Raw genomic sequence first — 266,737 nt, forward strand, 5'->3', positions numbered from 1 at the left:
TCGGCCTCCCAAAGTGCTGGGATTACAGGCTTGAGCCACCGCGCCCGGCTTACCTTAATTTCTTAACTGCATCCATTCTTCCTTGCTCTGGGAAGTCACCAGGCGTGATGCTGCAATGATGCTACTCCTTAGCACTCTGCTTCCCAACCAAAACAATGCTCCATCTCATCTTTTCCAAAGCTTCCGGCCCCGGCAGTTCTCGGACCCGGACCTGGGGTACCTCCCTCCCTGTAAGTAACAAAGGCAGACAAGCCCCAGCTTCTCTAAGATGGCTTCAGCTGCCTGGAAGAGGCCCGTGGAAGGCCCTGCAACTCTCCACAGACCTCTGGGTGTTGCTGTTTCTTCCCCGTGGCCCTGGTCCCCTCAGCCAGGTAAGTCACCATGATCCTTGCTCCTCCCAGACCTGAAACCTCTCCTGTCCCATCCTTCCTTCTCTTTGTATCTCTCTCCGTTAGGCGCACGGGCGCATGCATGTCCACACACAAACATGATTTCAGGCCCTATCTGGAGCTGTCACTGACAGAACTCGAATTGTGATAGGCAAATTGGCTTTGGTGTCAGAGACAGGAAGCCCAGTGATGCATCTCCTGGAGAGTGAGGAGATAAGAGAGCAGAGATAGGCTGCCTTGGCCAGCAGCATGGGAGCGCGGACTGTGGCTGGGGAAGCGGGTCTTCTGTGGCTGGGGCTCAGGCAGCAGGAGTCCTGAGGTGCTGGGGAGCCCAGCTTGATTCTCACCCGCCACGTGATGCTGGATGCAAAAGGAGGGTGGGCAGGGCTGAGAGCGCACGCAGCCCTTCCTGAGGGCTTCTCTAAAACAACCCAAGTTCTTTCCCAGTGGGAATCAAACATCTACAGCAGGGACCCTTAGCCCCCAAATGCCACCTCCTATATGTAGGGCCGGTCGCCAGCCCTGGCAGTTAGGAGGGGAGGGGTGAGAGCCGCTGCCGAAAGAGAAGCAGCCGTTCTGATGCCATCATACCTCTGCTTGTCCCCATTACATAAAGCTCCAGCTGACTTGGCGTAATGACTAAGAAAACTTTCCAAACTTTCCGAAGACAGTTGGTGATCCTCTACCCTCCCAGTGACTGGTGAGAACTACCCCCACAGAGAGCCAGCAGAGAGGAAGGCTCCCAGCTCCGGGGCCTGACTCATCGCACACACAAACACTCCCCAGCACTCTTTCCCAAAACAGTTCCCCTCCCACCTATCCACCCTCCTACCGGGGCTGGGTGACAAAAATGAACGCCCCAGAGATCTTGCCAAGTTCTGGGCCAAGCTTAGCCCAAGGAACATGAAATTCCCCATAGAATGGGAAGAGCAGACCCCGCCCCCTCCAGAAGCAATGTCCATTGGAAGGAAAACCACCACCTGATTCTACAACGATCACTGTATTATTTTCCAAATAGCTTGGACTACTTTCCCCCAAAGAAGAGTTCAACGTTCTGTAATCATAAAATATTAGAGCTTAAAGCAACCTGAAAGGTCAACTTTACCCTCCTCCCCTTTCCTACATCCATGCATCCACACATCCATTTATTTGTCTATCTATCTGTTCATCAGATAGTTACTGAGCTCCTACAATTTGCCATGTGCAATGCAGGCAGTGGAGACTTCACACACACAGTGTTTCCGCAAGGTGCTTGTCATCTAGTGGGTGGGAAAGCAAGTGACAAGGCGTTGGAATAAGTGTGACAGCCACGGTGGTGGGAAGAGTGCATGTTCTGGAGGTACTGAGGGGGCATGTCACCCCGACCTTGAGCTAGTGGTGACATTCATGGAGACATACTGGGAGATATCATATATACATAACACATATAAAAATATATTATAAGTAAATATATAAAAATAAATCTATATTATAAAATAGATAACTATATTCTATAAAATATATAATGTAATATACATATAGTTTTTGAGACAGAGTCATGCTGGCGTGCGGCGGTGCAATCTCGGCTCCCTGCAACCACTGCTTCCTGGGTTCAAGTGATTCTCCTGCCTCAGCCTCCTGAGTAGCTGAGACTACAGGCACATGCCACCATGCCCAGCTAATTTTTGTATTTTTGGTAGAGACGGGGTTTTGCTATGTTGACCAGGCTAATCTCGAACTCCTGCCACCTTGGCCTCCCAAAGTGCTGGAATGACAGACTTAAGCCACTGCACCTGGCCTGGGAAACATTATATTTAAGTTGAGCTATGAAAAATAGGGAAATTCCTTTTCATTCAACAAGAGGTCTGCTCAACACTGAATACAGCTCAAGCATAGTGTTAGGCACGCTGCATGATGCTGAATCTAACATAGTGTTTGTTCACACATAGAGTTGAATGCCTGGTGACGGACACACAGTAAAGGCACACGTGACTAGAATAGTCTATGCTCCCAACAAGAAAGAAAAGATCAAAGTTGACGGATGGCCATCTCAAGTAACCTGACTTAATCATCACATGTTATATACATGGATAAAAATATCACATGGACCCCCAAATATCTATGACATATCAAATAAACAGAATATACCTCGTAGAACCAGATAATGCTCCCAAGAGAAGGATCCATGGAGTCCCAGGGAGGCTTTCAGAGAAGGTGAGGGCAAGTTCCCAGCTGGGAAGACTTGCAAAAGCCCCCTGGAAGAAATTTAGGTTCACCTTGAGGATGGATAGGATTTAAAGGCACAGATGGCCGGGCACAGTGGCTCACACCTGTAAACCCAGCACTCTGGGAGGCCGAGGCAGGCGGATCACCTGAGGTCAAGAGTTCAAGACCAGCCTGACCCACACAGAGAATCCTCGTCTCTACTAAAAATACAAAATTAGCTGGGTGTGGTGGTACATGCCTGTAATCTCAGCTACTCAGGAGGCTGAGAGAGGAGACTCGCTTGAACCCGGGAGGCGGAGGTTGTGGTGAGCCAAGATTGCACCATTGCACTCCAACCTGGGCAAAAAGAGCAAAACTCCTTCTCAAAAAAAAAAAAAAAAAAAAAAAGGATTTAAAGGCACAGATGGAGCGAGAAGGGCATTCTGAGCAAAAGTCATGCTGCCCACAAAGCGTAAGAACCAGTGGCGGCTGGGGAAAGAAGAATACACCAGTTTGAGCAAGGCACGAAGCGAGCAGTAGGAGCAGACACAGCTTGAACACAGGCAAAGCCAGGTCCTGAAGTTTCTCAAGGCCACAGAGTGAGGAGAAGAGCAGGACTTCCGACGTGGACGGCAGTGCTCCTGCACAGGTGACAGACATTTCCCTTCCCCTTGGTGACGCTTGGCCCCTCTCTGCTGGAGGAAGCCTGTGGCTGGCTCCTCCCTCCCCAGGGAGGTCTCTGGATGCACAGCAAGGAGACCCCAGGCTGACAATCCAGGCTGTTCTACTCTGATCGAACAGCTTTTTTATTTTTTTATTTTTATTTTTAATAAGTACATGGCCGGGCAAGGTGGCTCACACTTTTAATCCCAGTACTTTCAGACGCTGAAGCAGGAAGATCGATTGAGCCCAGGAGTTGGAGACCAGCCTGGGCAACATAATGAGACCTTGTTGTACAAAAATTTTAAAAATTATCTGGAAATGGTGGCACAAACCTGTGGTCCCAGTTACTTGGGAGGCTGAGGACGAACGAGGGCATGTGCCCAGGAGTTCAGGCTGTAGTGGGCTATGGTGGTGAAACTGCACTCAGCCTGGGTGATGAAGTCAGATCCTGTCTCTACAACATAATCGATCAATATTTTTTAAAACTCTCTTGAAGAGGGCAGCAAAATTCACCTCACCGACTGAGCTAGGGTCTCACCCTGGCTCCTCACCAGCCCCGTTTGACATATTTGGAATTCTAATGGCTATTTTTTCTTCTTCCTCATCTCCACCTAAATACACTGACTTGCAGCTTTCAGTCTTGGCTCTTTATTGCTTTATGTACATGCCCAGTTCAGGACTCAAGTCTTTCTGGGTATCTCTGCTTAAGACTGCAAGTTCTTAAAATACTGGGGTATTGCCTGTAATCCCAGCACTTTGGGAGGCCGAGGTGAGAGGATCGCCTGCCATCAGGAATTTGAGACCACCCTGGGAAACTCAGCAGGACCCCATCTCCACAAAAAAATTAAAAAATTCGCTGGACATAGTGGCACATTCCCGTGGTCCCAGCTACTCCGGAGGTTGAGGCAGGAGGATCACTTGAGTGGCGGAGGTGGAGGCTGCAGTGAGTCGTGATCTTGCCATTGCACTCACTCCATTCTGGACGACAGAGCGAGACCCTGTCCCCCCGCCAAAAAATACTGGAATACTGTACACAAAATTGCCTTGAAAACTTGAGCACAGAACACCGAACTACTAAGAGAACCGGCATGGGGAGGGCGGGGAGGGTGGGGAAGGCGTAAGCAACTGCCATTGCACGAGGCGGCCACACGGTGGCGCAGTGAGGCTGGGAAACGGTGCACCCCGGGCAGGAAGGGGACTCCCCGTCGCGGCCACCCGGGGTGGGCAGAGGCGGCGCGGGCCGGCTGCTCCCTCCCGAGGGCTCCTCCCGAGAAGGGTGCGTCTCAGGGCTCGTCAGTGGGGCCCTGGAACACGGGGAAGACGCACAGACGTGGTTTTCGCTCTCTGCCCTTCTGCCTCCTTATGAGACCTCTGTCACCAAGAGAGGCCCGGGGGCCCTGAAGGCCACTGAGGTTGGAGCCTGCTCTGGGAACCCGTCCCTGGGCTGGGAGACGGAGCAGCCCGCGCGCAGGTGGGAGGCCCAACGACAGGAGGACGTGCGTGCGTGCGTGCGTGCGTGCGAGCGAGCGTGCGTGCGTGCGCGCGCGCACACTCGTCCTTGAGGTGCAGAAACTGGTGAGCAAGGTCAAAGATGATTTTTTTCTGTCTAATGAGCTCTTGGAAACAAAGCTAATCTCTGCAGGGAAGACACACCCTGGACTTTTGCTGCCGGCCTAGAATTGGATGGTTTAAGAGCCCATCCTACGAGATGGTTTGAATGCTTTTTTTTCCCTTTCCTTCTTTCTTTTCTTTCTTTCTTTTTTTTTTTTTCTGTAGAAACGAGGTCTCACTATGTTACCCAGGCTGGTCTTAAACTCATGTACTTGGCCGGGTGTGATGGCTGGTGCCTGTAATCCCAGCACTTTGGGAGGCTGAGATGGGTGGATCACCTGAGGTCAGGAGTTCAAGACCAGCCTGGCCAACATGGTGAAACTCCATCTCTGCAAAAATACAAAAATTAGCTAGGCATGGTGGTGGGTGCCTGTAATCCCAGGTACTTGGGAGGCTGAGGCACGAGAATCTCTTGAACCCTGGAGGTGGAGGTTGCAGTGAGCCGAGATCGCATTCCACCCTAGGAAAGAGAGCAAGACTCTGTCTCCAAAAAACTCCTAGACTCAAGCGATCCTCCCGTCTCAGCCTCCCAAAGTGTTGGCACCTGGAGGTTTGAATGCTTCTAAGAAGCACAGGAGATTGATGATTACACGTTGTATCTGTATCAAAATATCCCGTGTATCCCGCGTGATAATGTACAATTATCATGTATCATTTAAAAAAAATAAGCACAGGAGAGCTTCCTTTTTGCTCTTATCCAAAACCCTTCCTAGACAGTCCATGCACATAAAAAATGTTGCCACCGTAGTCCCTACTTGTCACTAAATACACATTCCTGGCCTGGCACAGTGGCCGATGCCTGTAATCCCCACATTTTGGGAAGTCAAGGCAGTTCAAGACTGGTGTGAGCAACATGGCAAAACCCCATCTCTACAAAAAAATACCAAAAAAAAAAAAAAAAAAAAATAGCCTGTGGTGATGGCATGCACCTGTAGTCCCAACTATTTGGAGGCTGACGTGGAAGGATCACTTGAGCTGGGGAAATGCGGGCTGCAATAAGCCGAGATCACGCCACTGCATTCCAGCCTGGGCGAGAGAGTAAGACCCTATCTCAAAAGACTAGAAAGTGAAAAACAAAATACATTCTGCAAATGCCCTTTCCAGACACTCCACAACAGCTTTCTGCAAAATGCTGCTCATAAGCGCGTCTATGCACATGTTACTGGAAAGGGGTCCCAATCCAGGTGCCAAGAGAGGCTTCTTGGATTGCACTCAAGAAAGAATTCCGGCCGGGCGCGGTGGCTCAAGCCTGTAATCCCAGCACTTTGGGAGGCCGAGGCGGGTGGATCACGAGGTCAAGAGATCAAGACCATCCAGGCCAACATGGTGAAACCCCGTCTCTACGAAAAATACAAAAAATTAGCTGGGCATGGTGGCACGTGCCTGTAATCCCAGCTACTCAGGAGGCTGAGGCAGGAGAATTGCCTGAACCCAGGAGGCGGAGGTTGCGGTGAGCCGAGATCGCGCCATTGCACTCCAGCCTGGGCAACAAGAGTGAAACTCCGTCTCAAAAAAAAAAAAAAAAAGAAAGAAAGAATTCCGGGCAAGTCCATAAAGGGAAAGCAAGTTTATTAAAAAAGGAAAGGAATAAAAAAGGTAAAGCCGCTCTGAGGACTGCTGATTGCCCATTTTTATGATTATTTCTTTTTTTTTTTTTTTTTTTGAGACGGAGTTTCGCTCTTGTTACCCAGGCTGGAGTGCAATGGCGCGATCTTGGCTCACCACAACCTCTGCCTCCTGGGTTCAGGCAATTCTCCTGCCTCAGCCTCCTGAGTAGCTGGGATTACAGGCACGCGCCACCATGCCCAGCTAATTTTTTGTATTTTTAGTAGAGACGGGGTTTCACCATGTTGACCAGGATGGTCTCGATCTCTTGACCTCGTGATCCGCCCGCCTCGGCCTCCCAAAGTGCTGGGATTACAGGCTTGAGCCACCGCGCCCGGCCTTGATTATTTCTTGACTATATGCTAAACAAAGGTTGGATTATTCGTGCCTCCCCTTTTTTGACCATATAGGGTAACTCCTTGACGCTGCCGTGGCATCCCTAAACTGTCATGGCACTAACGGGAGTGTAGCGGTGAGGACGACCAGAGGTCACTCTCTTCACCGTCTTGGTTTGGTTGGGTTTGGGCCAGCTTCTTTTCTGAAACTGATCAGCAAGGTCTTTATGACCTGTATCTTGTGCCCACCTACTATCTCATCCTGTGACAGAATGCCTAACCTACTGGGAGCGCAGCGCAGCGCAGCAGGTCTCAGCCCTTTTTTACCCAGCCCCATTCAAGATGGAGTTGCTCGGGCGGGCGCGGTGGCTCAAGCCTGTAATCCCAACACTTTGGGAGGCCGAGGCAGGTGGATCACGAGGTCAAGAGATCGAGACCGTCCTGGTCAACATGGTGAAACCCCGTCTCTACTAAAAATACAAAAAATTAGCTGGGCATGGTGGCACGTGCCTGTAATTCCAGCTACTCAGGAGGCTGAGGCAGGAGAATTGCCTGAACCCAGGAGGCGGAGGTTGCGGTGAGCCGAGATCGCGCCATTGCACTCCAGCCTGGGTAACAAGAGCGAAACTCCGTCTCAAAAAAAAAAAAAAAAAAAAAAAAAGATGGAGTTGCTCTGGGTCAGAGACCTCTAACACACAGATGCCCACAGATCCATCTTCACCTTAGCCACGTCTCTCACACAGAACCACTGCAGCTGTGTGTGTCTCCTTCTGAGACAGAACCATGTGCATTCTTCCACTCAGAAAGGGAGGTACACGTGCACACACAGGGGACAGGGGGACAGACAGGGCAGCACGGAGGCAGGAATAGCAACTCCATGCAGGCTGGGGCCCCCGAGACATTGGACCCTGTGAGGAAAGTCTGTTTCCCTCCTGTGCATGCTGTTCTGGGCTCAGCCTGGAGACCGGGGGAGGAAGAAAGGAGAGCAGCTTCTCAGAGTCAGGCTGTGACCTCTCCTTCCCCGCTGCGAGGGCAAACAATGGTTGGGAATTCTCTGTGAGGGCAGGAATGTTAGGAGAACACACCCTGGAGAGGCTCGGCTCGGCTCGGCGTGGGTGGGGCAGGAAGGATTGCCTGAGAACACTGAACTTGGTCTTTGCAGGGCAACCAAGAGTCAAGAGTTTTCGTTGATGCCAGAAAGAGAAGTTAGGAGCGTGTGGGTCACTGCATGTGAAAAAAATGGGAGGGAGAGGCAGGAAGGGGACAAGGACAGACATTGAGGTGGAAGAAAGCAACTGAGAACGCGTGCAAAGTCAGAGGCCAGGAGCCAAGGAATCTCTAACTTAGAAGCCAAAGAATGGGGAGACAGAAACAGCGAGAGGCAGGGGATCCGATCTGGAAAGCAGGCAGGGAGAAAGGGGCCCAGAACAGAGAGGTTGCAGATGGAAGGAAAGAGGGCGGGCGGGCAGGAAGCCCCGCCGCTGCGGGAAGGCAGGGAAGGACGGGAGGGCGGGTCAGCTCATCTGTTACTTACAACCACAAGGTCCCCCCAATCCCGATTAACACGAATTATGTGGCATATGGCTAATCCTCCCTGCCACAGTTATTAATACTTTCCAGACACTGCGGAGGGAACCAGGCAACCTCCTTAGGCCCAAGGCTTCCCTCCAGCCTGGCAGGGCCGACCACTCACACATGCTGCAGGGGCTGCTCCGGCCCAGAGGAGGAGACGAGGGGAGTGGCTGGAAAGCTTTCTCTAAGTCCTTCAGGGGATTCTGAATTCTCTGGAAGGACCTGCCAAGAGCACTTCCTTTTTCCAAAATCCACGTGTATGTTGTTTGCTTTAAATAGTCACAGAAAACATGTAATAGAAGGAGAATATATAATATCATTCCTATTAAAAACTGTTGGCCGCGGTGGTTCATGACTGTAATCCCAGCACTTTGGGAAGCCGAGGCAGGCAAATCACCTGAGGTCAGGAGTTTGAGACCGGCCTGGCCCACATGGTGAAACCCCGTCTCTACTAAAAATACAAAAAATTAGCAGGGCGTGATGCGTGTACCTGTAATTCCAGCTGCTCGGGAGGCTGAGGCAGAAGAATCAGTTGAACCTGTGAGGCGGAGGTTGCAGTAAGCTGAAATGGTGCCATTGCACTCCAGCCTGGGCAACGAGAGTGAGACTCCATCTCAGAAGGAAAAGAGATAGGAAGCTGAGCATGGTGGCGTGCATTTGTACTCCCAGCTACTTGAGAGGCTGAGAAATGTTTTTAATTAGCCAAGTGTTGTAGTCTCAACTATGAAGAGGCTGAGGTAGGAGGATCGCTTGAGCCCAGGAGGTTGAGGCTGCAGTGAGCTGTGATTGCACCACTGCACCCCTGCCTAGGTGACAAAGGGAGACTCTGTCTCACAAAACAAACTGAAAAACTGGAAAACAAATCCCAGAGGAGGGCAAGGATTTAGTCAAGGACTGCTGCTCAATAGCAAAGTCTGGCTGTCCTCACTCACAGCCTAGGAGGCGGAACTGGAGGCTAGCTGGCTCCTCCTGGCTTAGGGAGACAAAAAAAAGATAAGGGAGAGGGGAAGAGAGCAGGGAGGGGAGATGACTTTCTGATAGCAGCTAATGTGAAGCCAGGTGTCCATGAGCGCTTAATGAGTGTTTTGTAACTGACGTGTTGCTGGGCTTTGTCTTAGGTGAGGTGTAAAGTCAACCCTGAGATGGTTTGTAGAGAACAAATTGCTCCCATGGGAAGTACAGAGGAGTGTGGGAAGCAGGTCAGGAAAGGGAAAGAAGCCAAATAAGTGTGCCATTTCAGGCCCGTCCCAGCCTTAGCTGACCTGCGGGGGAGGTCTGGGGACAATTACTGCTCAGTTTGTCTCAACTGGTAACAAGGGAGCTGTGTTTCCATAGATAATCCACATGCAGAAATTGCCAGGCATTAGTGGCTCCCTGAGCACAATGGAGAGGTGGCTTTGGTACCCCCAGGCAGTCCTCTGAAGAGAGGTGAGAAACGGGCCAGGTGTGGTGGCTCATGCCTGTAATCCCAGCACTTTGGGAGGCCAAGGCGGGGGAATCACCTGAGGTCAGGACTTGGATACCAGCCTGGCCAATACGATGAAACTCTGTCTCTTCTAAAAATACAAAAACTAGCTAGGTGTGGTGGCGGGCACCTGTAATCCCAACTACTAGGGAGGCTGAGACAGGAGAATTGCTCAAACCCAGGAGGCAGAGGTTGCAGTGAGGTGAGATCGCGACACTACACTCCAGCCTGGATGACAGTCTCCAAAAAAAAAAAAAAAAAAGGGAACGGGAGAGTCAGAGCCGCAGCAAGGTCTTGACTGCGTCCACTCTGCTGACAGGTCATTGACTTCCATTTGTAAAATGTTTCTCCCCTTTAGGAGTTCACAGTCCAGCAGCAAGACAGTGGCATGCTCTACACCTCTGTTCATACAGAATGCACCCAGTGATAGGTGCTATTTCCAAGATAGAACACAGAGCAGGTCATTGAATTCTGGCCAGGGTGGGCCAGGGTAGTGTAAAGGGGGTGGGTCTTGCTCTGTGCCTAGCCACTCCCCTGTTAGAAAGCCTTCAATAACGCTCCATCTCCCACGTAAAACCTTCAAAATAACCTAGCCTAAATATCAAGGGCTCATGCTAGATACCCATCCACCTACCACACGATGTGGAAGTCGTATATTTCATTTCCATCCTTTTAAGGATTACCCTTAAGCATTTAAAATATAGCCTTTAATTTTGAAAGTTTAAATCTAATTAACCTTGACTGCCCTTTCAATACTCTGAAATTCTTCCAGCTCTAACTGTTCCTGTTATCATTGTCTAATATTTTTGTTTCTGTAACTTTCACACATAGATTATTGCTATTATCAGCTTCTACAGTTGATACTGACTTACTTATGTTCACCTGCTTCCTACATTTCTTCTCACTGTTGCTCTTTTATCCCATTGCTTCCCCTGAGTACAGATTTGCCTTTTTTTTGACTTAAGCTTTTATTTTATTTATTTATTTATTTTGAGATGGAGTTTCGCTCTTGTTACCCAGGCTGGAGTGCAGTGGCACGATCTCGGCTCACCGCAACCTCTGCCTCCTGGGTTCAAGCAATTCTCCTGCCTCAGCCTCCTGAGTAGCTGGGATTACAGGCGTGCACCACCGTGCCCAGCTACTTTTGTGTATTTTTAGTAGAGGCGGGGTTTCACCACGTTGACCAGGATGGTCTCAATCTCTTGACCTTGTGATCCACCCGCCTCAGCCTCCCAAAGTGCTGGGATTACAGGTGTGAGCCACCGCGCCGGCTAAGCTTTTCTTTTAAATAATTCGTCAGTATTCCTTTCAACAAGAGTTGATAAATTCTCTCAAATTTTTTTCCCTTTACTCTTGAATCATTACTTAGCTAATACAGAAACCTGGACTGACTTCTTTTTTACATTAGCACTTTGAAGCAATTATTTCATTTTGTTCTAGCTTCTACTGTCGTTTCCTGACAAATAGCCAATCTTTTGACCATAACTAACCTTGAGATTTTTCTCTTAGTCTTTGAGTTCTTTGTGTTATGTCTAGGAAAGACCCATGTGGCGAGGTGTGACAAAACAAAATGAGTTATCTCTTTATCCTAGGATATCCTATTTAGGATAGCCTCTTCACGCTAAGAACTCATGTCTTTCACCAAGTCTGGCAAATTCTGAGCCATTCCGTCTTCAATTTCTGCCTTTTTTTTTTATTTTTGAGACGGAGTTTCGCTCTTGTTACCCAGGCTGGAGTGTAATGGCGCGATCTCGGCTCACTGCAACCTCCGCCTCCTGGGTTCAGGCAATTCTCCCGCCTCAGCCTCCTGAGTAGCTGGGATTACAGGCACGAGCCACCATGCCCAGCTAATGTTTTGTATTTTTAGTAGAGACGGGGTTTCACCATGTTGACCAGGATGGTCTCGATCTCTTAACCTCGTGATCCACCCACTTCGGCTTCCCAAAGTGCTGGGATTACAGGCATGAGCCACCGCGCCCGGCTCAATTACTGCCTTTATGCCCATATTTTTTTTTTTTTCACTACAACGTGTTTCTAGAGTGCACATCACTTAAAATCCCTTTTTTCCCCCCCGAAACAAAGTCACGCTCTTTTGCCCAGGATGGAGTACAGTGGCCTGATGTCAGCTCACTGCAACCTCTACCTCCCAAGTTCAAGCAATTCTCCTGCCTTAGCCTCCCAAGTAGCTGGAATTACAGGCGCCCTCCACCATGATGCCCGGCTAATTTTTATATTTTCAATAGAGACTGAGTTTCACTATGTTGGTTAGGCTGGTCTTGAACTCCTGACCTCAGGTAATCCACCCACCTCCCAAAGTGCTGGGATTACAGGTGTGAGCCACTGCACCCAGCCAACATCTTTTTTTTTTTTAATTTTTTGAGACGAAGTTTGCTCTTATTGCCCAGGCTGGAGTGCAGTGGCCTGATCTCAGCTCACTGCAACCTCTGCCTCTTGAGTTCAAACAATTCTCCTGCCTCAGCCTCCTGAGTAGCTGGGATTACAGGCGCCCACCACCACGCCCAGTTAATTTTTTGTATTTTTAGTAGAGATGGGGTTTCACCATGTTGGCTAGGCTGGTCTCGAACTCCTGACCTCAAGTGATCCACCTGCCTCAGCCACCCAAAGCGCAGGGATGACAGGCATGAACCAGCACGCCTAGCCAAAATCTTTTTTATATTTCCATATGTTTACCACCCTGCATCTCATTCTGGATAGTTTTCTAAGATCCATCTTCTACTTCACAAGTTTTCCTTCAGACTACTATTTGATTCTTCTGTTGAGAGGTTTCGGGTTTTGGTTTGGGTTTTACTACGTTTCTCTTTTTCTCATGTGCCTGTTCTTTCCTAGTGTCCTCTTTATATCTCTGTGTTTGCTAGTCCTTTTATCTCTCTGTACTTTGCAAACCCACTTATCTTATTGTCTCTGTCGGACCATTCGTCATCTCAGGGTTTGAGAGTGCAATGCTCCTGCCTGTCGCGTAGGTACACTGGCTTCCACGTGTCATGTGGATACGCTGGCTCCCACCTGTCACGTAGGCACGCCGGCTTTCACCTGTGGTTTGTCACCTGTTAGCTCCTCTTCATCAGAGATTTTTCCATTCTGTGGAGATCACTGATGTTCTGGAACATGCTAGGAACAGTTGTACCTTTTGCTTCCACTGGTTGGTCTAGAGGTTCCCCAGTGTGACCACATTAATTTCTGGGCTTGGGGACTTCCACACCATGGGGGATGGTACAAGTTCACACCCAACACCAGCATGTGATGCAGGCCTGGAGACTCTGTCACCCAGGCTGGAGTGCAGTGGCATGATCTGGGCTCACTGCAACCTCCGCCTACTGGGTTCAAGCGATTCACCTGCCTCAGCCTTCCAAATGGCTGGGATTGTAGGCACCCGCCGTCACACCCGGCTAATTTTTGTGTTTTTAGTAGAGACTGGGTTTCACCATATTGGCCAGGCTGGTCTCAAACTCCTCACCTCCAGTGATCTTCTAGCCTCAGCTTCCCAATGTGCTGGGATTACAGGTGTGAGCCACTGCGTCCGGCTGAGACTTGAGTTCCCACAGGAAATGGTTTTTCTTCTCACTCATACCTAGGGCAGAAACTGATGGATGGAGTTTTTTCCTGGCCACCGCGTCCTGAGGGAGCAGGATGTCAGTTCCAAAGTCCTGCTTCAAATGGGCCCTCGGGTCTCTCTGACACACTTGGTGGGTGTTATTTCTGCTCCCCTAGTTCTTTCTAGGATCTCCTTGTCTTCGTCATACTATCATGGCTCTGACTTGCAAATTTATTTTGGCTTTGAATTCCTTCCTGTTTCTGTTACTTGGAGACGTATTTATCTATTTCAAGCTCCATGTGCATTTTAATTTTTCTGCCCTCTTATTCAAAATTTTTCTATATAATGTGATAGTATGGCAGACTCCATCTTTCTGAGGTTTCCTGGACCCCCAAGAAAAATTAAGTGATTTGTCTTCCTGTCTCTTCCACGGGAACATGGACTCTTTAAGGGAAAGCAAAGAAAACCTGTCCAAGTCGTATCTGCTGCTGAGTTCCTAGCTCAGTCCCAGGCACAAACACAATGTAATATTTGCTAGATGAATAGTTAGTGTAAGGTGACTATCGAGGGTTACTCCAAGTATTTCTCCATCTTCAGGAAGAAAATTTTCTCAGTTATTCTAAGCATGAAGATATTCTTAAAATGCTTTACAGATGGTTCTACAATGTACACCGTTATGACTCCTGTGTCAGTGTTTTCTTTTTTTTTAAGACAGGGTTTCCCCATGTTGGTCAGGCTGGTCTCGAACTCCCAACCTCAGGTGATCCGTCCCATCAGCCTTGGCTTCCAAAGTGCTTGGATTACAGGCGTGAGCCACCACGCCCAGCCGTGAGTGTTTTTCTTAGCATTCTAATGTGTTTCTTGGAAAACACTGTGTAGTACACACCCCCGGATGCCTGAGATCAGGCTTCCTGAACTGGTGGTCCAACTGGAAGATACGATGTGGAAATCATAACTCTCACATGATGTGTGTAGTGGTAAGCCATGAGTATCTTGGCCAATGGTGAGGGGGTAAAGGAATTTACCAAGGCCAGACATGGTAGCTCACGCTTGTAATCCCAGCACTTTGGGAGGCCAAGGTGGATGGATCACCTGAGGACAGGAGTTGGAATCTAGACTGGCCAACATGGTGAAGCCTCCTCTTTAACAAAAAATACAAAAATTGGCCAGGTGTGGTGGCGCACTCCTGTAGTCCCAGCTACCGGGGAGGCTGAAGTGGGAGAATAGCAGGCGCGCCCAGGAGGTGGAGGTTGCAGTTAGCTGAGGTCGCACCATTGCACTCCTGCCTGGGTGAGAGTGAGACTCTGTCTCAAAAAAAATAAATAAAAAAAATAAACAAATAAATAAATAAATTTACCAAGACAGTCGTAGATAAAGAAGGACAGATGTATTAGAGAAAGTAGGACAGTATTTTGCCAGGGAGCAGTTCGCAGAAGCAGCAGGATGGGAGCTGACTGCAGGGAGGCAAAGGCGGGCTGGGACTCTACAGGGTGCCTGTTGGGCGGGTTGATAACAGGAAGGTAGCAGGAAGCTCACCTGCATTCTTCGGTCTGCCGAGGTGTCTGATAAATTGAGGCTTTTGATGATGAGCAGCAAGTCTGTGATTTCTGCACCTTATCTGCTCAGGAGAGATGCATGTCCTGCGTCATAAAGAAAGGCAGACCTAGAGCTTATCTCCTTCTTTTTGTCTACATGTTCTGGACCACGAAGGAAGGCAGACCTAGAGCTTATCTGCTTTCTCTATTGCTTTGCTTTCTCCTGGTCCCGCCAGCCTGACTCCTTTTCCCTAATTAGGACCCCATAGCGTGATAGGGAACGTTGTGTTTGCCGAAGAGGCATTCAAGGGGACCGTGTTTATTTGGAAGAAAATGTTTAATAGGCATATTTGGGAGAGGAACTAAGGCTCCAAGAAGCTTGGAATTGAAAGGAGATGCTCGGAGGCTAGAGCGCCATTTCGCCGTTGAGCCTGAGGGAGAAGGAGAGAGGAAGAGGGTGGAGCCCTTGGGAAGAGGGAGGTCATGTGCTTCCAAACGCCCCCAGGGTGGTGTGACTTTCCCAAACCCGCAGGCCGTGTGGTGAAGCATAAAGCCCTTGACAGAATTATACTGAGATACTGAAAAATCCATAATCGTAGTGCGATATTTAACAAAACTTTTCCAGGCATTGACAGCTGAAGCCAAAAAAAAAAGAAAAGAAAGAAAAAAAAGTGGGCGGGGCGCGGTGGCTCACGCCTATAATCCCAGCACTTCGGGAGACCCAGACGGTCAAGAGATCCAGACCACCGTGGTCAACCTGGTGAAACCCCGTCTCTACTAAAAATACAAAAATTAGCTGGGCACGGTGGCGCGTGCCTGTAATCCCAGCTACTCAGGAGGCTGAGCTAGGAGAATTGCCTGAACCCAGGAGGCGGAGGTTGCAGTGAGCCGAGATCGTGCCATTGCGCTCCAGCCTAGGTAACGAGCGAAACTCCCGTCTCAAAAAATAAAATAAAAAATAAAATAAAATAATAACAAAATTTTTAAAAAGTAAGCAAAAGTAGTAAAATTTTGAGTAGCATAATAAAGAAATTGAAACGAATAGGTATATATTTCGAACTCTAAGCCCGAACATTAGAGAATACACACATTGCACGTTTGAAACAATTAACCATTACTAAGCCATAATGTCAGACTCAACAAATACAAAAGCATCGATTTTACATAGACCTTGTTCTCTGACCAAGGCAGTCTATGACGGCAACACAGGGCCAGCCTCCATATACTGAGAAGCTTATAAAGTAGACTTCTAAATAGTAAGTGGTCGGCCGGGCGCGGTGGCTCAAGCCTGTAATCCCAGCACTTTGGGAGGCCGAGGCGGGTGGATCACGAGGTCGAGAGATCGAGACCATCCTGGTCAACATGGTGAAACCCCGTCTCTACTAAAAATACAAAAAATTAGCTGGGCATGGTGGCACGTGCCTGTAATCTCAGCTACTCAGGAGGCTGAGGCAGGAGAATTGCCTGAACCCAGGAGGCGGAGGTTGCGGTGAGCCGAGATCGTGCCATTGCACTCCAGCCTGGGTAACAAGAGCGAAACTCTGTCTCAAAAAAAAAAAAAAAAAAAAAAAAAAGTAAGTGGTCAAGTGGAGATGACAAATGAAATTATAAAATATTTGGGACCTAGTGACAATGAAGACAGTATATAGTACAAATTGTGGGAAGTAGCTACTGCAGTACTTACAAAGGATTATAGCCTCAAACATACATGTTAGCAAAGGAGGAGATTGAACACAGCATTAAATTCTGGAAGTCTGAACTAGAACCACAGAGAAAATACAGCATTACAATCCGATGCAATAGAGTGTGAGCTAGACGCACCCACAGTGTTACAGGAGCACACAGGAGGGCCACCTAGATCATCCTGGAGGGGACTCTGGGGTTAGGAGGTTCTACCATGAGGACCCGATGCCAGAAGGGGTTCCTAGAGGACACGTGGTGTTAGGAAACTGACTAGTGTGAAAGGAAAATAAATCTTGGACCCCCAAATCACTGAACTGAAAAGTTAAGCTGGGAACTATCTCAGGCAAGCCTGCCTCCCATTTTATTCCTAAACAAATAGCTATAAAGATATTAAAGCTACACACCTCCCTCATAGTCTGCCCACAAGGAAATTCCTTGTGGGCCTCAAGATCTTTACACTAAAAATATTTCTACTGAATTTTACCCTGGCCATGTAAATTGATAGCTTATCTTCACAGGTACAGGACAGAAAGTCATCCCTCTCTGCTTACCTGAGACAAAGGCATATCTGATTGCTTCCTCTGCACTATTGTTTATGTACAAATGCAGATTCATGGAGCTGGACTAAGGCATACGTGACTATTCCTCTATCCCTCTCTCACATGTAAGTTGTGTATTCAGTGAAAGGCTGATCAAACAAAGTCTGCAAAATAATGAAGACTTTTATCTCTTATCTAACCATGACCTTGGAATCCCCTAGTCATCCTGCCTTTCTGGACCAAACCAATGTGAATCTTACAGGTATTGATTGATGTCTCCTGTCTCCCTAAAATGTCTAAACCCAAGCTGTGCCCAACCACCTTGGGCACCTGTTCTCAGGATCTCCTGAGTTCTGTGTCACGGGCCATTGGTAACTTATATTTGGCTAATGAGAAATCTCTTAAAATATTTTACGGCCGGGTGCGGTGGCTGAAGCCTTTAATCCCAGCACTTTGGGAGTCCGAGGCAGGTGGATCACAAGAACAAGAGATCGAGACCATCCTGGTCAACATGGTGAAACCCCATCTCTACTAAAAATACAAAAAATTAGCTGGGCATAGTGGCACATGTCTGTAATCCCAGCTACTCAGGAGGCTGAGGCAGGAGAATTGCCTGAACCCAGGAGGCGGAGGTTGCGGTGAGCCGAGATGGCGCCATTGCACTCCAGCCTGGGTAACAAGAGCGAAACTCCGTCTCAAAAAAAAAAAAAAAAAAAAAAAAAAAAAATTTACAGAGTTTGACTTTTTTCGGCAACACCAGGCTGAAGGGGAGGGTAATGCAGGCAGCAAGGACAGCATAGATAACTGCAATGGCTCACAAGAGCCTGGCAAGTTTTAGGAACCACAGCTAACTTAGCATAGCTGGATTCAAGGCAATAGGTGAGGGGGTGGTATGACATGCTGAAGTCGTGCTTCTCATGAACATAGGGTGTGTTTTTTTATCCATGACTTCTTTTATTTTTTTGAGACGGAATCTCACTCTGTCGCCCAGGCTGGAGTGCAGCGGCACGATCTTGGCTCACTGCAGCTTCCGCCTCCTGGGTTTACACGATTCTCTTGCCTCAGCCTCCCTAGTAGCTGGGATTATCGGTGCCAGCCACAATGGCCGGCTAATTTTTGTCTTTTTAGTAGAGATGGGATTTCTCCATGTTGGTCAGGCTGGCCTCGAACTCCTGACCTCAGGTGATTCACGTGCCTCAGCCTCCCAAAGTGCTGGAATTACAGGCTTGAGCCACCATGCCTGGCCCATCTGTGATTTTTTTTTTTTTTTTTTTTTGACACGGAGTTTCACCCTTGTTACCCAGGCTGGAGTGCAATGGCGCGATCTCGGCTCACCGCAACCTCTGCCTCCTGGGCTCAGGCAATTCTCCTGCCTCAGCCTCCTGAGTAGCTGGGATTACAGGCACGTGCCACCATGCCCAGCTAATTTTTTGCGCTTTTAGTAGAGACGGGGTTTCACCATGTTGACCAGGATGGTCTCGATCTCTCGACCTCGTGATCCACCCGCCTCGGCCTCCCAAAGTGCTGGGATTACATGCTTGAGCCACCGCGCCTGGCCCATCTGTGATTTTTTAAGTCATACCAAGGCAGGGATCCTGAACCCCCAGGCCTCAGACTGGTAGTACTCAGGAACTGGACCACACGCAGGAGGTTAGAGGTAGGAGAGTATTACCGCCTGAGCTCTGCCTCCTATCAGATCAGCATTAGTCTCATGGGAACACAAACCCCATTGTGAATTGCACATGCAAGGGGTCTAAGTTGCACGCTCCTTATGAGAATCTAGCTAATCAGCCTGATTATCTGAGGTGAAACAGTTGTATCCGGAAACACTGCTCCACCCAACCTTTCCATGGAAAACTTGTCTTCCACAAAACGTGTCCCCGGTGCCAAAAAGACCGGGGACTCCTGTACTAAGGGATGTTAACTATAGTCTGAAGGTGTTAAGAATTTTAAGCAGGACAGCATGAGCTGATGTTGGTTCTGCAGGGCAAAGGAGTCTTATACTCATTCATTCCAAAGATACTTACTGAGTGCCCCTTATTGTTTTAGGTCCTAGTCATAATTTTGAAAAGAAACATCTAGATACAGGCAGATATACCTACAGATTATTTTAACAATCCAGATGAAAAAGGGCGAAGCCCGTATTAGGCCAGTGGCAGTGGGGGTGCCCATTGCTTCCTTGTGGGGAGCGCACAAGGAGAATCTTGGACCTCGGAGCTCAGCAGAGCTTCCGGTTTCCTTCCTGTGTTCTGTCCTGGGCAGCAGCTAGCAGTAGGCCTGGTGCATGGGGACCATGCAAACCTACAGAACAATGCCCAGCTGGAAAACAGCTTATTGCCTGCAAGAATGAATGGACTAAGGGGTGACCTCGGAGTGTAAGGGGTGCAGAAGCATAGGTGCCCTTTGGGGATGCGGGATTCGAGTTCTCTGTCCCTCATGGGCTGCATGGCCATCCCCACTGGAGTAGGTCTCCGCCGAGCGTCTTGAGTGCTTTCAGAATCTGAGAATCACCCAAGAGGACCAAATACATCCACTCTTCCTGATTCTAAATTTCGTGGGAATATAATTTCATGACATTGAAAAGAAACTGTAGAGTCTTATCCAGAGCTTTTATCTGCTTGCTCAAGGGGCATGGTCTTGAATAATTTTGGGGGAAAAAGTTTCCTGTGGAATAACCCCTTCCCATTGGAAACCTGGAAATCGAATTATGTGCCCCCATTTCCAGTCCTGGAACAGGATATCTGGAACCTCTGCAGTGGCCACCATTAAAAGGTATCTTCCCCGTTCTAGAAAGCTCCAAGTGACATAAATTATTCTGTCAAATCCCTGGCCCAGAGCTCTTAGGAAGAACTTTCCCTATTTCCAAAGCCCTGAAACCGAAGATTGACTCTGGCTGGGACTCAGTGTAAAGTACAAGATCTCAGTAGCAGAGGAGGGAAAAGAGCAAAGGCCCCAGTCTCTCACTGGTGCTGCCAGGAAGTAAACACTTCATGATGTAATTTGTGTGAAGAGAAAATTATCTCTAATTGGAGGGATGGAATAAAAATATCTCTCCTCGAATTGCCTGAACCCAGGAGGTGGAGGTTGCGGTGAGCCAAGATCGCGCCATTGCACTCCAGCCTGGGTAACAAGAGCGAAACTCCGTCTCAAAAAAAAAAAAAAAAATCTCTCTCCTCTGTAAACAAAGTAGTTGGAGCATCCAGGAGGCATGGAACTGGAGCACAAGAGCGCTGCAGGTACCCTGTGGACGGCCCCACCTAGATCGTCTCAGTGCCCACCCACAAGCAGCGGGTGCTCTAGGACTGCCTCTGAAAACGTTGAAGGCAGCACACCTATCCCTGGGGCTCATTGGTGTCCTCAGCCCCAAGACACCGTCCGGAAAACAGCTTCTCACCTTCTCCCCAGGCCAGGGCAAATATTCAACAAGTCAAGTGAAGAGAGTAAAAAAAAAAAAAAAAAAAAGACTGGTCTGTTTTATGTCATCACAGGGATCCCTTCTGGAAGGTGGCTGGGGACTGTTGTTTACTAGCTATCTTGGACACCTTTTCTTTCTTTCTTTTTTTTTTTTTGAGACAGAGTTTCACTCTTGTTACCCAGGCTGGAGTGCAATGGCGCGATCTCGGCTCACTGCAACCTCCGCCTCCTGGGTTCAAGCAATTCTCCTGCCTCAGCCTCCTGAGTAGCTGGAATTACAGGCACGCCCCACCATGCCTGGCTAATTTTTGTATTTTTTTTTTTTTTAGTAGAGATGGGGTTTCCTCATGTTGGTCAGGCTGCTCTTGGACTCCTGACCTGGTGATCCGACCGCTTTGGCCTCCCAAAGTGCTGGGATTACAGGCATAATCCTCCGCACTGGACCAAGGTTGTGACTCTCTAACCCCTGGCATGTATGATAGTTCTACTTAAAGACACACACACACACACACACACACACACACACACACACACACAGGCACATGAACACCTAGCCGTGTTTTGGTGAAATGTGAAAGGTTTACTAAACAGCTGTTTATAAAAGCCTCTCTCTAGGAAGCCACTTGACCAAAATCTGGCATTGGTATAAACTTCTTGAACAAGGGAGAGAAATGTTTAAATAGATTGAACTGCAGAACTTTTCTTCTTTTGCAGACCACAAGATGCATATGTTATTGAAGGAGATGGAAGTGTCGCCTGCTGCTGTTTTCTTAGAGGAAGGTGGGAGGGGTTTTTTCTGTTTAAATACAATTAAAGAAACACTTTGAAGGAAAGAGCAGAGGATGAGTTGAGATAAAATGTGATAACATAGTTGAAAATACTGTGAGGAAGATGGGAGTTAAAGAGAGGGGAGATGAAACAGAAACATACCAGGTCTTTGAAAAGGCCTGACAAGAATGTTTTAAAGAAGGACTCTGGGGTCTGAGACTTCCATTAGTCAAAGGCTTCTACTTCTCTCATGTGGTGAGGGTTGACTCAGGTGATTGTTCTGGGCTACAGTAGCAAAGGGAAGGAACAGAAGTCATGATCATGTTACTTTTTTTTCAGACATAAGACAGTCAATACATGTAAGATGTACATTGGTTCTGTCTAGAAAAGTGGGACAACTGGAAGTGGGTGAGGTTGGGATTCCAGGTTCATAGACAGATTCAAAGATTTTTCTGATAAAAAGGAATGTCTGGCTCTGGAACAGTGGCTTGAGTGTATAATCCCAGCACATTGGGAAGTCGAGGTGGGCAAATTACTTGAGTCCAGGAGTTCAAGATCAGTTTGGGCAACATGATAAGACCTCATCTCTACAAAAAAAAAAAAAAAAAAAAATTAGCCAGGCATGGTGGCAAATGCCTGTGGTCCCAGCTACTCGAGAGGCTGAGGTGGGAGGATTGTTTGAGTCTGGAGGTGAAGGCTTGAGCCATGATTGTGCACCACTGTACTGCAGCCTAAGTGACAGGGTGACAGGCTGCACTCCAGCCTGAGTGACTCTGTCTCAAAAACAAAAACAAAAACAAAAACAAAAACAAAACCAAGAAAGGAATGTCTGGGTTAGAATAAGAGCTATAGAGAGCAAGTTTCTATCATATGGATGAAGCCTCTATGTAACAGGCTTCAGAGAGAGAGTCTGTTCATCAGTCTTTTTTTTTTTCTTTTCTTTTTTTTTTTTTTTGAGATGGAGTTTCGCTCTTGTTACCCAGGCTGGAGTGCAATGGCGCGATCTCGGCTCACCGCAACCTCCGTCTCCTGGGCTCAGGCAATTCTCCTGCCTCAGCCTCCTGAGTAGCTGGGATTACAGGCACGCGCCACCACGCCCAGCTAGTTTTTTGTATTTTTAGTAGAGACGGGGTTTCACTATGTTGACCAGGATGGTCTCGATCTCTCGACCTCGTGATCCACCCGCCTCGGCCTCCCAAAGTGCTGGGATTACAGGCTTGAGCCACCGCACCCGGCTCTTTTTTGTTTTCTTTTGTTGAGATGGAGTCTCGCTGTATTGCCCAGGTGGAGTGCAGTGGCATGATCTCAGCTCACTGCAACCTCCACCTCCTGGTTCAAGCAATTCTCCTGCCTCAGCCTCCCGAGTAGCTGAAACTACAGGCATGCACCACCATGCCTAGTTAATTTTTTGTATTTTTGGTAGAGACCATGTTGGCCAGGCTGGTCTCAGACTCCTGAACTTGTGATCTGCCTGCCTTGGCCTCCCAAAGTGCTGGGATTACAGGCATGGGCCACTTCACCTGGCTGGGGCTTAAAATTTTATTCTTGGTTTACATTCAGTTCACTGAGCTCTTTTATTTATTTATTTATTTATTTATTTTTTAATTTTTATTTTTTCACTGGGCTCTTTTAAGAAATGCATCTCTCGCTGGGCGTGGTGGCTCAAGCCTGTAATCCCAGCACTTTGGGAGGCCGAGGAGGGTGGATCACGAGGTCGAGAGATCGAGACCATCCTGGTCAACATGGTGAAACCCCGTCTCTACTAAAAATACTAAAAAAATTAGCTGGGCATGGTGGCACGTGCCTGTAATCCCAGCTACTCAGGAGGCTGAGGCAGGAGAATTGCCTGAACCCAGGAGGCGGAGGTTGCGGTGAGACGAGATGGCGCCATCGCACTCCAGCCTGGGTAACAAGAGCGAAACTTCGTCTCAAAAAAAAAAAAAAAAAAGAAAGAAATGCATCTTTCCTTGGTAATAGACACCTTAGAAATAGGCATACTCAGATGGATAATGCTGTGATGGAGGCAGAGCCTCCTCGGTGCTATTCATGGAATGCTTCTGGGGCTTTGCTGCTGGCCTTATTGAGCTCGGATTCCCTTCTGCACAGGGTCAGAGCTCTCCAGAGAACAATGAAACCCTAAGTAGGAACAGACCACTTCACAGCCATGTTTGTCCTACCCCACCCTGCTGCATTCCTGGTTAGGCTTTCATTCCAGGAACGGTCAGCTGCTGTAATGACATGCCGACACCATCTGCAGAGGAAAATCAATGTCTTACAATGAAGCACCTGCCATCCACTCTCCTAGGAACCTCTGCCCCTTATGGAATATTCATGCAGCTTTTCTCTGTAATCTTGGTCCGAGTTTCAAAAGATTGCCTAGCAGAGAAGACCATTTAACAGACAGAGGGTTTTACAATTTAAACACTGAAAATTCCGCAGAAGAAAAGAGGCACTGGTTTCTGAAAACTGTGCTCTGTCGACAGTCAGACACCAACTCACATTTCCAAGTAATCAAAACAGATCCTTCAGTTAGGTAAATATGCTCGGCCATGTGACCAGGCGCTAAAGGAAATAATAGAGAAAAGAGAGGGTAGAAAAAAGTGTCGGCGGTCCTAAGGCAATGTTTCCTCTTTTTAATTTCTTTTTTTTTTTTTTTTGAGACGGAGTTTCGCTCTTGTTACCCAGGCTGGAGTGCAATGGCGCGATCTCGGCTCACCGCAACCTCCGCCTCCTGGGTTCAGGCAATTCTCCTGCCTCAGCCTCCTAAGTAGCTCGGATTACAGGCATGTGCCACCATGCCCGCTACTTTTTTTTGTATTTTTTAGTAGAGACGGGGTTTCACCATATTGACCAGGACGGTCTCGATCTATTGACCTCGTGATCCACCCGCCTCAGCCTCCCAAAGTGCTGGGATTACAGGCTTGAGCCACCGCGCCCGGCTTTTTAATTTCTTGATTATGCGTTTGTTAAAGAGAAACAGGCCACCATTATAAAACAACTTTTCACAGTTTAACTTGTAATTTAGTGCAGGGTGACCTGGAACTTAAATAAGATTTATGAAGGGAAAGATGAATAGAATCATAACAGGTGACTGAGTTACTTTTAAATTGTATTCTGTCTTTATAAGATTTTTGAGAAGGTAATCAATTCACATGAAGATCTGAGCAGTTATAAAGACTTGCAGAGAAGATTATATAGTGAGGGAAACAAGTATATTCTTGACAACAATCTCAATCTATTTCGCGTTTGTTGGCATTTACATATATAAATTTGGTATATATGTTAATATACTTCTCTTTTACCTAAAAACTAAAAATACTAAAAAAGTAGCATGAGTATATGAAAAAGGTAAACTTTTAAAAGTGTTGTTTGGAAACTCTGGCTTCTTTTACTACAATTATATTCAGAATTCTGTTGCTAGCCTATTGTTTCTGGGAACATTGGAGGTGTATTTTCTATACTTGATAAAATACAAGCTTTTCAAGTATTTTCCACAGTATTAAGTGTATTCCATTTGATCAAGACACCCTGAAAAACTTGAGAGTTTTGTCCATTTTCTTTCTCTCTTTTTGGAATTCTCATTAGATCCACATTTCCCTGGACAGTTGTACAGAGGACTAAGATAGTCCTTTAAATTGTCCTGCCTTTTTTTTTTTTAGGTCTAATTTCTGCTTTAATTTATCCTTCTCTTCATTTTTCCTGTTTGTCCTCATGTTACCTGTTCTTCTCTGGTTTTACCATCTCCTAGTATTCAGAAATCAGAGCAAAGAATCAGTCTGCTTTTCTGTAGGATAAACTATTGGATATACCATCATGCTTTTGATCTACCACAGAAACAACTTATTTTAGCAAGACATCACTTTTAAGTACTGTATAATGTATGTCTTGCTTATGTTTTAAGTAGATTTCAGCTCTTTTCCTTCCATCACATTTGTAATTGGGGGCCCGAAAGATGTGAAGGCAATAATGCTTCCGTGATAACTGGGTTGCATCCTTATTTGTAAAATGAGAAATACTTCCTTTCCCAGATTTTAAAGGAGTGTTTCTTCTCCGACCTGTTGTGATGGATTTATTCTATAGCTATAGAAATATACCCCTCTTGGCCGGGCGCGGTGGCTCAAGCCTGTAATCCCAGCACTTTAGGAGGCCGAGGCGGGTGGATCAGGAGGTCAAGAGATCGAGACCAACGTGGTCAACATGGTGAAACCCCGTCTCTACTAAAAATACAAAACATTAGCTGGGCATAGTGGCACGTGCCTGTAATCCCAGCTACTCAGGAGGCTGAGGCAGGAGAATTGCCTGAACCCAGGAGGCGGAGGTTGCGGTGAGCTGAGATCGCGCCATTGCACTCCAGCCTGGGTAACAAGAGTGAAACTCCGTCTCAAAAAAAAAAAAAAGAAATATACCCCTCTTTACTCTTGGACATACTTCTTTACCCCCCGTCCCGCCCAGTTCGTTGAAAAAGACCGCATGGGCCCGGCCCGGTCCAGAGCATCGCTGCATCTAGAAGCAGCTAGACTTCAGCTTCCTCGGTCGCCATGGTGACGGGTCAGCTGGGCCTGGCGGTCGCTATGGCAACCCGCTAGCCGGGTCCGGGCGGGCTGCGCGCATGCGCGCGAGGACTACGGGCTGCGCTGCGCCGGCGGCCGCGGGCACCTCGGCTCCCTCGACATGGCGCTGAGGCGGCCGCCGAGACTCCGGCTCCGCGCCCGGCTGCCCGACTTCTTCCTGCTGCTGCTTTTCAGGGGTGAGTTTGTGCGTTTCCGCCGTCGAGAAAGGGCCTGGGGGCGACGGACAAAGAGCGGGCCGAGGCGGCTGGAGCCGGTTCGGGGAGAATAGCGGTCCCGGCTCCGAGGGAGCCCGGGGTCCCGGGCCGGAGGGGCGGCGCGCGCCCGCGTGCCTGCGGCCGGGGCTGGGACCCGGGCCCGGCTCGGGAGGGGCCTTGGGACGCTGGGCGATTCCAGGCGGGGGTTAATCATTCTGGGCGGGGGCTAATTTGGGGTGGGGGGCCGGTCTCAGGCAGTGAGTCAGACCCGGACCACCGTCGTACCCCGGGGTGGGCTCCCGCCTGGCGGGGCCCTGTGCTGGGCGCTGGGCTCATCCCCTGGGTGGGCTCTCCCCTGGCGGGGCCCTGTGCTGGGCGCTGGGCTCATTCCCGGGGTGGGCTCCCCCCTGGCGGGGCCCTGTGCTGGGCGGTGGGCTCATCCCCGGGGTGGGCTCCCCCCTGGCGGGGCCCTGTGCTGGGCGGTGGGCTCATTCCCGGGGTGGGCTCCCCCCTGGCGGGGCCCTGTGCTGGGCGGTGGGCTCATTCCCGGGGTGGGCTCCCCCCTGGCGGGGCCCGCTCCCCCTTGGCGGGGCCCTGTGCTGGGCGCTGGGCTCATTCCCGGGGTGAGCTCCTGTGCTGGGCGCTGGGCTCACCCCCGGGGTGGGCTCCTCCCTGGCGGGGCCCTGTGCTGGGCGCTGGGCTCATCCCCGGGGTGCGCTCCTGTGCTGGGCGCTGGGCTCACCTCCCAGGCGGGGTCCTGTGCTGGGCGCTGGCCTCATCCCCGGGGTGGGCTCCTCCCTGGCGGGGCCCTGAGCTGGGCGGTGGGCTCATCCCCCGGGGTGGGCTCCTCCTGGGCGGTGGGCACGGCCCTCTGGAGGGAGCGCGGCAGCTGCGGCGTGGGCGCTGGAACTTGCTGGAAGACCCTGCGCAGCAGTGCTGTGCTCTCGAGAAGGGACCGTGAGCGGGGCGGTGGTAGCAGCGACGTAGCCGAGGACCAGCGAGGCAGAGCTCCGAGGCCTGGCGTGCTGCTTGATCACAGCCCTCAGGGGATCTGCAGTTCATTTGACTCGACACAAACAAAGGAACTGCTTTTTCTTTTGCAGAAATAAAATGTCTGGGTATCAATCCAGTACCTTTTTTGGTCTCTGGCCTGGCCCAGGAGACCATGCAGACCCTTATCCAGAAATAGTATTCAGGCCATTTGATCAAGACAGCCTGAAAAACTTGAGAGTTTTGTCCATTTTCTTTCCCTCTGTTTGGAATTCTCATTAGATCCACGTTTCCCTGGACAGTTGTACAGAGGACTAAAATAGCTTTCGTTTACGTAGTGAGTATGTACTATCTTCTAGGCACTTTGGAGCCATTGTCTCGTTTACTCCTTTCAGCAACTCTATGAGGTAGGTTTCTTTAATCTATTTTCAGAGATAAGTCTAGTCTGCTTTCCAAGGTTGCATTCTGAATAAGTAGTGAAGCCTCAACCTGGCACTTACCTAAAGCAGGACACCACACTCTTCCCCTGGCAGCCATCCGCAGGTAACCAGACCAGGACCTTTTAACGTTCTTAGTCATTTTATTGTTTAGCTGATTTGCCGCTGTCATCCCATGATGTTTTCCAAAATATACAAGTTAAAACACGGAGGGATTGTTCGGGAGTGAAGGTGGACAGATTTAGGAAAAAAAAGCATTCCTGTGTTTGGTGCTTTATGCTAATAGGATGCTCGTGATGGGCTCTGTGACAAAAGATGAGTTTTAGCTTATAGATGGTATACAGTAAGGCAAAGTCTATATACTTTGCCTGAAAGTGTTTCCCAAAACCAAATGCAGTTGGGAGATAAGTGATCAAAGGCTAGCCAGGGGACAAGGGTGTCAGGAATGTCCAGCACCCGCTGTGTTAGTCACACTGACACTGTCCTATTCACAGCCTGGAACAACTCCCTATTGTTGAAAAGATCTGTTCACATGAAAGTTTGCAGTTTTTATTGCAGAAGCATTTGGCAGTTTAACTCAGGAATGAGTTTTAACTTGGTAGTTTGTTAATAAAACTGGAAAATGTGAAGAGCTTCACATACTCTTAACTTCTGATTTCCTTCTCCTGAGGGACTAGGTCTGTGGCTTTTTTGCTGGTAGGGGCTGGGATTTACATGCAGAGCGTAGGAAGGAGAATCAAATTTTGCAAACTAGTACTTACGACAAAGAATAAAGGTGATAGGGTGTATTAATTACTTTGAAGGTATGTTGCTATCTTTTTTTTAGTAGGGAGCTCTTTTCTCATTATTTGGTTTATGCCTTAAGCATACCCTAAAACTGTTCTTCCAGAAGTCATGACATCTGTGCCTTTTTTATGTTTTATTATTCTCAATTGCTATTACTATTTCTTCTTAAAATTTTTGGTTCTTGATATAATGGCAAGCATTTCTTTTGTGGTTACCTTTTCCCAAGCTCTGTTACAAGAATTTAATGTGTACTAATTTATTTAATCTTGATAACTCTAAAAGTTGTTACTGTTATTATGCCCTTTTTGTGGATGAAGAAACAGAAGTATAGAGAGATTCAGAAACTTGTCCAGGGTGATACCCTGTGCGTTTTACATTGGAACTCTTTCATTATTTGTGTTAACCCAATTTTTAGTTATTTGTATTATTCCATTTGACAGTGGAGTTCTTTTTGTGGATCAGTTTAAACAAATTGTTAAGTGTTCAGCACTGTGCTGTTTGTACATAAAATATTCTTTTGTTGACTCAGGACAGGTGCAGTTCAGCTTTACAAATGCTATGCCACATGTCTTTTTTGAATGACTGTGTACTAATCAGTGTTAGGTTTCCAAATCTTTGACATCCTAGAGAGAAGTGCTTCATTTAGAATTAAAACAGTAACAGTTTGCATTCTTGGGATAAGACAATTTGTGTACTGAAGCATATCAAAATCTGAAAAACAAAATTTCCGGGAAATTTTTGAAAAAATGTTTAATTCTTTGCCAGATGCGGTAGCCCATGCCTGTAATCCTGGCACTTTGGGAGGCCAAGGCAGGTGGATCACGAGGTCAAGAGATCGAGACCATCCTTGCCAACATGGCGAAACTCCATCTCTACTAAAAATACAGAAATTAGCTGGGTGTGGTAGCACATGCCTGTAGTCCCAGCTACTCAGGAGGTTGAGGCAGGAAAATCACTTGAACCTGGAGGCGGAGGTTGCAGTGAGCCAAGATCGTGCCTCTGTACTCCACTGGTGACAGAGCAAGACTCTGTCTCAAAAAAAAAAAAAAAAAAAAAAAGTTTAATTCTTTATTTTCATTTGTTTGGACTCCAGTAACATTTTTTAGAATGGCATATTCTTTTATGTTGTTCTAATTCTTAATTCTTTGGCAGATAATCGTTGTCAGACTTGTGTGTATGTTTTAAGAAAAACAAAGAACACCTGTCTTGAAAGCATGCAGTACTTTCTATCAGCTGCTTATTCCCACATGACTTGTTGATGAGCATTTGTTCTTAAGTGCTTCAGGCTAAGGAGACTGAATGGATAAGTACTAGAAATACTTAATCATAAGTAATTGCAGTATTACATCCAGGCAGAATTATTATCCACACAACCCCTGAGCTCTATGGAACTTGTTCGTAAGGGAACTCCATAGGCTAGGTTTAAATCAATTCCTTTGAAAGCAACCAGAATTTCATCAAGTATAAGATGGCCACATAATGTAACAGACACACAGCTATGGATTTAGTACATTCAACTATTGTCTGTTAGAGATAAGACATTAGCAAATTCCTTCTCCATAAATTCTTTGAATTTTTTTTTTTTTTTTTTTTTTTTTTTTGAGATGGAGTTTCGCTCTTGTTGCCGAGGCTGGAGTGCAATGGCACGATCTCGGCTCACCGCAACCGCCACCTCCTGGGTTCAGGCAATTCTCCTGCCTCAGCCTTCTGAGTAGCTGGGATTACAGGCACGTGCCACCATGCCCAGCTAATTTTTTGTATTTTTAGTAGAGACGGGGTTTCACTATGTTGACCAGGATGGTCTCGATCTCTCGACCTCGTGATCCACCCGCCTCGGCCTCCCAAAGTGCTGGGATTACAAGCTTGAGCCACCGTGCCCGGCCAAATTCTTTGAATTTTTTAAAAGCACAAATGTAATAAAGGAAAATATGTGTGAAGGAAGTTAGGATGTATGGAGTCTGATGAACAACACCTTAGTGATAAAGTGGGATTTTTTTTTTTTTTTTTTTTTTTTTTTGGACACATTCTCCAGTGCAGTGGCATGATTTCAGCTCATTGCAAAACTCCACCTCCCAGGTTCAAGCAATTCTCCTGCCTCAACCTCCTGAGTAGCCGAGATTACAGACAAGTGCCACTGCACCTGGTTGATTTTTGTATTATTTTTAGTAGACATGGGGTTTCACCATGTTGGCCAGGCTTATCTTGAACTCCTAACCTCAAGTTATCTGCCCGCCTTGGCCTCCCAAAGTGCTGGGATTACCGGCGTGAGCCACCGCACCTGGCTGGATTCTCTTTTAAAATATGTTTGTAGTCGGCGGGGCGCTGTGGCTCACGCCTGTAATCCCACCACTTTGGGAGGTCCAAAGCAGGCTGATCATAAAGTCAGGAGATAAAGAACATCTTGGCCAGCATGGTGAAACCCTGTCTCTATTAAAAATACAAAAATTGGCCGGGCGCGGTGGCTCAAGCCTGTAATCCCAGCACTTTGGGAGGCCGAGGCGGGTGGATCACGAGGTCAAGAGATCGAGACCATCCTGGTCAACATGGTGAAACCCCGTCTCTACTAAAAATACAAAAAATTAGCTGGGCATGGTGGCGCGTGCCTGTAATCCCAGCTACTCAGGAGGCTGAGGCAGGAGAATTGCCTGAACCCAGGAGGCGGAGGTTGCGGTGAGCCGAGATCGCGCCATTGCACTCCAGCCTGGGTAACAAGAGCGAAACTCCGTCTCAAAAAAAAAAAAAAAAAAAAAAAAAATACAAAAATTAGCGGGGTTTGGTGGTGCGCGCCTGTAGTCCCAGCTACACTGGAGGCTGAGGCAGGAGCCAAGATCGCGCCACTGCACTCCAGCCTGGGTGACAAGAGTGAAATTCTCTCTCTCTCTCTCTCACACACACACACACCCCCCCACACCCCCCCCCCCACACGTTTATAGTCAGGTGGTATGAATGGTTACACTGTTAGAGTTGAATGCAAATTTCAGATCTTTGTATGTACCCTCAGAATTCTAGTAGTATATGCAAATAGCTTCACTGCAGTATAAAGAGATCCTGAAAGAAAGTTTTGGTAAGCACATTCTTTTACACCTAGTTTAGCAAGGACAGTATCCACTGTGGTACTTTATATGGAGAGCTAAAGCCTTAATTGACTGTCTCTTTGCTTCTTGGCATGGCACACAGAAAGCTTCCTGAGAGTTAGCCCTTGTTTATGATGTCTCAGGAATGCTGTAGTATTTTGTGTTGGTGTGTTTCTTTTGGTTTTAAGTAGTATTGTTATGTGTTGTATTACATTTCTCATGAGTAGTTAATACAGCAGAGGTTTCAGTGCTGCTTGTATAAAACATCAAACTCATAGAGTTATGACTATATGGATATTTTTCTTTATGTCATCTTTCATTTGCAGAGTATCCCAAAGTTTCTATGGTTCAGTCTTCTTCCTGAAAATTATTGCCAAAATCAAATTCTGCCATTTTCATCCTAACTGCTATGTTTGACAACCTCAGCTCACAGTGATCCTTCCTATCTCTAAATAAGCTTAGATCATAGTCTTTAGTTGAATTTAGTACAGCAGTGATTTATTGAGTATCTATGATATGCCAGGCACTGTTTCGTGTGCTAGGGTTACAAAATGAATAAAACATCCCCAGCCCTTAAAGAGCCGGGGTAACTGACTTCAATTTATATTGGGCTTTAGTTGTTGGGTGTGAGTGCATTGTATCTTCTCAATGATATAAAAATTTGTTGGAGGCTGGATTGGTGGCTCACACCTGTAATCCCAGCACTTTGGGAGGCTGAGGAAGGTGAACCACAAGGTCAGGAGTTTGAGACCAGCCTGACCAACATGGTGAAACTCTGTCTCTACTAAAAATACAAAAAAATTGGCTAGGCATGGTGACATGCACCTGTAATCCCAGCTACTCAGGAGGCTAAGGCAGGAGAATTGCTTGAACCCAAGAAGCAGAGGTTGTTGTGAGCCAAGATGGTGCCATTGCACTTTAGCCTAGGCCACAGAGGGAGACTCCATCTTTAAAAAAAATTTATTGGGAATGGAGCCTGAATTTAGTTTTTTTAAATGTCTTTCCAAAGGTGATTTTAGTAAATACTGAGTTTGTCTGTCTTTGTCACTTGAAAGTGAGTTAACATTTCTTAAACATTCTCTGTGTCTAGGCATTTAAAAAAAATGTCTTATCTTATTAATAGTGGCCTTAGGAACTTCTAGAAAAGTCTCAGGTTTCACTACAGTAGTTATTGCGAAAGAAAAAGAACGGTAAGAATTTACTGACTTGATTTAATTTCATAATCTTTCTGCGACCTACTTTTGTGCAGTTACAAAGTTAAGAAGGAGAAAAAGATTGGAGAAATGCCTATGTCATTTAATTGATGCAAGCTGTAGGTATATTAGTATATACTATATGATTGCAATTACACGAAACATTTATGCATGGGTGAAGAAACAGGATGAAAATGAGCCAGAATGTTGATAGGGGCTGTTTCTGAATGGAAGTATTATAGCCAATTGTTTTCTGCTTTTTTGTTGTTTTCCTGGTTGATTCTTTTATTCCTTTATCTGTTTTCCAAATGATCTTTAATTGAGGATATTTTTTTGTGTAATGAAAAAAAATTGCATCTTGGTTTGGCTTTCAGTAGATACAATAGTGGAATTTTAAATTTGGCACTGTAATGGGAAAATGTAATTTGTTAGTTTAATGTGATAGCATGTGGATTGTGCCTTTTCCTAGCTTCTTAGTATCAGCCACATTGGATGAAGGAGGGTCTGACTGGAAGTTCAGTTGCTTGATCATGTATTCTTTGTGACTCATTTGAGAGATTAGTTGTCACTGACTTTTGGGTGTGGGAGTCAGCTGTGGCATCCTCAGCAAATGGTGAGCTGAAAAACTGAAAGAGAGCTGCTGAGATTACCCGCCTCCCCCCTTCTTTTTGAACACACAGACAAAATAATCTGAGTAGTGGCCTTGGTTCACCTGCGCAAAGTCAGCCAAAATTTATTGAGCCCCTACTCTGTGGCAGCCCCTGGAAGATCTCTGTTTTCTTCCTCTTGGGTGATAAAAATGCAGGGTAAAATTGACTTCTGTTGAAACTCTGAAAGATGTTTTCTGAAGCACACTGTCAGCTCATGTGCCCCATCACTTCTTCCTGCCCAACATGGACTTCCTTCCTTGTTGGATGTCTGTCTCTAAGGAAAATATTTAAGGTCTTTGGAATGAAGTGCAGCTGTGTGGAAGCTTAGAGACAATGCAGCATATCCTAAGACAGCTGCTTTTTTTTTTTTTTTTGGCATGTTTTTCCTTCAAAGCATCTCTGCCAGGGTACTGAAACTTAATCATCCAATCCATATTTATTTAATAGTCTCCATTTTTATGGCAGTAAAGCCTTCCAGGGGCAAAACAGGAGAACTTAAGATAATGTCTTCCCTTGACCAGAGGGAACATACAGTTTAGTTAAATATCAGAGCAGCATTTGGGTAAATATCCTATGGATTTAGAAGTAAAAGCACTTTGAGCTGGCCTGGTAGAGGAGAATTTCAAGAGCTAGCTGGATTTGTACAGATAATTTTGACTGATTTAAGTATAGATTTGGAGGGACGGGGTGTTGATAGAAAAGTGGAGGAAATAATGTGGCAAAAGCATGGACTTGGGAATGCATTATGGGATGAGTGAGTTATTATAATGATAAGTAATAACACCGGCCAATTACTGAAAACTATGTGCTAAGCACTGTGGCTTATTGCTCTACCTGGGGTCTTAGTGAGCTTGGGCTTCTATAACGGAATACCACAAACAGGGTGACATAAATAAGACATTTATTTCTCACAGTCCAAGATGAAGTGCCTGCAGATTGGGTTCCTGATGAGGGCCCCATTCCTGGCTTGCAGACCTCTGTGTCCTCGCATGGTGGAGAAAAAAAGAGCTCTGGAGTCTTTTATAAGGCCACTAAGCTCGTGATGGAGTTTTCATCTTCATGATCTCATTTAACCCAATTACCTTCCAAAGGCACTGCCTCCTAATGCAATCACACATCACATCATACGAACTTTGGGAGGACACATGCATTCAGTCCATAGCATCTGAGCTATCGTAATTGGTCTCAGCAGTTTTAGAGGTTTCATTTTACAGATACTGAGTCTTAGACTTGGGCAGGCTAATTACCTGTCCCAAGGTCACAGCTAGTAATTTAAGGAGCCAGATTGTCATTGAAGAGAACATTGGCAAGTAACAACATTGTAAAGCACTTTAAATGCCCAGCTAAGAAATTTGGACTTTATTACGTACGGTCTAGAAACTCATCTGGCAGTTTCAAGCAGGAAAGTAATATGATCAGAATGGTTTTAGGAATATTAGAGAAGAAAATTGGAGAGGGAGGTCAGTTAGGAAGCTGTCTGAATAGTTCAAGGGAACTTCCTTCAGTGTAGGTCTCTTGATGTTGAACTAGTTTGTGTTTATATCTGAAAACATGCCTACTTTAATTTTGTTCCTGAAATACATAGGGTTGCTAGATCATAATTTTAGGTTCACAGTTATTTTGTTTTAGAGCTTGGACTATATATGCTTTCCAGTTTCTATTTATTACTATTGTGAAGTTTGTGATCATTCATATCTTCAGTCTTTTCTAGGTTGCCTATCTTCTTTCCAGCTACTTTAAAGATGCTTTCTCTGTCTTTGGCATTCTAAAACATTACTACAAGGTGTATAGGGTGACTTTCTTTTCCTTTTCTTTCTTGTTTTTTCGGACAGGGTCTCACTCTGTTGCCCAGGCTGGAGTGCAGTGGTGCATCACGGCCAACTGCAGCCTTGACCTCCTGGGCTCAAGCCATCCTCCTGCTTCAACCTCCCAAGTAGCCAGGACTGCAAATGGATACCACCTTACCTGGCGAATTTTTTAAACATTATTAGTAGAGACAAGGTCTTACTGTGTTCCCCAGGCCGATCTAGAACTCCTGAGTACAAGGGACCCTACTGCCTTGGCCTCACAAAGTGCTGAAATTATAGGCATGCACCACCATGCTCTGCCCAAATTTCTTTTCAGTTATTCTACTTGTTATATGTTGTGCTTTGCGTACCTGTGAATTTCTTTCTTTCTTGAGAATTCTCAGTTATTATTCATTCAGATATCACCTAGCTTCTATCTGCTTAATTTTTTTCCTGTAACTGTGATTAAACATGTTTTGTCATTGTGCCCTCTAATACTGTTAACCTTTTTTGTCATTTTTAATGTTTTTGTTTCTCTGTGCTATTCTGGGTTCTTTATTCATTTTTGTCTTACGACTAACTACATCTACTTCCAATTGTATCTAACCTATTTAACCAATGCACAGAGTTTTTTCACAATTATGTTATTCATTTCTAAAATTGTAATTGGTTCTTTTTATAATCTAGTCTTTTGTTGCTTAGTTTTTTTACTCCTTTTTTTTTTTTTTTAAGACAGAGTTTCACTCTTGTTGCAGAGGCTGGAATGCAATAGTGCGATTTCAGCTCTTGGCCACCTCTGCCTCCCAGGTTCAGGCGATTTTCCTGCCTCAGCCTCCCAAGTAGCTGGGATAACAGGCATGCACCACCACACCTGGCTAATTTTGTGTTTTCAGTAGGGACAGGGTTTCTCCATGTTGGTCAGGCTGGTCTTGAACTCACGACCTCAGGTGATCCACCTGCCTCAGTGCTGGGATTATAGGCATGAGACACCACACCCAGCTTACTCCTTTTCAAAATTTTAAAACATTTTGGATGTGAGACACTGCATGCAGCTTACTCCTTTTCAAATTTTTAAAACATTGTGGGCTGGTTGTGGTGGCTCATGACTGTAATCCCAGCACTTTGGGAGGCTAAGGCGGGCAGATCACCTGAGGTCGGGAGTTTGAGACCAGCCTGAGCAACATGGAGAAACCTCATCTATACTGAAAGTACAGAATTAGCCGGGTGTGGTGGCACATTCCTGTAATTCCAGCTACTTGGGAAACTGAGGCAGGAGAATCGCTTGAACCTGGGAGGTGAAGGTTGCTGTGAGCTAAGATGGTGCCACTGCACTCCAGCCTGGGCAACAGGAGTGAAACTTCGTCTCAAAAAAAAAAAAATTGTGTGCACAGCTGTTTTATATTCCATATGTGATATTTCAAATATCTGAAGTTCTTGGTGATCTTAATCTGTTGTTTGTTACTTCTTATGACTTGTACATATGGTGGTTTGTTTCTTTGCTTGTATTACAGATGAATATTTGGTTGATATTAATCTATGAAAATCTAGTCCCACCCAAGGATGCTTTCTCTTTTGTTTTTCTATTGGCATGCACCACCACACCTGGGGAACTATTTTTTATTTTATTTATTCAATTTTTTAGAGATGGGGTCTCACTCTATTGCCCATGGTGATCTAGAACTCCTGGTCTCAAGTGGTCCTTCTGCCTCAGCCTCCCAAATAGCTGAGTTATTAGAAATGAGCCACTACACCCAGCCTCCAAGGAGATGCTTTAAAATTTTTTTTAATGTCAGATTTTTTATTAAATTTATTAATTAGTGAAGGAATTGATAAGATCATATAAAGAAATCAAAAGAAAAATAAAAGCACCATATAGTCAAATAAGCAATATTAAATTAATTATATTTTTTATGTTTTTTTCTTTTTTATAGCCCTTGACTTAAAGTTGGTTAAAAAAAAAGTGTCACTATCCATTGGACAGTAATGAATTGCATTCTGCCACACATGATTTACATCTCTATGTATAAGAGTAGTTTGCATTACTCACAGTTTTCTACAACTTATGGAGTTGTAAAATAGATCAAAGACAATGGAAGGCATAGAGCCCTCATAGAATTGGATAACCTGGAAGAATGTACCAGACAGCCTATTTTTCTATTGAAGATACTCAGTAATCTTCTTGTTTATTTCAAAGTCTCTCTCTCTCTCTCTTTTTTAGAGATTGGGGTCTCACTTTCTCACCCAGGCTGGAGTGCAGTGATGTAATCATGGCTCACTGAAGCCTCCAACTCCTGGGCTCAAGTGATTCACCCACCTCAGCCTCCCAAGTAGCTGAGACTACAGGTGTGCATCTCCACACCTGGGTAATTTTTGCATTTTTTGTAGAGATGAGGTTTAACCGTATTTCCCAGGCTAGTCTCGAATTCCTGAGCTCAAGTGATCCACCTGCCCCAGCCTCCCAAAATGCTGGGATTACAGGTTTGAGGCACCCTAGACTGACATTCAAAGCCTTTATTTTAAAACCTTTTTTTGAAAAAAATCTTTAGATTCAGGGTACATTTACAGGTTTGTTACAGAGTATATTGCATGATGCTGAGGTTTGGGCTTCTAGTGATCCATCACCTAATAGGAAGTTTTTCAACCCTTGTCTCCCTTCCTCACCATTTTTGGAGTCCCCAGTGTCTTTTGTTCCCAGCTTTATGTCCACGTGTACCCACGTGGGTACACATCTAGCTCCCACTTATAAATGAAAACATGTGATACTTTGTTTTCTGTTTTCTGCATTAATTCACTTAGAATCATGGTCTCCAACTGCATCCAAGTTGCTGCAGAGGACATGGTTTTCTTCTTTATAATGGGTGGCATGGTAGTCCATAGTGTACATATACCACATTTGTTTTAATCCAGTCCACCGTTTGTGGGCATCTAGCATGATTCCATGTTTGTGATAAACATATGAGTGCTGTGATAAACATATGAGTACATGTGTCTTTTTGTTAGAACAATTTATTTTCCTTTGGGTATATACCCAGTAATGGGATTCATGGATTGAATGGTAGTTCTGCTTTTAGTTATTTGAGAAATGTCCAAACTGCTTTTCACAGGGCCTGAACTAATTTACCTTCCCACCAACAGTCTATAAGCATTCCCCTTTCTTTGCACCTCATCAACATCTATTGCTTTTTTTTTTTTTTTCCCTTGTTTGAGATGGAGTCTTGCTCTGTTGCCCAGGCTGGAGTGCAGTGGTGCGATCTCAGCTCACTGCAACCTCTGCCCCCTGGTTTCAAGCAATTCTTCTGCCTCAGTCTCCCAGGTAGCTGGGATTATAGGCACCTCCCATCATACCTGGTTAATTTTTGTATTTTTAGTAGAGTCAGGGTTTTGCCCTGTTGGCCAGGCAGGTCTCAAGCTCTTGACTTTAGGTGATCTGCCTGCCTTGGCCTCCCAAAGTGCTGGGATTACAGACGTGAGCCACACCATGCCTGACCTGTTTTTTGATTCCTTAATAGCAATTCTGACTGGTGTGATATGGCATCTCACTGTGGTTTAGATTTGCATCTCTCTGATGGTGAGTGATGTTGAGCACTTTTTTTTTTTTTTTTATGTTTCTTGGCCACATACATGTCTTTTGAGAAGTATCTGTTCACATCTTTTGCCCACTTTTTAATGGGTTTGTTTTCTTTTTGTGTTTAAGTTCCTTGTAGATTCTGGATATTAGTGTGTCAAGGATGCATTTTCTTGAGAGTGTAGCCTTTCACTTAGTGGCAGGACAGCCTCTCTCTGGGGTGACCAGCTCTTTCAGGATCCCTGGCATTACTTAAAAATCTCAGGCTCTGCTTTTTTCTTGCCTACCTTCCTGCTGGTCCAAGGGCTCAGTGTTGCCACTGAAATGTTAAAATGAGCCTTTACCCTCAGTTTAACACTCTTCACCCAACTTTCTGCTCTCTGGTTTTAGCCTGCGGCTATATTGGTTTGCCCTTCTAAAGATTCCTTGACTTCCTTGTGAGAGATGCAGTAAAAACTATGATTTATGCAGGATCTAGTTGTTATAGCAGAATGGCTCTTCAGGGCATCTAATGAGCTACACTTCTGAAAAGAGGAATTGCAACTATACTTCACCTATTCCTCCCCTCATTAATGGAAGAGTCACATGCCCTTCTTTAAGTGTTCTTGTTATAAGGGTAATGCTTTTGTTTTCCTTTTTCAAATACAAAATTACAAATTTTGATATTTGCTATTTTTCTCATTGTCTATACCCCCAGGAAGTTCTGATAATCTTGAGGGTTGGGGTTGTATGCCTTTCTTTAAGGATCACTGCTTTAGGGATAGGGCTCTGTATTTAAAAAGCTGTAATCTCTTTCCTTGATTGAGTTTGTCTGAAAAGCAAACATCTATCATTAACTTAGAATTTCAGCAACTTAAAATTTGGAGAATTATAGCTATTCTACACTGGACAGCCACCTGAAACAACACCAGCATAGTCTACAGATATAGATGAAGACATTCAGGGACAAAGTACAAAGGTAACTTTACCGAGCTTTCTAGCTGGTATCTGAGATTCCATTTTCCACAGGATGAAGTCCTGCTTTACTGAAGGGTGCAGTCCAATGTACTGTGTGGGCAAAAACCACCCACTGCATCTCTGGAAGGCTGCATTGTTTGCAGCCTTTCAGATAGTTTTCTGGGTGAAGAAAAGAGCACACTATCGTGGGTGTTAGGCATTTTGGATTCATTTCCTAGCTTTGCATGTGATTCATTTTTTGGACCTTGGGGAAATAATATTGATTGTCATCCAAATCACTCGAAAGTCGTTTAAACACCACCTCTCTCACACTACCACCAAAACATCCACATTTCTTTCCCCTTCTTATTAGATAACCCACTTCAGCTATATGAGTTTTAGGTCCAAATGAGTGACTTAGTTGGCATATAATTTTTTTTTTTTTTTTTTTTTGAGACGGAGTTTCGCTCTTGTTACCCAGGCTGGAGTGCAATGGCGCGATCTCGGCTCACCGCAACCTCCGCCTCCTGGGTTCAGGCAATTCTCCTGCCTCAGCCTCCTGAGTAGCTGGGATTACAGGCACACGCCACCATGCCCAGCTAATGTTTTGTATTTTTAGTAGAGACGGGGTTTCACCATGTTGACCAGGATGGTCTTGATCTCTCGACCTCGTGATCCACCCACCTTGGCCTCCCAAAGTGCTGGGATTACAGGCTTGAGCCACCGCGCCCGGCTGGCATATAATTTTTAACTAATTGAATTAGTTCATACTTGTTAATTGTAATTTCATTTCAAGGTTTTGGAAATGTAGTCAACGGAAGTTTAGGTGTGTTTTATAGCCAGGTAAACTTATTTTGAAGCCCTCCTCCATCCTGAGAGGTTTGAAAAATTTATCATTTAGACCCTTGTTTTTTTGTTTTGTTTTTTAGGTTTTTTGTTTGTTTGTTTGAGACAGAATCTTACTGTGTCACCCAGGCTGGAGAGCAACCTCTGCCTCCTGGGTTCTGAGGAGTCTCCTGCTTTAGGCTCCCAAATAGCTGGGATTGCAGGCATGTGCCACTATGTCCGGCTAATTTTTATAATTTATTTTTAGTAGAGATGGGGTTTCACCATGTTGGTCAGGCTGGTCTTGAACTTCTGACCTCATGATCTGCCTGCCTTGGCCGCCCAAAGTGCTAGGATTACAGGCATGAGCCACTGTGCCCGGCCCTGTTTTGTTGTTGTTGTTTTTTTCTTTTTTTGAGATGGAGTTTTTGCTTTTGTTACCCAGGCTGGAGTGCAATGGTGCGATCTCGGCTCACCGCAACCTCCGCCTCCTGGGTTCAGGCAATTCTCCTGCTTCAGCCTCCTGAGTAGCTGGGATTATAGGCACGCACCACCATGCCCAGCTAATTTTTTGTATTTTTAGTAGAGATGGGGTTTCACCGTGTTGACCAGGATGGTCTCGATCTCTTGACCTTGTGATCCACCCGCCTCGGCCTCCCAAAGTGCTGGGATTACAGGCGTGAGCCACCGGGCCTGGACTCTGTTTTGTTTTTTTTAAAGCTACAGCTTTACTTAGTAGATCTAGTGTTCAAGAATTCCTATGTTTTTTTACCATGAAGAAAAAATGGATAGCCAATTTGTTGGGTTGCTATTTTTAATTCAGTCTGATTTCTAAGCATCAAATATGAAGTTCTCACTCTTACCATATTTGGTCTAGCTGGTAAATCCACTGGTGATAAAGAATGAGCTTAGAGCCTTTGCTGTGAATCACTAGAGCAGTGGCTGAGTTAAAAACAAATATCTAAATATTTTATTTACCGGACTTTGTTTTAGACCTTGGGGTAACATCAGTGAAATAGCTTAGGTTTGGACCACTTTATAAGAAAAGATGAAATCTATGGACTCCTCCAAAAAATGCTTTTATGTATGATATGGTTTGGCTCTGTGTCCCCACCCAAGTCTCATAGCTCCTGTAATTTCCTCATGTTGTCGGAGGGACCTAGTGGGAGATAATTGAATCATGGGGGTGGGTCTTTCCTGTGCTGTTGTTGTGATAGTGAATAAGTCTCTCAAGATCTGATGGGTTTAGAAAGGGGTTTCCCAGCACAGGCTCTCTTCTCTTGTCTGCTGCCATGTGAGACATGCCTTTCACCTTCTGCCATGATTGTGAGGCCTCCCCAATCACGTGGAAGTGTAAATCCAGTAAACCTCTTTCTTTTGTAAAATTGCCCAGTCTGGGTATGTCTTTTTCAGCAGCATGAAAATGGATTAATAAAGCAAACTGGTCATCAGTAGAGTGGGGTGCTACTGAAGATACCTGAAAATGTGGAAGTGGAACTGGGTAACAGGCAAAGGTTGTAACATGTTGGAGGGCTCAGAAGAAGACAGGAAAATATGGGTAAGTTTGAAACTCCCTAGAGACTTGTTGAATGGTTTTGACCAAAAAGCTGATAATGATATGGATGATGAAATCCAGGCTAAGGTGGTCTCAGTAATGATATGGATGATGAAATCCAGGCTAAGGTGGTCTCAGATGGAGATGAGGAAATTGTTGGGAACCACAGTAAAGGTGACTCTTGCTATATTTTAGCAAAGAGACTGGCAGCATTTTGCCCTTGAGATTTGTGGAACTTTGAACTTGAGAGAGATGATTTAGGGTATCTAGCAGAATAAATTTCTTTTTTTTTTTTTAAGTACTGTTTTTTTGTTTTTGTTTTTTTTAAATTTTTTTTATTGCATTTTATGTTTTGGGGTACATGTGAAGAACGTGCAAGATTGTTGCATAGGTACACACATGGCAGTGTGATTTGCTGCCTTCCTCCCTATCAACTATATCTGGCATTTCTCCCCATGCTATCTCTCCCCACCTCCCCACCCCCGTCCCTCCCCCATTTCTCCCAGAATAAATTTCTAAGCAGCAAAGCAATCAAGAGATGACTTGGGTGCTGTTAAAGGCATTCAGTTTTATAAGGGAAGTAGAGCATAAAAGTTCAGAAGATTTGCAGCTTAACAATGCAATATTAAAATCCTGTTTTCCGAGGAGAAATTCAAGCTGGCTGCAGAAATTTGCATAAGCAATGAGGACCTGAATGTTAACCTTCAAGACAATGGGGAAAAATGTCTCCAGGGTATGTCAGAGGTCTTGACAGCTGCCCCTCTCATCACAGGCCCTGAGGCATAGGAGGAAAAAGTGGTTTCATGGGCTGGGCACAGAGTTCCTGTGCTGTGTGCAGCCTAGAGACTTGGTGCCCTGTATCCCAGCCTCTCCAGCTATGATTGAAAGGAACCAGCGTAGAGCTCAGGCTGTGGCTTCAGAGGGTACAAGTCCCACACCTTATAACTTCCACGTGGTGTTAAGCCTGTGAATGCACAGAAGTCAAAGAATTGAGGTTTGGGAACCTCCACCTAGATTTCAGAGGATGTATGGAAACACCTGGATGTCCAGGCGGAGGTTTGCTGCAGGAGTGGGGCTCTCCATGGAGAACCTCACACAGGATCAGAGCCCCCACACAGAGTCCCTACTGGGGCACCACCTAGTGGAGCTGTGAGAAGAGGCCCACTGTTCTCCAGATCCCGGAATGATAGATCCACTGACAGCTTGCACTGTGCACCTGGAAAACCTGCAGCCCATGAAAGCAGCCAGGAGCGAGGCTGTATCCTGCAAAGTCATAGGTGGGGAGCTGCCCAAGACCATGGGAACACACCTCTTCTATCAGTGTGACCTGGATGTGGGACATGGAGCAAAGGAGATCATTTTGGAACTTTAAGATTTGATTGCCTTGTTGTATTTCAGAGTTGCATGGGGCTTGTAGCCCCTTTGTCTTGGCCAATTTCTCCCATTTGGAATGGCTTTATTTACCTAATGCCTATACCCACATTGTATCTAGGAAGTAACTAACTTGCTTTTGATTTTACAGGTTCATAGGTGGAAGGGACTTGTCTTGTCACAGATGAGACTTCAGACTGTGGAGTTTTGAGATAATGCTGAAATGAGCTAAACTTTTGGGAGACTATTGGGAAGGTGTGATTGGTTTTGAAATGTGAGGACATGAGATTTGGAAGGGGCCAGGGGTGGAATGATATGGTTTGGCGCCGTGTCCCCACCTAAATCTCATCTTATAGCTCCCATAATTTCTTCATATTATGAGAAGGACCTGATGGGAGAAAATCAAATCATGGGGGCAGGTCTTTCTCATGCTGTTCTCATGAGAGTGAATAAGTCTCATGAGATCTCATGAGTGAGTAAGTCTCAATAACTTTAAAAAGGAAAGTTTCCCTGCACAAGCTCTTCTCTTGTCTGCTCCCATGTGAGATGTGCCTTTCACCTTCTGCCATGATTGTGAGGCCTTCCCAGCCACGTGGAACCGTAGGTCCAATAAACCTCTTTCTTTTTTTTTTTTGAGACGGAGTTTCGCTCTTGTTACCCAGGCTGGAGTGCAATGGCGCGATTTCGGCTCACCGCAACTTCTGCCTCCTGGGTTCAAGCAATTCTCCTGCCTCAGCCTCCTGAATAGCTGGGATTACAGGCATGTGCCACCGGCCCAGCTAATTTTTTGTATTTTTAGTAGAGACGGGGTTTCACCATGTTGACCAGGATGGTCTCGATCTCTCAACCTCGTGATCCACCCGCCTCGGCCTCCCAAAGTGCTGGGATTACAGGCTTGAGCCACTGCACCCGGCCAACCTCTTTCTTTTGTAAATTGTTCGGTCTTAGGTATGTCTTTATCAGCACATATAGACAATGCATATACACGAAAAGTTTTATATACTATTTTGGGGAATTTATAACCCCCGGAAGACCATTTATGCACCACCTCAGATTGAGAAACCTGCTTTAGGGCCCAGGATCCTTTATAGGGGGGACATATTTTTAGACTGTTTGCTGAAATAGATGCTAACTGCGTCTAAACTTCAAGAGTGGTATACAAAAGCATTATGTTATTATTCTCTTATTTATTCTTTTCATGAATTCTGTCAAGGCTTAACTTTTCTGTTTTATGGATGATGACTGTTAGTGTCAAACAGCTGGTCACATTCTATATATATTTCCAGCTTAAGTTACTCTCTAGAGGTAGGTCAGAGACAAGACTTTGATTTAACTTGAAAACAGATTATGCATGTAATTTTAGAGATGCTTACTTCTGTCATTTTCACAGTGTTTCATCCTGTTAGTATGGCTTGTGTAGACTTAAGCCATATGAAAAAGAGAACAAAGGCTGGGCGCGGTGGCTCAAGCCTGTAATCCCAGCACTTTGGGAGGCTGAGGCGGATCACGAGGTCAAGAGATCGAGACCATCCTGGTCAACATGGTGAAACCCCGTCTCTACTAAAAATACAAAAAATTAGCTGGGCATGGTGGTGTGTGCCTGTAATCCCAGCTACTCAGGAGGCTGAGGCAGGAGAATTGCTTGAACCCAGGAGGCGGAGGTTGCGGTGAGCCAAGATCGTGCCATTGCACTCCAGCCTGGGTAACAAGAGTGAAACTCCGTCTCAAAAAAAAAAAAAAAAAAAAAAAAAAAAAGAAAAAGAGAACAAAATGCTGAGGTGAAATTGGTGGAATTCCTCTTTCATCTACCTCTGCTGTCCATTTACAGCAGATAGCTGCCTGCCTTTTTCTTTTTCTCCCTCACTTTTTCTCTTTCTTCAGTGTAGGCAGTAGTGGTAAGAGGAGGCTTTTATAACATTGTATGAGGGATTTGGACTTTATGGAAACAAGAACAAATATTTTCTTCTTTACTACCCTGGGGCTAATGTCCCACATGCTGTTTGCAAATTGCAAAAAAACGATTCCTTAGAGTGAGTTCAGGGTCAGATAACTCTTTGAGGAGGAGTGTTTTTGTTTTTGCTTTCTCCTGAACTCACAGATTTTACTTTCTATGCTTTTCTTGTCAAGTACATTTCCTATGTGCAAAGTAAATAAAATCTGTTAAAACTTTGGTTGTCATTATTCTAATGTGTGAACAGCACTTTTTAACTCACATTAAAAAAAAAAATCTTCTAACGAAACCTTGAGGAAAAAAATTAGCTGGAGTTTAGAGGCTCTGATTTTAAGCTTCCAGGATGGGTCTTTTTCTGTGCCTCCTCTGTAGTGGAATAACGATGTGACATGCTTCGTGTAAAACCTCAGTTTCCAGTGGAAACTACCTTACCATCGCGGGAGAGGTCACTGGATTTGGCTTTCCAGGTGACAGAGATGGAGCACTTCTTCACAGGTTCTTTGCATCCACCCTTTCATAGAAAATTGGGGCGATGGAATTAGACTTTAAAGAAATGTTACCTTCCTTTTTCTTTTTTCTATGTAAAAGAAAGCTCATGGCTTCATAATAAGGGGAAGATTGGTTATAAGACTTCAATTGCTTCATTTTCGATTGGGGGATCACAGGATTTGTAGCATGGGCTTTGGCTCTGTAGATTTTGTCACCATCTTTGGAATAACCCTGTGCATTGCCATTTATTTTCTTTTATTATCATGTTCCATCCACCTCAAATGCAGGTCATCATTTTGTCTTTCTGTTCATCTCTTACTTATTCCCCAACATCTAGCTTCATATACCTGTCTGTAAAGCCTTTTTAATCGATCTCTTGAATGAAATGATCTCTTCCTCTTCTGAATTACTATCATGAAGGAGCATAGCTAGATATAGGTTTGAATTTCAGCTCTGCTATGTGATTGTCAAAGTCAATTTTCCTATCTATAAAAGAGTATTAATAATGTAAAGTAGCTTTGTAGGGTTGTTTTACAAAACAGTAACTATATATAAAGCTCCTATCAAAGCATCTAATAGTAGCAAAAATAACACTAGTTTTACAGTAAAATTAAAGTTAAATAATTCTTTTGAAGTGCTTAGCAGAGTACCTGTCATAGTAGTAGGCTCTCAGTGTTAGGTTTTGTTTTTCATCAATAAGTGGTAGAGATTTACTCTTACTAACTGTAGTTGCTCCTGCCACTGCTTCCGTTACTACTATGTTACAGTTCATTTGATTCTTAATTATTCACAGGCAGAGTTAAAGCGAAGCTCATCTAACCAGTTTTAGAGCCCCTCGCTTTCAAAGGGACCCCTTCCAACGCCCTGGATTTCACCTAGCAGTGTGTCCTCAAATTAAGATACTTTAGCTATAGTCAGTTAAGATGGTTCTCTTCGTCCACTCTTCTTCCCTTTGTCATACTTCTCCTTATGTTGGGTAGTATTAAATTGCCACTGGCATTTCTCCCAGCCGAGGGGACTTGAATTGGGAGTATATTCAGTTTGGGTTAGTGGGATCACTTACGTGGTCCGCAGCCATTGCTGTGTATAGTTGTTATTGCTGGGCATCTCAGTGTAGAATGGCTGCCAAGAATACTCTGCCATCTTATTTGACTCACCTTGGTTTGTAACATGAAGTTGCAGGGCCTACTGTGAATGCTAGTATAAGCCCCTGTAATGCCATGGCAGTGTGGATATGGTTGAAAAACCAGATTATGTGTTTTCTCATGTCAGAGGGTATTTAGGATTAGTCACACTGCCAGAAAACTTGAAATGCCCCCAAATTTAAAAGTGGCCCTTGAAACTCTTCATGAATTGCAATAATGAATTATGAAGTGGAAAGAGACCATTCCAAACTATTAATACTAAACTTTTTAGTTAACCATGCTAAAGGAGAGTCATAATTATTATTTCCTAGACAGTATTACAAAATCATGGGCATATGATGAGGTGATCAAAGATCCTAAATATGTAGGAAAGATGATAGAGCCTAAGGAATTAATAAATATATTGTTATTTTTCTAGATTTTGTTTTGTGTTGCCAGCTTTTACAATTTGTAATATTTTTGTGATTTCTGTTCTCATTCTTAATAAATATTCTTTGTACCTAATTTCATATTCATAACTTTATATTTATTTTCCTATTGAGTGCTCCACTATGACTATCCCAGTCATAGTCTTCCTTGAATCATATCATTTGGTGTTATGTTGACCTACTAATTCAAATCTTTAATGGCAGTATGCAATTCCTGTGTGTGTATCTTGACTTTAAATGGTCTGTGACTTGAGGATGGGAAGGTTGTCTGCTGTGTAGCATAGTATTTGAAACATCATATATATACAAATAGTCATTGATGAGAGAACATCACAGTGTAAGGAGGTGAGTTCCTATTCTTGAGTTATGGGTTTTGGGGTTGGGCAGGTACTTTACTAGCTATTTTGGAAGGGGCTGACAAGTGTTTCTGTTCAAATGTATTACAGCCTTGACAGGTAAGAAGACATGGAGTAGTTTGTGTGTTTCTTCATCTTTATTTTAAAATAATTTGAAGTTAGAAGAGCTGGGTTCTGCTTTGATTGCTGATACTTTATAGTTTTTTTTTTTTTTTTTTTTTTTTGAGACGGAGTTTCGCTCTTGTTACCCAGGCTGGAGTGCAATGGCGCAATCTCGGCTCACCGCAACCTCCGCCTCCTGGGTTCAGGCAATTCTCCTGCCTCAGCCTCCTGAGTAGCTGGGATTACAGGCACACGCCACCATGCCCAGCTCATTTTTTAATATTTTTAGTAGAGACGGGGTTTCACCATGTTGACCAGGATGGTCTCGATCTTTTGACCTCGTGATCCACCCGCCTCAGCCTCCCAAAGTGCTGGGATTACAGGCGTGAGCCACCGCGCCCTGCCTCTTTTTTTTTTTTTGAGACGGAGTTTTTGCTCTTGTTACCCAGGCTGGAGTGCAATGGCGCGATCTTGGCTCACCGCAACCTCCGCCTCCTGGGTTCAGGCAATTCTCCTGCCTCAGCCTCCTGAGTAGCTGGGATTACAGGCACGCGCCATCATGCCCAGCTGATTTTTTGTATTTTTAGTAGAGACGGGGTTTCACCATGTTGACCAGGCTGGTCTCGATCTCTTGACCTCGTGATCCACCCGCCTTGGCCTCCCAAAGTGCTGGGATTACAGGCTTGAGCCACCGCGCCCGGCCTGTTTTGTTTTTGTGTTGGAGTCTCAGTCTGTTGCCAGGTTAAAGTGCAGTGGCGCAGTCTCATCTCATTGCAACCTCCACCTCCTGGGCTCAAGCGATTCTCCTGCCTCAGCTGCCTGAGTAGCTGGGACTACAGGAGTGTGCCGCCATGTCCAGCTAAATTTTTTGTATTTTAGTTGAGATGGGGTTTTACCATGTTGGCCAGGATGGTCTTAATCTCCTGACCTCGTGATCTGCCTGCCTTGGCCTCCCAAGGTGGTGGGATTACAGGAGCGAGCCACCGTGCCCAGCTATCCTTTTTTTTTTTTTTTTTAGAAAACAAACATCTGGTTTTAAGTTTCATGGGTAAAAAAGAAAAAATTCTCTTTGACATTCTTGGATTTAAAAAGCGGTTCAGTGATATTTGTAGAAAAGATTAGACCTCCTATGCCTAGGGGAAATTTTCATGCCTGAACTAGCAAACTTTGAATAATAAGAGGTTTTGGTGGAAATTCCAGCATATTTTTAAGTAAAGGAGCTGCCAGTACAAATCATTGAGTTTACATACAAAATAAACAGCTTATTAAATAAATAGCTATTAAGATGAATGAGTTCAGGACGAGAAAATGCCATGTAAATAGATAGGCCTCCATATTCCATAGGCTGTTTCTACCTAAGAGGTTTTTTATTTTAATTTTTAAATACTGTGTGTTTTGTTTTTTCATGCAGGGTCTTGCTTTGTCTCCCAGGCTGGAGAACACAGTTCACGGCAGCCTTGAACTCCTGGGATTCATGCAATCCTCCTGTCTCAGCCTTCTGTGTAGCTTGGGACCACAGGAGTGTACCACCATGCCGGGCTAATTTTTTTTTCTTTTGAGGTGGAGTCTCGCTCTGCAGCCCAGGCTGGAATGCAGTGGTGCTATCTCGGCTCACTGCAACCTATATCTCCTGGGACCCAGTTCAAGCAATTCTCCTACCTCTGTCTCCCAAGTAGCTGGAATTACAGGCACGAACCACCATGCTCAGCTAATTTTTGTATTTTTTTTTTTTTTCAGTAGAGACAGGGTTTCACCACGTTGGCCAGTCTGGTCTTGAACTCCTGATGCCATGATCTGCCCGCCTTGGCCTCCCACTGGCTAATTTTTAAATTTTTTGTGGATACAAGGTCTCACTATGTTGCCCAGGCTGGTCTCAAACCTATGGGCTTAAGTGATCCTCCTGCTTCAGCCTCCCAAAGTACTGGGATTACAGGCATGAGCCACCATACCTGGCCAAGCGTTTTAGTATTGCCTTTTTCCAAACACTCTAAGTGAAATCAAGCAACAGAAATATCATGTCCTGAGATTATTGTGCCATGAAGTGTTAGGATGAAGGAGATACACACACACACACACACACACACACACACACACACACACACACACTTTTTTTGCATATTAAGAAAAAGTAGGGGAGAGTATGAAAGAAGAGGAAAACACTGTAAATCAACAAATAAAGTATCTCTGGTTAAGAATCAGAGAGAGTATATATCTTTCAATAAATGCTGAAAGAAACCATATGCTTAGGCATTAAACCAAAGTATTATGGACATAAAATCATGACCTCCCAGCTCTCTCTCATGGGTTATGTTCATATTCATTTCAAAGTATTAGTTGAAGTCTTTAGAATCTGGAAATATTTATTATTGCTTGAAAGTTAAGAGGCACTCATTGGAGAGGAAAATCCGGGACTCCTGCCTTGTTACACACCTAGTTAGGTAAGATACTTTTTTTTTTTTAAAGACGGAGTTTTACTCTTGTTGCCCAGACTGGAGTGCAGTGGCGTGATCTTGGCTCACTGCAGCCTCTGCCTCCCAGGTTCAAGTGATTCTCCTGCCTCAGCCTCCCAAGTAGCTGAGATTACAGGCATGCGCCACCACACCTGGCTAATATTGTATTTTTAGTAGAAACGGGTTTTTTCCATGTTGGTCAGGCTGGTCTCGAACTCCTGACCTCAGGTGATCTGCCTGCCTCGGCCTCCCAAAGTACTGGGATTATAGGCGTGAGCCAGTGCACTTGGCCTAGGTAAGATACTTTTAAAAACCTTCCTCTTCCTCAGTCTTAGAGGCCAAATCTAGTCAGTAACTGGGTTGAGGATCAGGAGACCCAGGTTTTGCTATGGATTTACACTATGATCTCAGCAAGTTACTTAATCCCTTTGTGTTAAGTTTTCTACCCATAAAGCAAATATGTAGTCCTCTTCACTCGCACAGACATATAGGTTCTAGAATCTTAGAGCTTAAAAGTATTCTGTAAACCAGTGTTTCTCAGCTTTGGTACTGTTGACATTTGGAGTGGATAATTCTTTGTTACGGAGGCTCTGTTGTGCATTGTAGGATGTTTAGTAATATCTTTGGCTTCTAAATGCCAGTAGCAATATCCTAGTTGTGGCAGCCAAAAATGACTGCAGGCATTTCCAGCTGCCGCATGGGTGGCAGTACCCCAGTTGGGAACCACTACTGTAAGTCATGATTCAGCAAGAGGCAGCTGAGGCCCAGAGCTGTTCAGTGCCTGCTTTAGATCACATCACTATTAAGTGGTAGGACTGGGACTAGAACTCAAATTTATTAATACACTCCCAACCTGTTTCTCCAGCTTTCCCCTTAAATTCACAGTTTTATTCCATATCAGAAGCAGTGGTATATGTTTAAAATTTTGACTCCAAAACAAAAATTAACAAATTCTCTACATTTACCAATGATATATTACCCACTTGCTTCCATTTTACCAACCCCAAAGCTCTTACCATACTTTGGTAAAGAAACATTGCTTTCCCCAACCTTAAACTTTTACAAAATGCTTGGGCAACATTTATTAAGAGCAGTTGGAATGGATGGTTTGGGAGGTGTCAGTTTGCCATTATAAGTCATACAGGTGAGTGTAAGTTGGATATGATATGTGGGACATGGAAAACGGGGGAATTCCATGCTAGTGAAGAGCATTAGAGGATCTCTGGAATTGAATGTCTATTTGTCAAATAAATCAATATGCTGCCTTAGCTGTACGCCGAACCTCCTTGTGTCTTCCATTCTTTCTTTATATACTTCCCAGTTTATGGTTTTTAATAAAGGCAAATTCTGCATATATAGTAAGCAGCACTTAGTACCTTTTGTTTGGTTGTTTCATTCCATATCTGATGTTTCATTGTCATATCCTGGGTTTTCAATATATAGACATTCACATTTGGCTTGGGAACATGAAGGGGAAGATATAAAAACAGAAAACTAGAGAACAAACAAGCTGAGTAAAAGTACTGGTCAGAAAAGAAACTGAATGATAGGTAGGAAAGCTTAAAACTCTTTTTTTTTTTTTTTTTTTTTTTTTTTTTTTTTTTTTTGAGACGGAGTTTCACTCTTGTTACCCAGGCTGGAGTGCAATGGCGCGATCTCGGCTCACCGCAACCTCCACCTCCTGGGTTCAGGCAATTCTCCTGCCTCAGCCTCCTGAGTAGCTGGGATTACAGGCACGTGCCACCATGCCCAGCTAATTTTTTGTATTTTAGTAGAGACGGGGTTTCACCATGTTGACCTGGATGGTCTCGATCTCTTGACCTCGTGATCCACCTGTCTCGGCCTCCCAAAGCTTAAAACTCTTAAGTAAATGCTGTGCTTTAACGTTAGGGTTAGTAATCTGAACATCTGGATCCTGGAGTGCTTTCAAGCTCTTTGCTGAGAACATTTCCAGATTTCAGTGTGGTCTTGTTAGCAGAATTTTTCTGAGAGCCATGTAACAAAGTTTTCTCTCTTTTGAAAACTCCAAACTACTACAGTGTTGAAAACCTGAAAAGCTTTTCTTTGAAGGTAAGATGATTTAAAAAAAAAAAAAAAGACCTCAAAAACATCTGTTGAAAGCTTTGAACCTAGGTATAATTGGCTAGTTACATAATAAGATTCTGAACATGTATACATTCACAATATGAAAGAGTGTCAAGTCCCAAACTTGAATTTGCAAATGAAGACAGACATTTGGATTAACTATGCACCATGGTTAGATTTACTTGCTGTTTTTCTATTTCTCCTCTTAAGTATATATAAACTACCTTAAACTAATATATTGGCTAGTGAAGATTCTTACAGGGTTCATTCTTTTCACTGGGCATCAATAGCATCCGTGGTATTTTCTATTAGAAACATGATGGAACTAAGAGGCATTGTGCATTTACCTAGAACTGAACCATGGTGGACCCCCATCTCTACAAAAAAATGAAAGTAAGGGCGGGACGTGGTGGCTTATGCCTGTAGTTTCAGCACCTTGGGAGGCCGAGGTGGGTGGATCATGAGGTCAGGAGATCTAGACCATCACTGGCAACACTGGTGAAACCTCATCTCTACTAAAAATGCAAAACAAACAAACAAAAAATTAGTACAGTGGGTGGCACACACCTGTAGTCTCAGCTACTCGGAGTCTGAGGTCCAAGAATCCCTTGAACCGGGGAGGCTTGCAGTGAGCCAAGATTGCACCACTGCACTCCCAGAGTGAGACTCCATCTCAAAATAAATAAATAATAAAATTAAAAATTAAAAATAAATTAGCCAGGCATGGTGGCACCCACCTGTAGTTTAGCTATTTGGAAGGCTGAGTTGGGAGGAACTCTTGAGCCCAGGAGTTAGAGGTTACAGTGTGCTATGATCATGTCACTGCACTCCAGCTTGGGCAACAGAGTAAAACCCTGTGTCAAAAAAAAAAATTTGTCATCTGAGTTTAACAGCTTTGGTAGTGGATGAAGTAGAGGGGCAGAGACGAGTTGTCACTTAGAATTTATAGCAGACTAAGTCCGGGCTCAAGGATGTATCATGAAAATAAATGTGTACAATGCATGGAAAAATTGCCTGAGGCAAGGGAATAAGGGAGCTACCCCAGTGTTTGTGTTTGGGGGCATGGATTTTTTTTTCCTTAAACTGTAAGTATTTATGGACAGTATAAATTTGGGAAACTTGAAAAGTATACATAAAGAAAAATAATTTTTCCTAATCCTACTATCTTAGTGCAGTATTGCAACAATTCAATGTTAGTAATATGTCTATTTCTAGTCATTTCTGTACATTTTATAAAATAATTGAGTTCATAATAATTTAGTATAGTGTTCTTTTCATTCCCTTGCTCAGGATTCTTTAGGGGCTTTCTGTTTGCTCTTGGTACAAAGCCCAAAGCCTTGAGCTTCTTATTACCGCTCCGATTCTCCCTCCCTCCCTCCAGGTGCCTCTTGCTCACTGTAGTTCTGCTCTCTTGGCTTGCTTTCATTTTCCCACACATGCCCAGAGCTGTTGCATGTGCTACCCACTGCATGTGATATGCTCTGTGGCCACCTTTTTGCATGACTGAACTCTACTTATACATTGTATTTCATCTTAAATGTCACTTCCTGAGGGAAGCTTTTCCTGATCTCTCAGATTCACATCCTCATTACACACTTTTGTGGCCCTCTATACTTTTATAGTATTTATTGCAATTACAATTAATTGTATATGCAGAATCAATGTTGTTTATGTGTGTAGTATGTGTGTCTTGTTAGAAGGCAGGGACCATGAGAGTAGGAATTGTTTACTGCATCTCTTAGCCCCAATATAGTACCTACTAGGTACTCAATAATGTTCAATATTTGTTGAATAAATGAGTGAATATATTAATGAAGAAATAGCCAGCAGTCTGCTTCCTTCATATATAAACATATATTAAAAGATATACTTGGTTGTGAATTCTGAAAGTCTAATGTGCTGAATGAAAGTCTAATATTGGATTCTTATTTCATGTGCTGTGTTAAATTTAGTTAAATTTCAGCAATAGATCTTAGGAACCTTAGCATTAGGTCTGTCAAACAAATGTGAGAGTCAAAAAGTTCAAACAGAAAGTACACCAACAGTTTCTCCACTTATTAAAGTTAGGTTGTGTAACAGAATAGTACAGTCTAAATGGCGAAATACACCTGTTAGGAATAGCTTCTGAAGATCTTTTTGCATATGCTAATACAAATATGGAAAACTCGTTGTAATGGCACAAGAAGATTTTTGACTAAGATTTGTTCTAATACAAAATCAAGCAAATCAAATAAATAGAAACAAAAGAGTCTAGGTTAAAAGCACTACAGAAGTACTGAGTTGTGATTGTGCTGTTAACTTGTTACATGACCATTTATTAAATAGGGGCTACTTTTTCACCATCTTAGGAAGAAACAGTATAGCAGACATCTTAAACTTACCAAACTCTTAAATACTGTCCTCTAAGATTAAGATAGCTTTCTAAATGTTTATGTCCTTGATTTGCAACCACTCAGTGGCCACCTAGCCCACTGTGCCTCAAATGTTGGAGTACATGATGTTAGTTGCCAGGCATTTTGTTACTTATTTTATTTATTTCTTTTGAGATGGAGTCACGCTCTGTCACCCAGGCTAGAGTGCAGTGGCATGATCTTGGCTCATTCCAACCTCTGCCTCCTGCATTAAAGTGATTCTCATGCCTCAGCCTCCCAGGTAGCTGGGATTATAGGCATGCACCACCATGCCAGCTAATTTTTGTATTTTTGGTAGAGAAGGGATTTCTCCATGTTGCCCAGGCTGGTCTCAAACTCCTGGCCTCAAGTGATCCTCCTGCCTTGGCCTCCCAAAGTGCTAGGACTACAGGTGTGAGCCACTGCACCTGGCCCATGTAGAAGGCATTTATGTAATGAAGGGGCATCCTTAGAGTGAGCTTTAAGTTTAGTATAAATAGATAAGGGTTTGGATTATTTGATTGTCTTCTTGGTCTGTTCACTTCTATTCAGAAGACCTGGGTCTGGATTGGCATCCTGGCTCTGGCTGAGACAAGCAATAAGGGAAGGGCTTGTATGTTCTTTGTTTCACTTCATCATACTTCAGAGCCAGTACATAGTAGTGTTTGTGTTATGTTATTTTCTCTGTTTTTTAAATTTTATTTTACTATTTTATTTTATTTGAGACGGTTTCACCATGTTGGCCAGGCTGGTTTCAAACTCCTGACCTCAGGTAATCCACCCATCTCAGCCTCCCAAAGTGATGGGATTACAGGCATGAGCCACCATATCTGGCCTATTTCCTCTATTAAATCCAGGAGCCAGTTGTTTGGGCAGATGTTTACTTGGGAATGTAATCACCTGCTCTTCCACCCAAGGGAAGGCAGTCTCCGAAGTCTCATTTCTATTACCTAAAAGCCAGTTGTGCATTTTCCCTTCCTGCAAGCAAGGAATGGTTCTTTTTTGACATTTCCAGCTGTACTATACTTTGAACTGACTTCCTTGGTATACTGGGGTGTTCAGTTAAGGAGTAATTAACACATTTGGATTCTTCTTTCCTTGGTAGATACAGGCCAGAATTATTCTTTACCTATGCTGTACCAGTTAATAAAGGACTCCTCAGTTTGTGCTTTCTCATCATTCACCAAATCTGGTATATTTAATTTGGTTTATTATTATTATTAAATATTTGCTGCATGCCCACATTTTGCTAACCTGTGGCACTTTCTAGAACTGTTTGGGGATTCCCCAGAGAGAGTGCAGTGGTGTGTCTTGGGTTGTGGAAGAAGAGAGTGCAGTGGTGTGTCTTGGGTTGTGGAAGAGGGCTGGAATATAGTCACTGCTCTCCAGGAGTCCCTTTGTCAGATATAATACAGAAAAACCTTTTTCTGGTCCGCTCCGCACACATCTCCAGCATCCCATCAAGCTGTGAGAGAGAAACACCATAAGAGAAGAATGACAATAGTGAATGTGTGTTAATTTCCGTTTACCATCCTCTTCCCTCAATTGTTTGAACTTTACTTAGAAACAGTTTCTAAGAGGGAATTTCTTACGTAAGTACTATGAAAGTTGGCAAATTTTGGAAACAGTTTTTAGTATCCGTGGTTGATGTTCTGCATTTCAGGATGCCTTGCCTGTTAGATGGATCCCAACTGGCCACCCTTCTGCATCACACACTCAGGAACAGGTTGTATCGACTCCTTCATTTTAGACTCAGTGAAATTATCAAGTACCTCTGGAATCATTTGATGGACCTATTTGGAGCGTTAGTGACACAACTTAATGTCTTTTTTTTTTTGAGACGGAGTTTTGCTCTTGTTACCCAGGCTGGAGTGCAATGGCGCGATCTCGGCTCACCGCAACCTCCGCCTCCTGGGTTCAGGCAATTCTCCTGCCTCAGCCTCCTGAGTAGCTGGGATTACAGGCACGTGCCACCATGCCCAGCTAATTTTTTGTATTTTTAGTAGAGACGGGGTTTCACCATGTTGACCAGGATGGTCTCGATCTCTCGACGTCATGATCCACCCGCCTCGGCCTCCCAAAGTGCTGGGATTACAAGCTTGAGCCACAGCGCCCGGCCAACTTAATATCTTTTGCGGGGACACTTTTCACATCTAATTAATGCCGGCTTTGAGGAGGAGCAGGCTGACTTCTGCTTGTATAGTCAGCACTCGGTTTTTTCCTACTAATGGAGAAGGGAGACAGCATAGGGAATGGAAAATTCTAGTTGCAAAGCATTAAAAACAATTTAAAATCATGTTTTATTTAAACTAACAATTGCTGTATTTCTGACCAAATAGTGTTTATCTCAGGATAATGGTTTCTTGATTTATTTTTATATTATAAGGTGCCACTTTATAAGTCCTGTAAATCATGGAAAGTAGTTTAATTAAAGGAGTGATCTCCAGATTTTTAAGTTTAAAGTCTATTCTTAATTTTCTTATTTCACATATATTTGTATACACATATACATTTCTTCACAATATAAGATATATAATATATTGAGTTTATGACAGTATTAAGGACCTGGCCCTTGAGTTATTGAAAACATGGTGCTTATAAAATTGTGAGGATTATATTAGTTGTAATAATTTTCAGTCTGTGCAAAACCTATAAACTTTATGAAGCACATAGGAAACATCTTCTTTTCTGCTTAGTTCCCCTAAAAATGTGGATCAGATCCATCCCCTGGGCCTCGTCAGTATTGATTGAGTATATACCCAGGCATTGTGCTAAAGCGTCACCCAAGCTCTGCCACACTGTGCATATATATATATATATATATATATATATATATATATAACCTGTATCTAGAAATCTTAGTTTACAAGTGGACTGGTTTTTAGGGAAGGAGTGGACACAAAGTTCAACTTCATAGAGGAAAACTAAGAGCAATGCCAAATTAACTGAAATCTGTTTTGAAAGAGATCTTCAAATTAAACAAAAGCTATTTCTTGGAAAAAGCACAATACCAAAACCAGATATAACTCATTAGGAAGTTCATATGAGATAATTTAGGATTTGCAAAATTAGCTTTAATGAATCGTGAAGGACAGCAAACCTGTTTCTACCTGTGTGAAATTTTGCTTTTTCTGGTGTATCTGAAGTTAGAACCAGGAGCGTCTGAAGCTTAACTGTCAGGGCAAGTATAGATACTCACTCTGTAGTTGGATCGGATCAGTTGTCTTCCCTACATGTTCGCCTTAGCTAAAGCCGCAGAGAGAAATTCTTTGTTGCATGATAACAAGGACATTGTCAAAAGCACACTGAACTCTGAATTAGATAAATAGCAACATTGTATCTTTTCTTTTTCTGGGCTGGCCTGATTTTGATGGTATACTGCACTTCCAAAGTGTGATTTCAGAGCCAGCTTGCAGGTGGAGCTCCACCTGCTGTTATTTGTGAGGGATAGCTCAGTAAGCACTCTGCCTCAGCCAGCATGTCTTTCCCTGGAACATTGACACTGATACTCCAGCTTGGAGAAGGACCTTTGGGTAACGCCAGAGTCTCCAGAAAGTCTTCATTTAAATGCAGCTAGGGAGACGGGTGGTGGCGCACCACCTGCAGTCCTAGAACTTTAAGAGGCCGAGGTGGGCAGATTGCATGAGCCCAGAAGTTCAAGACTAGCCTGGGAAATATCATGAAATCCCATCTCTGCAAAAAAAAAAAATACAAAAATTAGCTATATGTGGTGGTGAACGCCTGTAGACCCCATATACTTGGGAGACTGAAATGGGAGGATCACCTGAGCCTGGGGGTTTGAGGCTGCAGTGAGCTGTGATCATGCCACTGTACTCCAGCCTCAGCGACAGGGTGAAACCCCATTGCAAGAAATAAAAACAAAAATAAATGCTACCAGGTTGCATGGGAGAGGAATGAGGTAATTGTAAAATGAAGGTTTCAGGGAAAAGCCTGAGCAAGCAGCTCTTGGCCTGGGGAAGGCAGGCCCAAGAACAGATTTCAGAGTTGTATCAACAAGTTTGGTGAAGTCTCTATTTTCTTCATTTTCTTTTTCTCTCCTACTCCTCACTACTTAGAAGGGGATTTGAGGGACTCATTTAGATCCTTCTCTCACTGTCCTGCCCTCTCTCTGATGGTGGTATTGAGGATAAGACAGTATTTGTCATCTGTAATTAACTGCTGCATTTGTAAGACAAGTTGTGCTGTACTTGATATTTATGTTTCTTGTCCAGATTTCCACCCTTTGCTTCCTTTACTTTTCTAACCTCATCATTTTCTGCTTTGCTCAGTAGAGATTTTCTAATAATGTCAGCCAAAATATAAGTCAATGTGTGCTATTTTTTAAGTTGCTCTGTCTTTAAGGTTAGATCTCTCCTTTGGTTAAATTTAAATCTCATGACATGGGCAAGTGACATTGTATTTCTATTAAGGTGTTAGCTCAGTGGATATAAAAATAGAAATGTGTTTTTATTACCTTAAATCGTTTCACTGAAACTCATTAAATAAATTCTTCTCAAAATTTTATTTCTGATTAGAAAAGTTCTTTAAGGTAAATCCTCCTTTTCTCCTTAAAAAAAAAATTAGTGGTCAGTTCCTATCTCTAGGTCTTCAGTGAAATGACCCAATTTTTCTGATCCAAACAAGTTTCTGACTCGTCTGTTCAGCAGGGCCCTGAGTCTTCTGCGGAGTGATTGCTTTCTGCATAACATACAGTGTTCTTTGCTGCTTTCCACCCACAGAGCCTTGCTTGCTGAGGAGGAGGTGTGATAGAGGAAAATTATGAGGGCTTTTCAAACTCACTTGCATTGATGGCCCATATGGTGAGGAAAATCCCTTGAGGAGCTAAAAATGAAACGGGTTACAGCAGATTTCTAAAACTCCTAATTAGACTCTCATTCTCTTTAAGACCACTTTCGAGTTACCACTCTATTTATGCATCTGAGTCCTGTTTCCCCACTGCTGGTGAGCTCCTTGAGGGCAGCCTTGGGTCTGTACACCACTGAAATCTCAGCACCTAGAAAGCAGTTCTCTAATAATGGCTCATACCATCTGGTGCATTCTCTGCATCAGGTCCTGTCTGTACTCAGCACTTTACCTATGCTCTCTTACTCTTACAACCGGAGGAGAAAGGTATTGTAATTATCCCCATTGTGCGGATGAGAAAACAGAGATTGATGAAGATCCAAGTCACAAACACTTGGTAAGCAGTGGAGATAGCCTTCAAACTCAGATGTTCTAGAGTTTCAGCTCTTCACCACTCTATTGTACTGCTTCCTTACTAGATGAATACTTAGTTTTAAAATAAGTATTTTTTGAGTAAAAAAGTGAATGAACCATACCTAAAGTTAATTTTCTGAAATCACAGTGATGTTTATGTCTCCTTTCAATAAACCATTGTCAGTAGAAGTGACGGTCAGCCAGGATGCATGTTGCTGTCTGCATGGTACTCAGGAAGACATTGCCCCATTCTAAACATCCAGCAAGGGGTTACACTGGAAACACTGTGAACATTTCTTCTCTGTTCTTACCTGTCTTCAAACAGAAACAACGAGCAGCAATTTAACAGTGATACTTGATTTATGAACCTCATACATGTTGCTTAATAGTAATGGCAAATTAATGTGGTAACATTTGTAGAATGGTACTATCCTTTAAGTTTAGATTTAAATGTGGGTTTTTATCCCAGTTCCATGATACTTGCTGTGCTCTGGGAAACAGTGAATCTTTTCAAGGGGGACACCTATTTAACTATAAATGGAATAATTTGATTTGCAGAAGACCAGAATATTTATTCAAAGAGTGGTAGCAAAGAAGTGAGGTGGAGTGTTCTCTCCATCCTAGTGGAGAGAACACTGTGCTGGGAGGCAGGGTATCTGGAATCTATGCATGTTGTGTGTCTCCAGCCTTAAATTTCTGTTGTGAGTTTAGCCGAGGCATTCTTGTTAATACTGTTGCTCTAAAATAAAAAAGTGTCCTAGTATGCTAGAAAATAGAGTAACCTTTGTGCCTTTGTAATGGTAGTGTTCTTTTGGTACAATACTCTGCCTACCACCAGTATTGCCTTTTATCGTCTTAAAAACAAATCTGATCACATTGCTCCCCTCATTTATTCTTTTTTCCTCCAGTTTTTATTGAGTGGTAGCTATACGTCAGGGATTATTATAAGTCCTTTATGTGTGATCACGCATTTACAAGCTCATGCCTGTAATCCTAGTATTTTGGGGGACCAAGGTGGGAGGATTGCCTGAGGTCACGTGATTGAGACCAGCTTGGGCAAGATAGCAACACCCCATTTTTACCACAAATTTAAAAATTAGGCGTGGGGCACACACCTGTATTCCTAGGAGGCTGAGGTGGGGGATTCCTTGAGCTCAGGAGTTTGAGGCTACAGGGAGCTATGATTGTGCCACTGCACTCCAGCCTGGGTGACAAAGCGAGTCCATGTCTCTAAAAATAAATTATAGTAACTTATTTAATTACCTCAGCTACTTTATGAGGTAGGCACTGATTTAGACATTTCATAGATGAGAAAACTGAGGCACAGTAATGTACACAAAGTAGTATGATAAGGGATGGAGTTCATATAAAACCCAGGCAGTCCAATCCCAGAGCCTACATTGTCAATTACTGCTCTTCTGTGAAATATTCATTTGTTGAAATTCATTAAGCAAAACATTTATGATCCCTTAATATGTGCCAGTTACCATGCTAGGTAGTGAAGATTGAAGGTGACCCAGATGCTAGCCCTTGGGTTCCAGTGATCTCTCTCCCAAAGTACACTGGACTGGAGGGCTCTGTTGATGACCTTGCTGGGTATTACTTGGGGGCCACTCCAGGCCCTAGCCCATCACACAGAAGGCAGCATATGGAACTTTCTCTTTGACTGGTCTGTGGCTTCAGATCTCAAATAAGACAAGATTTTCATGCTCTACCCCTCCCCTTTCACATTGGAGTACATCCTCTTGCATGATATGAAGGCGGCTATCTTAAATTTGGACAAGGGAAAACAAGTAAGAGCATGTACTCTGGAGTTGCTACTTGAGTTGATCTCCTCCACCATGTTAGTAGCCATGTGACCTCTTTGTGAGTGAGTTTCCTTGTCTTTAATTGGGGTAATTGCAGTACCTACCTCATAGGATTGTGGGGAGGAATATATTAATAAAAGTTCAGCGTTGGTAAGGAACTTGGTGGTTGGCACATAGTATATACTGCAGAAATGGTTAGCAAAATGTGTGCAAGTGTCATGGTACATAATTAAGTATTTATGTGTCAGCATGTATAATTTATGTAATGAACACACAGATAGTAGTTTTGTTTAGGTGGAGTGACTTGAAACCTGAACATCCAACTCTGATGCCAAGTGTACAGCTCCTTTGACATTGCTTTAGTGGCCGGGTGCAGTGGCTCACACCTGTAATCCCAGCACTTTGGGAGGCTGAGACGGACGGATCACCTGATGTCAGAATTCAAGACCAGTCTGGCCAACATGGTGAAACCCTATCTGTACTAAAAAGACAAAAAAGTGAGCTAATGGTGATGCATGTAATTCCAGCTCCTCAGGAGTCTGAGGCAGGAGAATTGCTTGAATCCAGGAGGCAGAGGTAGCAGTGAGCCAAGGCCATGCCACCACACCCTTGCCTGAGTGACAGAGCGAGACTATGTCTCAATAAATAAATAAATTGCTTTACTGTAATAAAGGTGTTGCCATATGAGATGGGTAGTTTCACATAGTAGAAAGCTTTTTTTTTTTTTTTTTTTTTTTTCATTTTTAGAAATCCAGTGTCTTCCTTGATTTTAAAAATCTAATTGATGTGATTATGGAGGTTGTGGTAGGTGGGAGAGACTAGACTCCAGATCGCTGAGGTGTTTGGATGCTGTGAGTACATTGGGCTTCCACTATAACTGAGTGACATTTGATGTGTGGCTATCTTACTGATTTATTAATCTATAGAAGCTAAAAATGAAACCTTTGTTCACTGAGAGGGATTATCTGATAAGACCACAGTGATTCTCTTTTTATTTTTATATGGAATGAAAGCCAGTGTTTTTTCTAAGCTTCAGTTTTTTTTTAACTTGTAATTTTAACCATTTTCCTGTTTTCCCATTTTCTTCTTTCTTCCTTGGTACATTGTAGGGTCTCATTCAAAAACAGGGCCCAAAGCTGAATGCTGAGAAACTCTTTTTTTTTTTTTTTTTTAAGACGGAGTTTCATCTTGTTGGTCATGCTGGTCTTGAATTCCCGACCTCAGGTGATCCGCCCGCCTTGGCCTCCAAAGTGCTTGGATTACAGGCGTGAGCCACTATGCCCAGCCGAGAAACTTAATTCTTGGCATTCCATGCAACGATTCTTCCCTAACATTAAGTTAATGGTATGAGAAGAAGTAGAGTTTCTTCCTTTTTATTACTATGATTTTACTAACTCTTCTTTTTTCTTATGATTGTACAGAATGGCAGAAAATGAATGCCTTGATTTTCACTGGTGTCTTTTCATAGTTAAAGATGGATATGTGTTGGGTATGGGACAAGTGTGTAGTGTAGACATAGGAAAGGTAGAGTAAGAACAATGAATGTCTCCAGGATTCGTGTGAGCCATATATTCTTATACCTAAGCTTCTCACAGAGGGAGAGAGAATACTTCCATATGTATGTCCAGTTTTGAGAATCAGGGATTTTGGTACAACGCTTCTATATCCTTTTTCACCAGATTACTCATTCACATGGCCACATGTCAATTTTTTGGTTTTGGCCTTGTAAAAAACAATCAAGGTATAATTGACATATAAAGAGCACATATTTAAATGATGTAATATAATTTGATAAAATTTAACATACACGTAAACCTTTGAAGTCACTACCACCACAACCACAATGGGGAACATATCCAGCAACTCCCAAAAGTTTTCAAGCAGACCTACCCACCACCCTCAGAAGTTTCCTAATGCTCCTGTAATCCTTCCCTTCTGCCCTTCCTTCCTCATTCACCCCATCCCGCCCTGTCCCCAGGCAACCACTTACTGATTTTGTCACTAGTTTGGATTCCTTAGAATTTTATATAAATGGAATCATACCATATGTACTCTTCTTGTCTGGCCTTTTTCACTCAGCATAATTATTTTGAGATTCATTTATGTGGCAGTAATTCCGCATGCATCAGTAATTTTATTATTTTTTATTGCTGAATAGTCATATTCCATTTTATGGAAATACTAGCATTTGTTTACTTACTGTTGATGGGCGTTTGGGTGGTTTCCAGTTTTTAGATGCTACAAATAAAGATTTGTATACAAGTCTTTGTATGAACATTTGATTTTATTCTCTGACATAAGTATGTGGGAGTATAATGATTGAATCAAATAATAGGTGTATCTTTTAACCACATTTTTCCAGGTTGATTTTACCATTTTACATTTCCACCTGCAGTGGATGAGAAATCCTATTTTTGATATCCTCACCAACATTAGGTATAGTCAGTCTTTTTAGTTTCAGTCATTCTGATAGATGCACAGTGGCATCTTATTTTGGCTTTAATGTGCATTAAGGTCAAATTAAGTGATGCAAATTAGGTGGAGCGTCTTGTGTTTATTTTCCGTTCATAGGATCACTGTTACAATTACTCAACTCTTCCGTTTTAGAGTGAAAGCGATGTGAAAGGAAAATAAAAACTCAGACCCCAATTCACTCTGCCAAAAGGAAAAAATTAAGCTGAAAGCTGAGTCCTGCAAGAAGCTGTCTTTCCATTTGTTTCTAGGCAGATAGCTGTAGATAAAAGGTGCAGTATCTTCCCAGGTAGCTACTCTGTGTTCACCTTGTCTTATGTAAAGTATTGATTTACTGAGCACAATATGAATACATAATTGACTATTCCGCTACCTGCCCCTTTTCTCTCGCAACATGTGGATTACCATATTCTCCTTCTTTCTCCTTCAGCCCACTTTTTCCCTTAACATATTGAAGCCCTCAGAATCATCTTTGGAGAAAGGCATAGACCATTGTCCATTTATGTAATTCTGTGTTTTATTCTTCCAGGCATGTTCTTTTTTTTTTTTTTGAGACGGAGTTTCGCTCTTGTTACCCAGGCTGGAGTGCAATGGCGCGATCTCGGCTCACCGCAACCTCCGCCTCCTGGGTTCAGGCAATTCTCCTGCCTCAGCCTCCTGAGTAGCTGGGATTACAGGCACGTGCCACCATGCCCAGCTAATTTTTTGCACCTTTAGTAGAGATGGGGTTTCACCATGTTGACCAGGATGGTCTCGATCTCTTGACCTCGTGATCCACCCGCCTCGGCCTCCCAAAGTGCTGGGATTACAGGCTTGAGCCACTGTGCCCGGCCTCTTCCAGGCATGTTCTTAACCTTGGCAAAATAAAGTTCTAAATTGATTGAAACCTGTCTCAGATACTTTCTGGTTTACAGCAGCCATAGGTAAGTAAATGGATGGATGTGACTGTGTTCCAATAAAATTTTATTTATGAAAACAGATTAAAAAACCAGGCAACAGTTGTATTTGGTCTTTCGATTATAGTTTGCTGATCCCTGACATAATGTGTCCTGCAAATGAAGACATGAAGACAGCTTTACTTCCCTTTCTAATTTTTCTTTAAGTTCTTTTTTCATGCCCGGTTGCACTGCTAGAACCTCCAATACACTGTTGAATAGAAGTGGTGAGAGCAGGCTTGGCATGGTGGCTCACACCTTTAATCCCAGCACTTTGGGAGGCTGAGGCGGGTGGATCACATGAGGCCAGGAGTTTGAGACCAGCCTGGCCAACATGGCGAAGCTCCCTCTCTTCTAAAAATACAAAAAATAGCTGGTTGCGGTGGCTCGTGCCTGGAGTCCCAGCTACTTGGGAGGCTAAGGCACGAGAATTGCTTGAACCTGGGAGATGGAGGTTGCATTGAGACAAGGTTGCACCCCTGTACTCCAGCCCAGGCAATAGAACGAGACTTAAATAGAGCTGGTGAGAGCAGATATATTTGTCTGGTTTCCACCAATAGTATAATATTAACTATAAGTTTTTCATGGATATTGTTTATCAGATTGGGAAATTCCCTCTATTCCTAGTTTTTGGCTTAATTGAATCAGCTTTTGGTTTATTGATTTTTCCTCTGTGGTTTTGCTGTTGTCTATCTCAGGAAGTTTCTTTATATTACAAAATTTTTTTTCATGAATGGATATTGAATTTTGTCAAGTGCCTTTTCTGCTTCTGTTGAGAATGTAATATGGTTTCTCTTTTATGATGAATTACGTTCATTTTCATGTGTTAAGCCAACCTTGCATTCCTGGGATAAACCTCAGTTGGTTTTTGTTTTCTTCCTGTACACACAAACAGCCAGATCTTTTTCTTTTTATGATTGACTTGCTAAGATTTTATTTGGAATTTTTGCATCTATGTTCACAGGGGTATTGGCCTGTAGATTTCTTTTCTTGTAATGCCTCTGGTTTTGATAACAGTGTAATGCTGGCCTTTAGAATACGTTGGGAAATACTTCCTTCTTTTTCTTTTCTGGAAGAGTTTCTTTAGAATTGGTATTATTTTTTTCTTGAGTGTTTGGTAGAATTCACCAGTGATCTGGGTCTGGAGTTTTCTTTTTCTTTTTTTTTTTTTTTAATCAAGCTCCCCCAAGTTATTCTCATGCATAACCAGGGTTGATAACTGCTATTCTAGCTCCTTTGATGTCTAATGAAATGAGAATAATTAGAAAACTAAATTTCTTTCTTTCTTTTTTTTTTTTTTTCTTAAGGGAGAAATGGTGGGAGGGGTGAGGCAGAGGTTAAGACAGAGTCTGTCTGGCTTTCAGCAGGATGGAGTCTGTCAGGCTAACACAGGGTAGGTTAGCACACTTCCACAGCTTGATGAGGTTGTCATAGCCACCTGATGCAAACTTCTTATTTTTTTATTTTTTTATAAGAAAAAGAATAAAGAAGAGGAAGAAAGGTGGAGGTTTCTTTGTGGGGATTTTTTTTTTTTTAAGTATAAATTCTTTTTAAAAAGTAGATGTAAGGGTATTCAGGCTACTTATTTCTTCTTGAGTGAGCTTTGGTAGTTGTGTCTTTCAAGAAATTTGTTTATTTCATCGAAGTTGTGAAATGTTTAAGCATAAAGTTGTTCATAATATTTTCTCATCATTCTTTTAATGTGTTTATAGTCACCTATCTTACTCCTGGCATTGTTAATTTCTTTCTTCTCTCTATTATTCCCAATCAGTCTAGGTAGAGGATTATTAATTTTATTGATCATTTCAAAGAACCAGCTTTTGGATTTATTGTTTTTTTTTTCTGTTTTTTTTTTTTTTTTTTATATTCTCTCTCATGATTTCTGCTTTAGTCTTTATTATTTTCTTTATTCTGCTTACTTTGAATATAATGTGTTCTTTTTCTAATTTGTTTTTTCTTTTTTTTGTTTTTCGTTTTTTGTTTTTGTTTATTTAGAGACGGTCTTTCTCTGTCACCAAACTGGATTGCCGTGGCGTAATCTTAGCTCACTGTAGCCTCAATTTTCTGGAACCAATTAATTCTCCTGCCTCAGTGTCCCACGTATGGGACTACAAGCATGCACCACCATGCCTGGCTTTTTAATTTTTTGTAGAGATGAGGACTTGATATGTTTCCCAGGCTCTTTTTCTTTTTCATGAAGTAGATGAGGTCATTGATTTCAGACTTTTCTTCTTTTCAAATCAGATCTTTCATGCTGTAGTTACTGCTTTAGTGGCCTACTTTAATTCTGATGTTGTGTTTTTATTTTCATTCACTTCAAAATACTTTATAATTTCCTTTTGATTTCTTCTTTCACTATAGATTATTGAGAAATGTGTTAGTTTCCAAACATTAAGATTTTTTTTGATGCTGCTCTGTTACTGATTTCTATTTTAATTTCATTGTGGTAAGAAAACAGTTTGTGTGACTTGGATCTTTTAAAATGTACATTGTGAGTTGTTTTATGGCTCAAATATGGTCTACATGGGTAGATGTCCCATTTGCACTTGACAAAAATATAATCTGCTGTCTTTGGGTCAGGCGTTCTGTAAATGTGAAGTAGGTCAAGTTAGTCTACAGTATTTTTTAAAAGAAACATTCTTACTGATTTTTTGTCCACTGTTCTGGTATTGAGAGAAGTGTTGAAATCTCCAACAGAAAATCCTGTGGATTTATTTATTTTTCCTTGCAATTCTTTTCAGTTTTTGCATCATGTATTTTGAAGTTCTGTTATAGGTATGTACATGTTTAGGATTTTTATGTTCTTTTGATGAACTGACATCTTTATCAATTTTTAAATGTATTGTTATGAAGTGACCTTCTTTATCATTATGAAATAACCTTTTATATTGCTGGTAATATTGTTTGCTCTGAAATATACTTTGATACTAATGTAGCCACTCCACTTTTCTTTTGGCTACTGTTAACATGGTATATCTTTTTTCACCCTTTTATTTTGAAGCTTTGTGTTTTTATATTTAAAGTTGCCTTGCTTTTTTAAAAGAAAATCGAATCTAACAATATCTGTCATTTAACTGGAATGTTTAGACCATTTACATTTAATGTGATGACTGATATAGTTCGGTTTAAGTCTTTTCTCTTGCATTTGTTTTCCTTTGTATCATCTGTTCTTTGTTCTCCTTTTGTTCTTTTTATGCCTTCTTTTCTCTTGGGTAACTCTGTTTTGTCTTTTTTGTTGGCTTATTAGCTATAAATATATTTAAAGGGTAGTAGTTAGGTGTTTTGCAGAATGTCTCAATTTGAGTTTATCTGATGTTTTCTCATGATTAGACTTGGTTTATAGATTGGGGGAGGGGACCATGTGCTGGTGACTCATGCTTGTAACCCTAGCACTTTTGCAGAATGAGGTGGGAAGATTAATTGAGCCCAGGAGTTTGTTACCAGCCTGGGAAACATGTGAGATCCTGTGTCTTTATTTATTTATTTATTTATTTATTGAGACAGAGTCTTGCTCTGTCGCCAGGCACCAGGCTGGAGTGCAGTGGTGCAGTCTCGGCTCACTGCAACCTCTGCCTCAACGGGTTCAAGCAATTCTCCTGCCTCAGCCCCCCGAGTAGCTGAAACTACAGGTGCACACCACCACACCCAGCTCATTTTTGTATTTTTAGTAGAGACAGGGTTTCACCATGTTGGCCAGGATGGTCTCTATCTCTTGACCTTGTGTTCCACCAGCCTTGGCTTCCCAAAGTGTTGGGATTACAGGCGTGAGCCACCGCGCCCGGCCTCCCTGTGTCTTAAAAAAAAAAATTAGGAAGGCATAGGGGCACACACTGGTAGTCCTAGCTACTCAGAAGGCCAAGGTGGGAAGATCATTTGAGTCCAGGAGTTTGAGGCTACAGTGAGCCATGATTGCACCACTACACTCTAGCCTGGGTGACAGAGTGAGACTGTGTCTCAAAAAAAAAAAAAGACTGGAGGAGGGGATAGATACCATAAAAGTGCAGTACCCTTCTCATCGTATCAAAGGATCTATAATACCATCATGACGTGTTGCTGGTACTGCGAACCTGATCACTAGGTTTAGGTGGTATCTGTCAGGTTTCTCCACTGTAAAGTTAGGATGTTTCTTTTTCTTTTTCTATTTTTTAGGAGTCCAGCCCACAATCAAGGAGAGGGGAATTAAGTTTCACTTCCTGGAGGGAGGAGAATCAGAGAATTTGTGGATTTATGCTAGAACTACCACAATAGTTAATAAATATTTTGGTGGATCAGATATTATGAGGCTATTCAAGTATTCTGATAGTTTTTCCACTAATTTTGGCAATCATTAGTGGATCTTCCCTGTAGCAGTTATTACTATGGTGTTCTAATGATTATTTTCTATATCCCTTATTCTTTCTACATTTGTTCATTATAAGTCTCCTGTAAAGAAAATTTGTCCTCTCTCATTTATTCGCTTATTTATCATTTATGAATATTAGTATGGATTTATAGGTATAGTATTCTTTGTATTATGATCCAATAGTATCATAATTTTTTTTTTCTTAAAATCATTCAGCTTTGGCCACTTTAAGCTCTTTCAGGTGGCTGGGATGTTTTTATTGTTGTTTGTTTTTTTAGCTTTTCCTTACTTTCTGACACCACAGGGTGCTCCAGGCTTATCTTGTATTTTCCTTGTCCTAGAATCAGCCATTTTTCAGGGAGCCCTGGTTCCTTTTACTAGAGGATGATATATAGGAAACTAGACCTGAGTACTAGGAATACTTTTGGTTATCAGGTGTCACTGCTTCTAGGCTCTCGGTGGGCAGGGCTAGGAGATATATGTAGCTATACCCATGTATACACACATATCTATACTTATTTCTCTATTTTTATCTATTTTTAAATGAACATTAGTTTATACTGGTATCTCTGACTCAAATTCAGCACTGCAGGGTTAATTCTAGCATTTTCCCCTTGTGTATTCTTTTTGCTTTGACAGTGAGAAACTTGGCTGTCATTATCTAAAAAAATATTTATAGTTACTTGTTTAACCAAGACAAGGATATCTGCTCACACCATTTCTATTCAACACCATATTGGAGGTTCTAGCCAATGCAACCAGGAATGAAAAAGAAACTTGAAGAAATCCAAATTGGAGGGGAAGAAGTAAAGCTGTCTTGATGTCTTCTTTTCTTAGAGGAATGCTTGGTAGTTTGCAGTCTGTTCTAACTTAGGAGGGACTGCACTAAAATTAATGTGAATATCTGAAAATTTAACTGTTTTGTAAAGACCGTCCCTTCCACTTTCTTTCAGCATCCCAGTTACCACTGGAATATTTTATAGCATATTTATTTTTCCTTTAGCATGTTAAAGCTAAAGCCCAGGTTTTGCAGCTTGAATGTTTCCTCTTATTGATGTGACAGTGGAGTAAAAGCAAACAAATAACTGGTCCCTGTCCTCTGTGCAGTGGTCTTTGGCAGGTGAAATTACCTATGTTTTCAAGTTTGGTTCCTGAAGTTGACTCATCCATTCAGATTCTGAAGTAGGGTGATCATACCTGCACTGTCTTCAAGATGACAGCTAAGGCTAGTTGCACGTACCTCCGCAGGGTACTGTGAGCCCTAAAGATAGAGGTTAATGCAGAATGTCTGCAGTTGGAATGCAGGTGTAACTTTGAATTATTTCTCTGTAGCATATGTGAGTACACACTCCTCTCTTGGAATTCTGATACCAGAATCTGTAGTCACATGCAAATAGTTCACGGGACTGGGCTCACACAGAAAGTAGCTTCATGCCAAAGTCTTACGCTCAGGACAAGTGTTAGGGATAATGTATTTCCAAATGAGTTATTTTACTGAACAAGAATATGCCTTGACACATGTTTTGTGTTTAGTCATACACATTTGTCATGCCTCAGTACCTCAAAGATGGGTCTCGTGGCAGCAGGCAGGAGGATTTTATGTGTTCGTCTGTGCTTAGAGCCAAGAGTATTTTATAATTGGTCTGATTGGTCTGCAGTTAGAAAAAGTGACAGTGCCAGGCTCATGCAAAAATGGTGACACTGTCTCCACCAAGCATTTTTATATTTCTATTTGCTTATTTCAGTGTAGAACTGAGCGCATGGCGAGTCAAGGCAGGTGCCATATGGTTCTATCTTTATTGCACAGGTTCTCCCCGAGGTATTGAAAACACTGGGAAGTCATGGAACCACTGCAATAGAAGTGGTGCTGTTACTCAGGCTACTCTCACTTCCTTCTCTCTGTCCCCTCTTTGTCCTCTGGCTTCCTCTTGCCTATCCCCCACCAAACTCAACCTTGTCTTCCCTGCCTTCTTCACCCTCCCTTTCCTCCTCTCTCCCTGCCTCCACTGCTTTTTTGATATTTTATCCATATTTTTACTTGATGGTTTGATGGTGAAAGTGCATATAAGACCCAGCCATTCCCTTTCTCCTTTGTCTTTCCCCATAGCTTCCATTAACATGGCAATAATTTCCTCCCTGTGGTAATCCTGGACTTTCCACTTATACTTTAAAAACCTTTCAATTAGAGATGGAAGTGGGGATGGTTAACAGTCTTTCCAGGGTAGACATTTCTTTAAACACTTCTAAGATGGCTGCTACGTGGAGTTTTACTCTGGTGTTAGTTAGCTGACTGGATTAATCAGATTTGTGCTCAAGAATTTTTTTTTTCTTGAGACAGAGTCTCGCTCTTGTCGCCCAGACTGGCATGCAGCGGCACAATCTCGGCTGCAGCCTTTGCCTCCTGTATTTAAGCAGGCACATCTGGCTAATTTTTTTTTGTGTGTTTTTTTTTTTGTTTTAGTAGAGTCAGGGTTTTACCATGTTGACCAGGCTGGTCTCAAACTCCTGACCTCAAGTGATCTGCCTGCCTTGGCCTCCCAAAGTGCTGGGATCACAGGCATGAATGAGCCAACATGCCCAACAAGAAATCTTTGATAGCTTGGGTTTGGAAATAATAGAATCAAATAGAAAGAAAAGATGGTATACTCAAAAAAGAATAGCATCTCCTTGGATGTCTTTCTGCTAGCTTAACACTGGGGCATTACATGGTACTGCTCTGACTCTGCTTTTAGGTTTGCCACTGGACTTCAGATTTTTCTTCTAAGGATTGCTGTCACCAGAGTATTAGTATTTAGGGTTCTCCAGAGAAACAGAACTATTAGGAAGTAGAGAGATTAAGACTTATTAGAAGGAATTGGCTCACGTGATTAAGAAAGCTAGTGAGTTCAAAATCTGCAGTGTGGGCTAGCAGCCTGGAGACCCAGGAGAGTCGATGATGATGCGAATGAAGCCTGCAGGGCAGTCTGCTAGAGAAGTTTCCTCTTGCAGGGGAGGCCAGTCTTTGTGTTCTATTTAACGGATCAGGTGAGGCCCACCCTCATTACGGAGGGCAGTCTGCTTTACCCAGAGTTCACAGATTTAAATGTTAATCTCATCTAAATAATGCTCCAAGTTGACACATAAAATTTACCATCACAGCCAGGTTTATTTGGAATTCCATGACATTTTATTGGGTCTTTTTATATATTTATTTTCAATGGTCTGTTTTGTATATAACTATTTAGTTTAGCCAGGTTACAAAATATAGCCAGGTTACAAAATATAACTGGGACTTCAGCTGGCTGTGCTCTTGGCAGAACCCATATTTGATCGATTTACTATATATTCTTTTTTATTTATTTATTTATTTATTTATTTATTTATTATTATTATTTTTTTTTGAAATGGAGTTTCGCTCTTGTTACCCAGGCTGGAGTGCAATGGCGTGATCTCGGCTCACCGCAACCTCCGCCTCCTGGGTTCAGGCAATTCTCCTGCCTCAGCCTCCTGAGTAGCTGGGATTACAGGCACGTGCCACCATGCCCAGCTAATTTTTTGTATTTTTAGTAGAGACGGGGTTTCACCATGTTGACTAGGATGGTCTCGATCTCTTGACCTTGTGATCCAGCTGCCTCGGCCTCCCAAAGTGCTGGGATTACAGGCTTGAGCCACCGCGCCCGGCCTGATTTACTGTATATTCTTTACTGTGTGTATGGGTGAGTGGGTTAAATGCTGGTTTGTGCTCTTTGTCCACTGGCCCACCCCCTACTTTCTTTTAAATTCCTTAAAAAATTGGTTAAGAGTTAAGACATTGTTGCAAAGATGCTATTTTATGGGATATATTCTTCTCTAGGGTGGATTTTGCTAAGCAGGTATATAGCAGAGGTCTGTTGTGAAGCGTAAACATGTAGCATTTCTCCACTAGAAAGCCTGCGCTACCATTGTATGTTCAGGCCTCAGCTCCAGCGGCCAGTGCAGCCCTGCAGTAATGCATGCTGACGTGAGTCCTGGTCAGGGAAAAATGTCTTTTGAGCAAGAGACGAACTGGACAGAATGCCAGAAAGCTAAATATAACTCCTGAGACAGCCAGACATGCATAAACTAGTTCTTAGTGAGCAACACATCAGGTTCAGAGCGGAAACATTTTCTAAAAGAACTTCTTTTCTTTTTTGGCTTACTGCAATGAGTATAAACCCAGATTAATTAAATTTTTCGTGGAAAGCTAAGACAACCATTGATTTTTCTCTCCTAGCCTCTGCAGTTAAATGTTAGTAGCCATTGTTAACGTTGGAAGCCTCCTGTCTCCCAGTGCCCCAGCATTCTGTTCGGGAGTCAGCAGGCCTGCTCTGCTGTTCAGATGAGTTTTGCTCCTACAAAGGAAGAGGACAGGGAGTTTGCACGTTCAGAGCTTGACGGATCCGAGTAGGTTGAATGGTCACCTTTGGAGTTTAGTTTTTTATAGACCCTCACTCTGCTTTAGGATATTCACACCAGTATGTGAAAACTCTTAGAAAAATCCATCAAAATGAGCCAGCCTCTATTGAATCAGGAAATTTGTGGGCTGAGACTAACATTACATCAACATCTGTTATGGCTTAAATATATTTTAAAATAATATTTTATGTTAGTTATTTTTGCCTGAAGGCATAGAAGCATTTTATAGCCAGTAGTTCTTCAGAATAATAAAGGAAAGCAGTCATCATCCTCATGCTCAACAATAGGGCTGTGTTTCTGCACACCAACCGTAGATGTTGGGTCTGGCCCCCACAGAATGAGTGCCTTAGTAGGGCTTCCCAAACGGGGCTGTGCATAGCATCACTCTGGAGGCTGGGGGAAAGTGCAGATCCAGACCTTTCCCAGCCTGTTGAGTTAGAACTGGGGGGCTGTGCTCCAGGGCATGAGGAGGTGGGTTGGGAAATGGTATTTTAAACAAGTGACATGATTGTCATATAACTTGTCTGGCATCAGATCCCCAGACTCTGGCAGAATTTCCGAAGGTTTCTCAAAACTGAAATAAGAAACTGCAGTTGTTGTCCACAGCTGCTAAAATTGTTCCAAACTAGGAAAGGGAAGGGGAAACAGAACACAGTAGTTCGAGAGAAGAATCTGTATTTCTTCATATAAGAAGCCATGTGAGCTAGGAAGGCCATTGTGAACAGAAGCGAGTCATTATTTCCTCTCTTACCTTATGATTCCCATGCCAGCCCACTCCTCTGTCTTAACTTAGTTCCTGTCTTCCCTGGAAGGAAGAGATGGCCGTGTTGAAGATGACAGTGCCAGCTGCACATTATGTCAGGGGCTTTTTTTTTTTTAGGCCATTTTCCTTGAACCTCATCCAAGGTAGGGTTTTATTCAAACAATGAGATCTCCATTTAGGCTTTATGGTCTGTTTGCTCATGTCTTCCTTTTAGTGAAGCCTTCCTCTTCACACTTTATTTGTTGCTGTCTCTTTTAGTTCTGGACAGATTTTAATATTGTATTTCTTCATATAAGAAAGATTATAAAATAAAGCAGGAAGTAGACTAAGAGACAAAACTTCTAGCTTCTGGTTTTTACTTTGTGCTTGTAGTCAGTGACCTCTCTAGCATGCGATCCCCTATCTGGGACATGAGTGTAGTCATCCTTACACTGATGGCTACTGGGAAGCTGAATTGGTGTTGAGAAGGTGCTGTGAGACCAGCACAGCATGTGAGCCCTGACAATACTCAGGAGAATGTACAGCTCATTCAAGTCCCAGCAGAACTGGGTGCTCACCCTTTAGCTCTCTCCTGCTTTGCTAATTTATATTAAAATGTTGGTAGAAGAAAACACATGTCTGCCTTGTTCTTTTCTCTACATTAGACATCAGTCCTACAAGCTGGTTGACAGGCCTATTCAGAAAAAGTACCCCAGTGCGTTCATTTTCCTCTTTTTTTTTTTGAGACGGAGTTTCGCTCTTGTTACCCAGGCTGGAGTGCAATGGCGCGATCTCGGCTCACCGCAACCTCCGCCTCCTGGGTTCAGGCAATTCTCCTGCCTCAGCCTCCTGAGTAGCTGGGATTACAGGCACGCACCACCATGCCCAGCTAATTTTTTGTATTTTTAGTGGAGACGGGGTTTCACCATGTTGACCAGGATGGTCTCGATCTCTTGACCTTGTGATCCATCCGCCTCGGCCTCCCAAAGTGCTGGGATTACAGGCGTGAGCCACTGCGCCCGGCCTCATTTTCCTCTTTAGCACAATAGTCAACTGATCTACAGGAAGTGGTGTACCTTCACACTTGCTCTGTGTCAAAATTCTGCTCTTTGTGAAACTAAAGGTCTCACTTCTCTCTGTCTGTCCTTCTCTCTCTTCACACTGCTGATTGGCTGGCTCCTCGTATGTGAAATTTGTACTCTGTACAGCTAGATCGGTTTTTCTATGACATCCTTTCCCCATCCCACTCTTGTCTTCCCAGGAAAAGCATATATTTTCCTTATGGACAACTAACCAGAAAGGTGGAATGCTAGTAATACTTGAGCCTAGTTACTTAACCACATGAGACTGAAACTTAAAAATTGATCCCAAGGTCCTCTGGCTCTCTACCCTACATTTGCTTTGCTGAGGCTCTCTAAACAAATGAGGAAAAGGCTGTTGTTCAGAGGTGGTGACTCATATGCAGATGGATGGCCACAGCGCGTTCCATCCCTGCCATCTCTCTTTGTTGTCCTCTGTCTAGCCCAGGCGGCAGTGCCCTACAGATTTGTTTATGTGCATGACTTTGTCATCTGTTGCTGAGAGCTGAGAGGAAAACCTCCTGACTGGTAAGTGCCAGTGCTGTTTATCTTAGGGCAACCCACGTTTCTGCATGCTTCAGGGCAGGCTTCAGAACTGGGTTCCTTTTTACACAGAAGTGCATGTTGCCTGAGCCTCTATTAGTGTGATTCAAATATGAGCACACCGATATGGGAGGGATTTTGCTGTGTAGGTCTGAGGACTATGAGATGGAGATGACTCAGGAAATGTATGACAGAGCTAGGATAGCAAAGTAGGTTTCTTGGTCAGGTCTTCCTATGTAGAAAGCTGTGCTAGATACCACTGTGCACGGCAAGGAGCATGAATCTGGAAGTAAAACTGTCCTCTATCTAAACTCTCTGAATCCTAATTTTGTCTCCTCTCTAAATCCCACTGATTATTAGCTGTTCAATACCTCGTTCTGTCCTTAAGGATATCAGTAATTCTCCCTGTCATTGTGACATAGATAAAATGGCGCTGATGCAGTGTAGCATAGCTTTGCCTTTGGACCATCTTAGTGTCACTTAGCATTTGAGAAGTAAGTGGCTAGACTATAGAGAAGGAATTCTCAAACTTTATTATCTCTTGCCACATTTCTGGTCAAGCATGCACACAATAAAAGCAAAACACCGAAATGTGTAGTTACTCTCTTTCATAGAGTCATAGGAAGAAGAACTGTAGGTATCAATATGTCATGGAAAGAGTGTTGGACATGGAGTTTAAGAACATAGCTTGAAGTTGCTGGCTCCATCACTTAGCTGTGGACTACAGGCAAGCCACTTGGGCACATCATTATTTGTAAAGTGGAAATGAAACCCCCTTGCCCTGACTGTCTTGAAGAGTGACCCTAAGGAATTAGCCTGAATCATTTTCACTTCCTTCCTACCTCTGGAACTATGACGTCTGATGGCTCTGGTTTCAAGAATGAGAACAAATGCCATTGTAGTGAGCCGTTTTTAAACTTGATGCCTTTTTGGCAGGGCATGGTGGCCCACACCTGTAATCCCAGCACTTTGGGAAGCCGAGGCAGGTGGATCACCTGAGGTCAGGTGTTTGAGACCAGCCCGGCCGACATGGTGAAACCCCGTTTCTACTAAAAGTACAAAAAAAAATTAGCCGGCACATGGTGGCACACACCTATAGTCCCAGCTACTCGGGAGGCTGAGGCAGGATGATCACTGAGCCCGGGAGGTAGAGGTTGCAGTGAGGTGAGATTACATCACTGCACTCCAGCCTGGGTGACAGAGAAAGGCTCTATCTCAAAACAAAATAAAACAAAACTCGATGCCTTTGGAGATATAGAATTAGTTTAACATACTTCTGACAAGTAGGTCCAACAGAATGGAGTGACAACTGCTGCGCCTAGAATCACATTAAGAAAGGCATAGAAGAGAGGGAACAGAAGAGAGTAGGTGAGGCTGGTCTCTCTACCATCACCTGTGCACTCTCAGGGCTCCTTTCTCACGCCTGTCTGCCCTGGATGTTCGGACAGACATGCTGTTCTTGTTGGGAACCAAGCACCTCTAAGAAGAAAGCACATATTGACTCCCACAGTGAGTAAAACAGTGGCTTTTTGTTTGTAAAAGTAAAATTAGAGCCTTTGGAATATTTTTTACAGTTTTTTTAGAAAAAAGGGAAAAAGAAAAAGAAAAGGTTTTCCTCTTGGGCTTTAGCCTTGGCCTGAAACTGAGCTGATACAATGTTATTATCAGCTTGAGAATGCAACAGCCTGAGGTCCAGTCTTCTCCTTAATATAGCTGGGGATGCCATTCCCTGTGGTTTTAGAAATCCTTTGTTATTTCTGCTCGCCTGCAGAGACAGCCTTCCTGAGAGTGGACCCCAGAGTCTCTATCCTCAGAACTCATCTGTCCCTGAGCAGGGATTAAATGTCATTGAACTGAATACTTAACAGCCTTTGTCAGCTCTGAATTCAAGCATGTTTTGGTACTCAGAAATTTAGAATTTCTGTATTTGGTATAAAGTCAGATGATATTGGCCGGGCGCGGTGGCTTAAGCCTGTAATCCCAGCACTTTGGGAGGCCGAGGCGGGTGGATCACGAGGTCGAGAGATCGAGACCATCCCGGTCAAAATGGTGAAACCCCGTCTCTACTAAAAATACAAAAAATTAGCTGGGCATGTGGCGCGTGCCTGTAATCCCAGCTACTCAGGAGGCTGAGGCTGGAGCATTGCCTGAACCCAGGAGGCGGAGGTTGTGGTGAGCCAAGATCGCGCCATTGCACTCCAGCCTGGGTAACAAGAGTGAAACTCCGTCTCCAAAAAAAAAAAAAAAAAAAAAAAAAAAGTCAGATGATATTTTGACAGTGTGTCCCCACTCAAATCTCATCTCAAATCGTAGTCTCCACGTGTTGAGGCAGGGGCCCCGGTGGAGGTGATTGGATCAGGGGGTTGGCTTTCCACAGTGCTGTCTCATGATTGTGAGTTTTCATGAAGTATGATGGTTTAAAAGTGTGGCAGTTCCCCGCTTGCTCACTCACTCTCGCATGGGCTCTCTCGCGTGCCCCCTCTCCCCTGCTGCTTTGTGAAGAAGGTGCCTACTTCCCTTATGCCTTCCACCAGGATTGTAAGTTTCCTGAGGCCTCCTCAGCCATGTGGAACTGTGAGTCAATTAAACCTTTTTCTTTATAAATTAGCTAGTTTCCAGTAGTTCTTTATACTGTGAAAATGGACTAATACATCAAAAGATACTGTTTTTACATTTTCATATCTTTTTCTTACTTTGTATTCATTTCCATTCCCCTCTGTATTACTTTACTAGGAGTTACATAAGAAAATACTATAAAGAGGCGGCCTAAACAGTAGAAATGTATTTTCTCATAGTACTGTAGCCTGGGAAGTCCAAAATCAAGGTGCTGGCAGTGTTGGTTTCTCCCAAGACCTCTCCTTGGCCAGTAGGTGACTGCCTTCTTGCTGTGGCCTCACATCGTCTTTCCCCTGTGCAGGCACATCCCTGGTATCTCTTCAAGTTCTTTAAGGACACTAGTCATATTGGAATAGGGTCACACTCTTATGACCTTCTTTAACCTTAATTACTGTCTCAAATTTAAAGCCTTTAAATTTGAAACTTGCCGTTTTCTGCGCCTCTAGAAAGTCATTGGTTCCTAGATAGCAAGTAGAATAATGATAATAAATGATCCCCCCCGCTTTTTTTTTTTGAGACAGAGTTTCGCTCTGTTACCCAGGCTGGAGTGTAGTGGTGAGATCTTGGCTCACTGTAACCTCTGCCCCCTAAGCTGATTTTTCTGCCTCAGCCTCCCAAGTAGCTAGGATTACAGGCATGTGCCACCACACCCAGCTGATTTTTTATTTTTAGTAGAGATCGGGTTTCACCATGTTGGCCAGGCTGGTCTCAGACTCCTGACCTCAGGTGATCCACCCACCTTGGCCTCCCAAAGTGCTGGGATTACAGGCTCAAATGAGCCCCTGTGCCTGGACTGATGGTCCATCTTCTAAAATGTTTAACTTATTTATCTTTAGTTACTGGTGAAAGAAGGGTCAGTTTTAAAATAATAATTTACACTTGAGAAAATTGAAGTGTACAAAATCACATTTAAAGTCAGTAAGAGTATTAAAAACAGGGCCCTAGATAGTTCATAGCTTTGGCATGTAAAGGAGTTTTGAAGATGGAATTTTAAGCACATCAAGTAGTTACCTCTGTCCTGCATTAAGCCACCTAGTTCTGGATTGAAAACACATTTGCTAGTTATACCTGAAGCGATTAAGTCCTGGGAAAACACATAAGCCAAGAATGCCAGTTTACCATTTTACAGTGACAATGAGAGCTCCATTGTCAAAGAAACATTGAAAGATCAAAGACACTTAGTCTGTGTTTGGGTTGGTGTAGATTTCTCTCATGCCATTTTCCATACTGTATTGAAACTATCTGTGTTTTTTTCCCCTACTTAAAGTGAGTAACTTTTCCAGAGACTTCTTGGGTTCTTAGGTATTATGGTTGGGAATCAGGGGTACAAAGATGAGTAAGAATGACTAAAAAAAAAAAATAGTTACAAGGCTAACAAGTAGTAATCTCAGCAAAATGGTGGACTAGGAAATTCTAGGCTCCTGTTCCCCAGCAGAAATATTAAAAACAAATCACCCAGTAGCTATCTCAATCAATGTAGTAGAAGCTCTGAAATCCATCAAATAAAGCTTATAGCAACCGAGCAAACATCTAACCAAGAAGAGCCATCTCTAAACCGGTAGGAAAGGTTTGTGGTGTTTTTATACACCCTTGCCCTACCCTCTCCATGGAATAGTAGCTGCTTTGGTCTTGAACAGGCAATAGCTATTTCCCAGCTTTCCCCTCAAACCAGAGGGAACAGAGCAGACCTTATTTGCAAATTAATGTATATGTCTCTTCCAGCCTTTCTGGAAGATACCTAAAGGACTAAGAAAGGTGCTTGTCTCTGTCTTGTATAACCAAGAAAGCAGGCAGTAAAACCAGTGGGCACTGCTAATAAAAGCTACAAAGTGACTGTAAACCTACAGAGGCCTGAAGAGATTCAGGCTGGACTTGTGCAGTAGACCCTGTAAGGCCCAGAGGAGAAGCTGGGTGAGATTCTCAGGAAATTACGATTCTCAAAAGCAGCAGCCATATATATGAAGGAATGTAGAAAGCCATGCTCATGTCAGGCAAGACGCATTCTGAGAAAAGCCCTGAAAAGATACTAAGATTCATTCCAGGCTGGTCTCTAGATTCAGAGTAAGCCTAGCTAAGAGATGAAGGAGTGCCCCTGCACCGAACCAGTCTGCAAAGATTCAGAGACGCGGCTATAATATGCTGTTGTGGGGCGGGCTGGGGGGTGGGGTTAGTGGTTTTTTATTTCAGCTTTTGGCATTTAACACAGTCTTGATTATACTTTTATAAAAGCTGAACACAAGGTTAAGGAACCTCAGTAACCTAAGTAACCTCAGTGGGTGGAAAGGAATAGTTTTTGCAAAAGAAAGTTTAGAAGTCTCAAATGGACTACTACAGCCTTAAACTATATATATGTATTTTAAAACAGCAAATCTTAGGGGAGGGGGACAATCTGATTTCCAGAGTTTCATATTATAATAATTAAATGCCAGATTTTCAACAACAACAACAAAATCACAAAGCATACAAAGAAACAGGAAAACATGGCTCATTTAAAGGAACTAAATGGATTGACAGAAACTGCCCTAGAAGCAGCACAGATATTGCACTTAGTAGCCAAAGACCTTATTTGTTTAAAATATGCATAAATACCTAAGGGGAGAACATGGACAAAGAACTGAGGGCAATCAGGCAAACCGTCCTGGAACAAAAGAATACTATCAATAAAGACATAGAAATTACAGAACTGAACCAAACAAATTTTGGAGCTGAAAATACAGTAACTGAAATGAAAAATTTACTAGAGGTGTTCAACACCAGATTTATGGAGATAGAAGAAAGAATCAGTGAAGTAGAAGTTAGGGCTATTGATTATCGAGTTTGAGGAGCAAAAAGAAAAACAATGAAGAAAAGTAAACAGAGTCTGAGAGACTCATGGAACACTACCAAGTGGACCATCATATGCGATGTGGGAGTTTTAGAAGGAGAAGAGAGAGATACAGGGTACAAAGATTATTTTAAGAAATAATGAAGAATAAACTTCCCAAATGTGATCAAGGGCATAGATCCACAAATCTGAGAATCTCACTGGACTCTAAGTAGAATCAACCAAAGAGACTCACACTGAGACATATGATCAACCTTGATAAAGAGAAATTCTTAAAAGCACCCAGAAAGAGGTGACTCAGCAGATTCGGTTAATCCTCAAGAAGAGTATAAGCTGAATTCTTTTTTTTTTTTTTTTTTTTTTTGAGACGGAGTTTCGCTCTTGTTACCCAGGCTGGAGTGCAATGGCGCAATCTCAGCTCACCGCAACCTCTGCCTCCTGGGTTCAGGCAATTCTCCCACCTCAGCCTCCTGAGTAGCTGGGATTACAGGCACGCGCCACCATGCCCAGCTAATTTTTTGTATTTTTAGTAGAGACGGGGTTTCACCATGTTGACCAGGATGGTCTCGATCTCCTGACCTCATGATCCACCCGCCTCAGCCTCCCAAAGTGCTGGGATTACAGGCTTGAGCCACCGCGCCCGGCTATAAGCTGAATTCTTACCAGAAACGTTGGTAGCCAGAAGGAAATGGGCTGACATATTTGAAGTGCTGCAAGAAAACAATTGCAAACCAAGAATTCTATATCCAGCAAAACCATTCTTCAACTCTGAAGCAGAACTTAAGACATTGCCGGATAAATGAAAGCTGAAGGAGTTCACTGCCACTAAACTGCTACAGGAAATATGAAAGTGAGACCCACAGGTTGAAATCAAAGAATACTTAGACAATAACTTGAAGGTGTATGAAGACATTAAGGTATCTGATAAAGATAATTACATGAGTTAATATTATTATAATTTTGGTTTATAATTGTGATTTTTATAGAAATGATAAGACAAAGCCAGGTCAGTTAGGCCCTGATTAAATCCCAGTAGGTTCGACTCTGGTAAGACGGTTTCTCTTTTGGACAGGCCTTGTTAAGGAGAGAATGCTCTAGAGGTATTTCAACATGGTTAACATTTCCCCTCCCTCTGCCAGAAGCATGAGGGGATATTTTCCCCATCTTCACTGAGAGAACCAGATGGAATGTCTAGGGGGCCTCCTAAGACTGGGTCCCTTGCAGTTTTTAACTCTCCGACTTGTTGGCACTGAGCCTCCAACAATTCGTCAATTATAGTTTAGGTTTTCCTACTCTGATACTGGTGGTTCTTGCAGAGGCTTTTTCTCCTGAGTTTCTGCTGTGGGAGGTTGGGATTCTCTATCTGCTTGTCTATCTCTCCAATCTGGAGACAGTGTTTTGACAACTATGACCTCACTTCTCTGATAGATCTAAGAAGAGTTGTTGATTTTCAGGTTGTTCAGCTTTTTACTTGTTGTCAGGATGGGTGAGGGCTTCCAAGCTCTTTACATGCTAGACTGAGAACCAGAGGTTCTGTGTGTTGGTTTTGGGTCCTGCAGCCTTGCTGAGTTCATTTATTTATTCTAATGTTTTTCATGTGTGGAATCTTGAGGGTTTCCTACATCTAAGATCATGACAGCTACAAACTGATACTTTTCCTACTTGCTTTCCAACTTTGATTCCTTTTTTGTCTTTTTCTTAACAAATCGCTCTTGCTGGAAATTTGAATATCATGTTGAATAGAAGTGGTGGAAGTGGGCATTGTTGTCTTGTTCCTGATCATAGAGGAACAACTTTGAGTCTTTTTCCACTGAATATGCTATTGGCTGTGGGTTTTTCACATATGACCTTTATCATGTATAGAAAGTTCTTTCTATTTCTAGTTTACTGAGTGTTTTAATCTTGAAATGGTGTTGCATTAGGTCAAATGCTTTTTCTGCATTAGGATGATCAGGTGGTTTTTTTTCTCCCCATCACTTTATTAATATGTTGTAATACTGTAATTGATTTTTGTATGTTTCAGGCATAAATCCCACTTGTTAGGTACTTAACTCCAGTCACCTCTAGTCATCTTCCCACCCAAGGGGAGTGGGGATTGAGACACAGTGGTGAAGGTCATAACCCAAGGGCATAGTCTTACTGAAAGACTGAGACCTAATCATAGGTCTATAGAATGCTTCCCCCTACACACACACCTTACACCGCAACACTGAAGGCTTATTTACTACAGTTTATTTTACTGAGTAATCATGTCTGGCTTTCAACAAAAAGTACAATGCGTAGTAAAAAGCCAAAAACACAGTTTGAGAAGATGGAGCAAGCATCAGAACTCTGATATGAAATTGATGTTGGAATTATCAGACTGGGCATTTAAAACAACTGTAATTAATATGCTAAGTGTTCTAATGGAAAAAGTAGACACCATGCAAGGACAGATGGACAATGCAAGCAGAGAGATGGAAATTTTGAGAAAGAATCAAAAAGAAACGCTAGAGATCAAAAACTGTAGCAGAAGTGAAAAATGTTTTTGATGGACTCAACCTCTGAGCTTGAGGATATGCCAACAGAAACATCCAGAACTGAAAGCACAGAGGGAAAGGTGACTTACATACACAATGGAACAGAATAGACAAGAACTGTGGGACCACGACAGAAGATGTAACATACATGTAAATGATAATACCAGAAACAGAAGATGGGAACAAAAGTATTTGAAGCAATTATGACTGAGAACGCCCCCAAATTAACGCCAGACACTAAACCACAGACCCGTGAAGCCCAGAAAACACCAAACATGATAAATGCCCCCCCCCCAAAAAAAATCAACATCTAGGCATATCATCTTCAGACTGCAGAAAGTCAAAGATAAAACATTTGAAAGAAGGCAGAGGAGGAAAGTATCTTATATATAGAGGAGGAAGAATAAGAATTGCATTATACAATATCTGGATTGTATAGTAATTCTGTGTTTAACTTTTCATGGTGGCTGCACCATTTTACATTCCTATCAGTGGAGTACAAGGATTTGGATATCTCCACATCCTCACCAACACTTATTACTTCCCCCTTTTAAAAAAATCGTAGCCATCCTAATGGGTGTGAAGTGGCATCTCATTGTAATTTAGATTCAATTTCCTTAAAGGCTAGTGATGTTTCGCATCTTTTCATGGTATATCTTCTTTGGAAGCATGTCTATTTGAATTCTTGCCCATTTTAAAATTTGTTCATTTGTTTTGTTGTTGTTGTTGTTGGTGAGTTGTAAGAGCTCTTTATATATTCTGGATGTTGATTCCTCATATATATGCTTTGCAAATATTTTCTACCATTCTATAGGTTGTCTTTTTATTTTGAGATGGAGTCTTGCTCTGTCACCAGGCTGGAGTACAGTGGCACAATCTCGGCTCACTGCAACCTCCACCTCTTGGGTTTAAGCAATTCTTCCACCTCAGCCTCCCGAGTAGCTGGGACCACAGGCGCGTGCCACCACGCCCGGCTAATTTTTTTTTTATTTTTAGTAGCGATGGGGTTTCACCATGTTGGCCAGGATGGTCTTGATCTCTTGACCTCGTGATCCACCTACCTTAGCGTCCTAAAGTGCTGGTTGTCTTTTCACTTTCTTGGTAGTGTGCTTTAATGTTTAAATTTTTTTGATGAAGCCAATTTGCCTATTTTTTCTTTTGTTGTCCATGCTTTTGGTGTCATATCAAAACAATCACTGTCAAATGTAGTTTCACAAAGATGTTTCTCTATGTGTTCTAAAATTTTATAGTTTTAGCTCTTAATTTTAGGTGTTTTATATGTTTTAAGCTAATTTGTATATTTGATTTAATATAAGGGTCTAACTTCATCATTTTGCATGTGGATATCCAGTTTCCCAGCACCACTGGTTGGAAATGTTGTCCTTTCTCCATTAAATGATTTTGGCCTCCTTGTGGAAAATCACTTGACCATATATGCAAAGATTTATTTCTGGGATTTGTCTTCTGTTCCTTTGGTCCGCATGTCTGTCTTTAGGCTGGTCCTACACTGTTTTGATCACTCTAGCTTTGTAGTAACTTTTGCAATCAGGCATTGAAATATAATAAAGGTGAATAAATATGGTACATTTTTAAAAATCCTAAATGTTAGTTAGCTCCATGGGAGTACAGGTTTTTATCTTCTTCTTTTTATTTTTTCTTACTTTTTTGAGATGGAGTCTTGCTCTGTTGCCCAAGCTGGAGTGCAGTGGTCTGATCTCGGCTTGCTGCGACCTCTGCCTCGTGGGTTCAAGCAATTCTCCTGTGTCAGCCTACTGAGTATCTAGGATTACAGCTGTGTGCCACCATGTGTGGCTAATAGATTTGTATCTATCTTATTCATGTATTAGCCCTTATATCTAGACCGCTATAGAGTACATAATAAGGTATAAATGAAAACTGCTGAATAGCCAGGCGTGGTGGCTCACACCTGTAATCTCAGCACTTTGGGAGGCCAAGGTGAGTAGATCACCTGAGGTCAGGAGTTCAAGACAAGCCTGACCAATGTGGTGAAACCCCGTCTCTACTAAAAATACAAAAATTAGCCAGGTGTGGTGGCAGATGCCTGTAATCCCAGCTACTTGGGAGGCTGAACCTGGGAGGCGCAGGTTGCATTGAGCCGAGACTGTGCCATTGCACTCCAGCCTGGGCGAAAGAGTGAAACTTTATTTCAAAAAAAACAAAACAAAAACTGCTGAAAGCTTAGAGTCTGATGGACAGGCCAAGATAGACCTGAAATTAAATAGGATAACAGCATTTGACAAATTAGCAGTTTTCCTTTATCCTCCTTCCAGAAAGCCCTTTGCTCAGTCTTAAATAATACAACTTCAGTATGAGTATTCCTGTAGCACTGGTTTCAGCGTGTGCACAGTTAAACTTCAGCAGCCACCACTGCAAGCTGGTTCCCAGAACCCGCCTCCTAAGTAGTTCTGTCAGAATCTTATTCCCAGGCTTTGGGTAGGATTCTGGCTGAGTTACTTACAACGTCTTCAAGTGTGAGATTTGTGCCTTCCAGTTCTTACACTACCATTCTTTGACACAGTTACTACTACGTTTTAAAATGGCACCCTGTTCTATTAGGGATGGGCAAGAAAGGAGTTCTAGTATATTAGTACATTTAAGGATTGTTTGGAAATAGAAGGAGAATACTGAGGAAGGACTCAGGTTGGCACCTTATGTGATGTAGTACCCAGTTGTTGCAGATAGTCATTTAAGCTAGAAGTTGGCATGACTTGTGATGGCCGTCTGTTGTGGAGTCTTCCTGGGACATACTGTCTTCCAGGATCGGCCTCAAAAGACGCCTGTACTTAAGTCTCATGTGTAGTTCTTGAAAAATAAAACAAAAAGCTGCCTGCGAGACTTATCTAGGATAGTTGAACAAGAGAGTGGTCAGGCCAAAGCATGATTAAGAAGTTTAAAGCATTCATTTCTTTGCCATAGTGCAGAGGGATAAATGAAGTGACTCTTTCCATTATTTAGCTTCTTTGAGGTTGTAAGAAACAAATTGGTTTAGGTTACCTTCCAAGTTTATTATCTCACAGCTGGCCTCCAGGAAAATTAAATTTATTTATCTTTTATGTCCTCTAGTTCACCTGTTGGTACCAAGTCTAGTATTTCCACCGTTTTAAGAAATCAGCTTATATCTCCTTATAATGTACTTCTATTTCTCTTGACTATAAGCTCTCCCATTTTCTTATTTCCCATGGCTTACACTTCTTACGAGAAAAGATGTGACTGGGTTGTTCAGTCATTATCCAGGTGGGTAGTGCTCTGATGAGGCACCTCTCAGGCCCTTGATGGTCTTTGGGCTGGAGCTGATCTCTGGTCATAGTCCCTGGTAGCCAGAGTATTGGTGTCTCACCTACATTGTATGGTGACTGATCATACTATGATGATAGTATGACTGATCATACTGAAAGAAATGTTTATGGTCACTTTCCTTAGAAGGAACCTGTGTGGCCTTGGTAGAGATTCAGAGCCTCATGTATCATTCTTTACTAATGCATCACTGGGAGCTTTCATTTTGAAGGAGGAGGAGAAAGGCCTGCACATGCACGGATTTATTTCTGGCTTCCAGAGGGAGGAGCCATGGTTATCCAAACAAAATAAAATTAGCCTCACTTGTCCTTTGTTCTATAACCTTTTGTAGAAGTGTTTTGGGAACCAGTAGCAATTCAGGTATATTATACTTCTGTTTCCCATCCCTTTTCATTAGATTCTTCTTTAAGGCTTTTGTAGAGTTAGTGAAATCTGACTATTTAGAAAGAAAATATTCATGTAGCTGGGCCATTAAAGAAGATAAAGGAAAAGAACTGGTTTTGTGACCTGCAGGATGTCCTATATGCAAGGAGCTAAAGCCCCTCAGAGCAGAGTTGCTCTGCACAGAGTTGGTCAGAACCCGGAGACCTTCATAAGGGTGTTCTGTACGAAGACCTTCTTCGGGAGAGGCATATTCGATTAGAGACACGGCAGCTGAGGAGTAATATTCTGTAGGTGGTCCATGCGCCTACGGGATCTTCCCTCCAGGATCAGTTGAAAAATGTTGAGACCATAGTAAACAGGTTTCTGACGTTTGCCCAAATTCATAAGGAATCAGATGCTAGTTTTGAAAGGGAATGCCACGGAAGTAGCTATGTTGATTTTATCAGTGATATAAACTTAGCTTCATGAAAATTACCATGTTATTTTTCTCATTTCAACAAAGACCGGTGAAAACTTCTTTGTGGACTGGAACCACCGGGTGGCTAATACAGCCAGGTGGACTCCTAGCTGGTTGATAACCATACCCAGAGAGTGTTGATGCCATCCAGAAGGGGAGAGTTCCCGGCCAAGAGTCAGGCCCATACCATGCGCCACTGAGTGTGCCCGTTCAGGATTGGAAGCCTGGGCGGGGGGAGGAGGATGGAGGGAGGAAAGGCAGACGGCCTGGGCAGGTCTGGGTGAGAACACGGTGTGGAAGGGTTAATAGGAAATGGTCAGACAAACGCCTTTAAAGCTCTGAGGGCTCTGTTCTGGGGCTAAATAGGAGAGTGAATTCTCAGAACTCTTCTCTTTCCCTTGGTCCCGAAAGCAGCTAACTTGCCTTACCTAAGAGACTTTGTTGTGGAGGATTTTCCCTCCGTCCTCTGTGGCTAGCGACTACGGCGTCCACAGACAGGAAGACCTGACCTCAGTGCAAGGCTTCTCTGCCGTTGGAGATACGTTGTCTCTGATTTCACTTTTCTTTCTCCTTCAGGCTGCCTGATAGGAGCTGTGAATCTGAAATCCAGCAATCGAACCCCAGTGGTACAGGAATTTGAAAGTAAGTACAAGAGAAATGCCGAGGATAATGGGCACCATCTACTGGACACTTGGTGTCTTGCAGCCAACTCAGGACAAAACCATCTCTGTAGTGTGCCAAGGAGACCTTTGGGGTGGGTGCTCTGCTGTTCACAGGCCCATGAGACATGGCATCAGCAGCCCAGCAGTGAGCCCTTGGTGGGTTTTCCATCAGCTGGCATTGCACTCCTGCCAGGCTTTGTGATCACACAACAAAGAAATTTTGTTTTGTTTTGAGTTGAAATCTCGCTCTTCTTGCCCAGGCCGGAGTGCAGTGGCGTGATCTCGGCTCACTGCCACCTCCATGTCCCAGGTTCAAGTGATTCTCCTGCCTCAGCCTTCTGAGTAGCTGGAATTACAGGCATCTAACACCATGCCTGGCTAACTTTTGTACTTTATAGTAGAGATGGGGTTTCACCATGTTGGCAAGCCTGGTCTCAAACTTCTGACCACGCCCAGCAAAAGATGTCTTATATAGAAGAAGGGTGTTTAAGCGAGGGTGTACTCAATCTAATAAAATCCTTGCTAATTGTCTTCATTGTTTCTCTGGCAAAAACTCATCTTTTCTCAAAGTCTCTTGGAGTGCGGAGTTGGCTAGGTTTTTAATCTGCATGAAGAGCTTCTTAAATTAGAGCTAGTTTGCAGGGCCTGGGTGTGCAGGTGAACCTAGAAGCACTCCACATTCACTGAGAGTTCTTTTTCTTCTTTGCTTGTTAGGTGTGGAACTGTCTTGCATCATTACGGATTCACAGACAAGTGACCCCAGGATCGAATGGAAGAAAATTCAGAATGGCGAAACCACATATGTATTTTTTGACAACAAAATTCAGGGTATGATCCTGTAGTCTTCTTGCCTGCTGACCTTTCCTCTGGTAACCTGCATCTGTAGCTAGGACTGTTTTGTTTTGTTTTTTTAAGGAGTTGTTATTATGGAAAATTTCAAACATACGCAACAGCAGTGCAGGTGGTATTTCAAGCCTCCCTGTACAGGTCACCCAGCATAAACAAGTACCAGTTCATTAGCTAGGATCTTATCTGCTCACAGTCCCATCTCTGGGGAATCAAAGTAAACATTTTCCTAGGCCATCTTCTCATGATCCTGACATGAGTGATGTAGGTGAGCGAATGAGAAGGGCCATATGTTTCAGCAAGGGCAGAGCACAAATTTACTGAGCCACGCACTGTGTTTCAGGCTTGGTGATGGGGGTGCCCATAGGGATACAGCACAGGGTACCCAGAAGTGACGTCGAGTCGGGGGATGGTGGTCAGGGAAGGCTCCCCAAAGTTGCCTCTCTGGGTACGGTGTGAAGGGTGGCTGGTTAGGAGCCAAGATGATGTGGAGAGAGGTGGTGGGCAGGAGAGAATGCTGTGTATGAAGACGCAGAAGCAGCAGATGGACTGGCTGATGGGAGAGACTGCAAGTTCCCCACTGTAGCTGGTACGTGGACAGGGAGACAGGCAGGAGAGGGGCTGGATAGGTCTCCTGGCCAGGTGGACCACATTGAATGCCAGGCGAGCATGGGCGGTATCTGAGGGCCCTCTGTGGGGCTCTCAGGGTAAGTGCCATGGGCGCATCTACGTTTCAGAAGACTGAAGTGGCTGCTGTAGAGAAGAGATTGGAGGCGGCAGAACTCAGAGCAGAGGCCCCAGTCAGAGGCCTTCTGCAGAGTCCAGGAGGGGGATGAGGGGCAAGCAAGCTGGGGTGCAGGCAGGGAGAGAGACTTGAGGGAGGCCTGCTGGGACTTGGTTGTGCCAAGGGGCACAGAGGGAGGCAGGCAGGTGGCTAGAGAGGAGGATGGCACCCTTTTCCTGACAGGCGGGCGGAGCAGCAGGAGGAGGTTCAGTGCAGGCTCGCGCATCAGTCGGAGCCTGTGGACTTCTCATGGAAGTTGCGAGTTGAGAGGGATTTGTGGAAACAGCTCCAACACGGTCTTGCTTTGGGTTCTCAATGTCGCCAGGAGCCTGAGTCTTCCCGGAAGAGTCTTGCTGCCCACTCACACGGAGTCCCGACCTTGCCTCTTATTTTTGGAGTGATGAAAATGTTCTTCTCAAAACATAAATGTTTTCTTTGGCTACTCAGGCTGACCCTGCTAAAACCTGAGCATGTAGTTTAGAGCATCAGCAGAACCAGGTGAGAAATTCTTAAAGAGCTTTCCCTTTCTGGGGATTAAACATTTTGCTCTTAGCCACAGGAGTGGGGAGGCCGAGGGAGACTGTTTCCCACAGAAAATGCAGGGGCTCAGGGGGATGCAGCTCTGCTTGGCCTCTTCCTGCCTCAGTGCGGGGCTGCACCTGGAGCACCTGGGTGGGGTTTATTTACTCTTTTCTCACACAGTAGAGGCTCAGATTCTGCACCAATGGACGGCTGTGTGTCAGAGCTTATTAGACAACGTTGTTGCCAATGTCTCTGCTCCATCAGAAGCATCGTTTGGTGTGCTGTTCTCAGTGTATCAGGGCAGGCCCTTCATGTCCTCGCAGCACTCGTCGGGTTTAGTGATGAGTGGTTGCTGCTCTTCTGTGTTGCGTTCTCCTAACTCCTTCTGAATTTGTTGTTCTACAGGTTCTTCCTGCTTCTTTGAAAATGTTGTTGTGTCTTATGTTTAAAATTTTTTTTATTGAGCTGTAATTCACACTGCATAGGCCTTGTCCTTTTAAAGTATACAATTCAGGGGTTTTTAGTCTATTCACATGGTCATGCAGCCACCACCACCATCAAAATCCAGAACATTCTCGTCATCCCGCAAAGAAACCCCATAGCCATCGGCAGTCAGTCCTGCTCCCCGCGTCCCTGGCAGCTGTGACTCTACTTCCTGTCTCTGTGGATTTGCCTGTTCTGGACACTTCATAGACATCATAGTCTTTCATGGCTGGCGTCTTTTCCTCAGCATCATGCTTTCAAGGTTCATCTGTGTTGCAGCATGTGTCAGTACCTCATTTCCTTTTATGGCTGAATAATGTTCCAGTGTAGATATTAATCATTATTTGATCCATTCAGTTGATGTGCATTGGGGTTGTTTCCACTTTTTGGCTATTATCTTGAACTCCTGACCTCAGGTGATCCACCCACCTCGGCCTCCCAAAGTGCTAGGATTACAGGCGTGAGCCACAGCGCCCGGCCCTTGGCTATTATCAGTAATGCTGCTAGCAGTATTTGGTTACAGGTTTTTGTGTGAACCTAGGTTTTCATTTTTCTGGGATGAATGATCAAGCGTACAGTTGCTGGGTTTTAGAGTAGTTGCATGTTGAGTTTTTACAAAACTGCCAGAGCGTTGTTCACGGCTGCTTTATGGGTTTACATTCCTGCCGCACTGTGTTTTCCCACGTCCTTACCAACACTTGGGATTGTCTGACTTCGTAAATTCCAGCCATCTTGGTGGGTCTGAAGTGATGTCTTGTGCGTTTGATTTGCATTTCCTGATGACTAATGATGTTGAGGGTCTTAGTTGTATGTTTTCTTTGGAGACATGTCCGTTCAAATTTTACGTCCATTAAAAAAAATTTTTTTCCCCCCTGGAAACAGGATCTCACTATGTTGCACAGGCTAGATGTGAATTCCCAGGCTCAAATAATCCCCCCTCCTCAGCCTTCTGAGTAGCTGAGACCTCATGTGTGCACCACTGCACCTACCCTTATGTCCAGTTTTCTAATTAGGTTGTCTGTTTATGACTGAGTTGTAAATTCTTTATATACTCTGGACGCGAGGTTGGATATGGGATGTGCACGTATTCCTCCCATTCTGTGGGTTGTGTTTTCACCTGCTTTTGTGCTTTGAAGCACAATGTCTTTAATTTTGATGAAGTCCACTGTAACTGTTTTTAGTATGTGCTTGTGCTTTTGGTGTCATAGCTAAGAAACTATTGCCTAATCCAAGGTCATGAGGGATTTATGCACATGCATTTTTCTAAGAGTTTTATAGCTTTTTGTTTTCTTGTTTATTTTTTTGAGAGGGAGTCTCACTCTGTTTTACAGTCTCTGCTCACTGCAACCTCTGCCTCCTGGGTTCAAGTGATTGTCCTGCCTCAGCCTCCCAAGTAGCTGGGACTACAGGCACACGCCACCAGCCACTTTTTTTTGTTTTAAGTAGAGACGGGGTTTCACCATGTTGGTCAGGATGGTCTCAATCTCTTGACCTCTGCCCTCCTTGGCCTCCCAAAGTGCTGGGATTACAGGCATGAGCCACCGCACCCAGCCTAGTTTTAACTTGTGTTAGGTCTTCGTTGTATATGGAGTGAGGGGGAGGTTCAACCTCATGTGTTCGCATGTGGATACCTAGTTATCTCAGCATCATTTATGGAACATGAGTTGTTTCTCAAATGGTGGGGTTTGTTTTGTTTGTTTGTGTGTGTGTGTGTGTGTGTGTGTGTGTGTGTGTGTGTTTTATGGGTGGTCCTTCCTGGCAATGAGGAAGAGAATGTGAGGTTCTTGGCTTCAACGACAGAGACGAGTGTAACGAGTGCATCTTGCACAGCAGGAACTATTTTGGTGCTTAGGTTACAGATGGGAATAGGTCCTGGTTCCGGTCCTCAGGGAGTTCACTTCTCTACACAGGAATAGAAGCAAAAACTGCTCTACAGTCTTCCTTGCTGTGGCATCCAGTTCTGGCTCCAGAAACTACCCTCTTCAAGTGGCAGAGATACCTTTAAAGAGTTTTTTGGTGCCTCATGTCTTTTCTGTAGGAGTCTTGGTAGGTCGTGCAGAAATACTGGGGAAGACATCCCTGAAGATCTGGAATGTGACACGGACAGACTCAGCCCTTTATCGCTGTGAGGTGGTTGCTCGAAATGACCGCAAGGAAATTGATGAGATCATGATCGAGTTAACTGTGCAAGGTAGGAGCTCATGCAAAGGCGAGACATCGCCGCCCTTTTCAGACCTCGTGAGCCTATAGCCATAGGAGGCAAGAGATCGGCTTGTATCTTGGTTTCTTTCCGTCCAGAACTCTATCCCTGAGGGGTTCACATGGCTTAGGGAGAGCACTGTTGAGAGCCGAGACTGCCTGAGCTGGGGCAGAAGTTGAGGAGGGAAGTGAAGCTCCTGCCACTTCCTTCCACCTTCTAGAGGAGGCGCCTTCACACACGGGAGGGCAGGAGGCAGCGGTGGAGGGTCAGTCTGCAGATGGGATCCTGGGAGCGGCAGTGGCGCAGCACGCCCTCGATTGCTTTTCTTGTCTTTGGAGCTGATTTCTTGTGGGCGTTAATAAGAATGGAGCCTTGTCGCTGAGGTATCAAACACCACCCTCTTCTTCTCCTGCAGTGAAGCCAGTGACCCCCGTCTGTAGAGTGCCAAAAGCTGTACCAGTAGGCAAGATGGCGATGCTGCACTGCCAGGAGAGCGAGGGCCACCCCCGGCCTCACTACAGCTGGTATCGCAATGATGTGCCGCTGCCCACGGATTCCAGAGCCAATCCCAGATTCCGCAATTCCTCTTTCCACCTCAACTCTGAAACAGGCACTCTGGTAAGCTCTCTTCTAAGAGGTGAGGACGGAGATGTCTTTGTTGGGGCAATTGATGCTTATTGTGGAAAGAAGAGTTATTAGAAGAGATGGTGAAACTCTTGATAAGACAGGAGCTAAAAGTCTAGAATGTTAGTGATCATACAGGAAAAGTGACCCTTCCTCCTTTTTATCTTTCTCCTTTTTATCCTTCCTCCTTTTTATCTTTCTTTCTCTTCCTTATAAATAAGGAAGAGAAAGAAACCATAGATTGAGACTGAAGAGGGATATTAAAAATGTTGCTGGGGTCCTAATGTGGATAATCGACTGTAAAAGTCATTAGACCATCAGGGAAATTCGATTACTAGCTGGTATTTGGTGATCTGTTAAGCAACTGTTAATTGCTTTAGGCATGGTAAAGGTACTGTGGTTATGATTGATACAGTTCAAGTCTTCTAGAGATACATAGCGAAGTGTTTGTGGGTAGAAGGTGTTTGGAATTTGTTTCAGGATAACCCAGCGGTGGTGGTGGGAGGTGGGGGAGGAAAGCAAACAGGCGGGACGCAGTGACCTGGCCAGCAAGCCACACCAGGCTTTCACTACGCGTGCGTCTCTCTCGGAGGTACCTTCTGGTCTGTGGACTGTCCAGCTCCACACGGTCATCAGACAGATTATCATAGGGCCCTGTGTGTTCATTTTGCCAAAATGTTGTCTGAGGAGCAGACATTGTTGAAGAGCTCCTTTACCGGAATAAAAGCAAGGCTCCACCTCACATCCTGGATGTTGTCAGGCTTTGGGGTCTCCAGTCCCAAGGGGATTGGTCGTTGGGGAGCCCTCAGCAGGTATCAGGCAGTGGATCGGGGAGGAACCTGCACAGTGCCGGGGAAGCCACGGGGAAGTCAAAAGCCAGCAAGCGGGTGTCAACCTCGTTCTGGACCCAGCTAGATGTGCCCTCAGAAGTCTGCCTTGTGATTGGCCCAATTATCTACTTGTCATTCCCTGAAACAGGTGTTCAGTGCTGTTCACAAGGACGACTCTGGGCGGTATTACTGCATTGCTTCCAATGACGCAGGCTCAGCCAGGTGTGAGGAGCAGGAGATGGAAGTCTGTGAGTCTCTTTTTCAAAAGGTTTCATCACAAGACTGGGAAGTGAATAGAACATTCCAAATTTAATATTTTACTGTCAGTTTAGAGGTCTCCAGAAATTTATCCAGTTATTATCATTTTGTAGAAAACTGACAGAATTTTAGCTCCAGTAATTTTATCTGCAGACAGAGCTTTAGCCCCTAGAGATAATATTATCTCAGGGCTCTAGTTCCCCTAAAGGCGGGGCGGGGGGTATTGAGAGGAGGCTGCAGACAGATAGGATGTGTCCAGATCACTTGGGAAGCTTGTTTTTTTAATTAAAAAAAAAAAAAAAAAAAAAAAAAGACAGGGTCTTGTTTTGCTGCCCAGGCTGGAGGGCAGTGGTGCAAACACAGGTCACTACAGCCTCGAACTCCCAGATTCAAGCCATCCTGCCATCTCAGCCTCCTGAGTAGCTGGGACAACAGGCACATACACTGCTCAGCTAATTTCATTTTTTATAGAGATGGGATCTCACTATGTCACCCAGGCTGGTCTCAAAACTCCTGGCCTCAAGCAGTCCTGCCACCTCAGCCTCCCCAAGTGCTGGGATTACAGGCCTGAGCCACTGTGCCCAGCCAGGAGCTTTGGTTGAATCCTCCCTATTTGCAGCTCCCCCCAGAGCAGTGTTTTCCATCTGGAATCACTGTTTCACTTACAGATGCGAGCCTACCTCAGACATATGCTACAAATGTTTGTGTGCAAGACGAGCATTCCAAGGGATTCTTCTCATCTGTCTCATCTGAGAACCTCTGCTTTACGGTGTTTTCTCCTGAAGTTTTGCCCCAAACCTATTTTAGCCTACTGACATTTTAGTGATGAAACTTGAGAACTGACATTATAAAATCAATTTGCATGGCCAGGCGTGGCGGGTCATACTTGTAATCCTGGCACTTTGGGAGGCTGAGGTGGGTACATTACCTGAGGCCAGGAGTTCGAGACCAGCCTGGCCAACATGGCAAAACCCTGTGTCTACTAAAAATACAAAAATTAGCCAGGTGTGGTGGTGGGCGCCTGTTGTGATCCCAGCTACCTGGGAGGCTGAGGCAGGAGAATCACTTGAACCTTGGAGGTAGAGGTTGCAGTGAGCCAAGATCGTACCACAGCACTTCACCCTAGGCAACAGGGCGAGACTCTCAAAAAAAAAAAAAAAATTGCAAGTTGATTTTTAAGTGTACATTCATATTTGAGAACCAATACAGAGAGTTTTTAAAAGCTTCCAAGTTACTTGGCTCTTGTTGACAAATTCCCTGCATAGTTTTCCATGTGTTGCTTGCCTAAAGAGCTGGCAGAGCCCCATATGAAGGTGACCCCAGTGCCTTTGCCCAGTATACAGACATGAGAACAGGGCTCCAGGGGGTTTCCTCTCAGAGAGCTTATAGATCAGAGGTCAGGCAGCCAGTGGAGACGAAGCTCGAGTTCTTACCTAGGATTTTTTACTTTGTAATAGGGCTTGAAACTAACTTTCTCCAGCAATCCACAACAAAGGGAGACCCTGGAAATTAGGGATGTTTTCTCCCTTGGGATCCTGGCTCCTAATCTTGTCGTTAGAAGCATTTTCTCCGTAAGTTAGGTTCTCAGGCATTCGGCCGAGGATCTTTAAGCCTCCGGTACCAAGCCCATTTTAATAGTTTTCCGTGTAACTGCATTTCAACGGTAGAAGTCTCAGTACTTTTTACATATGATGTCAGGAGTCACGGTGTCCTATATGTTCTAGGCTGGAAAGGGTCTAAGTGTTGTCTCTTCTAGCTGGGTAGGCCCGAGAGGGTGGGGGCAAGCGGGTTTGGAGTGAAGGAAGGAGGCACAGCAGGTCCTTTTAAAGAACAGATAGTGTGTGTCATGGCTTTCCCCAAACCTCCTTTGCTTCAGATGACCTGAACATTGGCGGAATTATCGGGGGGGTGCTGGTTGTCCTTGCTGTGCTGGCCCTGATCTCGTTGGGCATCTGCTGTGCATACAGACGCGGCTACTTCATCAGCAGTAAACAGGATGGAGAAAGGTGAGCCTACCTTCTGTGAAAAAAGGGAAGTTCAAGCTGGCAATGATGTCACGACCCTGTGGCTAAAATGCCCTCTTCTCCTCACAGTTACAAGAACCCAGGGAAAGCAGATGGAGTTAACTACATCAGGACTGACGAGGAGGTAATGATTTAGTAAACCTGGAAATCTAGGTGAACCCAGCAGGAAAAACAGCACTCCTCCTTGGAAACCGTGTGGGTCTCCTAGGAAGACGTCTGAGTGATCACGCAGCTCCTGAGCTCCTCAGCCTCTTCACAGTAACACACACACACTAACGGGATTTGTGCTTTGCAAGCACTAGTGATCGTACTTTTAAAGAATGATGATTTGATTTGTATTTAGCTCATGTTAGTCTTAGTGTTTCTTCTTCTTGCCACCAGGCCCCTTGATGGCTCTAACTCTGTGTTGGCTTTGCAGGGCGACTTCAGACACAAGTCATCGTTTTTGATCTGAGAGCCGCAGTGTGGCCAAGAGCACACATGCACATACCTCTACTAGAAACTCCTGTCAAGGCAGCGAGAGCTGAGTGCACTTGGACAGAGCTAGACACTCATGCAGAAGCTTTTTGTTTTGGCCAAAGTTGACCACTACTCTTTTTACTCTAACAAGCCACATGAATAAAAGAATTCTCCTCAAGGTGGACACCGTAAATGTAAACAAAGGAAGAGAAACTGCGTGCGTTCACTGAGTTGGGTTTCTGGCCTGATTCCCACAAGTGTTAAGGTGATCTTAAAGAGCGTGCTCACATAAACGCGCCTGTGCTGGGTCCTGTGAAGCCTGGACAGCGAGCGCCCTGTGAGGGGGCGAGGTGGCGGTGTGGCTCCAGCAGTGAGCACGTCCTGGCGGGAACCCACAAAAGGCTTCGTAGGCAGCGGCCTTACTTCATCAGCCCATACACGCCACCGCAGTTTCTTCTCAAAGGCTCTGCTGATCCGTGTTGCAGTGTCCGTTGTGGAGAAGCTTTTTGGATCAGCATTTTATAAAAACAACCACAATCGGGAAGCAAATTGCTTGCTGGAAGAGGGATCTTGCCTGAGGAACCCTGCTTGTCCAACAGTGTCAGGATTTAAGGAAAACCTTCGTCTTAGGCTAAGTCTGAAATGGTACTGAAATGTGCTTTTCTATGGGTCTTTATTTTATAAAATTTTACATCTAAATTTTTGCTAAGGATATATTTTGATTATTGAAAAGAAAATTTCTATTTAAACTGTAAATACATTGTCATACAATGTTAAATAACCTATTTTTTTTTTAAAGAGTTCAACTTAAGGTAGAAGTTCCAAGCGGAACTAGTGTTAAATTGGAAAATATCAATAATTAAGAGTATATTACCCAAGGAATCCTCTCGTGGAAGCTTACTGCAATGTTCATTTTCTCACCTAAGTTTTAGCCTTTTTTCCAAGAGAACTTAGGCTGTCTACACATCAAACCACTGTTGCTTAGGAAACCTTTCAAAATTACAGTTGAGCAATGTTGAAATCAGTTTGCATCTCTCCAAAAGAAACCTCCCAGGTTAGCTTTGAACTGCCTCTTCCTGAGATGAACAGGACGGTGTGTACCCAGAGGCCGCCCAGAAGCCCTCAGATGTACATAGATGGACGTCAGTCAGCTCCTGGGGCTGCACCAGGCGCCCCACTCTAGCTCAGCACTGCCTTGCTGTCTGCCAGGAGGCTCAGGCATCACTGAGCCTGGCCGTGTGCCCGTGAGCTTTTCTCCCGTGGCCCTGGCCCTTGCTTCATCCAGTACAGCGCTAAGGTGGGCACTCCAGGGACACTGGTGTCTTCCATGTAGTGTCCCAGCTTTGGGCTCCCACAACAGACCTTTTTGGTTACGGATGGCTTACAAAATACAGCCCCCACTGCTATTGTTTTTAAAGTTTGTTTTAATTATTTAGACTAAGACCAAAGGCAATTGCGAAATCAAGTCTGTCACTACAATAATATTTTTAAAATAGATTCCACTGTTCCTCTTTGCCACAGAGAAAGCACGCAGACGCCACAGGTTGTCATTTCATAACAAACCATTATGGAGTGGCGGCCAGTCCAGCCTTTGAGGAACCTCGGGTGGTGCAGGCAGGTGAAAGGCCTGGCAGTGAGGAAAGTGAAATGCCTCAATCAAAAGCAGTTTTCTAATTTTGATTTAAAATGTTTCATCTGCCGGAGACACTGCTCAGTTTGTGGGGAAACATCCCTCTGAAGCCTGAGTCCTCAAGAGCAGGTGTTCTCAGCCTCACATGCCTTGCCGTGCTGGACTCGGGACTGAAGTGCTCCAAAGCAAGGAGCTGCTGAGGAGGAGCACCTCACTCCACCGTGTGCCCGAGGGATGCCTCTCACTAGTCACCTGGTCGTTCAGCTTACAGTGTCTTGAGTTTTTATACGTTGACAGCTTTTTTTAACTGCATACATGAGACTATGTTGACTTCTTGTAGTTATGTGAAACCCTTTGCCACAGGCCTCCTGGCAGAGGGAGGAAATGCTCCAGCAGTGGCTCGGTGCTCCATGGCGTGTTCTGCATGGCATCCTGGATGCTGGGCATGGGAGTTCCCTCCACTGCCACCTTGGTGGACAGGGATGGCTCCCCACCCTCAGTCAGTGTAGGGGAGTAACGCTCCAGCCTCCTCCTTGGTTGTCATAGTGAGAGGGTGGCCTTATTGCCCCCTCTTCTGATACCCTAAAACCTTCTACACTAGTGCCATGGGAACCAGGTCTGACGAAGTAGAGAGACGTGAAGGTGGAGTCTGGGAAGTAGTTGCCTATAACAGACTAGGAACACTCATGTATTGTAAGATATGAATGTGACTCGACCCAAGGCCCATACGAGGCTGTGATTCTGCCTTTGGGATGGATGTTGCTGTACATAGATATTACAGACTTGTACTAACACACCTATAATTTGGTATTTGTTTAACCTCATTTATAAAAACTTAAAAAAAACCCAAACATCGCTTCATTCTTTCTTGTTTGCTCTTAGCGTTGAGTTTGTCTCTTCTTCCCAGCATTTCAGTGGTTAGGCGTGCACACCAGAAATGCTACGATCTATCCACGAGGGACGTCGTGCCTGGGTCGTAGGCACAGCAGCGCTGTGCCCGCCACCACCTAGTCCACCTGTGTCACGGTTCCCACGTGGGATGGCAGTGGGCGGAGCTCAGTGGCATCCCATCCCCAAAACCAACCAATGCACAAAATCACTTTGTATTTTTGCTTTTGTAATACTAGGATTAAGAAGTCAAACCAACTGCGATAGTCCTAATAGAAGGGACTCAAGTCATTCCCTCGTCACAGGAGCACCCCTTAGTAGAGGGCTCCACAAATCGGCTCAGTGCGGCCCTCAGGGAGGCCACGAAGTCATTTTTGTCCAGGCAGGGATGGTGTTTATGCCTGTTACAGAAACCACATGGCTTCTCTGTGGGCGCAGAAGCAGGTGGGCGGATGAGCTGCCCTTCAGGACAATCATTTCTTTTTCCTAACAGGAAAGATTTGATTTCATTCCTCTTACGTGCTTTAATGTAAAATTAAAATGTTTACCAATAAGAGCTCTGTTCTAAAAACAGAAAAGTTCTGTTGACTACTGGAAGGCTGTATTTATGCTAAAGCTTTATTACTTTTAAAAAGCTGTACACTTTTTGTAAAAAATTACAATTATAAATAGAAAAAATTTTAGAATCAAAATTTGGTCATTACAGATGGGAAAATATGTACTATAAGGAATTCAAACACGTTAACAGAGGCTTGATTTATATAAAAGAAAGCTGAAGTTTTAAAGTTGTGTTCCTTACAGATCAGATTATAATAGCTTACCTGAATGGACTTGATGCTTTCAAATGGAATAAAGTTGTATTAAATAGATAAGGCTTCTAAATCTGGCACATCTCTATGATTTTACAGTGTTTAACCATGTACATCATACAGAGAATAGAAAAGGCTGGCCGGCCAAATGCAGGTGAGTGCCAGGCCCCTAGGGAGGAAAAGCCCTCGTGTTCCATAGCAAAGCGCTGCCCACGGGCTGTGGGAAGTGACCCAGCTGCCTTGTCAGATGGAGGACACGAGACCGCTTCCTCAAGGGCTCTTAGCCTCCTGGACACTGGTGGGGATGCGCTGTTTTAGTTGGCTGTTTTCAGAGGGGTCTTTCGGAGGGACCTCCTGCCGCGGGCTGGGGTGTCTTTATTCCTGGCTGGAGACCTCACATTCCACTGCTGAGGCTGTGGGGGCCTAGGGAAAGGACACTTGCAGTCATTCTGGAACTCAGAAAAACCCTGACAAGACCACCCAGCTCAAAAGGAACATGGCTAAACTTACGGTTTATCGGGCGATGATAAACATAAGATGTCATTTCCTTGACTCCAGGCTTCAGTTTTCTCTGAAGGGGAATCAAACATAAACAAATTCAGTTTTCCCAGAACCTCAAAGGCAGCTCATGTATCAGCCCAGGAGGAAACCAAGAACTTGCCTTTGACTGTTGAAGAAGTCTGTGGAGTCCTGATGTAACTGACCCCTGCTCCAAAAGTGACATCATTGATGGTCTCTACAAAAAGGGGACAACCCTGTGAGTGAAGGCGGAGCATCTCTGCTCTAGTCGTCCATGTGGTGTAGGCACGGTGTCTACATCAGTGTTGAGTGGTGGCCCTCAGACCTCCATGGGACCCTGTCCCAGGGCCTGGCAGTGTTGAGGGCCCCTCGTGGGGACACGCCTTTCCATCTCTCTTGACTCCCTTCTTTGACCGCAGCCCTCCTTAGGCACTCAGCCGAACCCTAGTCCTCACTCCTCGCGCCTCTGGCTTTCCTCCCACCCCGTCTTCCATGACTGCCCCTGTGCCAGTGACCGCCCTGCCCCACTCATTACACTTCTTATGTGGCTCACCCAGATTCCCCGAGGACACTCAACTCCTTGCATCTGCGCCACCACGCATCCCTGCTACGTTTCTAGCCAGTGAATGGACCATGCAAGCCGGAAATGGGGCACCGTGCGCAGCTCCTCCACGTGCAATCAGCAGCCAAGTCCTGTCCCTTCCACCTCCAGTCGTCGCTTCATCCTGTCCCGCTGAGCTGCGCCAGGAGCGGCTCAGTCCACCCCACCCCTCGCCTTTGATTTTTCATCACACCTGCCCCCGACGAACCCCCTCCAGTTTGCCCTCAGGAGCAGGAGAACACAGTTTAGGAGCAGATTCCACCGCAGCCTCGGTGTCTTAGCGGCTGTGCGAGCTGCTCTGAGACCCTCAGGTTTCTTCATCTAAGTGGGTATAAAAACGTAGCTACCTCATTGGGGGCTGCCAGGACTATATGAAGTTTTCTACGTTGAGTGCGTAGCATGGTGCTGGCTGCCAGGCCACTGCTGAATAGATGTTAGTGGCCACTGTCACTTAACTAGCCATCATCCCTGCATCACTGGGGTTATGTTTAATCAAGAAGCTGGTAAATTCATTGCCCTGCTTAGACACCTCCATGGCTCTGTGTTTTTAGGAGAGCCTGAAGTCCACCCTCAGTCTCAGCTGGTCCCAAGCTGCCTTTGCAGACTTACCTATTATGCTCAGGTGAACACGCGTGCACACACGTCCACCCTCCTGCATCCCTTTCTTCAGCACGCCCTGCCTGCACATTCTGCTCCTCTGCTGCCCGCCCCATCTGCCTACACGTGCCACCCTTGCTTGGAGGCCCGGGTAGTGCAGCCTTGCCCCTCCCGGGTGGTGCTGTACCCGGTGCATACGCTGCCATCAGCATACTCCCCGGAACAGCAGGGCTGGGCAGCTGCTTGCTGGTGCCATTGAGCCTGCTGCCTTTCTGCAAGCACACGCGAGGAGGCAGCTTCAGAGCTCTCCATGTTCTGCACACGGTGTCTTGAGGACGGACTGTGTCTTCCCATTTACATTTTAAAGCTCATCAGCCTAGCGCTGTGTACCTGATGGCTACTTGAGTGCCATTAACAGACAACAGTAGAGAATTCTGTCATCACTGCCAGATCTGCTTATTCTGTTTCTGTGAAGTCTCTCCTTGTGCTGTCACGTGAAATTCCCTTCCTTACACACAGGCTGCTCTTCCTGTTTGGAAGCCCAAATGTGCTCCAAAAAATTAGTCTCCCATCTTTACAGAAGTACAGGTGCAGGGCTCTGACATCCCCCGTGCACTGTGCGTAGACTCAAAGGCAGCAGCGTCTGTACCACCCGAATGGTAACAGTAAGAGGGACTTGCTAAAACCCCCACAGATTTTCAGTGAAAGTCCTAGCATGAAAACTGAGTAATTTTCATTTCTGTCTAGCAACACCACTTTGAATTGATGCACCACAGAGCTCAACTGGGTGGCATCTTTCCCACCAGCTCTGAAGAGCTGAGACACTTCCTGACAGTCACCCCCACCTAAACTAAAAGTTGCCCAAACAATCTGGACATATAAACCACAGAGAAAACAGCACTGAGTGCTTTTAGGCTACCTAATAATTCTCCCAGGAAGGAGAGCTAATAGGAGACCCTGCAAGCATTTCCTCCTGGTTCAGTATAGAGAGATGGACAGAGACTGCATCAACAGGAATGCTATGTCCAAGAGCCTGAAGCAAGAACAAGTCCTCCACCGACTCAATGACACCGGGGCGCCTGACTCCCAGCACAAAGCGTTGCTCCCCACATGCAAATGAGGGCAGTACGAACACTCCCCGCCAGGCTGCACTGCGGAGGAACACGGGCTGCTAGGAAACCAACCCAGCACTGACATCAGGGGCTCACAGGATGAGCACAACTCAAATGAGATGCATTCTCCCTGTTTCTTCAGCATATGGTGCCTCACTGCCAAAATAGAAGCACTTGATGCTCCTGAGCCAGAAACATCGAACATACAGCAAGCTCCAACACGCAGAACATCGCACCTGTCCACGACGCAGGATCCCAAATTACCCACTGCTTTTAATGACAAATGCCATCATGATTCAGTAGTCGTCTGAGGGTGGGGGTGGGACAATCTCCCTTAATAAGGGGATTTGGATGAAAATTACCTCTAACCTGTTAAATATTCTAGGAGATCACAGCATCAGGTGACAGAACATTCAAGTAGCTAGAACACAGCAGGTGCTCCATACATGTGAGCCGACTGAAGGCGTGACTAAAGGAACAGCATGACACCTTGCTGCCCGGTTGCCAGGAAAAGCACCTTAGCACGCTCTTGTCTTCCCCTGCTGCAGACAGGACCGGGAGACAGGCTCCAGAAGGGGCACGAGACGTGGGGCCAGAAGGCCTGGGCTCAGCGCCCAGCTCTGCCCTCCCAGAAATCTCCAGGAGGAGATGTCTGCCACCTCCCAGGTTCCAGGCACTGTGGCGGGCCCTGTGGAGACAGTGAGGAGTGGAACGGCCAAGGAGGACCCTGGAAGAAGAGTGTGGAGTATGCAACGAGGTGATCAGTGCCACAGGAGGGTCAGGGACACGCAGGGCTGGATGCAGGTTGCCAAGGGCACCAGGCACAGCCGGGCACAGAGTGAGGGGCACGCAGGGACACGGCAGGCAGGGCCTGGCTACTATTCCATGGATTTGGGGCAGGAAGAATTTGTTCTTCCTGTAAGAGTTTTTCTCAAAAGAATGTTTTTTTTTGTAAGATGGGAGACAGTAAAAAGCTATCAAACAAGAGAACTGGAAAAAATATTCAACTCTCCTAACTCACCTCTCTTTTGAAATAAAAGGAAAAGAACAGACAGTAGAAAAAAGCACAGAGGGGAATGAGACACAGGCTCCGGGCAGGTCCTTGGCTGTCCTGTCTTGGCAGCTGCAGAGCGGGCATGCACCTGCTGGTGCTGACGTCTGCCCCATGAGGGCCCGCAGGCCACTGTGACGTCTGACTGACTGCATGGAACAACACTCTCACTCAGTGCTCGTGGATCAAGCTACCATGGTCGCTGTGAAACACTCCATCTCAGCAATGCACTCGCACGGGTTTGACCGCCAGGACTATCCTGCACCAGAGGCGTCTCATGCTACAACTCCAGCCAACACGTGGCGACTGCAGGAGAGACGGAGAAGCCCGCGTACTCCGATCGGTTACTCACTCTCGGGGGTGCTGATGGCTCGCTTGGTCATGTGCACGACTGTGCCATCCGACTCTTGCTCCAAGCTGTATGGCGACACTAGGATAAAGCAGAGAAGATGTAGATGTCCAGAAATACCCGCAAACAACAACAAAGAACAAAACCCCCAAACGAGAAAAGATACCTGCAAGATGTAAAGTTAAAACCCCTAGTACTTAAAATGTTCGTAGAAAGAGGCAATTCAGAAAGAAATACAAATAAATGATAAACATGAGAAAAAGTGTCCATTCTCATTAGGATTCAAACAAATAAAAATGAAAACCAGACCAATTTTGGTCTAGAAAGCTCAGCAAAGGCAATGGGAAATTACAAAAGCAGTGTCTTTAAGTAGGACGTGGACACTCCTGCAGGACTCTAACTCAGCGTGAGTGAGGGAGGAGTTCCACACTATCCAAAGGTTGAAAACATCCACGGCCTTTGACTGCTGGGAATTAATCCCAAGGATTACATACATACACGGCTATATGTACAAGGAGGTTTACTGTGACAATGTTTATACGAAAACATTGAAAATCACCAACATTTCAAGGAACAGGATAGTAATAAGTTATTTCCACAGACACAATGCCATGAAGCCATCGGAAGCAAAGGGTTGAAAGAAAAGTTCATGGGAACTGTCTACTGCGTCGGACTTAAGTATGCAGAGAAACAGGTCATAAAACTGCACACACAGATCACAATTCCATAGACAAAACACGTGTAAGAGGAACATAATGGCTGGAGGAAGGGACGCCTCGCCGCCATGGGTGAGTTTCAACTTCACTCTGTTTTCCAAATCTCCTAGAATAAATATGCATTGTTTTATTACCCATGATCCTAAAAGCCCAATTAATGTGATTTGTTTTAAAGATAAGAAAACAGAAACTATTTTGAAAGGAATGAGAAGTAGGCGTGTTCTGTTTCCTGACCTGTAAATGCTCTACTATGTATGGCACCAAACTTAAGTCTTACCCTGATTGCACGTTTTTCCTGGGCTTCCAGAACTTAACGTCAAAGGCAGAACTCCTAAGCTCCGACTCCGATGCCTGCTATTGGACTCCACTGCTTTCTTGACAGAATTGAGGATTGCAATGGTGCTCAGGGACATGGGCCTGTGGAGAACAGCCGCGGCCGCTCACTTTCTCACCGCAGACCACTGCGGAGGCGACAGTGCAGCACTGTGTCCCCGGGGGCCTCCAGCCGGGCGCATTCCTCACCCCCATTCAAACCTCCCAGGGCCCAGTGTGGAGCGGGACGGCAGGCCAGACAAGGATGATGCCTTTCTGCCATGCTTGGTGGGAATGGCAGGGGCGCCTCTGAGAACATCACCACAGAGAACCAGCCCCGAGGTGGCCTCCAGGGCTTCCTTACCTGGCTTTGGGCAGCAGCCTCTGCAACGGCCCAGTTTCAGGTGTAGGAGATGACACTGGCATGTGGCCGGCACTTGCCCTGGGTGTGCAGGGCTGGCTCACGGCAGGGAACGTGGCGGGATTTTCTTGGCCAGCAGGAGCTGGCACTGTTTCTAAACATGGACCAACCTGGTAGAGAAGATAAACAGTATGTACCTTCTAACACTTTCTACGTTTTAAAAAATTGACATATGGTAGTTGTGCATGTTTTGGGTATACACGTGAGATTTTGATACATGTGTACAATGTAACGATCAAATCAGTGTAAACTGGATCTCCGTCACCTCAAACATGAGTATCTTTTGTGTTGACAACACTCCAATTCTCCTACTTTGAAATACACGGTAAACTGTTAAACTCTATCTCCTCTGTACTAAATACTAGAGCTTATTTCTTTTACCTAACTTTATTTTGGTACCCATTAAGCAACTTTTCTTCATCCCCCTCCTTTTCCCACCCCTTCCCAGCCTCTGGTAACAACCAACATCCACTCTAACTCCACGAGATCCACTTTTTTGGCTCGTATATGTGAATCAGAACATACAGTCTTTGGCTTATTTCATTAATAGAATGAATGTCCTCTGGGTTCATCCATGTTGCAGCAGATGACACGATTTCACGTTTATGGCTGAAAAGTACTCCACTGTGTCAATCACCCCACCTTCTTTACCCACTCATCCGGTGATGGACATTTAGGGTGTTTCCAAATCCTGGCTATTGTGAACAGTGCTGCAATAAACATGGGGGTGGGGGCAGGCATATCTTCCACGTCCTGATTTCCTTTCTTTTGACTATGCAGTCAGCAGCGAGGCTGCTGGCTCATAAGGCAGCTCTACTTTTAGTCTTTTAGGAACCTCTATACTGTTCTCCACAGTGGCTGTTCTACTTTCCATTCCCACCAACAGTGTACAAGCCATTCCCTGTCTCTGTTTTAACAGTTTTATTGGAACAGAATCTTCGTATACTGAGTAAGTCCATAGTAGTGTATTTTGAAGCCTTATCAGCTCTGAGTAAGTTGAATTTCCTTTTCAGAAACAGAATACCCTGAGAACGCTGCCACTTGTAGGTGCTGTGGCATGGCAGCAGAGAAAAAGGAGTACGCTGCTTTGTGCGCATCGCTCTTTCCTACAGGAGACCTAGGCGTTCCCCAGTGCAGTGAGCGGCAGCTACTCTGAGAAAGGGCCATGGGCCGGTCTGCTCTAAAGAGGGCGTGCTGGGGGAAGATGCGAACACAGTGACACACCCCGGCAGACCCAGGATCTGCAGTCCCAGCTACTGCTGCTGCCAGCTCACTTCCCGCGCCACATCGTCATGGGAGGGAGGCCCAGAGCACAGGAAATCATCACAGACAGAAAGGCACAAGGGAACGGCCAAAAGCAGCACTCCCGAGGCCTTTGGGCTGACTCACCTCCGATGTCGGAGATCTTGAGAGGCGCTGGACAAACGACAGGCAGGTAGCAGACAGTAACCCGGACCGTCAGGTCACAGTGCAGTGGGCCCCACACCTACCTGTGCCACAGGCACCACCTCGGCACCTCCAGCCGTACCAGTCACATCTGCATGTTTTGCTAGCTCCTGCTCCTGGGCCAGCTGTTCCTGGTACTTCTTCATGTCATACTCAAGCTCTGACGCCAACTGTTTGTCAACTGCAAAGAAATCCTTGACCTCATCTCGGTAATCCTGCATCACCTCCTAAAACAGACCCAGAAGCATCCTTTAATGTGTTCTTGAATAAAAAAATAGGCCCTAAACCCATGACAAACACTGGCCTCTGTAAGAAACCTGCACATCCTGCACATGTACCCAGGAACTTAAAAAAGAGAAAAGCCCTCCAACATGACTTGATAGCTAACAGGAGGAACAGTAAGACTGACATGACCGATTTCCACTCGAGTAACTAACAGGTACATGGTATATTCGGAGCAAACACCACTGGCCACACGAGCAGGTGAACACGTGAGCAACTAACTGTTGTGTCTTTTAGGAACCATCCTGGCTATCTGGCACTGAATGGGCAACCTCCCAGGTTCCCAATGGGAGAAAGACATGCTCAAGGCCTCTGGGGCAAGTTCCAGGATGCCGTGGCTCTAAAAACTGTTCATCTGTCTACATTGGCCTACCCACTGGTTCTCCAGGGATTAAAACTAAGGCTCAAATCCCATCTTTGCGTCTTCTTCTGAAGATTTTACAGAAATCCTTTTCTCATACCTGGGGAAAAACATCCTTAGGTCTTAAAGAGGGCTGCTAGGGGCAAGGCTGTTTTGCTAAGAGAAAGAATCATTCTACCTAACGGTAACAGGCAGGAAAAAACACTGCGGCTCCAACTAGGAGGGAAGTCCCAGCAAAGAGAAGGAATCCATGCACTCTTCCAGCTGCCAGCAGGAGTGGGTTCCACAGGCCAATGAAGAGATGCCCGGGAGCTGCTGACAAACAGCATGTGGCCATTCTCTGGGTGTGTGCTCACAAGCAGGAAGAAGACTTATTTTTCTTAAGTGTTTATGTAGTCTACGTACAATCTAAGCTCTTTTTTTCCTTTCTGAGATCTAAAGCAGGGCAATAAATACAAGAATAATTGAAAGTTTTTATTTTTCTCCTACAATGAGAGTACCTTTCCTCCCTTAGCTTCCTATGATAAAAAGCTATTTGAAAATTTATATTCAATGTAATTTTTATTGCAACCTTTTTTGGAAAAAAAAATTGTAGCCTTTTTTTGAGGAAGAAAAGCACATAATGTGAACAGAGAAATAACTGCTGAATTAAATAAAAACTATGTTGTGTTTATTTATTAGTAAAAGATTTTGCCAGAAAGGTCTTAGGCCCCACTTAGGTCTGCCCTGCAAGTCAACACCTCTTGGCTTTGCTCAGACCAGGCTCCTCATAGTCTCCCCTTGCTTGACAAAGAATCAAAGAATTCAGCCCAGTGATGGCAGCCCCTAAGGCAGCTAGCTGCTGCACAGCAGTGATTTCCTGACCTTGTCAATCTGAGTCAGCGCAAAAGGTAAGCACCCTGAAATCAAACCCGAAGACCCACTTTCATCTTACCCCCACCAGCATGAACGAAGATGACTGTGTACTTGACCCCAGCGGGCAGCGTCTTCCAGATGGACTCGAACTCCATCAAGGGAAGACCTGCTTGGCACAGTGAGCTGTATATCCAGGGAAGGAGCAGCTTCAGTAGAACCCAGAGCCAACCCCTCGCTCCACAACAGTTACCAAGGTCATGTTGCGTTTGCAGAATTTGGGGTTCTAATTATTCACTGACCGCCTGCACTGCCATAACTGGCAGAAGATCCTAATGAGCCGGTAGGACAGCGAGCACGAAGGCACAGGCTCCACCCTTACCCTGAGATAGTGCATGAGTTCCCGCAAAGCTGGGATCTTATTTTTCTCCAGCACAGTCTTCAAGGAGATGATAATTGGAATAATATTTTCTATGAAATTCCTCTTCTGAACCTGGTAACACAAAGACACGTCTTAGATGTATGAAGTTCTGAAAGACGAAGCCTCTCCTTGATCTAGGTCTTGGAGCAGAGCCACTCTGGCACACTGCATCAGTTTAGTTTACTTCTCATTACGACACGGTGGGTACAGAGGACCCCTGCCTTTCTCTGGGAGACTTTGTAAGCATTAACTCAAAACACTCTGAAGGCTTCGTAAGGTAGGGTGAGGACAAATACTACTCCTCTTTTCTAAATGGGGAAAAGGAATTAGAAACATGTTGAGTAGCTTTTGGCAAAAGCCCCAGATCTCCACAGAGCCCCTCAGAGACCTTGGCTCTGGCTCCACATTCAGTCCTCCATTCAACACTCTCTCCTCGGAACACAAGTCAGCTCGCTCTGGCTACCCAGAGGGACGCTTTATAGTCCTGCTGCTGAAGGAACAATGGTCTAAAAATGGCCAGGCTTGAAGACAGCCAGCTCTGTCTCTCTCTCTGTACACATCTACAGAATACTATGAATGTATATATACATACTACTGGATTTGACCAAGTCTTCACAATCTACCTTGAATGATCACTAACCATAAATACTTTGCAGTAACTTTCTTTAAATTAAAAAAAAATTCATTATAGTAGCCTACATATACAAGATGTATCTTCCTGAAGCTGAAAGTACTCTTTTTTTTTTTTTTTTTTTTTGAGATGGAGTTTCGCTCTTGTTACCCAGGCTGGAGTACAGTGGCGCAATCTGGGCTCACTGCAACCTCCGCCTCCTGGGTTCAAGAAATTCTCCTGCCTCAGCCTCCCGAGTAGCTGGGATTACAGGCGTGCGCCACCATGCCCAGCTAATTTTTTTGTATTTTAGTAGAGATGGGGTTTCACCATGTTGACCAGGATGGTCTCGATCTCTTGACCTCGTGATCCACCCGTCTCGGCCTCCCAAAGTGCTGGGATTATAGACGTGAGCCACCGTGCCCGGCCGAAAGTACTCTTTTCCTTCTCATTTAAAGTCACTAGTATATGTTTCTTACTTGTAAACCACTCATTTCTAAAACGTCTCATCAGAGTTCCTGAAACAGGAGGACAACATAAGCAATTTAGCACACCCAGATGTGAGCAGATGTTACGTTTAGGAATAGTCTTAAGAAGCGGCTTCCTTGCAATCACTTGACAAGTATTATCAAGCACCTTCTCTGTCCAGGCAAAGAACTAACCCTCTGGCGATGCAAAATGAAGCCAAGCATCCCTGCCCTCCAGCTGCTTCTACACAGTGAGTGTCCTAAGGGAATAGGTGCAAGAGGCAGGGTGTTAGGCAATTTCCGTACGGAGGCGGGATGCCTAAGGGGTACATGGCCATGCTATGGGTGGTCCCAGGATGTGTGGGGAAGGGAGGATGGGTGGGTGAGAGTGCTGCAGACATTAGACCCAGAGGCAAGGGCACAGGAGCAGGATGCAGCTCACAACTGAGGTGCAGATGGCAATCTGGAGTGCACAGGTCACAGGTGAGGATGGAGGGAAGTATGGGAAAGGCTGAAGGCACACCAGAAGTTCTGTTCACCTTGAAAAATAAGAATCAGGGTTTATTCAGAAGATAGGAAGTCACCCGCATAGTTTTTAAAGATTTCACTAGTGAAGTATAACATATGTAATAAATTTACCCATGTTAAATGAACAGTTCCATGAACTTTGACAAAAGTCTATATTGAATAACCAGCAGCACAGACCACCTACCATCTATTACCCAAAAGCTCTCTGCCACCCCTCACAGTCAACAGGCCTTTGGTCTGTTTCAGGTAGGACAATAAAATGATTAAATTTGTACTTAAGAAAGACTGCTCTGGCAGCAAGGTGGTACATGGCCAGTGACAGAAAGAAACCAGAAACAGAAAGGGTGATAAGGAAACCATGGAAATGGCATAAGCTTAAATAAGGTCAGAACTAGAGAGATAGACTGGTAAGAGAAAATGGGCAGGATCTTGGGACAAGATATGAGCAGAGTCTATATCCTTGGGGTCCAAAGCCTTCAGGGGCCGGGTAGGAAATACACATTGGCAATCCAGGATAGGAGAAAAACAGTGGCAGCCAAGTTCTGCCCCAGAATCGTTCAGATCCAAACTCTCCACTTGCTGCCAACAAAAGCCTCAGCCTGGCACACCAGACTCCAGTCTGCAAGAACACCATAAAATGAGGAGACAGAGGAGATGAAGAGCAGAAAGAAGAGAAGATTGAGTGAGTTTTGACAGAATAAGTCAGAGACACCTGGAACATGTCCGGGCAGCAGGGGGACCTGAACTCAGGCTCAGGAGAAACACTGGAGCAGGAAACAGATTTGAGAACTGTCACCACATGGCAAGAGTTAAAGCCACCAGTAAGAAAGAAGTCAGCACTAGGGCATGCACCAGGATTCCAGGGAGAACAGGAAAGCCCGTTGATGGTAGGAAGAATGGGACACTCATTTGTGAAATGAGCTTAGGGGAGCCGTACACTCACTTGCGACAGGAGCTTATGGAGCTTCACACTCACTTGTGACATGAGCTTGGGGGAGCTGCACACTCATTTGTGAAATGAACTTAGGGGAATTACACACTCGTGAAATGAGCTCAGGGGAGCTGCACACTCACTTGTGAGATGAGCTAGGCGGAGCTGCACACTCACTTGTGAGATGAGCTTAAGGGAGCTGTACACTCACTTGTGAGATGAGCTTGGAGCTGCACATGAACTTCTGACATAAGCTTAAGTGGAGAGGCACGCTCACTTGTGACATAAGCTTTTGAGAGCTGCACACTCACTTGTGAGATGAGCTTAGGGAAGTGGCACATTCAACTTGTGAGATGAGCTTGGGGGAGGGGGTGCACTCACCTGTGAGATGAGCTTAGGGACAGCTGAACACTCACTTGTGAGATAATCTTAGGAAAGCAGCACACTGACTTTTGAGATGAGCTTGGGGGAAGGGGTGCACACACTTGTGAGATGAGCTTAGGAAGAGCTAAACACACACTTGTGAGATGAGCTTGGGGAGGGGACACTCACCTGTGAGATGAGCTTCTTTTGAGCTTCCTGCATGACTACATTTGCCAAGGCCACGTCGTCTTCTTCTATAAGGAGGTCTTTGTCTGGTTTAGATCTCATTGCCAAAAGCTTGATCTCCTTTGAGCTGAGGACCTCGAATGTATCTGAGAGTAACTCACTGGCATCCAGGTCCAAGGGTAGGATGCCATCAGCAAAGAATGCTGAGAGAGAGAAAAAATACATAAGCTTCTGAGAAATGCTTTGGCCCAGAGAGGAGCTGTAATTCACACAACAGGGGGCCATCTGAGGCTGCCGGGGGTCTGCAAGGGTGGTCTGACTGGGGCACAGCTGATGCCAGAGGACAAGATAACAAGAATCTTCCTGCAGTGCCAGGGTCCCCCTTGCTAGAGACCTGTTAGGCCATCATCAACAGAGCATTTCAATTGCAAACACACACATTTTCTCCCACATGCACTGGGCTTACCCAAAATACTCAGGCAGATTTTGGAAGTGATGTTGAATCGCTGTTCATCTGTGAAGTGCTCTAGAAGAAATTTGTAGATTTTCATTCGTCTCTCTTTGTTTGACTTTCCCTTCAATGAAAACAGCTGCTTCTCCCTGTGGCAGAACAAGCCAATTTTACTGCATCACATGGGCATGGGTGGCAGGGATTTAACCCTACATTTTAACTGCATCCTCAAAGCTGCATGCCAAAGACTCGAGTGCACTAGAGAAACCCGATGCCCATCACAGGCACTGTCCTTAGGAAGCAATTGGGGGAAGGGGTGCACTCACTTTTGAGATGAGCTTGGGGAAAGGGGTGCATACACTTGTAAGATGAACTTAGGGAGAGCTGAACACCCACTTGTGAGATGAGCCTGGGGAGGGGACACTCGCTTGTGAGACGAGCTTCTTCTGACGCCATCCTGTCAGGCCACAGTAAAGACCTGGGGCAGGGTCTATGTCTATCCACTACATGCAAAGAGCAAAACTTCCCCCAAGGCCCTCGGCTCTTACCCAGATACAAGGAGAGCTCCTTAGCTGCTTCACTGACCTCTCTGACTGCGGGAACTTGTTATACTTCTCATGCTTCTCATAGTTATTGAAGTGAAAAATACACTCAATGAAGTGTTGGAAGAACATGACAGGGTTCCTCTTCAGTAACAGGTGAGCCAGGCAAAACTGCCCAAAGCTGCAAAGGTGAGAGAAACGAAGAGGGAGACGCATTTGCTATGTACCAGCAGCCTCTGAATACACCAAGAACTCTGCTGAGCAGAAGACAGCTGTGCAAAAGGGTAGGGATTCAAAGTCTATCGCAATAAACAGTTCCTTCGGATCCAAAGAAGACAGAAATTCAGCTGTTTTGTCTGTCCTTGCTCCACAGCTTCCTTTCTAATCCAAGGTCAGTGTGAGCATTTTCTCCACCAGGTTTCCTTTCAAAACTGACACAAGGTGTTGTTATCCGACTGCAGTTGAAGAGGGGAAAGTAGTCAACCAACTTAACCCCAAAAGTGCTTCTGCAATTAGAGGCCAGTGGTCTTTAAGGCTGATACGATGACGATGGTCACCAGAAAAGGGACATCTGGCCTTCACCTCCCAACCTCAAGCTTGTCACCCACAATTATCAACAAAAAACAATTTTAGTAACAGGAACTTTTTTCAATAATAGGGATTAATGACAAGAGCTTCAGAGTTTGGGTCAGGAGGACAAACTCCCTCCGCAAAGCAATGGACTCAATTCCCTTTGGAATCACCAGCAAGCCCTGGGCATTCCCCTCCCACCAGAGAGGAGGTGTAGTTAACACAACTGTGTTAGGTGTAGTTAACACAACTGTGAAGGCCGTCTGAGGCTGCCAGGGGGTCTGCAAAGGTGTTCTGTCTCAACACATCTGTGCAGTGCTACACATGGTCACAGACGCCACCAGGACCCCAGCAGAATGAAGATTTCCAGTGCCAGATGAAAATAGGCAACTGTTTGACTACAGGCCACCAGAGAGTTTCTGTTCATCATGATAGTAGGTGACAGAATGCCAAAGCACTGATTTTTGCTTAGAGGTCAAAACTAACGTGGTGCAGGCTCACTGTGATCCACTCACATTGCCAAGACCAGTATTTTGATTTCATTTCAGAGCTCAAATGCAATCTCCACCCACAGGAGCACCAGTCAGCTCTCTTTGGGAAAGTACCAGTGTCAAGGACTGTCCAAATGGCAGACACTGGCTTTCGAGGGCATTGGGACCACATAGGAGACTGACCCTTTGTCTCCCCTAGTGGTGTTCTTTATGCTAAAATTCAACTCAGTTTGTGTTCACAGCCCAGCAATTAAAAATCAAAGAAGGTAGATGAAAAATCACGATGGAAGTAAGCCTAGATAAAAATTCCACTGTAGATAATTACACCTTGACTATTCACCTAGGAAATAAAGGAACAGCCTGACTTACAAACGTGAAGAGACCATGTACATGGCTCACGGCGATAATCCCAGCACTTTGGGAGGCTGAGGCAGGCAGATCACGAGGTCAGGAGATGGAGACCATCCTGGCCAACATGGCAAAATCCATCTCTACTAAAAAATACAAAAATTAGCCGCGCATGGTGGCATGTGCCTGTAATCCCAGCTACTTGGGAGGCTAAGGCAGGAGAATTGCTTGAACCAGGGAATCAGAAGTTGAAGTGAGCCAAGACTGTGCCACTGCACTCTAGCCTGGCGACCGAGCAAGACAGTCTCAAGAAGAAAAAAAAAAAAAGAAATATAAAAACAAACTAAATAAAACTCTGTTTAATAAAAGGAATTCCATGAGTCAAAATTCACTTAAGGACAACTAGAAGTACTTGGCTGATCTAAGAGTAGTCAGTTTATTTTCTACAAATTATGTTGTTTAATGACCCTGTTTGAAAGGCAAAGGTCACAGCATCAGATGAAGTTCTTTCTAAACCAGGATTACTGTGGTAAACCATCTGTGACAAGAATGGAGAACACCACTAAACAAACAAGAATTTATCTTCTGTGCATTTTACTGTTGTCATCTACTATGGCACGGCAGTTTCTACATTATGTGAACTTCCTCCTCAGAAATGAAGTCACGTAAATGAAAACGTAAAGCCAGAATCAGCAAACCTTCCACAAGATGAGGGTTCACTCTGAGTTTTGACCTGATGTCAAATGCCAATCTATGCAGTTTAGGTCAAGAATACACATGGGTGGAGGTAACCAACAACGGGTACGATACCGTGGAGTTTAAGCCCTAGTGAAAAACTTGCTGCATCAGCTAGACAAATTCCATAGCAACATAAAACCACGCCAGATTCACATGCTCAGCACTGAAAACGGAGTCAAGAGCTTTCCAGCAAGAGAAACTGGAAGCCACAGCCAATGTGTGACTGCAACTCATCTTGGCTGCTATATTCACTGGAACTTAATTCAAAGGGCAAGTTTCAGCCTTGATGAGATTAAGGTACACAGATCCTGCAAGCTTTCTGACTGGTGAAGAGGGACTATTTTGTTTCTTGTTTGTCTGCTAAAGAGTCAGGAGAAAATAGCATTCCAGGTAATGCTTCCTAGAACATTCCTTCAGAGTGAAGAGAGGCAGCGCTCTCCAGGTATGTGGATTAGGAAACCTCCATGACTCTCAGGGAATCCTAGTAAGCTGGGAGCTTGGTCAGTATCCTCTCCCCAGCCCTCAGGACAACTTCTAGGAGCACATACACCCACACCACTAACTCAGGGATGAGGTCTAGAGATTTCACACAGTGTGAGCTGCATGCATTATATGGTCCACCAGCTAAATCTGAGTGATTACCTCGTTACAGCCTTGTAAAAGGAAGTTACTACTCTCTTATTAAGAATCGAAATCCATAATATTCCAACAGCCCAAAAGGCCACAAGGGAAGAGCTCTGTGTCCACTTCTGTTTTCAGCTTTAGTAGGAAACATAAAAATCTGACTTCTTTCAGGTTTCTTCATGAGCCGAATGCCATTCTGAAGCAGGCGTCTGCTCAGTAAAGGCTGCTGTTGCTGAACTCATGTTCCTGACCTGGCCTACAAAGCACATCTGATCTACCTCAGGGAAGGACTGGGGCTCAGACCCATGTATGCCAGAATTCCACTTGAGGCTTGAAGCAGTATTTCCTACACCCTAGTTCCCCCTGACTGCCACCCCAAATCCAAGCGCCTGTGATGGTCTGTCTAGACCCGCGTCGTCCCTGACTTGCTGCTTCCTTCCTCCGTGTACTCTGCACTCCAGGTTCCACAGTGAATCAGGCCCTGTCCTCCACAGACAACTCTCAGGGCACTCTATGCTTCCTCTTTATGAATGCGGGCTGGCTGTCCTCGAGCACACCAGTTCTCTGTCAGCCCTCCCAAGGGAAGGCTGCTTCATCCTTCGGTCAGAGGATGAGGAGCACATTTCCCAGACCGCCAGTGCTTTCCTGCCTAAACCCACCAAATGTTCACTGCGTGTCTGCTCAGTTTCATGTTCCCTTTCAGGTGCTAGGAGTACGGCGTAAGAGAACCAAACTCGTGCCTCTCAGGAAGCCTGTATGGAGCGTGTGGACCAGACAGTGTGTTGCCAACAGTGTTCTGACACTGGCAGACAGCTCGAAACGGGTCCGCTGAAGCACGGGAAGTGCAGGCAGGATGCTGGTTAAGACGCACACAGGCTGCTGTGGCACCTGCAGACGGCCCCCGCCTCCGCCTCCCTGTGGCGCTCCTGCCACCTGCCTCTTGCCCTCTCTGCTACCTGGGTCCTGGTTTTCCTCTCCATTCCAAATCCCCGCAGGACTCCGTGTCTTTAATGTCCATGCAGATAAGCCACTGGATGCCCTAACTTTCTACTTTCCTGGCTTCCTTCTTTCCAGTGACCCTCCCATCTGGACCCAATGTCCCCAGTGGCAGCAACGCCCTGGACCCAGTTGCCACAGTGGAGATCAAAGAGTCCATGCACGGCTGCCCTGCCAATCCTTCCAGCGGTCTGGCTCCTGGCTCCCTCACCCCATCGGGTTGTTCCACGGCTTCACTAAGCCCTCCAGACAGTCGAGTGCTCGCTTCCTTTTCTCCCAAACCACGCCATCCTTCTTGTTGCCCCCTTTTCTATCTCAGTGGTCCATTATTTGAGTCATTCTCCTACCTTAAGCTTTTGGCCCTGCCTCTCTGCACTCCTGTGGCAGTGCCCAGTTAAACTAAAATCATCTGCTTATTGCTTGGCTGCCACCCTGTGACTACAAGGCCACTACCTATTGGGCAGACAGGAAAACAGATCATACAATTTTGTAGCCTCCAAATTTGCGGTTTATATGAGCAATTAAAAATGTCATTTATGGGCCGGGCGCGGTGGCTCAAGCCTGTAATCCCAGCACTTTGGGAGGCCGAGGCGGGTGGATCACGAGGTCAAGAGATCGAGACCATCCTGGTCAACATGGTGAAACCCCGTCTCTACTAAAAATACAAAAAAATTAGCTGGGCATGGTGGCGCGTGCCTGTAATCCCAGCTACTCAGGAGGCTGAGGCAGGAGAATTGTTTGAACCCAGGAGGTGGAGGTTGCGGTGAGCCGAGATCGCGCCATTGCACTCCAGCCTGGGTAACAAGAGCGAAACTCTGTCTCAAAAAAAAAAAAAAAAAAAAAAGAAGTCATTTATGCCAGGGGTGGTAGCTCATGCCTAATCCTGGCTGGCACTTTGGGAGGCTGAGGTGAGAAGACTGCTTGAGCCCAAGAGTTTGAGACCAGCTGGGCAACACAGTGAGATCCTACTATAAAAAATGAAAAATTAGCTACTTGCAGTGGGACCCACCTGCAGTCCTAACTATTTGGGAGGATGGGGTGGGAGGATCATGTGAGCTTGGGAGATTGAGGCTGCAGTGAGCCATGATTGCTCCATTGCACTCCAGCCTGGGAAACAGAGTGAGACCCTGTTTCCAAAAAAAAAAAAAAAAAAAAAAAAAGTCATACAGAGAGCACAGAACAAAAACCTGCAGGGATGAGCAGAGCCTCATTCTACAGAATGTGGGTGATGGGGAGGCAGGGCTGTAAGAAATGAGTGGGGTCCAGCTCCAGTCCCTCTTGCCAGAAGTGCCATCATGCAGATGCAGCCTGTGGCCAGCTAGCTCTCCAATTCCAGTGGAGGGGCTGTGACTACTGAGGCCCCCAACCTCACAGTTACTCAGTGGGGGCAGCTGAGGTGCTCACAGCTCCAGATACCCCAGACCTCAGGGAGGCAGGGGATGGTGAGGCCAGCAAGGGTGTGGTCCAGGATGTCCTCTGTGAGATACCACAGATAGATGAAGACTTACAGAGCATGTGCTGCTGAGTGGGGCTGATGGGGAGCAGATCTGGATCTGTATGAAAGAGGTAGAAACCCTTCCCCCAGCTGTCTAAGCTACTTGCCTTTGGCCCACCCAGACAGAAACTCCTCATCATCCACAGCACCCCAGCTACTAAGCTGCTGGAGGACAGCAGGACTGGGGCGGTCCCACCATGCTGCAGCCCTGTATCTGCCCTCCATCCCGACTGTCCAGACTCTATCTGTAGTCCAAATGGTGCTTATGTCTGGAAGAGAGACACTGGTACCTTTTCCCACCCCACACAGAGACCCCCAACTCACTCTCTGCTTTGTCTGGGCTGGGGTGGAAGGGGACTACTGGCTCCACTAATAAAAACCCAGAACCTCAAAGAAAAAAAAAAGTCACAAAAAATTTCAATAGGCTCTGTAAAACATAGTCTCTTCATAAGGCCTGCATTAGCAGATACACGTGAAAAATGTGTTGCCTGGTGCAGTGACTCAAGCCTGTAATTCCAACACTTCAGAAGGCCAAGGTGGGTGGATTGCCTGAGCCCAGCAGTTTGAGACCAGCCTGGCAAAAACCTGTCTCTACAAAAAATTAAAAAACTAGCTGAGTATGATGGCATGCACCTGTAGTCCGAGTTATTTGGGAGGCTGAGGTGGGAGGATCACTTGAGCCCAGGAGGTCAAGGCTGCAGGGAGCCATGACTGCACAATTGTACTCCAGCCTGAGCAACAGAATGAGAACCTGTCTCAAAATAATAATAATAACAATAATATAATAATAATAATAAGTCTAACATAGCAGACAGGTATAGCCTTTGGCCTAAAAATCAAAAGTCAGACACAGAAAGATATATACCACATGTCTTCATATATAAGAGCTAAAAAAAGGTAGGGTCATAGAATCAGAGAGTAGAATTGTGGTGATTACAGGCTGGAAGGGCACAGAAGGGCTGGTTAACAAATATAAATTACAGGATGGAGTATGCTAAAATGCTCGACAGCACTGTAAGGTGAACATAGTTAACAATAATTCACTATTTTCAAAAAGCCAGGAGAGGAGAGACGACTTGGAAAGTTCTCAACACAAAGAAATGATCAATGTTTGAGGTGGTGGGTATGCTAAGTACCCCAATTTGATCATTACATGTTCTACACATGTACCAAAACATCACTCTCTATCCCATAAATATGTATAATTATTACACGGAAGAATAAAAATAAAAATAAAAGAAAAAAATTCAAAGAACAGACTAATTTAAATTAGTAAGCAAACGTAGTCATCAGCTTTTCAAAGCTGAAAATCATGGTCTACATTTGAACTATGGTTTAAATAAATGCAGACATACAAGGGAAAGATGAAGGTGGAAGTATTAAAATGTTAGCACTGATAATCTTACTACACTGTAAAGTATCTCTATCTATCCTCTCATTTGATTGATGATCGATCTGAATACTCATATGTGCAAATCCTGCACGTAATTTACTCACTGATCAATGCTTTTTTTTTTTTTTTGAGACGGAGTTTCGCTCTTGTTGCCCAGGCTGGAGTGCAATGGTGCGATCTTGGCTCACCGCAACCTCCGCCTCCTGGGTTCAGGCAATTCTCCTGCCTCAGCCTCCCGAGTAGCTGGGATTACAGGCACGTGCCACCATGCCCAGCTAATTTTTTGTATTTTTAGTAGAGATGGGGTTTCACCATGTTGACCAGGATGGTCTCGATCTCTTGACCTCGTGATCCACCCGCCTCAGCCTCCCAAAGTGCTGGGATTACAGGCTTGAGCCACCGCGCCCGGCTCAATGCTATTTTTAACACACAAGTATAGGAGCTAACAACCGTGAGGAAAAACGAGGAAATTCAGGTTAAGTAACCAATTTTAGCTCCCAGGTACATCACCTGAAAGCATTCCCAGCCTGTCTGATTACAGCTGCTCCTGGGCCATGCATTGTGTAGAGATCCCTGAGTCAGTATAGTGGACACGTTGTAAAGGTAAGAAGGTGTGCGAAGCTAGCGAAAAAAAAAAGTGGCAGCCTTAGCTTTTTGCTTCTGACTTTACACAGCAGTAAGTAGAATGTTAGTTTCACTGGTTTGTCATGTGAAATATTCTACCCCTTGGAAAATTACACCTACAGAAAACTGAGCGGAAACCGCTGCTAAATGGAACTGAGACAAAATTATTGCTGCTATATTTAGACCCAAAGGGACCCACAGTTATCAGCCATTCGCAGCAAATGAGCTCTGGACACACCTCTTCCCCTCCTCCCACTGTGCAGCTTTTGCCATGGCATTCAACATGCTACTTTCCAACTGCAGACCTGCTTTAATAAGAATTATTGTTACAACAAACTCTAGGGTAACAAATTCTATTAGACCATCTCACAAAGCCTTGAAAATAAATCTTTAAAAAAACGACAGCAGGATAGAAATTAGTATTTCCAAAGTCACTCCCCAGCACCATACAAGTCTGAAGAAATGCCAGTTCCAAGGGGTCTTGTCATCTCTACACTTGATTCCACATTGTGCAATTCTACCTTAATTCCTTGTTTCTTCCTTAAAATTTCCGCACTTACAGTCTCAGCTCTTTATCAAAATTAACTGTTTTTTAAAATTTTTTAAATTTTTGCCTAGAGATGAACACAGTGAAATCAATAGTGGCTGTTCCTCTATATGGTGTAATACAACAGGCATAAACTATTCTTCATGCTCCTTCAGGAACAGCAAACACTGTCAGCAAATGCAGTCAATGCTGAGATTATCCAATGATGAATCTACCATTTTCTTTTAAATTGTGTGCAAAATCAAGGTTTGTTATACTGCATAGTATCTTAAAAATCTGCTAATTTTTCTGGCACCTACCAAAAGCTCACTGACTCTGACGTAACTCTCAACCAATCTCAAAGAAAAGAAATCCAGCATACATCAGAAATGAGGTAAACTGTTCAGTTGTCCGATGTGAGGAAACGATTTACCTGGCAATGTCTGGGTGTGAATCTATCACAGTGCTGACGAATCGAAAGAACAGGGAGCCCTTCCACTTCACAAATTCTTCCTGTACAGAGAGAAGCCGGCATGTTTCAGAGTGCATCGTCATGGGCAATCCTCACTGGTCCCAGCCACACTCCACCCACCACATGGTCGGTCCCTGGCACACTGGCTCAGCACACAGGCACACACTTCCCAACTGTCAGAACATAGTGCAGAGTACACGCGCAGAACAGCAGCAGCCTTCTACCCCAGGGAAATATGACTCAAAGCACATGGCACTAGAGGGATGTTGCCACCCTCTAGTTACAACAGAGTTCATGATGTATGAGAATACAGAACATACTAGGACAGACATACAATCTAAGTGAAAGCCCTTCCCTTTAAAAATCAAGTATTATTTTCTCCTTGTTACAGGCCAAACATGGACTCTCAATGTGTATAAAAATATAATGCTCTGTAGAGGTCTGTGGTTCACTAAGTTCTGCTGCACACAGAAACATACCACTAGACTCACAGGGCCCAGCGCAAAGACTATGATCCCCATTTTATAAACAAAGAAGTTAGATCTGAGAAATGTGGACTTGTCCAAGTTAAAGAAGAATAACAGAATTCGAACTAGAACTACCTGTCTACTGAATGTGCTTTTCTCTACATGGTACTTATTTTCAAACTGAAACTTCACACTGCTTGACAGAATGTCTGAACAAAGATCCAAAATGAAAATTCACTAGTAACACTGTTGAGAAGGTTGTGCTGAATATCAGAAGGGTAATTAATATTCTAGACCAGTCATGAGACAATTATTTTTGGATTCCATTACACAGCAAGCACATTTCCTATGCCACTCAAATATTCCCTCAAACCAGAAGCAATGGTGGAGGAGAAAGGACAGGTGGAACCCTCCTATGCACCTGCAAGAGATTGGTAAGCAAGGTGAGCGTCTGCTTCCGGATGAACGGGTTGGAATCCTTCAGACACATAGAGATGTTGGGAATATACTTGTCCACCATGGCAGTGTAGCGGATGCAAAGATCGCACATCACAATGATGACGTTGTTGCGGACAGCCACATCCTCACACACCTCGAGCTCTCGCACCAGGGCTGGGATGCTCTTCTTGGCGAGATCCTCGTGCTGTAAGCACAGCTTACCTGGCACAGAAGACAGGAGGAGGTCTTGACTCTATTCTAAATCCTAATTCCATTCCCACATTTTCTCCAGATACATCTTGCTATGGCTTCCATTTAATCAAAGTTAAAACATCATTCCCACAAGCACACACAACAAAAAACAAAAGGCAGACAGACCCATCTTGACTATTTGAATAAAAATAGCCGAAGGAGAAAAACTCCCCCAGGAGTTATATACCACGGGGTGTTCCTTTATACCTGTGAACTCATCTTCCTTTTAAAGTCAACATTTGAATTTTGCAGTTATCCCACTTACTTAGAAAATGATCAGCAAGGCCTGAGAGATGAAACGTTTTACTCCTGCTTATTACATATCCTCTACAGATGCTAAATACCCCGTGCTGAACTTGAAAATCTGACCTAGGTCAATAGGAAAGAATGCATGTCCCCTTTCTTTCTTTCTTGTTCACAGTTGGAAAGGCTGCTGAGTTCTGTTTGTGTGTTTCTTTTGTGCCTGGGAAATGTTTTGCAATTCTTGGGTATTTGAAAAATTACTAGTATTACAAAAAAAATTAATAACTCATACGTAGCATGAAATATACACTCACACTAAAGAAAAAAAATCGACTTCCAGCACAGAGGTCAGTGTTTTCAAGATTAAAAATAGATATTTCATGGAGAAATATCTACCCAGTTCTGGAAAGTATTAAATAAACCACTTCCTTTTATGGTTTGAACTTCACATTTATTTATTCATTTCCAGAACTCAGTGCAGTGCCTGGATGAATAGACTTCATGGTGCTGCATTTTGAGTATAAAAAATTACAGGAATATTAAAGTCAAGTGAAAGCATTGAAAATAATTACAGAAACAGGTATAATTGTAATAAATTAACATAATCCTATTAAAAAACAAAGGCTTCCTCTAGACTCTCAAGAGAGTACCTGAGTCTTACTGTCTTGGGGAGTTATCAGCCTGAGGGCTGTCATGACCAGCACGTGGTTATGCAGAGCTCAGCGCTCTTATCAGAGCTGCCTCTAGAAACCACACGGGCCGAGAGCAAACACGGACAGGCTTGGCAACCCCTGACACATTCATGGCTGGACTTACTTAAGACAACAGCTACACCCAGAACTTGATGCCAAGCCCCATTCTCCCATGTTTTTCTTACCTAAGGTAATAATGGCATGTGCTCTAATCACGGAGGGCATGACAGAACCTCTGACCTGGGAGGGTGGCTCAGAGGCTGGGGCATCACTGCTGCCTTGAGATGGTGGTACTGCAGGGAAAGGAGAAAGGATTACTGACAGAACCTTCAAACGGCATGCATGGTGCAGGGTATGATTTCAAATGCCTTACAATGGTCAGCATCAGCAGGTGAAGCCAGGACAGACTGAATCAGGAGGAAGATGCGTTTCTCCACCCTGGAAGGACACAGCTGGGCTATATCCCCTAAGGTAAAAATGTACTTGACCTACAAAGAGAATTGGTTTTACAGTAAAAATAAGGTAAAAGAAAAGTGAGCTCTAGCTAGATTGAGGACATGCCAAGAGAGTATTTTCTTTATCCCCCAAATTTAAAACAATTTTAATATTTTTTGTTTCATAAAAATACATGGCTATTGTAAAAACTTAGTCCCTATGCAATAAAACTCATCCAAAATTAGGGCAACCATATAATTTTATCACCTGAATCTAGACAAATCTGCAAGTAAAAGGGGGTGCTATTAGTAATTACATTGTGATAACAGGTGGTACACCAGGGTTATCTTGGATAAACTGGGATACAGAATCATCTACCTATAATCCCACCACCCAGACACATCATTACTGTTTTTGTGTATAACTGCTTCTACAGTCACATGGCTTTGTGTTTACTTTTCTTATACATTTACCAATCAGCATTTTGAAGTCTGCAGTGATTACTTTGAATATTAGACACCCTTTCATGCCAATATCTATGACACATATGTTTAATGACTATGTAAGTATGCCATTTTAAAACTAGGACTGTCATCGTAACTTACTTCACTATCCCACTATGAATGAACACTGACGCTGCTGTTTTGCTTTTCAAATGTTTCTATTAGGTCTGGTGCACACCTGTGTATCCTTAATTACCGTTCTCTTTCCTCAGAAGTAAAACCCAAGGTAAAGAGTGTTTAAAGCTATTTTACATTTTGAAACCTATTTTCAAGTTGCCTTCCGGATTATTTTACTATGTAGACACCATCCAAAACCTACTGGCAGCTGCCATACTGTTTATGAATAACATTCAGTTTAACAACTAAGTAATACTGTTCTTTCTCTATTTACACCCCAAATGGAGGGATTATACTGAATAGTAAAATGTCAAATAAAAGCTTATTCTAGGGTAAGAAAGCTAATACAAAGCACATGAGCTTAAAAGAATCCTGAAATACTATATCTCTTCATCAAAGAAAAAATTTAAATTCTATTTAAAGAAGCATGAATGACTATGCATATATGGTACAACCTCTCCATATACATTTTGACTGAAGGGTAGATTTTGATGATACAGTTAACAGCTGGAAAACATTTGGGGGTGTGGGTAGGGACAGGACTCACGGACCATAATAAGCATTTTTCTTAGTGTGGGCAGAAATGAGAAGAACAAGACCCTCTAGAAACCGTGGGCCAAGCCTGTGCTACACTCCCTGGCCCTCTTAACCTAAAGTGTCCAGGTTCCCCTAGTGAGGCTTTTTATTATTGAGCACGTGCACAGCAGTGCCTCAGGCACAATGGTCTTCTCTTTTAACAAATCTAAACTTGGTCTGTGATCACTGGGAATTAGGAGAGCCAGGCTACAAGCAGAAACTGAACACAGAAAACATGTGCTCTACTAATGTAAATGGCCAGTTTTGGTGAAATGATGATCTGTACTAAAGGGCATCGAAAAGCAGCTCATTATTTCCTTGGGTGGACAGAGTCAGATGTTGGAACCAGAATTACTGCCATACACTTTGTCCCCACTCCACCACCGAAATCAGCTCAGTGTCCTTGTCCTGGCTTAAAGGAATCTCTTGCGTTGTGGACAGTTTCTAAAGCAGGGGTGCCATGGAAAACAATCCTGGGGCTCCAAGGTCAACTGTGTTTTGAATTGTCAAATATCTCATTTTATTGCAGTCATTACTTTGCAATACTCAGCACTATTCCCCAGTTCTACTGTCTGATGTTCAAATAGCCCGGAAGACATGTTAAAGAGCAAACACACAAACCAAGAGTATACTCACATTATTATTTCTTACCTTATTATTTCTAAGCTTGACTATACCAACCTAACAACACATATTGTGTTTTCCCTACTGGAATCAGGCTTCTCATAAGATTTAACTGAATTAATGTGTACCACTGAGTACCCCCCAATCCCCGATAACAAGTATGTAAGAAAAAAATTAATAGGTTATCAATTTAAAAGTATCTTCTAAAAAGGGCTAAGACAGCCCTTTTTAAAATAGCATTTAAAGTGCACATTACAAAGTCATCTTTAATAAAACCTCACTGATAAAATGGAAGAGGAAAGAAGGTTAGGAAGAGCAGCTGCTTACCAACAGGTCTTCATCCATATTCCCTGTTCCATCCTCCTTCAGAACGATGTTGGAGAGGCGGTGCTCACAGGTGGAGAGTACATCCCCACACACCTGCTTCAGCAATTCCTATGGCAAGTCAAATTTATCTCTGAAGCGCCCCGCACATCTCCCAGACTGCCCATGAAACAACATGTTCTCAGAAGAAACTCTCTGATCTTCAAATGGATAGGCTGCAGGGGTGCTTTCTATCTTTCCTCTTTCCCACAGTTTGTCCAAAACCACAATGCCATGCACTGAGCAATCCAGCCATGAGTACCGGCTAAGTGAAATTTATAAAGAATGGTATATATATATCATCTTTCTTCCTACATTTGCCCTATAACGGCAAAAGGCCAAATATTTACAAAGACCTCATGCAGTAAAATTTATCAGAGATCTGTAACAGTAGTGCTCCTCCAAAAATACAGAAATAACTGTAGTTTTGTCAGCCTATGCAGGGGATGAATTAACTACATGTGATAAACATGTTTTTAAAGACATAAAATAAAAAGAGCTGCTATTCTTCTGAAATTTATTCATTAAGGACAAGGTTTCCATGTCTCTTACTGATGATAGTAACTTCAAGGGGTCACCTCTAGTGCACATCAGACTGTTCCTCTATGTCAAGGGAATGAGAGAGCTCCCAATCATGTTCTAGAATGCTTGGACCACATTTTCTGTAGGAAGTCACTCCAGAATACTTAGGTTGAGCTAAGTGCTTCCACCCATTGCATCCATGTTACCTGATGCTGACTTTTATTTTAGGAATCATTACATTATGTTGAAATCATCTGCTGATGGACATACACCTCCCCTTCTCCTCTGCAGTGCCTTAGGAAGGGACCTATGTTAACCATCATCCAGTGCCTAGCAGTACTACAGCCTGGCAAGCCATCACTACGAGCAATGTTTTTAGTCTGACTTGCCCTAATGTGTCTTGAAACTATTGCCTTTATTACTTTTTTTTTTTTTTTTTTTTTTGAGACGGAGTTTCGCTCTTGCTGCCCAGGCTGGAGTGCAATGGCGCGATCTTGGCTCACCGCAACCTCCGCCTCCTGGGTTCAGGCAATTCTCCTGCCTCAGCCTCCTGAGTACCTGGGATTACAGGCACGCGCCACCACGCCCAGCTAATTTTTAGTATTTTTAGTAGAGACGGGGTTTCACCATGTTGACCAGGATGGTCTCGATCTCTTGATCTCGTGATCCACCCCCCTCGGCCTCCCAAAGTGCTGGGATTACAGGCTTGAGCCACCGCGCCCGGCCTATTACTTTTAAAAGAACTATTGCGCTTAAATTTTTAGTAGATTGCACAACCTGGACCACCACAACATTGGCCCAAAGAGTTTCTGCGATCCTTATGCCTGATCTCGATGAGGACAGAACTTGGGTAGTATGACTAGTAAGTTTCAATATCACAGAATCTGGGAAAGCTGACAAGGCCACCCAATCCTGGCATGCTCTCCACACGGCAGTTTGTTCCAAGTTCTTACGCAGCTTTTCCTGAACACCTCCAGTAACAAGGGACATGCTCTGGAGCAAGCCCCTCCACTTTAGGCAGACCTCAGTAAGTTTTTTCTTCAGTTTGCCAAAACTTATAATTTCCATTCATTGGTCCAGATGGGTTGTGTGGAAATACCAAATGAATTCAATTCTTTTATTTGAAAGTCCTTCATAAATCTGAATTTAGCTAGGCAGCCTACCCTCCCCAAGGCTTCCCTTCTCCATGCTAAAGACTCCAGGCCCTTCTGCAGTTCCTTACATAACTTGCTTTGTGATGCCCTTATTTAACTGCTCTCCTCTAGTTACATTCAATTTCATCAACATTTCTTTGTAAATTTGTCACTGAGTGAATTATAGAATGTGTCAACTTGGATTTAGCCAGGACGAAGAACAAGACCACTGCTCCTCTTATTCTAGACACTATTTTTACTAATACAGTCCAAGATCTCATCAATTTTTTAATGACAGCCACAAAACAGATAATAAAAATGCCCAAAGACCACAGATTAAAACTGTGGTGGTTTTTGCTAACGTAGTAGTAAGCCTCACCCGTTTCCAGCTCTCAGTGTCTAACGTGAAGATAGTTCCTTGCCTTCCTCACAGGCTCTCATGACAATGCAACCACCGTCCTAATGGCCCTGGCCAGCAGCAAGTGGCGGATGACTTCCTAGGCCCTGACTGCACACTGTACACATGATTCTTTTTCCACCCAGTGCTGGTGAAAAGAAAATTAGGAAAATGTCAGAGGCCTTAGTCCTAGTCCAAGCTCTGCCAATACTAAGTTGTGTACCATTGAGCCCGGCAGGCTTGCAATTTCAAAGTCTATTATGTAAATTCCTCCCTGATCACTCTTTCCTTAGTCTTACCAGGCCTGTGATCCCAGCACTTCTGGAGGCTGAACTGGGCAGATCACGTGAGATCGGGAGTTTGAGACCAGTCTGGCCAACATGGTGAAAGACTGTCTCTACTAAAAATATAAAAATTAGCTGGGCGTGATGGCATGTGCCTGTAATCCCAGCTACTCAGAAGGCTGAGGCACAAGAATTGCTTGAAACCAGGAGGCGGAGGTTGCAGTGAGCTTAGATTGCCCTACTGTACTCCAGCCTGGGCAACAGAGCAAGACTCCATCTCAAAAATAAAAATAAAAGTTTTTAATATAATTTCATGGGTCTTGAGATAAAGGATTAGAAAAATCACGTAATGCAAGTATCCCTTTCACCAATAAAAGGGCTTAAAGATAGATAACCAGTAAAACACCAGACACCATTTCATAAGAAATAGGTCAACAGTCTTAAGTCCCAAGCAAAAAAGTTACAATCATTGTTTTAATCGATCTGTTAGAAGTAGAAAATGTAACGTATTAAGGAAGGACCTTCTTTAAGGAACTTGGTCAAGAAAAGGAGGCATAGGAAGGTAGTTGGGGAGATCAGCTGAAGCCATCTTTTTTTTTTTTTTTTAATTTTGAAAAACTTAAATATATTCCAGCAATTATTTAATTTTTGATTTCTATAGTCATTAATAACCCCAGCCCTAACTTTTTTCATTATGATTAGTAGTAACAGTGTATCTCATGACAAAAACAGAATAAATACATGGTAATAAAATGATTTCTTAAGAGTTACTGATATGCACACCTTTTAAGGAGTCGAAGTAATTCTCTGCCTCACAAATCACTGATTTGGATTTCTGCTTATGAATATATAAAAACATTAGCTGTGGGCCGTAGGCAACTTTGGGGACATGATACCAAGAGATACTTGATTAGTATAACCTTATAGTAAGAGGACAGGCATGGCCAAGATTATGACTTATCAAAAGGTCAGAAACTTGGTCTGGAGGGCACTTCTGCTTAAGTGGAAAATCGACTATAAGAGTTCTTGGAATGACTGTGGAAGTAGATAACTTTGCAGAATTCTCACCAGGAAATGAAAGACAATCAACAGGCCTGCCTTCACGAAAGACGCTTGTACCTGCAATCAAGATGGTGACCACCTAAGGGAGCCATGTCTCTTCAGCAGCCAAATCTTGGGAAATGTCAACGCTAGTTATGCAAACCTTGCCTTGCTGTGGCAATAGCTGCTGGGACATCCTTACAGGTCCTCTTATTTATAGTGAACACTCCTCAAACTTCGAAACACATCCAGTAACATGCCTAAGCACGAATAAGTCAGAAACAGGTCAGGGAAGTCTGGCCATACCTGCACCTCTGCTGGTGTCTCTGCAGATGCGCTACAAAGCCTCTGCAGAGCGTCCACGGCTGCACTGATCACCTCTAGAGGCCACTGAAATGCGTTCAGCTTACTCCTGACGGCATCTGTGAAGGAAGTCAAAACCCCTGAAGGTCAACTGCTTAAAATATATATATATATAAAAATATACAGAGATATAAAAATATATTTTTCATATATGTACGTATGTATGTGTACATTATGTGTATATATTATACACACACACACACACACATATATGTAGATACGTATCTGAAATGAACAGCAATGCATTTTCAAGAAAGATTCTCCAGCAGACACTCACCAGTCACTTTGTCCCGGATGCTCTTAGGAAGATGCTTTGCAATATGCCCAATCACACAAAGAATATGTCCTAAGGTGTTTGAATTGGGATTCTGCTGACTAGACAAAGGGCAGGAGAAACACCAAGGGAAAAGCAAGTTAAACACTGTTGCCAACAAAGGCGTTTCTTCTGGATTATTAACATCGGAGGAAGTAGGGTAGGTAGCATGGCTTAGGAGTCAAGCTGTGGGAACAACAGGGCACTTAATGTACCCGGACAAAGGGGAAATGGGCTAAACGTGATTCATATTTTTCATGCTTGTTTTTATACCAAGTTTTAAAGAGAAGGTCTCTGTATATGAACAGCTGTGAAAAAGCCCACTTCCTTAAGCCACGGGCTTTGTTTCTAAAGCTCTTCAGTGTCCATCAGTGGTGACATTAGAAGATACAAACCTCCTGATTTTCTCCCAGGACTGTATTATTCTGCCATAGTCCAGACTGGGTGAGGAGCCAGCAATCTTGGAGAGCAGCATCCAGGCAGGTGCCGAATGTTCCATGCCAGTGTGAGATATTATATTGTTTATAAAAGTGGATGAGAACTTTCCTCTCTTGGACCAGATATGAAAGGCCTTATTTAAATATCGGCTGGAAAGAAAAGATAGAAAAGCAGGATTGCAACTGTAAATATATAAAACTGTTCAATCAGTGCCTCACTGAAAACGTATCAACTTCTGCGGCTCCAGGACTCCTGTGGCACATGAAACTTTCACACAGACATTCCTAATTAGTGGCGCGTCTGATACCAAACTAGGTAGCCTTTACATTTTTATTATTCTGTAATCAGTTATATTCATTTTTCCCCTCATAAAATATTGTTCAACCAAAGAATAAAATTTCACAATTCATTTGAGACTCTTCTTATCCTCCTCCCCTCCAAAGTTTCTACGCAACTGCATGGGGTCAGTTACAGACACACCCAGAGTTTACACAGTTATAGTGACAAAATTAGGAACACTGTCCTTTTGTGTCAATGGAAGGATTGTAAATGACAACCTAACAAATACGGTGATATTAAATCAGCTGAAATATGCAATAGGTCAATACCACTCAGAAATAGATATTGCAAACCTTTTCAAAATAAAAAACAATGCTTCTGATGTACTAAAGTGTTTGTGTTATATCAGTGTTGCTTTATTTTTTTTAGTTTTTGAGTCAGAGTCTCACTCTGTCACCCAGGCTGGATCATAGTGGTATGGTCACAGCTCTCTGTAGCCTCCGCCTGCTGGGTTCATCAATCCTCCTCTCTCAGCTTCCAGAGTAGCTGAGACTACAGACATGCTCACCACACTTGGCTAATTTTTCTTTTCTTTTCTTTTTTTGTAGAGACAGGGTCTCACTATGTTGCCTAGACTGGTCTTGAACTCTTGGGCTCAAGCAATCCTCCTGCCTTGGCCTTCCAAAGTAGTACGATTATAGGCGTGAGTCACCGTGCCTGGCCATTACTGTTGTTTTAAAAGCATCTCTTATTTTCCCTCTTCCCATGGCACTGAATGACTCATGAGATAATGCCAATATTATATATTTAAATGAAGAGAAAAATACACTTCTTCCCCTGATTAATTTTTCTTAGACCTCTGGGAAAATGCATACACATACATATACACACCCAAACATCAAGACTTCCTCATTAAATTTTTTTTTTTTTGAGATGAAATCTTAATCTGTTACCAGGCTGCAGTGCAGTGGTACGATCTCAGATCACTGCAACCTCCATCTCCCAGGTTCAAGCAATTCCCCTGCGTTAGCCTCCCGAGTACCTGGGACTACAGGTACATGCCACCATGCCCAGATAAATTTTTGTATTTTTAGTAGAGACAGGGTTTCACCATTGCCAGGTTGGTCTCTATCTCCTGACCTTGTGATCTGCCCTCCTTGGTCTCCCAAAGTGCTGAAATTACAAGCATGAGCCACCACGGCCGGCCTAAATTTTTTTTGCAAACGGAAATTCTCAAAGCATACAGAACAAGGCAACTATAACAAAACAAACACATCTATATAGCATAATAAGCATATGCATATAAATGAAGTTTTGTTAATATATGAGCTACTAATTAAAAATCCATCCACAGATGTCCAGTCTTACTGTAGTTAGCTTACAACATGATTTATGCCTGATTTATGTCCCAATACCACAAGATACAAGCAATGAACAAATATTTTGAAATTCATTTAAAAATAGTTATATGAAGTATTAAGTGATGTTTATTATATGTAGTCAACAGAAGGGGGGGAAATTCTCTGAACTTGCAACATACTAACCTCTATCTTAGTATCAAATCCAAGGGCCATGCTTCAGGCCCATCTCCACGGCCTCCACCAGAGGTTACTGACTCCTTTTGTCCTGAGACTCTGGTCCACCAGCTGGGTCTCTTTTAACTAATTCCTGTCTTCCAATAACTCACTGCTGATTTGAAAAGCTCTATTCTCAGCCTTTATCTCCAACCTATATCTCCAACCTAACTCTGGGTGACCTCATGCATTACCAAGAGCTCCCAACTGAGCTGTGATAAAGCATTCCAAGTCCAAAGCTGAGCTTCCATCTCCAGCACTTCCTGTCACCAACCTGCCTGACATGTGTTCTCCACATCTCAAGAAGGCGGCAGTCAGCAGGCCAAGGAGAGAGGTCTCAGGAGAAAGCAACTCTCCTGGCACCTTGATCTCAAATTTCTACCCTCCACAACTGTGAGAGAATAAATTTCTGTTGTTTAAGCTACCTAGTCTGTGGCATTTTGTTATGGTGCCCCTAGCAAATTCATAGCAGCTCTATCAATTAAAACTTTAGACCAAAAAAATACCTATATAGAACCATGCCCTTTAAAAAAACACTAATCCATTCTGAACAATCTGCTTTTGAATGTATACTGAATAAGATGTTTGTATTTCTACCATCCATTTCATCATTATTTGTACCTTTTTCTTATCATATCTAGCCAGAAGTTTATCTTTTCCATTAGGCTTTAGGAAGACTCGGTTTTTCCTTCTCAGTCTTTAAATTTCTAGCCTTAATTTTGGCATTTCTTTTCCTCAAATTTCTTCAATGACTTTTTCTAACTTCTTAAACTGAACCTTTAGGTCACCTGTGTTCAGTCCTTTTCATTTTTTAATACACATTTCCTTCTAAGTACTCCATTAAATGCACTCTACAAGTTTTGGTATGTATTCAGCTCCAAAATCTTCCAATTCACCAGTCTTTGACCTTGCAGTTATTGCGAAGTATCTTTTTTTAACTCTTCAAATGCTGTTTTTGAGGTTTTCCTCTACTAGTTATCATACAATGCTCAGAGAACATTATCCTATTAATACAGATTTGCTGATATTTAAGACTGGCTCTATGAAATAGTACATAATCAGTTTTTATAAATGGTTCACATAAGCTTAGAAATGTGTGCTTCTGATGGGCATGGGGTTTTATATGTATCACTTGGGGACATATACCTCTTCCTGATATAATTCCTTTATCCTTGTAAGTAACTTTCTTTACAGCTGATGACATTTTCCGTTAAATTCTATTTGCCTCTAAATTAATACAGCCTTCTTTCTGCATTATTCTCCTAGTAACCTTTTTCTTACTTTCAGCATTTCTGATCATTTTATTTTAGGTGTGGCTCTTATAAACTCTTATAAACAACATGTAGTTGGATTTTGGTTTTTATATCCAAAGGGTTTGTCTGTTAACTGTTAAATGTAAGAAACTGACATTTATTGAGATTACTGATCTGTTTGGATTAATTTGCCTCTTTACGATTTTGATTTACCATGCTTTTTATTTCCTTCTCATTTTTTAACCTCACTTCCGTTCTGCCTTTTCTCGCACTGAGCGTTCGTCAGTGTTACTTCTGCTCTACTGGCTCTGAAGTTACATACCACTACCCCTGGCTGCCTGTAGCTGACTCGAGTCTAATGCCAATCAGCATCTCTAGTCTCCTCCTATCCAATGCCAGAAATGCAAGTAAATGCACCCTCCAGCTCATCCTACATACTTTTTATATTTCATCATCCAGATTGTCATTGAGTGACTGATTTTTAATTTTAATTTAGATTTATCTATGTGTTTATCAATTTCTTAGCAACCTTTCCTTTTTATATTCCATTCTTCCTTTCTGAATTCAGTTTCCAATCTTCTGAAGTATTTCCTTTATTTTCATTTTTTGAGATGAGGTCTTGCTCTGTCACCCAGGATGCAGTGCAGAGGTGTGATCACGGCTCACCGTAGCCTTTACCTTCTGGGGTCAAGAAATCCTCCTTGAAAAATACCACAACGAGCTATTTTTTTTTTTTTTTTTTTTTTGTAGAGACAAGGTCTCACCACATTGCCAGGGATGATCTCAAACTCCTGGCCTTAAGCAGTTCTCCAGGCTTAAGCAGCCTGTCAGAGTGCTGGTATTAGAGCCTTGGCCTGTAGTACATCCTTCACAGACGGCCCCTTAGCGGACAGGTAGTGGCAATAAAACCCCTCAGTTTTCTCTTAGTCTCAATATGGCTTTTTTACCCTATCTGTTGAATAATCTGGTTGCGTCTAAGATTCTAACTTGATGGGAATTATGTAAACAAGTTTTTTGAAATGTTTTTGACACATTTGTGGACTACTCCATTTCACTTGAAATCCTCACTCCCTATTTCCATTTGAATCATTTTCTCTACCTCTCTACACGTTTTAAGTCTTGTTGACATGGCTGTCTTCCTCTGCTAAAGCCTTCAATGCACACTTGCATTTTTCTTTACTCATTTTATAATCTCCTTAAGCAGTTTCATAACAACCTGACTCCTGGTTTCAATAAGAGCCCATGTTTCTTTGTTTTAGAGTCTCCTTAAAGCCCTTTGAAATAAACAAATACCAAAAATAAGATAAAATTTTAAGCAACACTAGAAAATAAGAAGAGTTTCCATGAAATCAACCAAAAGTGAAGAGTAATTTCAGAAAATGTACAAGACATGAGTTCTGGGCCACTTGTCTTCAAGTGTTTGCCAATTTGGGCAGACACAATGATAAACAGAGATTGAGATATATTCATGGGGCAAAAAGGAGAAACAGTGATGCTCAGGGCCTGCTGGAAGAGCATGCCTGGTAAATACCCCACAGTGGCCTTGGGGGTTATGCTCTAAGGGCATGAGTATCTACACAATCATTGCTGCCCTTGTCCATATTTTCCCTGTCTTCAGCTGGATTACAGTGATCTGATGTAAAACTGCCCTTAATCTAACTACCTGCCAGATGCAGATATAAACCCTCTCTAGAAGACATTACCCAGAACGTTAAACCACCTCCCCAATTTTTGGCATGCAATGGCATATGAAGAGACAAGACAACATTATAATAATAAAGAGAAATAAAATAAATAAAGCGAAAGTGACTCACTGGTCCTGAGGACTTACCAGATGTACAGACTTTCAAGTAACTACACTTACTAGGTTCAAGAAAACAAACGACAAAATAATAATAATAATAATAATTTCAGCAAAGATCTAGAAACTAATGAAGAAAATAAAAAGTTTATAAATGAAAAATGCAATAATAATAACTCAATGAATGAATTCCACAGCGGGTTACATACAAATAACAAAGGCCAAGCATAAATAAGGTAACACTGAAGAACTGCACAGGGGCAAGAGGAGAGGAACATGAGACCTGCTTCCCAAAATAATTAATCAGGGTGTTACTGACACAGGGAGAGCACATATGCTAGTGGAGTAAAAGACCAGACAATTCTGAAACAGAATCACGAACCCCTGATTTTTCCTAAAGATGGCACTGCAAAGCAGTGAATAAAGCATAATCTTTTCAATTAATATTTCTACATTAACTGGATATCTATTTAGAAAAACATCAAACTTGATCCTTCCCTAATAGGGCACACAAAAATCAATGGTGGATAAGGGAAATATCTAACAGTGAAAAGGAAAACATCACGCAAGTTTCTAGATTACATAGGAGAATGCCTATACAACCCTGTGGTAGCGAAAGATTTCTTTCTTTTTCCTTTTTTTTTTTTTTTTTTGGCTAAATATCCTATAATGCACAGGAAAAGAATTCTTAAAAGATACATTAATCATTAAGAAAACCACGGTCAAAGTGAATTTATCAAAAGACAACATTATCATTAGGAGGGTAAAAAGGCAAACCAGAGTCAGAAGTGGCGTTGGCAGTCCGCAGAGCAATGGCCTGCACACATGGTATGGAACCAACACTTGCAGATCAACAAGACGGTGACAACCCTATTAAAATCAGGACAAGGGATCCAAACAGGTAATTTACAATGTGAGTATTCAAATGCTAATCTAAGTGTGAAAAAGGCTCAGTCTCATTAGTCAACATGGTAGTGTAAATTAAAGTCACAATGAAATAGCACTATTGATTCACCAAAATAGTTGGAAAGAAAAAGGTAATATAAAATTCTAGCTAAGATATGGAACAACTGGAACTCTCATATAATGCTGTTGTAAATGTAAACTGCTACAACTGCAGTGGAAAACCATCTAGCAATACCTACTAAAGGTGAATTAAAACATTTGTGCGTGCACATGTGAACCAAAAGAGATGTATAGAAATATTCATTGCAGCGTTAGACAACGCAGTCAAAACTGGATACAACTCAGTTATCTATCATCGGTAGAATCAATAAATAGTGGTTTAGTAATAAATATGTATGTTTGTGTGTGTACAGCAATGAAAATCAATGAACCGCCCACACAGTAACACGAATGGATCTTAATTACACTGAATGAAAGGAGCCATACACACAACAGCATATGTACCAAATAATTTTATTTATATAGAGTTCAAGAAAAGAGAAAAGTGGTACATGGTATTAAAACCACAGGTGCAGTTACATCTTGAAGGAGGGAGTGACGCTGCTTGGGAGGGCGTGGCTGGGCTTCTTGGGCCTGGCAGGCTCTCATTCTTGACCTGCGTGGTGGTTACACAGGTATACTTTCTTTGTGATACTTAATGACCTTGTGGTTTGTGTACTTTTCTAGATACCCTATACTTCAATACAAAGTTTTTATAAAAGGAAAGTAAATTTTAAAACCTCCCACCAGCTTCTCAGGAGCTGTGGAAGGCCTCTCCTGCTTTTTTGCAAAGAATGAGTACTACCGTTCATTACATTACCATGTATTAATATATTGAGGGTGTATAAGGAGGTATCTCTAAGAAAAGTGAAAAAACAGTGGACTCTATTATTGGCTAAACCTCTCCCTTCTAGAAATCTCAGCAAAGCATAGAGTGGGGACAGGTTGAATATCACTTATCTGAAATGCCTAGGACCAGAGGTGTTTTGGATTTTGGAATATTTCCACATACTTAATGAGGTATCACGTGGATGGGACCAAAGCCTCACGTACACCTTAGATGCACAGCCTGAAGGCAATTTTATTTTTCGCTTCAGGAGGCTGAACAGACTGTATATTGTGAACTGCATTTTTTTTTTTTTTTTTTGGATACAGATTCTAACTCTGCTGCCAGGCTAGAGTGTAGTGGTGCGATCTTGGCTCACTGCAACCACCGCCTCCTGAGTTCAAGCGATTCTCCTGCCTCCGCCTCCCAAGTAGCTGAGACTACAGGTATGCGCCACCACGCCCAGGTAATTTTTGTATTTTTAGTAGAGACAGAGTTTCACCGTGTTGGCCAGGATGTCTTGACCTCCTGACCTCGTGATCCGCCCCACCTCGGCCTCCCAAAGTGCTGGGATTATGGGTGTGAGCCACCACACCTGGCCGTTGAGCCTGCATTTTGACTGTAACCCAACTTGTGACGTCAGGTGTGAGATTTTCCACTTGTGGCATCATGCTGACATTTAAAAAGTTTCAGATTCCAGAGTATGTTTGGATTTTGGATTATAGATGCTCAACCTACACTGAGAAAGCCTTTATCGAAGGTACACATTTTTCAGGCATAAAGTTGTAATACCAAAAGAGACATGAGAGATCCTGGAGTACAACAGCCGTTGCACAAATGCCGCTCTTACAAGTCAGAAAACTAACTAAGGCTCACAAAGAGGAAGTGATTTTTGCCAAGTCCATAGAATGGTATTTTTTGTTGTTGTTGTTGTTGAGACGGAGTTTCGCTCTTGTTACCCAGGCTGGAGTGCAATGGCGCGATCTTGGCTCACCGCAACCTCCGCCTCCTGGGTTCAGGCAATTCTCCTGCCTCAGCCTCCTGAGTAGCTGGGATTACAGGCACACGCCACCATGCCCAGCTGATTTTTTGTATTTTTAGTAGAGACGGGGTTTCACCATGTCGACCAGGATGGTCTCGAACTCTCGACCTCGTGATCCACCCACCTCGGCCTCCCAAAGTGCTGGGATTACAGGCTTGAGCCACTGTGCCCGGCCCTAGAATGGTATTTTTTGATACCTTTCTTTCTACTGCAGGATGATTCCTCCATCACAGGTCCTAACTCCTAAACACGATATTCACTGCACAGTGTATGTTCAATAAATGTTTATCAAAGGGGAAAAAGCCTGCAGTGTTAGTAGTCAACTAATCCAATAAATTGTTAGAAATAGTTTAACTTGCCAGAGCTACGAAGTCATTCTTCATGATAAGCAGTACTGGGGAAAAGTAATATTAATATGTATTTCCATCAGTGTTGCCTATTACATATTAAGATACCAATCTGAAACTGGAAAGCAGTCAGACAGAGGCAAAGGTAGTGACCAGAAAGGTGTCACAAACATAGTTGATGCAAATATCTAAGAGATTTCAAGTAAGCCAAGAAAAAAGAAACCAATATTGCATCTTTACTTATACTAAGTAATCTAGAGAGCTGATTTTTCAAGGACCAGTAGGAGAAATTTATTCATACAAAATCTCACAGCCTTATTCTATAGGGAACACAGGTCATGCAGTTAACCTACCTCAGTTCCTGGCTTTCTGTGGTGAGAAGAGTAAGAAGTGCCCAGACGAGCACCTGGCTGTCGTCCCCACTGTGAAACTGACGGTGATGCTGGATGTTCTGCAGCAGCAGCTGGTCCAGGCACTCCAGGGCCTTCTCCTGCACAGTGTTCTCGCAGTCCATCACCACCGGCACCACCCCCTGCAGCCAGGCTTTCTGGATCTGCACACATCTAGGTTGAGCCTTAGGATTGAAAGATTATGACATGAGAAGGTCTAAATACAAGTCAGAAAAGTTATGATCAACATTTTGAGATGTTAAAAATAATCACACATTCAACTGCAAATAGACCACGGAGTCAAAAAAAAAAAAAAATCAACATTCAAAAAAATATACAAAAGCAAAGCCAGCTTAATGTAAATCAGAGCAAACCAAAATTTTAAACTCATACATTCAAGTCATTATTTGTCTAGTGGGAGTAAATCAGTACTTTTTGGGTCATTAAAAATCAAGATCTAATAATAAATATTTATCCCAAAGAGCAATTAGAACAGATGCTGACAGAAAGTCAAAATATGCATTGCTTAATGCCTTCTATCATGAAATAAACATGCTTTTGAAATTCTTCAACTAAAAGGCTAACGGGTTGACAGAAGTAAATGATATATAGTACCTGTGAATCTGCTCTTTTGGCAGGCAATATGATCTATCTATGGCGTAATTGACTAAATTTAATCTAGGTCTCTAGCTTAACCAAATCAATTTTAAATTTTATTTTTCTGTGTGAGATTTAAAGTGAAGAAAAGGGCCGGGCGTGATGGCTCATGCCCGTAATTCCAACTCTTTGAGAGGCAGACAGATCACCTGAGGTCAGGAGTTCAAGACCAGCCTGGTCAATATAGTGAAACCCCATCTCTACTAAAAATACAAAAATTAGCGAGGCATGGCAGTGCACGCCTGTAATCTTAGCTACTCGGGAGGCTGAGGCACGAGAGTTGCTTGAACCTGAGAGGTGGAAGTTGCAGTGAGTTGAGATTGTGCCACTGCACTCCAGCCTGAGCAACAGAGAAGACTCTGTCTCAAATAATAATAATAATAATAATAATAATAATAATAATAAAGTGAAGAAAGGGCTAACAATTGGCATTCTCTAGCATTCATTCCTAATTATATTTAATAGGAAGCATAGTCTATCATACATAATTGAGAGATACCTCCTCCCTTACGCTGTAGATTTCTACAGTGGACTGAGCAGAGTTTTAAAGGTCAACTTAACATTTAGCAGCAGCTAATTATTGCGTGGAATTACTTTTAATGTAAAATACCATGCATTACATCTAGAATGACCTGTCTCTCACCGTAAGGAGTTCCGTAAGAGACTGGAGGGCCTGCTTCCGGACAGACACTGCAGGGTCCCGACACCGGTCCGACAGAATCGACAGGTCTTCCTTCATGCCCGAGACATCACAGTGTTTCAAGATACTCACTAACACCTAGAAAGCATATATGCAACACAAAGTGATGACTGCATAGCATCAATGCAGAAACAGAAACTGTTAACAAAGGAACATTTCCTTTAAGTTTGTGGTTCTTAACATTTTGGGGTTATGGATTCAACCTTCCTCCTCATAACATCCCATTTTTCAGAATGCAATTTGCCAAGGCCTCTCTCAGAGAAAAACAAATTTGATATAAACAAATATTTACAAACAATTTTATGAACCTATTAAAATCCACCTATGATCCCTAAGTTAAGAATCCCTATTCCAAACAAAATAAAGGATATAAATTTGTGTTTCTTAAAAAATCAGAAACCCTGTAGGAAAGCTTAAAAATAATCTTCCAATTCACCTATGATTCATATATACAGGATCAAGGTCAACTAACAGTTCAGTGAAAAGCAAATTAAGTAACGAATATGGCCTAGGAGTTTAAAATATATTCCTTTGCATTTCCAAGTGTTCAGTGCTTAAAAAGAAATGTGCAGAGAAAACGCGCACCTGCACCGCAGACTTCCTAACGTTGGTCTTCTCATCCCTGATCCTCCTTCTCAGCATTGCCATGACACATCTTTCTGCAGAGGGAATACCAAAGAGTTATCACAGACAGAGAAGGGTCACACAGCAGCTAACGTTTCACTGTATAATACTGAAAAAATACACTCATCTTAAAGACTCACTCATTAGCTTGTTTCAAATCCTAAGAAATCAGAGTGTAGAAAAAGAAGAAAATGTGAATAATCAGGTATTCACTATAATACCTATGAACTTTGGAATATTAAAAATCTGGTTTTATGAGAAAACATGGGCACAGGTAGGGGAACATCACACACTGGGGTCTGTTGTGGGGGGCTAGGGGAGGGACAGTGGGGGCTGGGGAGAAAAAAAAAACTTAAATTTTTACCTATAATAATGGAAAGTCAATAAATAATATATGAAAAAAATCTGGTTTTAAGTCTTGGCCCCTACCTCTAAAATTCTGAATGAATTATTTATCTCTTACATTTCGTTCAGCTACAAATAAGAGTATCTAACCATAGGATTATTTTAAAGATTTAATGAGATAACATATAACAACAGGTTTAAAACTTTCTACTTGAAGACATTTCTTTTTAAGAGATGGGGTCTCATTCTGCCACTCAGGGTGGTGTGCAGTGCACAATCATAGCTCACTGCTATCTCAAACTCCTGGGCTCAAGTAATCCTCTTTCCTCAGCCTCCCAAGTGGCTAGGACTACAGGCGTGAGCCACCATGCCAGACTAACGTTATATTTTAATTTTTTTGCAGAGATAGGATCTTGCTATGTTGCTCAGACTGGTCTCAAACTCTTAGCCCTCAAGTGATCCTCTCACTTTGGCCTGCCAAAGCACTGAAATTATAGGAGTGACCTATGAAGTCCAGCCTTGAAGCTTCTTTCTATTCTTAAAAATTACTCAGTACTCTAAAGAGATTATATCCTTCAATATCAATTAGAAATTTATCCTGAGAATTGAAAAATATTTACTAATTCATTATAAAATAGCAAGACATGTTACTATTAGTACTTTTTCATAAAAATAACTAATTTTCCAAAACAAATAAACAAAAAATATTGAAAAGGCTGGATGTGGTGGAATGTACCTATAATCCCACCTATGGGGAGATTGAGATCAGAGAATCACTTGACCCCAGGAGTTTGAGTCCAGCAAGGGCAACGCAGCAAGACCCCATTAACACACAAATACACACACACACACACACACACACACACACACACACACACACAGCATTGTTTTTGAGTCTTGCAAACTTTTAAATGTCTGCCTTATTATAAGCCAGCTGGATTCTCATCTCTGTTTCTACCTGCAATCTGTTGCAATTTCCTGTCTTGGGACCACTGGAAAGTTCCAATATACATTCGTGAGAAAATCAGAGTATGGAAGGCAAATGAACACAGCATTTGTTTTTACTTCAAGAACCCCTGAGGGTTCCCAAAACACACTTTGGGAACTGTTTATATATAAGGAGGCAACATAAAAAAATGAAAGATGGAAAACAATAGAGAAAAATCAATGAAACTAAAAGGGTCCCTTGAAAAGATCAACAAAACTAATAAACCTTTAGCTAGACTGATGAATAAAAAAATTCAAATTGCTAAAATCAAGAAAAAAGGGACATTACTATCATTAGCCTTACATAAATAAAAAGGAGTATAAGGAATACTATGAACAATTTTAGGCCACCAAAATAAGTAGCCTAGGTAAAATAAACAAATTTCTAGAAAAACAGAAACTCAAACAGAAATAGAAAATCTCAATATACCTGTAACAAGTAAAGAAACTAAATTAGTGGCCAGGCGCAGTGGCTCACGCCTGTAACCCCAGCACTTTGGGAAGCCAAGGTAGGTGGATCACCTGTAGTCAGGAGTTCGAGACCAGCCTGACCAACATGGTGAAACCCTGTCTCTACTAAAAATACAAAAAAATTAGCCGAGGGTGGTGGCACATCCCTGTAATCCCAGCTACTTGGGAGGCTGAGGCTGGAGAACTGCTTGAACTGGGAGGCGGAAGTTGCAGTGAGCCAAGATTGTGCCATTGGACTCCAGCCTGGGCAACAAGGGTAAAACTCTGTCTCAATTAAAAAAAAAAAAAAAAAAAAAAACTAAATTAGAAATCAAAAACATGTTACCCGCCCCCCACCACACACACACCACAAACACCCACCCACCCACCCAAGGACAAGACACTTTTAATAGAGAAGTCTAACAAATGTTAAAGCAAAAAAATGAACAGCAATCCTTCATGAACTCTTTAAAAAAATAGAAAAGAATTTACTTATCAGCTCCTATGAGGTTAATATTACCCTGATAGCAAAACCAAAGACCTATCAAGAAAACAACTGATATACTTTGGGTATTTGTCCCTGCCCAATCTCAGGTTGAATTGTAAACCCCAGTGCTGAAGGTGGGGCCTGGTAGGAGGTGTTTGGATCACTGGGTCTATCCCCAACAGCTTGCTGCTATCTTCATGACAGCAATACAAAGTGGGTTCTTTTGACATCTGGGCATTTAAAAGTGTGTGACACCCTCCCCGACTCTCTCTTTCTCCTGCTCCCACCATGTGAAACGCTTGCTTCCTTCCGGCCTTCTACCATGATTGTAAGCTTCCTGAGGCCTCCCCAGAAACAGATGCCAGTGCTGTACTAATTGTACAGCCTGCAAAACTATGAGCCAATTAAACTTCTTTTCTGATAAATTACTCCTTTTCCATCTTTTTTTTTTTTTTTTGAGATAGACTTACTCTGTTGCTCAGGATGGAGTGCAGTGGCATGATATTAGCTCACTGTAACCTCTGCCTTCCAGGTTCAAGTGGTTCTCCTGCCTCAGCCTCCTGAGTAGCTGGGATTACAGGTGCCCGTGACCATGCGCAGCTAATTTTCATACTTTTAGTAAAGGTGATGTTTTGCCATGTTGGCCAGGCTGGTCTCAAACTCATGACCTCAAGTAATCCACTGGCCTTGGCCTCCCAAAGTGCTTGGATTGCAAGCATGAGCCACCACACCTGGCAACATATTTCTTTATAGCAATGCAAAACAGCTTAATACAACAACAGACCAATATTCCTTATGAATATAGACAACAAAATTCTCAACAAAATACCAGCAAATCAAATCCAGCAAGATACAACCATGCTTGGCATGGGGTTTATTTTTCAGCGAATGAAATGCTCTGGAATTAAGCTGTACAATCTTGCACCTATACTAAAACCACTAAATTATACACTTTAAATGGTGAATTTTATGGTGTGTGAATTCTATCTTAATTGAAAAAAAGCAAAGAGAGCATTTGGCAAAGTGCATGGCATTAAGTAACTATACAAATTTTTCAACGTACAACAATACAGGTCATTTCAGCTTATGAACAATATGCTGGGAACATGAGCTCTTTGCATCTCCAAACTTTTATAATTTTAAAGCATCATTAAATCAACTCAGCTTTAGTTGAGTTGCTTGAAAAAAGTCTGTGCTACAGTAAATCTGTAACCTGTTTAAGAGGAAGTCTGGAGTCAACACAAACATTCAACATTTTTCCAGAGTACATATTCCTACAAAATTTAGAAAACCTGTTTATTATAAATGCAGTTATTGCTCTGAATTTGATTAATACAAGCTAATATCTAGCCTCCCAAAGCTAATTCCATGCTGACCTTCTAGGCTGAATAATAAAAGCAGTACTCATCCTCAGGGCCCTTTCTGTGCATGTCGGCACCGATCTCAGTGTTCCGCATACGTGTGTGTACAAGTGTATATACATTTCTGTGCACAAGCACCTGTCTCTCCACTGCTCCTTAAGAGATAGAGCTCTGCCTCACAGACTTGTGCATCTCCAATGCCTGGAACACATTGGGAAGGACCAGATCAATGTTTATTGAAGAAATTAATAAACCTAATTAGGTAATTAATCCTCTACCCACGTTATTTCTCTCTCTTATCTGTCTGTCTCTCTCTTTAAATCACTCCCCTAAATGTTGTTTCCACAGACTCTCCTAACAGTCCTCTGGGAAAAATGGGATGATGTTATAACTGGAAAATGACAGGCATACTCTATCAAGCAGCTACTTAGTAACTGAGTTGACACAGAAAAGCACGACCCTGCAGTGTTTTTTTGTTTTATTTTTAAACAGACTGTCACCCAGGCTGGAGTACACTGGTGTGATCAAAGCTCACTGCAGCCTGGAACTCCTGGGCTCAAGCCATCTTCCCACCTCAGCCTCCTGAGTAGCTGAGACCACAGGTGCAGACTACCATACCCAGCTAATTTTTAATTTTTTTTTTTTTAGAGATAAGATCTTCCTGTGTTGACCAGGCTGGTCCTCAACTCCTGGGCTCAAGTGATCCACTGGCCTCAGCCTCCCAAAGTGATGGGATTATAGATAGGCATGAGTCACCACACCTAGCCAGATGTTTCAATTATTAGGGGTGAATTAATAAGGAAAAAAAAAATCCAAGGTTTTAGCCTCTACTTACAGTTGTCTGAAATCCAAGAGCATTACCGATCTGACAGTGAAAAAGTGTGACATACCTCCAGGGCCAACTGTTTCACCACTGCTGTCTATGTTCATCTCCCCTGAGGGTTCACAACGGTTAGATGTCTGCCTTAGATAGGAAAAAGCTTAAAAAAAAAAAAAAAGGATAGTCATTAAGCTAAAAATGTGTTATACTTTTAATAGCATTAGCAGGTCATGTTACTCTTCTAAGTTACCACATTATTACTAAAATTAATTTCAACTTCTCTGACGAAAAACGTACAATGTTAAAGTAGGTAAATAAGGAGGAAGGAAAAACATTTTAAATATTCAGCAAGTTTTTAAAAGATGATCATTCAATATTAGAAAATGTATTGATCCATTACCTGATGAATTTCTCAGTAATGTACCAGGGTGACTCTCTATTCCTGAAATTGCAGGACCTAAAAATAAGAAGACAGATAAGGAAGAAAGTCAGTAGCATAAACTGAGTAAATATCCACAGAGGAATCAAAATGAAGATAACTAGGCTGAAAGACAAGGCAGACAGATTCTGAACTGCTGACAACTGATAATGTTCTCCTTGCGTATGCATTGAAATGGAGATTCATTTTATTACAAGCAATGCCCACCAATGCAAAGCAACAGTAAACGCAGCCACCAACATCACCTCTAAAATATGAATATCTCAAATACATTTAAAAGGCCTTTCAAATGTATTAGCCTTGCCTATTTAAAAGTTATTTGACAATAAAATATACTAAAAATGGTTTTGAGGGTAAAAACAGATCATACCATATTACTTTTGCCACAGAAAAGAATGATTCCCTTGCAGTCTATCCCGCAATGAGCACAAGACCAGTGTCCTTCCCCAAGTCACCATACTCACTGTTAATCAGGAGCTCCAGGATACTCTCTGACGCACTGGCAACCGTCAGCTCCAGACAGTGCGCAAAGCTGGACAGTGCCTTGCTGCGGACGGTAGGCGCCTTGTCTGAGCAACGATCAAACATAATTTCCTGCACCAAGAACTTATGCTTTAAGAACTTCTGATGCTCCAAGGAGAGGGTGTCATCCACTTCTCTTTCAGGCAGTTCTAACAGGGCTAAGACAACATCAAGAGTAAAAACCCGGTGTGGGATCTGGTAAAGCAAGATCACAAGAACTGCCATCAGACAGGAGTAAGAACCAAAGAACCCTCCTCATTCAGACCTAGAAAAAGAGACTCTTTTAAAAACACTTTAACAAGGACCCAAGGTTTTATGCAGAGGTATCTCCTACCTTAGAACTTCGGGAGTATTTGTAAAGCCAGGCAATGAACATAGCATATTCCCCACAAGGAAGTTTACTGAGCAGCTGGACTAGGGACTGGGCTGCAAAAGTACGATACTCTGATTTATCTACCACCTGAAAAACGAAAATAGAAGCTGACCAACCAATATCCACCTGCAGGACAACTGAAACATATTTTGCAAGACAAGTTGAATACCACTGAGTACAACTAGTTCAATGATCTTTAAATGTTAGGTAAATGGCTAAGAAATTTTAGGTTTTAGAACCCCTGTAAACTAATCTAAAGGAAATCTGTGAACTGTCTCCCCAGAAAAATGTACATACAAATTGAGTATATAATTTCAGAGAGTTTTTGGATCCCCAGGTTTCATGAGGTTCAAATTAAGAATTATTTGTCTAAATGGTTATAAAAATGTAAGAGATAATCATGGGAATTTGAACGTTGACTGGATGTTTGATAATATTAAGAAATTACTGTGTATTTCTTTAGGTGTGTTAATATCTTATGGTTATGTTTTTAAAGAATTCTTATCCTTTAGAGATATATATTAAAATATTACGTATGAAAGGGTATGATGGAATGTGCTTCAAAACACAATCCAGTATACGCATGTTGGGGGATGTGGGTAGGGGTTTAAGTGACACAAAACTGCAGAAGGCAGTTGATAGGTATGTGGTGGTTCACCATCCTATTCTCCCTGTTTCTGTGTATGTTCAACATTTCTCCAAAATAAAGTTTTTGGTTTTTTTTTTTTTATAGAACACTTTTCTCTAGGGGACCATCTAGTGAACATTAAATAAAACCACTTTAAGTAACAATGTAGACTCATTCCCAAGAACAAATACACACACACATACACTCACACACACCTTCACACGTGATATACTTCTATGTTATTAATATTACTAAGGCAAGCAGTACCTTGGCACAGATGTGCTGTAGTAAGATACAGAGGACTGGGAATATACTCTCCTTTAATTCATCCACAAGGGAGCTATTTAAAAGAAAACATATCCACTGTTCACAATACATTCAGTGACTGTCCTCAAAAACCACTACGCCTATATTTAGAAATTCTAGTTATTAAAATACTGTACCCTCATACTCTAAGAGTGGTTTCAGCAGAATAAAGAGTGAAGACAAAATTCATCGTAGAAAACTGTTAAGTAATTCCTGTGCAATTTTGAGAGCTGTTGCAGAGTAGCTGAGTCTTCAGGAAAGAATAAAAATGTCATCTTTATACAATTCTTCTGACTACTTACTAAATTTTATATTAAGATGTACAATATATCCTTTTGGGATAAATATAAAAATTGACTAAGACACAGTACCACCTCACGGAAGCTCAGTGAAATATATTAGTAACATTACTTCTCCCAACTTTAACCCAAGAAGAAATATTTTTCTTTTTCTTTCTTTTTTTTTTTAGACAGAGTTTCGCTCTTGTCACCTAGGCTGGAGTGCAATGGTGCAATCTTAGCTCACTGCAACCTCCGCCCCCTGATCAAGCAATTCTCCTGCCTCAGCTTCCTGAGTTGCTGGGATTACAGGTGCACGCCATCACACTCGGCTAATTTTTGTATTTTTAGTAGAGACGGGGCTTCACAATGTTGGCCAACTGGTCTTGTACTCCTGATCTCAGGTGATTTGCCCATCTTGGCCTCCCAAACTGCCATGATTACAAGCATGAGCTACCGTGCCCAGCCTCAAGAAGAAATTTCTAAATGGCCCAGATTTGATCCATTTTTAGTGCTGTTTACCTGTCACATTACATGAACACTATTGTGATTGGCGTAAGGGAAACTCTCATGGAAGAAACAAAATGACAGTGTTTTCACTTAAAACATTTTAGTTAATGTTTTCAAAAGTTCTTAATGGAGAGACATTTGCTCAGTCACAAGATGACATCATCCACACCCCATGTCTCCAACCAAACTGCATATGTGCACACCCAAGGCATGCGCACACTTGCATGTACACAGCACGTCACGGCACCACCTCCATGTTGCATGCCAAAAGTTAGTGAAAGAGGGAAAGAAAAGCCAGTGATGCAGCAAACACACCCTTGCCAATGAAGCTAAGGCATGAGAGTTTTTACACGAAGCTGAGTGACCCATGAGGGGAAAACTGGTCTAACGACTATTGCTACAGAGGTAAAAAGCAACTCAATCCTTTCATTCAAGTAATTTCTGTAGAGGGAAAGGAACAGAAAAGTGCAAAGAAACAAGGAAAAAGTGGCAAAGAACAAAAGCAAAGAGCTGCAGAGTAGAGAGCAACAGAAAAGAGAAAGAGACAGAATGGCTGCAGAGAAGCAGACACGGGAAAGGAGGAGAGGCCGCCGTCCTCTCTCTGAGACCGACACACAGACTAAGTGCAAACAAGCTGCAGGCTGGCTCTGGCCTGTGCTCTGCAGATTCCTATTTCTAAACAGCGCCCCAGCTGGGAGCCTACCAACAGAGACCCAGACACAGAAAGCACATTAGCTGCAAAGTGTTTGGTTTTGACTCCCCAAACCACCATCAGGCCAGAAATTTTAACTCTATGGGTATCAGAAACCTTAGTGACCGCAGGGCCCAGAGTACTGAGAGAGACTGACAGAGCAAAAATTCACAATTGTGTGCTTCACCTGATAAACTGGACCGCCTGGTTTCTACGATTGATGACTTGGGAGGTAATAGGAAGGGGGGCACGATGGGAAACTTCACCAACTTCTAACATTAATATTACATTGAGCATTTGATGGAAAACACAACTGATAATCTAGAAGAGAAAAGAAAATAGAATTTAAGATCGGATAGAGAACCCCGGGGTCTCAAACATCATGATGCAGACTGTAGTAAACCATTTCAAGCCATCTGAAGGTAGGTCAGGTGGGCATAATTGCTGGCTGAACACTAGGGATATATCTCTGAAACAATGAGCAGGTGTTCTATAAATGCACAATGTAAACAGTGTGAAAGAATGGCTGGCAGATAATATATCTGATAAAAACATCACCTCGTTACTCTCTCTACCTATTGCACAGTATAACCGAGAATTTACGACAAATAGGGAATTAACTGTCATTTACAAATGGCAAAAGTGCTACTAATGTTCCCTTATTTAAAAGGGGAAAGAATGAAACCTTACAACTGCTTTTTGCCTGCAGATTACAAAGCACCTTTCCAACCTATTATCTCATGTAACGTAGGCACTAATTAATTAATTCATCCAATAAATAAAACATTTACTGACAACCAAGTAAACGGTAGGTATTGCATTAAGAACTTTCATTTACGCAGCTAGATTTTGCTACATATATTTATTTAATTTTAAACCTTACAACAATTCCATGCGATAATAAGGACATGTGTAATTTCTACTTCACAGATAATAATAAAAAAAAAAGAAAACTCCAAATGTGTGCTGTCCAAGATCAAATAATTAAAGATAAGGCTAAAACCAACACTGCCTAACATCAAGTCAATACTTTCACAATTAAAAAAAAAGTACCATCTTTACAGACACAGTAGACCTAAAGCGATGAATTTTCCCATCTATTTTATTATTTAAAATGTTTAAAAGGGCATGGGAATGAATAACATTACTATGGATTTTATCACATTCAGATTTCAACACACAGAAGTGATAAAGATATAAAACTTACAAAATATTGAATATTTCTAAACAACAGGCATTGTGTTCGGCATGTGACATGCTCAACTTCATTTAATGCTGTGACAAATTTATAAGGAAGAATAAGACTTTTGTCCTGTTTGTCCCGAAGTGAAATCTGACATGTCAGCAAGGTTGAATGACTGAGACGAGGACCCACAGGTAGTAAGTTGTAGGGTCAGAATTCAAACACAGATGTGCAGAACCTCAAGTATCCCCAAAAACATCTTAACCACCAAGTTACGCCTCTGCAAGTTAACTGTATCTCAGATACCAAAAGCCACATGACCGTGGTCCATCACATTGTTTGCAAAATCTCATTGTTTAATTTATGACATCTAAGTTTAGTAACACCATAATGCACAACTAACTCTAATTCCAAAGTTTACAGTAGTGATACTATTAAGGTAACTTAGAGAAAAAACCCAGTTATCAATGCTAAGCAGGGATGACAACCTACAAAATTTCTACAGAATATCATCAAAAATAGTACAATTATTAATAGAAATACTGAAACACACATGAATTGCCAAGGGAAACTTGAAAATTCTCTATTCTACTTTTTAAAATGATTTGGGAAATATTCCTACAAAAGTAACTGTTCAGCAGCTTACCTGTTCCTCCTAGTTTATTTACAGCAGAACCATTTTTTCTAACTGGAGCCTAACAATAATTTGCTGCAGCTACCAAGTATTCTGATATAAACTTGGCAATAAAAAAACAAAGCAAATAGAAACAGTGATACTTTTTATTATGCAAATAATATAAGGTCACAAAAATGAGCTAGTAAATTGAAATGGCGATTATATCAAGTGCTTTTAATATCTTTCCACTGTATGGTTTGTGTACCTTCAATTCAACTAGTAGAAACAAATTAGGTTCTCATCTCCTTTACCTTATCGCCTTCTCCATGAATAGGGGAGCACAGCAAATACAATCCGTAATAAGCCAATTCTGGTATGTATTTTGCTTGGTTAAGGTCTCTAAAGATAAAAGACAAAATATTAGTTAATGGATATGATTTTACTTGGAATATTTCTTAGTCCTACAAGCCATGTTTCAATGAATAAATTCTACCTGTGCCAATTAGGAAAAAATGGCATTTCCATTTCTGCTGGAGCAAAATCAGTATACTATACTTAAATTGTAGCAGTGGAAGATTTAACGGCTCACCTGGCTTGTGTAACATGACATTCACGAAGAACTGGCTCAAAATTAGTTAATGCAACAAAGACCTAGAAAACAGACACCAAGAAAAGGCCTGATTTTTTCTACTCATTAAATATTAGCCATAGTCTATGTCCTTTGAAGCTGCCCTAAAGTTCCTGGAATTTTCACTTACCTCTATACAATTCTGTACACACTGTGGCTTTTCTTTCAAAGAAAACTTGGGTAGAAGCCTTAAAAAATTCTTTAAAAGGTGAAAGATGGCATTTCGAATTTGAGAAAGGTCCCGAGGAGAAAAATAAATGTTTTCATCTTCTTGTTCTTCTATAGTTTCATCCATCTAGAGATGAAGAAATGTACAGGTGACTGCAACATATACTGAGCACTTTGTCCCATGGTTTTCAGTTTACTCAGACCAAGTGCAGACAGCTTAAACTCCAGGCAGAAGCTGATGATGAGGTGATATGACTTCGACCAGGTCACATAACTGTTCTAGGTCTCCTTGACTGCTACAGTAGTTTCTAGTTTTGTGGGGTTTTGTGTCAATGAGGAATCCTGTTTTTCAGAATTTTTGCTGTCTATGAACTTCTATCATACTACAGTGTCATGTAAGAACATGAAATTAGGCTGGGTGAAGTAGCTCCCGCCTGTAATCCCAGCAGGAGGCCAAGGTGAGCAAATCACCTGAGGCCAGGAATTCAAGACAAGCCTGGCTAATATGATGAAACCCCATCTCTACAAAAAAAAAAAAAAAAATGCAAAAATTGGCTGGGTGTGGTGGTACATGTCTGTAGCCCCAGCTACTCAGGAGGTTGCAGCAGTAGAATCACTTGAACCCACGAGATGGAGGGCGCAGTGAGCTGAGACTGCACCATTGCACTCCAACCTGGGTGACACAGTGAGACTCTGTCTCAAAAAAAAAAAAAAAAAAAAAAAAAAAAAAAAAAATTATATCAAGCCCAAGAGACAACTTAAAGCAGTACTGAATAGTTTATGATGGTTTAGGATTGTTTGCCTATAATCATGATGCCTGAAATCATATTTAGTATAATGTCAATCCTTGAATAAACAAAACTGTGTGTTGGTATATATGTTTTATTACTCAACTTACTTCTTACCTCAGTATCTTCTTTCCTGGGTCGCTTTCCCCTTTTTCTATGCCTCCTGGGATTAGCCGGAGAGCTCTTAGACTGTTCTTTCTTTCTTTTCCTATTCAAGTTAGATTCCTGAGGCCAGCTCTTCTTTAGAGTCTGAATGCACTTGTCAAACATCACTGGGTGGAACACTTGATTGGCTACACTGCCTATTCACAAGGAATAAAGAGTACGCAGGTTAGATTTAATTGTCTTGAAATATGTCTGCAACAACAGATGAACAGTTACAAAGCAAACTACAGGCTTTTCATGACTCTGAATAACAAAGAACCTTTAGCAACAGTATCATTTCCAACATCAGCCTTAGTAAAGGAACAACAATGCTCCATCAGATATAAATAACCAGGTTTCCGCATCTTGCCATGACAGAGCAACTGGCTTTACACTTGTTCTTCTGTTGTAAACAACTAGAACACTGGACAAAGATTTATAAAATAACCATTTGAAGACACTGGGCACCAAGCAGTATAAGAAGAGCAATCTGTTAAAAAAGGGAAACAAAGAAGTAAACCCTAAAGTTGCCCCAGTATTGTATCCAGAGACAATCTCTGGACAACAGCCGAGAAATGGTGAATCCATGCAAATTATAATGGTCTTACTATGCAGAAAAAGCAGAGTCAGAAAGACAGGGTAAACAGAATTTATAGAACAGAAGAACATACATAAAAATAGAGTTCTAGTCCGGGATGTGGTGGCTCACACCTGTAATCCTAGCACTTTGGGAGGCTGAGGAGGGCAGATCACAAGGTCAGGAGATCGAGACCATCCTAGCTAACATAGTGAAACCCAGTCTCTACTAAAAATACAAAAAATTCACCAGGCGTGGTGGCAGGCACCTGTAGTCCCAGCTACTTGGGAGCCTAAGGCATGAGACTCACTTGAACCCAGGAGGTGGACCTTGCCATGAGCCAAGATTTCGCCGTTGCACTCCAGCCTGGGAGACAGAGCAAGACTCCATCTCACAAAGGGGAAAAAAAATAAAAAATAAAAAAAAGAAGAAGAAGAAAAGTTCTAGCAATCTGCTGTCCAGGGCTGAACATAAGCTATGCACACACAAGGTAAAATTCTAAGACAGAGGGCAAAGAAGTATTTTCAAGGAACAAGAGGATGAATTATTTTCACAGTTCACACAAGGCTCAGACACATTTGAGTTGTGGCCAGCCAGAGTGGAGTGACCTTGTTAAACACCAAGAGCATTCAGTAGAGACCTCAGAAAAAACACATCTTAAAGGGAGGGCTAAACCAAATATAGCATAGTTTATATCTGCCCTAATAAAGCTTTAAGACAAGCCTCAAAAGGATCAACTCAATCCACCAATAGCTGCCTATTAAAACATACTTCAATAGTATTTAAAGGGAAACAACAAAATGCAGACACTCAACAACATTCCAAATGCCCAACATCCTGGCCGGGAGCAGTGGCCCACGCCTGTAATCCCAGCACTTTGGGAGGCTGAGGTGGGTGGATCACTTGAGCCCAGGAGTCTGAGACCAGTCTGGGCCACATGGTAAAACCCTGTCTTTACAAAAAATACAAGGGGGAAAAACACAAGTGTCCAGCATCTAATAAATTACTGGGCATGCTAAAAAGCAAGAAAATTTACCCCATGATAAGAAAAATCCATCAATAAAACAGTCCAGGAAATGACAGAGATAATGGAATCAGCTGACAACAACCTTAAAGCAACTCAAGAATTAAAAGTAAAAAATTATCATGAGGAGAGAAATGAAAAAAAAAAAAATTTTTTTAAAGGCAAACAGACCTTCCTTGATCTGAAAAAGAAACATCTACTAGATGGGCTTAATAGTAGCTTGGTTACTATGGAGACAAAGTAAGTGAACTTGAAGATACAACAGGAGCACAGAAACAAAAAAGCTAATAGACTCAGTCACCCATGGGAGAACATCACGCCGTCTAACACAGGAGTGATTCAAGTCCCAAAAAGGGGAAGGAAGACAACATTTGGAGAAAGAATCACTGGAAAATTTCCAAATTGGTTGAAACTATAAATCCACAGATCCAAGAAGCTCAGTGAAGCCAATTGCAATAAGCACTGAAGACATCACAACAGAGCATACATAATCCAAACAAAAAGGCAGCTCAGAATTTTACGTTCAGCTAAAAGATTCTTGAAGGTGAAATGAAGATATTTCATACAATCAAAACCTGAAGGGGTTTATGGATTGCAGACCTGTTCTATAAGAAATGTTAAAAAGTTCTTCAGGCTGAAGAAATATTTTATGAGATTAATCTTTCAAATATAAAAGATGTTTATTTTGTTTTTAAAAAATTCTATAAAAGATAAGGAAGAAATATCAATGAAATGAAGAGTTTACAACATGTAGAAAAAATAAGTAACACATAAAGAAGAGAAAAGGAGAAAGGAAAATATACTTTATTTTTTGTCTTGTGTTGTTTCTGTGTGTGTGTGATAGAGTCTCTCACTCTGTTGCCCAGGCTAGAGTGCAGTGGCACGATCTGAGCTCACTGCAACCTCCGCTGTCCGAATTCCAAGTGATTCTCCTGCCTCAGCTTCCTAAGTAACTGGGATTACAGGCATGTGCCACCATGTCCAGCTAATTTTTGAATTTTTAGTAGAGACAGGGTTTCATCATGTTGGTCAAGCTGGTCTCAAACACCTGACCTCAAGGGATCTGCCTGCCTTGGCCTCCCAAAGTGTTGGGATTACAGGCGTGAGCCACCACCGTGTGTGACCTGATCTCTCCTAAGAAAAAAAAGAAAGAAAAAGAAAAACCATGACCACATGACAGGCAGTCTACAGGAAACCCTTTAAATATAAATATATGGATAGGTTACAAATAAAAGCATGAGAAATGATGTACCAACGAAGGACATATCGCAACATAACTACAGTGGCTATGTTTATATTAGACAAAAGAGACTTCAACACAAGGAATATAACCAGATAAACAAGGACTTAACATAACTCTAAAAGGATTAATCTATCAGGAAGACATGATAATCATAAATACATCCATATCTGTCAGACTTTCAGAGTATCTTAAGTTAAAAGAATTGAGAGGAGAAATAGATAAACTGATAATTATTCTTAGAGATTCCAATATTCCTCTCTCAGTAACTGATAGAACAAATAAGCAGAACTTCAGGAAGGATATATAAGTCTTGAATAACATTTGCAACCAACTTGACCTAACTGACATTTACAGAATACTAGATCCAACAAAGGCAAGGTACACCTTCTGTTAAAGTGGAAGCAGAAGATTCACTAAATTAGACTCCAGGTCCATTAAAAAAAAAAAGGGCACAACTCAATAATTTACAAGTATTATAATCATATAATGTATATTCTCTGACCCCAACAATTAAAAATCAATTATAATAAGATTTCAGAAAAGTTCAAATCTTTGGAAATTAGACTCAATCTACTAAACAACTCAGAGATATAAGAAATGACAATAAAAGTTAGAAAATCACGTTGGCCTGAACAGTAAAAACATATCATCAAAATTTGTAGGACACAGATGAAGTTGTACTTAGAGGGACATTTATAGTATTAAATACTTGTATTAGAAACAAAGATATGTATGTGAGAACAAAGATCTAAGCATCCACCTTCAAAAGTCAGAATAAGAACAAATTAAACCCAAAGTAAGGAATGAAATCATAGCCGTAAGACCAGAAATCAATGAAACAAGGAAGGGACAAACAACAGAATTCAATTAATGACATCAAAAGGGGGTTCTCCAAAATGAACAGTAAAATGAATAAATCTTGATCTAGACTGATCAAGAAAAAACAAAATGCAAATTGCCAACATTAAGCATGAGAGGAGATCACTAGAAATCTACAAACATAAACTTCTTTCAAAAAACTCCAGGCCCAGATGACTTCACTAGTGGATTCTACCAAAGATCTGAAGGAAGAGAAAACCAATCTTTCCACAAGTCTTCAAAAATACACAAGAGAACGAAATAGTACGTAACTTGTTCTATGAGAATGGTATTACGCAGATACGCAAACCAGACAAAATGTCTCAAAAAAAGAATACCACTTATGAATATAGACAGAAAAACCTCAACAAAATATTAGCAAACACTCTGACAACATATAAAAAGGATCATATACCGTGACCAAGGTCATACAAAATTGGTTTAATATATGAAAAATCAACCAATGAAATATACTGTATTAGAATAAGAAACCACAAGATTACTTCACAAGTACAGAAAAGCAAATGACAAAATCCAACACCCTTTCACAATAAAACACTCAACAAACTAAGGCTAGTAACTTAATAAGGGCCATCCTGAAACAACCCACAGGTAACATCATACTTAAAAGCAAGACTAGATGCTTTCCCCTTCAGATGAGGAATAATACAAGGATGCTCCGCTCCCCTTCTATTCAACATTGCACTGGAGGTTCTAGCCAGGGAAAATAGGTAAGAAAAGTAAATAGAAAGAGAAAGAACCCAGGCTAGAAAGGAAGAAGTGGCTGAGCACGGTGGCTCATGCCTATAATCCCAACACTGGGAGGCTGAGGCTGGTAGATCACCTGAGGTCAGGAGTTCAAGACCAGCCTGACCAACATGGAGAAACCCTGTCTCTACTAAAAATACGAAGAAAAAAAAAATTAGCCAGGCTTGGTGGTGCATGCCTGTAATCCCAGCTGCTTGGGAGGCTGAGGCAGGAAAATCGCTTGAACCCAGGAGGCGGCGTTTGCAGTGAGCCGATATGGCGACATTAGACCAAAGCCTGGCAGACAAGAGTGAAACTCCTCCGTCTTAGGGGAAAAAAAAAAAAAAAAAAAAAAAAAAGAAAGGAAGGAAGGAAGAAGTAACCCTGTGTCTATTCACAGACGACATGGTCTTACACAAAGAAAACCCTGTTGGAACCAACAAATGAGTTCAGCAGGGTTCTAGGATATAAGATCAATAATCAAAACCAATTTTGGTTCTATACACTACCAATAAACAACCAAAAATAAAATTAAGAAAACAATTTTATTGACAATAGCATTGAAAATAATACTTAAGAATAAACTTTAAAAAGGAAGTGCAAGAGATGCACACCAAAAATTATAGACCATTATTGAAATAAATTAAAGATCTACAACAAATGGAAAGATATCCTGTGGCCAGGGATTAGAAGCCCTAATGTTGTTAAACTAGCAATACTTTCCAAACTGATCTACAGTTTCAATGCAATCCCTGTCAAATTGGCAGCTGGCTTTTTGTTGTCATTGTTGCAGAAATTCACACGCAGACCCTAAAATTCATATGGAAATGAACGAGAGGCAGAACAAGCAAAACGATCTTGAAAAAGAGTTATCTCATGATCGAATATTAAGTATCCACAGCATCCCAGTCATAAATCTGAAACATTTAAAAACAGAAGGTAATTGGCAAGAATACTGCTTGCTGGAAAGCTGCAAGTGGCCCACGCAATTAGTAACAGCCACGTCTTTGCTCGGGCATAAATCTTAACCTTAATCAGAAAAAGCTGCATCTGGCAAGAGGAGAGTGAAACTGGATTTCCAAAACCACTACTTTTCTGAGAGAGGGCCTGGTTACAACTGAGACACCGCTTAGCAACAAAGTTCTTTAGGAACTTACTCATTTCCAAAGTCATTCTGGGTGCACTAACAATAAAACACACCAATGTTCAAGGCTTTAAATATAATACCCTTTTGCCCATTCCCAGATCACATGGAATAAATCCTCAGCATTAATTACAAATGCTAATATGAACAAGGATAAGCAGCAAGGTGACTGATCTTCTTTTCCATATGAAAAGAAATCCTGAGGCCAAGGATTAGAAGACCTAATATTGTTAAATTAGGTCTTCTAGTGTTCTCCAACTCAATCTCTATGTTCCATTCTCTCTCACCTTGGGTTTGGAGTAGGGAAGAGAATGGACTTCCCTGTCATAGGAGGAACAACAGCCTCCTTAGTGTTCTGATAATAAAATGAAACAGTGCTCGCGAACAGACTCCTGGTCAGTGCTCTCCTTCAAGTATTACTAGCTGCTTTCCTGTTTTCTTGATTAGGATGGTTTTAACTTATTTTTCAATACCAACAAAGGAGAGGCGTAACACGATGGCTCCCCACAGCAGTTTTTTTCAGCCTTGACAAGGAATCAGGAGAAGAAAGGGAAATATCAGAATTTTAGGCAGGGGTGATGGAGGGTGGGCGTGGAACTCTTGTGGTCCTTTTCAGATTACTTTTATTAGTTTATATATAGCATAATTTCAGATGTTAAAAAAAAAGGGGGAAGGTTTGCAAACACCTATAACATGCCATGTACTTCACAGACTTGTTTCTCAGAACAATTCTCTGCCATGGGTTAGAACTGTCCCATTTACAAGTGAAGAAACAAAGTATAAGAATTGAAAACTGTAGAAGGAAAAAAAACGACAGATTTATCCTATCATATCAGGTCTACATACCTGGTACTTCTAGTAGCAAAAAGTAAAGCCCAGCAGCATGAAGGCCATATTCTCTATACCGCAGACTGACATTCTTCTTATGTACTGTTTGAACAAAATGATAGAACAATGCCACGAGTGTACTGTGGGAAATATTGTTCTCAATGAAGAAGGTCCAGATACTCTGTAGGCAAAGGGAAAATCACAACAGCTGGTCATGAGAGAAATGGAAACATCTCCTATTATTTGATTTTTACAGGTTCTTGGTGCCTTACAAAAAGAGAAAGACTAGCCTGGCTCCTAATGCTAAATGTTGACCATCTTCAAAGGTACTGAAACAAAATATCTAAATTAAAAATACATTATCCAAAATTACAAAGATAAATATATATATAACATATTTAAATAACTATACTTCCAAAATAATTTTTTTGTTAAGTTTGAAGCATATATACTTCAGAAATTATAGCTTAAAACTATACTAAGAATTTTGGGACACCATATATTAGTGATTATTCAGAAAAGTTAAATTCCTCTACTTAAAAAGAACTCAAATCCCTTTACCAATAATTACTAATGGAGGAAATCAGAGCCTTTTATTTAAATTTAAATGTTCTGCAGATTGTAGGCAAAGGGAGCAGAAAATGAAAGAAATCTCGGAAGTGGCCCAGGTAAAGGAGATAAACCCTAGAAAAGTAACTACAATTTAATTAATTCTATCACTATTCCATGTCTTCTCCTACTAAACATATGAATAAGAAATGGGTTATTTTAATAACTTAAACATAGCAGGAACTAAATATGGTTTATCCTTGAGTATATAACTAAAAAAGGCCCACAAACTTCAAGTGAGCAGACCTTGTACTTCCTGCTTCTTTGAAAAGGCAGGGGAAGTGGTAGGTAATACCTCTCTGATTAGTCACAACATCATCTTAAAGAAAGACCATAAAAAATTCTTTCAGCACGCTCCTTTCCTTAACTAAAAAAACTTGTCGGAGAAATCATCTCCACTGGGCACAGTGGCTCATGCCTGCAATCCCAGCACTTTGAGAGGCCAGGACAGGAGGATTGCTTGAGCCCCGGAGTCTGAAATCAGCCAGGGCAACAAAGCAAGACCTTGTTTCCCCACAAAAAATAAAAAATTAGCTGGGTGTGGTCGCAACCAGCTGTAGTCCTAGCTACTCAGGAGGCTGAGGTGCGAGGATCACTTGAGCCCAGTAAGTTGAGGCTGCAGTGAGCGAGCCATGACTATGCTATTGCATTCCAGTCTGGATGAGAGAGCAAGACACTGGTCTCAAGGAGGGAAAAAAAAGAAATAATCTCCTACCTTTACAGTATCACACCTTCATTCCTAATGCCACTTGTGCCTCCACTGCACTCACCGGGATGATAGATCACCCCAAACCAGGGCTCTGTGTGTGAAGTCACCATGGCCCCATGTGATCTCATGGCTGCTGTCTGGTCTGGGCATCAGTGCCCCCGCACTCCCTACACTTGACTGCCCCTCCACAGACCCCTTCCAACCAGCTCCCCATTTCTGTCCTGGCTTCTTCTCCTCTCAGTGATCTCATGCATCACTGCGCTTCAACCCACACCTCGATTTAAAGAACTTTCCTGTCTCTCCTGGTCTCACATTTCTACTACCTGCTAAACTGCCCAAGGATCTCCTGAAAGAATCTCACGCTCAGAAGTCTAAACAGAACTCAGTTTCTCCATTTGACCTTGCTCTTTTTCCCTTATTCCCCACCTCAGTTAACAATATCATCATCTTCCCAGTTTTGAAATCCACGGATCACTGACTTACTTCTTTTTCTAACTCTCTATGCCCAGTCAGTTTAGCAGTTCACAGCGTGTCTTAGAGATCTCACAAAGGCTTCCTAGTTCACAAGGCCCTATTAATTCTACCTCCAAAAATGTCCCTAGTTTTTAGCTTTTCTTTCCAGTTCCCAAAATCATAACTCCAGACCAAGCCATTATTATTCATAACACCTGGATCACCAAAAGTCTCCTAAGGGTTCTCCCTGCACACATTTTTTCCCCCACTTCAGTCCATCTACTGTCAGGAATATCTGCCTAAAACAGATCTATTCATGTTACCTTTTTATTGCTCACTGTAACCTCTTCCACACAAGGCTGCTTGTGAGGATTAAATGAGTTAATAAATGCAACCTCCTACACACTTTACTAAACATGTTCAAACTCCACTGCTGACACTCACGTAAAGCTACCCATGACCTACGCTTCTCTGCCTTACTGTCCCGTCCCACCACACACCTTTTCTGTATTCCTCTCAGCACTCTCTGCATGTTCCCACTGGGTGGCTCCTTCACTAGGACAGCCTTGCCACCCAAGCTTCTGCTAGTCATCTGTGAAGATTCGCTGCTGGCCACCTTCTTTCTGGAACCTTCCCCAAGCCTAACGTGCTCCCTTTTTCACATCCTATGTAACAAATCTGCACCTCTCTTAGAACATTTTCCATAATTTGGTTCACAGAATATTTCCAGGCACCCAAATGCACAGTGGCACTGCACTCTCCACCCCCTGCAGCTCTATGTGGCTGCTGGACTTAGTTTGGCTAGTGTTCAAATGTCCACACTTCCTCCCTGGGAGGGACCTCAGCCTAGGGAGAGGCTTGTATCTTAACCCCCACCCTGTCAACTCAGGTACTTAAGGCAATACTTACCATTATGATGACGGAGTGTCTAATTACATGATTTAAGTTTTGTGATGTGAAACTTGTAACTAAATTTTTTTTGTTCATTTAAATGTTTGAGAGACGTTAATATCCAATTAACTTTTGTTCTGCTTCCCAGTCCTTTGTTTTTTTTTGAAAACTAACAACCTAAATATTAATAATAATTTATACTTCTATGCACTGGAAAGAACTCAGTATTTACAGAAACTTTTTGGACAACTGTTAATTCAACTAGTCATTCCTCAGATTAGTAACATCAGAGTTTCTTAAGTTAAGTTGAAAGCATGTCTGGATTGTTATTTCAATTTTCCTTGGACTAGTTTTCTTGTTTTTGCCTTTATGCTTTTCCTTTTTTTTTTTTTTTTTCCATTCTGAGACAGAGTTTCGCCGTGTTGCCCAGGCTGGTCTCCAGCTCCTGAGCTCAAGCAATTGGCCAGCCTCAGCCTCTAAAAGTACTGGAACTACAGATCTGAGCCACCACACCCAGGCTTATACTTTTCCTTTAGTTTGCTATTGTAAAAAGTTGTCCTGTCTTAAAAAAAAAAAAATCAGACCAGTACCTTGAATCTTTTGGAGGAAACCTATTAGGATATTCCAATAAATTTACCACAGTCTTTATGTTACTCATATTGTACTCTCTGTGAACTGTACACCAAGAACGCCAAGCTTTAGATTATAATAATGACTTTCACCTTCTTCTAACACCAAAATTTGGCTAGTTTGTTTTAAATTTTTTTACCTCTACAGATCCATGTTCTTCAGTAGCAAAGGGTAAAAGACTTTCATAGAGTTTCGTGAATGCAGCCAATCCAGTCTCTATGATCTCTGCTTCTATGCTGGGATCCAAAGGCTCAGTCTCTGTGAAATCCAGTTCCCACACTGTGTCAACCCATTCTAGGGGAAAAGGCAATGAAATCTGTAAGTGCTCTGTAACAAGGAAAAAAAAGAATCACCTCTAGATTCCAGGTACGTTCAAGAGGAGAAAAGTTCGTCACAATTCATATTTAACTTGTTATAACAATATAGATGTAGCATAATAAAAGAAAAGCAGAAAAGGTTAAGAGAATCTCTTCTCTCTTTTTTTGTTTCAATTCAGTCTCCACAGAGACTGTCAAAAATTGTCAGTGCCAACTATATTGTAAGTTGTCACAGTTTTCAATTAGCAATAATCGTGCCTTGGATAAACCTCATTGGCTATGATACTGCCACTGCACAAAGCTTAAGAGAATCTTAAATCACAAGTGAGAGCTGGCTATTAGGCTAATCATATTCTAAAAATATAAAGGAAACACTTTTTTTTTTTTTGAGACGGAGTTTCGCTCTTGTTACCCAGGCTGGAGTGCAATGGCGCGATCTCGGCTCACCGCAACCTCCGCCTCCTGGGTTCAGGCAATTCTCCTGCCTCAGCCTCCTAAGTAGCTGGGATTACAGGCACGCACCACCACGCCCAGCTAGTTTTTTGTATTTTTTTTTAGTAGAGACGGGGTTTCACCATGTTGACCAGGATGGTCTTGATCTCTCGACCTCGTGATCCACCCGCCTCGGCCTCCCAAAGTGCTGGGATTACAGGCTTGAGCCACCGCGCCCGGCAAGGAAACACTTTTAAGATCTAACAGTTTTGGGAAAGGACACTTCAAAACATTTCGTGATCAGGCTTTCCCATATGTGTAATCTAGAGAAGAAACAGAGGTTAATCAGATTGCCCAAGATGTCCCTTTGTGAAAATATCATAACCAAGTTAGTGAGTGCAAATAAAATATATAGCACTTTATCAGGTCTTTGGACAAGAATGTAGTATTTAAAAACCAGTTATAATTTCTCCAGGAAGTTTAAAATGAGGCTAGCCAGACTCAGACTCACAGAAATATCCAGTGACTTTAAAATACACTGACTGAAAGAATGTATTGAGAGGAACGATATTAAGACAGCATGCTGGACTCCTTAACAATCTCTCTCAACTCTAAATCTTCCCATTCTTTTCTAACAAACTATATTTCTTCAGTGTTTTTGTTGTTATTCTCCCAAACTAAAATTAGTACCAGATGGGCCAGGTGTGATGGCTCATGCATATAATCTCAGCATTTTGGGAGGCCCAGGCAGGTGGATCACAAGGTCAGGAGTTCAAGACCAGCTTGGCCAAGATGGTGAAACCGTCTCTACTAAAAATACAAAAATTACCCGGGTGTGGTGGCAGGTGCCTGTAATCCCAGCTACTCAGGAGGCTGAGGCAGATAATTGCTTGAACCTGGGAGGCAGAGGCTGTAGTGACCAAGATTATGCCATTGCACTCCAGCCTGGGTGACAAAGCAAGACTCCGTTTCAAAAAAAAAAAAAAAAAATTATGACTAGATGGAAATGTAGACATCTCATACAAATTATTAATCAGGCATTCCTTCAAATTAATATTAAAAGTATTTGTTCAACACTGATTTAGAGAAGTTGGGCAGGGTATAAAGAAAGAAAAAACAGAGATGTGAGCATTACACTGCACTCAGCAAATGATAGGCCTTGCACTCAACTAGGTCCATCCTCCTTAGAATATATCTGCTCATTATCTTTTGTCACTTGAACTTGACCCTGGAGGCGGGGGTCTCTGTACTGCAAGTGGCTGTGCACAGCATTCCTTCCAAAGACATGAAATATGCTGCCTGAAAGAAGATCTGAAAATATAATTGTATCTTTCTAAATTTCCAACGTTTTAAAGGTCATTATAGAACACAGCAAAAGTTATCTCTCTCCTTCTTTTGGCTTTGCTTATAATAGTTCCCTACTGTAAATACCGTCAAACCTAATTTGGATGAAAGTAACTGGCCCTGTTATCTACCATTTGGTCACAGAAGTCTTCTGTGTTGATCGCTGAGTGAGAATATAGGAGACACTGAGTTTGATTTTTTTCAATGTCCTTACACTATTCAACCCAAATCCCTCACTATCTATTTTCTCAACTGTCAAATGCAGATAACTTCTGCTCTACTATTTCACTTAGGATGGAAGAAGAGGAGCAAATACATCATTTATTCACTCAACAAACACTTTGAGAAAATACTAGGGAAGCCACTTACAGTGCTACGAATACAAAGAGGAATGCTAGCAGGTTCTTGTCCACAAAGATGTCAACATTTCACACTTAGGGTACCAAAAAAAAGCAGCCGATGATAGAAGAGAGACCACTGAATTTTGAGTCAGAACAAGGCAAATATCCTGACTTGATCACTTACACATAATTAGTCTCTTCTTCATCACTGGAAATACAGGATTTTTGTGAAAGATAATGTGTAAAAAGGGCCTAACAATGTGCTAGCCACATAAAAAACAGTAAATAGATGGCATTTATTATTTTTGCAGTGGATGAGTGTTAAAATAATGCATAAAATGTAACATGCTAGAGAACTTAATAGGGAATATTACCGAGGAAGCAGGAGGAGAGGAGTAAGATGATTCTTAAATTGGGCCTGAAAGTAAGAGTTCTGCCAGGCAAATAAATGCAGAAAAGTGCACCCCAGCAAGCACAGTGTAATAAAGCAGAAACAGAAATAAACTAAAGTATTTCAAAATGAAAAAAATTTTTAAAACATAGAGTTTGGGTGTGGAGGGTGAGAATTACTATATTCAGCAGTTACTATGTGGCAGGTACAATATTTATCTTTACAAAACCCCTGTAAGGTAGATACTGTATTCCCCATTTGACAGATCAGGAAACAGGTGTTTAGCAATAAGCAACTTGCATGGTAACACACGGATGCTATGGGGTAGAGCCAAGAGAGCAATCCAAGTGTGTCTGACTCCAAAGGGTATGCTCTTTGAAAAGCATACTACAGAGAATGGTGAAGGCTCTTATAAATCATGCTAAGGATCTGGTTCATTTATTCAGGAAACAAAGGGGAAAGATTAAAGATGTACAGGCTTGACACATTCAGAGCTGTGTTTTCAAAAGTCATTTTGCAAAAGTGTGGGGGATGGGCTGGCACAGTTAACATCAGAAAGCAGCTAAAATAGTCCTGCAAATTGCTCAAGGCTGACTAAGATGAAGGCCTGAGCCGGGACAGCAGCATCAGGAATGGAGCAGGGTGGTCCTGAGACACCTCAGAGGCAGGACAACCGGTGGTGGTGGTGGGCATAAAAGGGGAAGCAGAAATGCCAGGACTCCTGGGTTGGTGGCTTGGCTGGTGCCATTAGCAGGCTTTGGGAATCCCACTTTCACTCATGTGACCTTTGATGACGTCTGCGTTTGAGACATCCCGTTGAACCTATGAACATGAAGTTCAAGAACTAAGTCTGGGTGAAGAAAGAGATTTGCAATTTAAAACCATCTTACTAGATAAAAATAGGTGTACTGCGGGAAGTAGAAAAGTTCCTTTTTAAAAGTTTCTTTTCTTGTTAAGTAAATCTTTAAGTGTGCCAATAACTCTTTGTTAAGCCCTATCCTGTGTAACTTAGATATGCCATTGCTTACAGGCACGTAGTACATTCTACGTCCTTGTACTTTAACTAAGATACCTGTGCTGTACGTGCTCACAGGCATGTTGCAGCTCTCCAATGCTTTTACCTGTTTAAAAAGTTTTCAGTTTTTAGCCAGTTAGGTTTTAGTTTAAATTGTGAGGTCTGGCTCTAGCCTTGGGAGATCAGACACAGCAGTAAAAACCCCAAATGCATAAGGAATAAATTTGTCTGTCCTCCTTTGTTCACTGTACTTTTGCGGCAAGACGGCTAGTGAGAGTACCCTTCCTGCAGCCCAGGAAGTAAAAATTGCGTCGCTGAAATCTCCTTTATCTCAGGACTAATTTTTCTTTGTGGCACGGAGCATCTATTTCCAACACGCACGAAGATGTGCACAGGAAGACAGGGAAGGCGGAGAAAACAGATGCACAAGCGCTAGAAGACGCCAGCCTACGTTTGCTTATTGTTAAGGGTGGCCTGGCCAGTTTGACGCCCCATGGGAAACCTGGCTGGCCGCAATCCCGGCGTGCACGGGCCTGGGGACACCAGGGACCAACGGGAGCTGGGCGCCCCCTCCCCGCCCCCACCCACACCCCGGCCCGGGCTTAGGCACCGTAGGGGACGCAAAGGACACCCCCGGCCCGCGGGCCTCCCGGCTGCGTCTGCTCACCGAGGCTAAGATCCAGCGGACACCAGGGCTGCAGGCCACTCCCAAGGCCCCGCAGCGCCACCATGATACCCAGGGTACCGGCTCGCAGTCGCAGCACTCAACTTTCAAAGCTCGCTCCCGCGCGCGCGCCGAGGCGTTCCTGCGGACCAATCACAACGTACAGAATTTCCTACCCGCCAATCACCGCGCCGAGCCGTTTCCATGCGCTCAACCAATCACCTGCCTCGTCTGCCGCAGGCGCAGAGAACCGGTCGGGTAAAAGACTGGAAGCTAAGCAAGGCTCTTGAGCGGACTGTCAGGCTCTGTCGTTCCTGAAGGAGCCAGGGCCCGAGTTAAACCCTAACAGCGTCTTTCCCTTCCCGTTTTTCTTCAATGGGAGGAACTCTAAAGGGTATCTGAGACAGGGTACTTCCGGTAGTAGCTGTCACCTTTGCCCTCTTCAGGTGACATTTCGCGAGTGTCAAAGGGCTGCCTTTCCCGTCAGACAGCACTGGAACAGTGTAGTATCCGAATGTGGAAGGCAGCCCAATTTGCACTGAGCTAAAGCAATAAGGAAAAAGCAGCCGGAAGCTCTCCCAGAAGACAGCTGCAGTTCTGTGGACTGCGCGACGCGCGCAGGCCCGGAACACGTCCCAGTGAGGCCACGGCTGTCCTGCCGACCGCGGGAGCGCCTGGCGCGCTCTCCCTGCGCAGGCGCAGCGACTGATCCTGGCGGCCCCGAGGTCCCTGAGCGGAGGAAAAGGGTGCGCATGCGCGCGGCTGCTCCGAAGCATCCGGGCTGGAGCTCGCCCGCCCCCTCCCCCGCCAGGAGCTGCCCCAGCGCCACGGTGCGTTGCACCGCCGGAGGCTGGGCAGGTCGCAGCGCTGCTCGGCGCTGGACCGCACCCGGCAGGCGTAGGCCACGCACACCCGGCTCTGTGTGGCTGTCCTCCGCAGAACTGCACGGCCGACCCTCGCCCGCCCACTGCCACCGGCCGCTGGGCTGGCTGGGACTGGCTCGGCGCAGGGCGCTGCTCCTCGGTGCGCTGCTGCTCCGGCGCTGCAGCCCGCGGCCGCCCGCCTCCCCCGGCCTGCCCCTCCCGCGTGCAGCCGGCTGTCCGTCGGCGCCCACTGCCCCGTGGCAGCGGCGGAGCCGGGCGGCGCGCGGCTGCCGAGCGCTCTCGCACTTCGGGCCCTCTGGCCTTCCCTCCTTAGGGCAGCCCGCGCCCCGGTGCCAGGGAGCGGTCCTTACCAAGACGCGCCCGGTCCGGCGGTGCGATGAGCTTCTTCGGCTTCGGGCAGAGCGTGGAGGTGGAAATCCTTCTGAACGATGCGGAGAGTAGGAAGCGGGCCGAGCACAAGACGGAGGACGGGAAGAAGGAGAAATATTTCCTCTTCTACGACGGGGAGACGGTCTCCGGGAAGGTGAGCCTTGCGCTCAAGAACCCCAACAAGCGACTGGAGCACCAGGGCATCAAGATCGAGTTCATCGGGCAGATCGGTGAGTCGACCCCCAGGACGCCCTCCCCCAGCGCGGACAGCTGGCCGGGGCGCCGACTGGGGAGCGGACGCGGAGCAGGCCGATTCAGGGCCCGACTCCGGTGAGGCCTGTCGCAGTCACTTGTCGGCTGCAGTCTGAGGCCTGGGGTTCAGCCACAAGTCCCGCCCGTGGGCGACTCCCCCTGCGTTACTGTCCTCTCTGCCATAAGTAACAGCGCGCTGCCAGGGAGATGGGGATGGCGAGGGCGGGAGGAAGCTCCTGCTGTGCCTCGTGGGATGAGCACCTTGCCTATGGGTTCTCCGCGTTGTCTCTTCAGCATGCACTCAGCTTTGCTTCTTGTCCCCAGGATATCAGAGGGAGGTGCTGTGGCCATAACCTGCAGGTGGGTTTTTTAAGGGGAGACCGCTCTGCCAATACTGGCTTTCCTATCTACCGGCCATCCGCAACTGCCAGACGCAAAGTGAGGCTGATCCACTGAGCCCCGCTTCCCTGCGCCCCCACCAACTCCTTTTTCTCTTTAGATGTGGTGTGAGAGAGCTAACCAGTTCTCTTAGCTCACCTCAGCCCTTAACTACCTGTGCTTGTACCTGCTTCCAGAAAGAAGACCTGTAATCTTCAGTCTAAATCTGACTACCTAAGCTGCATTTCTTAGAATTCTTTATTAGAATGCGAGTTTTCAGTTACCAAATTCTCTCTTTGAAGACAGAGAAATGGTGTTTCTAAAACCACAATTAAGTGATCAGAGTTTCTCAATGCTCTTAACGGCCTTTAAAGGTGATTAGATGATTATTAATCATTAGAACTAGACAGGGCCAGGAACAGTGGCTGACGCCTGCAGTCCCAACACTGGGTAGCTGAAGCAGGAAGACTGCTTGAGGCCAGGAGTTGGAGACCAGCCTGGGCAATATAGCAAGACCTGTCTCTACCCAATAAATTTTTTTTGTAATTAGCTGGGCATGGTGGTGCATGTCTGTAGTCTTAGGGAGGCTATGATGTGAGGATTGCTTGAACCCGGGAGTTCCAGGCAGCAGTGAGCCATGGTGACATCGCAGCACTCCAGTCTGGATGACAACCAGGAAGACCCTGTCTCAAAAAATAAATAAGAACTAGACAGTAAAAGGTAGTAAAGGGATTTGGGGAGCTCCCTGTCAAGACTGGGTTGTCTCCAATGCTAAGCCTGTTTCGACTCTTGTGTGTTATTAAAACGCTTGGGCACTTCTAAAATAAATTGTTTTTTTGTCATTAGGTTAGTAGTAGAATCACAGTAAATACCCTGTGGGCTGCAAACACCTCTGATAGAGAATCTATACCTATACCACACACTGCATACGTAACAGTTTTTAGACTTCCCTGTTAAACCCTCTCTCATATCCTGAGAGTTTAGCAGAGAATTTGCTCTCTCCTTTTCACAAAGGCAGGAAACACTGAGACACAGGCTGGCCCTTGGGTCCACTGCTCAGCCTCAAGCATTTTGTCTCTGGTATTTAAGAACATGAAATCAGGTGAAGACTGGCTGATCCTATAGGCAGCTCTTTGTTGTTATTTTAAAGCTAGAATACAAAAGGCCTGTTACTATACCAGAAGAGGGGCCAAAGAGTAAGTTCCATGCTTTCCTGCTTATGGGTTCAATGGCGGGGTAGTTGGCAAGGTTCCTCAGTAGCAGTACTGTGATGTCTGGGATCCCTTGGCATGTTGTCGTAGGATGTTTAGCAGCGTTCCCAGCTTCTACTGACCAGACAACAGTAGTATCCCTGACTTGTGACCACAAAAATGTCTTGAGATATGTCGTGTATCCCCTGGAGGGTAAAATCACCTCTAGCAAAGAACCCCAGGATAAACAGGAAGAGTCTAAAGCATATTATGCTAAGCATAGTAACTAGTTGAGAAATCCTTGCCTACTGAGCAAGGGTATTTTTTAGTAGTAGTTTTAAATTTATTGCATGGATTCTTTGGCTCCATAATAACAGTGTTGACAGGCATGTTTAGTTTGTGTCTATACCATTACTCTCAGGTGGTAATACCTTGTCAGTATATGAAAGATAATCCGGAATGCCTTCTGCCCCAGACAGTGTGAAATGAGCTGTTCTAGGAGCAGTGTCAAGGCCTTCCTCTGGTCTAAACGAAGGAGAGTTGAAGAAGCTACTTGCTGTGCCTGCTCCTCTGGTTTCTTGTCTAACTCCTTACTCCTGAGACATCCATCATCACTGCTGAATTTTCCAGAACCTTTTGTTGCTTCCACTGGTAACTCTTCCTGGGCCCTTGGGCACCCTGGGCTGAGTTGACCATGAGACTTTGGGGAGTTTAGCCACTCTCTGGGCCTCAGCTTTCTCAGCTATCACGCCAGGAAAATAAAATCACTTGGTGAGAATGTTGGGCATGTCAGGGGATCATGCATGACCCTTATCAAGGGTTCCTTTATAAAATTATGGTAGTTGATGTAGTAATGTTTCCATTTCACAAATTCAGTTATCACTCACTGATTTGCTACTCTTCCTCCTATACCTATTTTACCTCAATAAGGTCGCCCTGTCTGCTGATAGGGAGTGCATGTTTCAGCTCTTTGCCTTAAATCTCTTATTTCGGCCACATGGGCCAGTCTCAGCTGGTGGTGTAGATGGAGCCAATCCCAGCTTTGTGCTGAAGTATATTGTTCACGCTCAATTATCCATGGTTACGTGAGGGCATGGAAATAAAAAAACACAGAACGATGGACAGTATGCTTCTTATTATTTGGCTTTGGGATATATTTCTTGATCAAGAACAAGGCATAAGAGTAACCTTTGTAGTTATATTTGATGTGAAAGGGAGTTTGCGTTCCTAAACTACACACATTGACAGGTAGTAAAGATGGACCAGCCTATTTGGAAGCACAGAGTGACTTTTCTTAGACTCTTATATTCCTCCTATTTTATCTTCCTAGTTCCCCGAAAGAAGCATGTTGTGAAGTATTTGTGTCATACGCCTATGTCAGTCATTGTGAACTGAGCTTGGGGTATCAGAGCGAGGCTAGTGAGCGAGTTTGCCGAAGTTGTGGTCTTGTGGTTTTCTCCTTCATTGCATTCTATGACTATGTGCAAAATGGGTGGAACTTGTGTCGGTTCTGAGTTCAGGCTCACGGGGTGGCATATGGCAGTAAGCAAGTGAATAGCACTGAGCTCTGTCCCTCTTGTTGATTTGGAGGCAAGAAAGCAAAAGTATCACTTTTATCCTCTGTCCCTTCTCATTCTGTCACTTGCTGTGGCAATCTCATCTGCACCGATGACTTTTTTTCTTTATTCTTTATTTAAAAAAATTTTTGAGACATGGTCTCACTCTGTCACCCTAGCTAGAGTACAGTGCCGCAATCACAGCTCACTGCAGCCTCAACCTCCTGCGCCCAATCGATCCTCCCATCTCTGCCTCCCAAGTAGCTAGTACTAGAGGTGCATGCCACCACACCCAGCTAATTTTTTAAATTTTATGTAGAGATAGGGTGTTGCTTTATTGCCCAGGCTGGTCCGGAACTCGAGCTATCCTCCCACCTTGGCCTTCCAGAGTGCTGGGATTACATATATGAGTCACTATGCTGAGCCCCATGAATTATATTTGATGACTCCCAGGCTATTTCTTTGTCCTGACCAGACCTCTCTTCTGAGTTTCACACCTGTCTTTCCAGCTGCCTTCTAGACATGTCCACCAGGATACCCCACAGGTGTCTCAGAATGCATGCAAACACAAACCCCTCTTTTTGTCTCTGCCCCAGCCACAGCCCCACTGCTTCTCCTTTTTTCCCATTTTGGCCTTTGTCACCTAGGTTTATTTAGCCTCAGAAATCGGGAAATCATTTGGAACTCTTGGCTCCTCCTCCTACCCATGCAGCTGGCTGCTAAGTTTTGGCCTTCTCTGCTAGCTCTGCACTGTACCTTAAACCGGCGTCTTTTCTCTATTCTCAGTGCCATTGCCTTTTATTTGCTGTTTGTAGCAGCCTCCTAACTGGTCTTCCTGCTTTTGTTTTCCTCCCCTTTCAGGTCATTTTCTGTGAGGATGAAGTTTCTTAAAGGCAGTTCTGTCATTGTCGATCCTTCCTTAAAATTCTTGCCTCCCTGTTGCTTAATGGCGGAAAGTATATCCAAATCCCTCCTGTGCTGACCCTGCCTCTTTTCAGCCTCTTCTCCCCCAGCCCTTCATTTTCATGACTTGTAGGTTCCACATGCTATCCTTGTCTTCTGGAATCTTGGTATTTTCCCTTTGTATAGTAACATCTTTCTGCAAGATACAACGTTCCACCCAAGCTCTTACTTCTTCAAAGCCTGGCTAACGTCACATCCGTCAGAAAGTCTTCTCTGATTTCCCCAGGCTGACTTAAGTGCTTCCTCCACTGTTCTTCCAGAGGCCTCATTAATACCTCTTTTCAAGCAGGATTATGACAGGGTTATGACTTATTTAAAAACTTGTCTGCGGGGCCGGGCGCGGTGGCTCAAGCCTGTAATCCCAGCACTTTGGGAGGCCGAGGCGGGTGGATCACGAGGTCGAGAGATCGAAACCATCCTGGTCAACATGGTGAAACCCCGTCTCTACTAAAAATACAAAACATTAGCTGGGCATGGTGGCTCGTGCCTGTAATCCCAGCTACTCAGGAGGCTGAGGCAGGAGAATTGCCTGAACCCAGGAGGCGGAGGTTGCGGTGAGCTGAGATCGCGCCATTGCACTCCAGCCTGGGTAACGAGTGAAACTCCATCTCAAAAAAAAAAAACAAAAACAAAAAAACTTGTCTGCCTTTCTCACTAAATTCTGAGCACCTGAGAGCCAGGGACTACCTTCAGTCCATCATTAGTGTGGTGTCTAATCTCCAGTCTCAGTGCTTAGCACGTAGAAGGTGCCTAGTAAGTATTTGTTAAATGGATACATTAGTCAGATATAAGAATTTACAGAAACTATTCTTCGTTTTGTTTTTTTCCCCCTCATCTCCTCCTAGATAAGCAAGAATTACTTTAATGAAAGAAAGACAGAATTCAGGTGTGCTTTGCTGGTTGAGCGACTGGGCTTCCAGCTTTTGTTATTGATGAGCAACATGTAGCTCTCCATCAGGGCCTGAGAACTCAGTGGTTCACCAGCTGGCGTGCCCCCACTGGGGCTGTGTCCTCACTGGGGGAACTGGGATAAGGAAGTGTGAAAGCTGATGTGAGTTTACCTGCCTTTACATCTTTCTTTCCTCACACTCTCCTGTGCCAAGTTGAAACTGATTTTCCCTTGTGTATAAGAACGGAAGAGTTGTCAGACCTCTGGTTCATTTGGTCCTGCACCACTGCTCAGATGTGGCAGTTTGAACATTACCCCTTGAGAGTGTAAGATCTTATTTAGGTTGGGCGTGGTGGCTCATGCCTGTAATCCTAGCACTTTGGGAGGCCAAAGTGGGTGGATTACCTGAGGTCAGGAGTTCAAAACCAGCCTGGTCATCATGGTGAAACCCCATTTAAAAAAAAAAAAAAAAGATCTTATTTACTCACTTATATTGTGCATGTTTTCCTATTGTCCTCTGCAAGTTTTTGAGCCATGCTTGGATCCTTCCTGTACCTAGCAAACTTTTCCGGCGGCTTGGTCTGTATTCTAACAATACCAACACATGTGGTGAGGGCATCTCTTGGGTCAGGCCCATAGGATAGAAAGGTCTAAGACCTAGTCACCCTAATGGCCCACGTTTCTAGAAAGATGCAGTAGCAGTAGTCTGTAAGGTGCACTGTAAGGAAAGACTATAATTGTGAGAAGAAGAGACCATTGTTTAGCTAGAATCCTGGGCTGCTTTGGAGACTAATGGGGTTTAATAAACCAAACATAATGAGAAAGTCAGACACGTGGAGGAGGGCAGACAGGAGCATCCCTGTACTCCAAAGCCAACAGACATTATCTGGATTTTTTTTTTTTTTTAGGTTTTACTAAATCCATTAATACCAGTCAAGCCCATACTTTAAAAATCTCTAGAGGCTTCTGTATTTTAATTCATTAGCCCTTGAAATACTAAGTAAAAGGCATATTAAGATGAGATGGATTGATTCTTAACGAGCTACTGGTGGGACTGGAGCAGAGCTGTGCCTGGCGAGGTGTGGGCCACCTAGAGGTGCCAGTGCTTGCAGATTTCCCAGGGTTAACAGACAGGAGTAGGATGTGGGAAGCTCAAATCCTGACAGTGGCCAGCCAGCAGACAGGGGCTGGGAGGGTCAGATGAAGAGGAGGCTCTTTGAAGGACTTTTTACGCTTTGCTGACTTAGGTTTCTTCCAAGACTACATGAGGCTTGGAGTAAACATGGCCTCAGCCGAGCAGCAAAGCTTAGGATGGCTGTCATGGGTGAACTGTGAGGCAAAGCTGGCTCAGTTTCCTACCAGAATGGCAAATTCACTTCTCAACTGTTGGTGGCAAGTTTCACCATGAAAACATCCTGAGTACAAAAGTTATTTCCTCCTGTTGGACTGAGAAGGAAACCAAAGACAGGGTAGTTACCTTAACCAAAAACTTACTCAGTTCCTACTTCTAGCCTGACATCTCTGGTCTCTGAGGACTGGTGGTTGGGAAGAATGAAAGATGACTTGTGGTTGCTTCTTTGGCATGGGATAGAGGCTTTTTTTAGTCTCTACGTCCCAGACCTCTTGTGAGAACAGCCTTGGATTTTTTTTTAAATTTATACAAGAGGAAACCAAACTTTCTGGTAAGTGGGAAGCACTGCTGTGTCTGCCCCTTTGCCCCACAGTGTTTGCAGAAGTACTGCAGATGGCTTATAAAGGATAGATTAAGAAGCCCTGCTCTGACCTCACCCTGGCCGCTCTTCCATGATATTTGATGTCAGAGCTGATATTAATGTGTGTCCAGAAGGAAAGGCACTAGGGAAAAGGTGATGCTATGCAGGGAATGACTTCTCCTCCAGGTTCCCTGCTGGGCCAGGCGGAACCGTCTGCACTGTGGCTAGGCTCCACGATGCTGGCAGCCTGAACGCTCTTTGCACCTTCTCTGTTTTGTTTCTTTCTGATGTTGCCTTTGGGCCGTGTGATCACATTTGTGTATTTTTCTCTTTCCTTCTTCCTCTTGACTCTGGAACATGGATTCTGGACATTGGGGCCTTGTTCTGCCTGCTTCTGTCCCCTGAAACTATGGCTGGAATCTAGTGCTTAGAAACTGAGGTACCAGATTCCCAAGTCAAGGTTTCGGCTTCCACATGGAAGCCAACACCATTAACCAGGACTCATTTTACAAGAGTAAGCAGAGGAGTCCCTGTCCCTGGGGCTGGCCACAACTCCACTTCTACCTGTCCCGCACTTCTGACTTTTATTGAGGGGCACAGTCACCTTCCCCCCATAGTTTGGAGTTGCCACCTTCAACTCTGAGGCTTTGTGGATTATCACTTACTACCCAGAACGCTGCCTACCACTGAAACCACTGAGTGTTTGGAAGGGAAGGTGCATTGTTTGTAATAAAAGATTGTTTGTGGCTGACTGTAGTTACACAGGAAACCAGCCACAAGCCATAGCCACATTATACACTGAATTTATATAGAAGTGGCATCACTAGTATGGGGTTATTCGTACTACTGCCACCTTCCCAAGCTGTATAAATGACAGAGCCTATGCTGCTTCCGAATGCCTTCCTTTTGGGGCCAGCTCATAGACCAGCAAGGGGATAGATTTTGCACTCAGACTGAAATGCACCACATAAAACTGTTTTTTTCTTTCTGGGGCTGATTTTTTTCCCCCCCCTAGGACGGGATTGAACACTATGGTGGCTCTGGGGAGGCAAGAGATCTGGTTTCTTGGGTCCAAGAAGGCTTTGATTCTAATCGGGACTCAGATCTCTGCTGTCTAGTGGGACCCAAAACAGATACACCTCCCCCGCAGTCACTAAAGCCCAAGAGAGCTCACCTCCTGTGTCCCGGAGATGCTGCGTACTGGGCCTAGTGGTCCCACAGACCTCCTGTCTGTAGACTCGCCTCTTCCTCCGCAGGCAGTTAATTCATCTGCCCTGCTGCAGGCTGCAGTCTAGCTTGGGACTTAAACCCAGAATGCATGAGGGGTGGAGGCTTGAACTGTGATGTGGCCATGCATAGCCACAGGCAGTATTAAGAACTCACCTCTGTAGGGCCAGGTTCTAGGATGTACCAGGGAGCTGGGGATGTGGGAGCGGTGGGGTGGGACCATGTATATAGCAAAATTTATTCTTAAAGAGAATGCAAGCAGACGTAAAATAATATAGGACAAATGGGTGGCATGAACTTATCAAGAAATACCAGAACTATTTCCTGAAGAAGATAAATTTAGAGCAATCCTTCTCAAAGTGTGATAACAGCAGTCCCGGGGAGCTTATTAGAAATGTCAGTTCTCAGGCCCAACCCTACACTCTTGAATCAGAAACACTACCGAGCGGTCCAGCAATCTGTGCGTTAATCCGCCCTTCAGGTGACTCTGATGCACACTGACGCTTGACAACCCCTAATTTCAGTGAAGGGAATAACATGAAAATGTCCATGTTCGATTGGCCACATGCCCTCCTTTTGGAGTGATAGCAGCAGCTAGTAACTATGTTTTTGAGTATTTGCTATGTCCTAAGTACTGTTCTAAGCCTGTCACCTACATCACCCCTGCCACCTCACACACAGCCTTGTCAAGCGGGTTGTGTCATGACCTGCATTATACCAGGTGATAGGAATAGATGCAGTCTAGGAGGAGACCTGCTCTAGTCCCAGCTCTGCAGCCAGCTCTGTGACTGCAGGCCAGTCAGTTAACCATGCTGTGCCTCAGTTTCCGTCACCTCTTAAATGGGGTGATAAGATCTGTCTTTGCTGTCTCGGAAGATTAATATTGTAAGGCTGAAATGAGTAAATAGCTATATCCTTTCAGAAGTTGGAAGTGTTAAACAGAAATGCTGCTGTTTAAAGAAATGTGGCATTTCTTATATTGGCCCCCATGACTTATCCCTTATTAAAAGATGATTATTTTGGGTTCCTTTTCTGCCACAGGATTTCACTATATAAAACAGAAGAGCCTTTGGAGAAGGAGGAGGGAGTGGAAGAGTGGAGGTCAAGGAAACAAAGCTAGAAGGGGTCTGCTCTGTGGGGAGGTCCTTCTGAAAAGCAGTACCTCCAGCCCAGAGCCTCCTCACTCGGCCGGTGTAGCTCAGGGTTTGATAAAGGAGGGCATTACTGTCTCTCACCAGAACTCTACTATGATCGCGGGAACCACCATGAATTCGTGTCCCTGGTGAAGGACTTGGCTCGGCCTGGAGAGATCACCCAGTCGCAGGCCTTCGACTTTGAATTTACCCACGTGGAGAAGCCGTATGAGTCCTACACAGGGCAAAATGTGAAGCTACGGTAAGTTGTGTCTGCTGCTTCCCTGCTGTGCCCTAGAACCTGCCGCATGTGGACCAGGACCTGAGGCTGATCTACTTTGAGGCTCTTCATAGGGATCCTGAGAAGGAAGACTATTGCGAGCTGTGGCATGCTGGTAAACCTTTAACCATGGGCTTTCTAGGAGGAAAGTGCCCCTAGTTTGTAGCAGGTGTCAAACAAAGGTTTAACTCTGTGAGATGAATCCACACATGGCAAAGGATTTTCGCAGATAGCTAGTTTCTAGTTTTTATCATGGGACATTCAGTGTTTGACTATGGGCTTCAGTGGGCTGAGAAATGTCCCTTCAACAGTGGCCAATTGACATGGCCAGTTTCAGGTTACCAACCTAATGTTCCTAAATGTAGAGGTGGGAGAGATGTACGCTAGCCACCCTTACATAGCACTACCGTCATATGGAGGCGCACATTCCCTCAAGAGCAGAGAGCATTGTAAAGGGCCGGAAAATAGGAAGTGATGAGATTTTATACCTTTGTTTTTAATATGATGCATTTAATTGTAAGTTTACATAATTTAACTTTAAATAATTGCTGTGTTTAACAGCCAGTTCATAAAATTCCTCAGAGTTCAACAGTCAGCCACCCCCAGCACACCCCTGCTGGCTGGGTGTCAGGAGATCCTAACCTGCTGTCCAGCTCTGCCACACAGCTGCAGTGTGATCTTGAGCTCTGTAAACTCGGCCTTCTCACTTCAAAAGTGGGTAATAGATTTGGATTCTAATTCTAGGTGTCTTCTCCTTTGGGGAGTGATAAGAAAATAATAACACAGTGTGACAAGTTCTTAATGTATTAATGATCACATAGGTACATGGATTGCTTTTACTGTTACAGTCTTGGAAACTCTGAGAATAGGGACTGATGCCAAGGTCTCTTGGGTGAAAAAAATCCACAGCAGCTATAGACTGTTAGATGTAACCTTGAGATTATCTGATGCCACTGGGATAAAGCAATCTCCCCTGTCACTCTGAACACCTGATTCCAGGTCATAAGATCAGCTTGTTTCCTCACCTGAGGACCTGAGTTTAGGAAGGTGCAGACCACAGCAAGTACCTTCTGCTTCCCTTCCTTCTCTGTTCTCCCTCCTTCCATCAGAAGAGGTGAAGGCTGATTTTAAATCTTTGCAGAGATGGTGGCTCACACCTGTAATCCAAGCACTTTGGCCAGGAATTCAAGACCAGCCTGGGCAACATACTGATACCCCATCTCTACAAAAAAAAAAAAAAATTATTTTTTAAAGAAAAAACAAATCTTTGCGAGAAGTCTAAGACTGACATGACACCCAGTAAAGACAGTGTTTCATAATTGCACCCAGAGAAAGTAGCGAAATGAGGGTTATCTAGTCATCACTTAAGTTTGGCTGAGGGATTTATTATTTAATTTATTTTGCAGTGGATTTGTCATAAGTGTTTTTATGGCAGAAAGAAGGGTTGAAAACAGTATAGCGGTGTCTCAAAAAGTGAAACAGAATTACCATAGGACCCAGCAGTTCCACTTTTGGAGCCGCTTCTAGAGCCGAAATAACTGAAAACAGGATCTTGAACGGATATTTGTACACCCATGTTCACAGCAGCATTGTTCACAATAACCAAAAGGTAGAAGCAACTCAGGCGTCCATCAGTGGGTGAATGGATAAAGGAAATGTGGGCTGTCCCTACAGTGGACTATTACGCAGTCTTCAAAAGGTAGGACATTCTGTCCTGTGCTACAACATGGATGGACCTAAAAGAAAGTATGCTGTGTGAATGAAGCCAGTCACAAAAGGACAAATACTGTCTGATTCCATTTATAGGAGGTACCCAGAGCAGTCAAATTCATAGAGACAGAAAGTAGAATGGTGGAGGCCTGGGGCTGAGGGGAGGAGGAAATGGGGGTTGGTGTTTAATGAGTAGAGTTTCAGTGGGGAAGGGTGGAAAAGTTCCGGAGACTCACGGTGATGTTTGCACAACAATATGAATATCATTAAAGCCACTGAACTGTATAATTAAATATTGTTAAAGTGGTAAATTTGATTTTATGTGTATTTTACCACAATAACAGAAAAATGTTAATGTGCAAATCTCATGAAGATGTTAGGATTCATGTTGTGAAAGAGAGGAGGTAAAGTTGGGAAAATTAATTGAGGATAAAGATGTAACTTCCAGATTAAAAGCTTGTATCTTATTGCACAGGCAGAGAGAAAACATGAAAAGATTGTTGTGGACTTCTTTTCTTGTTCTTAAGGAAAACTTTATTTTGGAAGATTAGAGTCAATATGTAGCATTTGGTGGATGGGAAGAGTGTAGAGAGAAAACTATCAGAAGGCTGCTGTGAGGACCTCAGAGTATGATTTTGGTGGCTGCAATGGGACAGAGAGAAAATGAGGAATTTAGTAGCCACCAGCAGAGATTACCAGTGAGTGGAGACATGTAGCCGTGGAGATGGAGACAGAGAGCTATCAGGAGGAAGAAATGATCTGGAGATAAGGTGATTCTTCCAGCTCTAGATGGCAGGCTGAAGTACTGGCAAAATAGAGAAAACATAAAAGTTTACCAGACAATTGGAAGCACAAACCTGGCACTAAGGACAGAGGGGAGACTTAGAAATGTGCAGTCAGGACTGATCTGCTCAGAGGTCATAACTGATACATTTTTGAAGAAAGGAAGCACAGGGAGAGGAGAGCCAGGACCCACTGCGGGATGGCAGGAGGAAGAGAGGGGGTAAATCAGGGCAGTGTCCCTGTGAAACCGAGGGAAATGCGTTTCAAGGAAGAAATGTTTCAAGGAAGAAGTGTTTCACGTGACACAGAAGCAAGGGCTGCTGGATTTGGGACCTGGGAGGCCATGGGTTACTAACCTCAAGGTGAGCAGTTTCTGTTGGACGGTGGAAACAGAAGCAAGGGGTTGGGAGGAGTGGCTTGTGGAGAATCCTCAAGAGTTGGTGCAGAACCCATCATGTGACAGTGTCTCTGAAGAAAGAAAGGGAAAGTATGGTAGGTCAAGAGGGTAAGGTTTGGAGAGGGTTCTTGGGGTTGGTGACTTTGGGGACCAAGTTTTTAATAAGCTCAGAGGAAAAAGGCTTTAGCTAGAGGGAGATTGATGATCTTGGGGAAATCAGAATATGTAGAAGGATCCAGGTGCCAGACCGAGGCTTCCACATTAGAATCACGTGGGAAGCTTTTTAAAATGCGAATGCCTGTGTTCCTTTCCAGGGCAATCACATGTCCCATGTGCTGGGCAGCAGGCTTCTTAAAGCCTTTCCTTTCCAGGTGATTTCAGTGTGCATCCATAATGAAGAGTTTTGTGCTGGAGGGAGGAGGAGAGGTCCTGAGAGGGAGGGGTGCTGCTGGAGAAAGGATAGGTAAAGATGGAGAGATGTGTTTAGGCCCTAAGGAACAAAGCAGAGAAAGGAGCACGTTGCAAGTGTTGCCTGGGAAGGCAGTCATCTTCTTAGTGGAGTAAGAGGCAGTGTCTTACTCTTCTGGAGTAAGGTTTACTCTTCTGGAATGCCCTTTTCTCCCTTCACACAAAACTGGATTGTAGCATCTCAATTAGCCCTTTCCATGTGTTCCAGTTTCTCTATTTGCCCATCTCCCTCAGTGAACAGTGAGCCTCCCATGAGACTCTTACTCATCCTATGCTTAGCGCAGTGCTTAGCTCAGTAAATGTTTGTGGAGGCCAGGTGTGGTGGCTCACTCCTATAATCCCAGCACTTTGGGAGGCTGAGGTGGGTGAATCACGAGGCCAGGAGATCAAGACCATCCTGGCTAACATGGTGAAACCCCATCTCTACTAAAAATACAAAAAATTAGCTGGGCGTGGTGGCACACGCCTGTAGTCCCAGCTACTCAGGAGGCTGAGGCAGGAGAATCACTTGAACCTGGAAGGCAGAGGCAACAGTGAGCTGAGATCGAACCGCTGCACTCCAGACTGGGTGCCAGAGCAAGACTCTGTCTCAAAAAAAAAAAAAAAAAAGTTAGCAGAATGAATAATTTCTCTCTTTCCTAGTCTTCTCTTTTAACTTAAAAAAGGTTTATTGATTGAACAATATTCAGTGAACAAACATGCAAATATAAGAGTACAAGAGAGACTTCTTTGCCCCCAAAGCCAGGAGTTAGTTGAAGAAATAAAACCTGTACACAAATACATGGTTAATAGTGGTAAGGGCCATTAAAGACCTAAGAATAACATGTGATTAGAGTACAAGGCAGAGAAATCACTTTCCCTTAGAGCAGCTTTCTTTACCCAGTGATATGGGCGTCACAAAGGGATTTTGGGGAAAGGGTCTTTGAACTCCCTAGAATTGTGGTTGAAAATTTTATGTGTAGGTACATATATGCATCTTTTCCTGGAAGAGGGTCTGTAAATTCTTAAAGGGATACAAAGCCCTCAACAGTTAGGAACCTTCATACAGGCTTCTCTCAAGTGGGCCAATTTGGTACCTATATCTAGGTAGCATCTGGAGTGTGGGAGTGTTTATTCATGACAGTTCTGTCTCCTACAGCTATTTCCTTCGAGCTACCATCAGCCGCCGCCTCAATGATGTTGTCAAAGAGATGGACATTGTAGTTCACACCCTCAGCACATACCCGGAGCTGAACTCTTCCATCAAGATGGAGGTTGGGATTGAGGACTGTCTGCACATTGAATTTGAGTACAATAAATCCAAGTAAGTGTCTCAGTGCCAAGGTGAAAGTTATTTGAGGAGGTTAGGATGGGACTTGACCTAAGTGCGATCTGACGGCACCCCGTGACTCGACTGCTTGGTGGAAGCCTGCAGTGAGGGAAGACCCTGGGAGCAATCCAGTGAGTGCGTATGGCAGGCTAGCTGCAGGTGGGCCAACCATGACGTAAACACTTCATTTACCTAAACCAAACCATATTCAGCTAAGGTGCTATATTTAAGTTAAACATCCTATGATGCCTTTCAAAGTCAAGCTAAACTAACTTGAGGTTATTTTGGAATTCTAGCTTCAGCTGTTTCCTTCTGAGAAAAGAACAATCTCAGAATACCATTCCATTATCATGTGTTCCCTCCATGTACGTCTTTAGAAATCAAAGTGAGGAAACCAAACATTGGCCATGATTTGTTGCTTCCTCCATGAACTAAAATGAATATCAGATTTTTTTTTCAAGATGGCATCTTGCTTTGTCACCCAGCCTGGGGTGCAGTAGCACAATCGTGGCTCACTGCAGTCTTGACCTCCCGGACTCAAGCAATTCTCCCACCTCCACCCCTACAAGTGACTGGGACCACAGGCATGCGCCACCACACCCAGCTAGTGTGTGTGCATGTGTGCATGCGTGCGTGCATGCGTGTGTGTGTGTGTGTATAGAGCCAGGGTTTTGTAATGTTGCCCAGGTTGGTCTTGAACTACTGAGCTCAAGTGGTCTGCCTGCCTTGGCTTCCCAAAGTGTTGGGATTACAGGCATGAGCCACCATGCCCAGCCCTGATGTATTTTTTTATAAAGGTCTTAAGATAATTTTATTTTAACTGGCAAGTTGGGAAGATGTATATCTTTTAAACTGTGTTTACTGTTAGAACATCAAAATAATTAGCTGGTTATAAATCACAAAACTTCCTGACAGGCTGTTTCAAAAGCATGTTTCTTTTGAATATGATATTCCTGAAATTGTTTGGAAATCAAATATCCAAAAGTAAAAGGGGTATTCTATTCACAGAGACCAAAAAGCCACAAAGTCTCTAAGTAGGATTTTTACTGTGGTACCTCCTGGACCCACAGGTCCTCTGTGGTCTTCCTCTGTCATGCAGAGGCTGGGAGCGGTGGGAACTACACCAGATGGCTCACCTTTGAAGGGTCAGGAACAGAACTTTTTAAAACTTGGAACAGGGTTGAAGGAATGGTGTGTTTTTTTTTCCCGCCTGCAGGCCTGGAGCCTAGAGGGCCCCAGGAAAATGACCAATGTGACCCAGAATTGGCCCTGCCTGGCCTAAGCCCACCAGTGAACAGAGAGTGGGGTAAGGTGAGAGGGAAGCTGATCTGAGCCTGGCAGCCTGGCATGGGAACAGGCTCTTCCCCTTTCTCCTCACAGCCTCAGGGCTCTGTGGTCCTCCCTAGAAAGGAGCCATCCAAACCGCCCACCCACTACTGCCCTGGCCACCTGGTGAGGGCAGAGGCCAGCAGCTGTGCCACCTGTAGGAGCTCAAAGCAGCCACTGATCAGCAGTGCATGCCAGACCAAAGCTAGTGTGGAAAAGGTGCTCTAGAGAGGCAGGGACACTGGACACTTCCAGACACACCTCTCTTTGCACAACAAGCTGCTCTGTGTGAGAGTGCGTGATTTATATGTCAGAGAACTCGGGACTTGAAACCAGGTCCCCATTTTGCCACTAAGCAGTTGGGCTAAGGTTAGCAAGTACTAATGTTTTGTACTTTGCCTTCTCATCTGTAAAACGAGTGGCTTGGACCAGGTCAGTGGATTTCAAACACAAAGAAAGTGTGAGATGGCAGAGAAGTCGGGGGTCCTTAGACCTGACCCTCCACCTTTTTTCCGTCCACAGGCAGCTTTTTTGTTATTTTTTTTAACTCTCCGCGTTCATACCTGGAGCAGCTTTTGCTTCCATATAACATTTAAAATAAAGGAATGTGTGATTTGTAGGAGTTTAAAAATACCTAGAATCCATGGTCTCTAAACATCCCCTGTAAGATGCCCCAGGTGACCTCTGGCAGCTTATGCAAACTTGCTGAGGCCGTTTGCTCAGGGTATCTGCAATCTTCTGTAGACTCTGCACAGAAGAGTAATGTGAAATACTGGTAAGCGCTCCGGCCTGGGAACTAGGATCCTGGGTTTACCACCTTTCTTACCCCCTACTCACATCCTGGTCATATCCTCGTTATCCAAGAAAACATCTGTTTTCTTCTGACTTCCTTTTCTTCACCTGTAACATAAGGGGGATGAATTCTGATGACTATGCCAGCATTCTTGTCCCATGAGCTGAGCATCAGGTTTTAAGATTTTGCTCTCTTTCTCTCATGCCTGATACAGGCCTTGCACATGTAGACTACCGGTACTATTGACTGACCCAGAGAAAAAAGCTTAAGGGTCAGGAACTGTTAGCCAACATGGCTCACTTCGGAGCAGCTCACAAGGCCAGGCCAGCGGAGCCCAGAAAGCAGGTGCCCATATTGAGGGTGATTCACTCATCTTGCTCTACTGCTGCTGCCTGGCCTGTCAGCCTAGAGCAGACAGAACTGTGTGCTTCAAGCCATCTAGGCCCAGTTCCCAAGAGACACTGTGTGGAGATCAAAGGAAAGGAGAGACTAGTCCCTGTGCTTGTGGGACTGGCCTCTTACACATTAGGGTATCTTTCAAAAACACACACAAATATAAAAGGTACTAAAGCAGCTGCATCCTGAGGAGATAGAGCAGGCGAACAAACATGAATGGGTGAAGTACCATTCAGGAGAGATGTCCTTTGCGTGGAATGTGGAAGGGATAGAAGTTACCTTAATCCAAGCAGAGTCCACACTGGAAAACCATTCAGCCACAGCCTTGTGGGGGTGATGGGTGAGTGTGCCCTGCAACTGGACCTTTAACCCGCATGCTTGGTGGTGGTGTGTGTGCTCTACTGAAACAGAAAGGGCTGGCCACAGTACCCACATCTTACTTCCTGTACTTTCTGTTGTCCAGATACCACTTGAAAGATGTCATTGTAGGGAAGATATACTTCCTGCTGGTGAGAATCAAAATCAAGCACATGGAGATAGACATCATCAAGCGGGAAACAACGGGGACAGGCCCCAACGTGTATCACGAGAACGACACAATAGCCAAGTATGAGATCATGGACGGGGCACCAGTGAGAGGTGAGACTCCAAGCCCAAGCCTCAGCCACCACAGCTTTTTTCCCATGTCCTACACAGAATTATGGAGGGGCTTGAGGGATTACACTGTCAAAATCAGGTGTCCTCTTAACCTGTAGCTTCTTAATCTCTCAGTTTACACTGTGGGGGCCAATAAGGAAGAGGAGGAAGGCTGAGTATGTAGAACTTCAGGTTACTATCCCATCCTCACCCTGAAAAGTTCCACTTAGACTTGGTTTATATATTGGGCTTGTACTTAAGATTGAACCTCAGCTGCTGCTTTGCAAAGTCCAGGCGTAGCAGATGTGGTTTGAACACATTCCTACTTCTTTCTGTTAACATTGTGGCATTCTCTGCTGCTAGGGAGCAAGGGATGCATACATAGCAGCCCATCTGTGACTTGGCTCTGGCTCCCATTTACTCTCTGAATTCACTTGTCAGGTAGAAAGAGCACTACTGGATACTCCAGCCAACACCACAAGGTGCCCAGGTAGCCGTGGAACTTGGTGGAAGCGTCCTCTTCCAGCCCCAGGGAGCTAACATTACATCTGGGATAGTGGAGCTGGAAGCCCTTTGTCATTTGGGGACTGTGATTATCTGGAAGAAGCCTTCATTTACATTCCTCATTGGCTCTTTGGCCATTCTTCAAGAATGGTGAAGACTCTCTTCATCTTGAAGCATGTGGTGCTTTCAGGGTTTATGTAGCTTATTCCATTTACTCTCACAGGTTGTTCCATGTGGAAGGAGGAGCACCACAGATTTAGCCGCCCACAGCTCTGAGGACACTCTCAGGTGTTACCATGCCAGGTCCTTGGAGGGTTGGGGCCAAGCTCTCCTGACACTCTCTGATGTCCCATTTTTTCACTGGCTGTGCAAATAGAGCCAGCTGTCATTTTTCCTGTACATATGAAATGGGTCACTGAGAATCCATGTAAAACAGCAGATAGTTATAAGATAGCTTATATTTAGCTTTAGACTACATTATAGGTTTGGTCTTTCTCGGTAGAATTACTGCCCTAATTTTGTTCCACTGATACTAGACAAGGCATGATGTTAGAGCTGCAAGGGATCTCTAGTATGATGTAGTCTGATTCTCTAATTTTCCACATGAGAAAACGAAGGTCCAGAGGAAGCAGCAGACCTACTCACAAATCAGACAAGCGGTTCATGCAGAACTGAGGCCATAGTGAGGGTTTTCTGCTTTCTAGACCACCATACCACCCTGGCAGTCCACACAAGAGGGCATACACTGAGGATGAAAGAAGATGGCATCAGAACTGCTGGGTGAAATGGTGACTTAAGTGGACTTTGACAGCTGCCTTTTGAAAACTCAGTAACTAAACACACTGCATGTAATCAAAAGATGCTTATACTAATAATATCCCTGTGCTGTTCCCACTCCATTGCTCTGTTTTGGAGAAGACATACAGAAGTTGCAACATAACCTGGAGTGGAATTGGAGAGTCCCATTTTTGTTTCAGCAGCCGGCTGGGCAGGAGAGAGCCAGCTGTGCAAATAGAGCCGGATTCCCAGAAGGCAGAAGCGTTCCTGTGCTGTGCCCCAGTGGCATCTCTGCAGTGGTCAGAGTGACCTGGTATAAGAGAGAGTGCGTCACCTTGCCCTCTGTGCTGACCCCTGCCTTCCCCCTACAGGAGAGTCCATCCCGATCCGGCTCTTCCTGGCAGGGTACGAGCTCACACCCACCATGCGGGACATCAACAAGAAGTTCTCTGTGCGCTATTACCTCAACCTGGTGCTGATAGACGAGGAGGAGCGGCGCTACTTCAAGCAGCAGGTGAGGGCCCTGATGCCCTTGGGACAGAACAGGAGGCTTTGTTTCCTATGGAAGGTCAGGCTCCGTTTTTGCCAAGAGGTGGGAACATCAGGTCGCCCACAGTTGCACAGCAAGAACAAGGATTCCACCTGGCATTAGAGTCTGCTTCCTCGGGCCTGCTCCTGCAACCACCTGCCCTTTTGGCCCACACCAGGGACAGGGAGGTGCTGGCAGCTGCTGCCTTTGGTGAGAGATAAGCAGAGGAAGTCCTGCCCAAGACTCCCAGACAAAGTTGGGAGCCTCTGGGAAACCTGTCCCCACGCCTCCCTCTAAGGTGTCACATTGCCCCCTCTCCATTCTGCAGGAAGTGGTGTTGTGGCGGAAGGGTGACATCGTACGGAAGAGCATGTCCCACCAGGCGGCCATCGCCTCACAGCGCTTCGAGGGCACCACCTCCCTGGGTGAGGTGCGGACCCCCAGCCAGCTATCTGACAACAACTGCAGGCAGTAGGCCCCCCAAGGCCAAGAAGCTGCTGGGCGTCCACCCAGCACCCCCATCTACCAACACCAGCGGCTGGGGGTGGGGGCGGACCTTGTGAGGCTCAGTTGACCTGTTACTTGCAACCTGAAAACAAATCATGTTTTTGACTTAAATTATTTTCTCTGGAGAACCCAAGGGACTTGGGGTGGGAAGCAGTCTCTCCTTGGGATTCTACGGCCAGTGTGGGATAGGAGAGGTAGCATCCTGGAAGCCAGCCTGTCTGGGGAACATGAGCCTTCTGTCGAGGCCTTCCTCATGGGGCTGCCTTGTGTCTTACAGGAGGGGGAGTAGAGAGCACGCATCCTTGGCTCCTGGCTCTCCAAGCTTCCTGATACAGGATCTGAGCATGTCCCTAGGATTCTGAGCTGCCAACAGGGCCCTGGGTGGTCACGTCTTGTACTCCCCTCCACTGTCCCTGAGGTAGTGGCAGGAGTGGGGCCAGCCCCCACTAAACGGCAGGGGGAAGACTCATGATTGGGAAGCTACCTCTTTGGGAATCTTGGATGTGGTGATCTCAAGTTCCCACAGGCCACCTCCTTCTGGCCCCCGACTGCTGGGACCCAAGCACCTCCCTTCTCCATCCTCTCTGGATTGTTAGAAACGTCCTGAAACAGAAGCCTGTGGAATGGCCTTGGGCACAGAGAAGCCCAGGGGTCAGTGTCATGCGTGGATGGTGGCAGTGTTGAACCCAGGAAGCTGAGCCCAGTCCACCAAGGAAGATCAGAGCATGGCAACTGCCTGCCTTCACATGGCTCCACTTGGTAACCCCAAGATCTGGGCTGTTCTAGGTATTGTTCCATGTGCCCCAACAAGCCCTTAGCAAGAGGGCCTATTTCCCTTAAGAAGCAATCCCAGGAAGGGGCCTTGATCCCTCCACCTCCCTGAGAGTGGACCCTCATCTCTCCTCACCCTCCATTTCATTTCTGGGAATTGGGGCTTAGTTTTGAACCCTTAGCAAGGCTGTTCTTACTAATGCCCAAGCCCCTTTACCCCTTCCTACCTCTTCCTCCAGGTCACGCAGGGGAGACTGGGGCCTCTGCAGTAGGCTGCTGCCTCACTTCTGAATCATTCTGCTTGCCAAATAATGCCATCTTCACCAGTTGATTGACCCAAGTTTAGGACCATTGGTATTGTGTGTTTAAAAAAACACATAGACAAAAATTCTTGTGAATATTCTTGTTATGCTAGAGAGGAGGCACTTCTCCCTCTATGGCTGTGCGCTGAGGCCTAAGTTGTTTACTGTCCTTTTTCTGACTCCCCTGGAAGTGACAGGCATTACTCTCCTATTGGCTTCCCTTCCCTTTATAGAAAGACCAAGCAGGCCTCACTGGCCAACAGGTACAGTATTTGGCGGTCTGAATTCCCAGTAATTTAAGTGGTTGGTTCCCGTGTCACCTTTCAGTTAGTGTAGGAAAGACAGACTCCCGTTTCCCTGAGATGAGTGCAGTCTCAGGCCTTTGGCAGGGCTCACGGATCAGAGCTGAGACTGGAGGGAGAGGCATTTGGGGTGGCCTGGGCGACTAGGGGCAGCAAAACCAAGGAAGCCAAGGTTGTTTCCTCCATGCAGGGTCCTGTGTTCAGGTGTGACACACAATCCTCATGGGAACAGGATCACCCATGCACTGCCCTTGATCAAGGTTGGGGCTGAAGTGGATGAGGGAGGCAGGTTCTGGGTTCCTTGCCTTTTCAGAGCATGAGGTCAAGCTCTGTATGCCTCCTTTTCCTAGTTGGTATTCTAACTAGAAGCATTTGTCAATTCCTTTGCCTCCCAACTGACAACATATGTTCATTTTCCATCCTTCCTAACATCTTAAACCTTTCTTCTGGGAGAACTAGAAGATAGATTTTGCTTTGATTCTCTCAGGCGCTGTGCACAAGCCAGGTCTTCTGTTTTCTCTTACTCTACCCACATTCTTGCCTTCTCTATCCAACTGTGAAAGTGAGGGGAGGCTCCTGTCCCCCTCTCTTAAGGTCCCCAAACCTGGGAGTGCATAGGTACTAAATCAAGCAGTGCAACTTGTAATTAAGCAGCTGCAGTGTTTACATGTTTCTTAATGTGTCGTCTTTTCAATGGCTGTATTTTAAAAGAACATTTGTTTTAATGGTCTCTCTGATTAAAGGAAGCCCCCGTGGCTTTGGAGGCATTGTGCCCACGGTCCACCAAGTTCTGTGATCTCTTCTGTCTTACACAGTCCCATTTCTGACACTCAGGGAAAGACAGATACCTACCCTGATTTCCCAACATAGTGCCTGTGCTCTCACTGTATAGCCCCTGGTAAAAAATGATGAATATTTATTTAAGACAGAGTCTCGCTCTGTCTCCCAGGCTAGAGTGCAATGGCACAATCTCGGCTCACTGAAACCTCCTTTTCCTAGGTTCAAGCGATTCTCCTGCTTCAGCCTTGCGAGTAGCTGGGATTACAGGTCCTTGCCACCGCGCCCGGCTAATTTTTGTATTTTTTAGTAGAGACAGGGTTTCTCCATGTTGGCCAGGCTGGTCTCGAACTTCTGACCTCAGGTGATCTGCCTGTCTCAGCCTCCCAAAGTGCTGGGATTACAGGAGTGAGCCACCACGCTCAGCCTGATGAATACTTTATTTACCACCTGTTTGAGACAAAGCACATGGCTGAGAAATGAATTCAGTTCTTACCCGTATCTGGCAGTTTGTCCAGAACTGCTCATGGGATGGTTTAATCCTCTATGGGACCCAGATGATGTTAAGGGGCAGGTGAGCAAGGCTGGTGTAGAAAGACAAAAGTCCATTCCAGTGGGAGTTACCAGACTGCGGGGGGGGGGGGGGGGCGGGGGAGGTCTCAGCTGTATATCCTGCTATTTGCTACAGAACTACTAGTGATGGTATAGAAAGACGGCAGAGGCAGCCCTGCATCTTGGAGCAGCCAAAGGAACCCGCTTGGAGGTAAGAGGTATGCAGTGGGGAGAATTCCACTGTACTGAGTGCAGTTTTAGCAGAAAACTTTATCAACTTTGATATTATTTTATTGAAAAAAGTACACAAAAACCACTAGGTACACAAGCCCAGGTGAGCATAACAAGCAAGCCCTCTCACACCTTCTTTTCTCTGAAAAATGCTTGACTTCCTTGGAGTTATCATGCCCATTCCAACAGTAGTATCTCACTTAACTTGGTTCCTTTTTTTCCAGGCTCAAAATAAAATCAAACTCTTCTACAAAAAGCAAGGGAAAAGGGGAAGAATTGGGTCTTTATGTCTCTTCCTGAACAGGGAAGTTATGCCAGGCACTTTTACATGGTACTAAGGCGAGCAGTCATTCAAAACTATTTACCAGGTGCAAAGCCCTGTGACTCAGGTCACATTCCCTCCCTCATGGATGCTGCAGGTGAGGATGCTGACTGAGAAAGGTGAAATGCCATGCCCAAGTTTAATCAGCTAGTAAATGGGAATTCAGGAGGTCATCCTGGTATATGGATAATAAAGGAGAGGGCCCACTCTTACCTTGAGTCAGGGGCTGAATTGATAATCTCTGGCGAGTGAAGAGAACCATATTTTTTAAGGGGCCACCAGAAGCTTTGTGAGCTTGATGATAGGATTTGAGCTCAGCCAGGGGAATGAAACGCTTCATCATCCGAACAAACTGCACATCCACCTATGTGACAAGAGTGTACATGACAGAAAGATATGTCTAGTGAGACTCTGCCTGCCGTGTTTTTAACTGCCTGCAGGAAGTTCCTAACTCCAACGTCAGCATCACCTCATCTGAGTAAGTGCTGGGCTGTGTACCTTGACCTACAGTCACCCCAACCATCTTCCTCCCCTTGTTCATCCTTCCTCTGTCATGAACAGGAAGCACAGTCTTTACCATGGACCACTTAGGATTGTCCTCTTTGCTGGATGGGTCATAATGGGGATCGTTTTTTTCAAACTGTGTGTGGTCTGGGTAAGCCTCTTTCACAATCTGAAACCAAAACAAAAGTTTCTTATCATTTGCCTGCAGTCAGCTCCACAGCCAATCTTTAATCCATATACAACTTTCATTTCTGACCCTTCACATTCTTACCCCATCTGCCTTGCTATAGGGCCAATGGAGGCTCAGATATCTGGAAATAATATATAGCCTAATACATAGTCTAGGAAATCAACTCTGTTTTTACAAAAGTCTTTTAGAAACAAGCTCTAAAAACAAATGGCAAAGGTTATTACTGGTACCACTGTGTTTTTCCCACCTGCACAGTTAATAATTTTATCCTGTTAAGCTTGGAGGAGCTACTATCAGGCCTGTTTTCGAGTGAGATCAAGACAAGACGTGGAGTGAAGTCTGTGCTAGTGGGACCTGAAACGAAGGCCTACTTTGTTTGAGTTGTTGTCATATAGGAATGGGCCAGGGCAGTTTTTCCCTATTCTGTGGCAAGGAGGGTGGGCTAGGGGGAGTGTACTTTTTTGTTACCTATTTAACATGTATCCCTTTATATTGACTTAAGTCAGTCTCCTTGGAGGGAAAAGGATTCAGACCAAAACCTGTCCAACTAACCTTCATAAGTCCTGCAATGCCTGGCTCTTTGCAGTTGCTATGGTAGAAGAAGGCTTCTTCTCCCAGCTTCATGGCTCTAAGGAAGTTTCGAGCCTGTCTCAGGGGAGAAGAAACAAGAATGATCCTCCCCACGAGCTGGAAAGTACTAGCTTTTAGCAGAAATGACGTCTGCTTTTATTAGATGGGTTTTTCTTGTTCGCAACTTCTCCCCAGTTCATTAGAAAGTCCTTCCCCTTTGCCAGGACACCCATACTTTTACCATTACACTGGCCAGAACGCAGGCCAATTGCAAATTTCATGCAGAGTACTTAAGGCATTTTTAATACATTATCAGGTTTGGTTCTGAAAAAAAAAAAAACGTAGGCCAAGAGGTTCTGCTACTAGAGGCAGGCATTCATCCCACCTGGGTCTTAGTGAGCCTGCTCCTTACCCTCTTACCTGGTAGTTACGAACACCATCCCAGCATGTTGTCTGCTTGGGCTGGGCTTTGAGATCCTCAATGCTGAACTAGGCAAGAGGAAATAAAGTCAATCATTAATCCGTGGCCAGCTGGTAAGCATATATTGAAGCAGACAGTTCCTCCCCCTACAGTGAGAGGGGCCACTGGCTGTAGAGGAAGTGAGTCTTTACTGGGAAGTGGCTGCACAGAGACACTTGTTGAGTAAATATAAATAAGCCTTGTGTTACCTTGTTATCCTTGCTAATTATCCTCCTAATTAGTTGAATGGATATCCATTAGTTGAATAGATAAATCTAGACAAAGTCATCTGCTGGTTACTTGCATTGCACTTTATTATACATTTCTTCTATAATATTTCTGCTTATATTTTTCCCAGGCTGTATTAAATTCCCTGAAATACACACCAGCTGTTGACAGGGAGACACCTAGGAGCATGGCAGATGGGCAGAGAAAGGTAAACTAGGATTGAGGTGGCAAACTATAGCCTTCAGGGCAAATCTAACCCCATGCTGGATTTTGTGAATAAATTGTACTTGAAAACAACCACAGCTGTTTATGTATTATCTCTGGCCACTCTCTTGCTACAAGGGCAGGGTTGCAACAGAGACTAACACCCACAAGCCTACAAAATTTACTATCTGGCGTTTGTAGCAAAGGTTGGCCAACCTTTGGCCTAGATAGATAGGATTCACAAAACAGTTGATGATGATAAACTCTGCTGACTTTATTTATTTATTTACTTAGTTACTGACTTTGAGACGACGGAGTCTTGCTCTGTTACCAGGCTGGAGTGCAGTGGCACAGTCTCGGCTCACTGCCACCTCCGCCTCCCGAGTTCAAGCAATTCCCCTGCCTTAGCCTCCCGAGTAGCTGGGACTACAGGTGCACACCAACATTCTCGGCTAGGTTTTTGTATTTTAGCAGAGACAGGCTTTCACCGTGTTGGCTAGGATGGTCTCTATCTCCTGACCTCGTGATCGACCCGCCTCAACCTCCCAGCCTCCCAAAGGGCTGGGATTACATGCGTGAGCCACCATGCCCAGCCAATTTTATTCATTTTTACCTTTTCCCACCCTTCAAAGATAAGAAGCTGGGGATGGAACCCTATGGTGTCCCATATTCACTTCTCATTTAAAAAACAGCATGAAAGGACTGGAGACAGGTCCAGGGTCTCACCTTCACATCTACACCTTTCTCGAGCCGGCTCTCTGGCTCTGACTTCATCAGCCAGCAGCTGCTTGGCTTCTTCACACAGTGTTTGGTGGCTGAGGTCTTCTGAGGGTCGGACTCCTCCCCTTTATCTAAGGCCTCACCTGAGTCCCCAGTTTTGGTGCGTTTTCCTGATAGCCCCTTGCCTGCAACAGGAGAAGCAGAAAGAAAAGATGATGCTTCTTAGAGGCAATGTTTCATGATGGAAAAAGCTTACACTTTGGAGTCGGACTTGGATTCAAATCATGGATCCATTACCAGCTGTGGGACCTTAATCTTATCATTAGCTTTCCTTATCTATAAAAATTGGACAAGAATGCCTACCTGACAGGATATCTTCTGGGCTGTCTACTCAATAGGATAAGAACACCTTACAGCAGGCGTCCCCAAACTTTTTACACAGGGGGCCAGTTCCCTGTCCCTCAGACCGCTGGAGGGCCGCCACATACTGTGCTCCTCTCACTGACCACCAGTGAAAGAGGTGCCCCTTCCTGAAGTGCGGCAGGGGGCTGGATAAATGGCCTCAGGGGGCCGCAGTTTGGGGACGCCTGCCTTACAGGGTTGTTCAGGATTAAAGGTCCTGACAGTAGTCAATAAATGTTTTCCTTTCCTCCCTCTCTCTTCTATGCCTTTGCATAGGAAAGAGGAAACGGTGCAGCTACCTGAAACTTTTCAAGCTTAAATGAGAATACAAAGGGCCTAGACAATGCCTCGTATTACAGTAAGTGCTCAATAAAAGCCAGTATTATCCTCATCTCATACTTCTTTCCTTCTTGCTCACTGTGGCTCATGGCCTGTCCTTTCTGCTCCTTGAAGGTGCCAATAAAAGTTGAAAGAAACAGTTCATTCAGGACATTGTAGATATGGTGATGATTCGATTTCATCCTAAGACAGTGTGCCTGGAACACAGTAGGCATTCAGTAGCTAAGTCGTTAGGTTATTATATGACAAGACCCAAGGTCTATGTGTTACCCTAGCCCTAACTTGGTTAATCTACATAACCTATGATTATGTTCTACTCTTCCTCTTGGAGGTGTCCTCCAGATCACACATCCAGTAATGGTGGAATCAAGATATGAGGTCTATCTGAAGCTACTTAATGACTGTACTATACTGCCTCGGAATTTAGTCAAAGTCCCTATATCAATTGTCATTAAATACCACTTATGGACGTCTAATGCTCTGAACCCAGCATACCTTTCTAACCTAGCTTTGTAGCGGCCCCTTAAGAGTCACCGGCACACTGCAAACACCACCTATTGTTAAATAACTGCAATGTGCTGTAGTACATCTGGAACCCGTCATTCCCCAAAGAGGTACTTTCCAATGTTCCTCCTCCATCCACTTAGAAGGCCATCCATCTTTGTGATTATAAAAACGACACGTTTTCTTAGTACTACACCTTTGCCCGTGGAAAGTCTCCCATTTTTCAAGGCTGGTCTCAAACTCCACTTCTTTTCGACGCCTTCCCTGTGATTCCTCCGTCTATAACCTTAAGAATCCATTCTCCCGAAACCCCTCCCATCTGTTTGCAGTTTACCCGCGAGCAGGCGCTGTATATTCATTACTTTAGCACGCCACCCAGTATTTGCAATAGCCAATAGCCTTCATAAATAAAACAAGCAAAAGGAACTCGACGTAGGAGCTTGGTGAGACGAGTAAAGAAGATGGGGAGAGTGGGGCCGGGCGCGGTGGCTCACGCTCGTGTCCCAGTACTTTGGGAGACCGAGGGGGGCGGATCATGAAGTCAGGAATTCGAGGCCAGCCTGGCCAGCATAGCGAAACCCCGTCTCTACTAAAAACACAAAAACTAGCTGGGGGTGGTGGCACGCGCCTGTGGTCCCAACTACTAGGGAGACAGGCGGGAGAATCGCCTGAACCCGGGAGGCAGAGGCTGCAGCGAGCCGAGGCCACGCCGCTGCACTCCAGCCTGGGTGACACAGAGACTCCATCTCCAAAAATGGAATAAAAAAATCACAAAACGTTCTTTCTCGGGCTGCCTCGTGCAGCCTAGGGGCAGCTCACCTGGGCCTGAAGTCTCAGACAGCCTCTTCCGGGGTCTCGACATGGTCTCCCTGCAGGGAAGTGCGGAAGGCTCTGGAATCAACGGAGATACAAGGAATGCTCATATCCCCAAAACCCACGCAGAGCGAGATGGAGGCAGCTAGAGGCAGCCTAGAGTCCACAGCTTGCGCGAAAGATGCCTGTCTTTCCTTCAAATCCTTCCCTCCGTTATCTGCGCCATTTCCACCTCGCGTAACCCGCCCCTGAACTCTGCTCGGTTCTTTCCTTGGTCCTTCTCGCCCACGCACCCCTCTCTCACCACACAAACCCGCCGCCCTGCAGACTTCGCCGCCGCCCGCCCGACGCCGGAGGCTGTGCAGCGCGATCCCGCGGCGCTCGGTGGGCTCTGCGTCACTGTGGTGCCGAGATCCCGGGGACTTCTGGGAGTTGTGGTCCTGGTCCCTCGGGATACCGTCTGGGAACTGAATCGTGAGGGCTTGTGGGAGGACTACAACCCCCAGGGTGCAGTGGGGCAGGCGTTGCCGGGTCGCAGGTCCTGCCACTGCGAATGTAGCGGCGGTCAAAGGCGCTCTGGCACTCAGCTGGACAGTGAGCGGCGGCAGCTATGCTGGGGAGCGGCTGCAGGTGCCTCGGGGCACGCCTCGGCTGTCTGCCTGGCGGTCTCTGGGCCCTCGTCCACACCGGCCACCGGAGCTTGACCTCCTGCATCGACCGTAAGGATCGCTTGCCGGGGGCGGGAGGACAGGTGTCCGCGAGGGTCCGCGGTCTCACCGCTCTATTCAGTCACCCCGGCCCGGCTCCCCGCTCCGGCCCGTCAACCCCGGCCCAGCGTCCCGTTCCGGTCAGTCACCACCATCCAGGTCCTCCTCCGGCCTGTCACCCCCTCCCGGGTCCTTCTCCGACTCCTCACCCAAGCCCTGGTCCTTCTCCGGCCCGTGGTCTCCGCCCGGGTTCCCCTCCGGCCCGTCACCCCTAGCCCGGGTCCTCCTCCGGCCTTTCACCCTCGGATGCTTAGAGAAGTGAAGAAACATGGGACTTTGTTGTTGCTGGGTTGGTTGGTTTTTAAAATCCTAACGGTGGATCAAAAAGGGAATGAGAATGTAAGCAGCTGGCTGAGTGCTGATGGTGGCAGGGCATACGAGATTTGCTCACACAGAAAGATTTGGTATCACAATGCTTCCGGCTAGACGACACATTTACTCATCCAGGAAAAATAATTATTATTGAAACTCATCCAGGAAAAATAATTACGACTGCAAGTGGCGAACTACCGCAGCCGACAAACCTGAGTGTCTGTAGGCTCTAACCGATAAATAATTCGGATGTAACAAGGAGTGGTGGGGACCCAGCAGGGAACTGAAGGAACCTGGCCAGTTTGTGACTTCTCCGCCAAGCACCTTTATAAACACTTTTTTCTTCTGAAACAGTTTAAAATTTATTTTAAATAAATGACAGTTTTCTTTGCAACAGAATACATCCCTTAGCCATCAGATCTATAAAGTACACTAAGGCATAGAATAGTGTTTTCTTCTCAATGTCCTAAAACTCCTTCAAGAGGTGCTGCCCTGTCCTAACACGTAGAATTTGATAACCCAGATCACTCTGGTTGATACCAAAGCAGGTAAAGAATAATTTAGAGGTGGATTTTGTTGTTGCTTGCATCTTGCTTACACTTGAATTGCTCTGCAGTAGAAGGCTTTTCCCATTTTATTTGGGCTGTTTTTCTATTTAGCTTCATCTTTTTAGTGTTTATGTACTGGCATCTCTAACTCTGCCAGGAACTAGCAAAGTTCATGAGGGGTGGTGTTTGTTTGTTTTTTTGTAGTGTATTTCCTTCTAGGAACTTAGGTTGTGTTTACTTATGCATATGATTTGCATTAAACCATTTTCTGCTATAGAATGCAACTCAGGATTTTCTTTCTTTCTTTCTTTTTTTAAAAAAAAAACAAAAAACCCAACAGGGTTTCACCATATTGGCCAGGCTGGTCTTGAACTCCTAACCTCAGGTGGTCCACCCACCTTTGCCTCCCAAAGTGCTGAGATTACAGGCATGAGCCACCACGCCCGGCCAGGATTTATTTCTTAAGCCTGTGGTTCCTTGAACCATTTGTTTTAGGAAGTAGCCATTTACAAAAGAATAATTGTTAACATTTAATGAGTTCTTGCTAGGACTGAAATAAAGTATTTGCATTATTACCATTTATGTCATCTTGTGTGAATGGATTTTATTTATTTATTTATTTATTTAAATATGGAGGCTGGCTCTGTCACCCATGCTGAAGTGCAGTGGTGCGATCTCGACTCAATGCAACTTCTGCCTTCCAGGTTCAAGCAATTCTTTGCCTCAACCTCCTGAGTAGCTGGGATTACAGGCGCGTGCCACCATGCCTGGCTAATTTTTGTATTTTTAGTACAGATGGGGTTTTACCATGTTGGCCAAGCTGGTCTCAAACTCCTGACCTCAAGTGATCTGCCCGCCTTGGCCTCCCCAAGGGCTGGGATTACTGGCGTGAACCACAGTGCGGCTGGACCATATTTATTTGTGTAACCCCAGCACTGCTATGTAGTAAACACCCAATACACATTCTTTAGGGAGTGATCTTTGAGCCATGGTCTACAGCAACCCTTATACAAAACTGGGTAAAGAAATGGCCTGACCCCAGTCAGAGAACCATGAATTGTTTATCCCTAATTCTGTTCCTGAGAGGAATACCTATCGTAGTTTTCTGCTCTGAGCTTTTCAAGGCAGTCTAATTTTTAATCCTCAAAACTATTCATTTCTGACTTTCCCATTTTAATGAGAGTACTGATCACAGACGGAAGTGTTCTCTCCAGGCTCACATAGCCAGACATTACTGATGGCCACATTTGCCCCAAGGAACAGACTCTGGCACCTGCACTTGCGTTCTTTTGTAGGCACTGAAGAAAATTATTGTCAAGTGTGTCTCCACAGTCTTCCCATAACGCTCCTTAGTGGCACTTACAATGATCAAAGTTTTAGCACTGTGACCTCGAGCTCTAGGTCTACAACTACATTTTACCAAGTGGCTAGGATAAGAGATGTCTGGAAATCCTTCATCCTGTTCTAGGTTGATCTGGATGTGTGTTAGAACTGTCCTTTCTCCATATGACAAGTGGAGCCATGATAGAAGATGCCGTTCGCTAGCTGTTAAAGCTGTACTGTGGATGCGAAACACTATAGTAGATCCACTTTCACAGCTTCATGTGATTCTTGCTGGCCGCACTTCCCTGACCCTGTCCTAGAACTCAGTATACGCAATCCTGCCCACAGCTTCCATGGGACTTAATGAAGAGCAGAAAGAATTTCAAAAAGTGGCCTTTGACTTTGCTGCCCAGGAGATGGCTCCAAATATGGCAGAGTGGGACCAGAAGGTAGGAGTTTTTCTTGTGCTTAGACGTTCTAACAGATGTCTCGGGTAGACCTTTATCATTGTCTCCTGATAATCTAATTGTTCAATGTCTCCTCCACCTACCAACTCTTGCCACAAGTGAGAATACCGGCAGTGGATGATTCCTTTCCTAGAAAACCATCCTGATCATCTTGCACATAGCTTTTTTTCTGTTAGTTGAACGAAGATTTGGACATAAAGCTAAGACATTTCTATAGGTAATAAAAAGAAACTTCATAATGTCAGAAAAACAGTCCTTACAGGACCCGTGTTAACTGATAACCAGTGTAAGAAGACAAACAGGCATATTAAGAGAATCCATATGCTCACTTACGTGTAAGCATCCTGATCTCCTCACTGTACCCTCTAAAAGGAAAGCCGTCTCTGAATCAGTTGCTGATGACCTTGCTCTCTTTTGTATATAGGAGCTGTTCCCCGTGGATGTGATGCGGAAGGCAGCCCAGCTAGGCTTCGGAGGGGTCTATGTCCGAACAGATGTGGGTGGGTCTGGACTGTCACGGCTTGATACCTCGGTCATTTTTGAAGCCTTGGCTACAGGCTGCACCAGCACCACAGCCTATATAAGCATCCACAAGTGAGTGCCCAGGCTTGGAAAGCACAATGAAGTGCACATGGGTGACTGAGAGTTGAGATTCATAGGAAGAAGATTGATCTTGTGAGGCTGAGTGTCTTCAAGGAACACGCTAGGTTTGCTGCTGCCTGTTGGACTTGATTCTGTTGCCCTTTGTATTGCTTAGAGAATCAGGTCAGCCAGCCTTCCCGGAAATCTTAAGATTGAGCTGGTACCGGGAGACTTCTCCAGTAGAGTGGACAGGGTCCTCTCGCCCGTTTCAGTCCTAACATGGAACTGCCCGTGATTTGAGGAAGTAATAGAAGGTACTAGTAGAAAGTACATATAATGCTTTGATTTTTAGAGGCTTACGTAACCTGACTAGAAATAGTACAAACGTCCTGGTGAGAAGTACATGGGCCTGGTTATCTCTGGGTAGTCCATGTTCCAGGCACATGTTTTAATCCAGCCCTTTCCTTTAAAGCATCTTCCCAGTTGTGACTTTCCCCCGCCCCGCCTTCTGCGTCGCTGTCGTGCCCTTTGCTTTCTTTTCCCTTCTCCCCCTCTTTTTTTTTTTTTTTTTTTTCTTTTCCATCATTATTTCTGTCGATGTCTTTTCTTCTCGGTGTACCTATTAGCATGTGTGCCTGGATGATTGATAGCTTTGGAAATGAGGAACAGAGGCACAGATTTTGCCCACCGCTCTGTACCATGGAGAAGTTTGCTTCCTACTGCCTCACTGAACCAGGTGGGTTTCCCACACTGCACTGAGATACAGCCGAGAGAGAGGCACGCCTCAGATGGCATCACCCATCACTCCTTCCAGCCTGTTGACACGTTGAGCCACTAGGTACCCATATATTTGGCCGAGAAGTAATCGAGTCCTATGACCTGATGTCACAAGAACCAGGAGGCCTGTCTGGTGGGTTGGGAGATAGACAGTGGCCTGACTGGTGCGAGCAGTTTCCACCAAGTACGGAGTTCCTTTGGCCACCTGGATTTTGCAGTGGTACCCTCTGAGCAGTGTCTGTCCAGGGAATGTTTCCTAGGAGTTAGAGTTGTGCTGGGATCCCTTGACCTCACTGACTTTCTCACCCTCTCTCTGCTGCCTTTTGATCTCTCTCAGGAAGCGGGAGTGATGCTGCCTCTCTCCTGACCTCTGCTAAAAGACAGGGAGATCATTACATCCTCAATGGCTCCAAGGTACTAGCATGTGTCTTCCCAGAGCACCCTGGAGATGGTTCCCAGCTTCCTCCCGACATCCTCTGGTTCCTTCACATCTACGGGTTAATACTCCCATGTTAACGGGATGTTTATGTGTTGGGAAGAGAACCTCTGACTCATTTCTCTTTATTCTCATTGTTTCTCTCTCTCCTGATCTATGCCAGATCATTTTACTGACTTTTGTCTATCCTTTTAATACTCTCATGCACGTAATCTCTGATTGTTCAGTCACTGCAGCTACCTGTACCCCTCCTTAATCTCTGTGTCATTGGACCTTATTGTTAGGCGGACCCCAGTGGTGTTCCCAGATGCTACGAGAACTCACGCACTCCCTGGTCCTTGTGTACCCATTTTACCCTCGCAGGCCTTCATCAGTGGTGCTGGCGAATCGGACATCTATGTGGTCATGTGCCGAACGGGAGGACCGGGCCCCAAGGGTATTTCATGCGTCGTCGTTGAGAAGGGAACCCCCGGCCTCAGCTTTGGCAAGAAGGAGAAAAAGGTGAGGGGCTGTTGGACAGGTAACAATTCAGGTTAGGAGATTCTGCCCTGTGCCAGCCCAACTGCTGCTCCGTTTCAGAAAACAGGTTTGCATACTTGCTATCCTATCTTTGAAGCAATTGCTTCTATTAGGATTTTCAACAGGAGCATATAAAATACAGTAGGGCATTGTTAGACACTAGGCCTCCGGGGAAGTGACAGAGGTTGCCAGTAAGTTCCACAAGCCACCTGTTATTTAGTGTTCTCACCTCTCCTGCCTCCACTTTTGGCCTGTATTTCTTATCCACCTTCTTATGTTGGTGGACTTCGTTACTCCAAGAAGAGACACGTAGAGAAGACCTGGGGTTGACCACAAGTCTCAGTAATGGAAGGCATGTGGTCCCTTTTTCTTCTTTGATTAAAAATAAAGTCAAACTCATTGGAGATGATTGTGGGTATTTCAGCAACCTAAGGACATTTAGGTACTATAGGTGCTTTGAAAAGTAAGACACTTCCAGGATCAAGAAACGCCATGGCCAGGCCATGAACAGATCTGTGATTGTGTAACTGTAATTGGTAGTAAGGGTTCAAGACCCATTCAGATTTTTTTAGACCAGATGCTCAAAAGTGTCATCTCTCGTTAGTTTGTACTGTTACACAGAGGACTTTGTGAAAGAAGGCAGGTAATGAAATGACCTCCAAGTGTCCCTCTCCTCGGGTTTCCATGTTTTCCTGCAGGATCCTTCCTGATCCTCTGTAACTGCCAAGGCACTAAGCATTTTAGCACCCCCTTCTTTTTGGGAACACAGCAGCCATTTCCTAGGTTTCTGCTGTGTACAAAGCCTATACTAACTCCAGGGCAGAAAGACCTTCCATACAAGGCTTAGAAATGGAGTTTATCCTATCAACAAAAAGAGCAAGGAAATGATGTAAAGGCAGTAATATTTTCAGAGCCAAAAAGGGACTGGGAGATTTTATAGTTTTTGGGTTTCAAAATGGATCCCTAAGCCTTGAAGTTATTTGAAGCCTTGGAGTACCTGAGAGAGCAGATGACGGGGATTGTGTAGTGGGGGCTCTTCTGTTTATATGCAAGATTTTGTTCAAAGACAGAGCCTCCGCTGCCTTTCTATCCTACTCCCTTGTTTTATTATCAGGGAAACAAAGGCCACAGAGAAATCAGGTAATTTGTCTACAGGCGAAAAATGCAGCGAATTAATTGCATGACATGGACTATATCTCAAGAATTCAAACTTTTCTCTGAGCTTATGACTAACAGCCAGATGTCCTGCTAGACCAGCTCTTTTGGGGGTGTGGGGACACACACACACACAAACACACACAAACACACACATACACATACTTGTAATGTTTGCCAATTTCTATGATATAAATTCTCTCACCATGGCTGATTTCAGGCCACCACTGTGATATCGTGGAATGCTGAGTTAGGGGGAAAAAAAAGTACATGATTCGCTCCCATGAGCAAGTGCCAGCACATGACTCTCTGTCCCTGCAGCTAAACGCCAGACCAGGTGTTGCTGGCAGTTCATGTTATTCCATCCGTGTAACGATATTAATCTTTTAGGAACACTGAACATTTCAAAAGACAAGTGTGGCTATTGCTAAGGCCTTTAGAAGTAAATAACGCTCCAGATTGCCCTTATATTGTCTCTGTTCTTGTAAAAAGAGTGTTCTCAATTAGAGGCCCTGAAAACGAGGGCAGTTTGTGCCACCATCCTAAAAGAAGTCATGAGAGGTGTTTGTAGGTTAGTCAGGTAGGGTAGACATGATGAAGTAGATTCTCTTAGTAAGTGAGAAAATGCTTCGCTGTAACGTATCTGTGTGACTGTTGACAGGCCTTTAAATCTGAACTTTTTCTTTTTCCTCATTTTAAGTTCTTGCGGGTCTAATTCTTGGGTGCTGAAACCCATACCTCACAGGCTTCTGTCTCCAGGGAAGGCTGCCCTACCTGCTGGATTGTTGGGCAGCCACACAGTCCCTGATTTTTGCCAGGTGGGGTGGAACTCGCAGCCAACACGAGCAGTGATCTTCGAAGACTGTGCTGTCCCCGTGGCCAACAGAATTGGGGGTGAGGGGCAGGGCTTCCTCATTGCCATGAAAGGACTGAACGGAGGGAGGATCAACATCGGTGAGACACGAAGGGGAAGGGCAGGGAGGTGGCGGGCCGGGACTGGCCGTGCCGTTTTCCAGCTCCGTTGAAATGTCAGTGCCCTTCCCTGACAGCTTCCTGCTCTCTGGGGGCTGCCCACGCCTCTATCATCCTCACCCGAGACCATCTCAATGTCCGGAAGCAGTTTGGAGAGCCTCTGGCCAGTAGACAGGTAATCTCTTCCTTGCCTTCCCATGGCTTTTCACTATTTGCAGCCCGCATTTTCAAGGAGAGAGGCCAGCAAATCCCTCCATAAGTCTCACCTCTGTCTTAAGAGCTTGTGCTTTATTTCTATCCCATCTTTTTTCAGGGTATCTTTAACGATATGAAAGTGTCGGGTGAGTGAAGTGGACTTAGCATTTATACAGGAATAAATTTCCTCTGTGGAAGCAGCAAGAGCCTTTTAAGCTTTGGATCATTTAGAAAAGGCACCTCAGAGGTGTCTTACCAAGGCTCCTGGACCAGGCGGCGGTCTAAGCCCCTCAGTCTTGTCTGTTCTCTTCTCCCTGTGCTGCAGTACTTGCAATTCACACTGGCAGACATGGCAACAAGGCTGGTGGCCTCGCGGCTGATGATCCGCAGTGCGGCTGTGGCTCTGCAGGACGAGAGGAAAGATGCAGTGGCCTTGTGCTCCATGGCCAAGCTCTTTGCTACACATGAATGCTTTGCTGTAAGTGATCCCTTTGGCTCTCCCAGATGGACAGGGAACAGCTGCTAGGCCCAGGAGTCTTGAGAGGCGTGAGTCAGCTTTGGAACCCAGCCTCCCTGGAATGCCACAAGGATCACCTTAAGCTTAAGGTGATAAATTAACTCATGAGTGGCCTGCGTGGGAGCTCATAGCTGGCTTTTAGGTCTGCTGCATGCCGTTACACACTTGATGATGTCACTGTGGTTTGCTTGTGTTCTAGATGGAAAACCACCTTTGGTTTAGTGCTCTGCCATGCTTACATTGTTAGGGGCGGAGCTCCACTGATAGCTTCTTATTCCACAGGGTGGCCGTGGGCAGCTTCTGCCTGGCAGGTAACAAGCGACACAGGCTGAGGGCTTTGAGTCACCTGTCTGGTGGGAACTGGCAAGTTTAGCAGATGAACTTCCCTTGTCTCTGACCATACAGAACGTTGAGGCCCTCTTTGAGCTTGGCTGCCTGTGGTTCTTTGTCTCATCAGTTTACCACAGGCTGCCAGATCGTGGGCTGGGGTAGAAGGGGAAGCTCCTTTCTTTACAGTCTTCCCAGACTCCAAGATGTCTAGCCCCTGTCTCCCTGCAGATCTGCAACCAGGCCTTACAGATGCACGGGGGCTATGGCTACCTGAAGGATTATGCTGTTCAGCAGTATATGCGGGACTCCAGGGTCCACCAGATTCTAGAAGGTAAAAATTGCCAGAAGTTATTCTCTTCCCTTCAGAACCGGCGGCAGGATTGCTGCTTTCCCCAGTGTGTCTGTCCCATGCCACCAAGGCCTCAGGGTCCTGTCAAGCCCTGTCTATCTCAAGGCTTTCTCCTTCCTCCCTTTCCACAGAGCTGCTCTGGCAGGGGCTTGGCGCACGAGCACAGCTCTAGCCTGGAGTCCAGAGACTCAGCTTCATCACAGTGGGTGGGCATTGGATCGTTCTGCTTCTGCTCTTTTCCTCTGTAGATTTGTGAGAAGGGTGAACTGAGATGACGGATGAGAAAACATGTTGAAACCTACAGCCGTAGCTTTTCTCTAAGGTTATAGAGTATGTGGTTCTCAGGAATCCAAGAACAGTGATTTACAGGGCAAATGTGAACCAGTGTGGTTATCAGTAGCTCTAAACTGATTATCAGCCAGGTGGTCTAAATATCTGTCTCTATATTACTAGCGTATTTGTCAATAAAATAAACCATCAGTGTATGGATATCGTCTTGGTAGTCACAGACATTCTGTCTAGGGAACATGTAAGCCGTTGGGGTCAGGTTCGGAGCCTGGCTGTCTCTACTCTCTACGGCCAGTGCGGAAGTCTGGAAATGACCCGACTCTTGGAAAAGCAGGAGGGGCGGAGGCTTCTCTGAGTGACTTCAGTGAAGCAACATGAGGCTGCCTTGCTGGAAACATTATATGATGGGGCCTCTCAGCCCATTTCACAGCAGTCTTCTCAAACCCCAGCCTGCGCTGGAATCGCCTGGAGGGCGTGGGCATGCAGCTTGTGGGCCTCGGCCCCAGAACATCTGCTCCACTGGGTCTAGTGTAGGGCCGGGAATTTGTATCGGTGAGGCTGCTGCAGCTTGTCTGAGAACCATACTTTGAGACTCACCATTCTGGTGTTATGTCTGAGTCACATGCTACCAAAGGTTAGACTACTGCTTTCTTCTGTAAACCTCTTTCCAGAAAGATGTTTCTGAGCTCAGTCGCTAGTGTTCAAACTGAATTTCCCAGAGCCTTTTTCCTTTCATTACTCTTACAATTGCTTTCTCACTCAACTTTATGTGCGTGGGAAACTTCGCCTTCATTCCAACTCTCTCTCAAACCTGCAGTAATAAGCGGGAAACATTTATTTTAGGCCACACCATCATCCACTTGTAGAAGAATTGGGGCACTCTTCACTTTATCACTTTGTTTCATCATGGACTTTACTGTTGGATAAATCTACAGTGTATGTTTTATTTGAAATGATTCCTCAAGGGAGTTTATATTTCTTTTTGCATTAAAGGCCACCATTAATAATGAAGCAAATAATTGATACCCTCCTTTCAGGGAAAATGTTTTCATTCTTTTATATCAGTTTTCTGATTACCAAAGAAATGTGTATTTATTGTTGAAACCTTATAAAATTAGGAAAAGTAGGCTGGGTGCAGTGGCTCACACCTGTAATCCCAGCACTTTGAGAGGCCGAGGTGGGTGGATCACTTGAGGCCAGCCTGGCCAACATGGCGAAACCCCATTTCTACTAAAAATGCAAAAAGTTGGCTGGGCATGGTGGCTCATGCCTGTAATCCCAGCACTTTGGAAGGCCAAAGGAGGTGGATCATGTGAGATCAGGAGTTCAAGACCAGCCTGGCCAACGTGGTGAAGCCCCTGACTCTACTAAAAATATAAAAAATTAGCTGGGCATGGTGGTGCACGCCTGTAATCCCAGCTACTCAGGAGGCTGAGGCAGGAGGATTGCTTGAACCCAGGAGGTGGAGGCTGCTGTGAGCTGAGATTGCACCACTGCACTCCAACCTGGGCAACAGTGAGACTCCATCTAAAAAAAAAAAAAATTTTACTTAGGCATGGTGGTTCATGCTTGTGATCCTGGCTATTCAGGAGACTGAGGCAGGAGAATTGCTTGAACCTGGCAGGCAGAGGTTGTAGTGAGCCAAGATCAAGCCACTGTATTCCAGCCTGTGTGACAGAGCAAAAAAAAAAAAAAAAAAAAAAAAAAGTAAAAGAAAAAAATCACTTATGTTTCCACATCCAGAATGTTATTTTGGTATATCCCTTTTAGGCATTTTACTATGCCTTTGTTGCTACATTTTAAATTTTAATTAGAATTATACTATGTATACTGTTTTTATTCTGCCTTTTTAAACTTCGTTTAAGCATTTTTACCATCAGAAGTTTTTAAAAAAGTAAATATTATTTCTTGACATTTTTTGGTACTTTGTAGAGAAGTCTCTGATAATCTCATCTCCCCCAGGAGAAAAGCAGTGATTCTAATTTACATCTGCAACTACCCTGAACTAGACCTGGAGCAGCCTAGTCAGAGCTTTACCAAACTCTGAGACTTCACTGCTCTGAAGTTCTTCCTTCTTCCTCCCTCTTACAGGTAGTAATGAAGTGATGAGGATGCTGATCTCTAGAAACCTGCTTCAGGAGTAGAACCCACACTCGCTGTTGTGGCCTGGTGTTCACTGTGACTGCCTTCAGTGTTGAGTGGTGCCATGTGGGCTGCTGTGTTCCAAAGGAATCGTGGATTCGACCCGAGGGCTGGGCTCCTCCAGGGCAGGACCTGCACCCTGTGTGTTGGTCGCAGCAGCATCTCCCAGACTGGAGCAGAATTCCCAGTGGAACCAGAAGAACTGGCCTGATGAGAAATGTCAGAAGAACACATACTACCTTGTTTTCCTTCTGCCAGAAAGTGCAGATTCACTGTCAGGCCAAAGTCCTTTCTGGGATCCACTTTATCTTGATTCGTCTGCGTTTTGCTGGTTCACTGGATCCCTCCTCTATGGGCCTGGGGACTTTCACTGAGGCTCTTCGTGATTGTACAGCAAAGGTGTGGGAAGGGGAGACGGGAGAATGCCCTCCTGTCTGTGTCGTTCTCTGTGCCATAGTTACAGATGCAGAAGGTTTCTCTGAATAGCACTCCTCTGAATGTAAATCATGATAAAATGGGTATTTAGGAAAGACTCCTGAGCTGTGATTTCGAATATATTTCTACTTCTGGACTGCCTGAATATCAAGGGCTGAGACTACGATTTTGAGTATTGGTTGGGTTTCATATTAAGAAGCCTGTGGCCTAGGAATGGTACTCATTCCTGATAAATACTTTGAATGTATCTTTTTTTCTGAGTTTTTGTTTCCTTTTCTGAAGCGATTCCTCTTTTTAAACATTTTTAATCAACACATTGAGAAATAAAATCTTCCCTTCACCACCTCTGGCTCTACTAAAGTTGATTTTTATTTTCTCTTTTTAATCCTTTATAACTATTTAAAAATGTTTAATTATGTTTGATTAAATACTTAACTGGATTTTGGAATAATAATAAAAAATCTCTCCTTGTCCAATTTGGCTTTTAAGAAGTAGGCTTCTTAAATTATTAATAACTTTGCAAACTAAGCATTGTTTATGATGTATGAAAGAGGAATTAAAGTAAGATTCAAAGATGGGGACTTTAGGAGACCTTGGTTTTGTTTGTTTGCTTTTTATTTTTGTTATTTTTGAGACAGAGTCTTGCTCTGCTGCCCAGGCTGGAATGCAGTGGCATGATCTCAGTTCACGGCAACTTCTGCCTCTTGGGTTCATGTAATTCATGCCTCAGCCTCCCAAGTAGCTGGGACTACAGGCATAAGCCACCATGGCCTGCTAAGTTTCGTATTTTTAGTAGAGACAGGTTTTTGCCATGTTGGCCAGGCTGGTCTCAAACTCACAGCCTCACATGATCTGCCCACCTCAGCCTCCCAAAGTGCTGGGGTTACAAGCATGAGCCACTGTGCCCAGCCTGGGGGACCCTGTTATAACTTATCATTATATAACTCCATCGCCTCATCCCTATAGAAAAAAATGTGCAAAACATTAACTACAGCCAGTGTTTAGAGAGAACAAAATATGTGTCCAGCAACAAATACTATCTTTTTTTTGAATGCACACTCTCCATGTAAGGAACTTTTGGGTACTGCAGGAGGACAAGCTGTGGGTATACTACAGTTTAAAATGTATTTCTGCCATCCAAGCCCTTATTTAAGAGAGGAGCTAAGACAGCTGTATTGTAAGATAATGATGTATCTGTATAAAGCTGAGAAGGCAACCTGTAAAACTGACAAGGGAGGAAGGGATTCAGAGAGAGGGTAGGGATTCAAATTAAGCTTTTATGAGAATGTGGTCAGGCATGGTGGGTCGCATCTGAAATCCTAACTACTTGGGAGGCTAAGGTGGGAGGATTGCATGAGGCCAGGAATTTGAGGCTGCAGTGAGCTACGATCTTGCCACTGCACTCCAGCTGGGGTGACAGAGTGAGACCTTTGTCTCTAAAAAAAGATTTTATGGGCAGGGCGCGGTGGCTCAAGCCTGTAATCCCAGCACTTTGGGAGGCCGAGGTGGGTGGATTACGAGGTCAAAAGATCGAGACCATCCTGGTCAACATGGTGAAACCCCATCTCTACTTAAAAAAAAAAAAATACAAAAAATTAGCTGGGCATGGTGGCTTGTGCCTGTAATCCCAGCTACTCAGGAGGCTAAGACAGGAGAATTGCCTGAACCCAGGAGGTGGAGGTTGCAGTGAGCCGAGATCGTGCCATTGCACTCCAGCCTGGGTAACAAGAGAGAAACTCTGTCTCAAAAAAAAAAAAAAAAAAAGATTTTATGAAAATATATAATATTTAAAGAGAATCAAGAAAGTCAATTTCAGACAAAGGAACCAGGAGCAGGAAAAGTACAGGATTGATTTATGGAAAAGCCGCTTACACTTTTGTTTAATTGTGGTTTGGGGTTGGAATGAGATGGAAAATAGAAGTTGAATCTGGAAGGAGAGTTATGAAAGCCAAGGGTGGGGCTTTATTTGGTAAGCAGTGGAGAGCCACGGAAGGTTTTTAATGCCAAAGATATGAAATTGACTCATTCATAAGAGCATTCTGGAAAGCATATGTAGGATAAATATGAGTGAGGCAAGACAGAAGATAAGATACCAGTCGATGGGTTCTTGAAAAGGTCAAGGAATGGGGCAATTCACCCTGAACATGGAAGGTGAAAGGAAAGACCAATGTGAGCAAATGCAGACCTGTGTGCTGTGGAACTTGAAGACCCCTCTAGTAGTCAAGCTGCTTCCTGGTGTTCCAGTCCTGAGAGGCTTCTATTTTGACTCAAAGCAAAAACAAACGCAATGTTGATGTCTTCCTATATTGTTCCCTTCATAAGATTTTGATGAAATGATAGTTATTAAAAGTGCATTTCTCTCATGCCTGTAATCCCAGCACTTTGTGAGGCTGAGGCAGGTGGATCTCGAGGTCAGGAGATCAAGACCATCCTGGCCAACATGGTGAAACCCCGTCTCTACTAAAAATACAAAAATTAGCTGGACATGGTAGCATGCACCTATAGTCCCAGCTACTCGGGAGGCTGAGGCAGAATTGCTTGAACCCGGAGGTAGAGGTTGTGGTGAGACAAGATCGCGCCACTGCACTCCAACCTGCTGGCACCTGGCAACAGAGCGAGACTCTGTCTCAAAAAAAAAAAAAAAAAAAGAAAGAAAGAAAGAAAGAAAAGTGCATTTCTCACTATCACCCTCAGTTATTCAGAGATTTCAGTTTCCCAGTACCCTGGGAAGGGATTTGCTAAACATAGCAAGAATATTGTGAACTTTAAGCTAATTGGGATCATTGTTCTTTTGTCTATTTCATAAGGAAAAGCAAGAAAAGCAGAGCAACAAACGTATTAAGGAAAGCCTGTGTGTCAGGGGCCGTATAGGTGCAGAACGCATACAGGTAACCAAATACAGCTTCGCTGAACAGATCTGATGGACTGGGAGCTGGGAAGCAGGAGACAGGTTCAACAGAAGGTGACAAGAACAAAGGCATGCACACTGCGCTCTGAGGCACGAGAAGCCTTGCGGTCATAAAACAGTGACTTACGTCAGAATTGGATTTCCACATTGCCTTCATCCCTAATAATTCTTCAAACTGCCTCCAATTATTACAGTTGTGAGGAAAATCTAACTGCATCACACACACACACACATATATAAAGAATGTTTAAGCAATCTTAAAATTTTCTCTTCATCCTTTATAGATTTGATAATTAGAAATGCCTTTTTTAGTGCTGATCCTGTGATACTTTTAAAATACCAAGATTCCGGCCTGGCGCGGTGGCTCACGCCTGTAATCTCAGCACTTTGGGAGGCCGAGGCGGGCAGATCAGGAGGTCAAGAGATTGAGACCATCCTGGCCAACATGGTGAAACCCCATCTCTACTAAAAATACAAAAAATTAGTTGGGTGTGGTGGCACGCCTGTAATCCCAGCTACTCAAGAGGCTGAGGCAGGAGGATTGCTTGAACCCGGGAGGTGGAGTTTGCAGTGAGCCGAGATCATGCCACTGCACTCCAGCCTGGCACCTGGTGACAGAGCAAGACTCTGTCTCAAAACAAAAACAAAAACAAAACACTAAGATTCCTCCAAAGCACTTTACATATATCTATCTCTCGGTTTTTATGAGGGGGTTCTTGCACAGAGGAGGCATTCAAAAGATACTAGTGTGAAATTAACTTGAGTAAAACTGCAACTACCGCTAGGCGAGGTGGCTCACGCCTGAATCCCAGCACTTTGGGAGGCAGAGGTGGGTGGATCACAAGGTCAGGAGTTTGAGACCAGCCTGGCCAACATGGTGAAACTCCATCTCTACTAAAAATACAAAAATTAGGTGTGGTGGTGGGCACCTGTAATCCCAGCTACTCAGGAGGCTGAGGCAGGAGAATCTCTCGAACCTGGGAGGCGGAGGTTGCAGTGAGCCGAGACTGCGCCATTGTACTCCGGCGTGGGTGACAGAGCAAGTCTCAGTCTCAAAATAAACAAATGAAAAATTCCGCAACTACCAGTGCTGCCAGCAGCTGCAATTTGGGCCCTGGATCCAGACTCCTATAACTAAATTTGATGGCCCGCTCTGCCGCTTACTAATTGTGTGGCTTAGTTATTGAAATGCCAGGGGTTCAGTCTATCTAGGTCCTGCTGCTCACCACACAGAAAGCCGATGACTGAGATAACAAGTATTGCCGAGGAAGGAGCTTTAATCAGGTGCTGCAGCAGAGGAGACGGGAGCTTAGTCTCATATCCATCTCCCTGAGGGACGAAAACTAGGGAGGGAAGAATGTGTAAGAAAGTGGGAACTAGGATGGGGCACAGAAGCAATTGTGATGAATGAGGGGTCTGGTATCTCATTGTCTGGATGTAGTGATCTGGTCAGTTCCAGTTCTTTGATACTTGTTTTGAGAGGCCCGACGGTCTCTGAGGAAGGAACTCAGATAAAACAAATATACAGTTCAAGCTTTAACACCAAAGGGTCAATTTCTATGTTTATCCAAAAAACTATGGGACTACTGGGTTGCTTTCAGCTTTAGGCAAAATTACTGCAACTCTCTAGCTTGTTTCCCTGTGTATACTGGAGATCATAAAAGCTCCTACCTTATAGCATGGTTGGTGAATCAAGAGGAACAACAGAGCATAGTGTTCTCAAGCAAAGTGTTCTCAAGCAAAGTGTTCTCAATCAATATTAGCATTAGTAACCTCTTTCATAAATGAACATAGTGAATCCTCCAGAGAATAAAGGGCTTGCTCAGATGCACACGGGTGGCAGGCTGAAGTTCTTAAGCACAGCTCTTGCAAGGACCTTTAAGTTATTTAAGATTGTGTTTGCTGGACTGCGGTGCTCAACACCTAATATTTCTGGTTTGCCTCTCTTCTGGATAAATGACAGGAAAGCATTTCCCTTTTGCCAGTTTTACAAGAGACAAGCACAGGAGCACATTGCTAAGATGTTTCCCAGGGTCTTAGAAGGGGTCCATACAGGCCAGGCCTGTAATCCCAGTGCTTTTTGAGAGGGCTAGGTGGGAGGATTGCTTGAGCCCAGGAGTTTGAGACCAGCCCTGGCAATATAGGAAGACCCATCTCTATAAAAAGTTTAAAAACTAGCTGGGTGTGGTGGTGTGCACCTGCAATCCTAGCTACTCAGGAGACTGAGGTGGTATTGGGGAAATTAAGACACTGGAGAGGTGTTATTAAGGTGCACACCAGCCTAGCGGATTTACAACCAAAGGACTGAGCACTGAACCAAGACAAAGCTTGATTTTTTTTTTTTTTTTGAGACTGAGTCTCGCACTGTTGCCCAGGCTGTAGTGCAGTGGTGCGATCTCGGCTCACTGAAATCTCCACCTCCTGAGTTTAAGCAATTCTCTTCCCTCAGCCTCCCGAGTAGCTTGGGACTACAGGTGTGAGCCACCACACCCAGCTAATTTTTTTGAATTTTTATTAGAGAAGGGGTTTTGCCATGTTGGTCAGGATGGTCTTGATCTCCTGACCTCATGTTCTGCCACCTCGGCCTCCCAAAGTGTTGAGATTATAGGTGTGAGCCACCACACCCCGCCCAAAGCTTGATTTTTATACATGAAATGCAGGAGCAGAACGAAGGCCGTTTATCAAAAATGACAGGTTTACAACTTATGCTTACATATGGCTTATGCTATGTGGTCCAATGGCCACTATCTTAGCCTTGCACAACTTATTCTGCATACTTCGCTATGGGGTCTAGGTGACTGCAATCTAGGCCTGCTTAGACATGTCAAAGTGACCTGTGTTACTCGATGAAAAACAGGACTATCAGCTATAGAGAACAAGAATACATGAATCTATAAACTTATAAAAGCTGCAAAGGAGGATGCAATCCCTCAGAGAGGGGGAGGATGCAGGGATGTTTTGCTTACACTATGGGAAAGAAGAAAAATTTGCATGTGTGGTTTTTTTGGTCTCATTTTCTGCTTCATTTTCCCCCTTCGATGCTGTTTATAAATGAGGTTTCATAGACAGCATCGCTATTATTTACCTCCTCTGGGGGAGTGGTTTCTTACTCGGCAGGGGTTGGTATTTGGTTAAAGCCATTAATTGAGCAGGAGTTTGCTTGGTTACTAGAGCTTCCATTGCTGATTGGATGTTTTTAATAGGGAAAGGCAGGGGACGAGGGAGTATAAGCTAAGCTCCTAGTATGACTAGAACTACTTCTACTAAGGTTTTGAATACTTTAAGGGGTGGAAACCTGCCCCCGAAAAGGGAGTCTGGAGACATCCTTTCCAAGTTTGGACTGGGACATGGGGTAGTTTTTGAATTTCTGCAGTTATATTTTCAACGACCTTTCCATTGTGATTGATTTTTAGGCAGCAATTGGTTAGGTTAAATTTCCCACGTACACCTCCTTCCTGGGCTAGGAGGTAATTTAAGGCCAGTTTATTTTGATAGATGGCATTTCTCATTTTTGTGGCTTGCCGGGCAAGCAGATTTAAGGCTTTTGCTGTGTTATTAGTAATGATTTTAAGTACTGCTTGTAACGTTATGATATGATTGAGCATATAAATAGGGGTTCAGTATCCCCACATTCCATCTTTTGTCCAAGTGGCTTGGCCATAATATTGAATTATTTTTTCAGGGGGCCATTCATTGTCTTTCCAGTCCCCTATGGTTACACCCCTTTTACTTTTTCTTTTAGTTTTATCATAGACGGGGTACCCTAAGGTCTTTTTTTTGCCTTAGAGGAATTAGAAAGAAGGATTAATCGTTCCTAGTACATAAGCCCCCATTTATTTGGCTAGCAGCCGCCAATATGCCCATAGCCCAGAGATTTAATGACGGCCAGAGGGTGCCTGCCAGGTATTTGGTGCTCTAAGCTGATGGCAAGAGTTCTTTCAAGAGGGGAAACCAGAGAATGGACTCAAGTGAGATGATGCAGAATTGTTTTTCCTGCCCCACCATGAAGTTTTCCCTATTGTCTTATTGTAATATTGTTGCCCCAGGCAAGTTAATTCTCTGACGGAGTTTGTGAAAGCTTTTTTCCCGTGAGCAATGCAATACCTCCCGATTACTGAGGTTTTTTACAGTCAGAAGCTCGGACTTGTGAGCACAGGTTCGAGGGTGAGAGCGTTAAAGTGAAGTTATCTTCTGGCACTAATTCCCATTTTTCCCAGGGCCACTGGTTTCCCATGTTGGTTCCTCGGCACGCATAGCATGAGGAGACACCTAAGCTACTGGCAATGTTTTTAGCCAATTGAGCAAAAGGTTTTTAGCCACGGGGAAGAGTTTAGGCAGCTCCCATTTTGCACGCTTATGAAATAACTCAAAAACTCGAAATCGCTGGGCCGGACGGGTTTAAGTCTTTTTGATAATACAAAGTGGAACTCCAGGACCTGCCTCCGTTCTGTTGATGGGCAATAGTACAGGGGGTCCTGTGGCCTAAAAGGGTAGATTTGGCTTTCAGACAGTGAAACGTAAGGGGTTGCATGTTTCAGTTTTACAACTGGCTTTTGCTGGCATGCTGGTAAGCGTGGCTGCCATTCCCGGAAAGTGGAGCTGAAACCTGGTAGACCAGGAGGTAGTGCAGTCCGGACACCCGGTCTGTGGAGGCCGGCCCTGCTAGGTCTTTGAGGCTGTCGCTGCTGAGTCTCTCCCCTGCTAAGTCACCACAGGCGGCTTTTAGTCTGCTTAGGCTTATGAAGGTGTGCTGTGCGGCAGGTATCAAAATACGACGAAATAGGCCCGACCTTCTTAGCTTGCGTCAGAAGGTCCCCTTCTTTTCCTTGCTCTGATCTGAAATATATTTTAAACCAGACTTTATAAGGTGAAAGCTTAGGGTTATAACATACCTAAGACTGGCCACTTCCGGGGTTACAAATTGAATAGGTTGTGAAGGTGCAAGTTCCTAAGCGGGTTTGCACTCACAGTTAAGTGTGGTGTAAGGGAGTGCTCGGCGCCTCCTGACCGTGGTACGTGACCGTGGTAGGAGCATTCTTCTACGGGAACTTCTGACACAGATGAGAGGAGCAGAAATGAAGTAAAGAACGGTATACTAGCCGGGCCTGGTGGCTCAGGCCTGTAACGCAAGCACTTTGGAGGCCAAGGCGGGCGGATCACCTGAGGTCGGGAGTTCAAGACCAGCCTGACCAACATGGTGAAGCCCCATCTTTAAAATAAATAAATAAATAAATAAATAAATAAATAAATAAATAAAAATAAGAACGGTATATTTATATCCAGCAGGGGCAAAAGAGGTCTTTCCCTGGAGGAGGAGATTGACCAAAGCGACAGAATAGCAGCGGTGCAACTAATATTTTGAGGAAAGCTACTAGACCTAAGGTTTTTTTTTTTTTTTTTCTTGAGACAGTCCTGCTTTGCTGCCAGGCGCCAGGCTGGAGTGCAGTGGCGCGATCTCGGCTCACTGCAACCTCCACTTCCTGGGTTCAAGCAGTTCTTCTGCCTCAGCCTCCCGAGTAGATGGGACCACAGGCGCGTGTCACCAAGCCCAGCTAATTTTTGTATTCTTTAGTAGAGATGGGGTTTCACCATGGTCTGGATCTCTTGTTCTTATGATCCGCCCGCCTTGGCCTCCCAAAGTGCTGGGATTACAGGTGTGAGCCACCGCACCTGGCCCTAGACCTGAGATTTTTAACCACATTTACTTTCTTGATGACGATGTTAGCTTCGGCTGTGTGTGGACTAGTCAGCTTCCTGAGTGCCTAGGGCAGGGCTGTCATTGCCTCCTCAGGCTTCGATCACACGCAGACTGTCAGCTCCCGGAGTCACCAGAGCAGGGCTGTCATTGTCCTTGTCAGCAGCTCAGCTTCGCTGCAAGATTGGCCGGCTGGGGTGGTCTGGGTCCTGCTGGCAGGTTCCCTTGTCCTGGGATGCTGGTTTCAGCTGACTGGCGAATCCAAGGCATGATTTTGCAACTTTAACAGTGGTAGGAGTGGACAAGGTTGTAGTATGGGGCCCATCCCATACGGGCTCTAGAATAGGTGGATTCCACTTTTTAACCCAAACGGAGTCCCAGGGTTTGAAGGGGCGTTCTGAGTTTGTTACGGTTATAGTTATTTTTTTATGTACCTGGGATTACAGACGTGAGCCACCACGCCCGGCACCCTCTCTAGTCTTGACTGATATTTGAACGTTGGCCTCACTTCGCCCCTTCCATGTCCTCATTCGCACCTATGTTTGTGTCCTCTCATTCTATCCGCCCCGCTTTCTGTGAGAGCTGCTGCTAGAAGACCGGCTTTCGTTTTAATTCTCCGGTGAGCTTCCCTTTTTGCCTTCTGGTCACGATTAACGTACATCTTGGTGACCACTTCTAAAACTGGGTGACATTCATGCTTGCAAAACCTTTATGTGTGTGTAATTTCTGTTTAAATCTTTTATTGCCAGACCTACAGGGTCTCTTCCTTAAGTCTCTATTTTATTCGCACTCTCTCTTTCTCTCTCTCCCTGCCTCTGCCCTTTTATTAGCTGTTACCCTAGCTCCCTTGTTATACCCAAGCAAGTTAGGGAATGCGCCACACTCTGAGATTGAATTCTGAGTCCTTTATTTTAGCCGGTGACTGAGAGGTGGCTAACACCCAAAATTCTCTTGGCCCCGAAGAAAGAGTTAGGGGTTTCTTATACCTTAGTTTGAAAAGGGAGGGGGGATCCTAGATGAAGCAATTTTTTCACAGAAGCAGAGTAAGCAAAAAGCTAAAAGATATACTCGTACATGAGAAATAAAACAGTACCAGGCACAAGGGCTAGAGCTGTCATAAAAAGACAAACAACTTATAGATATGGGGGCTCTGGGTACTCGACAGCACCTGCAGTCCCAGGCTCTGCTGGTGCCACTTTACTTGGCCTCTTATCAGCAAATGCGCTCAGGGATGCGCCTGCTGTTGTCCTGCCCCACCTACATACTACAGGTGCATACTTAATGAGGGGGATAACTAAAACGAAGAAGCTGAGATGGAGTCTGTCTGGCTCAAGAAGCTAACATGAGGATTGAACAGCTCTTAGCAAAGAGAGAGTCAGTTTAAGCTAACAAAAATCAGGTTATCACACTCTTAGCAGCAGCTTACTCTTACACTGTTTGCCCTGTCTCAGCTGCTTCAGCCAGCTACTCCCACACACAGCTGCGTAGCCAGCTCTCCCTTGCCTTTAGGGTTAGCGGTTTAAATTTTTCTCTCTTTTAATACCTCCCTCCCTCCCTCCCTCCCTTCCTTCCTTTCTTCCTTCCTCCCTCCCTCCCTTCTTCCTTCCTTCTTCCTTGATTCCCTCCCTTCCTCCCTCCCTCCCTCTTTCCTTCCTTCCACCCTTCTTCCCTCCTTCCCTTATTTTCTTTCTTTTTCTTACATTTTGCTAGCCAGAGCGTAACTCGCCCTGGGCTACTGTAGCCGCTGCTCATGCTGCTGGTCTCCCTGCCTGTGAGCAGCCTCCTTGGGGTGCAAGTGGCCAGGCAGGGGGTGCCACACCACCTGCCATGTGTATGGTCCTGAACTGTTCTTGTCCTACTGCAGCTGCAGGCTTCTCAACCAGGCTGTCCTGGCCCCTCTTGCCACATGGAGCCATGGCCATGGCTGGCGCCCCCACCCCACCCCCCAGTGCCAGTGGGCTGCACCATGGTGGTGGGGGTTGGGGCGGGTCGGAGTGGCGTCCCCACCACACTGCTCTATGCTCTACTGCCTGGCTCCTGGCTGGTTCGCCAAAACGTTGGTGAAATTAGAAGACTGGAGAGGCCAATGGATGGAACAGGAGGATTTTATTAAGGTGCACACTGGCCCAGTGGATTTATATGCAGAAGACTGAGCACTGAACAAAGACAAAGCTTGATTTTTTACTTGAAATGCAGGAGCAGAACAAAGGCAGTTTATCAAAAATGACAGGTTTAGGCTGGGCGAGGTGGCTCACGCCCGTAATCCCAATACTTTGGGAGACTGAGGCGGGTAGATCACGAGGGTAAGAGATCGAGACCATCCTGGTCAACATGGTGAAACCCCGTCTCTACTAAAAATACAAAAAATTAGCTGGGCGTGGTGGCTCGTGTAATCCCAGCTACTCAGGAGGCTGAGGCAGGAGAATTGCCTGAACCCAGGAGGCAGAGGTTGCGATGAGCCGAGATCGCGCCATTGCACTCCAGCCTGGGTAACAAGAGTGAAACTCCATCTCAGAAAAAAAAAAGAAAAAAAAAAATGACAGGTTTATAACTTATGCTTACATGTGGCTTATGCTATGCGGCCCGATGGCCGTTATTGTAGCCTTGCACAGCTTATTTTGCATCCTTCACTCTGGGGCTGGATGACTGCAGTCCAGGACTGCTTAGACATGTCACAGTGACCCGTCTTGTTCAGATGAAAAACAGGAACTTTCAGTTATCAACTATAGAGAACAAGAATACATGAATCTATAAACTTATAAAAGTTGCAAAGCAGGGTACAATCCCTCAGGGAGGGGGAGGATGCAGGGAAGTTTTGCTTCCACTATGGGAAAGAAGGAAATTTTTTTTTTTTTTTTGCTCTGATTTTCTGCTTCAGTGGGAGGATGGCTTGAGCCCAGGAGTTTGAGGCTGCCGTGAGCTGTGATCGTGCCACTGTGTTCCAGCCTGAGTGACAGAGCAAGACCATGTCTGATAAAAAAAAGAGGAAACCCACATACAGGTTTCACAGGTTTGTAGCCCAAAAGTTTCAGTTTCATCAGCTTCACAGTGAATTTCGAACTGTTCATAAACCTTGCATTGTTTAAATACTTTTTTTTTTTGAGACGGAATCTCACTCTGTCACCAGTCTGGAGTGCAGTGGTGTGACCTCAGCTCACTGCAACCTCCAGGTTCAAGTGATTTTTCTGCCTCAGCCTCCTGAGTAGCTGGGACTACAGGCACCCACCACCATGCCCAGCTAATTTTTGTATTTTTAGTAGAGACGGGTTTCATCATGTTGGCCAGGATGGTCTCAATCTCCTGACCTCGTGATCCACCTGCCTCGGCCTTCCAAAGTACTGGGATTACAGGCGTGAGCCACCATGCCTGGCCCTAAAAACTTTCTTTCTTTTTTTTTTTTGAGACGGAGTGTCGCGCTCTCGTTACCCAGGCTGGAGTGCAATGGCGCGATCTCAGCTCACTGCAACCTTCGCCTCCTGGGTTCAGGCAATTCTGCTGCCTCAGCCTCCTGAGTAGCTGGGATCACAGGCACACGCCACCACACCCAGCTAATTTTTTGTATTTTTAGTAGAGACAGGGTTTCACCATGTTGACCAGGATGGTCTCGATCTCTTGACCTCGAGATCCACCTGCCTCGGCCTCCCAAAGTGCTGGGATTACAGGCTTGAGCCACTGTGCCCGGCCTAAAAACTTTCATATGCATTATTCTCACCACAAATTATTTTATCTTTGGTACTCAGAAAACCTTGTTATTCCAGGGCATGTGGTCCGTAAAACCCCATGGCTGGAAGCTCTCCATGTCTGTGTGGACCTGGTGGGGGGAACAGGGCAAACTACCACAGTGGTGAGTTTAACAGACTAGAGCAGCCTGGCTCTGTGCATCTCCGCCACAGCAATTAGTAATTCACACCAGAAGGAAGAGGAGAGGGGCCCTCAGGGGCCAGAGAGTGGAGTGGGATACCCAACTGGCCAGTCCTTCCAACTGAAAATAAATCCCAGTTGCTTGGTGAGCTGCCCAAAGGGGTGGATGAGGAGGGACAGAATGAACCAGGTGACAGAATGTCCTTTCATTGCTTAGAGTGGAGGAAAATCATGAAAAGGCAGAGCCATCAAAGCTCCCACACTGCAGGCAGAATTTAGGTTCTTTCTCACCGCGTGTGAGTGTTGAGTGTGTGTGCACCAGCTCCTTGTGCCTGTCTCTCCCAACTCCCTGCACCTTTCACCCAGTCTCTGAATCTGGAGACAGAGCATCCCAGGGCTGGGGAGAGTGCTAGAGCATGCACCTCCTATCGCCACAAACAGAAAGGAATCTCAGCTTTTCTCCACTAGGGGATATTCAGTCCCACAGAAAAGAAAGGGATGGTCAATTCCCACCCCAGCTGAAGTGCGGGTGTCTCAAGCCTGAGGCAGCCACCACTGCCTGGGAAAGATGGAGCCTGTGGTTGATTTCCAGTGCACAGTAGTTGGTGTGGTTCAGTTCTCTGCCTCCCCAATTTCAACATGGGCATCACCATTGCCTCAAGACTTTATATAAACAATGCTCCAAGACAGTCCATGGGTTACCTTCCCTAACCCTCACCTGGATGAAGATCCTGAGCCTCCCACACAGAAATTCTGGTCTTTCAATAGGAGATTTGGAAGTTTCTTTTCTTTCTTTCTCTTTCTTTCTTTCTTTCTTTCTTTCTTTCTTTCTTTCTTTCTTTCTTTGAGACAGAGTCTCACTCTGTCACCAGGCTGGAGTGCAGTGGTGCAATCTCAGCCCACTGCAACCTCCAACTCCTGGGTTCAAGCAATTGTCCTGCCCCAGCCTTCCAAGTAGCTGGGACTACAGGCACATGCCACCATGACTGGCTAATTTTTGCATTTTTAGTAGAGATGGGGTTTCACCATGTTGGCCTGGATGGTCTCGATTTCTTGACCTTGTGATCCACTCACAGCCTCCCAAAGCGCTGGGATTACAGGTGTGAGCCACTGTGCCTGACCATAAAATTTGGAAGTTTCTATTGAAACTTCCATTTTGTCTGTAAACCAGTCTGTGGGCACAAGCTTCTTCCACCAGACTTGAAGGTCATCAGAGTCTGAGAAGCATATTTGATTCATCTATTTATCCTCAGCGCCTTCCTGTTACATAGTGGGGAACTCAATGTTTATTGAACAAATAAAAAAGACTGGAAAAAAGCCATCATCAGCAATGATCACTTCTTGCAGCTGTTGACAAATATCACACAGTAACAGGAAAGGTACCCCATCAAAAGTCAACTCACGGCCAGGTGTGGTGGCTTACTAATTTTTGTATTTTTATTAGACACCTGGTTTCACCATGTTGGCCAGGATGATCTCAATCTCTTGACCTTGTGATCCACCTGCCTCGGCCTCCCAAAGTGCTGGGATTACAGGCGTGATCCACTGTTGCTGACCATGGCAAGTATATAATTTCTTAATAATTGGTCCTTGGTTTCCATCTTAGGAAGATCTATAGCCCTGCCCAAATGTGGGAGCCCATATTGTTGGGGGAAGCAGCAATGGAGGAAAGGTTTACAATGTGCCTACATAAACTGGTAATAAGTGTTAGGGACAAGCTACACAGGCTGACCCCTTCCCTGCTCTGATTGCTCTGCAGCTGCATTCCTGAACCCCTACCTTGGCGCCACATCAAGGCTGCCAGATGTGCTGCAGTTAAGCAAAGCCTGATTATAGCTATCTGAGCAGCACGGGCAGCGCATGGGAGGACAGGGAAAACATATGTTGGTTATCCATACTTGTAAATTCCTCTTTGACACGTATCTGTAAAAAGAACTACTGGTTTCTCTCTTTTTTTAAAAGACTGCCACCACAAAAGTCACAGAATAATGTATTGTAGGCCTGTTACAAGTTAACAAACCATCTCTGTGCTGGTTACCAGTGGATAGATTACCTGAGTCCTAAAACCCCCTTATGCCCCTCTCACCCTATGTAAACCCCTCGTTTTGTAAGCTCAAGGCTGCCTCCTCTGATTGTTATAGAGCAGCCCCACAGGTTAATAAAACTTTCTTGCCTGACTTTGGGTCTATTCTCCTTTCTCTCGGCTACCTTGACAATAAGTAATGCATAAAAGAAATCAGGAACGATAAACTTTGGAAGGCCACAGGAGGCCTCTGGGGAGGAAGGCCTCTCTTTGCCAGCATGTTCCCAGGGACAGAGTGACCTCAGCTCTGATATTTTAAGCATAGTGCCCAAGGACATAACACTCCCTTGAAGCACTGGAATGTAACCAGACATGTAGGTTCCTTGTGAAGCCTGCTCCCCCCAGCTGCATTACCTATGGATAAGCATACACTTTTAACTCCTGAGAAACTCACATAAACTGCCACTGCTATCAGTCTTATGTTAGACTCACAGCTTCCTTTTCACCGATTCACCCCACTATCTGCTCTGTAGTTAACAATGATTGTATTCAGTAAATATTGTGGAAACCAGAGCTCGGGACCTTTGCAGCGTCCTGTTTGCACTGGGCCCCTGGTCCCACTTGATGTACTCTTAAACTGTCTTTTTCTCCTTCCATTGTCGCCACCAAACTTGGGGTACCCACAGGTGGTGTGTGGGGGCTGGTACCCTACACACATAATAACTCATAGGGGGACAATACCAAGTCTTTTCTTGGGGCTCTCCTAATCCTAAGGAGTACTATTGGGAGACATTTGGTTCTAGGCATTTTAATTTCTATGATTAGTTTAATGACATGCTTTATGAAAGTTTGATTTATTCCTTCTGCCTTTCCAGAGGAAGCTGGCTGCCAAGGGGTGTGATTGAGGAAGGAGACCCAGGCATCTGGGATTCCCCACCCACCACCCACCCCTGCCCGTCATCCACAGTGCATCTCAATAGAAGAGAGAGCAGGCCAGCTGGGGGCCTCCTGAATCTCCTTCCTGAAAATAACATGCTTGGTCTTGGGGAAACTCTCTGGAAGACACTATTTTTACTTAAAACAAGATCAAACCAGAAACCTTTTCACATGTGAGTCCTAAAACTCTAAACCGAAACCCTTTCATATGTGATTCCTGAAACTGTAAACAGACACCTTTCCACATGTGAGTCCTAAAACTGTAAACCAGAACCCTGTCATATGTGATTCCTAAAGCTATAAACCTAAGATTCTTCCACGTGTAACATCTACAGTATAAGCTTCTATAAAGGCAGAACCTTCCTTTGTTAAATGAGCTGGGCTTTTGACAAATTACTGCCTGGTCTCTCGGCCAAATAAAGTCTTCCCTCCTGTATTCAGTGTTTGAGAGATCTGTTTCCCATGGCCGCTCCTGCTACATTTTTGGTGCATCGGCCGAGAAGCGAGTCTCGGATAGCAGATAGTGGGAAAAAGTCTCTTAGGTGGTTTGCCTAACCCTATGGAGCATCCCTGCAGGGGGACTCCTGCTCGCTGGGGTGACGCATCCTGACAGCGCTCCTGGGGCAGGTATTTACCCAGTGGAAGTGCCTTGCCAGAGCGGAGCAGGGAGGCCCTGCTGTGTGGATACACCCAGTGGCTGAACACCGAGGAGGAACGAGTATTTGGGGAAGTCTGGATCACTGAATTTGGTAAGATTGAACCCGGGAAAGTAGCCCACCCCATTTTGGGTGGAAGCGTGGCCTGATCACCCACAGGTGCCAGACGGGCGCTTTTGAAGGTAGCTCTCTCTATAACTTACCTTAGAAGCTTTTGCTTATGGTTTTGAATTGGAAGGAGAGCAATCGGATGTGTGTCTGTGTGTGTATAGATGTGTCCAACTGGACTCATCAGTCATAAAAGGTATCGGGCCCATTAGGAAGGGCCTCATGCTTTGAGCAATTTGTAAGAATTAAAGACAGCCACATAAGGCTGAGTGAAGAAGCCTCTGGGCATTGTGAAAGGACTGAAGTGAATGTAAATTGAAGAGTGCTCCATGCTGCATCTTGCTAGGCAGAAACAGGAACTGCTGTGAATGAACTAACACGTTCCTAACTGTGGGAATTGTTTCTTTGAAGTGTTAATATGAGTGACTCTCATAGCCATTCCACCCTTTTAGAAACCATGCTGAAAAATTTCAAGAAGGGATTTAGTGGGACTTATAAAGTAACTATGACACCAGAGAAATTCAGGGTTTTATGTAGGGAAGATTGACCAGCATTTAGGGTAGGTTGGCCCCCTAGACAGGTCCCTTGTCTCCAAAGTAAGGCATGAGGTTATATACAGGGAGCTACAGCACCTTGATCAATTTCCATATGTAGACTTGTGGTTGCAGTTAGTGTTAAACCCTGTGAAGTGGCTAAAAGAGCAGGCAGCAACTGTTTTAGTAGCCAGACTGCTAGAAACCACCATCCCCCTCGCCACTGAGAAAAGCGGTCACCCAAGATTTTGGTCGACCCAGCAACAGAAGAGTTTTTGCCAATCATGCCTCCTCTGGCAGAAGCCTCAGCATCCCCACCAGAGCTGCACACCCCTAAATCCTCCAGAGCAGACAAAAGAGAGTGTGGAAAAACTCCACCCATTGCTGCCTGCTTCCCGGAGGGAACTTCCCCTCTGGCAGCCTGTCTTCGACCCAAGGCAGGGGTGCAGATGTCTTTAAGACAGCAGAGGTACACAGGAGTGGCTGAGGACAGCCACGTGGTAGAAAGGCGTGTTTTCACATACCTGCCATTCACCTTGGCTGATGTTATTAATTGGAAAAATAACAACCCGTCTTATACAAAGAAACCCCAAGCTCTCATTGATCTACTGCAAACTATTATTCAGACTCATAACCCCATTTGGGCTGCTTGCCATCAGCTGCTTATGCAACTTTTTAATATGGATGAAAGGCAGAGAATACTCCAAGCCGCTTCTAACTGGCTGGAGGAGCATGTTCCTGCAGATTACCAGAACCCCCAAGAGTATGTCAGGGTCCAGTTACCAGGAACTGACCCCCAGTGGGATCCAAACACCCAGGAGGGCATGCAAAGACTAATCCAGTACAGAGAAGCCTTGCTGGAAGGATTTAAAAAAGGGGCCCAGAGAGTCACAAACATTAACAAAATCTCTGAGGTTCTTCAAGGAAAAGAAGAAATCCCTACCCAATTCTGTGAAAGACTGTGTGACACTTACCACACGTACACTCCTTTTGATCCTGAGAGCCTGGAAAATCAGCGTATGATAAATATGGCATTAGTCAGTCAGTGTGCAGAAGACATTAGACAAAAATTGCAGAAACAGGCAGGATTTGCATGCATGAATACTTCACAGTTGTTGGAAATAGCTAACCAGATGTTTGTAAACCGAGAAACGGTGAACCAGAGGGAAAGTCATAAAGAAATGGAGCGCCAGGCTCGGCAGAATGCCGGCTTGATAGCTGCCGCTATTAAAGGAGTGCCCCCAAGAGGGCGGGAGAAGGGGGGTTCCTGGAAAGCCACCCAGTCTGCCCGCCCGCGCCTGCAATGCGATCAGTGTGTATTTTGTCGAGAAATAGGACACTGGAAGAAAAAATGTCCACAGTTAACTGAGGAACACGACGATTCTATGCACGAGGATCCAAATGAGCATGAAGGGCTTTGTTCAAGCTAAAGGAAGGGCCACTGGACTAAAAGACAGGGGTGCTGGCCTCAAGCGCCCAAAGAGTTCACGGTCCAGACGACAGCCCTGTAATCCCCCATTGAAAGAAACAAAGCTAGTTTTGTTAAATTTATTAAGGTATTAAGAGAACAGACTTTTTTGTACTTAATGAACTGCTCCGGCTCCCCTTCTCTGGCAAAACCTGTTGTACAAATCAAGGGCCACTATCCCATTTTTTGACTCCCTGCAGCGAAAACTGCCCCTGTTGGGGGATTATTCAGGCTCTCATTGTCCCTTGGGAAGGCGGGTGGAGACTTCCTAGCCAGAAGCAGAGGACAGATAATATCACCCGGGCCCATGCAGGGCTTTCGCGGCTTTGCACCCAACTCATACACACAGTTGGGATTATTGCCAGCAGAGGATAGTTGGTTCGCTTAATTGGACTTAAAGAATACCTCCTTAGTGTTGGACTGGCATTGGAGGGTCAAAAACTATTTGCATTTCAACAGGAGAAACCCAGAAGCAGGTGTAACCACTCAATACACCTGGACCCAACTTCCTAGGGGCTCAGAAACTCTCTCATCATTGCTGGGGAGGCATCAGCCCATGACTGCCCCCCCCCCCCGGAAGCTTCTTGCTTGCATGCTGCCCCTGTATGCTGATAACCTTCTATTGGGACACCCCATGGCAGTCGGATGCACAAACAAATGCTTTACTTCAGTACCTGGAGGACTGTGGGTATAAAGTGTCTAAAAGGAAAGCTCAGGTTTGCCAAACAGTAAATGCGGTACCTGAGACTCACCAACCAGAAGGGGGAATGCAGTCTAGAAGCAGAGAAGAAGCAAGCTGCTTGCAAAGTGACAGAACTTGAGACTAAAAGCAGGTGAGAGGGCTCCTGGGAGTGGTGGGTTTTGTAAATTGTGGATTTCCGAACTACGCAGTACTGGCCAAACCCTTACACAAAGTGACAAAGGAGGGGAGGGGAGAAGACAAGACACCGTTTCAATGGGATGAAAGCTAAACGCAAAACTTCTGTCAGCCCTGGCTTTGGGGCTAGCCGATTTAACACAGCCTTTTCATGCTTTCAGAAAAAAAAGAAAAAATAAAGAGAGAAGAAAAATGGCAATCAAAGATTCTAGCCTCAACTCTGGGAAGAATTTAAATACAAAAGCACCCCCTTTAGAAAAAACAGAATATTCCCCTATGAAGTCTTTTTTTTAAATTGCATTTTAGGTTTTGGTGTACATGTGAAGGACATGCAAGATTGTTGCATAGGTACACACACGGCAGTGTGGTTTGCTGCCTTCCATCCCCTCACCTGCATCTGTCATTTCTCCCCATGCTATCTCTTCCCACCTCCCCACCCCGATCCCTCCCCCATTTCCCCCCAACAGACCCCAGTGTGTAGTGCTCCCCTCCCTGTGTCCATGTGTTCTCATTGTTCAACACCCGCCTATGACTGAGAACATGCGGTGTTTGATTTTCTGCTCTTGTGTCAGTTTGCTGAGAATGATGGTTTCCAGGTTCATCCATGTCCCTACAAAGGACATGAATTCATCGTTTGTGGAAGACAGTGTGGCGATTCCTCAATGACCTAAAAATAGAAATCCCATTTGACCCAGCAATCCCATTACTGGGTATATATTCAAAGGATTATAAATCGTTCTACCATAAGGACACATGCACACGAATGTTCATTGCAGCACTGTTTACAATAGCAAAGACCTGGAGCCAACGCAAATGCCCATCGATGATAGACTGGATAGGGAAAATGTGGTGCCTATGAAGTCTTATACCATAGGCCTCCTCCCCTACTCTGAGCACTCCGAGAAACTCTTTGGGAGTGGGGAGAGATTGAGTTAGGATGCTAGTTACCAGCTCTAGGGAGAATCGCTTAGGATACTTCAACCTGAGTAAATAACAAATGTCCTGCAAGCCTTTTTCTCCCCAGTTCACCCTTTCCCACTAGGTAATCACATGTGGATAAAGGACGGGAGTACAGCCCCTCTAAAGCCACAATGAAAAGGACCTCAGACCTGACCCTGACCAACCCCACAGCTGTGAAGGTAGAGGGAATCCCAGCCTGAATCCACCACAGCCGTGTAAAAACCAGCAACAGCTGAGACTTGGATCAAGGCAAGGACTGCAGAATCACCTTCAAAAGGACGACAAGCCTTGCTCCAGCCACATCCCGGAAGCTGGCTGGTCCACGCACAGCCGAAGCATGAGGAGATTCATTGTGGGACTTGTTCTTCTTAATATTTGGACTTGTATAGTAGGAATATTAACTAATTTTAAAGAATGCCCTCAGTATGTACACCAGGTAGGGTGTAAAAGTTACTGCCATTCTTTTGTCCTGCAGTTCTTATAAATGTCTGGGGACACAGAAGGGAACCAGTTTATATAATGGTACTCAATACAAGGTGTGTAATCCGTGAGAGGGACAGATTGATGTGTCATAGCCATCGTTAAGCCCTCTTTCTTCCTATTATCTGTTAAGACAGGTGGGCTCTCAATGTATTCAATAAATTCCGAGAGGGAGAAAAGAAACCTAAAGATAGGAGAATGGACAGGTAATGAATGGCCACCAGAGAGAACTATTAAGTATTACGGGCCAGCCACATGGGCGGAGGATGGCTCATGGGGATACCAGACCCCTATTTACATGCTCAACCAGATCATCTGGTTGCAGGCTGTTTTGAAAATGCTCACTAACAAAACAGGCAAAGTTCTGTCCCTTTTAGCCCAATAAGAAACTCAAATGAGAAACATGATTTATCAGAACTGGCTGGCCCTAGATTATTTGCTAGCAGCCGAAGGGGAAGTCTGTGGAAAATTCAATCTAACCAACTGCCGTATGCACATAGATGATCAGGGGCAAGCAGTGGAGGATATTGTGCAAGACATGACCAAACTGGCACACGTGCCTGTACAGATATGGCACGGATTAACACTGAGTCCTTATTTGGAGGTTGGTTCTCATCCTTAGGAGGATTCAAAACCCTCATCATAAGTGTTATAATAACAATAGGTGTTTGTTTACTGCTCCCTTGTCTACTGCCTCTGTTCCTTCAGATGATTAGGGGATTCATCACTGCTGTAGTTAGCAAAAAAAAAAAAAAAAAAAAAAAAAAAAAAAAAAAAAAAAAAAGACATCACGAGTATATTATACGAAACATTACCAGTTAGTTTATTCAGAAAGTCTGGAAAGTGTGAATGAAAGTGAGACCTCTCACTGATATTATAAAATGGTGAGGGTCTAAAAGTGGGGGATGAGGAAGGAGACCCAGTCATCTGGGATTCCCTCCCCGTCTGTCATCCACTGTGCATCTCAATTGAAGAGACAGCAGGCCATGTGGGCAGGGAGCACCCACACCTGGAGGGAGCAGATGTAAAGGCTGAGTTAGAAAAGAGGAGTGTGAGGAAGCAAAATGTATGTAGGTGGCTGGAGGGAAATACCAAGAGGAGGGTCATGGAGGCACAGGGGGCGGGGTGAGAAAAGAAAGTGGGAGTAAAATCTGTACATGTTATTGGGGTCTCAAGGCCTAGAAGGCAGCCCATGTTGACTGCCAAATACATGACCCACACTTTTCTTTGGACCCTGAGCCGAATTCAGCTCTTGGCGGTCCTTCAGAGGCAGGGCCCTGGACCGTTGGGTAGTCAGGGGTTTGGACGTTTAGTCCCAGTGATCTGAGAAGCCATCAGATGTGTTAGTGTAGGGGAAGGAGGGAGCTGAAATTCAATTGAAACTAAGTATCTCAGCATTTCCATTTTGCAGCATCCCTTGTCTAGTATTTACGTATTTATTTATTTATTTAGAGGCAGGGTCTTACGCCAGTTTGCCCAGGCCGGAGTGCAGTGGTGTGATTTCAGCTCAGTGCGACCTCTGCCTCCTGGGTTCAAGTAATTCTGCCTCAGCCTCCCATGTAGCTGGGATTACAGGCGTTCCCCACCATGCCCAGCTAATTATTTATTTTTTAGTAGAGGCAAGTTTTCACCATGTTGGCCAGGCTGGTTTCAAACTCCTGACCTCAGGTGATCCACCTGCCTCAGCCTCCCAAAGTGCTGGGATTACTGGCCTGAGCCACTGCACCCAGCCCCTAGTATTTATTTTTAATATTAGCATTTTCACCAGATACTTAGGGTGTCACTTTTCCCTCTTGAACCTCTGTGGCTGGTGGCACCTTTGTCCCAGTTTTGCTTGGCAGCTGAGCTTGTTCCACCCACTCCACTGGAAGGCTGTACCCGGCTCACACTACTGGCCTGGATTCCACGCCTGACAAGGGCAAGCCAGGTGGGAGCAGTGAGAGGAGTGTGGGCGAGCGCAGGGTCCAGCCACTGCATACAGCCAAGTGTGCTGGCTGCAGCGGGGTGGGCAGCTCCAAGCCTCGTACAGGTGCAAGGCTGTGGCTTGTACAGCGCTAACCAGGTGTACTGCTAGCGGCTTCCACTGCAGACAGTGGGGAAAAAAGTGGCACCCAGAAGCTTGGAGATGCTAGGAATTGCAGAGCCCCAAAGAGGGTGTCACGGCTCTGGCTCAGGGAGCTCCTAGGTCTGGGGTCCCCGAAGGGCCACAGCTCTTCTCTCCTCATTGCCCACAATGTGATGAGCAGAGGGCATGCTTCAGCCCTTTTCTGTTACAGCTCTTTCAGTGCCCCCATTCAGCAGGTCCAAGTTCTTGACCTGTGTCCATGAAGAATGAGGTAGGCATAAAACTAGCGAGCAAGTAAGGCAGAGACGCGCTTCACTGAGTGATAGAATGGCTCTCAGGAGACCTAAGTAGGTAGCTCCTTCCCTCAGCTGGTAGTCTGGAGATCTGTCCAAGTCTGGCCCAGTCTGGAGTTTCAATGGGCTTGGAAGGGAGGAAGTGCATATTGGGCGGCCATGCGGGGCCAGGAAAAAGCACCTTAAGTTCTGTTAAAGGTGAGGTTTCACCAGGACCCACCCCTTTCTGCCCAGGAACCTTTCTACCTCCTGTGATCAACATGTCCTCCGAGGCACCCACGCTGTTAGTGCTGAGGGGCACCTGCAGACCCCACTTGGCCTGCCTCCTCTGCTCATCAGAGCCCAAAGTCTGGAGGGGACTGAGGCAGCAGGGGGCTGATGTGTCAGCACTGCCCTGAGTGCACACACACTCTGCCGGGTTGTGACAGTGCCCGGGCTCACCACGACTTTGTCAGAGTGGGCACCGGGAGCGTGGAGAGGCCAGGGAGTAGGAGCAGGTACTTCTGAACCTGCAGGGGCAGTGGGGGGTTCCTGCCCCAAGAGCTCAGGGATGCCTGGGTCCAGAGCCCTGGCTGGGGGACTGCAACCACACCTGGGAGTGCAGGGCTCCAGCTCCTTAACTAGGCAGGGGGCGGGGCTCTTGCCTATTCCCAGCTCGTGCTGGCTCCGTGGAGTGGCAGCCCCGGATGTGCCTCCCCGCTGCAGCTGGTATCCCCCAGGCACTGCTCCCAGCAGGCCCTTGCCACCATCAGTATTATGTTAAAATTAAGGATAATTAATATTGTCAATACTAATTATTATTATATTAGTATTTACATTGGTATTATCAGTTATATTTTATATGCTATTGTTAGCATTATTTTAGAAAGATCTGAAATAAACACTCTAACATTACACCTTAAGGAACTAGAAAAACAAGAACAAAAAAAAATGAAGTTAGTAGAAGGAAAGAAATAGAGTAGATGAGTTTCTAATTTTTTCAGATAAAAAAATCAGAAATAAACAAAATAGAGATTAAAAAAAGTATGAAACAAAGTTGTTTTTAGAAAAGATAAACAAAACTGACATTTAGCTAGACTAAGAAAAAAAGGGAAGACTCAAATAAAATCAGAGATGAAAAGGATACATTACAACTGATAACACAGAAATACAACAGATCATAAGAGACTATTATGAACAGCTATACACCAACAAATTAGAAAATCTAGTAGACATTAATAAATTCCTAGACATATTACAGGCTACCAAGATTGAATCATGAACATAGAATAATAATATGAAAATCAAATAATAAGTAATTTATCAGCATTTAAGTCTCCCATCAAAGAAAAGCCTAGGACCTAATGGCTTCACTGCTAAATTCTACCAAACATTTAAGGAAGAATCCATTCTTCTCAAACTCTTCCAAAAGATTAAAGAGAAGAAATACTCCAAACTCATTCTACAAGGTTAGCATTACCCTGATACCAAAACCAGACAGGGATACAGCAATGTAAGAAAACTACAGACCAATATCCCTGGTGAATATAGATACAAAAATCCGCAACAAAATATTTGCAAACTGAATTCAGCAACACGTTGAAAAGATGTTTACCATGATCAAGCGATATTTATCCCAGACATGCAAAGATGGTTTGGCATACACAATAAACATGATACATCACATTAAAAAATAATAATAAATCAAGGGCCCAGGGTGGAGTGCAGTGGCGTGATCAGGGCTCACTGCAGCACCAACCTCCTGAACTCAAGCAATCCTTCCTGATCAGTTTCTCCCAGAGCTGGGACCATGACACGTGCCACCACACCCAGCTCATTTTTTGAGTTTTTGTAGAGATAGGGGTCTCACTTTGTTGCCCAGGCTGGTTTCAAACTCCTGGGCTGAAGTGACTCTCTCACCTCAGCCTCCCAAACTGCTAGAATTACAAGCATGAGCCACCATGCCTATTCCCAGAATTTTTTAAAAACATGAGCATCATGGCTGCATTTGGATGAAAATATATTATTTCAAAGTGGGGAATATAGACAAATATTTATCAGTTCTGACTTAACTGGTATCCCAATTGTCTAATCTAGCATTCAGGATTTTCAAAAATAAAGTATTTTATGAGAAAGGATACCATAGGATACTATGAGCTCAGCTATAAAAATACATATATTAATGTAATCCCTGAACATCAATTTAACCAAAAATTATGATGTAACTTAACTGGGAGGGTGAGAGGTTAGGTAGAGAGAGACCACGGTGGGTGAGCAGAGAAGGTAGAGGAGCCATAAATCCTAATTTTCCCTATCAAGAGATGAACACATTTACCTAAAATGTAAAATCTGGCCAGATGTGGTGCCTCATGCATGTAATCCCAGCACTTTGGGAGGCCAAGGCAGGTGGATCACTTGAGATCAGGAGTTCAAGACCAGCCTAGCCAACATGATGAAACCTGTCTCTACTAAAGTCTCTACTAAAAAATTGGCTAGGCATGGTGGTGGGTGCCTGTAATCCCAGCTACTTAGGAGGCTGAGGCAGGAGAATTTTTTTTTTTTTTTTTAGGCGGAGTCTCGCTCTCGTTACCCAGGCTGGAGTGCAATGGCGTGATCTCAGCTCACCGCAACCTCCGCCTCCTGGGTTCAGGCAATTCTCCTGCCTCAGCCTCCTGAGTAGCTGGGATTACAGGCACGCATCACCATGCCCAGCTGATTTTTTGTATTTTTTTTTAGTAGAGACGGGGTTTCACCATGTTGACCAGGATGGTCTCGATCTCTTGACCTCATGATCCACCCGCCTCAGCCTCCCAAAGTGCTGGGATTACAGGCTTGAGCCACTGTGCCCGGCCCCAGGAGAATCTCTTGAACCCCAGAGGCGGAAGTTGCAGTGAGCCGACACCACACCACTTCACTCCTGCTTGGGCGACAGAGTGACACTCCATCTCTAAATAAATAAATAATCAATCAATAGGAGTTTAAGCATGTTATTCTGAAATCTGGAGATAATTACTAGAAGAAACAGATGACAGCTCTGAAAATGACTCTGCAGAACAGAAATCAAGTGAGGAGCAAGATGGGAAGGAGGGCTCCAGTTTTTCAATAAAAGTCTTTTGAAACTATTTGTCTTAAAATTATTATTTACGCATAGAATTTTGATGCGATAAAAGTTCATTTTATTAAAAAAAGAAAAAAAGTTGCCCAAAGGCAGTTCTAAACCTCATCACATAGTCTTCCTTCATGGGAACACTGACGGAACAATTGCTACTGGAGTTTTCTCTAAGAAGAAATGGACTGGGAAATAAAAGTGGCTACCAGACCAAGGAAGACTGCAGACTCCCACATCTAGGCTCATGGAAGTGCAGGCGCCAGTGCACAGATGGAAACAGTCCCTCTCCTGGAGTCAGACTTACTGGTTAGGTCCACATGTCCACTAATACACGGAATCTGATACCTGCAGCCCTACACCCAAGTGGGGTAGAAATCAGGTTTACCGTCCTGCCTCTGTCTCTTTACAGGCTTCCTTCAGCCTTCTCTTTTCTTTCTTGCCTGCTAAACTCTCCGTTCCTTAAAATCAAAAAAAGAAAGAAAGAAATCAGATTTATATGTAGTAGCGAGGGACCTACCAAAGACTTAGGACATTGGGAAAGAATTGGCTATGAGTGTGATTTGACTGCAGATTCATTACAAAACCACCCTAAAACAAGGGGGGTGGGGGAGGACCTGTCATCTCTGAGGCTGACAATGCCAGTAGAAAGACACCTCTAGTTTAATGAGGCAGGAGTCCTGTTCAAAGGCAGAGAAAGGGGCCCTGAGAGCCTGTGACAACAGAGCTTGCTCTGTTTGGGACGTCAGCTCTGATAGAGCAGGAGCACCATCATCTCGGACAAACACTGCCACTTTAAATTCCTTTCTAGCCTCATGCATTTCAAGGAAATCACTTCTCTTCTAACTACCAGCAGCCAGAAAGAGCAGATAGGAAAACACAGAATAGACAGCTGGGGCACAGAGGGAGGTTGGGGAAAAATCTCTTAAGTAACTGCCAAACTTTACCCTCATACAGTGGGCCCCAGTAAAACAGTGGGCCTTAATAAGCAAATGCCTTCCCTTCAGTTGCATTAAGATAGGGAAGCCAAAAGCAGACTTGGGGGATGAGCCTGCAGCTGCAGAAAGATGTATGAGAACAGACACACAACTCTCCCTCCCAGATAAGCGCAACAAAGAGACAAAGAAGCAGATCAAGCCTGTGATAAACTCTCCCACCCATACTCCTTAAAAACCCTTAGTCTGTACGAGAGTGTGGCTCTGACCTAACTTGGCCAGAAGGCGCCCCTCAGGTTTATTCAAAATAAACCTGTCCCTGTTGACTGTCAAGCCACCCTTCGTGTTTCTCTCCTCTTTAATTCTTACAAGCTCTAATTCAGATGGGGCAGGAGCCCTGGGCAGGTTGGAGAGGGTGGTGAGAGCACAGAGACAGCTCAGTTCTGAGAAGCATTCCTGTGAGAGCCCGGGGGGCTTTACCCTGCAAGCCTCCCACAGGGTCCTGTGTAGACCACAGAGGCGCTGGGATCATGGGCATAGCTCATGCACCCAGCAGCAGAGAAGACTCACCATGGGACCCTGAGAACCAACCAGAGCCCAGCCAGAGGAGCTCATCTTTACTGATGGCAAGTGGAGGGAATAAGTTATTGTATGTCAAGAATTATAATTTAAGCATCTTTTTGTCCCTAACTCAGTCTTTCTCCCTAAGCCATGACAGGTGCATGCATTTCCTTTCCACAGCCTGTGTTCAACAAATGAGTGTTAGTTGTGGCTGAAAAGACAAGCATTAGTTTCTCAGAGCACCTGTTTGTATGTAACAGAAAACACCGTATTGCCAACCAAATCCCCCGTCCCCACCCTGCCCTGGAAAAATATGTGTTTGCAAATGAAAAAATTCTTAGCTCAGGCACATTCTCTCTAATAATTATTGTCTTTTAATCAAAACTACAAATTGAGTTCTATTAATTCCCCAAGATACTAAACTTGTTAAATTCTTAATAATAAGAAGGAGGCCTACTTTAGAGTCACATTTGTTAGGAGGATAATTTTTAAATTGTGGTTTCCAGAAATCAGTGAAATCTATTGGAAACATAAACACAAACATACAGATTGTATTTTTTAAAAATAAAAACAATTTGTAGAACCAAATCAGTGGCCTAGATTAGTGGTCAGGGTAGATTTTATTCAATGACATAGTAGTTTAAAATATCTGAAACCCTCCACAACTAAAATTAAAAAAAAATAATTCTCAGATACGAACATTCTGAAAGTACCCATCAGAAAGGGTTTTAGAAACCCTAATCCCCTCAGTACCTTCCTCGCCTTCTGCTTTTTGTTGTTTAATAGACTGTGTTTCAAAGCAGCTTTAGTTTCACTGCAAAGTTGAGCAGAAGGTATAGAGTTCCCAAAATAGCCCCTGCCCCTACACAGACACAGCATCCTCCATTAGCACATCCTCCCCAGAGGGGAACATTTGTTACAACTGATGAACTTTCATCCACACATCATCATTACCCAAACTCCATAGTTGATGTGAAGGGTTTACTCAGCCCTGCACATTCTGTGGGTCTGGACAAAGGTATAATGACATGTATCCAGCACTATAATACTATGCAGAGTAGTTTCAGAGACCCCCAAATCCTCTGGTTCCACCCATTCATCCCTTCCTTCCTGCTAGCCCTTGGCAACCACTGACCTTCTTAAGGTCTGGAGTTTGGCCTTTTGCAGAATGTCATGTAGCTGGAATCATACAGTATGCAGCCTTTCCAGACTGGCTGCTTCCACCCAGTCATATGCATTTAAAGTCCCTCCATGTCTCATCATGGCTTGATAGCTCATTTTCACTTCAGGTTTTTTAAAAGAAATATAAACTTGACTACTCTGGATGCAAACAAAATCCCTTACTATCTGGATTATTCACATTCTAACCACAGTGGAGAACAAAGCTTCCTAAACATGTCTTTCAACTTAGTATTCAACGGGGTGAGGCAAAGTGAGTGCAGGGGCACGGGAAGCACGCCCAGGAGTGGGGTGAGCGCGGGGGCACGGGAAGTGCGCCCAGGAGTGGGGTGAGCGCGGGGGCACGGGAAGTGCGCCCAGGAGTGGGGTGAGCGTGGGGGCACGGGGAGCGGGTCCAGGAGTGGGGTGAGCGTGGGGGCAGGGGATTGTATACTATATAGTTAAGAGCTTAATAGTAATAGATTTTGGAACAGTGCCACTGGTAATTGAATCCTGGATCTGCCACTTACTGCTGTGTCACCATGGGTAAGTTAGCGAAACTCTCTGCTTCAGTTCCTAAATCCTTAAAATAGGGATAATGAGAGCACCTATCAAATGTATTATGATGACGATAAATGGATTAACACATAATGAGTTTAGAACTCTATCTGGCTCAGGCTAAGCTCTCATTGCATATTGGATCTGGTATAGACAGAGCAATGGAAGGAAAATACAGAATCTAGAAACAGGCACAAGTATACATGGTAGTTTAGTATATGATAAGTATTTCTTTGTAAATTAATAAGATAAGAATTAAATTCAGGAATAACCTAGTCATTCGTATAAAATGGGCCAGGAATGAGGGCTCATGCTTGTAATCCTAGTACTTAGTACTTTGGGAGGTTGAGGCAGGAGGATTGTTTGAGGCCAGAAGTTTAAGAGCAGCTAGAGCAACATAGTGAAACCCTGTCTCTACAAAAAATACAAAAATTGGCTAAGGGCCAGGTGTGGTGGCTCACCCCTGTAATTCCAGCACTTTGGGAGGCCAAGGCAGGTGGATCACTTGAGGTCAGGCGTTCCGGACTAGTGTGGTCAATATGGTGACCACCTCTGCTAAAAATAAAAAAATTAGCTGGGTGTGGTGATGCATGCCTGCAGTCCTAGCTACTCAGGAGGCCAAGGCAGAAGGATCATTTGAACTCAGGAGTTTGAGGCTGATCATGCCACTGCACTCTAGCCTGAAAGACAGAGTAAAAATCTGTCAAATAAATAAATAAATAAATAAATAAATAAATAAAAGAAGAAGAAAGATTTATCCATATTGCAAACTTGTATTAAAGTAAATTCTTGATGAACCAAAGATTTTTGCAAAACCATAGATTCAAATGAAAAACAAACTATAGAAATATTAGAAGAAAACATAGGGATCACAGAGAATAGACACCTACAGAATTACTGACATAACATGTTTAGATCTTAAATAGTAAGATTGTAAAAAGATCCACAATCAATATCATTTGTGTAGATAATAAATGTATCCACAAAAGCAGCAATGCATGTTTTGCAGGAACACAGACAAATCAAAGGATATACAAAAAACACATTACAGTATAATGATTGACCATGGAGAGTGGAGAAAAATAAAAGCGGTAAATGATAATGCTGAAACTTACTTGTGAAAATGTAGATTACAAATAAAAAACAAAAATTATTTAAATACAGCTTGTATTTTAGTTTAAAAAAGATTTACTTAACTTCTAATAAATGTTTTTAAAAATAGAATTATTAGGCTGGCTGAGGTGGCTCACACCTGCAATCCCAGCACTTTGGGAGGCTGAGGCGGGCAGATCACCTGAGATCAGGAGTTCGAGACCAGCCTGACCAACGTGGTGAAATCCCATCTCTACTAAAAATACAAAACTTAGCTGGGGGTGGTGGCATGTGCCTGTAATCCTGGCTGAGGCAGGAGAATCACTTGAAGCTGGGAGGTGGAGGTTGCAGTGAGCCGAAATCGCACCACTGCACTCCAGCCTGGGTGACAAGAGCAAAACTCTTGTTTCAAAAAATAAATAAATAAATAAATAAATTATAATTCTGGTGTTCAGTGTCAGTCTGTTTGCCAAGTAAATAATTGTTGTTACCCTTCACACATATAATGTCTAGGTCCAGAAATAAACAAATAAAGTAATATGAATTGTTTCATGTTATAAAATGTTTCTTAGCTGCCATGTTCAATGGTTGTAAACATCATGGAACCATGAATGGAACATGAGGAGAAACAAATAATTATATGCTCAGCACTACTGCAAATGATAATTTCATTATGCAAAGCACTTTTTGCAGTTATGATGCCTGAGTGGAAGAATTGAGCAAGTTAATTTGTCTTTTCTTACCTAAGTACTTCTACCATTCAAATTCTCCTGTACAGTGAAGCACTGCCTGTCTCCAGTGTTTGCAAAGTCCCTCTCAGCCCCTCAGGCCATTCAGACATAGTAATCTTTAATTTTTTTTTTTTTTAGACGGAGTTTCGCTCTTGTTACCCAGGCTGGAGTGCAATGGCGCGATCTCTGCTCACCGCAACCTCCGCCTCCTGGGTTCAGGCAATTCTCCTGCCTCAGCCTCCTGAGTAGCTGGGATTACAGGCATGCGCCACCATGCCCAGCTAATTTTTTTTGTATTTTTAGTAGAGACGGGGTTTCACCATGTTGACCGGGACGGTCTCGATCTCTTGACCTCGTGATCCACCCGCCTCGGCCTCCCAAAGTGCTGGGATTACAGGCTTGAGCCACCGCGCCCGGCAGTAATCTTTAATTTTAATGACAAACGATATGGACATGTGTTTCTACAGAGCCTGAAGGGTGTTAGCCAAGCGAGTGGGTGTGTAGGGCTTAGCGTTCACAGGTCCTGTTTACCCACACTGAGCACTGAGTATTCAGTGGCAAACCATCCATGTACTCCTTAATAAACTTACAGGTGTGCGTGTGTTTGTCATATGTGGGGACATTTAAAACATTACCCAAGACTGGAAACTGTTGCTTATGGCCAAGCCACCCTGGTTTTGGGACTGTACCCATTCTGGCTCATCAGCTTGGGAGTGAAGGAAGGAGGAAGGAGATTGGCGTTTTACTCAAGTCTGGGTTTTAACAAAATAGGGCTGCATGTTAAGGAAATACTTTCTTTTTTTTTTTTTCTCTTTTCTTTTTGGGACACAGTCTTACTCTGTCACCCAGGCTGGAATGCAGTGATGTGATCATGGCTCACTGGAGCCTTGGCCTCTAAGATTGAAGAGATCCTCCCATCCCAGTCTCCTGGATAGCTGGGACTAGCCAGCACACTCAGCGAGTCTTTTAGTATTTTTTGTAGATATGCGGTCTCATTATGTTGCCCAGGCTGGTCTCCTGAGCTCAAGTGATCCACCTGCCTCCAAAAGTGCTGGGATTACAGGTTTGAGTCACCACGCCTGGCCTAAGAAAATAATTTCTGTAAAGGAAGGAGGGATGTTTCTCAAACAGCAGGACACTGGGAAGCCAGAATGAGTGGGACAGAATGAGGACACTGAGAGAGATGAGAAAACTGGAAACTCAAAGAGCAGATTTGGGAAAGATGGTGAAAAAATAACTGGCCGGAAAGGATTTTCAAATCTATCTTCTATTTTGGAGATGGAGTACTTTTCTTTTTTTTGAGGCGGAGTCTCTCTCTGTTGCCCAGGCTGGAGTGCAATGGTGCTGTATCGGCTCATTGCAACTTCTGCCTCCCACGTTCAAGTGATTCTCCTGCCTCAGACTCCTGAGTAGCTAGGATTACAGGGGCACATTACTATATCCCACAAATTTTTGTATATTTAGTAGAGATGGAGTTTCACCATGTTGGCCAGGCTGGTCTTGAACTCCTACCTCAGATGATCCACCCACTTTGGCCTCCCAGAGTGCTGGGATTATAGGAATGAGCCACTGTGCCCAGCTGAGATGTACTTTGGACTGCTAGAGAGATTGGTATGCGGTTCTGTAGTTTGGTAGATGAGGCGGCGTTTGGAAGATGCTTGGAATGTAAAAGAGTCACTGTCCTGTTTGTAGATGTCCCCAGCATAATGTCAAGGAATGGAAAGAAAGGCTGCGTCTGCTGCTGAACGTCTGTTGAGAATATCCAAGAGGTTTTCCAGACTTTGACAGTCGAGTGTGGGTTCCATTTACTGTGAACTTCACTGAAGTGGGCAAAAATTACCTGTGAATGTACAGTACCAGCAAATTAGCAATAGTAGCAAGTAGGAAAGAAGTTGCTGGGAAATGGTGTGAAGTAGTATGATAGTTGTCAATTAAGAAATTACAGTAAATGGCAGGAGAGGTGGCTCACACTTGTAATCGCAGCACTTTCAGAGGCAGGGGTAGGCGGATCACCTGAGGTCAGGAGTTCAAGACTAGCCTGGCCAACATGGTGAAACCTCACGTCTACTAAAAATACAAATTTAGTCAGGTGTGGCAGCGAGTGCCTGTAATCCCAGCCACTCCGGAGGCTGAGACAGGAGAATCGATTGAACCCAGAGGCGGGGGTTGCAGTGAGCGGAGATCACACCACTGCATTCCTGGGGCGACAGAGTGAGATTCTTGTCTTAAAAAAAAAAAAAAAAAAAAAGAAAACCACGAAAAAAGAAAAAGAAACAAAAATACAGTAAAGGTAATGTTCACTTAGTGGAGTGGATTTTTTTTTTTTTTTTTAAATTACATATAGGATCCCAGGCTGGAGTGCAGTGGTGAGATCATGGCTCAGCGCAGCCTGGAACTCTTGGGCTCAGCTGATCCTCCCACCTCAGCCTCCCCGAGTAGCTGGGGCTAGAAGGTGTTCGTTGCCACGCCCGGCTAATTTAAAAACTCTGCTGGTGTTGTTAGCGGAGAGGAAGTCTCGCTACGTTTTCCAAGCTGGTTTGGAACGCCTGGCCTCAAGCAATCCTCACCTCGGCCTCCCAAAGCCCTGGCAATACAGTTGTGAGCCATGGCGCCCCGCCTGGCTGTGTTTTTAGAAGAGGTTTTTCCTTTCATGTATTTCAGAAACGGCACCAAGAGTAAAAAGGGGACCTAAGAAGCAAAAAGAAAAGAGAATAAAGGCAACTGCAATTAATAAAAAGCAATATGAAAGAGAATCGCGAAGCTTCCTGAACATCAATGAAATAAACTCTGTTGTTCGGTGTGGAGCCAGAGGAATGACGGGGACGCAGTCAGGAGCTGCCTGCTGGAAAGCGTAGCTTTGTCCCAAATGGAGAGCGTCCAGGCAGGCCTGCCCTGAGGAAGCTCGCCCGGGTGGACGGAGCTCCACGGCCATTTAGTGTTCTCTTTTCCGTTCCAGGTAAGTTTGTTGTGAAGACGTTTTCAGAGTCCGGACTGGGCTTGCCGACGAATCCAGCGGTGAGAATCGGAGGCCGAGCTGGCGCTCCCGCCCAGGGCTGAGCCTGCGGTGGCCCCGGCCACCCGGCGCGGGGAGGAGCTCGGCAGGTCCCCGCCTGCGCCGCAGGGAAATCGGTGTCTGTTCGGACGCCCGGCGGCTCCTCGCTCCGCAGCACCGGGTGAGGAACCGGCTGGGCGGGGAGGCTGCGGACCCGTTGTTCCCACGCTTCAGCAGGCGCCGGAACTGCTTGGAAGCCGGGCCCGCTCTCGGCGTCCTCGAGGCCTTGGGTCTGAGGGCACCCAGGATCGACGCAGCGTTTCCGAGAGGGCCCCGGCGCCACCGCCCAGGCCGGGTGGAGGACGGGCTTCAGGGCCGGCGGCTCAGGGAGGTCCGCTGGACTTGCTGAGCTTTCCCCCGGATGATCGTGGCTCCGAGGGAGGGGGGACACCCTGGTCTCACCTGCGTCTTCCGCGCCGAGCGTCGGGGCAGCAGGAGCGCGAACCAAGCGGGGAAATGCTCGAGGGAGGCCGCGTGGGTGTGGGGGCCAAACCCGAGCGCGGTGTCGCCGAGAGCTGCGGAGGCCACCGAGCCACGGGGGTCCCCACGACCGCAGCCCCAGGGTGGCGCCGGGCGGCCGTGAGGACCGGCGGCGGGTACTGCCCAGCAGCTCCTCGCGATGCCGCGCTCTTCCCTCCGCTGACCGCAAGGCCGGCGCCTCGCTGGAGGCGGCGTGGAGAGTGCGCGGGGCAGGGCGGGGCTGCGGTGCCCGCCCCAGGGCGCAGCGCTGTGCGAGTCCCCCTCGATCCACCTCCTGCCTGCAGGCGGCTGCAGGGGCCGGCGCTGCAGAGTCCGGGCTCGGAGTCAGGGGCGCTGGTCCGGGCGCCGCCCCCACGGCGGTCGCGGGCCCCCTTGGCACCTCCCACGGTGGCCCTCTCCCCGCCCCGGGCCCGCTCCACCTAGACGGCCCCCTGGGGTTCTCCGCGCTGCCGCGTCACATTCGGGACTTCTGCGCTGAGCCCTTCTAGTCCCTCTGGTTTCTCCCTGGACAGCTCTGCTGGGCGCCCTCGAGCTCACGCTCAGCCTTCCCGGACCGTCGGGGAGCCTCTGGACCTCCGCTCCCTACGCCCCGATCCTGCCCACGAGGTTCGCGCGCTTTCCCCGGTCTTAGTTGTGGAATCCTCGGGCCGCATTCTGTTTTCCCTGTGACTTCCCCAAATCCTAACTCGGCGTAGGGCAGTACTCACAAAAAAGCCGGTGGTGAAGCTTCACTGAGGCGACGTCGACGTTTTAGTGATTCTGGCCACTCGAGCGTTTGTTCAGAAGCCTTCAGCGAGGCCTGTGTGGCCTGCGTGGTGCAGGCGTCGCCCTGGGTGCTGGACTGCAGCCTCGCCAGCGCACGGGCTTCCCTGGTCCTGCAGGCCCGCAGCCTGCTCGGCTCTGCGGTCCCGCGCTGGTCCCGGCCGTCCTGTCCTGCTAACAGTTTTGATACACGGAGGAGGGATCGTTTCCCAGGGCGAGCAGCACAGAGAAAATCACACAAACGGGAAGCGGTGCCCTGGGGATGTCTGCCCTGCGTCCTGCAGTAGCAGAGATGTGGAAAATTGGGTTGGAGATAAGAATTGGGACCTCACTACGGAGGAGTTTCTTCTCTGTGTTACCCAGCATTCTCTTATAAACAGCAACTCATTCCAGTTTATTCCCTTTTTTGCTTTCTTGCTTTCTTCCTTCCTTCCTTCCTTCCTTTTTCTTTCTTTCTCTCTCTCTCTCTCTCTTTTTTTTTTTGAGACAGGGTTTTGCTCTGTTACTCGGGCTTCGGTGCAGTGGTGCGATCTTGGCTCACTGCAGCCTCGACCTCCCGCTCAAGCGATTCTCCTGCCTCAGCCTCTCCGAGTAGCTAGGACTACACGCACGCGCCACCCCCGGCTATTTCTTTTTCTCCTTTTTTTTTTTTTTTTGGCATTTTTTTGTGGAGATGCTGTTTCCCGCTGTTGCCCAGATTGGTCTTGAACCCCTGGGCTCAAGTGGTCCGCTCTCCGCTCAAGTGGTCCGCTCACCGCTCAAGTGGGCCTCCCGAAGCGCTGGGATTGCAGGCATCAGTCGCCAGCTTGGGCCTGGAGTTCATTTCTTGCCAGTTGAATATGGGATTCCCCAGAGATGATTCAGGTTGCTCTGCTGTGTGTTGAAACTGCTCTTTGACTGAGGCTTGGATGTTCTCTAAAATGTATCTGGTGTCTGGAAACCTGGTTATTTGGTAGGAGACTCTTCCATGCAGCTCTTCGCCCTCCAGTCAGTAGACATGGCCTCAGGATGTGGTCTGTCATGCTTCTAGGCTGTGCAACTCCCAGGGACCAGTCCTCCTTCTAAATGAGGCCATCTCCGTCCTCCCCCATCCCCCAAGGCCAAGCCTCCCTCTTCTCCCAGCTCTCTTTCCCTTCCTTCTCTGACCTCTAGTTAGTCCTGTCTGCTTAGCATGTGGCTCTTCCTGGTGAGACTTCAGTGCGTTCTGTCCCTGTCTCCAACCTTGTTAGTGACGGTTCAGCTCAGCCATGTCCTCTTGCTCAGATATGTTTGAGAAGGAAGGGTTGGGGAGGTTTATCTTTCCACCTGGAAGCATTCCTAGGGCCCTTGGGGGAAAGCTCTTTGTGATCGGCCCATTCTCTGTCCCAACGGTAACGTGGCTAAGACTTCATGGACTTGCTTTGCTTGAAGGATTAATCAGACCCACCTGACCTCCTCCAGGGGGTTGCAGATCCTCAGCGTGGGTCCGAAAGTCAAGGACTCAAACTTCACACTAGAAGGCTTTCTGTTCTTGATCGTCTCAGGCACTATGCACTACTTCCCGGTGCCCACAAAGTACTGGAAGAACCACTTCCTGAAGTTAAAGGCTTGTGGCTTCAGCACCATCACCACGTGAGTGCCATCCCCCTAGTGATGATTTTAAGAATGTGTAGTCTGAACTCCTAGCTCTGAGACTTGATTAGACCAGTCTAAAGGTTGCCCCTTTTAGTACTTTGTCGGTTGTTCTTAGGATGTGAGTCTCCACTTGATATCCTGAGAATCTCTTCTAGGTAGAATCTGCTCCAGTTCCTCTGAAAGGCCTCTGTCTAAACAGGGTCACCACAGCCTGGACACCAGATTTCAGCTTTCAGAGACAGCAGCAAGTACAGATGGTGTAGCCCAGGGAGTCCTTAGCTACTGAAGAGGCTGGGACTGCAGGCCTCTTCCCTCCTTGGGTAGCCTCACTTGCGATGGGAGTCACAGCAGCAATGAGGAGCGTCAGGGTGCGGTGCTGTTCCAGGAAATCTTGTCTTTGCAGATAAGTTTCATTGAGAACCTGGCACGGCAAGTAATAGAATCATCCTCCCAGAAGCTGAAATTAAGGAAAAAATTTCTTTCCATCCTAAGCTTGGAATTTGATTATTCCTGTTCTCATAGTCTGTTTTGTGTCTTTTTCAGTGGTTTGATTTTTTAAAATATAGGTTTAGAAGAAAAATATCTGGAATTTCATTTGGTATGTGATGGGGATGATGTTTTAAAAGCATTTTCCTCTTACATTGTCATAATGCCTTTTACAAATAGTTTTTCCTCTTTTTTTCTCATTATTTTGTTGTGTGTATATACAAAAATAACTTTCTTTTTCTTCCTTTTTTTTTTTTTTTGAGACGGAGTTTCACTCTTGTTACCCAGGCTGGAGTGCAATGGCGCGATCTCGGCTCACCGCAACCTCTGCCTCCTGGGTTCCGGCAATTCTCCTGCCTCAACCTCATGAGTAGTTGGGATTACAGGCACGCGCCACCATGCCCAGCTAATTTTTTGTATTTTTAGTAGAGACGGGGTTTCACCATGTTGACCAGGATGGTCTCGATCTGTTGACCTCATGATCCACCCGCCTCAGCCTCCCAAAGTGCGGGGATTACAGGCTTGAGCCACCACGCCCGGCACAAAAATAACTTTCTAATTTTAATTGCGCAATACTTCATTCCATAAAATAGAATAAGTGTTCCCAAGTTGCTTTTGTATAGCAGTGATTCACAGACATGGAAATTTCACAAACTATTAGGAGTTTCAGACCAGCAAGGGTGACAGCAAGACCTCATTTCTATGGGAAAGAAAACAATTAGCTGGGTGCAGGAGGCCAAGGAGGTGGAGGCTACTTTAAGCTATGATTGCATCACTGCGCTTTAGCCTGGGTGTCAGGGTGTTTCAAAGAAAAATTAAAAACCCACAAAAGCTATCACCATTACTCATGAACTAGAAGGCATTCTGTTAATTAGAGGTAGAAGAGCATTGTTGCGGAATAAAGGCAGATTATACACTGAAGAAATTTAGCACTATAAAAAACTGCATTGCCTTTATTTAAAAATATTATTAACAGCTAATCATCTAAAGGGTTGGAGGTACAAGCCTAGAGTTTGACAAAGTCAGGTTTACTGACTTGCAGGGAGGCAGTGAGTTAGTTCCATAGGGACTATAGAATGCAAGTCTGCGAGTCGCAACAAATGGGAGAAAGCAGAGGACTTCTGGGAAGTTAGCTTCCGGCAGAAGATTCTGAGGGGTGCCTAGGAAAAGTGGGGATAAAGTTTGGACTGGTGGCTTTTTCTGACACAGGATTAGAAGCAGGGATTAACTACGGATTGGTGCTGCAGTGAGGTGAAGGGCAGTTTAGCAGTTGAGTCTCCCTGGAAATAGACGGATTTAGCAAAGAGGGTGTGAGGATGCCATTGGTGAGGAAGCAGTAGTCACTCAAAGAGGGATTACGGTGATTTTCTGTGAAACCATGTTTCCTGTTAACTTTTCTGTGTCTGCCTCCCTGCCTGAAAATGGTAGCCCTGGTTTTTCTTTCTCAGTCTGGGCTGGTTTTTATTTGTTTAGTCTTGGGCAGATTTGTCACTATCAAACATTTTCACTATGGATTCACAGAAACTTTACTTCAGGACCAGTGGGTTGTGACCAGTTTTTGAGAATAAAATGATGAGTTTTATTTCCAGGCCAGTATTGGTTATGTTACATTATCTATTAGTTCTTGCATCATCATAAAACTTTTAATTATTGTATCTATGTTTTATTTATGTTTGTTCCTCTATTTTTCTGAATATAATATCGGGCTTCTCATTTTATACATTTTACAGTATCTGATATAGGCTGGTTTCCTTTCTTGGCCTTTAATTGCCTCAAAAAATTATTTTCTTTGCTGTTTCTAAAATGTATTGCCTTCTTTCAGAATGATGGAGTAGTTTTTCTTCTTCTTTTTTTAATTGTGACAGGGTCCTGCTCTGTTGCCCAGGCTGGAGTGCAGTGGCCTGATTATGACTCACTAGAACGTCTGCCTCCCGTGTTCAAGTGATCCTTCCACCTCAACCTTCAGAGTAGCTGGGACTTCAGGCACACACTGCCATATCAAGCTAATTTTTGTATTTTCTGTAGAGACAGGGTCTCACCGTGTTGCCCAGGGTGGTCTCAAACTCCTGGGCTCTTGTGATCTCCCTACCTCGGCCTCCCAAAGTACTAGGATTACAAGTGTGAGCCACTGTGCCTGGTATTCTATTTTTTCTTAATCTTTAATACACCTGATACAGTGTATTCTATGTTTTCATAATCTTTCCTGTATTAGTTTGAGAGATACATACTCTTCTACTGGATACTCAACAATTTGTAACATGCAGCCATAACTTATCGACAATTAATACTCACTTGATTTTCACTTGAACTTTTACCCACCCTTTAATGCAAAGGTCCTTAAAATGCTTTATCCATAGTTACTTCCATTCTGGCATATAAGATACTTTTGTTGTATATTTTAATTCTAAATAACAAGACATTATTATATTTGTTGTTCTGGGACCATTTTCCTTCATCATGAAAAAAATACTTTTGAATTTTCTTTACTGTAGATCTACTGGTGACAGAGTTCCTCTCAGCTTTTGTTTATCTGAAAATTGTCTTGATGTCCCTGTCATTTCTGAGAAATATCTCCACTGGTATAAAATTCTGGGTTGGTAGGTGTTTTCTTTCAGCCATTGCCTCTGGCCTTCACTGTTTCTGTTGTGAAGTCAGCTGTCAGAATAATTGATGCTCCTTAGAGAGCAGTATATCTTTTTCTTTAGTTGCTTTGAGGAATTGAAGGATTCTGGTTTGTTTGAAAAACATTACTTTTTAGAGCAGTTTTATGTTTATACTTTGAAAGGCTGAGGTGGGTGGGTCATGAGGTCAAGAGACCAAGACCATCCTGGCCAACACGATGAAACCATATCTCTACTAAAAATACAAAAAAATTAGTTGGACGTGGTGGCACATGCCTCTGGTCCCAGCTACTCAGGAGGCTGAGGCAGGAGAATTGCTTGAACCCAGGAGGCAGAGATTGCAGTGAGCTGAGATTGTGCCACTGCACTACAGCCTGGGTGACAGTGTGAGACTCTGTCTCAAAAAAAAAAAGTTCTTTATTTTGGATAACAGTCCTTTATCAAATATGTCTTTTGCTAGTACTTTCTTCCAGTTTGTAACTTGTCTTTTCATTCTCTTGAGTGTCCTTTGCAGAGCAGAAGGTTGAATTGTAGTGAAGTCCAACTTATCAATTACTTATTTCATGCATTGTGCCTTTAATGTGGTATCTAAAAAGTCATTGCCAAACTCAGGGTCATCTTGATCTTCTTTTGCCTTGTCTTCTAGAAGTTTTGTATTTAGCATTTTACATTTAGGTCTGTGCTTTATTTTGAGTTAATTTTTGTGACAGTCTTAAGGGCAGTACCTAGATGAACTATTCTTTGCATGTGGATGCTCAGGGTTTCCAGCACCATTCATTGACAAGACTGTTTTGCTTCATTATGTTGACCTTGCTCCTTTCTCAAAGATCAACGAACTGTAATTTTGTGGGACTATTTCTGGGCTGTCTGTTCAGTTTCATGGATATATTTGTTCGTTTTTTTCACAAACACTATCCTGTTTTGATTACTGTAGTTTTATAGTAAGCCTCCAATTGTTCATGGCTAGCATGTAGGAAAGTAATTGACGTTTGTGTATTAACCTTGTTGTAATCACTTATTAGTTACATTTTTTGTTGTTGTTGATTTGTTCAGAATTTCTGTATAGGCAGTCATGTCATCTGTGAATAAATAATTATTTCTGCTTTCCCAGAAGTTTGTTTGTATACTTTTTATTTCATTTTCTTGTCTGATTGCATCATCTAGGACTTTCAGTACAATGCTGAAAAACTGGTGAGAGAGGACATCCTTGCAGTTATCCTGATTAGTGGGAAAACTGCTAGTTTCTTGCCACTAAGAATCATGTCAGCTGTAGTTTTTTGTAGGCATTCCTTATCAAGTTGAATAAGATACCCTCTATTCCTAGTTTGCTGAGAATTTTTATTGTGAATAGGTCTTGAATTCTTTATTTATTGACATGATCATGTGATTTTTTTTTCTTTAGCCTGTTGACACAATGGATTGCATTGATGATTTTCAAATGTTGAACTACACTTGTGAACCTGGAATAAATCCCAGTTGGTCATAGTGTATAATTCTTTTTAAACATTATTGGATTCAACTTGATGATATTTTGTTGAATATTGTTTTTTAACTGGTATATCTGGACCATTTGTATTTCAAATGATGATTGACACAGTTGGATAATGACTATCATATTTGTAATTGTTTCTGTTTGTTTTCTCTTTCTCCTTCTATCTTCTGCCCTTTTTCTGCCTTCTCTGGTTTTAATTGAGCATTTTATATGATTCTTTTTTTTTTTTTTTTTTGAGGTGGAGTTTCGCTCTTGTTACCCAGGCTGGAGTGCAATGGCGCAATCTCGGCTCACTGCAACTTCTACCTCTTGGGTTCAGGCAATTCTCCTGCCTCAGTCTCCTGAGTAGCTGGGATTACAGGCACGTGCCACCATGCCCAGCTAATTTTTTGTATTTTTAGTAGAGACGGGGTTTCACCATGTTGACCAGGGTGGTCTCGATTTCTTGACCTCGTGATCCACCCACCTCAGCCTCCCAAAGTGCTGGGATTACAGGCTTGAGCCACCGCACCTGGCCATATGATTCTTTTTTAACTCTCTTAGCATATCACTTACATGTTAAACAATTTTTATGTTTGCCCTAGAGTCTGCAATATATATTTGCAATCACTGTAAATCCACTTTCAAATAGTACTATATCATTTCATGAGTAGTGCCAAGACCTTCAAAGAGTGTCCCCATTCTCCTTTTGTGTTACCTTATAATAATCTTATCATTTATTTCACTAATCCATAAGCTATAACTAAGTTTATTATTGCTGTTAACATTTTGAACAAACTTTTCTTTTGGATCAGTTTGGAGTAAGACAAAATATTTTATTTTACACTAATTTAAACCTTCTCTTAACACTCATCCTTTATGTAGATCCAAGTTTCTATATTATTTTCTGTAATTTCCTGTTTTTTTAAGTTCTCTGAAGAACTTAAAAAAACATTTCTTGGAAGGCAGGTCTACTGCTCACCAGTTTCCTCCTTTTAAAATTTTTCTTTGTCTGAGAAAGTCTTTATTTCTTCTTTATGTTTGAAAGATAATTTCTCTGGATACAGAATTCTCGTTTGGTGAGGTTTTTTTTTTCTTTAAAAACTTTAGGCCGGGTGCCGTGGCTCACGCCTGTAATCCCAGCACTTTGGGAGGCTGAGGTGGGTGGATCATGAGGTCAACAGATCGAGACCATCCTGGTCAATGTGGTAAAACCCCGTCTCTACTAAAAATACAAAAAATTAGCTGGGCATGGTGGCGCATGCCTGTAATCCCAGCTACTCGGGAGGCTGAGGCAGGAGAATTGCCTGAACCCAGGAGGAGGAGGTTGTGGTGAGCTGAGATCACGCCATTGCACTCCAGCCTGGGTAACAAGAGTGAAACTCCGTTTCAAAAGAAAAGAAAAGAAAACAAAACAAAACTTTAACTAGTTCACTCTGCTGTCTCCTTCCTTGCTTGGTTGCTGAAGAGAATTGTGGTGCAATTTTATCTTATTTCTCTGCAGTTAAGATGTTTTTTCCTCTGGTTTTTGTCTTAGATTTTCTGCTGTTTGAATATGATATGGCCAGGTATAGTTTTTCAGTTTTTTGTTTTTGTTTTCCCTGACACAAGGTCTCACTCTGGTGCCCAGGCTGGAGTGCAGTGGTGAGCTTTTGGCTCACTGCAACCACCACTTCCCAGGTTCATGCAATCCTTCCAAGTAGCTAGGACTACAGGTGTGAGCCACCACAGTCAGCTGATTTTTTATATTCTTTGTTGAGACTGTGTCTCTCTCTACTCCTAAGCTTAAGTGATTCTCCTGCCTTGGCATTCCAAAGTGGTGGGATTACAGGCATGAGCTACTGTGCCCAGCCTAGATTTTTAATATTTATTCTATTTGGCGTTCTCTGCACTGGCTGGGTCTGTGGTTTGATGTCCATCATTAATTTTGGAAAATTCAAAGCCATTATTACTTCAAATATCTTTTCTTTCTCTCTTAATTTTCCTTCTGGTATTCTCATTACACCTGTGTTTCAACTTTTGTAATTGTCCCACAGTTCTGGGCAATTCTTTCATTTTTAAAGTCTTTTTTTCTAGGCAGTACAGTTTTGGAAGTTCTTATTGCTATATTTTCACATTCACTGATTCTACCTTCAACCACATACAGTTTACTGATGAGCCCATCAAAGGCATTCTTTATTTCTCTCACAGTGGTTTTGATTTTTAGCATTTTTTTTTCTTCTCTCATTGAGTTTCCATATCTCTGCTTATGTCATCCATCTGTTCTTGCATGTTGTCTACATTTTCCTTTAGAGCAGGACTTAGCATTTAATCATAGTTGTTTTAAGTTCCCGGTCTGATAATTCCAACATCGTTGCCATATCTAATTCTGGTTCTGATGCTTGCTTTGTCTCTTTAGACTGCATTTTCTCTTTGTTTGTTTGCATAATTCATAATTGTTGAAGGCTGGACATGATGTATTAGTAAAAGGAACTGAATAGATAATCTTCTAATGTAAGGCTTTATGTTTATCCGGTTGGAAGATAGGCTGCGTCTACTCTTTGCTGTAGTTGTGGTTTCAGAGGTAAAATTTCCTTTAGTGTGTTTGGTTTTGTTTCCTTTGTTGCCTTTAGGTTTTCCTAGAGCTTCTTTCTTAAGTAGGATTTGAGTCTTGCAGTTCTTTTAGCTATAAAAATCCCCTCTTGCCGGGCGCGGTGGCTCAAGCCTGTAATCCCAGCACTTTGGGAGGCCGAGGCGGGTGGATCACGAGGTCAAGAGATCGAGACCATCCTGGTCAACACGGTGAAACCCCGTCTCTACTAAAAATACAAAAAATTAGCTGGGCATGGTGGTGCGTGCCTGTAATCCCAGCTACTCAGGAGGCTGAGGCAGGAGAATTGCCTGAACCCAGGAGGCGGAGGTTGCGGTGAGACGAGATGGCGCCATTGCACTCCAGCCTGGGTAACAAGAGCGAAACTTCGTCTCAAAAAAAAAAAAAATCCCCTCTTATAAGAGCCTAAGCCATGTGGTGGCAAGGTGTTGGGGGAAGGTCAGCATGCTATAGCCCTATGATTAGTTCTCAGTCTTTTTCATGAGCCCAAGTTGGGTATTTTTCTTCTATGTTTAAGGCTAGAATGTGTGAGATTTTGATATTTCTTTCTCCATGTGAAAGTCTACAACAGGCTGAAGTTGGGTATTTCCCTTTTTCCAGGTTGGTTAAGGGCTGGCAAAAGTTGCCCTTGAGCACAGGCTTTTGTTAAGGAGAACAAAATGCTCTGGATTTATTTAGAATGGCCACTTTGCCCCTCCCCTGCAGGAAGCAGAAGGGTTTTTTTTTTTTTTTTTGTTTTTTGTTTTTTTTTTTTTTTTTTTAGATCTTCACAGTAACAACCTGACAATGTTCCTCGAGGTAAAAGTCATGAAAGTGTGGGAAATCCCCATCTATTCTCCCATCTCCTTCAGAGTTTGTTTATTTGTTTATTTATTTATTTATTTTTGAAAAAAGTCTTGTTCTGTCTCCCAGGCTGGCATGCAATGGCATGATCTCAGCTCACTGCAACCTCTGCCTCCTAGGTTCAAGTGATTCTCTTGCTTCAGCTTGAGTTACAGGTGCCTTCCACCATGCCCGACTAATTTTTTAAATTTTTTTATTTTTTATTTTTAGTAGAGATGGGGTTTCAGCATGTTGGCCAGGCCTGGTCTCAACTCCTGACCTCAAGTGATCTGACCACCTTGGGCTCCCAAAGTGCTGGGATTACAGGTGTGAGCCGCCACACTTGGCTCCTTCAGAGGTTTAAAACTCTCAAGTCAATTTACTCTGAATCTATCAATTCATCAGCAAGCTGGAGATCTAGGAGAGCCAATAGTATAGTTCCAGAATGAGTACAAAGGAGAGCTTATGGTATGTTTCAGTTCAAAAGCTGGCAGGCTTCATGCCCAGGAAAAGCCAATGTTCCTGTCCAAGTCCAAAGGCCGGAAAAGAGTAGCGTTGATCTCAAGCAGCCAGGCAGGAGACATTCTTACCAAGCCCTTTTCTTGTAGTCATGTCTTCTGCTGATTGGGTGAGGTCCACCTTTAGGGAGCTAGGTTTGCTTACTCAGTCTGTTGACTCAAATGTTAATCACATCCAGAATCACCCTCACAGACACACTCAGAATAATGCTTGACCAATGTGTGGGTACCCCATGACTCAGTCAAGTTAACACATAAAGTTGACATCAAACTCTCTCCAGTTTTGGGGCCAGCATTTTGCCCTCTGACTTCGATTCTCTGATGGATAAGAATAGTTGTCAGTGTTCAGTTTGTTTAGTTTTTTCTTGTTGTAAGGATGGGAGTGACAATTACTAGGCACTTACCTTGTTGGACCAGAAACTGTAAGTCTTTGATGGTGTCTTGCAATTAAAGAAAAATATTCATTTTTTTCTAGTATTCCTTATTAGGAGATTTGGTCCAAGTTACCTATACACCCTTATCGGTAGTGAATGTTCTCAGTTCCTTTTATTTCCTCATTATTTTTTATTTTATTTTAGTTTATTTTTGAGATGGAGTCTTGCTGTCTTGCCAGGCTGGAGCGCAGTGGTGCAATCTCAGCTCACTGAAACCTTCGCCTCCCGGGTTCAAGCGCTTCTTCCACCTCAGCCTCCCAAGTAGCTGGGACTATAGGTGCGTGCCACCACGCCCAGCTAATTTCTGTATTTTTAGTAGAGATGGGGTTTCACCATGTTGGCCAGGATGGTCTCGATCTCTTGGCCTTGTGATCCGACTGCCTTGGCCTCCCAAAGTGTTGGGATTACAGGTGTGAGCCATGGAATCCTGACTATCCATTTTTATTTATTTATGTATTTATGTATTTATTTATTTTTGAGACAGAGCCTTGCTCTGTTGCCAGGCTAGAGTGCAGTGGCATGATCTTGGCTCACTGCAACCTTTGCCTCCCAGGTTCAAGCAATTATTCTGCCCCAGCCTCCCGAGTAGCTAGGACTATAGGCGTGCACCACCATGTCCAGCTACTTTTTGTACTTTTAGTAGAGATGGGGTTTCACCATGTTGGCCAGGATGGTCTTGATCTCTTGACCTTGTGATTTGCCTGCCTCAGCCTCCCAAAGTCTGGGATTTATAAACATGAGCCATCATGCCCAGCCTAGTTTTATTTTTAAAGTAATATTTTGAAGTTTACCATATATACAAAATGTAAATGTTTAGCTCAATGAATTTATAAAGTGTACATACTCCAGTATCTAGCACCTAAAATCTTGTAAGATGCCCGTATCTTACAGGCTCTCTTTTGCCCTCTTCCAGTCTTGACTGCCTTCTAAAAGTTACCAAGTACTCATTCTTTTGACACATAGGCTACTTTGGCCTGTTTTTGAACTTTATATAAATAGAATCAAATAATATGTACAGTTTTGTACCTGGGCCCTTTTGTTTGTGAGATTTATCCATTATCGTAATATATTTTAGTTTTTTCATCCTCGTAGCTGTGTGGAATTCCATTGATTAACAAAATGTGTTTATCTGTGGATAGACATTTGTGTTATTTTCAGTTTACTATAAATAGTGCTGCATGAACAACCTTATGCTTGGTTTTCTTTTTTCTTTTTTTGTTGGAGTCTTGCTCTGTTGCCAAAACTGGAGTGCAGTGCCGTGATCTCGGCTCACTGCAACTTTCACCTCCTGGGTTCCAGCGGTTCTTGGACCTCAGCCTCCTGTGCAGCTGGGACTACAGGCACACACCACCATGCCCAGCTAATTTTTGTATTTTTAGTAGAGATGGAGTTTTACCATATTGGCCAGGCTGGTCTCAAGCTCTTGATCTCAAGTGATCCACCCGCCTTGGCCTCCCAAAGTGCTGGGATTACAGGTGTGAGCCATTGCTTCTGGCCATGCTTGTCTTTTTGTGATTAAAGTTATCCCCTGGTATCCATGCGGGACTGGTTCCAGGACCCATGCACTCTCCCTACCCCAACATTCTTTAGATACCAAACTCTGCAAATGTTCAATTCCCTTCTATAAAATGGTGTGGTATTTGCAAGTAACCTATGCACGTTCTCCTGCATACTTTAAATATCTCTAGATTACATGTAATACCAAATACAATGACTACACATCACCTCATTTTTGTGAATCCAAGTACTACTCAGGGGGTGGCAAATTCAAGTTTTGCTGTTTGATTTGCTGTTGGTTGAGTTCACAGATGTAGAACCCATGGATATGGAGGGTGACTGAATATGTAAACATTTCTGTTGGGTATACATCTAGGAATGGACTTGATGCGTTGGCATATAAAATAATGTCAATCAGTTTTTCAAACTTTCCAAAAGCTTTCCAGAGTCATTGGCATTAAGTACATTCACACTGCTGTGCAAGCATGCTCACTGTCCGTATCTATAACTTTTTCATCATCCTATATGGTAACCCTGTATGCATTAAACTGTAACCCCCCATTCTCCTCTCCTTCCAGTCCCCGGTAACCACTATTTTTTTTTCTGTCTCTGTGAATTTGAGGTACTTCATATAAATGGTATGATTTCATATCCGTCCATTTGTTTTACTCAGCATAATATCTTCTAGGTTCATCCATGTTGTAGTATGTGTCAGAATTTTATTCCTTCTTAAGTCTGAATAATATTTCAGTGTATGTATAGGCTGTATTTTGTTTATCTGTTCATCCTCCTTTATGAGGGCTTGAGTGAGTTCCCTTTTTACCTACTGTGAATTAATCTGCTGTGAATATTGGTATGCAAATTTATTCAAATCCCTGCTTTCCATTCTTTTGTGTATATACTGCAAAGTGGAATGGTTGAATCAAATTGTAATTCTGTGTTTAATTTTTTAAGGAATTGCCATGCTATTTTCCACAGCAGTTGTGTACCATTTTACGTTTCCACCAGCAGCACACAGTGTTCCCGTTTCTCAACAATCATGCCAACCCTTGTTTTCTGTTTTGTTTTTAAATAGCCATCCTAGTAGATGTAAAGTGGTTGTCATTGTGGTTTTGATTTGGTTTTCCCCAGTGATTAGTGATGTTGAACATTTTTTTCATGTGCTTATTGGCCATTTGCATGTCTTTTCTTGGAAAAATGGGTATTTGGTTTCTTTGCCCTTTTCTTAATTGGGTGGTTAATTGTTTTTTGTTGTTGTTGAGATATAGCTCTGTATATTCTGAATATTAATCTGTTATCAGATATGCAATTTGCAAGTATTTCCTCTTGTACTGTGAGTTGTCTTTTTTCTCTGTTGATAATGTCCCTTGATGCACAAGTTCTGAACTTTGATGAAGTCCAGCTTGTCAATTTCTTTCTTTTGTTCCCTGTACCTTTAGTGTTGTATCTAAGAATGACTTTGATAAAGTACAATTTGTCTACTTTTTGGTGCCTGTACCTTTGGTGTCATATCTAAGAAGTTATTGCCAAATCCAGTGTCATTAAGGTTTTCCTCTATGTTTTCTCTAAGAGTCTTACAGTTTTGGCTGTTATGTTTAAATATTTGATCTATTTGGGGTTAATATTTGTATGTGGTGTTAGGTAAGGGTCCAACTTCATTCTATTGCATGTGGATATCTGGTTTTCTGGATAATTGTTGAAAAGACATCATATACTTTTGATGCATGTAATCTGTTAGAACTATTTCTTACAAATGTCATCTTCCACACTGTGACTTGCGTTTTTATGTTTTAATGGTACCTTTGATTAAAAGAAGCTCTTCATTTTAATGAGTCAGTTTATAAATTGTTTTTCTTTATTATTAGTGCTTTTGTGTACTATTTAAGAAATTGGCCAGACTCAGTGGCTCAAGCCTATAATCCTAGCACTCTGGGACGCCCAGGTAGGTGGATCACCTGAGGTCAGGAGTTCGAGACCAGCCTGGCCAACATGGTGAAACCCCATCTCTACTAAAAAATACTAAAATTAGCTGGGTATGGTGGCACTTGCCTATAATCCCAGCTACTCGGGAGGCTGAGGATGGGGAATCACTTGAACCCAGGAGGTGGAGGTTGCAGTGAGTTGAGATCACACCATTGCACTCCAGCCTGGGCGACAGAGCAAGACTCCATCTAAAAAAACAAACAAACGAAGCAAACAGAACAAACAAACAAAAAAAGAAATCTTTGTCTACTCTATGGTCATGGAGATATTCTCCTGTATTTTATTCTAAAAGCACTATTGTTTCACTGTATTTACGTGCATATATGTTTGCATGCAACATTGTTCATATGCATGTTTGTATATGTACACACGTGCATACATATGTTTATATCTGGAATTCAATTTTGTCGCTGGTATGAATTAGGAGTAAAGGGTGGGTTTTTTTGTTTGTTTGTTTGAGATGGAGTCTCACTCTTTTGCCAGGCTGCTGGAGTGCAGTGGCGCGATCTTGGCTCACTGCAACCTCCGCCTCCCGAGTTCAAGCAATTCTCCTGCCTCAGCCTCCCGAGTAACTGGGACTACAGGCGCATGCCACCATGCCCAGCTAATTTTTGTGTTTTTAGTAGAGACAGGGATTCACCATATTGGCCAGGGTGGGTGGTCTCAATCTCTTGATCTCGTGATCTGCCTGCCTCGGCCTCCCAAAGTGCAGCGATTACAGGTGTGAGCCATCTTGCCCGGCCAAGGGTGGGTTTTTTAAAATGTGAATTTCCAACCCACCCAGCATCATTTGTTGTAAAGACTGTCCTTTCTCCAGTGCACATGACTGTCTAGGTTCTTTTGAAGAGTAGTTCTTTGATAATGTCATCAGTTTCTTAAAATAATCGGTCTGTTTAGTTTTTCTACCCTGTCTTGTATCATTTAAACATTGTTAACAAAATTTGCGCACATACAGAAAGCAGATTCAACATTAAGAATTTGCCATCTTCATCTTTTTGTTTTTGATAAAGTATTTAACAGCGAATTCTAAAATATGTATCATTTTACCACTCCATATTTTACACAGATCTCAAAAGTTATGGCCATTTTCTTATAAAAGCACAATACCATTATGATATTAACATAATTAACAATTATTCATTGGTATTACATAAAACTTTGACAATAATAAAATTTCCTCATTGGTCTTAAAATGCCTCTTTAGAGTTGACTTTTTCGAATTTGCGTTTAGATCAGCTACACACATCACTTTGGTTTATCTTCTATTTCTTTGAGTCCTGAAAACTGCCCCTGCATTTTTCTCTTCCTGCTGGTGCTGACTTAGGAAGAAGCTGGGAATCTTTTCCTACAGAGTATCCCACATTATGTCTGCTGCTTTGTGGTGTCATTTAATTTGCCCTGTTCTCTGCATTTTCTTAAATAGACGTTAGCTGTAAAACATTGATGAGATAACCCAGAATCTCCTATCCAGCCAAACTAAGCTTCATAAGTGAAGGAAAAATAAAATCCTTTGCGAACAAGCAAGCACTCAGAGATTTCATCACCACCAAACCTGCTCTACAAGAACTCCTGAAAGAGGCTCTACACATAGAAAGGAACAACCAGTACCAGCCACTCCAAAAACACACCAAATGGTAAAAGAGCATCAACACAATCAAGAAGCTGCATCAACTAACCAACAAAACAGCCAGGTAGCATCAAAATGACAGTATCAAATTCACACATAACAATACTATCCCTAAATGTCAATGGACTAAATGCCCCAATCAAACGACACAGACTGGAAAATTGGATAAAAAGCCAAAACCCATCAGTGTGCTGTATCCAGGAAACCCATCTTACATGCAAGGATACACAAAGGCTCAAAATAAAGGGATGGAGGAAGATCTACCAAGCAAATGGAGAGCAAAAAAAGGCAAGAGTTGCAATTCTCATCTCTGATAAAATAGACTTTAAAGCAACAAAGATCAAAAGAGACAAAGAAGGACATTACATAATGGTAAAAGAATCACTGCAACAAGAAGAGCTAACGATCCTAAATATATACGCACCCAATCCAGGAGCACCCAGATACATAAGGCAAGTTCTTAATGACTTACAAAGAGACTTAGACTCCCACACAATAATAGTGGGAGACTTTAACACCCCATTGTCAATATTAGACAGATCAACCAGACAGAAAATCAACAAGGATATCCAGGACCTGAATACAGACCTGTAATAAGCAAACCTAATAGACATTTACAGAACTCTCCACCCCAAATCCACAGAATATACATTCTTCTCAGCACCACATCACACCTACTCTAAAATCGACCACATAATTGGCAATAAATCACTCCTCAGCAAATGCAAAAGAACAGAAATCATAACAAACAGTCTCTCAGACCACAGTGCAATCGAGTTAGAACTCAGAATGCAGAAACTAACTCAGAACCGCACAGCTTCATGGAAACTGAACAACTTGCTCTTGAATGTTGACTGGATAAACAATGAAATGAAGGCAGAAATAAAGATGTTCTTCGAAACCAAAGAGAACGAAGACACAACATACCAGAATCTCTGGGACACATTTAAAGCAGTCTCTAGAGGAAAATATATAGCAATGAGTGCCCACATGAGAAGAAAGGAGAGATCTAAAATTGACACCCTATCATCAAAATTGAAAGAGCTAGAGGAGCAAGATCAAAAAAACTCAAAACCTAGCAGAAGACAGGAAATAACTAAGATCAGAGCAGAACTGAAGGAAATAGAGACACAAAAAACTCTTCAAAAAATCAATAAATCCAGGAGCTGGTTTTTTGAAAAGATCAACAAAATAGACAGACCACTAGCCAAATTAACAAAAAAGAAAAGAGAGAATAACCAAATTGATGCAATAAAAAACGATAAAGGGGATATCACCACAGATCCCACAGAAATCCAAACCATCATCAGAGATTATTACAAACAACTCTATGCACATAAACTAGTAAACCTGGAAGAAATGGATAAATTCCTGGACACCTGCATCCTCCCAAGCCTAAACCTGGAAGAAGCCGAAACCCTGAATAGACCAATAACGTGGTCTGAAGTCGAGACAGCAATAAAGAGCCTACCACCCAAAAAAAGCCCAGGTCCAGATGGGTTCACAGCTGAATTCTACCAGACATACAAAGAGGAGCTGATACCATTCCTTCTGAAACTATTCCAGACAATCCAAAAAGTGGGAATCCTTCCCAAATCATTTTACGAGACAAACATCATCCTGATACCAAAACCCGGCAGAGACTCAACAAGAAAAGAAAATTTCAGGCCAATATCCATAATGAACATAGATGCAAAAGTCTTCAATAAAATACTGGCAAACCGATTGCAACAGCATATCAAAAAGCTCATCCACCATGATCAAGTAGGATTCATCCCGGGGATGCAAGGCTGGTTCAACATACGCAAGTCCATAAACGTAATTCACCACATAAACAGAACCAAAGACAAAAACTACATGATTATCTCGATTGATGCAGAGAAGGCTTTTGACAAAATTCAACAACGCTTTATGCTAAAAACCCTCAATAAACTAGGTATTGACGGAACGTATCTCAAAACAATAAAAGCTATTTACGACAAACCAACAGCCAATATCATACTGAATGGGCAAAAACTGGAAGCATTCCCTTTGAAATCTGGCACTAGACAAGGATGCCCTCTCTCACCACTCCTATTCAATATAGTACTGGAAGTTCTAGCCAGAGCAATCAGGCAAGAAAAAGAAATAAAGGGTATTCAAATAGGAAAGGAGGAAGTCAAATTGTCTCTATTTGCAGATGACATGATTGTATATCTGGAAGACCCCATCATCTCAGCCCAAAATCTCCTGAAACTGATAAACAACTTCAGCAAAGTCTCAGGATACAAAATCAACGTGCAAAAATCACAAGCATTCCTATACACCAGTAATAGACTTCAAGAGAGCCAAATCAAGAACGAACTGCCATTCACAATTGCTACAAAGAGAATAAAGTACCTAGGAATACAACTGACAAGGAACGTAAAGGACCTCTTCAAGGAGAACTACAAGCCATTGCTCAACGAAATAAGAGAGGATACAAACAGATGGAGAAACATTCCATGTTCATGGTTAGGAAGAATGAACATCGTGAAAATGGCCATACTGCCCAAAGTAATTTACACATTCAACGCTATTCCCATCAAGCTACCAATGACCTTCTTCACAGAACTGGAAAAAAACACCTTAAACTTCATATGGAACCAAAAGAGAGCCCGCATAGCCAAGTCAATTCTAAGCAAAAAGAACAAAGCAGGAGGCATCACACTACCCGACTTCAAACTATTCTACAAGGCTACAGTAATCAAAACAGCATGGTACTGGTACCAAAACAGAGATATAGACCAATGGAACAGAACAGAGGCCTCAGAGGAAATACAACATACCCACAACCATCTGATCTTTGACAAACCTGACAAAAACAAGCAATGGGGAAAGGACTCCCTGTTTAATAAATGGTGTTGGGAAAACTGGCTAGCCATGTACAGAAAGCAGAAACAGGACCCCTTCCTGACACCTTATACCAAAATTAACTCCAGATGGATTAAAGACTTAAACATCAGACCTAACACCATAAAAACCCTAGAAGAAAATCTAGGCAAAACCATTCAGGACATAGGTGTAGGCAAGGACTTCATGACCAAAACGCCAAAAGCAATGGCAACAAAAGCCAAAATAGACAAATGGGACCTAATCAAACTCCACAGCTTCTGCACGGCAAAAGAAACAGTCAGTAGAGTGAATCAGCAACCAACAGAATGGGAAAAAATTTTTGCAGCCTACCCATCTGACAAGGGGCTGATATCCAGAATTTACCAAGAACTAAAGCAGATCTACAAGAAAAAAACAAAGAAGCCCATTCAAAAATGGGCGAAGGATATGAACAGATACTTTACAAAAGAAGACATACAGGAGGCCAACAAACATATGAAAAATTGCTCATCATCACTGGTCATCAGAGAAATGCAAATCAAAACCACACTGAGATACCATCTCACACCAGTTGGAATGGCGATTACTGAAAAATCAGGAAACAACAAATGCTGGAGAGGATGTGGAGAAATAGGAACACTTTTACACTGTTGGTGGGAATGTAAATTAATTCAACCATTGTGGAAGACAGTGTGGCGATTCCTCAAGGACCTAAAAATAGAAATCCCATTTGACCCAGCAATCCCATTACTGGGTATATATCCAAAGGATTATAAATCATTCTACTACAAGGACACGTGCACACGAATGTTCATTGCAGCACTGTTTACGATAGCAAAGACCTGGAACCAACCCAAATGCCCAACGATGATAGACTGGATAGGGAAAATGTGGTACATATACACCATGGAATATTACGCAGCCATCAAAAACGATGAGTTCACGTCCTTTGTAGGGACATGGATGAACCTGGAAACCATCATTCTCAGCAAACTGACACGAGAGCAGAAAATCAAACACCGTATATTCTCACTCATAGGCGGGTGTTGAACAATGAGAACACATGGACACAGGGAGGGGAGCACTACACACTGGGGTCCGTTGGGGGGAAATGGGGGAGGGGCGGGGGGGTGGGGAGGTGGGAAGAGATAGCATGGGGAGAAATGACAGATACAGGTGAGGGGACGGAAGGCAGCAAACCACACTGCCATGTGTGTACCTATGCAACAATCTTGCATGTTCATCACATGCACCCCCAAACCTAAAATGCAATAAAAAAAACAAATTAAAAAAAAAAAAACATTGATGAGATATATAGGCAACATGTTTTGGAAAAAAAAAAAATTGCCTGACTGTTGTCTCGCTTTTAGTGATGCCTAGATTGGTGGGTTTAGGTGGCAGTAGCCTAATTTTTTCTTTGTAAATTTCTCCATCAAACTTCAGCTTAGTGGTTTCATCTATTGCTTATCATATCTGAAATCAATTGTTTCACCACCTTGGCCTCTCAAAGTGCTGGGATTGCAAGCATGAACCACTCGCTGTGCCATCCTAGAACATAATTTTAAATAAAAATTTTCCCTTCATTTTTTTTTTTTTTTTTTTTTGAGACGGAGTTTCGCTCTTGTTGCCCAGGCTGGAGTGCAATTGGCGCAATCTCGGCTCACCGCAACCTCCGTATCCTGGGTTCAGGCAATTCTCCTGCCTCAGCCTCCTGAGTAGCTGGGATTACAGGCACGCACCACCATGCCCAGCTAATGTTTTGTATTTTTAGTAGAGGCGGGGTTTCACCGTGTTGACCAGGATGGTCTCGATCTCTTGACCTCGTGATCCACCCGCCTCGGCCTTCCAAAGTGCTGGGATTACAGGCTTGAGCCACCGTGCCCGGCTCCCTTCATTTTATTTTATTGTTTTAGTGGGAAAATTTAAGGTGATAAAAAATAACTAAGTACAATTGCTAAGATCATCTTGAAAAAATTATTCTTTAAAATTGGATATGATTAAGGCAGTCACAACACTTACTTTCTCTTGTGGCAGTTATACTTTTATCTCGTTAATTAATTAAACTTAAACAACTGTGTTTATTGAATACTTCTTAGTGTTGTGTATCCTATTTGACTCTGGAGATAAAATCTTGGGCAAGGTAAAATAAATTCCTGCCTTTGTGGAAATTATCAAGAGTAAATATTGGTGTGCAAGGAATGATGAATGTGTAATTTTGCAATGTTTATTCTTTTTGTTTCCATTTTATGTTTTACTTCATAGGACTGAAATTAATTGGCATTTGATCTCATTTTAACCTCAGTATCTTTGTTAAGTATAGAAGCAGCTACTGTTTTGGAGTAGATGTTATCTGCCATGTAAAGAAAAATAATCGTATTTCTTGTTTAAGATTTTGTTTTATCTTACAAGAGTTATGCATTCAATTTTAACAATATTTTGGTACTGGGATCCTCATGTGGCTTTATCCTTTCTTACTAGAGTACTTTATGTATAATCATAATAATTTTCCAAGTGTTGAGCTATCTTTAAATTCACATGAGGCTAATCTAGTAATTTAATTTACTCTTATGATTTGTTCCCTGTGCATTCTTTAGGATTTGTGTATCTTAAAGTCATTGCCTATTCCCTAAGCCTTCTTGTGGAAATAGAAGCCTCATGAGGGCAGGGATTTTTTTTTTTTTTTTTTTGGGTTTGTGTTGTATATGATTATATTCCTGGTGCTCGTAATAGTACCTGGCACATAGTAAGTGATCAAAATGTATAACTGAATGATATCAGTTGGGTCTGTATTTTTCTCTATTCTTTTCCAATTCTCACATTAACTTTATATAATTAATTTAAGAATCTAGCCGGGCGCGGTGGCTCAAGCCTGTAATCCCAGCACTTTGGGAGGCCGAGGCGGGTGGATCACGAGGTCAAGAGATCGAGACCATCCTGGTCAACAAGGTGAAACACCGTCTCTACTAAAAATACAAAAAATTAGCTGGGCATGGTGGCGCGTGCCTATAATCCCAGCTACTCAGGAGGCTGAGACAGGAGAATTGCCTGAACCCAGGAGGCGGAGGTTGCAGTGAGCCGAGATCGCGCCATTGCACTCTAGCTTGGGTAACAAGAGCGAAACTCCATATCAAAAAAAAAAAAAAAAAAAAAAAAAGAATTTGTCGGTTTGATTTATATGTTATGAGTTATACAGCATGAACTTTGGAATTTGATTTCTGTCATCAAAAAATAATTTAAGAGTGGTACAGCTTTTATGCACACAAAAATAATTTGCTAAAAAGTCATTTTTGGTGGTGGAGTTGGTACAGGGGTCATGTGTGGAGAATAACTAATTTTCTTCTACACTTTCTATTAATAATTTAATTG

The 266,737-nt window shown here is 44.1% G+C and overlaps 5 protein-coding genes and 1 pseudogene across 10 annotated transcripts; 3 read left to right on the plus strand and 3 right to left on the minus strand.

Moving 5' to 3' along the window:
• The first annotated feature begins 220 nt into the window (after positions 1 to 220).
• JAM3 (junctional adhesion molecule 3) lies at positions 221 to 100,485 on the plus strand. 2 transcript variants are annotated; one of them, XM_074400432.1, is made up of 9 exons: positions 221 to 371; positions 88,889 to 88,954; positions 89,689 to 89,802; positions 93,648 to 93,800; positions 94,225 to 94,427; positions 95,412 to 95,511; positions 97,398 to 97,527; positions 97,615 to 97,669; positions 97,964 to 98,086. In XM_074400432.1, the coding sequence occupies exons 1-9, from the start codon at positions 269 to 271 to the stop codon at positions 97,997 to 97,999; spliced, it is 960 nt and encodes a 319-aa protein (XP_074256533.1). In that variant the 5' UTR covers positions 221 to 268; the 3' UTR covers positions 98,000 to 98,086. The 2 variants fall into 2 exon arrangements, with proteins under 2 accessions (XP_074256533.1, XP_039318168.1); XM_039462234.2 differs by lacking the exon at positions 221 to 371 and adding an exon at positions 25,928 to 26,063 and having other exon boundaries at positions 97,964 to 100,485.
• A 637-nt stretch (positions 100,486 to 101,122) lies between these two features.
• NCAPD3 (non-SMC condensin II complex subunit D3) lies at positions 101,123 to 169,598 on the minus strand. 2 transcript variants are annotated; one of them, XM_003942951.4, is made up of 36 exons: positions 169,540 to 169,598; positions 168,309 to 168,447; positions 163,941 to 164,095; positions 160,528 to 160,690; positions 154,062 to 154,246; positions 153,119 to 153,283; positions 152,950 to 153,011; positions 152,672 to 152,759; positions 150,749 to 150,882; positions 149,044 to 149,116; positions 148,110 to 148,235; positions 147,718 to 147,970; positions 147,215 to 147,271; positions 146,885 to 146,974; positions 142,326 to 142,399; positions 141,684 to 141,818; positions 140,348 to 140,568; positions 131,885 to 132,076; positions 131,454 to 131,551; positions 131,120 to 131,235; positions 127,401 to 127,508; positions 125,192 to 125,306; positions 125,004 to 125,111; positions 123,615 to 123,853; positions 122,688 to 122,767; positions 114,493 to 114,630; positions 113,923 to 114,056; positions 113,460 to 113,659; positions 110,333 to 110,443; positions 108,500 to 108,682; positions 106,953 to 107,119; positions 106,554 to 106,693; positions 105,564 to 105,641; positions 101,993 to 102,067; positions 101,842 to 101,902; positions 101,123 to 101,754 (listed from the first exon to the last, which is right to left on the minus strand). In XM_003942951.4, the coding sequence occupies exons 2-36, from the start codon at positions 168,370 to 168,372 to the stop codon at positions 101,646 to 101,648; spliced, it is 4,497 nt and encodes a 1,498-aa protein (XP_003943000.1). In that variant the 5' UTR covers positions 168,373 to 168,447; positions 169,540 to 169,598; the 3' UTR covers positions 101,123 to 101,645. The 2 variants fall into 2 exon arrangements, with proteins under 2 accessions (XP_003943000.1, XP_074256531.1); XM_074400430.1 differs by having other exon boundaries at positions 163,941 to 164,128.
• LOC120360991 (U4 spliceosomal RNA) lies at positions 164,298 to 164,421 on the minus strand (annotated as a pseudogene).
• VPS26B (VPS26 retromer complex component B) lies at positions 169,566 to 191,435 on the plus strand. Its single transcript, XM_003942953.3, has 6 exons — positions 169,566 to 169,788; positions 178,964 to 179,120; positions 183,635 to 183,799; positions 186,784 to 186,959; positions 188,609 to 188,751; positions 189,095 to 191,435. Exons 1-6 carry the CDS (start codon positions 169,566 to 169,568, stop codon positions 189,239 to 189,241), a joined length of 1,011 nt encoding a protein of 336 aa, XP_003943002.1. The 3' UTR covers positions 189,242 to 191,435.
• Positions 191,436 to 192,246: 811 nt separating this feature from the next.
• THYN1 (thymocyte nuclear protein 1) lies at positions 192,247 to 197,870 on the minus strand. 3 transcript variants are annotated; one of them, XM_074400433.1, is made up of 7 exons: positions 197,471 to 197,859; positions 195,413 to 195,591; positions 194,215 to 194,283; positions 193,777 to 193,869; positions 193,108 to 193,203; positions 192,744 to 192,894; positions 192,247 to 192,455 (listed from the first exon to the last, which is right to left on the minus strand). In XM_074400433.1, the coding sequence occupies exons 1-7, from the start codon at positions 197,511 to 197,513 to the stop codon at positions 192,409 to 192,411; spliced, it is 678 nt and encodes a 225-aa protein (XP_074256534.1). In that variant the 5' UTR covers positions 197,514 to 197,859; the 3' UTR covers positions 192,247 to 192,408. The 3 variants fall into 3 exon arrangements, with proteins under 3 accessions (XP_074256534.1, XP_010329093.2, XP_010329094.2); XM_010330791.3 differs by lacking the exon at positions 192,247 to 192,455 and having other exon boundaries at positions 192,463 to 192,894; positions 197,471 to 197,542; positions 197,769 to 197,870; XM_010330792.3 differs by lacking the exon at positions 192,247 to 192,455 and having other exon boundaries at positions 192,463 to 192,894; positions 197,471 to 197,520; positions 197,769 to 197,867.
• A 101-nt stretch (positions 197,871 to 197,971) lies between these two features.
• On the plus strand, positions 197,972 to 209,921 carry ACAD8 (acyl-CoA dehydrogenase family member 8). 2 transcript variants are annotated; one of them, XM_003942952.4, is made up of 11 exons: positions 197,974 to 198,183; positions 200,763 to 200,863; positions 201,306 to 201,475; positions 202,090 to 202,199; positions 202,578 to 202,654; positions 203,040 to 203,177; positions 205,169 to 205,304; positions 205,400 to 205,497; positions 205,843 to 205,995; positions 206,593 to 206,695; positions 209,093 to 209,921. In XM_003942952.4, exons 1-11 carry the CDS (start codon positions 198,075 to 198,077, stop codon positions 209,143 to 209,145), a joined length of 1,248 nt encoding a protein of 415 aa, XP_003943001.2. In that variant the 5' UTR covers positions 197,974 to 198,074; the 3' UTR covers positions 209,146 to 209,921. The 2 variants fall into 2 exon arrangements, with proteins under 2 accessions (XP_074256532.1, XP_003943001.2); XM_074400431.1 differs by lacking the exon at positions 206,593 to 206,695 and having other exon boundaries at positions 197,972 to 198,183.
• Positions 209,922 to 266,737: the final 56,816 nt, after the last annotated feature.

This window comes from Saimiri boliviensis, chromosome 6, assembly GCF_048565385.1.
Source record: "Saimiri boliviensis isolate mSaiBol1 chromosome 6, mSaiBol1.pri, whole genome shotgun sequence".
NCBI classification, from domain to species: domain Eukaryota; kingdom Metazoa; phylum Chordata; class Mammalia; order Primates; family Cebidae; genus Saimiri; species Saimiri boliviensis.

Bases quoted from the DNA above. Each gene is read 5' to 3' on its own strand.
- JAM3 (XM_074400432.1), top strand. From the start codon at position 269: ATGGCTTCAGCTGCCTGGAAGAGGCCCGTGGAAGGCCCTGCAACTCTC. The intron at 88,955-89,688 runs GTAAGTACAAGA...TTTGCTTGTTAG, and splicing joins AGTGGTACAGGAATTTGAAA to GTGTGGAACTGTCTTGCATC. The intron at 97,670-97,963 runs GTAATGATTTAG...TTGGCTTTGCAG, and splicing joins ACATCAGGACTGACGAGGAG to GGCGACTTCAGACACAAGTC.
- NCAPD3 (XM_074400430.1), bottom strand. From the start codon at position 168,372: ATGGTGGCGCTGCGGGGCCTTGGGAGTGGCCTGCAGCCCTGGTGTCCG. The intron at 149,117-150,748 runs GTGAAGCACACA...TCTTTTAAATAG, and splicing joins CAGGCGGTCCAGTTTATCAG to CTCCCTTGTGGATGAATTAA. The intron at 125,112-125,191 runs GTAAGGCATTTG...CTTTCCCTGCAG, and splicing joins ACCTGCTGATGCTGACCATT to TACCACCATCTCAAGGCAGC.
- VPS26B (XM_003942953.3), top strand. From the start codon at position 169,566: ATGAGCTTCTTCGGCTTCGGGCAGAGCGTGGAGGTGGAAATCCTTCTG. The intron at 169,789-178,963 runs GTGAGTCGACCC...GTCTCTCACCAG, and splicing joins CGAGTTCATCGGGCAGATCG to AACTCTACTATGATCGCGGG. The intron at 188,752-189,094 runs GTGAGGGCCCTG...TCCATTCTGCAG, and splicing joins GGCGCTACTTCAAGCAGCAG to GAAGTGGTGTTGTGGCGGAA.
- THYN1 (XM_010330791.3), bottom strand. From the start codon at position 197,513: ATGTCGAGACCCCGGAAGAGGCTGTCTGAGACTTCAGGCCCAG. The intron at 194,284-195,412 runs GTGAGACCCTGG...CCTCTTGCCTAG, and splicing joins AGAAAGGTGTAGATGTGAAG to TTCAGCATTGAGGATCTCAA. The intron at 192,895-193,107 runs GTAAAGACTGTG...CTTGTCACATAG, and splicing joins ACAATCCTAAGTGGTCCATG to GTGGATGTGCAGTTTGTTCG.
- ACAD8 (XM_003942952.4), top strand. From the start codon at position 198,075: ATGCTGGGGAGCGGCTGCAGGTGCCTCGGGGCACGCCTCGGCTGTCTG. The intron at 198,184-200,762 runs GTAAGGATCGCT...TCCTGCCCACAG, and splicing joins CTTGACCTCCTGCATCGACC to CTTCCATGGGACTTAATGAA. The intron at 202,200-202,577 runs GTGGGTTTCCCA...GATCTCTCTCAG, and splicing joins CTACTGCCTCACTGAACCAG to GAAGCGGGAGTGATGCTGCC.